Source organism: Meles meles, chromosome 17, assembly GCF_922984935.1.
Source record: "Meles meles chromosome 17, mMelMel3.1 paternal haplotype, whole genome shotgun sequence".
NCBI lineage: Eukaryota > Metazoa > Chordata > Mammalia > Carnivora > Mustelidae > Meles > Meles meles.
The window spans coordinates 63,714,256-63,932,538 of NC_060082.1; the positions used below are offsets into that span (position 1 = coordinate 63,714,256).

Below are 218,283 nucleotides of genomic sequence, written 5' to 3' on the forward strand. Positions count from 1 at the left end.
CATGTTAAGAGACGAGTGAGCAGAAACTTACGCTTTGGTTGACAAGTCTGTCTTAAGCATCTACTAGGTACTAAGAACCAAGGCTACAATGTAAATAACGCAGACCTCCTGCCCTTTGAGATCTTCATCTTGTCCAGGACAGGGAGGAAGATTAGGCCATTACATACATGTTGGTAGTGAAATGGAGCAAAGGTAATAATCGAGACGTAGAGAAAGTACCCTCAGAACACAATGGAAGGAGCGGTCTAGGGATGGGGTGCGGCATCACAAGAAAGAAACATCTTCCTTGGCATTTGTAGCATGGGGAAGATTTGGACTGTACAGGGACTGGCGGTGGAAAGGGGGGGCAGGATTGGGAATTCTGGAGAGAGAAAAGAAAGGAGACAAGGCAGAAAGGTGTAAAATTGTCTCAGAAACAGAGTAGTTCTAGGCGTGAGGAGAGTTCCTGGAGAGAAAGACTACACACTTGAGAGCGAATTTATATGTGAAACAGAGATGAGATGTGACCATTAAAAACGGCGAGAAAAGACTCTGGACGCTGATTTTTTATGACTGCTTGACATCTGAATTCCCTTCTTATCGAGACAGGGAAACTGAAAGGACGGATGAAGGACTGCATTTTTGCTCCTTTTCCTGCCTTTATTCTCGCTAAGACCCACATCCCACCTTACATACGTCTTACAGTACAGATAATGTCTGTCCTCCTTGTGCAGGTCAAGGAGTTAATGATTTCTCTGGAGACTTCTTGCGCCATATTTCACATCTATGGAGTGACTGGGTGAGGTTGTCATGTAGACCACTAACTCCAGACATCTTGATGCCTGCTCTAGGGCATAAGTAACTTAAGGAGGACACCTAAGCACTAATCCTGTTTTGACTGGTTCCTGGATGTGTGAGAGGACATGCACACCAGACCACAACCCTCAATAAAATACTCAGACCCCAAGCAGAGACAAGACTCATTCTCCTTTTCCTTTCCGAGTCCCTCAGATGCTCTGTCAGTATCTACTCTCTCTGTCGTCAGTAAACCCTGTTCTTATTTCCTCTCCGCTCACATTTGATTTCTATCTTATCCTGTACAAAGCCATGGACCCTCTTAGCTGGTCCTGTGGGACCCCCTCTGGGTCCTCAGACTCAGCCAGCCTACCATTATTTTTTAGAAACTCCCAACCGTGGAGGCCACAGAGTCTAGAACAACCTCCCCAAACACCACAGCTGGGGTACTGGCCCAGGCCACAGGCATGGCCAGGGACCCTCTCACTCTGGGGCACCCGGTGTTCAGAAGCAGCTGGGACAGAGGTCAGGCCACCAGATTGCTCTGAGGTGTGACTTTGGCTCTGGTCTTGCATATACAGATCTCTCTGCATTCCAGCCCATTTGTCTGCACCTGGTTCTCCAGCCTTCCTGGCATTTCTGTGGGCCACCCAATATCCTTTCATAAATTCCCTCTCTGTGTATTTTGGCCAGAGATGATTTCTGATACTTGCAATTAAGAACCCTGAATAATATGCTTTGTGAGAGAGATTTGGAGGACTCTTTCCTTTCAAAAAGAAAAAAAAAATAGAAAATAGAAAATAAGAGTAAAGAAGGTACCAAACATTCCCTATTAGGTTCTCAGCACAGTCCTAGGTGTTTTACAAGCCTTAATTGACTTCTGTAAGATTAGGTAGCTAGTAAATGGCAGAGGTAGGATTTGAAACGAAATCTTTTGATGCTAACGCATACGCCCTTGCGCCATAAAAGGAACGCCTAGACCAGAGAGTTGATGGGATGACGTATTTGTATTATGCTCTGCCTTTTATTGTACGCGTGCGTGTGACTGTGTGTGCATGGGCAGGTGCACATCAGACCTGAAGGTATGAGCCGTGTTTAGTGTCTAAGCCTACAGAACAACAGTCTTTTATGCAACCCTTGGACAACTTCGAGAGTTGAGAAATTGGGAATGAGAGAGGGATTAAGCAAGAGAACCTGCAAGGGTACGAGAAGTGGAAGGTGAGTGCCCACTGAAGAAGTGAGCTTTGGATGTGTGCTCTAAGTATGCGTCTGTGTGCGTGTCAACGTGGTTTCAGGAGACTGGGGAGGAACTTATGCTAGATTGAGTCATAGAACCCTGGGGTCTTGTCCACCAACCGGGGCATTTGGTTTCTGTGTATCGCTCTGCGAGTCTACCTTCCAGCTGGAGAGGAGCAGTTGGTCTAGCCTGCATCTTCTGGAGTGGCTGGGGCTCCCAACCATCGCTAAGGAGGTGCCAAACAGAAATCACAGTGCGTGTCCCTCCCAAATGCACCGTTACTACCGAGCTGATGGAAGGTTAAGAGAAACGTTGAGGGTACACCTACGGATTCAAAACATGCAGCCTGAGGGATGATAATAGAAAAAAGGCAGAACAATGGTATTGTTTTCCTGTTGGGTTGATGGTAGAGGTACCAGTATGACATCAGAATCCTGGTGTTCGTCCAAGTGTGGTTTTTGAACTTTCAGCATCAAAATCACACTAAAGTGTTTGCTTAAAATGCAGATTCCCTGGTTCTTGTAAAAAACGAAGATCAGAAACTCTGGGTGGGGCCTGAAAATTCTCCATCTTAACAGCATTTCTGAAGCACTCTAGGGTTAAGAGGTACTACACAATGATTTTTATTGTTTCCCCGGGGAACTGTTGTTGCTGCTTGCAAATGAGCTCAGATTCAGATCTGGAGATGCTCTGATTATCCATTTCTCCTGGCCAGATAGGATAGAACCCCCAGGAGAGATTGGTTTTTCCCAGCTCTGGCAGGATCTGAAGCCCCAATACTTCAAACTCTCTCCTGCAACCAGAGACATACAGGTCAGAACACCGGCGTGAATGGGACCAGAGCAGGACTCGAAGGAAGCCATAGCGGAATCCTGTGTCACGGGGATACGGAGGGGAGCGGACTAGCCAACGGCTGCAGTAAGGCTGCCCACTTTAGAACAGAATTAGGACATGAAGAGAAGTGAACCACCACAAGGAGACATGCTGGTATCCGGTAGCAACCCCACTGTTATAAATATAATCAGCTGAATCCTCTTTAAAACATGATTTCATTGCAGGCACCCAGGCACACATGTACGTGAATTCTGCTTAACATAGGTCTTTTTAAAGCGCACAGATAACACCACATTTCTACTTCTCCTCTCTGATCTTGACTTCCAGGAAGAATCTAGGAGGTGTGACTTGGAAATAGATACCATGTTTCTTATCTAAGTTTTGTTCAGCTTTCCTTCCCTTGTGCTGCCTTTCAGTTTTGCTATCTTCCCCCATCTCCCATATCTTCCAAACCACCCTCAGTGACTTATAAGTTTTAAAAAATCCAAATCGAAGCAAAGAAATGAAAAAAAAATTGGAGATTCTAGGTGCTCTATACTGGAAACTAGAAACATTTTCAATCTGGAAGCCCTTTCAGATTGAGGAATAAATTGTTTCATTAAGAAAATGCTTTAAAGAAAGGAAATGCAAATGTGGAATGCAAGAGCCAAAAAATTTAAAAAGCTGTACTGCCAAGAACAGTGGTAAGTATATAATAAGTAAAAGATTGGGAAAATGTGCTGGAAATTCCATGTACTTGAAGCAGATTTAACCCAAAGGCCTGCTGTCTCAAGCTTCAAAGCAAACGACAGGGACAGTGGTATAGGGTGCTGAATTAGATGGTGTCTGCCTGCCCCATCCGGAGGCCAGACCCCACTGACAGCGGGCAGTCCACCTGAGTTAGCTTCCTAATGACGATTCCCCTCCAGAAGACAATTTCCAAGGACAATGTACAGAAGAAAGAGCAGAACATAAAACTCTATTACAGCATGGTCCAAAATATGGGAAATGCAGTTAAAAGAGGCAATAGAAACAACAGAAGACTAAGAATGGTTATCTCTGGGTAGGACTGTCATTCGTTTCTATCTTCTACCTAATTTTCTAGACCTTCTAATGTTTATACAACATAGAAAAAGTTGCTGGACGGAAGATACAACTGTGCCGCAATTCTCTGTTTCTGGGACATCCCTAGAGGAAGGAGAGAGGCACAAAGAAGAAGTGACAGGTGTTTTGTCAGGCCTGTATCTTCAGCCAGATACAAAGCCTCCAAATGTACACCTGCTCTCATTCTGTCTCAATCTTAAGCAGTTAATCAAGTTAATTATGAGCAATCGAGGCCCTGGGAGCCCTTACTGACTGAAAGTTCAACTGTAATTTCCTTGTGGGTTACAGAGCCAAAGATGAAGTAAGCTTGCTTCTCTTTCATGAACACTTTCTCTGGTTTTTGCTTTTGTTTCTTTTTGTTGTTGTTGTTTTTGTTTGTTTGTTGTTTTGTTGGTTTTTTGTTTTTTGTTTTTTTAGGATTTACTTATTTATTTGAGAGAGAGCCCATGCGGGGGTAGGGGGAAGAGGCAGAGGGAGAGAGAGGCTTTAAGCAAACTCCGTGCTGAGTACAGAGCCCAACTTGGGACTGATCTCTGGACCCCAAGGTCACCACCTGAGCCAAAACCAAGAGTTGGACTCAACAAACTGCACCATCCAGGCGCCCCCTTTTGTTTCTTTTTGCATCAATGTTAGTGTCCTTTAAAGACATGAACAACATTAACAGCCCCCCAAATCAGCAGCAGAGACCATTTTAGTGATGGAGCAGTATCCTTTGGCCCAAAGAGGGTAAGATGAAAGAGGGCCTGTCTTCCTGTATTTTTATCAAGGTCTTGATGATTAAGCCAGAGGATTGCTTCTCAGCCCTAAGCATTCTCCTAGAGCCCTTCTTCCCTGGCACAGGTCAAAGTTGGGACCTAAGAGAGGGAAGTGAGCCAGAAGATGTATGTCATCTGATGACCTCATCCCAGGAGAACAGGCGGGGAAGGGAGCTAGAATGAGAGAGCCGGAACACTGAGCACAAAAGGAAACAGCTCAAACAAAAGAGGGGTCATTTGTGGGCTCTCAAAAGCTAGTGTTAAAGAACAGCAGCCTTGACCTTTGTGTTGGCATTGTTCCCTGAAACTCTCTTATAGAACTGTTAATATCATACTCCCACCCCGGTTCTCAGTGGGTGCCTTAGACACTGAGAGGAACCCTGTGGATTTTTGTCTAATAGTTGCAAACTGTTTTAGGTTCTTCCTCCCTTCTCCTTATCTTTTCTTCTCTCTTTCCTGAATTCATTCACTTAGTCCATACACATTTATTGAGCACCTACTATATTCTAGATACCATGCTGTCTAGAGATCGAAGATGAAAGGAATTTAAAGATGAATGAGTCACAATCCCTTATGTCAAAGAGTTTACAGGTGAGATGTAGCAATGTGTGTGTGTTGGGGTGGGAAAGAGACAGACATATGGTCTTTAACTGTGAGGGTGTGACAGGACTTATTTTAGGACAAATGCCAGGTATGGTGGTGGAACAAAGAGAGAGGGGTCAATTATTCACTAGGAGTGCTAGTCAGAGATGTCTTCAAGGAAAGGTAATCCCTGAGCTAAGTCTCAAACATGATTTGGGCAGAATTTCTAAAAGCAAAAAGGGAGCAGGAAATCATGCATACAAAAGCAACAGGCACAGTGCAGAAGGGGGTCTGCTGTCTGTAACATGGCTTTACAAAGGGCAGGGTCAGCCATAGGGCCAGAAAGGGAGGCTGAGGTCAGACCAAGGGGAGCCAGGCTACCAGGTCTGAACTCAATTCCAAATGCTGTGGACGGCATGAGGATTTCTCAGAGAAGAACAAGATTAGACCTGTGTTTCAGCCAAGTTATTCTGGCCACAGGGTGTAGGATGGATTCACGGGAAGAGAGACAACCTCTTCCATGTGAGAGCTCATTACAAGAGCCCGAAAAGGAACGAGCACCAAAACTAGGCTACAGGGGAGCAGAAATGGGAAGCAAACATTAAGTGGGAGAGACATGGCAGGGAGACACAAGGTAGAATCTGCATGGCCTGAGGGAGCAAGGCAGAGGAATCAACGAGGCTTTGGGTGGAGTTACTCGAGTATGGTTGTGCACTCGGGCAACATCTAGAGTTGATGAGGAACTTGGAAATCCCTCTTTTCGCTTTGGCAAAGCTTTATGTAATAAACATCCTTGAGTATCGATAAAGAACAACCTGGAATAAGAACGCTTAAGAAGCAGGGATCTCATAGCGGTCAGAGGTACTCATGGGCTGTGCAAGCTGGGGATGTCACTTTACTACTCTAAGCCTCAATTTCCTGTTCTGCAAAACGGGGATGATTCTATAATCTGTTTCACAAGACTGAAACAGGAGAGAGGAGGAGGAAGGAGATAGCCCTCGTGCAGTGCTTGGCAGAGTCTGACACAGTAGCTTTCGAGGAACATGAACTAGGATTACTATTATTATCAGCACAGGATACACACTGAACAATATCAGGGCCTTAACTTAAACGAGCATCAGAAGAAAAACTAGCATTAGGAAAAATATTTTCCTAAAATGCCATGTGTTCTTGGTTTCATAACACCCGGTTGAAAATCTCTTCATACTTTATGTTTAAAAAACAAATAGTAGATGTCCTCCAAGTCTTCAATGGCTTCTTCTCTATATAGGTGAAGTCTAAGTTTCTTACAATGGCCTTGTAATGCCGCATGGTTCGGCCCAAATCCCCTTTCCAAAACCCTCTCTACTTTCTTACTTGCTTGTCTCACTGCACCCACAGACTTGCTTTGCTGTTCCTCACTCATACTTGATATGCGCCCATCTTGGTGTCTCTGCCCGTGCTATTCCCTCTGCTTGGAAGGCTCTTTGCTCAACATCTTCCCAGTTTGCTTCTTCACTTCTTCCACTGTTTGCTCAATTTCATTTCCTCAAATAGGGCCTTTTCCGACCTCCCTCAATTTCACCTTCAATCAGTGCCTCTTCCCTTATCCTGCATTATTTTTCTTCACTAGATTTACTGCCCAATAGTATGTTCAGACATCTTATTATATACAGAGTTGTTTGTTTCTTTCTTATTTGCGTGCCTCACTATGTTATAAGCTTCGTAAAGTTTAATGTGTTCTTGGCCCTAAAACTAAGGTTGGTACTCCATAGGTTTTCCATATATATTTATTGAATAAATGAGGTACTTCTTGTAAATACCCTCTTGTCTTGGTTTCCCTGGTTTTCTCCTTGCTTCTTCAGACATTCTTTTTTAGTCATCTTTGCTGGGTTTTCCTGTTCTGACTTCTAAATGCTTGTGTTCTCCAGAACTCCATCCTAGAAACTTTTTTCCTCTCTTCACTCTCAGCCTAGGTGATCTATTTCATTTCTATGAATTTAAGCACCATCTTTATGTCCAATTTGCTTCCAAATTCTGTCCCTAGCCCAGAATACCAGACGTGGACCGTGAATTTCCTACTTGACATCTCCACTTGAATGTACAAGAGGCATTTCAAAATTAACACATCTATAACTAAATTCTTGATCCCCCCGCCATTCACACCCCAGCCAAAACCTACACCCTCTAGAATTTCCGAATAAGAAGATCAATCTGCGTGGAAAGAGGGAAAACTGATCCATTCACATAGAACTTTACTGTAAGTAAGATTGATGAAAACATCAGTTGTATCAAAGAAGGAGAGGAGCAGGTAATAGAAATTATGAGGAGCATTGGACCCTCTTTGGTACCAGCACTGTCCTCCCTCCTCTAGTTCTTGCTATTGCTAGACATGACTTGCCACGGGGTTACTCAAGCCAAAACCTTAGGATTCCTCCCCTTCTTTCACTTCTACATCTAATCCAACAGTTAGTTCTTTTTTCCCAAAGTATAATTTGGAGCCATCATCTCCCTTTCATTTCTCCTGCTGCTTTTCTGTTCTAGGTCACCATCACCTCTCACATGGACTTCTGAAGGGACCGCCTACCTGGTCACCCTATGTCCACTCTTTCTGCTTTAAATCTGTTCTCCAAATGGTAACAAGACTGGTCTTCAGCTGTAAACTATATCATGACACTTTTTAAAAAATATCTCTCAATGACCACCCACATACTTAGAAATACTTGAACCCCTGACACTGCCATGTCCAAATTCCTGCTCATTACTCCATCCTCAGCATGTACCTTCTCCACATGAGAGGACACTGTAACATCAACCAATCTTCTGTCTATTCTGATAATACACCAAACTGTTTATTGTCTGAGACCATTACGTATATTGTTCCCTCCATTTAGAATGCTCTTTTTTAATTCTTTACATGATTAGCTCTATTCTTTAGCATGCTCTCTTGTTTTAAATGGCATCTCCTCAGAGAGATTTGTCCTGATTACACATTGAAAAATTTAGCACTTAAATCTACATATTGTTTTAAAATGTCAAAATAAGGTAAAGCAATCTTGACCAAGGTAGAATAACAAGGAATGACTTTATCCAGCCTCTTAAAGAACTAAAAGTTTGATCAAATATATAAAACAATGTTTTCAGACACTGGACATCAAGGAGCCGAGGTGACTAATCCCTGAAAGAACAGAGCAAACAAGGTGAGCCATGTGATTGCCCCAGGATGCTGTCAGGATAGAGAGTCCAGAATGCAACAGGAGGAGTAACCTAGGTAGAGCCCTGTGGTCTCCCTGGGGTTGAGGAGATGGAGTTGGTGTCTAGGTAGTCTATAGCAACTAGAATTTGCAGGGCAGAGTACCAGAAAAGAGAGAACAGTAAAAAGAAAGAGCTCTGGAAATGTGCTAAGGATCTCCCTTCTGAATACTGATCTGTGCATGTGTGGGAGGAAACTACACAGTGCCAGAGAAAGAACAACCTGAAAGGATTAGAAGGAACAATCCTTGAAATTCACACAGGGCTAGAAATAGTTTGTATTTCCATCAGCCAAAACGGAAAAACTTCCAAATTCATGGGTTGTCAGGTGGAGTCCTAAGAAGGGTATTATATCAGCAAAGGAGAAAATTAGCCCTAACGGTTGCTCTGATACCAAATTACAAAGCATGAAAGCAAGACTCAAAAAGAAGGAAAAACTATACTCCAACTGTTTCCAACAGTTTCCATAACATAACTCTGTTCCCAGAAAAAGCACAAGAATATTTATAAGAATACAAAAATATGCAGCCTTCCAAAAGATAAAATTGACAATTGTCATCAAATCAAATTTTACCAAGCTTGCAAAGAAGCAGTAAGGAGAAAAATCAATCTGTAGAACCAGACCCAGAAATGACAGATGATGGCCTCAACAGATAAGGACAGTAAGAGTTATTGTAATTACTTCTTTGCCAATTTGGATGTCTTTTATTTCTTTTTGTTGTCTGATTGCTGAGGCTAGGACCTCTAGTACTATGTTGAACAGCAGTGGTGAGAATGAACATCCGTGTTGTGTTCCTGACCTTGGGGGAAAAGCTTTCAGTTTTTCCCCATTGAGAATGAAATTCGTTGTGGGCTTTTCATATACAGCTTTTATGGTATTGAGGTATGTTCCCTCTATCCCTACACTGTGGAGGCATCTAATCAAGAAAGGATGCTGTATTTTGTCAGATGCTTTTTCTGAATCTATTGAGAGGATATTATGGCTCTTGTCTTTTTTTTTTTTTAATGTAGTGTATCACATAAATTGATTTGCAGATGTTGAACCTTACAGCCCAGGAATATATCCCACTTGGGTATGGTGAATAATCCTTTTAATGCATTGTTGGATCCTACTGGCTAGTATCTTGTTGAGAATTTTTGCATCTGTGCTCTGTAGATCTCCTTTTTGGTAGGGTCTTTGGTTTGGGGATCAAGGTAATGCTAACCTCTAAAATGAGTTTGGAAGTTTCCCTTCCATTTCCATTTTTTGAAACCACTTCAGAAGAATAGGTATTAGTTCTTTGAATGTTTGGTAGGATTTCCCTGGGAAGCCATCTGGCCCTGGACTCCTGTTTGTTGGGACACTTTTTATGACTGCTTCAATTTCTTTGTTATGGGTCTGTTAAGGTTTTATGTGTCTTCCTGTTTCAGTTTTGGTAGTTTATAAGTTTCCAGGAATGCATCCATTTCTTCCAGATTGACTCATTTGTTGGCATATAGTTGCTCATATGATTTTATAATTGTATTTTCTTGGTGTTGGTTGTGATCTCTCCTCTTTCATTCATGATTTTTAAAATTTGGGTCCTTTCTCTTTTCTTTTTGGTGAGTCTGGCTAGGGGTTTATTAATCTTATTAATTCTTTCAAGGAACCAGCTCCTAGTTTTGTTGGTCTGTTTTGTTCTTTTTTTTTTTTTCTATATCATTGATTTCTGCCCTCATCTTTATTATTTCTCTTCACCTACTGGATTTAAGCTTTATTTGATGTTCTTTTTCCAGCTCCTTTTGATGTAATGTTAGGTTGTATATTTAAGACTTTTCTTGTTTCTTGAGGAAGGTCTATATTGTAATATATTTCTCTCTTAGGACCACCTTTGGTGTAGCCCAAACATTCTGAAATTTCATGTTTTCATTTTTATTTGCCTCCACGTATTTTTTAAATTCTTAATTTCTTGGTTGACCCATTCAGTCACAGTGATTTGAAGGGGCACATACACTCCAATGTTTATAACAGCAATGTTCACAATAGCCAAACTATGCAAAGAGGTGAAATCCCATCAACTGATGAATGGATGAAGTTTTGGTATATATACGATGTAATATTACACAGCCATCAAAAAGAATGAAATCTTGCCATTTGCAATGATGCGGATGGAACTAGAGGGTATTATGTCAAGTGAAATAAGTCAGTCAGAGAAAGATAAATGCCATTTGACTTCACTCATGTGGAATTTAAGAAATGAAACAGATGAACATAGGGAAAGAAAAGGAAAAATAAAAGTAGATGAAAATAGAGAGGGAGGCAAACCATAAGAGAAGCTGAAGTCTAGGAAACAAACTGAGGGTTGATGGAGGGGAGATGGCTGGGGACATGGGATAATTGGGTGATAGGTATTAAGGAACGCATTTGATGTAATGAACACTGGGTGTTACATGCAACAGACGAATCACTAAATTCTACTAATAGTACAGTATATGTTAACTAAATTAAACTTAAAGAATAAAAAGAAAACAAAGAAGATGCAGTGGAAACAAAAGCTTTCATAGTAGCTCCAAATATATACCAGGAATAAAACTAACCAAAAAATGACACAATCTTTATGAGGAAACCTATAAAATTTTATTCAAGGACATTATTTAAATCTAGCTTCTTATTGTACATTTTCTAACACATTACAATTTGACTTAAAAAAAAAACACACATATTCTTTGCAACTATAACCAGTGCAACTTAAGAATGAGAGAAACACAAAAAAGCAGTAACCGAAAAAAGCCCCTATTGGTTGATGCACTTGTTTTGCCATCTTCCCCTCAAACTTTCCCCACCAGACTGTCAACTTCTGGAAGGAAAAGATCTTGTTTATCGTGCTCCTCACTTTGTCCCCCACCCAACACCTCACAGTGGTTGGCACAGAGTCGGCCTTTTACAGTTATAAAACATGAAAGACCTTGAACCACTCTCGGGTCCTCTGTTCCTCTACCGGCTTTGACACCTGTTACGCAATAATGCACAGGAACTGCGCCAGACCTTCCACGTGACAGCGCGCCCACCAACGCCTCATCCCAGCCAATCAGAATGCTTTGCACCTGTGACCGCGCTCGCCCCTCCACCCCACCCCCACGGCCCCACGAGTCTGTCTCAGGCTGTTTTCCTCCCAGGGAGGCCAGTGCGGCTGCGCACCGCGCCCTGATTGGTCGAGAGCTGTAGGCCTTCGCGCGCAGGCGCCTGCCTCGGTTACTAAGGGCGGGAGCCCGGCGAGGGCGCCGGCGGCTTGTGGTGTCTCTGGCACTCATCGTCGAATCCTGGCCTCGCTCGCCATGCCAAACCGCAGGGCCAGCCGTAATGCCTACTATTTCTTTGTGCAGGAGAAGATCCCCGAGTTACGGAGGCGAGGCCTGCCTGTGGCTCGCGTAGCTGATGCCATCCCCTACTGCTCTGCAGACTGGGCGGTAAGACTGGGGGGAGTGGGGGGCAGGGGGGCTCCGGGGGGGCCAGACCAGGCAGTTGGGCAGTGGGAGGGCGAGGCGACGAGGAGGCCAGTGACGCCTTGGCCCCTGCTGGAGGGAAGGGAAGTCTCCCAGTTCCCGCTCTGGGGCAGACCAACGCCGGGAACCACCTGTAATGTCTACGCTTCTGCCTCTGGGGCCCAGGGCGCTCGGAACTCATTGCTGTTTCTCTCCTTTCTCAACCCCCTTAAATGTCCCCAAGCTTTTGAGGGAGGAAGAAAAGGAGAAATATGCAGAAATGGCTCGAGAGTGGAGAGCAGCCCAGGGAAAGGACGCTGGGCCTTTCGAGAAGCAGGTGAGGTTGGCCCGAGACGAGCAGCTCCCAGCCTGGGCCTCAGGCGTGTTCGCTAGATGCTGAGTGAGCGCGTGGGTGAATGCCAAGCGTGGGCTGGTGGGTGATTCCGTTGAGTGCAAAGAAGAATTTTTCTTTTCTTTTTTCCCTCTGGTGTTAGGACGCCTGTTTAAAAGCCAGCAGGTTCCCTAACTAGGGAACGTGTTGTTATTTGGTGGTGAAAGGCCAGTGGGGTGCGGGGGGGGGGGGTGGGTGGGTGGGTGGGATCCCTGTTAGGAAACCTGCAACCAGTAAATCGTGGTCCATGATGAGAGTGTTGGTTTCAAGGTTTGTACTACATGAACTCTAAGGGTTCCTTTCAGACCCCTTTATGATTAACGACCCCCCCCCCCTTTTTTAATGTTTAAAAGTAGCTTGGACCGTTCTCTCTCTCTCTCTCTCTTTTTTTTTTTTAAGATTTATTTATTTGACAGAAATCACAAGAGAGGCAGGCAGAGAGAGAGGAAGGGAAGCAGGCTCTCCGCTGAGCAGAGAGCCGGATGTGGGACTCGATCCCAGGACCCCGAGATCATGACCTGAGCTGAAGGCAGAGGCTTAACCCACTGAGCCACCCAGGCGCCCCCGGTTCTCTCTTTTTAAATGAACCTGGAACCAGGGACGCTGTTGTGTTTACAATGTTGAAATAACAAAATTTGCACATGCTGGTGAATGTTAGTGTGCCTTATAGGTAAGAGTGGAATGAAGTTGATTTGGGTAAACTTACATGTAGTAGAAGGATAAAGTACTCAATAAAAATTTTCTTGTTGATTTGTATCGGGGAAATTCAGTATAATTGTCAACTTTTCCCCCTCCCTCTGTGTTCTTTCCATTCTTACATAGTAAAATTCCATTCTTTAAACTGTCAACGTTGGATTGAAATTCAAAAGAGCTTTGCTTGCTTTCGGTTTGAGAGATTTTTATTTTGTAGGTGTATGTTTGGATAGAAGCTCTAATCGGTTGAACTAAGTTGTACAGGAGAACCTTGCCTTTTTTTTTTTTTTTAAACTGTGATTTCTTATAAGACATTTCTCCTCAAAATGTAAGCCGTGTTGTATACGTACCTCATTGAGTCTTGCATACGTACCTCATTGGGTCAGCATGATTGGGTTGTTACTTTAAGTGGAAAACAATTTAAAAGATTTTATTTATTTATTTGACACAGAGAGAGCACAAGTAGGCAGAGAGGCAGGCAGAAGGGGAGGGGAAAGCAGGCTCCCCGCTGAGCAGAGATCCTGATGCGTGGCTCCATCCCAGGACCCTGAGATCCTGACCTGAGCCGAAGGCAGAGTCTTAACCCACTGAGCCACCCAGGTGCCCCTAAGTGAAAAACAATTTAGAGAACTTTGTCGAATGATGTCCTTTTGGCCACTGGGCTCAGTGACTCCGTGGGATTATTTTAAATTATAACCACATAGTCACTCATGTGACTCAGTGGGATTAATTTAGATTATCGGTAGTGGGCAAATGGTTTTTGCCCAAATAGTTGAATTGGTGGTTTACCACTCACCTTTTGATTCAGAATATTTATAGATTCTGCCTTTGTCTGCCTTTGGGTGTTGGTGTCACTGACAAATATGTGCGTATTTACTCATTGGGCTCATTGTCCTACAGAGATTACCAAAGTAATCTGTGAACTGTTTTTCAGTTATTTTGCTAAATTTAAATATTTGTATAAAGTGCCCAGTAAGAGTTTGAGTATGTGACAAATTATTCTCTTTCTCTTTAGAAACCTGTTTCCACCCCACTGAGGCGTCCAGGCATGCTTGTACCAAGGCAGAATATTTCACCCCCTGATATTTCAAATTTGTCTCTAAAAAGTGATCAAGGTAGAGTAATCCTAAAAGTAAAACGCTTAGATAAATGTGGGTGCTCGAGACACTGTGATACAGTGATCAGTAATTATGTGTTCTGTTCATTTTGATCCTGTATTTCAGAATAATTGACTACAAGTGTTCAAATATGGTGGCGCTAAAGTTGTAAAAGATTGAGGAATTTGCATTTGTTGAAATAACAGTGGAGAGATTTTGTTGTGCTTCCTACAAAAATCTGGTCTCTTGGTTAATAACCACTTTTTATGTTACTAAATATACTTCTTAGATTTAAGTGTTTATAGCTAGACCCTTAAATACATATAAATTATAAAGAGGTTGAATTATTGAGCTAGCCTAGAAAAGAACTTATCTAATAAGAATCCTCGTTATTCCTTCTGACTGTTTTGTGTTCTGAATTTGTTGAAGATTCATAAACTTTTGACAGTCTTAAATGTGGCCAATCCTGTTAAGTAAGACTCTTCACACATTTTCGTATTTTTTTCCTTCCTTTAGCGTATTTATTGGCGCTCTTGTGTATATTGGTTAAAGGTGAAGAGTGAACTAAATTGTCCGTAGTTTATATCAGAGTTTTTCTATACTGATTCTACTTGGCTTTATTTCCCGAACCTCTTATATTTGTTGAATATGGGTCACAGCTTTTCTTAAGTCTTTCCTAAAATTCAGGGCTTATGTTTAGCTAAATTATGTAGAGCTGGCTGCAAGTTTGAATAATTTTGTTGCTTCATGCAGAGTGGTTACCACTGTAATTCTTGATAAGTGTAATTATAAAAATTTTGATTCATTTATCTGGTACAGATGATTAGTTTTCTCTTTTCCAGCTCTTAGGATTATAGGAACACAAGGAAAATGGTTCTAAAACTTTTGCTTTTGTGGAGGAGTTAACTCACAGCTGTTTCTGTTGTCTTACCTTTTTTTTTTTCTTTTTTTTTATTTCTTTTTAGCTCTCCTTGGAGGCATTTTCTATTTTTTGAACATTTTTAGCCATGGTGAGCTACCTCCGCACTGTGCACAGCGCTTCCTCCCTTGTGAAATAGGCTGTGTGAAATACTCTCTCCAGGAAGGTATTATGGCAGATTTCCACAGGTTTATAAATCCTGGTAAGTAGTCAGAGTGAGTAGATGATAAATCTTAAAATAGTATGCATTTGATCTTGGCTTTATTTAACAGTATTTGTTTTCTTAAGAGCTGACATATAGTTCTTAAAGTGTAATAAAGACCTCATCATAATTGGTTGAACTAGGTGTTTACACAGAGTTTTTTAGTTTAAGTTTTTAACCTCAAGAAAACATTAGAATTGGGTGGATAGTATGCCTGAAAAATGTGTGTGTTGTTTGCTTACCTGTGGCCTTGCATCTTGGAATTTTAAAAGTTTTTATGCCTTTGCTCTTTTATTTCTTTAATTCATCCCTCACTTCAGACATCACAAGCTTTTATCCTGCGGTGGTTTTGTAATTTTGAGCAGTTATTAACCTTTCTGAACTTATTAGCTTATCTGTAAAGTGGAAATAATACCTATTGTTGACTGGTCTAAGAGAAATAGCCTAATACTTGAGAGTCTCTCACATGTTCTCAACAGCTCTTCTGGCTTTTCTACCCCTGCAAACCAAGAAGTAGTGAAGGCATAAGATTCAGCTAGGTTCCCAAGAGGGTAGTTACAGGACCAGTATTCCTTTAAAGGCAAGTAGGAGAAATCTATAGGGAGAAGAGTGAAGGGAGGGTAGAGATTGGGGAAAAAAAGAACTTCATTTTTAGTTTTGTCAGTTGCTTTAAAATTCATTACACTAAGCCAATGCTTTTTCTTGTGTTTCAATGACAGAGAAACTAATCATCCTTCTCACACTTGTGAGAGCTGCTGCTTAGGATAAATTAATATCTGATTTTCTTTATACAGTTGTAACACATTAAAAAGATTGAATTTAGAGACTTTTTTTTAAGCTATATGTACATGAGGCCCTATGTTAAGGGGCCTCTTCTTAAAATTTTTAAAATTTTTACTTTATTAACCTATAATGTATTATTTGTTTCAGGGGTACAGGTCTGTGAATCATCAGTCTTACACACTTCACAGCACTCACCATAGCACAGACCCTCCCCAGTGTTCATCACCCAGACACCCCATCCCTACCACCCTCTTCTCCTCCAGAAACCCTCAGCTTGTTTCCTGAGATTGAGAGTCTCTTATTGGTTTATCTCCTTCCCTGGTCCCATCTTGTTTCATTTTTTCCCTCCCTACTCCCCACGACCCCCGCCCTGCCTCTCAAATTCCCCATATCAGAGAGATCAGATGGTAATTGTCTTTCTCTGATGACTTATTTCATTTAGCATAATACCCTCTAGTTGCATCCACACCATTGCAAATGGCAAGATTTCTCATTTTTGATGGCTGCATAGTATTCATTGTATATATATACACCATGTCTTCTTTATCCATTCATTGTGGATGAACATCCAGGTTCTTTCCATAGTTTGGCTGCTGTGGACATTGCTGCTATGAACATTCAGGTGCACACGACACATGACACATGTTAAGGGGCCTCTTTATCTACTCTTTCTTTTCTGTGGGGAGTAACTTGCTTTTTAAAGTAGTTTAGATAATATACCAAAATTCTTTTTAATAGTTCTCATTCTTTGGTTAAGAAGAACAATAACTTCTATGAAAGTTTAATTTTTTTGTATTTTCACATAGCAATAGCCATTACCTATCTGTGTTATGACTTGGTCATCCTGTGATATATGACTATAGCAAAACCAGAAGGATTCTCTCAAAATATTTTGTATTACAGGTGAAATTCCACGAGGATTTCGGTTTCATTGTCAAGCTGCAAGTAAGTATAAGGGAATGGGGTAGAATAATAGGCACTGAATGTCTGTGTACCTGGTTAAGACTTACTACTAGAGGGCGTCTTGGTGGCTCAGAGGGTTAAAGCCTCTGCCTTCAGCTAAGGTCATGATCTCAGGGTCCTGGGATGGAGTCCCATGCATCAGGCTCTCTGCTCAGCAGGGAGCCTGCTTCCCTTCCTCTCTCTCTGCCTGCCTCTCTGCCTCTTGTGATCTCTGTCTGTCAAATAAATAAAATCTTTAAAAAAATACGTCTGGCATAAAAAAAAGTCATTGTTTTAATAAATTGTTTTTTTAACTTAAAAATGTAGACAACTAGCAGTTAGACAACAATTAGAAATGTTTTGCAAAATAAATTTTGCAAATAAGTTTTGCAAATGCTGTTCTTTACAAATGAAGAGAATATTCTAGAATCCCTTTGGTTATGTCCTTTGAGTTTTTACTGGTCTTAGTGAAAAATATGTACTAGACCTTTTTTTTGTTTTTCCTGCCTGGAATCAGGGCAGTAGACTTTGGAACAAGGCAAGGGCAATTTTTTTTAGTTGGTCCCTTTATAGCTTTGAATGAAGAACAATTTGTAATGCAGAAGAAAAATTCCGTTGTAGATTTTGAAGTGTGAACCGAGCTAATCTCCCCATGCGTTACATCCTCTGAGGTTATTCACCAAATAGGTGGTGGTAAGACAAAAACAGAAGTTTAGCTGGCGAGTTAACTACATTTTTACTTAAGCTGTTTCTGGTTTGTTCATATTTGGGTGCATTGGAATCCCTGCTATTTGCCAGACTTGTGAGAGCATCACTGGCTTTACTGTTTATTATTTTGGGTCTGATAAGTACTTGATTTTAAAACAGTTTTTAAGGCTTATTTTTACATTTTCGAGTTAACCAGTTTAACAGAAACCTATTAAAGACTCTAGGAATGTTTTCTTTTTTTAATTTTTTTTATTTTTTCAGCATAACAGTGTTCATTGTTTTTCTAGGAATGTTTTCTTAACTTATTTTTCAAACTACTTAAAATTGATCAGAGTCTCACTCAGGAAAGCTCATTGGTAAGCCACTTTGGAGCTCACCAATTTAGACAGGCCTTAAATTGCCAACTTGATAACCCTCAGAAGTGTGCCAGCTAAAGAAGGTAAATAAATGATTGCATTAAAGGGACAGCCACGTTGACATAGTAACTACAAATGCTTATGCTGATGTAATCAGCCTGATGCTTAGGAAAAGTTGATGTTTCACAGAGGAATACACTGAAGCAGATGTTCGTGTGGATGCAGAGTGAGTAGAAGGTAAGGAATGTGCGTGTAGATCTTTCACTCGCTCCCGTGCTTCTCTCTGGCCTTTTATGAAATCGCGTAAGTGAGAGCAACTGAAGACTTCATAGATGGGCGTTACAGTTTAGCACGTTAGAATCAAAGAATTTCAAATCTGGAAGAGGTATTGATATGGAATCTGCTGATCTCCCCACCCTCATTACCATGTTTTTCTTGGAAGCAGTACTTCAGGTTCTGTATGAATTTGTAGGGGTGAGAGGTCTTTGTCCTCATTCTCCCCTACTTCAACCAGCGGATTCTGATTCTGTCCATTTTACTGCTTAATTTTCTTGAGAGAAGTTCGGCTTTAAAACAAAGCTTTAAAAACTGATTTCAGCTTCCTATACAAAGGGTCTATCAGCTTTTAAAATCTTCATACACAAAGAATGTCACATTGAGAGCAGTGTGCCATCATTGAAGGTCATTATATCTCTCCTTGATTGCATCCCCCTCCCTCTTTATAACAGAGACACTTTTTGGAATTTTGTGCCAGTCAATTCCTTTCTTTTCTGAATAGTTTTATTTTGAATACTTTTTTTTTTTTTTTTGAGAGAGCAAGAGCATGTGCTTGAGTAGAGGTTTGGGGGCGGTGGAGGGGAGGGGCAAAAAGAGAGCATCTTTAGCAGGCTCTGTGCCCAAAGTGGAGCCCGACTTGGGGCTCAAACTCATGACCCTGAGATAACGACCTGAACTGAAATCAAGAGTTGGATGCTTAATCAACTGAGCCAGACAGGCATCTTGTGAATACATATTTAAATAATGTATTTAATTTTGCTTTTTTGAACTTTTATATAATTAACATTATGTGTTTGTTTCTGTACCTGTATTTTTTAAACTCAACATTGCCTTTTCCCAATTTTTCTCTTGGATCGTCCTTTATATTGGATTTGTGGAATTTTATTATGTACCTGCTTATTGACTTATGTGCAGATACCTATGTTTCAGTTTGTGCCTTGTGTTTTTTTATTGTCTTTATGTCATTATGGTGTCTTTTAATGAAAATAGTTTTTATTTTTTTAATTTAGTAAATGTATCAATCTTTTCCCTTATGTTTTGGTGTCTTAATCCTCTTTTACTTGAAAGCCATAAAGGATAATTTTTATTAAGTTTTTTTTTTTCATATCCAAGTTCTTAATTCACCTGGCATTGACTTCTGTATGGTGGGAAGTAGAGATTTTTTTCTTTTTCTTTTTTTCTCATGTGGAGAATCCGTTGTCTCCGCATCATTTATCCAATAATCAGTTTGTTTGTCAGTATGTGGTGCCACATTTCTCTTAATGCCTGCATCTTTTCCTTATCTTTTATGTTGTTCTATTGGTCAACTTGGTTTTTGGTATCTATACTGTGAAACACAGTATTTTAATACTTAGACAAGCTTCTTGACTTTGTTTTGGAACATCATTATTCTTGACTTTTTGATTACCTTTAAATCTTCAGATCATTTTGGAGAACACTGGCAGCTTCTTGATATTCTCTCTCTGAACAGGGGTCTACTCTTTATTTTTTAGACCTGGAATGCCTTACAATACTTATAATTTTCTTCACAGTGATCTTAATATCTTATTAAATTTATAGTTTATAAATTTTGTTATAAGTGGTATCTCTTAAGATTATATTTTTATTTACTTCTGCATTTTAGTTTTATTTAGCCATTGCTAAGCTATAATAGAGTTTTCAGTGAATTCCTTATATAGTCCTATCTGTGAAATGACTTTTTTCTAATCTATTTGTTATTTAAAACTTTAAAAATTTGTCTTAGGCGCTGGCTAGGAACTCTAGTTTCTCATGTTTCACCAGTGAGTATGCTGTTCACTATGCTTTTTGTTTTTTTCCTTCTCATGTTTTGTATGCACTCTTGATCCTGATAAAGAAGCTCCCTTCTATTCCCAGTTTGGTTAAAGATACCTTTTGCACATTATAGTGAGTGGTTTTTTGGTGTCTCACATGATTTGTGTCTTTTGTTCATCTGGTAATTTGCTAACCAACCTTCCATTCCAGCGGTAAACCAAGCATAGTCCCTACATAGCTCTTAAAGAAATTGCTGGATTTGGTTTGCTAATATTTTGCCATCCTAACATGGGTTAGAGAATGTGTCTTCAGTTTTTTTTAATTTACCTTGGGTTTTTTTTAATGTTTTTGCTAAAATTATCAATATTTTTTATTTTCCTGAACATATAAAGTCTTATGTCTGATATAACCCTATTATAGAGATCTTCTTTGTGGATCTGTTGGTTATCTTGATGTTCAGTCAAGGTATCAGATCTCTTCCTATGTCTCATTATTTTTGAGTGCTGAACAGTAGATATAAAAACTTGTTATTCCTCTCAAAAAAAAATTATGATTGATTTTTGTGAGAAGGCTGCTGCCGCTAGCCATCTGAGAGTACCTTAATCCAATTTCAGAGATTGAGATAATACAAAATTGGGTTCAGATATTTTAAGAATCCCATCTATTCCTAGTTGATCTCTTAAAAAGGGGGAATAGTAAATTATACCAAAGGATCATCTGTGAAATTTGTAATTGACTTCATGGCCTACACAATGGAAACCAGAAGACAATTGTATATATTAAGTATGTAATTAAGGTATTCAAGTAATATTGGAGTAATATTTTTTAATGATGTTATTTTTAAGTAATCTCTGTACTCAGCGTGGGGCTTGAACCCACAACCCAAAGACCAAGAGTCAAAACCTGCTCCACCAATGTAGCCAGCCAGGGTCTTTGGAGTAGTATTTTTAATTCTTACAAGTTTAGGTCTGTTGAGAACTGCTCATTTTCTTGGACTCTAAATCTCCTCTTCCAGAACTGGCAAATGCCCAGATTACCAATGAACCCAAATGCCAGAAACAAGCTCTCTAGCATTTCTTCCTCTCCTGGATTTTGGACCCGTAATTCCTTACTGCAGTTTTATCTCTGCAGTGCTTTCAAGCAGGTGTTTCATTTATTCAGCTTTTCTTTAATCTGTCATTATCAGCAATTGTATCTTCTGTATCCTTTTTTTTTTTTTTTTAAGATTTTATTCATTTATTTGACAGACAGAGATCACAAGTAGGCAGATAGGCAGGCAGAGAGAGAGAGGGAAGCGTGTTCCCCGCTGAGCAGAGAGCCCGATGCGGGGCTTGATCCCAGGACCCTGGGATCATGACCTGAGCCAAAGGCAGAGGCTTAACCCACTGAGCCACCCAGGCGCCCCCTTGTGTATCCTTTTTTTATAACTATATGCTGAAATTAATAATTTGATCTCCTCAAATGTAAGCATGATTATTTAAAATCTGTGCTGAATAACTTGGGTAGCTGGAATACCTTTGGATCTCTTCCTATCAAATTTGGTCTGGTTTCATCCTTTTTTCTTCATATAACTGGTTATTCATATAGACTGAAAAAAATTGGTTTTGAGTATGACAGATTTATTGGTATTTAAGATTTATTTTAGAGCAAGAGGGAGAGAGAGAATCTTGAGCAGACTCCCCGTTGAGCTTGGAGCCCAGCATGGGGCTCAGTCTTGGGACCCCAAGATCATGACCAAAGAAATCAAGAGTTGGACACGTAACCAACTGAGCCACGCAGGTGCCCCAGATTTATTGATATTGTCATAAAGATGTTGATATCAGTCATTTATCTCACGTTTTGACCTTACGTTAATATTTTATTTGAGTCAAGAAAAGAGCATGTAGGAGAGGGATGTTATTTATTTTTTTATTTTTTTCCACCCATGGAGGGATGTTATTTTAACAGAAACAGTAAATTGGACAAAAGTGGAAAGTTTGCTTATCTTAAAGCAAGTTAAGTTCATGTATCTTGATATAATTAAACCATGTAAGAACTAATAGTTCTATATACATTTCCATTGTTTTACTTGGGGCTTACTCTAAAATGCAAATGAACAAAGTGTTAGGAATATATACAAGTTTCTTCTCAATTACCTGTTAAATGATCTCCGCCAGTAGTTACCACCAATAAAATAGTATGAAGCTGCCTCCAAATTGAACATTGCAGGAGTTTTCAAGGAAATCATATACTGTTTCTATCTGTGACTGTGCTTTTAAAGATGTGTTTAACTGTTACATGAAAAAATTTCATATACAAAAATTTTTTTAAAGCCCTACACTACATAGATCTAACATTTATGTGGTCAAAGATTCCATAAGATATGTTTAAAGATGCATTTTCTTTTACCTTTGGTACCTAAACTGTACTTTTGAGAGGCCATTGATTAATATGTATACACTTCAGATCATATTACTGTGCTAAAATAAGAATTCTTGTATTAAGTCCAAATTCACTTTCACAAGTTAGTAACTTAAGCTTTAACAGCGTTGCAGAAAGTACATCATTCTCCTTTTCATCTTCATAAAATGTTACTTTTTTGGTTCTATCTTTTTTAAAAAAATGCAGCCAAATATTTATTATATGTAAATTTAAATTTTGGGTGGTGATTTGTATTTGAAAAGAGCTTCCTTGTGATTCACCTCAGGATTTGGTGGAAATGTTTACAAGAACTAGCTAATAACAAGAACTAAGGGAAGCACATTAAAAATACTGTGAGACTTTAGTAGCAAATGGTCTTTGAACACTAATGAAGGTAGACAAGACCCATTCAGGTGAAGTGGGTTATTTTAAATACTCAACAATTTTCATAAAATTAAAAAAAATTTTAAAGAACTAAGCATCTGTACCAACTGATAGCAGTGCAATACCTTGTTTGTGATGACTTAAAATAAATGGCTATTAGGAAAAAGCTGTACTTTAATTTTATCTAATCTATTCCAGCAACATTTTCTTCCAGTACAACCCTCCCTCTCTATACAGCTGTTCCTGGGAGCCAGTTTGGGTTAATAAGGGAGTTAAGAGTAATTCTGCAGTTTAAGTAGCAATAACTTTTCTTTTCCTTTTAATGTGCTAATAGTTGTGTCTAAAATATGTAATTCTTAGAAAAGTACCATTTGATTTTTTTTCCCTTATCTGTAACCTTTTGGAAACTAATCACATGATACTACAAAATTAGCAAATGTCTTGAAATCTGAATACAAAACATTAAATAACTCTAATTTCAAACTCTTATTTGTGTACCTCTACCCAATCTTTAAAAAAAAATGGCTCCAGGAATATTCTTTTACCATTATTTTAAAAAAGAAACTATTCCTTTTAACTTTACATCCATACCACACTCCACTTTCGAAACATCATTTGTCTTGGTCATGGACATTTCTGAGATGAGATTTTATATTTCACTCCCATAGCTTCTGGTTATCAGAGAAATCCTACTTTCCTTTATTGAAGGAGTTGGTCCTGCTGGTGAAGGTGTGTCCCTTCCAATACTCTTCATTCTCGTCTTTGCTTCTGGAGGCATTTCCTCTGGTTCAGTCTTCCTCTTCATTAAAAGCTACTGCAGCTGAAAAGGTTTTTGGAGCAAGAGTTGAAACCATTTTTTTAGGCTTATTTGGTCCAAGTTTGATGGATATGGCTGAGGCTTTCTTTTTTTTTTTTAAAGATTTTATTTATTTATTTGACAGATCACAAGAAGGCAGAGAGACAGGCAGAGAGAGAGGAGGAAGCAGGCTCCCTGCTGAGCAGAGAGCCTGATGTGGGGCTCGATCTCAGGACCCTGAGATCATGACCTGAGCCGAAGGCAGAGGCTTAATCCACTGAGCCACCCAGGCGCCCCTGCTGAGGCTTTCTTTGTCTTGTGTCTACCTATGGCAAATCCAGACTTGGAGATCTTTATAGGCTTTACTGGGATGTCTGCAAGCTGCTGCTTTAGCTGCTCTCTTAGCACGCAGCGAGCTTTCCCCTCCACCACTCCAGGGGCCCAGGTTACCATGGCTTCTCAGGTTTCTCCTCTCCCATCTTCCTGTCCGGTCTTTCCCCTGCCACACTGAAAAAAATGATTTAAAGTAACTTGAGGCTTAGAATGATGTTCTCTTCATCCAGAGAGGATTTATGTTTGCTTTTGCTAGATAGCTGGGGTGCTAGCAGACCAGGTCCCAAAAGCTGTCAAAAGCAGTGGGTTAAAGCCTCTGCCTTCGGCTCAGGTCATGATCCCAGGGTTCTGGGATGGAGCCCTGCGTCGGGCTCTCTGCTCTGCGGACAGCCTGCTTCCTCCTCTCTCTCTCTGCCTGCCTCTCTGCCTGCTTGTGATCTCTGTCTGTCAAATAAATAAAATCTTTAAAAAAAAAAAAAAAAAGCATACTTTTCAGCTAATCAGTTTCCTCTTCTGGAATTGGGAAGTGGCCACTGGGGAAAAACTGCCCTTAAAGGAGGCTGTCTGGAGAGCCTCTCTGGATTCCTGTATTCTCTTGCATCTGGATCTAATAATTTCTTGCTACTGTGTGTACTCTTGATATCCTCAGATACATTAAATGTTTGTGGGAGGTTAGTCTGAATTACTTGATCTTTTTTTTTTTTTTTTTTTTTTTTACTGGAAGTGGAAATCTGAATCATACAGCCTTTTAAAAAGCAGCCATTGCTATTACATTCTCCAGCCTTACATATAAACCAGATTCATGAAAGGCAGATGGGAATAGTGAAAACGTATAGGCTCGGTCACTTAAATCTGGGTTTGAGTCTTGACTCCGTTGCTTGCCAACAATTAACTTACTATGCAAACTTCTGTGATTGTCAGTTGTCTTCTCTAATATGTGTATATCCCCTTTCTCATAAGATTATGGGATAAATTATGTAAAATACCTAATCATAATTAGGCGTGGTACAGTGCTTAAATATGAGTTACCGAGTACTGTCTTCCTGTACCCCTACTTCCTTACCCGCTTTGTAATACTTGTCTTGGTCAAATTTTGAACTCTCCCTCCTTTTTATTCCCTTCAGGTGATTCTAGTCACAAGATTCCTATTTCAAACTTTGAATCTGGGCATGACCAAGCAGCTGTGTTACAAAACCTTTATAGGTTTATTCACCCAAACCCGGGAAAGTGGCCACCTATCTACTGCAAGGTAATTTCATTGTCGGAAGTTTTTTAAGGCATCCACTTAGATACTGAAAGATCTATGAAAGGTACCCCAAGAAAGTGAGTTTGCTTGTTTGTTAGCTGTGTGTGTTAAAACATGTTCATTCTGAATTGTTTGGAAAGTGATTAGGTATAATAATTTCTGTGGTATTAGAGGGATTTTGAACACTGCAAAAGCTGAATGCATTTCTACTTTGATCTCATGTTTTTAGTTTCTCCTGCTGAAATATCTTCTCGGTATTTTTTTTTACTCTGAAGAAAGAGTGTTCTAATCTGTACATCTGTCCTTCTAAGTAAGATTACTGTTTATTTAAAACTGTTTTTGCATTAATCTCTTGATCCTCTTTCATAATCTTTAGAGAGCCTTTATTTTTACTTTGTCTAAATTCTTTTAGCTAAGAGTCGAAGAACTGGGTTTTAACCTATTTTAGTGTAACCATGAACAGATTACCTTATCTTTTTCTGAACATTGGTTTCGTCATGTGCCTACCCTAGATTTCCCTTGTTTTTCACAGAGTCTGTTAGCACCGCTTTATAAATGTAACCGCTTATTAAAAGCAGCAGTCTTCTAAAATACATGTTGCTCTTTTTTATGGTTCTCATTTAGTTGTCACAAACTCTAGTCTTTCCCTTCCTGCCACCCCCACCTCCCCAGTTTGAAAGGACGGCAGTTGATTAAAATGAATTCAGTGTAGGAGAAAACACAAGTAAATCTTTTCCCTTCTCCAGTCTGATGACAGAGCCAGAGTCACCTGGTGTTTGAAGCATATGGCGAAGACATCAGGTAAGTAAAACTTGGTCACTGTTGAAGTGCGTTATAACATCTGTATTTCCATTTTGGTGTACGTGTTCTGTGTGCCTAAATTCAGTAATTGTCTTTTTCTTTTTACCAATGGAAGAAATCAGGCAAGATCTAGAACTGCTCACTGTAGAAGATCTTGTTGTGGGGATCTACCAACAAAAATTTCTGAAGGAGCCCTCTAAAACCTGGGTTCGGAGCCTCCTAGATGTGGCCATGTGGGATTATTCGAGCAACACAAGGTATTTTTGGTGATTTTGTGATTGTGATTTTGACTTTTTGGACTGAGAAAATATGGCAGAGTTAGTTTTTCCTTTTTTATCAACAGGCAGTATTTTCCTATGAAACTTTGGAATCATTATTTCCTTGAATAGTAAGATTCCATTGGTTGTCTGATACATTGTCATTTTGTCTACAACTAAAAACACTACCAGATAACTGACATGGTGCTTTATCGCTTAGAATTTTTGTACTGATGGAAGAATATATTTATTTAAAGAGATGTTTTATTACATAGACTTCTTAGACTTACATATAAGAAATATATAAGTGAAATAAATGGAACGTATTTTTCATTTTGAAATAATTTCATATTTATAGAAAAGTTGCAAGAATAGTACAGAAATTTCTGGGTTCTCTGTTCTCTTCCACTTGTCTATGTGCCTGTTTTTGTGCCGATACCAGGCTGTCTTGATGATCACAACTTTGTAATACAGCTTGAAGTCAGGCATCATGCCTCTAGCTTTGGTTTTCTTTTTTTTTTTTTTTTTTTTAAGATTTTATTTATTTATTTGACAGAGAGAGAGATCACAAGTAGGCAGAGAGGCAGGCAGAGAGAGAGGAGGAAGCAGGCTTCCTGCAGAGGAGAGAGCCCGATGTGGGGCTCGATCCCAGGACCCTGAGATCATGACCTGAGCCGAAGGCAGCGGCTTAATCCACTGAGCCACCCAGGCGCCCCTAGCTTTGGTTTTCTTTTTCAACAATCCCATGGCTGTTCAGGGTCTTTTCTGATTCCATACAAATTTTAGGGTTGTTTGTTTTCAGCTCTGAAAAACGTCAATGGTATTTTGATAGAGATTGCTTTGAAACAATAGATGGCTCTCAGTAGCTAGCGTAGACATTTTCACAGTGTTTATTCTTCCAATCCATGAGCATGGAATGCTTTTCCATCTTTTTGTGTTGTCTTCAATTTCTTTCATGAATGTTCTGTAGTTCCTCGAGTACAGATCCTTTACCTCTTTGGTTAGGTTTATTGCAAGGTATCTTATGGTTTTTAGTGTTACTGTAAATGGAATCAATTCCTTAATTTCTCTTTCTTCACTCACACTGTTAGTGTATAGAGAGGCAGCTGATTTCCAGGCATCAATTTCGTATCCTGCCATGTTGAACTGCTATGAGTTCTGGTAATCTGGAGGTGGATTCTTTTGGGTTTTCCACATAAAGTGTCATGTCATCTGCAAAGAGAGAGAGTTTGACTTCTTCTTTGCCAGTTTGAATGCCTTTTATTTCTTTTTGTTTTCTGACTGCTATGGCTAAGACTTCTGGTACTATGTTGAACAAAAGTGGTGAGAGTGGGCATCCCTGTTGTGTTCCTGACCTTAAGGGAAAAACTCTCAGTTTTTCCCCATTGAGATTGATATTTGCTGTGGGCTTTTCATAACATCTTTTATGGTATTGAGGTATGTTTCTTCTATCCCTATATTTTGAAGAGTTTTAATCAGGAAAGGATGCTGTACTTTGTCGAATGCTTTCTCTGCATCAGTTGAGGGGATCAAATGGTTTTTGTCTCTTCTTTTGTTAACATGATCTATCACGTTGATTGATTTGCGAATGTTGAACCACCTTTGCATCCCAAGAATAAATCCTACCTGGTCATGGTGAATAATCCTTTTAGTGTACTGTTGGATCCTATTGACTAGGGTCTTCTTGAGTATTTTGGCATCCATGTTCATCAGGGATATTGGTCTGTAATTCTCCTTTTTGATATGGTCTTTGTCTCATTTTGGGATCAAGGTAATGTGGCCTCATAGAATGAGTTTAGAAGTTTTCCTTCCATTTCTATTCTTTGGAACAGCTTTAATAGAACAGGTATGATTTCTTCTTTATTTTTTTATTTTTTATTTTTTAAAGATTTCATTTATTTATTTGACAGGCAGAGATCACAAGTAGGCAGAGAGGCAGGCTCCCCGCTGAGCAGAGAGCCCAATGTGGGGCTCGATCCCAGGACCCCGGGATCATGACCCAAGCAGAAGGCAGAGGCTTTAACCCACTGAGCCACCCAGGCACCCTGTTTTTTTTTTTTTTTTTTTTTTTTTTTTTAAAGATTTTATTTGCCAGAGATCACAAGTAGGCAGAGAGGCAGGCAGAAAGAGAGAGAAGGATGATTTCTTCTTTAAATGTTTGGTAGAGGGAGGCCTAGGTGTTAAGTGTCTGCTTTCCACTCAGTTCATGACCCCAGAGCCCTGAGATCGAGTCCTGCACTGGGCTCCCTGCTCAGCAAGGAGTCTGCTCCTCCTCCTGCCAGCTGTTTCCTCTGCTTGTGCATGCACGTGCTGTCTCTCCCTCTCTGACAAATAAGTAAATAAAATCTTTTGAAAAAAATAATAATAAATGGTGGAATTTGCCTTGGGAAGTCATTTGGTCCTGGACTCTTGTTTTTTGGGAGGTTTTTGATTACTGTTTCAATTTCCTTATGGGTTATGGATCTGTTAAGATTGTCTATTTCTTCCTGTTTCAGTCTTAGTAGTTTATAAGTGTCCAGGAATGCATCCATTTCTTCTAGATTGCTTAGTTTGTTGGCATACAGCTGGTGGCAATAAGTTCTAATTATTGTCTCTATTTCCTAGGTATTGGTTGTGATTTCTCCTCTTTCTTCATGAATTTATTAATTTGGCCCTTTCTCTTTTCCTTTTATAAGTCTGGCTAGGTGTTTATCATTCTTATTAATTCTTCCAAAGAACCAGCTTCTAGTTGTTCTACTGCTCTTCTAGTTTCTGTTTCATTGATTTCTGCTCTAATCTTTGCTGTTTTTCTTCTTCTCCTTGGTTTAAGCTTTATTTGCTGTCCTTTCTCCATCTCCTTTAGGTGTAAGGTTAGCTTGTGCATTTGGGATTTTTCTAATTTTTTGAGAGGCTTGGATGGCTATGTACTTCCCTCTTAGTACTGCCATTGCAATGTCCCATAGCTTTTGAACCAACATGTTTTCATTTTCATTGGTTTGCGTGGATTGTTTAAGTTCTTCTTTAATTTCCTGGTTGACCCATTCTTTCTTTAGCAGGATGCTTTTTAACATCCAAGTGTTTACGTCCCTTCCAAATTTTTCCTTGTGGTTGAGTTCCAGTTTCAAAGCATTGTGGTCTGAAAATATACAGGGAAGAATCCCAATCTTTTGGCATCGATTGAGGCCTGAGTTTTAACCAGGTATGTGGTCTGTTCTGGAAAAAGTTCCATGTGCACTCCAGAAGAATGAGTATTCTGTTGTATTAGGATGGAATGTTCTGTGTATATCTACAAAGTCCATCTGGTCAAATGTGTCCTTCAGAGCTCTGGTTTCTTTGATGATCTTCTGCTTGGATGATCCGTCTGTTGCTCTGAGTGGAGTGTTGAAATCTCCTACTATTAATGTGTTATTATCAATATTGTTCTTTATTTTGGTTATTAGTTGGTTTATGTAGCTGGTGGCTTCCATGTTGGGGGCATAAATATTTACAATTGCTAGATTTTCTTTTTGGATAGACCCTTTAAGTATGATATATTGTCCCTTTACATCTCTTACTGTAGTCTTTGGTTTAAAATTTAATCAATCAGAAATCAGAATTGCTACCCCAGTTTTCTTTTGAGGTCTGTTGGCATGGTAAATTGCTCTCCATCCCCTCACTTTGAATCTGGGGGTGTCTTTAGGTTCAAAGTGAGTCTCTTGCAGACAGCATATGGATGGGTCCTGCTTTTTATCCAATCTGAAACACTTGTCTTTTCTAGGAGCATTCAGCCCATTCACATTGAGAGTAAAATTGAAAGATATGAATTTAGTGCCATTGTGTTGCCTGGAAAGGCCCTGTTTTCTGTAGATTGTCTCTGTTAATATCCGGTTTATATTGCTCTTGGGTCTTCTTTTATAGACTCCCCCTTAATATTTCTTGCAGGGCTGGCTTGGTGGTCACATACTCTTTCAGTTTCTGCTGGTCCTGGAAGCTCTTTCTCTCTCCATCCATTCTTGGTGACAGCCTTGCTGGATAAAGTATTCTTGGCTGCATGTTACTCTCATATAGTACCTGGAATATGTCTCGCCAGCCCTTTCTGGCTTGCCAGGTCTCTGTGGATAGCTCTCTTATTATGATATTCCTCCCTCCATGTGTACAAAATCTCTTCCCTCCAGCTGCTCTCAGGATAGCTTCCTTGTCTGAATGATTTGCAAGCTTCACTATTATACATCAGAGTGTTGATCTATTTTTGATCTTGGGAAGGGTCCTCTCTGCCTCTTAGATACGAATGCTTGTTTCCTTCCCCAGATTAGGGAAGTTCCCAGCTGTGATTTGCTCATATATACTTTTAAGTCCTCTCTCTCTCCCCACCCCCTCAGAGATCCCAGTAATTCTGACATTGGAAGGTTTCGTGGAGTCATTGATCTCATTCTGTTTTCATGGGCTACTAGCTGCCGATCCCTCTCTTCCTTGGCTTCCTTCCTTTCTATCAGCTTATCTTCTAGGTCACTGATTCGTTCTTCTGCCTCATTTACCCTGGCTGTTAGAGTATCCAGTGTAGACTGCATCTCATTCAGAGCATTTTTGTAAGTTTGGTCGATTAGATTTCCTTTCTGCCGTAGAGATTCTGTACTGTCACTAATGCTTTTTTCAGGCCTAGCTGTTGATTTCATGATTACTATCCTGAAGTCTGTCTCTGACATCTTGTTTATATCCACATCCATTACTTCTGTGGCCGAGGACATTGCCTCTGGTTCTTTTCTTTGTTGGGAGTTCTTCCTCCTAGGCATTCTGTCAAGAGATGGTTGAGCAAACGAACAGAGTCCAAAGTATCAAACATGACCCAACCAAAACTCAGTTAAAAAGGGGGGGCAGGGAAAGAGATTATAATCTCTCAGGTGGACAGAACAGGGTGATCTCCCTGTTCCTGATTGATTTTTGTTCTTTGTGTTAGAAGACTCTATATCCCAAAATTGCAAAGAAATCAGAACTTACATATCTCAAGATAAAATTGAATAGAATGAAAAATGGGCTATTATGGGTCATAAATCTATAAAACATAGATGTGAATAAAAGATAAGCAACTTTAAAAACATAGGTTGGGGAAAAAAGAATCTATTTGAAATAGGAACAGGATAAAAAAAAAAGACTAAGAAAAGAAATGTAAAATTTTAGCCTACAGTATAAACGAGTCATGAGGGAACACCTGGAGCGCCCTATATTATTTTCCCCTGGTGCTGGAGTTTTATAGTCCTGTGGGAAATAAGCTTGTCATTCACCTGTTATTCCAGTCAGTCTTCTGGGGGAGAGGCCTGCTGCTGGGCTTCTCAAGCATCTCTGCCGGGGTGGAGTTTCCCTATACCTTGTCAGCGGGATGGGCTTAATGTGAGCAGGTTGACTGTGTGACTTTTGTTCCCTGGTGGCTTGTCTTTAGAGGGTAGGAGCAAACGTGACTGTTGAGGAATCTCGCCCAGAGCAGCAGTGTCGCGGACTGCCCCCTTCACCCCCTGCCACCCCACAACAAATCCTCCAGGATTGGTCTCTACCTCTGCACATACCAAACTGCACAGACTCATGCATTTCATGCCCATTGCTCCTCTCCTGGGGGAGTCAGGGGACCCACGAACATCTCTGTGCTTTAACTCTGCAACTGGTAGCAGCCGTGGGCTCAAGCATGTACCCTCTTCCACAGCTCCCTGGTCATGCTGGGTGCTGCTCCAGTCATCTCATGGGCCGCACTGCTCAGAGAGCTGTCTCTGTCATGCGTACAAGCTGTTTTATATCTCCCTTAGGGTGTTAAACAGCCTGTACCTTCTCGTCCTTTCCAGGGTGGTCAGGCAGAGGGCGGCCTCCCTACTGGCTTGGGTCACAGTTTATGATGAAGGATATTGAGGTCCCTTCTGGGCTTGCTAACCATAACCATTCTCCCATTCTCCCCATCTACTGCTTGGGCAGTCCATCCATTTAGGCTCACCCCTTTCTGAGTCTCCTGGAATCCTGAGACCAGATTCTGGAATCCAGAACCTGGAATCCTGGTTCCCCTAGAATTCTGCCCTATTCATCCCCTTTGCCCTTTTCAGAAGGAGGTGCCTCTCACTGCAGCAGATTTCCAGGGTTCCCAATTTTTTGCTCCAATGTTACATCACTTGCGGGTGGCCAGCTTATGGAGGCTCACTCCCCCCTCCATTTATCTTATGGTATTTTTCCCAAAGTTCAGGGTTCCACATCTCCTACCTTGCAAAAAGTAGTCATTTTTCTGCTTGTGGAGATCCAGATAAATTTTACATGTCAGGTTGAATCTGTGTGTGTTCAGAATGGTTTGATTAGCTAATTTGAGGGATCAGATGAAACAAGGTCCCCTACACTGCTGCCACCTTGCCCCACTCCTTTAAGATTTCATTCTTTTAGTGGCTGAGTGGTATTCTATTTTATATATGTATGTAATTATTATATTTGTAATTACTATATTTGTGAAATGGCGATTTTTTTAATGTAGTTCCCTTTATGTTTGTTAATTGGCATTCTACTGTAAGGAAGAGCTTTGCTTTATTTTTTAAGATTTATTTATTTAGAGAGGTGGGGAGGGAATCCTCAATCAGACTCTCCTCTGAGCAGGAAACCCAACACAAGGCTTGATCCTAGGACCGAGATCATAATCTGAGCCGGAACCAAGAGTCGGCTGCTCAACTGACTGAGCCACCCAGACACCCCAAGAGAGCTTTTATTTTTAAAAAATAATTTATGAGTATGGACTCATTGATTCCTATTTGGAATCCTATAAATGGGCTGTAATCTATTATTAGCAATTTATAATCTGTTATCTGTTATTATCAACTTATTTTTTATGCTCAGTTTGATTTTATGGCCAGTGGGCATCCCTTCAGAGCAGTGGTTTCTGTGTCCTTTTGACATTTCTTCATTGTTCTCTGAATGCTTCTTTGCTTTCTGGCTTAATATGTTCCAGACTCATCCTTGCTTTCCCTGCTTCAGTTTTTGGATTACCCATTTCTGCATGGAGCCCTGGTTCCTTTAAATGGAGGACAGTATTTAGGAGACAGGATGTGGGTGTTGGGTGTGCTCGTTCTAGTTCCCCTTAGTGGAGAGAGCTACGTATATACACAGCCTCCACACACATTTTTATGTCTGTCTCACCATGAGTTCATACTAAGTACCTATAATTCCAGTTCAACACATACTCTTTTCTAGTTTTCCATTTTTCTATTTTTGTATTTCCTTTCTCTGAGAGAAAAACCTGGCACTCAATATTCTTACTTGTTTGTTCAATCCTAGAATGTGTTAATTAAAAATCAGTTAGAGAATTGTTAAATGATATCCTGTAAAAAAAATTAATAGTTCAGAATTTGCTCTCAGTTGTTTCTTAGTCTGAAGGCATATAGTCAAAACACTTTGTTCAAAAGTTATTTGGGTTGGTTCTTCCCCCTTCAGTGTGGTTGAATTATCCCTTTGAAACATAGTTCAGTCTATTTTCTTATTTTATTCCATTTGTTTTTTCCTGATCCTTGTTGATTCTCTTACCTTTTTAATGTGTTTAAACAAAAAGTATAGTCAGCAGTATCATTTCGCTTTAATCCAGCTCCATAAAACTCCTTAGATTGCATTAAATTTATAAATTCATTTGGGGAGAACTGAAATGTTTATAATGTTGAATTCTATCCAAAAATAAGAGATGTCTTTCCATTTCTCAGATCTACTTTCGAAAGTCTTTCAGGACTTTCAAAATTTTCTCACACAAGTTGTGCATATCTGGGACTGGACAAATTTGTGGGGGGGAGCAGTTCTTTGACAACTTCTCTGTTTCATCTATGAAAGTCTGTTTGATTAGGCTTTCTAACTTTAATGGGGTCGATATTGGTAATCTGTATTTCTCAAGGAGATTGTACATTTTATATATGCTTCCAAGTTTGCTTAAAAGTCTGCAAAGTTAGTCTCTCATAATTGTTAAAATTCCTTCTGTTTCAGTGGTTATTTTTGTATACTTGTGCCTTTCTTTTCCCTTAAGCTAGTTTATGGTCTCTCTCTCTCTCTTTTTTTTCAAAACAGGATTTCATTAGATGTAGATTTTTAAAAATTCTCTCGCTCATTAATTTCTGCTTGTATTATCTTGTGTTTAGTTGAGTCAGTTTTCTTCTAATCACTGCTTTCAGTGCATCTCCTAGATTGATATATACAGTATTTTGTCATTTAAAGAAAATTCTGTAGTTTTAACTAATGAGTTAATATGAGGCTTTTAAATATTCAGAGGTAAAGGCCTTTCTGGTTTTTGTTAGTAAATTCTAGTGTCTTTGCATTATGATCAGTTTTGTTCTACTTTATTAAAGTTTAGCAGTTTTTTGCTAACTTAATATATAATCAATTTTTGTGAATGATCTGTGGGTGTGTAAGAAGAATATTGTAAGGGTGTTTTTATTATCCACGAGGTCTACTTTGATTGTGTGGTTAAAGTTGTTTTCTCTCTTAAGAAAGACCGAAGTTGGTGAGGATGTGGAGAAAAGGGAACCCTTGTGCACTGCTTGTGGGAATGTAAATTGGTGCAACCGCTGGAAAATGGTATGGCAGTTCCTCAAAAAATTAAACAATAGAAATACTACAAGATCCACTTAATTCCATTACTGGATATCTATCCAAGGAAAATGAAAATGCTAATTCGAAAGATACACGCGCCCCTAAATACACGTTTAGAATAATAGCGAGGATATGGAAGCAATCCAGATGTTCCTTGACAAATGACTGGATCAGCATATTGATGCCCATGCACGCATGCACGGGAGAATACTGCTGAGCCATCAAAATGAAATCTTGCCATTTATGGCAACATGGATAGACCTAGAGAGTATTATGCTGAGTGAAATAGGTCAGAGAGCCCGAGACCATGATGTCACATAAATGTGGACACTGAAAACCAAAACGGACAAACAAAAAACCAAGCAGACTCTCAATCACAAAGGACAAACTGGTAGTTGCCAGAGGGAAGGTGGGGAAGGAGATGGTCTAAATAGGTGAAGGACATTAAGAGATACAAACTTCCAGTTATTTAAAAAAATTGTCTTAGTTGCTTGATTTATGTATACTTGGTCTGTCATGTAATGAGAATGGTGTATTAAAAGTTTGCTGTAACTATCGTGTGTGTGTTTTTTAAGATTTTATTTATTTGGCAGAGATCACAAGTAGGCAGAGAGGCAGGCAGGAAGGGGGAAGCAGGCTTCCCGCTGAGCAGAGAGACCGATGTGGGGCTCCATCCCAGGACGATACCAGGACCCTGAGATCATGACCTGAGCTGAAGGCAGAGACTTTAACCCACTGAACCACTCAGGCGCCCCACTATTGTGTTTTTATGTTTCATTACATCTCTGTAGTTTTAAGCTGTTTACTGTGGTATTTGGTGCCTTTACAGAAAAAAAATTTGCTGAATCTTGCTCTGGTAGATTGGTTAGGGCTCTTGGGAACCAGCAGTCCCTGTGTTCTTGCCTATTGAAAACTTTTTATTTGACCTTTATTTCCGTGAGTTTCTGGAAAATACAGCTGTATTGTTGTATGTCTTTGTGTGCTGCTTTTAATAAGTTTGCTCATTTAATTCTCTTGGCCTTTTAAGTTATTTGATCTTTTTGCCTGGAGACCTTAAGAATGTTTTTTCATCTTTAAAGTCTAATGGTTTTATTAGGGTATTTTTCTGAGTATATTATTGCAGGACATTTTCTCAACTGTTTGGTGAGCCCTTTCAGTATGCAGAATCAGATCTTATTTCTGGAAATTTGTCTTTGATGGTAGTTTAATATTAGTTCTGTTTTATTTAATTTCTCTTCTGAACGGAGTCCAGCATGTGTATGTAATTTAGTTCTTTTCTGATATAATTTTTATTTCCAGAGTTTATCAACTCTTATTTCTTTTTATTGCTGATTGTAGTTTTGGAATTTCTCATTCAAGGCATGTTTTCATTTCTAAAAATTCTTGTTTGAGGATATTTAATTCAACACATAGTTTTCCCTTCATGGTTTTTTGGCAGGGGAAGGGAAGAAGGTAAGGGGAGCAGTTACCAGCTAGAGTGTTTTGAGCCTTGTTTTCAGTTTTCTTCTTGTGGTAGCTTCCTGTAGATGAAGGTATGTTGTTCCTTTGTATTTCTTGGCGGGGCTGGTGATTTGGGGAGATGTGAGATTCATAGTTCAAGTGCTCCCCTGTCTGTCAGTGTGCAAACTGGTTTCTTTGAATACTTTCAGGGTGGCAGGGGTGTGATTGTGGGGCTTCCCATTTTTCTTTGTTTTCTTTTGCCCTGAAAAATCCTAAATTTTTCCCCTTTTCCTTTTCCTTCCCCCCCCCCCCCACAGTTTCTAAATGACTCTTCTCCCTCCCTCCCCTCCACATGGCCTCCTAGAGATTCACAGGCAATTTTAAGTCTCTTGGCTCTGAACTGTCAAGATTTTTAATATTTACAGATCTTCTCATTTTGGAATGATTATAATTTAATCTTAGGCTCTCCATTTCCCTTCCATCTCCCCCCCTCCAGTGTTTTGTGGACTCCACTCTCCCTAAAAGCCATATAAAGTCTCAGGCGTGAAGTTAAGAAGTTACTCCTTTGAAAATCAAGAAGTTTTTTTCCCCTCATTCATCTTTGGTGGGAATGTTACTTGGTGCAGCCTCTGTGGAAAACAGTTTGTGAAGTTCCTCAAAAAATTAAAGATAGAAATACCGTATGATCCAGTAATTCCATTACTGGGTATTTATCCAAGGAAAATGAAAACACTTAATTGGAAAAGATATATATATACACACCCCTGTGTTTATTGCATTATTTACAATAGCCAAGATACAGAAACAACCCAAATGTCCATACATAGATGAATGGGTAAAAAAGATGTCATATGTTTGTGTTGTGTTTGTGTACACACCACACTCACATACTCTCACACTCACACTGGAATATTACTCGGCCATAAAAAAAGATTGAGATCGGGGCGCCTGGGTGGCTCAGTGGATTAAGCCGCTGCCTTCGGCTCAGGTCATGATCTCAGGGTCCTGGGATCGAGCCCCGCATCGGGCTCTCTGCTCTGCAGGGAGACTGCTTCCTCCTCTCTCTCTGCCTGCCTCTCTGCCTACTTGTGATCTCTCTCTCTGTCAAATAAATAAATAAAATCTTTAAAAAAAAAAAAAAGATTGAGATCTTGCCGATTGCAAAACACGGATGGACCTACAGGGTGTTATGCTAAGTGAACAGGTCAGAGAAAGACAAACACCATAGGATTCCATTTAACATGTGAAATCTAAAAGCAAATCAAAAGCAGAAACAGGCTCATAAATACAGAGAACAAACTGATGGCTGCCAGAATGGGTGAAGAGGAGTAGGAGGTACAGGTTTCCAGTTATGGAATGACTAAGTTTTGGGGATAATAGGTATAAGGGAGCCTGGATAGCTCAGTTGATTTAAGCACCTGCCGGTTGGCTCAGGTCGTGACCTCAGGGTCCTGGAATCTAGCCCCATGTCGGGCTCCCTGCTCAGTGGGGAATCTGCTGCTTCTTTTTCCCCAGCTTGTGTATGCATATGTTTCCCCCACCTCCCTGGGTGTCAAATAAATAAATAAATAAGTAAATAAAATCTTTAAAAAGAAAATAATATGTAGCCTAGGGGATATAGTCAATGGTATAAGCAAACGGGGCTCACTTCAAACACTTGTCTTAAACTTCTGCTTTTACATTAAAGTTTGTAATAAATTTTTGTCTGTAGCTTTAGGAGAAATAGGTGAAAAGGATAGGTATTGGTGAAATTGAGAACAGTTAGACAAAGTGAGAATCAGAATCTTAAACAGACTATTGATGACTGGTATTTTGAAGGCGACGATATTCACAGACTGTATAGATCTGCCGTCTCCTTGCTGCTGCTTGTCGTCATTGTGTATGACCTATGGATGGAATAAGGCAGCTTTTATCTTTTTATTTTTTTAAGTTTTTTTTTTTTTTTTAAATTTGACAGATCACAAGCAGGCAGAGAGGCAGGCAGAGAGAGAGGGAAGCAGGCTCCCCGCTGAGCACAGAGCCCGATGCGGGGCTCGATCCCAGGACTCTGGGATCATGACCTGAGCTGAAGGCAGAGGCTTTAACCCACTGAGCCACCCAGGTGCCCCAAGGCAGCTTTTAATCTGCCAGTATTTATCAAGCATTTCCTCTGTCCCAGGCACTGTGCTGAAGGTACAGTGGTGAGCTAATGTGGTCTCTGCCTTCATGAGGCTAACATTTTAAAAAAAATTTTAAGATTTTATTTATTTGAGAGAGAGAGAGAGAGAGTGCACCGAGAGAGGGTAAAATCAGAGGGAAAAGTAGACTCCCCACTGAGCAGGGAGCCTGATGCGGGACTAGATCCTGGAACTCCATCATGATTCCAGGGTCAGGACCTGAGTTGAAGACAGTCCTTTAACCAGGTGAGCCACCCAGGTGACTTGAAGCTAATTACATTTTAATGGTAAAGTAAAACTTGGAGTAAATAACAAAATGGTGATTTTAGCTTGTGATTAGTGCTAAGAAGGAAATCAATAGGATACTCCTCCTCTTTTAGCGGAGAAGAGTGTGTGGAAAGACTACTTTCTAGAGTAGTCAAGAAAACTTTGTTTTTGAGCATGTAAAATTAACACTGAGACCTGAAGCGAGAGAGTGATGCCGCCGTGCGGAGGTGGAAGAGCATCCTGGGTAGACGGTGCGGAAGCCTGGGCGTGGCAGCTTGGAGTTTCCTGGAAATTAAGTCAGTGCGACTGGAAGGGAGTGCGCAGAGGGGAGACTACACAGGGTGAGGTTGGAGAAATAAGCAAGATCCATTAAAGTCTAGGGGCTAGGCTACTGTGAGCCTTTTTAGCTGCATTGTGGGGAATTATTTTCCCCACCCCACCCCCGCCCGCTTCCCCTTCGGCAACTGTCAGTTCTCTGTATTTAGGGGGTACAGGAAGGAATTTTATCAAGCAGGCAATTAACAGAATTTAAGTTTCTAAAAGATCTGAGTTTTTAATGGCTATATTGAGAAGGGGCAAAAAAGGAAGTACAGTGTATAACTATTAGACTATTTCTCTAGCCTGGGCAAGAAATGGCTCGGAGGGGAGTGACAGTCGAAATGGAGAGGAGTACGTCGTTTACATCTGGGTAGAAACCAGTGCACCTTGCTGGTGGACTGCATAGAGGAGGGGAGATTGAAAAGAAGTAAAGACCATGTTTAGGTTAGTAGACCGGGAGGAAAGAGAGGAGCAAGTTTAGAATGTTTTTTGAGGCCCTGGTGAGGTAAGATCTAGAAATAACAAGCAGACAGCTAGCTGGTGGTCCTGGTCTAGAACTCCGCGGAGAGGTTCGGATAAGGCCAGCTTCCTTTCACGATGTGTCAGGCACTGTTCGCAGCCCTGAAAATACAATGAAGAGAGACCAGGCTTCTCCTTTAATGGACCTTACAGCATATGGACGAGGTCACTTGGCAGAGGGCAAAAAGAGACCCGGCACAGAGCCCTGTAAGCTCTGACATTTTAAAACTGGGCAGAGACTGACTTTGGGCGGTCTCAGCACCTCAGCCAGCAGTTACGACACGTTACATATTGTCATAGCCATCGTCAGGGCTGATTTGGGTTGAAGATACGAGGAAGAAAACTAGGATCATAGATGCAGTAATTTCACAGATCTCATTGGGGTACATGGTAGGGCAGGGATGTTTGTTTGCTTTTGTTCTCTGGATTGCCTCATTCTTTTGGTTTGTGAATTGTGGTGTTTCTGACTTGTATGCTTTCTTTGAATGTCTGATTGTCCTTGGTTACGTTCATGCTTAGAAGTTGGGCTACAAAGCTGACTTAAGTGCTCTGTATTCCGTGGGGATAATCAACTAGTTGGGCTTTACTACAGGGGAAGGCTTTGCCTTAAGGTACCAGCACCCATTCTCACTGCCGGGTTCTCCTACGAACAGTTCACTTCTTTGTACAGCATCAGGGAATTGACCATTCTTTGTTCAGAAGTAGTTCAGCTTCCTGTCTTACCTCTGCTCTCTGGCCAGGGACATGTGCTTGGGTTCACAGCCTCTTTTGACTTCCAGTAGGCAGATCTCTTGTGCGGCTGGGTCTGTGAGGACTGAAGGTTGTGACTCCCTTTGTCTAGCCTCCTTGGTTACCATTCCTCCACTCACTTTCTGTACCCCACACATTTGTTAAACTCTCTTCCATGGAGGCCTCTTTCTCTAATCCCTTTGTTGCGGACTGCTGCTGTTTTTTTTCTTTGACTGTCATTTGGTGGAGTCTTGGGAGCAAGAGGAGATAAATTTATGCATATTTAAATCAGAAGCACCAGAATTACAGTTTTAAAGGGTACAACTTTATATTTTGATGTTCCTTTAGAGTCGTTTTCTTAGCCCAATTTATTGAGTTAATTCTTTTTTTTTTTTTTAAGATTTTATTTATTTATTTGACAGACAGAGATCACAAGCAGGCAGAGAGAGGAGGAAGCAGGCTCCCCGCTGAGCAGAGAGCCCGATGCGGGACTCGATCCCAGGACCCCGGGATCATGACCTGAGCCGAAGGCAGAGGCTTTAACCCACTGAGCCACCCAGGCACCTCTATTGAGTTAATTCTTAACCAGTATTGGGGCAGCTCTTGTACATAAGGCCTGAGACTAGGTTTTGTGGGAAATACGGGAAAGAGTGGCATGATTGTCCTAGCCCTCCGTGCCCCCTGTCTGGCAGGAGCAATAAAGACACTGGAGTTGTCTATGATAATTTCTGATAACTCTTAAAAGCATTTTAAAAGATTATGATACATCAGGGAAAAATCACTTCAGTGTAAGGGCTGAAAATATATGAAGTACTTTATGGGATATATGGTTCTCCTGGAAAGATGAATAGAATTTCTATGAGTGGAAATTTAGGTTGAAAGGAGGACCTTCCAAGGGAAGGAAATGGCCTGAACAGTAACTCAAAGGACTGAAAGAACAGAAACTTGAAGAGAAACTAGAGACTCCATTTCACTATAGAGCCTCTGTAGCTGCCAGGTGACAGTGGTTCTGAGCAAGGTAAAGGCTGGGCTACGCTTGAAAAAGAGGAGGAATCTTAACCCTGAAACAGGAGGAAAGGAGATCATTGAGACCTTTTCAGATAAGCAGAGTGTCGAGGCCTTTAGACATTATTTGAGTGAATGAGATATAGTGTTGGACAGATTTACCCAAAAGACCCAACTCACTTGTGACCTTATGACTTTAGAGTAGAATTTCATAGAAGTCCATCCAAGATGTGTCAAAGCTAGAGCTAGATTTGAAGCTCCAAAGTGAATATTAATAGCTTAACAAAGTGTACAAAGCAGTTCTGATTTTTGACAAATTTTTAGAATGAATCTTCATTTACTAGAAAATACGCTCCTATTTTTAGGGGGATTGGTGGGATGATTTTCGGGAAGAGAATCAAGAAGAAATGTCAGAGAAAGACCAATATCATATGATTTCATCATATGTGGAATTTAAGAAGCAAATGATTATGGGGGGGGAAAGAGAGAGGCAAACCAAGAAACAGACTCAACTATAGAGAACAAACTGATGGTTACCAGGGGGAGGGGGATGGAGGGAGTGGGTGAACCAGGTGGTGGGGATTAAGGTGTGCACTCCTGATGCATGCAGGGTGATGTACACAACTTCTTCATCACAGTTGTACACCCGAAACTAATGCTACACTCTAACTAACTGGAATTTAAATTAAAAATTAAGTAAAAACATGACAACAATGTCATTTTTAACAGTTTAACTGTAGGTTTGGAAGCATTTTTCCGTGGGATCAGATTTCCATAGCTTTGTTCTTGGGTTTGTTTTTAATTCTGGAATACATTGTTGGGTTTTCAGTTGCGTTTATTTTAAATATGATCTGCAATGGAAATGTGTATATGAGGTACTAAACTTGGGGTTTTAAGTTCTGGAAAAGGAGCCAAATTTTAAATATTACTTGATCCTGTGTGCATATGAATTTTAAATATTACTTGATCCTGTGTGCATATGTAAGAACATAGGCTTAGTTTCAACCTGAGCCTTCATTTTAGAGTTAGAGTTTTATGAACCCTATTTACTGAATCACTTTTTAGAAAAGCAGTGGGAGAAATTCTTAATCTTATATTTAGGTAGTCTTCCATTCGGTTAAATAACTTAAGTGTAGATAACTGATTTTTTTACACTTAGGTTTAACAAGTTTGTAATTTTAAATGATTCTTGGTAGTTCGAATTATGCGGGTAGCAGTCTTCTGAGTCTCAATACACTGTATTCAGTGAAAAGATGCAGGTTTATACTGGCTTTCATTGAAAACTATGCTATTTGTTAGTTCCTCTCAATTATTAACCTTCTAAGAGGTCCCCACTCAAACATCAGCTTCTCAGTGGTTCCTCTCCTGGCTGCCTTCTCTAAAATGTCACCTCTCCAACATTTCACGTTTTTTTCCTCCTTAGAACTTGTCTTTATCTAATTTACTGTGTATTATGTCTACATCTTTTTTGAACTGTCTTCCTTACTAGAAAGTAAGTTTTATGTGGGCAAGAGTTTGTGTTTCACTCTTTTTCTTCTCCTTCTTCCTTCTTCTTCCTCCTCCTTCCTCCTTCTTCCTCTTTCTTCCTTCTTCCTCCTTCTTCTTCGTCTTTTTAAAAACAAGGCTCCACACCCATGAGCCCATGTTTCATTCAATACTGCATCCCCGGTGCCAAGAACAGTACCTGGTAAATAGTGTGCACCAGTAAACAGTTGTCAGACAACTTCACATTAACAGTAGTTGTTAATGCATCTCTGTGTGTTAAGACGCTCATTTTATTTCAAGGTAGAATTTACCTGTTCCAGTTATGTATGGTTTGCATAGCATCATGAATTTGCATCAGAGGAGATAACATTAAAAAAAAATCTTTTCTAAAAATCTATTTTTTGTTTGTTAAATGAGAAACCTTAATTTTTGAGTAACAGTGTCAGTTTTTCTTAAATGATTTTAACTAGGGAAGTTAGAAATCTGGCATATAAAAATCTTTAAGCAGTGCTGCTGCCATCGAGGATATTAAAATCCTTTTTCCGTACAGGTGCAAGTGGCATGAAGAAAACGATATTCTCTTCTGTGCTTTAGCTGTTTGCAAGAAAATTGCGTAAGTCGGAGAAAGGCATTTCGCTGAAATGCTGTGTTCTGCACTGAGTGCTTTGCCATTTTGCTTGCTGTTGCCTTTGCAAATAGGGTTAAATACTGTTGACCTCTATTTCCGTATTTCCCTAAGACAAAGGGTTGGTTTTCTGTGGTGTGTGTTTGTTTGTTTGTTTTGGTTTTTTTGTTTATAACTTCATGTTACTTTTATTCTGTCCATGTCATACTTGGTTGGTATAGTTCCCACCTGAGTAATTTGGGTGAACCTTCAGAAGCACTTAGTGAAAATTTTCCTTGTAGGACATGAAATTCCCTAATATCATGAACAACAGCATTTCCTTCTTAAAGTGCTCAAAAAATATAGACACTTTTCTCTTTTTGTAGTCAAAGTACCTGGAGCCTCAGATCTTTGGGTGCTTTGGTGGTCCCTCCACATGGCTGGTTACAGTTGGTTCTGAGATAAATAAGTGCTTTAAAGTTGTAGCCTCGTTTCTGTTTCTGCCCGTTACCTGCCTTAAACATTTGGGAATTCTGGTAATCTTTACTTTTAATCCTGTTCCCTTGTAATGAACCTGAAATTTGACGTGGTACTCAGAGTACTGCTTACCAGGAATGGCTGGCCGGTTTATGGTATGTATGCTACCCAGCCCCATGTCTTCTCCAAATCTCTCAATTTCTTTTTTCCTCAATTTAGAACTGTGTATCTTACACGCTTTTTCTTTATATTAGAAATTGTTAAAATAGGAATCATTTTAGAATGAATTAGATCAGGCTCTGATAATGAGCTTTTCTTATTTCCGTTTGAAGGTACTGCATCAGTAATTCTCTAGCCACTCTCTTTGGAATCCAGCTTACGGAGACTCATGTACCGCTTCAGGATTATGAGGCCAGCAACAGTGTGACACCCAAAATGGTTGTATTGGATGCAGGGCGCTACCAGGTAAAGAACTGACTTTTTGGAGCTACTGATCACTTTTCCTGTGCTGCTCAGCACGGTCCTGCTCAACAGCAGTTAAAGATCAGGACTTTCGTTCTTTTTCCTAAAACATTTTTTTAAGATTTTTTATGGAATGTCAAACACTTTTTTAAAAAGTTTTTTTTATTTGAGAGAAAGAGCACGCAGCGGGAGGGGCAGAGGGAGAGGGAACAGCTACCGGCTGAGCACTGAGTCAGACCAGGATAGGCCCACCTCCATCCCAGGATTCTGAGATCTTAACTGGAGCTGAAATCAAGAGTCGGCTGGCTGCTCGACTCACGGCAGCCACCCAGGCACCCCGGGGTGTCACACACTTCATCCAGTCGCACCCCGTTGCATAATTCTTAATCCTTCCTGGTATAGTTTCTACTATATTTAATGACGTTTTAAGAAAGTTAACATTAGCAATTAGTCTTTATACAAATCATATCCAGAATTCATTCCAGAAATTAAAATCTGAATGTAGATAATATAAACATTTAAAATATTTACCTCTAAAATGTATAAGACCTGATTCAGGGTTTGATTAGAAGCTATCTAATTTCCCTACCAGCTTCCGTCCTTGCAATTTACTAGTAGACGTCTGTCTACTACTAACGGCGTCGCAGCTAAGAGTATAGACTCTGGAGTTAGAATTCCTGAATTGGATTTCAGGCCTGCTCCATACAGGCTGTGTGACTTTATGCAAATTATTTGAACTTTCTGTGCTGATTCCTTATCTGTAAAATAAGAACAGTAATAAGGGCTAGTAGTTGTAGGATTAAATGCAACTGTATACAAAAATGCCAAGAACTCTGCCTTAGAACATAGTAGGTAATAAAGTATTATTTTAAAATGGTTCATAAAACAATGAAAAGGAAACCCCCAAAACTGATACAATCAATAGTTGGTTGACAAACACTAACCCTGATTAACTCTAACTCTTCACCTGCTCTATTCCTATACTCATGTAGCTAAATGAGACTGAAAAGAAACTGTCTATACTGACTGGTCTTGTTAAATATTATTGCCAACCTCAGATGAGCTGTTAGTGGAACACTGTCAGTTGTCCATTTCTCCCAGTCTCCTAGGGTTGCTTCAGTCTATGTTTGACATACCTGATGCCCTTGCCTCCTCTTCTCTGAGGAAGCAGAAGCAGTCAGAAGAGATCCGCTGCATTCGCCAGCCACTGCATCTGCCGCGTACTCTGCTTTGACTCCTGCTAAGACCAGTCCTTCAGTTTATGTTATAGATCTTACTCTCTTACCTGCTCAAAGATACAGCTTCAACAATTTACTTCTCTCTCTTACATCATCAGGGTTTCTCTCAGTTCTGAATCCTTCTTATCAGGAAACATGCTATAATCTCATCTTTAAAAACAACCCTCTCCTGATCCTGTAATTCCCCTCCAAACGCTGCCTTCTGCTTCCCTGTACAGCAGTACTCTTCAAAAGTTGATTACACATTAAGAAAATGGGTGTTAATTGGTATTTTATAAAGAATACTTTGAAATTGAAGTAGATGATCCAATAATTGATAAGAAATAAAACTTTCTCCCCTTGTATTTTTCTTTGTTACTTATAGAAGCTAAGGGTTGAGAGTCCAGGATTTTCTCATTTCAGCCCTTCTAATCAGGAACAAAGACCAAACATACCCACTGGTAAGCATCTTCTGTTTCCTAAGAATGAGCCTCAGCAAGTGTAGGGTACAGTATGGTACTTAAACAGATGCTCTGAATTAGCTTTAAGATACAGGATCTTGTTGAATTGAGAGCTTAATTTGGCATTTTTAGCACCTGAAACAATTTGGATATGTACATTTTTGTATCACTTTAACATAATTTAACTTAGCCTCTGACTTTTGTTCAAGGCATTTAAAATGAAGCTTGTTATTCTTGTAGCAGTTATAGTTGTTTTTTTTTTTAAGATTTTATTTATTTGAGAGAGAGAATGAGAGGTGGGGAGGGTCCGAGGGAGGAGCAGCCTCCCCACTCAGCAGGGAGCCTGATGCAGGACTTGATCATAGGACTCCAGGATCATGGCCTGAGCTGAAACCAGTCGCTCAACCAACTGAGCCACTCAGGCGTCCAGTAGCAGTTATAGTTTTATAGTTTTGTGATGTCTTTGGGCAGATAGGAAAATGTAAAACCTAGGGACATGAACTTTCAAGTGGTGCCTGAAGAACTTCAATTAAGGTTTCTGTGGCTAAAACAAAAATATTCTTGTTCAACATTTTGCCTTTACTCTGAGCATCTCTTTTCTTTTCCTAAGAATCTCTGTCCTGTTCATGAAAGGTCTACAGTGGAGTAAGAGTCAGTCAAGGGATCTCTATATAATAAAACCTTAAAATTACTACATTTCTCTTCTTGTATTTTCAATATCCTTAGGTGACTATCCATCTGGGGTGAGAATTTCTGGCCAAAACAGCAGTGTTCGGGGAAGAGGGATAACCCGCTTGCTAGAGAGCATCTCCAACTCCTCCAGCAATATCCACAGATTCTCCACCTGTGAGACTGCGCTCTCGCCTTACAGGTCCCAAAAAGATGGATACAAATCTTTTTCTTCCTTATCTTAATGATGGTACTTTTCTCAATTTCTGGAAAAATAACAGGCCCAACTTCCCTTCTGACTACAGTCCTGTTAAACAGACCACATCCACGATAGGTATCGCCACTGTCAACACTACTGAATTTGTAAGGAATTTCTGTTTCATAGTAAAAATAACTGTGGCTGGAGAAGATCTTGGCATCTTTGCTTTTTTCTTTTCTTTTCCGAGGGGTGGTTCTACTTCCTGACTGTATGATGTGAACACCATTAAAGTTTTGAGTCCTTTAAGAACAAAACTGGCCTTTTAGAGTTGTGTTTTTGGGGAATATTTTGATAATCTTTCCCTTTACAATAAAGGTATTGAAAGGAAAGGGATTTTAAATAAGGTGTTAATCTTTCTTCCCATTATGAAATGTTGGAACCTTAATGAGTACCTACTTTATAGACATATATATCCTCTTGTGAAATCCTTATAACCACTCTGAGGAAGGAGATTACTTACATTTTACACACACACACACACACGCGCACACACACACACACACATGCACACACACACACACACACACACGCTCAGAGATTCAGGTCATATTCAGGAGAAACTGTTAACTGATTCCAAAGACTATTTCTTATATATGGCACTGTCTTCTACTTCCTTTTCATCTATTTTTGGTAACAGATCTTTGAATAAGAAACAGCTCACACAATGTAAGTTTATATTACATTTTCTACTGGCAGATTAAAAAAAAAATCTTACATCCAAACTTTGAACACGTATCTTTCTTCAAATTGAGCATGACAGAAGGGCACCTGGGTGGCTCAGTCGGTTGTGTCCCACTCTTGATTTTTGACTTAGGTCATGATCTCAGGGTTGTGAGGTCAAGTCCTGTTAGGCTCCCATGCTGGGTGTGGAGCCTGTTTAAGATTCTCTCTCTCTCTGCCCTTCCCTCCCACCCCCGCCTCTTTTCCTCTGGGGTGGGGGGAATATCAGCATGACAATAATAGGGCTGGCTGAGGAAGTGAAGGAGAGGACTAAAATTATAATTCTGATCCATGGATTTAGGGGCCTAAGTCTTGTGCCATCTGAATTTAACCCTGTGTTAATCTAAAACTTATATTTTAAAATTTTATAGGAAATGTTATACTTTTGAGTTATATGTGTCAGATAAACCAAAGCAACATGTCCCAGGAATTGACTTTAGAAGAATACTGTTCTTTCTCTTGAGAGCAATCGACCCCCAAACCATATTAGTAAAATTCAAATTCCTGTCTTTTCCCCCCAAAAAATTCTCCTGGCAGCAAGTTTGAGGTATTAACTACCCTTCAAGAAGACTATGAGTGAGGGGGATACTCCTAGCAATCCTGGTTGAAAGTGGTTTCTGTGCCATCTTCAGGGACATTTTTTTTGTGTTCTCTGACAGCACTTAGAGCTTTTAATTGTTGCTGTTTGAGTTCATGACCTATCTTTTCTTCAGCTGCCAACTTTAGGATGCCCATACTGTTGTACAAGATGTTCAGTAAATGTCTGCGTACACACACACACAGACACACACACACACAAAATGGAATATTAGCCCTAAGAAAGAATGAAATACTTCTATTTGCAATGACATGGATGGAGCTAGAAAGTATTATGCTAGCGAAATAAGCCAAAGAAAGACAAATGCCATATGATTTCATTCATATGTGGATTTTGAGAAACAAATGATCGTAGAGGGGAAAAAAGGCAAACCAAGAAACAGACGCTTAACTCTATAGAGAAAAGAACTGATGGTTACCAGAGGGGAGGGGAGAGAGGGATGGGTTAGAAAATAAGTGTTGGGGATTAAGGAGTGCACTTGTGAGGAGCACTGAGTGTCGTAAGTAAGTGTTGAATCAGTAAATTGTACATCTGGAACTTTAAAAAAATTCCATTGCAAATAATGGAGAAGGAATGCCAAAATCCCAAATCCACATCCAATGGTAAAGTACTGTATGAGGAAAGAAGCCCACCTTTCCTGTGAACTGCAGATGTAAATGATTTGTTTCATTTGTTTAATGAGCATGTTTTGAGGGTCTGCTAAGTGCTGAGTAAAAAATACTACGGTGAATAAGGATGTTTCCCCTGCCTTCAAGGAACTTTATTTCATAGATGTAATAAATGATTAACCTGTTACTAAAAGTGCTAAGATACATGGATTAATGGACTAGAATTGAGAATTCAGAAATAAATCTCCTATTTATGGACAATTGATTTGACATATGTGTCAAGACCATTCAACGGGGAAAAAAGAATTGTCTTTCAACAAATGGTGCTAGGACAATTGGATATTCACCTTCAAAAGAATGAATTTGGACCCTACCATTTATGAAAACTAGCTCAGAATGGTTGGAAAACTTTAAGAACTAGAACTATACACCCTTTAAAAGGAAATATAAGACATGATTATAAATGTCATGATTTACAATATAAGTAAATCATGACATTTTATGGGGCATTGGTTTCTTAAGATAGCAAATGTAAAAGCAACAAGAGAGAAAAATAGGTAAATTAGACATCATCAAAATTAAGCCCAGTAGAAGTGTCTCTGTACATTAAAAGACAAAGTCAAAAGACAGCCCACAGGAATGGGAGAAAATATTTGGAAATCATTTATCTGATAAGGGTCTGGAATCCAGAATATATAAATAACTCTTACGCAACAGTAAATGGACATCCTAATTTAAAAATTGGTATGGTGTTGGGTGGCTCAGTCAGTTGAGCATCTGCCTTTGGCTCAGGTCATAATCCCAGGGTCTTGGGATCAAGCCCTACATCAGACTCCTTGCTTAGCAGGGAGTCTGCTTCTCCTTCCTCTGCCTCTCCCTCTGGCTTGTGATCTCTCTCTCAAATAAATAAATACAATCTTAAAAAAAATAAAAATGGCTATGATGTCTTTTAAGTTCTTTTGCCCATTTTTTAACTGGATGGTTCATTTTTTTTAGGTTTTAGAAGCTCTTTATACAATTTAGATAAGTTATGTATCACGTGTCTTTCACAAATACTTTTTTGCAGTCTGTAGCTATTCATTTTCTTTATATTGTGTTTTGCAGAACAGAATTTTTAAAAAAAACTTTATTTATTTGACACAGAGAGAGAGATCACAAGTAGGAAGAGAGGCAGGCGGTGGGGGGGGGGGAGCAGGCTCCCCGTTGAGCAAAGAGCCCGACGCAGGGCTCGATCCCAGGACCCTGAGACCATGACCTGAGCCGAAGGCAGAGGTTTAACCCTCTGAGGCACCCGGGCGCCCCAGAACAGAATTTTTAATTAAGTCCACGTTATCATTGATTTCTATAAAAGTCATTTCCATATTCAAGGTCATCTAGATTTCTTCTTATCCTCTAGGAGCTTTATAGTTTTGTGTTGTACATTTAAGTTTATAACCCAACTTGAATTAAATGTGAAGAATATAAGTTCTGTGACAGATTCATTATTTTTGCATGTGGATGTTTAGTTGTTCCAACACCATTTTGAAAAGACCATCTTCTATCTACCATATTACCTTTGCTTTTTTGTCAAAAATCAATTAACCATATTTAGGTGGGTGGGTCTGTTCTGTTCCACTGATCTGTTGTGTGTCAGTAGTATGCTGTTTTGATTACTGTTGCGTTATACAAAGTCTTGAAGTAGTCCTTTGACAGTGTTCTTCAATGTTGAGTTGGTTGTACTGGATCTTTCAGCTTCCCAGGTGTATACTTTAAAACTGGCTTGTTAATATTCACAAAATAACTTGCTGGGATTTTGATTGGAATTGTATCAAATCTGTAGATCAACTTGGGAAGAACTAACATCTTGACAATATTGAGTCTTCCTGTCTAAGAACATGGGATATCTCTTCATTAATTTAATTCTTCTTTGTTGTCTTTCATTAGTTTTATAGTTTTATTCATATAGATCTAATACATATTTCGTTAGACTTATAACTAAGTATTTCATGTTTAGGGGTTGCTAATGGAAATAATTTTTATAAAGTATTTAAAGAATGTATTTTGTTAGAGGAGTTTTAGATTATAGCAAAGTTTAAAGGAAGCTAGGGAGATCTATATGTCCCCTGCCCCCACACATGCATAGCTTTTCCCCATTATGAACATCCCCTACCAGAATAGTACACTTGTTACAATTAAGACACTGTATTCACCCAAAGTCCATATTTACCTGAGATTTCACTCCTGGTGTTTTATGTTCTGTAGGTTTGGATAAATGCATGATGACGTGTATCCATCATTATAGAAAGAGATAGTATTTAAAAAATACAGAAATATATTTTTAAATATAGAAATCTAAAAATAAAAAAAGATATAGTATCTTAAAAATTCTCTGTGCCCTGCTGGTAATGTTTTTATTTTGAATTTCACTTGTTTGTTGCTGGTATATAGGAAAGTATTGACTTTTTAATATTAATCTTTAATAAATTAATATGTATGTTCTATAATTGCTTATTAGTTCCAGGGGCTTTTTAATCTTTGGATTTTCTACATAGATGATCATATCATCTGCGAGCAGAGACAGTTTTATTTCTTCCATCCCAATCTGTGTACATTTTATTTCCTTTTCATATATTACTGTATCAGCAAGGACTCCTGGTACAATTTTGAAAAGCAGCGGTAAGAGGAGACATCTTGCTTTTTTCTAATCTTGGTAGGAAACGTTTGAATTTCTCACCAGTAAGTATGTTAGCTGAAAGTTTTTGGTAGATACTCTTTTTAAAAATTGTTTAAAATTTTAATTCTATATAGTTAACAGTGTTATTTTAGTTTCAGGTGTACAATGTAGTGATTCAACACTTCTGTACATTAGTGCTCATCAAGGTAAGTGTACTTATAATCCTCTTCACCTGTTTTATCTGTCCCCCCACCAACCACCCCTCTGGTAACCATCAGTTTGTTCTCTGTCATTAAGAGTCTGTTTCTAGATTTCTCTCTCTTTTTTCCCCCAGTTTACTCATTTGTTTTTCTGTATCTCTTGATATGATCAAGTGATTTTTCTTCATTAACCTGTTATGTGATAGATGACATTAATTTATTTTCAAATGTTGAACCAGCCTTGCAAACCTGAGATGAATCCCACTTGGTTCTGATGCATAATTCTTTCTAGACAATATTAGATTTTATTTGCTAATATTTTATTTGCTAGTATTTTTACATCTATGTCTGTGAGAGATACTGCTTTGTAGTTTTCCTGTAATGTCTATATCTGGTTTTAGTATTAGGCTAATGCTGGCTGCAAAGACTGAATTAAGAAGCATTCCCTCTGACTCTGTTTTCTGGATATTGTAGAGAATCGGTACAGTTTCTTAAGCATTTGTTAAAATTCTCTAGTAAATAAATCTGCCTGGTGCTTTACCTTTTGGAAGGTTATTATGTTTCAGTTTCTTTTAATAGACACAGGCTAATTCAGATTGTCTATTCTCCTGTGAGTTTTAGTGATTGTGTCTTTCAAGGAACTGGTCCATTTCATCTAAGTTATCAAATTTATGTAGGGTTGTTCATAAATTCATTTATTATTCTTTTAATGTTTAATTATCCTTTTAGTGGGATCTGCAGCAGTGTCGCCTCTTTCATTTTTTTTTTTTTAAGATTTATTTATTTGACAGATAGAGATTACAAGTAGGCAGAGAGGCAGGCAGAGAGAGAGAGAGAGGAGGAAGCAGGCTCCCAGCCAAGCAGAGAGCCTGACGCGGGGCTCGATCCCAGGACTCTGGGATCATGACCTGAGCTGAAGGCAGAGGCTTTAACCCGCTGAGCCACCCAGGCGCCCCTTTTTTTTTTTTTTTTTTAAAGATTTATTTATTTGACAGATAGAGATTACAAGTAGGCAGTCTTTCATTTCTGATAGAAGTAATTTGTGTCTTCTCTTTTTATTCTGATCTGACTAGAGCCTTATAAATTTTATTGATGTTTTCAAAAAACTAGCTTGTGGTTTGCTGATTTTCTTTACTGTTTCTAGTTTCATTGATTTTTGCTCTACTTTTGTTTTCTTCTGTTTACTTTGGATTTAACCCTTCTTTTTCTAGTTACCTAAAGTAGAACTTTAGATTATTGACTTTAGTTCTTTCTTTCTTTTTCCAATATATGCGTTGAATGCTATAAATTTCCCTCTAAAAGAAAGAAAGAGAATAGAGTTGAGAAACAAGAAGAATAGAAATTACACTGTAAAATGATACAATTCAGTGCAGTATGTTAATAACTATAATAAATGTAAATGGAGTAGCCAGTCAAAAGTTTGCAGATTGGATTTTTAAAAACCCAGTTATATACTGTTTACAAATATACTGACAGCAAATTTGACAGGAAAAAAAATGAAAAATAAAAGGATAAAATATAAATGATAAAAATATATATGTACCAGACAAAAACTTGCTTGACATCTGTCCTATTAACATCAAACAAAAGAATGTTTAGGTTAAAAATCATTCCATTAGGCTTTTTTTTTTAAAGATTCCATTTATTTATTTGACAGAGATCACAAGCAGTCAGAGAGGCAGGCAGAGAGAGAGGAGGAAGCAGGCTCCCCGCAGAGCAAAGAGCCCGATGTGGGGCTCGATCCCAGGACCCTGGGACCATGACCTGAGCCGAAGGCAGAGGCTTTAACCCACTGAGCCACCCAGGTGCCCCTCCATTAGGCTTTTTAAAAATATTTCTTTGTTCAATGATTTTTTCTTATATGCAACTAATATAATAGCTTTAACAACTGCAAAGTAGAAGGCAGGAGAGCATAAGGAGAAACAGACATCACACTGAAATATTTAAATACAAGACTTTATTGATAAGCATACTAGAAATTAGTAAATTTCTATTTAGAATTTAGAATAATATTTCTATTTAGAATTTAGAATAATATTTCTATTTAGAAATATTATTAACAAACTCAAATTAGTAGTCTATTGACTGCATTATTTTAAAAACACATGGACTTTTTTTCAAAAAATGGTAAAGGACAAAACTGCAAAATAAGTTTCAAATTTCAAGTAACGCACTATTTCTTTCTCCACTATTCGATTAACAATATAGTTCTAGGGTAGGAGGCAAGATGGTGGAAGATTAGGGAACCTCGTTTCGTTGGGTACTTTGAATTTAGCTAGATAACTATCAAATCCCTCTGAACACCCATGAACTCAACCTTAGATATAGGAAAAGAATTGCTGAAATTCTACAAATAGAAAAGTGACCACTTTTTGCAAGATAGGGGGTGTGGAGAATTGAATCAGAGGGGATATATTGGAAGATAAATAGTAGGGGGAGGGAGCCTTCTTAAGCCTGCTACCAGAAAGTGATCTAGTCCCAGAACACAAAATCAGAACTTTTAGAAGTTTGTTCTAGTGAGAGATGTCCCTGCCTGGAAAGTGCTCAGGTGGTGAAGTAGGGCAGAATCCTAGGTGGGACAGTGTGATCTCAGGATCTACCTGAGTCAGAGAAAGAACAGAGGTGCTTAAACCACCAGAGATCTCAAGCATCAGAGTGGGGAAACTGGCTGTGGTCAGTGAGCCAGGGAATGGGCTGTCAGCCCAGTTTGCCACAAAACCACAAACAGCAGAACAATGGGCAACCGTTCTCCATGCAGGGGCCCTGTACCTTAAATCCAGGAGGGGTGGTGACTGCTCTCTCAGTCCAGGGACCCTGCAAGTGGCAGACCACAGTGACCCTCATCCCTCTCCTCGGAGGATAGGTGTGGGTACGTACCACAGGAGTTTGCAGAGTTTGGTGCACACAAAAGTGAAGACTGCTTTTCCCTGATGTTTACTGAAGAGAGGGGGGCCATGATCTTTCAGCTCCAGGACTAGAGAACAGATCATGGCCATTTTTATTTCCATCTTCTAAAGCAGTGCAGAAAGACTTTAGGGAATGAACGAAAACCACATAGAGGAAACCAAAGCAGCTTACACTGAGTGTAGCCCCCTGGCAAGGTGTGGTTCAACTATGCCCAGGCAAAGACACTTGAGAATCAGTACAGAAGGCCCCTCCCCCAGAAGATCATCTGGAACATCAAGCAAATACCAAGTTTACAGAGCACACAAAACTGCAAAACTCCAGTGCTAGGGGAAATAGTATGTAGAATTTGAGGCTTTTTTTCTCATGATTCTTTTATCTTTCAGTTTAAAATTTTCATTTTTTTCCCTTTTCAACTGGTTTCTTATTTTATCAACTCTTTGTTTTTAAATTTTTAACTTTCATTTTTTACATTTACATTTTATAGATATATCCTTCATTTTTGGCTTCCTTTAACTGTATTCAATTCTATTGTTGTATGTATATGTTTTGCTTTCTTTACAATTTTGGGATTTAGTCTCTTGTAACAAAGAGACCAAAATACACCCAGGACCAAGTGGATCACCCTGTTTTGTCCACCTGGGAGATTATATTCTTTCTCCCCCCTTTTATTCTTTTTTGGTTTCTGACCTCTTCAGATTTGTCTAGTATGTATTTTGCTTGGGTTCTGGTAGATTTTTTTATTTTATTCTCTCATTCATCCATTCTTCTCTGGGCAAAATGACTAGAAAGAGGAATTCACAACAAAGAAAGAACCAGAGGTAATACTCTCTGCCATTGATCTAACTGAGATGGATGTAAGTAAAATTTCAGAACTGAACTGGAGTTTGAGTAATGCTTATGAAGTTAATAGCTGGGCTTGATAAAAGCATAAAAGACACTACAGAATATCTTAGTGCAGAAATAAAATTTAATCAGCCTGAAATTAAAAATGCTTTAACTGAGATATAGTAAAAAAAAAAAAAAAAAAAAAAAAAGGATGCTCTAACAGCTAGGGTAAATGAGGAAGAAGGAGAGAGGGACAGAAGATATATTTAATAAGCAGGGTTGGGCCTGGTTAGTACTTGGGTAGAAGAAGATATATTTAAGCAAATCATAACTAAGAATTTCCCTAACCTGGGGAAGGAAGCAAGCATTCAAGTCAAAGGTAGAGAAAACACCCCTCAAAATCAATAAAAATAGATCAACACGCCAATATATAATAGTGAAGCTTGCAAATTTCAGATAGAGATAAAGAGATAGAGAATCCTTATAAAGAGAAAATCCTGAAAGCAGCTCAAGGCAAGGGCTCCTTAACCTACAGTGGTAGAAACATTAGACTGGCAGCGTACCTATCCACAAAGACCTGGTTGGCCAGAAAGGACTGGCATAATATATTCAGGATACTAACTGAGAAAAACATGCAACCAAGAATACTTTATCCAGAAAGGCTGTTGTTCAGAATGGAAAGAGAAATAAAGGGCTTCCAGGACAAACTGAAACTAAAAGAATTTGTGATCATTAAACTAGCCCTGCAAGAAGTATTTAAAGGACCCTTTAAGTGAAGAGGAGAGAGTCTCAAAGTAACATTGACCAGAAAGAAACAGAGTCAATCTACAGAAACGGGGACTTTACAGGGAATACAATGGCACTAAATTCATATCTGTCAATAGTTAATCTGAATGTAAATGGGCTAAATGTTCCAATCAAAAGACACAAGGTATCAGATTGGATTTAAAAGAAAACAACAACAAACCAAGACCCATTCATATGTTGTCTAAAAGAGACTCATTTTGAACTTAAAGACACGTCCAGATTGAGAGTGAGGGGGTGGAGAGCAATTTATCAGGCTAATGGACATTAAAAAAAAAAAGCTGGGGTAGCAATCCTCATATCAAGCAAATTAGATTTTAAACCAGACTGTCAGGCATGAAGAAAGACACTATATCATAAAGGGTCTATCCAACAAGAACATCTAACAATTACAAATATTTATGTTAACATGGGAGCAGCAATTATATAAACCAATTAATAACAAAATGAAAGAAACATTGATGAAAATATAATAATAACAGGGGACTTCCTACACCCCACTCACAACAATGGACAGATCATCTAAGCAGAAGATCAACAAGGAAACAAGGGCTTTGAATGACACACTGGACCAGATGGGACTTCACAGATATATACAGAGCATTCCATCCTAAAGCAACAGAATACACATTATTCTTAATGCACATGGAATGTTCTCCAGAATAGATCACATACTGGGTCTCAAATCAGGTCTCAACCAGTACCAGAAGACTGGAATTCTTCCCTGTAATTTTCAGACCATAATACTTTAAAACTTGAACTCAGTCACAGGAGAAAATTTGGAAGGAACACAAATACATGGAGATTAAAGAGCATCCTATTAAAGAATGAATGGGTCAACAAGGAAATTAAGAATTTTAAAAAATCATGGAAACAAATGAAAACACAACTGTTCCAAACCTTGGGGGTACCGCAAAGTTGGTCCTAAGAGGGAAATACTTTCCAATACAAGCCTTTCTCAAAAAATTAGAAAAGTCTCAAATACGCAACCTAACCTTACACCTAAAGGAGCTGGAAAAAGAACACCAAATAAAGCCCACATTTAGTAGGAGAAGAGAAATAATAAAAATTAGAGAAGAAATCAATGAAATAGAATTCAAAAGAACTGTAGCACAGATAAACAAAACTAGGAACTGGTTTTTGAAAGAATTAATGAGAGCAATAAACCCCTAGCTAGACTTATCAAAAAGAAAAGGGAAAGGACCCAAATAAATCCTATCATAAATGAAAGAGGTGAGATCACAAAGGACACCAAAGAAATACAAACAGTTATAAAGGATATTATGAGCAACTATAGACCAACAAATTAGGCAATCTTGAAGAAATGAATACATTCCTAAAAACATATAAACTACCAATACTGAAGCAGGAAGAAATAGAAAACTTAACAGAGCCATAACCATTAAAGAAATTCAATCAGTAATCAAAAGTTTCCCAAAAAGCAAGACCCCCAGGACCAGATGGCCTCCCAGGAGAATTCTATCAAAAATTTAAAGAAGAATAGAGATAGCTATTCTTCTGAAACTGTTCCAAAAAATAGGGAAGGGAAACTTCCAAACTCATTCTATGAGACCGTCATTACCTTGATCCCAAAACCAGACAAAGACCCCACTGAAAAGAATTAGAGACCAAGATCCCTGATGAACCTGGATGCAAAACTTCTCACCAAGATACTAGCTAATTGGATCCAACAATACATTAAAAGGATTAGTCACCATGACTAAGTGGGATGTATTCCTGGCCTGGAGGGGTGGTTCAACAATCACAAATCAATCAATGTGATACACCACATTAATAAAAGAAAGAATGAAAACCATTTGATCCTCTTAATAGATGCAGAAAAAGCATTTGACAAAATACATCCTTTCTTGATTAAATACCTCTACAATGTAAGTATAGAGGGAACATACCTCAATATCATAAAAGCCATATGTGAAAAACCCACAACTAACATTATCCTCAATGGGAGAAAGACTAAGAGCTCTTCCCCCAGGGTCAGGAACATGACAGGCATGTCCACTCTCACCACTGTTGTTTATAGTAAACTGTATATAGTATAGTGCTGAAGTCCTAGCTTCAGTAATCAAACAATGAAAAGAAAAGGCATCCAATTTGGCAAAGAAGAAGTCAAACTTCCACTCTTCACAGATGACATGATACTATGTGTAGAAAACGCAAAAGATTCCACCAAAATATTTCTAGAATGGACACAGGAATTCAGCAAAGTCACAGGCTATAAAATCAATGCACAGAAGTCAGTTGCATTTCTTTACACTAACAATGAAGCAGCAGAAATAGAAATCAAGGAATCAATCCCATTTACCTTTGTACCAAGAGCCATGAGATACCTAGGAATAAACCTAACAAAAGAGGTTAAAAAAAAAAAAGTCTATAAAACTATAAAAGATTTGAAATTGAAGAATACACAAAGAAATGAAAAAACATTCCATGCTTATGGATTGGAAGAACAAACTTCTTAAAATGTCTATGCCACCCAAAGCAATCTACACATTCAATGCAATCCCTATCAAAATACCATCAACAGGGGTGCCTGGGTGGCTCAGTGGGTTAAGCCTCTGCCTTCAGCTCAGGTCATGATCTCAGGGTCCTGGGATCGAGCCCTGCATGGGGCTCTCTGCTCAGTAGGGAGCCTGCTTCCCCCTCTCTCTCTGCCTACTTGTGATCTTTCTCTCTCCTCCCCCTGTTAAATAAATAAAATCTTTTAAAAAAATACCATCAACATTTTTCACAGAACTGGAACAAATAATCCTAAAATTTGTATGGAACAAGAAAAGACCCTGAATAGCCCAAGGAATGTTCAAACAGAAAACCAAATCTAGAGGCATCACAATTTCAGACTTCAAGCTGTATTACAGCGCTGTAACCATCAAGACAGATGGTAATGGGATAAAAACAGACACATAGATCAATGGAACAGAAGAGAGAATCCAGAAATGGACCCTCAACTCTGTAGTCAACTAATCTTTGATGAAGCAGTAAAGAATATCCAATGAAAAAAAAAGACTGTCTCTTCAACAAATTGTGGTGGAAAACTGGACAGCCACATGCAGAAGAATGAAACTGGACCATTTCCTTACACCACACACACAAATTAAAAATGGATGAAAGACCTAAATATAAGAGAGAAATCCATCAAAATCCTAAATGAGAACGTAGGCAACAACCTCCTTTACCTCTGCCACTGCAACTTCTTGCTAGATGGGGCAAGGGAAACAAAAGCAGAAGTGAACTATTGGGACTTCATCAAGATAAAAAGCTTTTGCACAGCAAAGGAAACAGTTGACAAAACTAAAAGACAATCTACAGAATGGGAGAAGACATTTGCAAATGTATTATCTGGTAAAGGGCTAGTGTCCAAAATCTATAAAGAACTCATCAAACTCAGCACCCAAAGGAAAAAACTCCAGTCACGAACGGGACAGAAGACATGGACAAACATTTCTCCAAGAAGACATCCAATGGCCAATGGGCACATGAAAAAATGCTCAGCATCACATAGCATCAGGGAAATACAAATCAAAATCACAATGAGATACCACCTCACACCAGTCAGAATGGCTAAAAGTAACAAATCAGGAAATGACAGATGTTGACTGGGATGCGAAGAAAGGGGAACCCTCATTCACTGTTGGTGGGAATGCAAGCTGGTGGGAATGCAACTCTGGAAAACAGTATGGAGGTTCCTCAGGAAGTGGAAAATACAGCTACCCTATGACATAGGAATTGTACTACTAGATATTTAACCAAAGGATGCAAACATAGTGATCACAAGGGGAACTACACCTCAATGTTTATAGCAGCACTGTCCATAATAGCCAAACTATGAAATGAGCCCAGATGTGCATTGACAGATGAATGGAAAAAGAAGATGTGGTATATATATGCAATGGAATATTACTTAGCCATCAAAAATGAAATCCTACCATTTTTGTGACATGGATGGAAGTAGAGGGTTTATGCTGAGCAAAATAAGTCAGTCCAAGAAAGACAAATATTATATGATTTACTCATCTGTGGAATTTAAGAAACAAAGCATTATCAGGGAAGAGAGGGAAAAATAAATCAGGAAGACAAAACCAGAAGAGACTCTTAACCACAGAAAACAAACTGATGGTTGCTGGAGTGGGGGGTAGTGGGTGGGAGAACGTAACTTGGTGATTGCCTTTAAGGAGGAGGGCACTTGATGTAATGAGCACTGGATGTTATATTCAACAGATGAATCACTAAACTTGATCTCTGGAACTAATAATACACTACATGTTAGTTAATTGGGTTTAAATAAAAACATTAAAAAAATTTTTAATTAAAAAAAGAATAAAATGTCAGGGCCACGTGGTTTAACTGGGAGTTTTAAATTTCAAGGAATAGATCTGTCCAATATTTTAAAAAGTGGCCTGTATTCAATCTGGGTTTATTCAGGAGATCAAAAGTGATTTAACATTAGAAAATCTATAAATGTCAATTATTACATTAATAGATTAAGGGGAGAAAACCAAGTTATTATTAGAATGGATGAAGAAAAAATTTTTGACTAAATTCAACACCTATTCATGATAAAAATTCCAAGCAAACTAGAAATAGGACTGGAACTTTTTAGCCTGATGAAAAGCATCTACAAAAACTCTACAGCAAATATTGTTAATGGAGAAACTTTAAAAGCTTCTCCTTTAAAACCAGGAATAAGACAAAATGTCCTCTGTTTTGCTTCTATCCAACATTGTACTGGAGTTTCTATCACATACAATATAAGAAGGAAAATAAAAGATTTGGAAAGGAATAAATTGTCATTATTCACAGATACAGTTGTCTACAGAAAATCTCAAAAGACCTACAGATAGCAGGCAGAAATAGTAAGTTTGGCTGGCTATAAGATCAATGTAGAAAGTCAAATACATTAATATACATCAGCAGCAAATAGTTTGGGAAAATATTTTTAAGAAGAAAAGACAGCATTTATAATAAAAAAATAAAACTGTTAGGTACCTAAGGAATAAATCTGACTAAAAAAAGATGTATAAGGCCTATATGTAGAAAATTTTACAGCTTTAGTGGAAAAAAAAATCTTATACAGAGAATTCTTTAATATTGAGTCTTTCTATAGATAGGTTTTCTCTGTATAGATCAGTTTTCGAGCTAAAAAAATATAAAGATTTCAGTTCTCCCTGAACTCATCTATAGATGAAATGTAATCTCAATTAAAATCCCAACATTCTTTTTGTGGAACTTAGTAAGTCAGTTCTGGGACAAATAGAGGAAGGAGCTAGGGACACTCCTGTGGAAGAATGATGTGCTCACGAAGATGGGACTTGCTCTGCCAGATCTTCAATTTATTAAAGAGCTTATTATAATGATAATTAAGATTGTGAGATACTGCAATATGGATAGACAAATTCACAAATGGAACAGAATTTAAAAACCCATGCGTTTGTGGAACCGATGTATGACAGGAGTGACATTTCAGACCAATGGGACTACTTAGAAAATTGTCCACTTATTAGCTGATCATTTATTTAGAAAAAAATTGGTAAATGCATAAAGGGAAAACAACTGAAATTAGACCACTTCCCTAGATTATTCAAAAAAGTAATTCCACTTGGTCTAAGGGTTTAAATATGAAGAGAAATTTCAAGTTTTGGAAGACAAATCACATCTGACTTTGAGGTCTTGAGGATTTTTTGAACAGAAAGAGTTCACTATAAAAAAATACTGATACAAGTGACTACATTGAAGAACCTGTGTTCATAAAAACAAGAATAAACTACAGAGATTGTGAAAAGACAATCCACAGACTGGAAATTATAAGCCTGGAGTCAGGACAGTGGTTGCTGCTGGGGAATGAAAGTGAGAAAGCAGAGAAATACATGTGTCAAATATTACATTTCAAGGGACAGTACAAAGCAAATTTTAATAGAGGCTCTTTGGTGACTCAGGCAATAGTGAGATAGAGGTTCTTTGTCTCGAGTTACAGTATTTTAATCTTTAAGACAGTTTCTGCTAGTTGATATGGAAAGGGCTAAAGTTAATGAGTTACGTGAAACTTTTACCTTATTTATTTTTTTAAAGATTTTATTTATTTATTTTTGACAGAGACAGAACACAAGTAGAGGGAGTGAGAGAGGGAGAAGCAGGCTTCCCGCCAAGCAGGGAGCCCCATGCAGGGCTCAATGCCAGAACCCTGGGATCATGACCTGAGCCAAAGGCAGCTGCTTAACGACTGAGCCACCCAGGCGCCCCTGAAATTCTACTTTAGAAGATAAAGACATGGGGCGCCTGGGTGGCTGGGGTGGTTAAGTGTCTGCATTCGGCTCATTGTGATCCCAGGGTCTCTGCTTGGCTGGGAGTCTGCTTCTCCCCCTCTCTCTCCGCTTGCCACTCCCCCTGCTTGTGCACACACTCTCTCTCAAATAAATAAAATCATTAAAAAAAAAAAAAAAAAAGGAAAAGAACACAGAGGAGAAGTTAGGTGTCTGTGTCAGCTGCCGAGCTGAGACTTTGTATCTTTCCTTGGCTTTAAGAAGTAAAACAAACCCCAAACTTTTTATCAGCCCCAGTTGGGTGCCCCCCTGGGAATTTTTTCACCCACCGCATCTCGGTTTGAGGAACCTAGAAAGTCCATTTCTCCATTTGAGATGATAGACAAGGATGGCAATTCAAATAGATTTGGCTTCCCAGGAGCTCAGAGGCAAATCTGCCAGCAGAGTCCAAAGGCCATCTACCATTTTTACTAGAATTTGCTAAAAAAAATAACGACCATCTTCTGTCTCGCACTGGCACACAATGGTGTTCAGCACAATTATTTTACTGCCGGAACAGGTCACAAAGGAGGGTAATGAGCACTTAAAAAGCCTGTAGTAACATCAGGCCCTTGGCTTGTACCACATGCACTCCATGCTCTTGGGCAATTCTTTGAATTTTCAGGCACCTGCTTTTAACCAGAAAAAAACTCGGGGGCCAAAGTGCTGCTGAACATGGCCTAAACATTGAAATAGGCATAGTCATTCCAGTTCCATTTGGGTATATGTAAATAAAATACAAGCATACTCCTGCTAACTTTCTACCAGCTCTTTCTAGCCAACAGAACATAATTTAATCTCTGGACAATTTCATCAGGACACCTAACATTTTTCATCTTGTAGTAAAGCAGTGTACGTATATTTTTTCTCCCCAACTTGAGGACATAAAGGCATTCTTTTTACTATCGCTACAGTTATCTGGAATAGGTACTTTCTGTACATACACCGAAGATAGAAAGGGTATGCAGGCATCTGTGTGCGTGACATGCATCACACCGCTGCTCCCATGGACTCATTTTTTTTCCCAGAAGCAACCAGTATTGCCAGTTTCTTATAATCTCTCTCTCAGAAAAAAATAATAGAAATCGTAGCATACTGTCTGCACCTTCTTTCTTTCTTTGTACTTGATGGATCTTGGAACTCATTCCACATCATTCTCTCGAGTCTCCCCCTGCGTTTTCACAGGTGATTGTATTTACATGTGCTTGTAGCAACATACCATGGCATGGGTGTGGCTTATCCCTGTTCATTAATGGCTCCTCTCTCTTTGTTTCATTAATGTCTTCTTATCTTTTGCTGTTACAAAAGCTGCAATGAATATCCTTGTACATCTGGTTGTTATGCAAATGTGTGAGTCCAAAGTGTGCCCATTTCCCCATACGCTGGCCATGCAGTATGTTTATCAAACTTGGCTCTTTGTGTGACAGGTAACCGCCATAGTGCGGTATGATTGAAATCCCATTTCTCTTATTTTGAGGCTGAGGATATTTTGTATGCTTAAGAGCAATTATATATTTCCCTTTTTATTAACTAAGCCTTTTTGTTCTTTGTCCACTATGCTTTTGAATTGTTTTTAACCTTCATTTTTAGAAACCCTTTATGGTATGAGTTGCAAATATTTTAGCCCATCTTTTTTGTACGTCTGTCATCTTGATTAATTGTGGCTTTTGCCATGCTGGAATTTTTACTTTTATGTTGTTCAGATTTATCCATCTTTTATGTTTTGGGGCTTTATATTGCATTAATAAATGCCTTCCACATACTGAGATACAAATATATCCTTGCTGGGGCAGCTGAGTGGTCCAGTTGGTTAAGCATCTGACTCTTGGTTCTGGCTCAGGTCCTGATCTTAGGGTCATGAGCTTGAGCCCCGTGCTGGGCTCGCACTCAGCGTGGAGTCTACTTGATTCTCCCTCTCCCTCTGCCCCTTCCGCTCACACGCTCTCTCTCTAAAATAAATTTTTAATAATATTTACATATACTTGCTTCTCAGACTTCTAGAATTTCATTTTTTTATATTTTAAATTTGCTCCATCTAAATTGCATCCTGGTGACAGTGTGACGTGGATTCAGACTGCATTTTTTTCTGAATGGTTAACCAGTATCCCCAGATAATTTTTTAAATCCATGTTCCCACAATGATTTCAAAATGCTGATTTTTCATTTAATAAATTCCTATGTATATTTAAGTCTAATTCCCAACTTCATGTATTCACTGTCCTGTTTTACTTATAGCTTTACAAGTATCTGGTTATATACCTCAAATAATTTGGCATGGCAAAGAAAAGATTTCATTTATTTTTAACCCAATCCCTACCCTTCCGTAAGGTCAAGTTTGCTTATTTCATTTTTCTATTTATTCATTCCACTCACGCACCCACTTATTTACTATACAGACATTTATTAAGCAGTTTCTAAATACCTGGCACTATGCCAGTGCAGGAGAGAAGTGGATGAATGGCAGCCCCTACTCTCGAGAGTTCACGGAGAGCGGGCACACAGATGGTACCTGGGGAATGTCCAGTATTGGTAGAGTTGGTGGTCAAGGACATGGCCTTCAAGGCGGACAGTCTCCAGTCAAATTCGGGCCTGACCACTTGCTCACTGTATGGCCTTGGGCAAGTGAACCTCTCTGCTGCTCATCTAAAAGTGGCCGTTGTAACACCTGCCTTTGCTGTTATGAGAATGAAAAGATTCGATACACTTAGAATACTCCTGGCACCAAGCAAGTTCTAGTTAAGATGACCCTGTTGTCACCACTAGCCCCCCGCGAGCCCCTGGGGATGTATCAGTGCCCTGATAAAGACGTTTTCCCCGCCTCCTCATCTCCGGTTGACAGGAATATTACCACGGCCCAAGACTCCACCACTCCCTCACACCCAACAGCTGTGAGCGGCTTCACCACCTCCTGTCCTCAGACTACTGAGACCCATCTCATCGGGCCATTTCTTTCTTTTTCCACCATCTACCCCCACCCCATGCTCCCAAACACCAGACTCTTAGGTCATCCTCTTCCCCCACATGAGAATCCCCACACAGCTCTGCACATTTCCTTTCTGGTCCCTTCTCCCAGCCCTCCCCATCTCATAAAACCCTTTCATGGGGACCTCTGGAGCTCAAGGGGGGTTGTGGGCACACCCTCCATTATGACCACCTCTTGTCAGAACATTCCCTTCTTCATGTTTCTCTGTTCTCTCCACTTCAGGTTGTCTCTTTCCCACCTTCCTCATACTCCTGGGCTTGGAGGGGAGATGGGTGCCCCCTGAATCCTCATTTTCCCTCACCTCTCCCTAAGAACTTCCAGGTTGGAGTGTCCTGTGGAGAGATTGTCACCTACCCCTCCTTGCTGTCGTCACCGACTGCCAGCACACTCGCACTTTCTTCAGTGATTTCAGCTCTGGGATCCCTGTCACGCTCTCCAGTGCTACTTCCGCCGTGCTACCTGGGGATTTCAGTCTCCATGGAGATCATCTTCTCAAATCCTGATGTCTCAGGTCTTGGACATCGTCTCCTCAGTGAACTTGTCCTGCTTCCCACTTCAGTTACCCAGTCTCCTTCTCCTATGCTGGTCCTTGTAATTATTAGTAACACGACCCCAGAATACATTCGTTTCAAATTCTCTGCTCCACTTACTACCTCAGTGTTTTGGCTCATATCTTCTGGCACCCCAAGTTCAACAGTTCCTCTTTTTTTTTTTTTTTTTAGAGATCACAAGTAGGCAGAGAGGCAGGCAGAGAGAGAGAGGGAAGCAGGCTCCCCGCTGAGCAGAGAGCCCGATGCGGGACTCGATCCCAGGACCCTGAGATCATGACCTGAGCCGAAGGCAGCGGCTTAACCCACTGAGCCACCCAGGCGCCCCAACAGTTCCTCTCTTACAATCTGTTGATTCAATCACCGTTTCCCCCATCTCTTACCACACACAGTCTTCATTTTGCTTTTTACCACGTTAAAATCCACAATTGAGGGTCACTCCCTTGCATGCACTCTCATCTCCTTTGCCGATCTTTTCCTTTCTTTGTTTGGTACAGGCCACTCCTTGCTAAACCCAACTCTGCCGGTTCTGTGTCAACGCCTGCCCATCAGATAATAACTGCAGAAAGACGCGCGTTACCAGGCTGCCCCATCTCACTGTAAATGTTTACCATCACCTCAAGGGCACCCTCAATGCTACTGTGTTACCCTAGTCCCTCACTCTCCCACTCTTCTGGATGGCTCCTTCATACCTTCTCCTCTCTCCTCCAAACTCCAACATCTCCTACCCCAACCTCACTCCTAGCTTTGTACTTTACTGAGAAAGAAACAAACTCCTTCTGGGCCATATACCCAGCCCCCGGCATCTGTCCTCTATCTGTGTCCTAGCCACCTCAGCCTGTTAGAAGGGATTACTTGCTCACACTTGTTCTTTAGGTCAACGCCACTCCTTGGATCTAAAGCTCATCCTTCTCACTCAGAGCACTGCGCCTGTGATTCTTCTTTACTCTGGCACACTTCATGCTGCCTTCTCTATTCTTCTCTATTTGATAATTCCCACTACCTTATAAACTTGTTATGATTTCTCCCATTAAAAATAAAAACAATGGGGCAGCTGGGTGGCTCAGTGGGTTAAAGCCTCTGCCTTCGGCTCAGGTCCTGGGATTGAGCCCCTCATCAGGCTCTCTGCTCATCGGAGAGCCTGCTTCCCCCTCCTTCTCTCTGCCTGCCTCTCTGCCTACTTGTGATCTCTGTCTGTCAAATAAATAAATAAAATCTAAAAATAATAAATAAAAATAAAAACAATTGCGGTGCCTGGTGGGTCAGCCAGTTAAGCATCTGACTCTTGGTTTTGGCTCAGATCATGCTCTCAGAGTTATGAGATCAATTCCCGCATATTGAGTCTGCTTGGGACTCTCTCTCTCTCCCTATATCCCTTCCCCGCCCTCTCTCTCTGAAAGAAATAAAATTTCAAATAAGTAAAAACAAGTCATCCTTACACTTTTCTGTATTGCTCAATTATCCGCTCTTATAACAAAGTGTCTCTAAAGAATTGTGTTTTCTTTCTTTCCTCTCCTCCCATTGTCTCCTGAACTCAATAAGGATCTGCCCCTGTCATTCAGCTATAATTATTCTTATCAAGGTCTCCAGTGACTTTCGGATTGCTAAATTGATGGTCAGTCTCAGTCTTCCTCTCAGTTAACCTACCAACAACATTTCTTCAGCACCGTTGAAACAGGTTCTTCACTTGGTTTCTAGGAGAGACACCACATTCTCTTGGTTCGTTCCTGTCTTACTAATTGTTCTCAGTCTTAGCTGTATTATCTCCCTTCCTCCAGATTTTATAGTTCCTCAGGAAGAACGAACCCTATGGACACCCTGATTTTAGACTTCTAGATGCCCGAACATTGAGAGAACAAAACTTCTATTGTTTTAAGCCATCCAGTTTGTAGTGATTTGTATGGCAGTCCTAAGAAATTGATACACACTTCAATAAACTACTTAAAAACAGACCGATCAACCTTTAGTGGTGATTTCCATCTCAAGTCACGTGACAGGGTCTTTTCTGTAGCCGCTAAGACCTTGTGCGACCTCTTTGGCTTTGCTTCCTGCCCCTTCCTTTGCTCGCTCTGCTGCAACCGCACTGTTCTCTGCTGCTGCATTAGCGCTCCAGGCTCACTCTGGCCTCTGGGCCTGTGCGCTCGGTCCATCTGCCCGGAATGCTCGTCCCATAGATAGCCTGCAACTCCGCCCCTACCTTCTTTACATAGTTGCTTAAATGCCGACTTCTCAAGTGGATACATTCCTAGAGACACACAGACTACCAAAGCTGAACCAGGAAGAAATAGAAAATTTGAACAGACCAATAACCAGCAAAGAAATTATATCAGTAATTAAAAAAAAAAAAAAAAAAAACCTCCCAACAAACAAAAATCCAGGACTAGATGGCTTCACAGGCGAGTATTACCAAACATTTCAAAAAAGTTAATACCTACTCTCAAACGGGTCCAAAAAGTAGAAAAGGAAAACTTCCAAATGCATTCTTTGAGGCCAGCATTACCCTTTCCAAAATCAGGTAAAGACATCACCAAAAAGAGAAAACTACAGACCAATATCCATGGTATCTGTTCTGTATGGATAAGTATTTTTATGATTTGTCCTGAAAACTGACCGGCTAGACCTGCACGTACACAGGCAGACTAAGGAATGTTGTTTGTGAGACCAGTGCTGTGTGAATAACCTTGGGAATCTAGTTGTTTAAAATGTAATACCTGGCCTCTGGGTCAGAACTGGCCCTTCTGTCTAGATGCCTAGAGCTACAAATCTTGTCTCACATCCACTCCTGCTGCTGGCTGGGCTGGCCCCCCGGAATGGAGTCGGGGAGGGGAGGCAGACACACACAGCCCAGGCTCCTTGAAAATACAGAAACATGATAACCTGAAAGTGCAGCACGCTCCAAACTGCATGCTGGGAAGCAAATGTTTAATTTCAAAACCTGTTATTTGCCCTATAAACGTGGCCCTTATGGGGATGGTCAGGTACAAGTCTCACCTGAGGGGAGGACGCTCTGCCCCGGCCTCTCAGTCAGGAATCCAGCCTGGCTGTCTCCATGGGGCCTCCCCAGCTGAGGAGGTTCGATGTCGCAAGTAACGGGTTTGAGGTAACTTTGCTTCTTTCTCATTTATTGCGTATTGTTACCTTCGTCTTGTATAGAGTCCTTTCCTCCTCTGATTTTATTAGGCTTCTGTAATAGTAGTAATATTAAGTATTGTTTTCTTTTTGAAACCAAAACATGCCTATTGTGAATCTTTTGTGCAGAACATAAATACAGATGCAAAAGTCCTTGACAAAATACGCAAACTGAATGCAACGATACATTTAAAAAATGATTTATCATGATCATATGGGATTTATTCGTGGGTTGAAGTGTGGTTCAATATTTACAAATCAATCAACATGATACAGCACATCAGTAAGAGAAGTGATAAGAATCATATGATCATTTCAATAGATGCAGAAAAGGCATTTGACAAAGTACAACATCCATTCATGTTGAAACCCCTCAATAATCATATACAAAAATAAATTCAAAATGGATTAAAGACCTAGATGTGTGACCTAAAGCCATAAAAATCCTAGCAAAGAACACAAGCAGTAACCTCTTTGACATCAGCCTTAGCAACTTTTTTCTAGATATGTCTCCTGGCACAAGGGAAATGAAGGCAAAAATAAACTATTGGGACTTTATCAAAATAAAAAGCTTCTGCACAGCAAAGGAAATGACCAACAAAACTACAAGGCAACTTACTGAATGGGAGAAGATATTTGCAAATGACATATCCAATAAAGGGTTAGTATCCAAAATATATAAATATCTGTTATAACTCAAAATCCCAAAACACAAATAATCTGATTAAAATGGGCAGAAGACCTGAACAGGCATTTTCCCAGAGAAGACATCCAGATGGCCAACAGACACCTAAAAAGATGCTCAACATCACTCATCATCATGGAAATGCAAATCAAAACTACAATAGATTATCACTTCACACCTGTCAGAATGGCTAAAATCAACAAATAAGGAACACCAGGTATTGGCGAGGATGAGAAGAAAAAGGAACCCTCATGCACTGCTGCTGGGAATGCAAGCTGGTGCAGCCTCTGTGGTAGACAGTATGGAGAACTACCCTGTCACCCAGGAGCTGCACTTCTGGTATTGGAGATTTACCCAAAGAATACAAAAACACTAATTCAAAGGGATACATGCCCCCTGATGTTTATAGCAGCATTATTTGTAATAGCTAAGATATGGAACCAGCCAAGTGTCCATCAGTTAATGAATGGATAAAGAAGTGTGTACATAAATGGAATATCAATCAGCTGTGAAAAAGAATGAAATCGCGCCATTTACAATGAAATGAGTGGAGCTAGGGAGTATAATGTGAAGCAAAATGAGTCAGAGAAAGACAATACCATATGATTTCACTCCTATGTGAAATTTCAGAAATAAATGAGCAAAGGGGAAAAAAAGACAAATCAAGAAGCAGGCTCACAGAGAATAAATTGATGGTTACCAGAGGCGAGGTGGGTAGGGGATGGGCAAAATAGGTGATGGGGATTCAGGAGTACACTTGTGATGAGCACCAGGTGATGAGCGGAATTGTTGAATCACTATATTGTACACCTGAAACTAATTTTAACACTGTTGTTAACTGGAATTAAAATAAGTACTTAAAAACAAGGGAAAAAAGTCATCTTCTTGGGGACTTCTTCAAAATTACTGTTCTCCCACATTCTCTAGCTCCCTAGCCTGATTTACAGGCCACTGTTGCAGTTAGAAGCATCTGGCATACTTTGTTCACCTCACTCATTTTTTTAAAAATATTTAATTTTTTGATAGGGAGAGATATCACAAGTAGGCAGAGAGGCAGGCAGAGAGAGAGGGCACCTCACTCATTTTTTTTATGATGATCTTTTCCCATCATTAGAATGTATACTCCATGGAGACAGGGAATTTTTCTTTCTCTTCTGTTCACCACTGTTTTTATGTCATCTGGCAAGAGTTGATAATAATTTGTTGGATGAATGAATGAATGAATAAATGAGATTGCCTATTATTCCTTTTTTCAATCAAAATAATGGGGCCATCTTGTTATTTGATACGGAGGTTTTGTTTTTTATTATAGAAATGCTCAAACATGTAAAAGTAGAATATATAATGTACTTCTCACCCTGATTGAACAATTAGCAATACAAGTATGACCAATTTTGTTTCATCTATATTTCCACCATTTCCTGTACCTCCCAACAGGTTAGTCTGAAGCAAATCTGAAATATCATATCATTTTAATTTATAAAGATTCCATTATGTATCTCTGAAAGATAAGGAGTCCTTTAAAAAACACAATTTCATCACACCTAAAAATCAATTAATTTCTTAATATCATCATATAATCAGTGTTCACAATTTCCCAACTGTGTTATGGTTTTGTTTTGTTATTCACTTTTGTAGTTTGAATTGGGCTACAAATGAAGATATTCTAATTTCTTAGAGATCTATTAGGATATTCTGATTTGTTGATATGCTTCTTCTATTCTTCACATTCTTCCTTTATATTCTGCAAGTTTTTGGTTGAAAAGCCAGCTCCATAGTACTAATTTCTCATAATTATATTGCATTATCCCATAGTCTGGATTTTACTGACTGCATGGCGGCATTCCTGAGTGTCCTTTAATGTGTTCCTTTGTCTCCTGTGTCACCTGTAAACTGGTAGAGCTTGGTCATATGTTGGTTCTTCTGTTTTTCACAGACCTGCTTTACTGGTGGTATTTGTACTTGGAATAGAAGGAACAATCTCTTGTTTTCTCTCTTTCTCTCTCTCTCTTTTTTAGGGGTGATGATCATTGCCCAAATCCAGTAGTATTTGAAAAATAGTGACATTCTTCCCCCACCCCTTTTTAGTTGAAATACTTACACAAAGAGAAGTCCTTCCCTATTCACCCCACATCAACTATCTGGTTTCACTGATCATTTAAGAAAGAGAGAGAAAATGTTTCATTTATCTGTTTCCACATTAATGATTTACATTGCTCCTAGCGTCTTCCAAAGTTGACCAATCAGTATGAATAATAGATACACACATTTTTATGTGTTTTAATCTACTTTAGTAGTTATCTTTATTGTTGCTCAAATCATCCTCTTTGGCCATTGAAAGATTGATTTCTGAATGGTACTGACACAATTCCGATGGTCTTTGATAACTTCCTTACTCTTGGTATCACAATATGAAAAGTTCTAAGCTTGCCCTGTACATTAATCCTGCCCTAGACCTGAACTAAGCAATTTATCCAGAGATCCCTGTTTTCTTCCGTGAAAAGTACTGTTTAAAAAACACAATCTGGGGGCTCCTGGGTGGCTCAGTGGGTTAAAGCCTCTGCCTTCGGCTCAGGTCATGATCTCAGGGTCCTGGGATCGAGCCCCGCATCCGGCTTTCTGCTCGGCAGAGAGCCTGCTTCCTCCTTTCTCCCTCTCTGCCTGCCTCTCTGCCTACTTGTAATCTCTGTCTGTCAAAATAAATCTTTAAAAAAAACACACACACACACACAATCTGGGGGCGCCTGGGTGGCTCAGAGGGTTAAAGCCTCTGCCTTTGGCTCAGGTCATGATCCTAGAGTCCTGGGATCGAGCCCCACATCGGGCTCTCTCTCTCTGCCTTCCTCTCTGCCTACTTGTGATCTCTCTCTGTCGAATAAATAAATAAAATCTTTAAAAAAAAAAAAAAAAAAACACAATCTGAGTACGCTGGGTGCCGCACTGGTATTGGGTCACTGTGCAGTGAAGAATTAACTTAGCAGGTCTGGGTTATCTAAACCCTGCACATTTCAGAGAAATGTTTGGCCCGTGGCCAACTCCTGGCAGATAACCTCTAAGCCCTTGGACTGTCTCACCTGATAAGAGTGTTTATCTAGGACCTTGGGCTACACCAGGTGCTCTATGCTAGCAACCTGATTTATGCAGGCAGGGGTCCTGGGCCACACTGTGTCCGTTGACCTCAGGAGGGTCATGCCTACATGACTGAAACCCTAATATAAATGCTAACAAGACCTGAGTAGGATTCCGGGGTTGGCGATGCTCTGTGCATGTTGCTGCACATCACCGCTGGGAAAGTTAAGTTCGGTCTCTATGACTGCCCCGCACGGGAAGGGACAACTGCAGGCTTGTTCTGGTCTCTCCTGGTCTCGGCCCTATGCGCCTTTATCCACTGCGGACATCACTCTGTAATCTTTTCGCTGAAGAAACTGTGAGTACAACAGGTTTGCTGAGTTCTGTAAATTTTTTTAGAGAACCCGTCAACCTGAGCTTGGTCTTGGGGACCCCCGAATACAGTCAGAAACTCTGTCTGGGCCTTTTCAGTAGATACAACTGAAGAATATGTATTTTTAAGATCAAATACATCGTGATTTCACACTATATTACAAAGTGCAGGTCCCCAGGCTTTTACTTAAACTCACTAATCCTGTATGTGTGTCTCCCTTCAACCACACCAGAAACATCCGGTTCTAAATGAAAACAGATTTTCATTTCTCTTTACTCTTCCAATACAACAAACTCAGAATAGCAGCACTAAGTCTACTAGCAACACTATAATTATTGAGAACAGTTTAAGGTTTTGTTTTTGTTTTTAAGGTTTTGTTTTGTTTTGCCCTTAGGGTTGATCCCAGTGGGAAGACATGGTCAAATTATTATTTTAAAGTTACCCAAAATAGTTCATCTCTGTGCAATCACGCTATTAACTGGATATGCAGATATTATCACTTGTATTTTATTTTTTCTTTTTAGGAGCTTTTATTCAATTTTGTTTTATAATTTTGTGAAGTACTTATGTTTCTAAAGACAACTCTTCATACTATTTTTTTTTAAGATTTTTATTTATTTATTTGACAGAGATCACAAGTAGGCGGTGAGGCAGGCAGAGAGAGAGGAGGAAGCAGGCTCCCCACTGAGCAGAGAGCCCAATGTGGGGCTCGATCCGAGGACCCTTGGATCATGACCCGAGCATAAGGCAGAGACTTAACCCACTGAGCCACCTGGGTGACTATTCATGCTATTTCAATAAGACCCTCTCTCTACCCTTCTGTGTAACCATTTTAAAATTTACTACTATTCTGTTAGTGGTGTTTAGTACATGAGCAAATACATACATGTATGTCTGTATCTATATCAAATACAGATATATGCAAATCCCCCCTTTCTGAAATAAACGGTAGGCCACTTTACATGTTCTTCACTCTGCCTTTTCTACTTAACAATATAACCTAGAGATTGCTGGACTGTAGGATGTAGAGATACTCCCCATACCTTTTTACACCATACTATATTTCATCATGCAGCTGAAGTCCTTTTTATTTAACTATTTTCCTACTGATTCAGGCTATTGCTAGTCTTATTATTACAGATAATGCCCTAATAGTACCTTGGGCATACATCTTGTCATATTGTTGTTAGTGTGTTTTCAGGATAGTGTCTTGACTCAAGATTCCTAAAATACTGATTTGCAGCATAACTACTGGGCCGCATGGTACGCATCTGTATACTGTTGCTGAATATTGCCAGTTTCTCCTCCATCAGAATTGTCGGGGCCATTTGGCATGCCTACCAGCAAGGTACACGGGTGCTGCTTTCACCAGACTCACCAAGGGTGTATATGGTCCAAAGTTTGGATTCTTGCAGATCTTACAGGTGGGAAATATTTCTTGGTGTAGTTTTAATTTACATTTATCTTACTGTGAGTAGCGAATATATTTTTGGATGGTTAAGGGCAGTTTTCACTCTCTGCACTGACTTCCTATCTTTGATAATGGATTTTTCAGGGTTTTCCTGATGTTTCAAATTATTATCTTTCTGCTAACACAGACTCAAATTTTAACAAAAATAAGATACACTAAAGAAATCTTAGGTCCTGGTAAAACCACAGTTGAAAGATGGTATGTACAAATATTTTAAAATATTGATTAGGATTCTGAATTATGAGATTAATAATCTTGGGCTTCTTGGGTGTTTACATTAATTTCATTTACTCATTAACTGATATTTATTGAGCACATGCTATATCCAAACACTGTTCTAAGCACTGGAAATCCAACAATGGGCTTACTTTCCTACCTGAGGGGGCTAATGAAGAAGGAAACATTATTCTTCTGATTCGGGCTGAAAGATTCTCCCTAAAAGAATATACTCTTGGTTTACATGATTTTCTCGGTGTTTCCATCTCTGATATCTGGAAATTTGGGGTCATCCATCCTAGTGAGTCAAAAACAGTGGTAAATTTTTTGCCATAGAGATGACTTTTAGGCACCTCCTTTTGTCTCATTGGCTTCTTTTACCAATGAAGGAAAAAGCCCCACAGATCTTATTACTGCTGAGTCACGTAGCCAAAGCCCCTGGTTTTCAGATCTTCCTGGGTTATTTCCACATTGTAGAGAAGTTAAGGGAGCAAAAATAACACAAATGCAACCCCCACCTGTTTGTCCCCATCTGGTCTAGAGAATAGCTCCAGTTAATGGGGTCTTGGGCACTTTTTGGTGGTGGCATTGTTTCTGCCTGACTCTTCCCTGTCTCCAGCCTAGGTGCCAAGACACAGCTCTCCTGAGTCATGGAATGGGTTCAAAGGGACTACAAGATGTTTTTGATTTCATGAGGCAGATGACAAAAACCAGTTAGAGAAAGTGGGAACAGGAAGATAAAAGCAACATGCTGGGAGAGGAGGAAGGCCACTCTGAGCTGATAAACCATATAGAATGTTCCTGAAGGGAAGGGCTAAGGCTCATGGCATGTAGCCTTAAGCAACTAACATATTGTTCAAGGGTTCTGGATCTCTCTCTGAGGAAAAGGTTCTATAATAAAGCTCAGGACACAGAGTTAGACTTCAGTTTGGGCCCCAGCTCTGTCACCAACCAGCTGCCTGAATCCTTGACAAGTCACTTCAATTCTTCGGAGCCTCAGTTTCCTCTGAGGTAGCGTGGCTATCTGGCTGACAGTGTGGCTGTGAGGATCAAAATGGGTCATGTCTTTGAATATGCTTTATAAAGTTCAGTATGATTTTTTAAAAAGATTTATTTATTTATTTGTTTGAGAGAGAGCATGCAGGGGGAGGGGAGAGGCCGGGGGAGGGGGAGACAGAAACCCAAGCAGACTCCCCACCGAGGGCGGAGCCCCATGGGCTGGATCCTATGCCCCTGCGACCCCAACCCCAGCCGAAACCACGAGTCAGGCGCTCCAGCACCTGTGCCACCCGGGCATCCCCCTTCATGAACTTATGACGCTCAGGCTGAAGAGGGATGATGCCTGAGGCTGAAGTATAAAGAGGCTCCCTGGGAAGAATTCTCTTCAATGTCTGCTGTTGGGAACACTGGGCATGCTAAAGACGGCACCTGGACTGCTTTCTCACACCACACACAAAAATAAACTCAAAAGGAATGAAGGACCTAAATGTAAGACCTGAAGCCATAAAAATCCTAGAGGAGAACACAGGGAGTAATTTCTCTGACATCAGTTGTAACATTTTTCTAGATGGGTCTCCTGAGGCAAGGGAAACCAAAGCAAAAATAAACTATTGGAACTACATCAAAATAAAAAGCTTCTGCACAGCGAAGGAAACAACCAACAAAACTAAAAGACAATCTACTGAATGGGAGAAGATATTTCCAAATGACGCATCTGATAAAGGATTAGTATCCAAAATATATACAGAACTGATACAATTCAACATCTGAAAACCAAATAATCCAATTAAAAAATGGTCAGAAGACATCCAGATGGCCAACAGACACATGAAAAGATGCTCAACATCACTGATCATCAGGGAAGTGCAAATCTACCTCACTCTTGTTGAAATGGCTCAGATCAAAAGCTCAAGAAACAAGTGTTGAGTTCAGTAATTCATCAGTTGCATATAACGATGATATACTGTAAGTTGGCTAACTGAATTTAAATTTTAAATAAAGGGGGCACCTGGGTGGCTCAGTGGGTTAAGCCTCTGCCTTCAGCTCAGGTCATGATCTCAGAGTCCTGGGATCGAGCCCCACATCAGGCTCTCTGCTCAGCAGGGAGCCTGCTTACCCCTCTCTCTCTGCCTGCCTCTCTGTCTGCTTGTGATATCTCTCTCTCTCACTGTCAAATAAATAAATAAAATCTAAAAAATAAATAAATTAATTAAAAAAAATGAAACAAGTGTTGGCAAGGGTGTGGAGAAAAGGAACCTTCATGCACTACTGGTGTGAAGGCAACCTGAGGCAGCCAACATGGAAGACGGTAGGCAGGGTCCTCAAAATATTACAAATAGAACTACCCTTGGGGCGCCTGGGTGGCTCAGTAGGTTAAAGCCTCTGCCTTTGGCTCAGGTCATGATCCCAGGGTTCTTGGATCAAGCCCCATGTCGGGCTCTCTGCTCCTCGGGGAGTCTGCTTCTCCTTCTCTCTCTGCCTGCCTCTCTGCCTACTTGTGATCTCTGTCTATCCAATAAGTAAATAAAAGATCTTAAAAAAAAATAGAACTACCCTAGTAATAAAAAATAGAATTACCCAGTAATTGCACTACTGAGTATTAACCCCAAAAGTACAGAAACACTAATCTGAGGGACTTTTGTACCCTTGTGTTTATTGCAGCATTGTTTACAATAGCGAACTCTAGAGGCAGCCCAAGTGTCCACGAACAGATGAATGGCTAAATGTAATGGAATATTATTCAACCATGAAAGAGAATGAAATCTTGCCATTTGCAACAACATGGATGGACCTGACCTAGAGGCTAAGTGAAGTAAGTCAGAGAAAGACAAATACCATATGATTTCATTCATATATGGAATTTAAGGAACAAAATGAAAAGAATTATAGGATTGTGGTCAAAGAAGTCAGCTAGAAAGAGATTCCAAAGGCCAAAATCTGGGACTACTTGAGCATCAAAATAAGTAATGACGACAAGGGGTTATAATCCAGGAGATAAAATAGAAATAAAATAGAGCCCATAGAGATTTAATCAACTGATGAGCAAGTTAAAACTCTATGAGAAATGGGATGTTTACATGGTCTCTAAAAACCTCTCAAAAAAAAAAAAGTTACTTACTGCAACAGGAAAATGAGTAACTTTAGAATGGAGAAAACTTGCAGATAACCACTTTAATCCAGTGATCAAAGTTCACATGATCAGTAATAGGGAAATTAAAGTCCTGGGCCACCCCATAGGATCAACCAGAAGAACACAGCTTCATTTCTGTGATGCTCTCCTTAAAAACACATGAGTTTAATCATGAAGAAATAGCAGACAAACCCAAATTGAGAGACTTTCTATGCAATACAGACAGAGATAGGACAGAGATAGATGCAAAGAATAATTCTGAACTAGATGCTCTTGCTCTACTGGGTATTACTGGAGTAATGGGGTCTAAGGGTATTGATGCTGATTTCCTGATATTGATGACTGTATTGCAGCCACATAGGAAAATACCCTTAGAGGGAGGAAATGTACATGAAGTATTCTACATATATAATTCACATTCGGGGTGATGGAGCATTGTGTTGGCTTTCTCAGATGGTTCAGGAAAAAAAGTCCTTTGCGTTGTACTTAAACATTTTTTGTAGATTTGAGATTATTTCGAGAAAAATAGTGGAAGGAGAAGAAACCCCAGTGGAGGGATACCATAGCATCCCACCACCTTCCTGTGTGTGTGGCGTCTCCACGCGCACGTTCACAGAGCCTTTCCCAGTCAACGGTGACGCTGTCGCAGGACCAGCCATCTGCAGAATCAATCCCCCGTTTTCTGGAACCAGGAAGACATTGAAAGGCCCTTGTTCTTTCAGCCCTCAAAGTAGGATATGAGTGTTTCTAAAATTCCTTATTTGGAATTTAGACTGGGTCATCTCTGAATGACTTTAACTCCTTCAGAAGTAGAATGCATCTCTTCACCCTCTCAGAAGGTGCAGGGGTTCAGAGGAGTGGGGGTGAAGCGAGTTCGAAGTCGGTAAAAACGGGACACTCGTAACTGGTTACAGGTGAAGGCAGATGTGTTGGTTATTCTTCATTTGCACCTCCCCGCCCCCCGCCCTTCTCTTTCCCTTCCTTCCTCGATTTTTACTCCAAGAGGCTGATCCCCACAGAAGGCATGACCTGATGCCTTGCCATCTGGCTTCTCCTTGTGCTCTGCCAGAGGGAGGCGGGCAGGGTGGAGACTGGTGTTTCCTCCCCTGCCCACTCCCTGCGTCGGTGCTGCTGTTCTGACCTTTGCATCTCTCCATGACTCCACCTCCCATTGGAAACCCCTTCCCCCATCTCTGGCTCCTACTGGGTCCTGGAAGGGTTGGCTTCTCTCCCCTGTTCTTTTGGGCATTGGGAAGGTGATGGCTTTCCCAGATGTGAGGAACAGGCTTTCCCACCATAAAGGACAAGGCCTGGACCGTACTTGGTGGCCTTAATATAAAAGCTACATATACTGCACGAATACCTTCCTTTCATTCAAGAAGTGGCTTCATGTTAAGTGATTTCAAGGATCAATCCAGTTTGTTTCAGGTTAGACTGTGTGGGGAAGCTGTGAGGACAGAGGAGGAAACAGTGAAGGTGTACTAGGCGGTTTGATGGTGCGATATAGTCACTGTCTCTCCTTGAGAAGGGCGGTGGGGCCCTGTTCTAATGACATGTGACTTGCTCCGGGCCACAAAGTAGGAGCAGAAGGAATGGAAGCCCTGGCCAAGCGAAGCTTTATGAGTCTTCTCAAAGTCTCAGCTTTTCTTTTCCCTCTGCTGTGAGATGCACCGTCCTAAGAGCCGGGTCAGTCTTCAGCCTGCATCCCGGATCGAGGAAGGCGTGGAGAAGGCTGAGCTAACCTGAGGCAGCAGGTCGTGTGAGCAAGACGTAACCCTTCGTTGTCGTCCGCCACTGAGACTTTACGTCGTTACCAGGACGTAAGCTGGCTTAAGCCGATGAATACGAAAAGACAGCTTGCATTAAAAAATAAATAAAAAGGAAAATTGTTTTTTTAAAAAAGCACGAGCTGATGGTAAACCCACTTTGCAGTAAGTATATCCTCTCCCACAACCGGCAAAGGCAGGATATATCCACACCCTGACAAGAGAACTCAAGTACGAAGATAAGCACAAAGATAGCTAAAAATCAATACACTGGATAAAAGCCAGACTTTTTAAAGGAAGACTCCCCCTGCCCCCGCAACTCTATAGCTAGGTGAACTTCCTGGATCATTTTTAATGTGGGTACATCAGTCGCTACAGAAACGAAAGCCAAAAGGTCTTAAGGGTCAAAGGTCGAGGACTGATATTTGCTGTGAACGCGGAGATTTAACACCACAGTATTTTTACCCAGATTGTCGTCTTAAAGTGATCCGGTTACAAAGTCCCACCGGTTTTCTGCGGTCTGTCTCTTATCCTAATTTTCTTGTAAGCCCTCTTATTTTTGGCATGTGAGTTTGTAGAATGCAGAGGTTTTTGGACAAGCGCCTATAGTGTTCTATCTCAAGTGTCTGTTTTCGCAGGGAACTTTAGCCTATAAGTCTCCACCCCCGCCTTTTCCCCGCTCGGTCATCCTGCACGTGGGCTCGGGAGGACGTGCTCAAGTGGAAGAGCGTGGTCTTTGGAATCGAATCGGGCGGAACCGAGTCTGTCCTCACTCTGATGCCTCCCAGTTACCAGCTCCGTTAACTCTGGTGACGCTGTCTCCCTGAGCTGCAGCTTCCTCGTCCGTGACGGAGGGTGTGCAGGCCTTCCTGGAAGTCGGCGGGAAGAGAGCCAATCTCCATGAGCAAACTCAAGAGCCGACAGCAGGTGTCCCCAAGGGGGTCCTCCCTCCACCCAGGGCGGCACTTCCAGTAGGGATGAGGCCTGCAGGTGCTCAGGGCCCTGACCCAGAACCTCCAGGAGTGAAGCAAGGCTGGTAAGTCTTTCACAATTGCCCCAGATGACATGATGCCTGGTGAGGCCCACAGGTGTAGAGAGGACAGTTCCTTGAAGATCGCTGGCTTCCCTTGCTCTATGCCATGTTCAATAAGCAACTGAGGGCACGGTCCTCAGGGGTTGAGAATGCCTGGGCAGGTCTGGTCGGCTTAACAGCTGCAAAGAGCAAAGTGACATTCTGTGTTTATTCAGCTTGCTAAAACTCGCTGGGCCTCAGCTTCCTCGACTGTAAAATGGGAATAATAATAGCACCTAACTCCCAGAGTGAGGATTATGAGCTCTGTGGAAAGTGTCTGGAACAGTGGCTGGCCCAGAGCAAGTGCAGTCCGAGTGTTCACTGTTAGTGTTGTACATCAGGCTCTGTGAGGTTGGTTCATGTCACTCTGCCTTTGAAAGCCACTGCTGCGGGGGCATGCACAAGAGGAACTTAAGAACAAGCCCATGGAGAGTGGACTGATTCACCAAGTTCATGGTACTTGGCAGGGACCTCTCCGGGCAGAGGTCCTTCCTCAGGGGATAACACGCATGCCTCATCTTGCCATGGGCCGTGATATTTGAAACTGTAAGTAAGGATTGTATGAAAAACGGTTTCAAACGGCTAACAAGTGTCTAGCGCATGATCTTCCCTCAAACAATGGTGACCTTTGTTTCTCTTCTCAAGGACACTAAGTCTTTGAACTGTCAGCCGGAAACCAGGCATTGGGAAGGGAATGCCCGATAGCCTAAGGAGACTGGGATCGCTAACTCTATGAGAGAAACCACAGTCATCTCATTCCCACTGTTTCTGGATTGAAATAAATTCAGCCTTACCAGCTGATCACGTGATCTGAGGCTCGTGTAGGAGAACCCCACACTGGAGTATGGACCTGTCGGCACCACACCTTTTCTGCTTGTAAAACCACTGGTTTTCCTTCAAGATGGAGCCCAAACATGCCCTCCTCTTTGGAGCTTTCCTGAACTCCCTCAGGGTCCCCGCTGTGTTCCCGTGGCATCTTCTCCGTCTCCCTTAACTATGTTCCTGTCACCTCCATTAGACTTTAGCTCCTCCCGAGTAACGGTGTCTTGGTGACCTTTCTAGACCGTGCAGCCGGCACAAGGCCTGGCACATAGTAGGTGCTCCCGAAAGATTTGTCATTAAATTAATGCAACAGGTCCCGATTGAAGGTTATCGAATTAATGTGATGGGTCCTGATTTCCCTGATTTCCTTACACGAGCCTGGGGCTAAGGCATGTGAACCTTCAGAGCCTTTCCAGAGCAGAGGGATAAGCCAGCCCAAACTGGGGGAGGGGGCCACCCCCCCTTCCACAGCTTTGTCAAGGGCATTTTTGGACAGCCTTGTGCCACGAGGACCAAAAGGCACTTCGAAGTAGGTAGAGAACCAGGAGATGACCTTGGGCAAGAAACGTTGACACCAAACAGTATTTATTCAACAGACACTGTCCAGTGTCGGCATGCGCCAGGCCGGGAGAAAGATTCGGTTCCTGCCCTCACCCATCTTACAGGCCGAGGCGCGGACAGACCACGGGAAAGACAGTACTGCGTGACCGGCGTTGGGACTGGAAGGAGCACAAGATGTCGGGGAAGGGACAGGGAAGAGAGGCCTTTGAACGTGTGGCAGGAGAGACAATGTCGGAGGCGAGAACCAGCTGTGGATCCTGCTGCTTTGAGGAGGGAGAGCCACGTGTTCTGTCCGATGGCTGGAACAGGAGCGTCGCCGCCTCCTCTCTCGGGAGGGGCCCATCTGGGGCATCACTGGCAAGAGCGTCTCCACCCTCTTCCCTGGAGCCTGTGGACGGACTACCAGGGCCTTAGTAGCCTGTCCGACATTTCGCCTGGAATATCCCTCTGCTGCCAGGGAGGGTCGGTCCTGTCCTGGCCGCCACCAGAGACAGCGCTTGACCCTGCTGTGCAATGGAACCCGCAGATCTGACCTTCTAGTCCGCTCTCGTCCTGTCACCTTGCCTCGCCGCTCCTGGGAAGCAGAAGAGGTGTGCGGCAGGTAGACACAAGCCCATGAGACACGTGCTTTCCCTCGGGGTGAACAAAGCCCGCATGAAAAAAGAAATAAGAATTTCCACTGACATTTATTATTACTGATAGCACTTGAATGAAGCAAAGAATTTAACAAAATATATAAGATATATATATGTGTGTGTGTATATATATATATTTTTTTTTTTAATCACAAGTGGATGATAGATTTACAGAATTGGTTTTCTGATCATCCAGAAAAGACAATGACGTTTATTTAACAGGAAACTGCATTTGGGTGAGACTAGCCACAGGGCCACGAGCCTGAAGCAGGGACATGGCTCCGACAGTGGGCGACAAGACGGGCAAGCGGGGGAGGGGGGAGTTGCGAGTCTACAAACGTATCAGAGACCAGAAAGGGGAAGGCGCCCAGATTCAGCTGGAGTGAGCCCGACTGGGAGGGATCCTGGGATGGGGGGGGGGGCAGTGAAGCCCAGGCTGTGGCCCAAGGAGCTCAGACATTAGCCGAGGGATGGGTTGACGTTCAGGTAACTGCTGAAGAGGAGCGGGAGACAAGGTGACAAGACTGTTCCCATGTTGGGGGAGATCAGGATCCGGTTCCGGGAATCAGTGGGATTTGAGACAGGCCTGTTGGGGCAGGTGGCGATGGAAAGCGCATCCGAGCCAGAGAGAGAAAGTGATGGGCCGCTGAGGAAGGGTGCAGGGCAGCGGGGGCCGGCCCTCGGGAACGGTTTTGGGAGATGAGCTGGAAAGGGAGCGTGAGGCCAAAGTGGGTCCCAAAGCAGGAGTTTTCACTGAGGTTTGATAAATCACAGGGAGTCCTTCCCGGCCTCACGTATCCAACAAGTATGTACCGTGTGCAACCCGCCCCCCCGCCCCGCCCCGGGGCGCCCCAGGTACTGTGTGTGCGGTGGGGAGCAGAGCCGTTCCTGCTCTCCCGAGGCTGGGGCTGCCTCTGCAGATTTCGGGTCGCTCCCAACCAGGAGCCCCAGGCTGCGGCCTGGTCCCGGCTGAGGGCCAGGCTGTGAGCCGGGCATGGCAGTAGGAAGGGGTCACTCTGTGGGTGAGGGCACTTGGCAGGGTCAGTCACCGTAAGGTCCCCTTAGCCAAGCCCTCCAGCAGATGACGCAGGGAAGAAGCATCCCATCCGTGACTGGAATGGAGGGCGAGAAAAACAGGGCCGTAACGGGGAGGCAGGGGGCTGAGGAATGAACGCCAGTCTGCGCCCCACCTCAGCCTGCGGCGGGCTCCAGTCACCGATCGGCGTGGCCAGGGGACTCCCGCCCCGTGCTCCTGTGGTCTTCCTGCCTGTAGTCATCTTCCTCTTCCTGCTCTGTCTGAAGCTCCCTCACCTGCTCTGGAGGCTTCTGGTAGATCATCCGATTCCTGGATCAGCGAGGATAGAGGGGAAGGGTTTGCCTTCACTCGGGCTGGGGGAGCTGGGCCTGTAGCTCCTCAGGGGAAAAGCAGCCCTTGGACCTGCCACCCCTACCCGTCCAGATGCGAAGGGAGCCCGGGCTGCAGGGCTGGCTCGCACTGGACAGGAAGGTGGCAGCTGGTGGCTCATGAGCTCAGAGTGTTAGAGGAGCAGGCAGGTTCCACTAGACCAGGAGGGACCAGCTCCGCCCCGTGCTGGCCCCCGGACAGGCCGCAGGAAGCCTGCAGAGTCACGGGCCTTGCAGCCGAGCACCAGGCCTGCAACGCCACTTGGGGCAGCTGTCCCCACTGGCGGTGTGAGTGGGAAAGGCCGTGAGGAGCTGTGACACTTGCCCCCACTCCTGCCCACAGGCCCGACCGCAGACACTCACGGCTTTGTGTCCTCAGCCTCGTCCTTCCCCCGGCGGCAGCAGCAGCAGTAGATGACAAGGCCCAGGACGATGAAGGCTGCAGCCAGGCCCCCCGCTATGCCCGCATACAAGGCCACGTTCATGGACGCTGCAAGAGACAGAGCAGGGCAGCTGCGTCTCCCGAGTCGTGACCAGAGCCCACGCCTCTGGGGCTGAGCAGCCACGGTGAGGGAAGCCTCTGGACGGGCCCAGCCTTCCCCCCAGCCCAGCGAGGGCTGCCAGCTCCCAGGAACACTCCAGGAAGGGCACGGCCTTGCAGGGCGGAGACGGGGGTCTAGAGACTACTCGTCAGGACGGAGGCGGGCGCAAAGATACACAGGCTGATAGATCGGCGCCCCAACTCTCCCTGGGCGCCCCAGGCTCCTAGAAAGTCCCCAGCTGTCCCCCATGCCGGCTCTGGCTCTAGCCAGTCCTTGAGCTGGTGCTGGGGACCCACCTCAGAAGCTACGGTCCAGACTCTGTGGCAGCTGACTCTGGACGCTTCTCTCATGCCCACTGAGCGGCCCTAAAGGCAGGCAGGGCTGAGCAGGCTCCAGAAATCAGTCTGAGGCTCCGCTTCCCAAGAACCAAGGGAACTGGACTGACCTCTAGCAGGGGAGCATCCGACAGAGGTCACCCCAGGTTCCCCTGCCGGCTGGTGACCCTACAGAGGCTCCCCAATTCACCGCCACTGGGTCTCCCTCAGCTGTCTCCTTGGACCCCACCCCAGTGACCTTCTGGCCTCGGGCCGCTCCCCCTCCCCACCCTGCCCCCAACCCGCTCTTACGAAGTCTGACGGCCACGGTGATGTTACAGGACTCGGTGCCCACCTCGTTGCTGGAGGTGCAGATGTAATAACCCGACATGTCTGTGGAGATGTTCTTCAGAGACAAGGTCTGGCCTGTGACTGGGAAGGAAGAACAGGGTATGAGGCACCACAGTTCGGTGAAACACCGAGGCCCCCGGAGGCCTGAATTCCCAGGGAGACACAAGCACGGCCGGTGACCTCGTCCGAGCCTCGTCTATGTGGAGAGCGCGTCCGCCTCGAGGCCTCCCAGGACAACAGCGGGCAGGTCGCACAGTCCTGCAGTGCTTAGAGCTGAGTCAGGCCCCCGGGTTCGAAGCCTGGTTCTGCCACTGATTAATTTTGTGACCTTGGCCCAGGAACTTAGCTTCCCTGAACTTTAGCTTCTCTATTGATAAATAATAAGAGTCCGTGTGAGGCACGGCAGGAGGGAGCATGAACTGAGGCAGTGATCAGTGCGAGCCCACCTGAGAACACGCGACGTGTCGTACGCGCTCGGGAAACATAAAATAGGTACGTATTACCCGAAAGTGCTTTCTAATGAGAAGGTATGGTCATAACCACTTTTCTGCTCTTTGGAAACTGTGTCCTTGAGCTTGGACCCGTGGAAGAAGTCTTTGAGAAATCAAGGCCGGCCCAGCGTCCTCACGAGAAGCCTTCCTGCTACATCTGTGATCCCATGAACTTCTCCGCCTTGAAAGCGAGCGCTTCATGCTCGACGTCTTTAATGCCCTGTCCTCAAAGACGCTTTTCACAACTGCTGTTTTGAGTGGAGAGTTCGACACCTCTGCCTGTCTGCAGCAGAGGTGGCCTCGTGGGATCCTGCCGCCACAGGCAGCTGGATTTCATCCAGGGGAGATGCTGGACCCAGCAGGTGGGACCCAGTCACGGCACGGCTCAGACATTCCAGAAGTGGCTCCTAATCTTCAATAACGAGTCCAGGCTTCCTCCGACTCCCTTATTTCGCTTCGTGTTATACCCTCGAGCTCCATATTGTTGCAATGCAAGATTTCCCTCTTTTTTATGGCTGAATAATATTCCATTGCATATACATAACACGTCTCTATCCATTCACCTGTGGATGGACACTTGGGCTGCTTCCGTATCTTGACCATGTAAATGATGCTGCTATATGGGGCGCCTGGGGGGCTCAGTCCGTTAAGCCTTTGCCTTCGGCTCAAGTCATGATCTCCAGATTCTGGGATCGAGCCCCGCATCGAGCTTCCTGCTCAGCAGGGAGCCTGCTTCTCTCTCTCTCTCTCTCTCCCTCTGCTCATTTTCTCTTCCTCTCTCAAATAAATAAATACGTAAAAATCTTACAAAAAAAATGCTGCTATAAAGGGATGCATGTAACCCTCTGAATTTGTGCTTTTGTATTCTTTGAGTAAATACCCAGTAGTAGGATTACTGGATCAGAACATAGTTCTATTTTTAACTTTTTGAGGAACCTCCATACTGTTTTCCACATATGTGGCATTTAAGAAACAAAACAAACGAGCAAAGGGAAAAAAAGAGACAAATCAAAAAAAAGATGCTTAACTCTGGAGAACAAACTGATGGTTACCGTGGGGGATGGGTTAAACAGGTGATGGGGGTTAAGTGGTGCCCTTGTGATGAGCACAGGGTGATGTATGGCAGTGTGAGTCGCTGTACTGCACAAGCGGAATTAATATTACATGGTGTGTTAACTAACTGCAGTTAAAATAAAAAGGTAAAAAAACAGAAACAAATCCAAGCTTCTTAACAGTATCACAGGGTTACAGATCTGGTCCTGCAATTACCTTAGCTTTGTCTCTTGCCAGTTCCCCCAATGTGCGCCCCTCCCCGCCCCCCCACCCCCCGCCTCCAGTCTCTTGCCTAATTGCATCTGGTGTGGGTTTCCCTTGTCTGGATGTGCTCCTCCCTATCCTTCCTCAAACGTGATGTCCTGTGATTCTGTCAGCAATCTTGTCTGGGAAGTGGAACAAATATTCAATCTCCAAGGCCACAGAGGTAACCAGAGGCTTAGAGAAGTTACGGTACTTGCCAACTGTCACAAAATTAAGAAATGATAAAGCAAAACAAAAATCCTGTTTTAGGTCTAGAACTCTCTGGAGCAGCTGACAATTTTCCATTTTCCTATTATCATAAAAACAACGTAGGTTCACTATAAGAATTTGTACAGGACGTGAAGCTATTACTTCCAGTCGGTCGAGTCTGGCAAGCCTCAGGGGCTTGATCGCGATAGCCCTGAACAAGACGAAGACAGTCTCTGTCCTGGCGTGAGGGCGGACCGACAAGAAACCAGGGTGGTCACAGGTGAACAGTTAGAAACGGAAATGCTACTTGAGCCTATAGCAAGGGAGTTTAATCTCAGCTGAAGGGTCAGAGAAAGCCGGTATAAAGAACAAAGAATAAAAAAAAACCATCCATAATTTCACCAGCTAGAAATACCAGGGGATGATTTGGGTTATTTTCTTCCAATCTCTCCCTATGTACTGTCTTCAGATTGTTGCCTTGAAACCCACAGCTGTATTTTCTCGATGCTCTTTCTCTATAAAATGCTGCTGCTTCTACCCTAGAATTTCACGCCTCAGAATGTTTTCTGGAATATTGCTTACCTGTGACAGTCACATATGGTACTAAAAAAGCAGTCCATGACCAAAGCAAATTTTGAAATCAGTGAAAGAGGGTTCAATACACTTTTTAACAACAGAACTCTCCGAGCTTCTAATCTGTTAATGAGCACTGGGTGTCCCTAAATGGAGATTATAGTATAATGGTCTTATTTTCTTTTTAATTTTTTAAAAATTAAAGTCAGCTAACATACAGTGCATTCTTAGTTTCAGAGGTAGAATGCAGTGATTCACCAGTTGCACAGAACACCCAGTGCTCGTGAAGTGCCTCCCCAGCGCCGTCACCCGGTCACCTTATCTCTCTACCCACCTCCCTCCAGTAACCTTCAGTTTATTTCCTAGAGTTAGGAGTCTTGTAACCCTCTCTGTTTCTTTCTTTTTTTTTTTTTTTTTTTTTTTAAGATTTTATTCATTTACTTATTTGAGAGCACGCAAAAGCAGGGGGAGCAGGAGAGGGAGAAGCAGACTCCCTGCCAAGCAAGGAGCCCGATGTGGGGCTTGATCCCAGGACCCTGTGACCATGACCTGAGCCGAAGGCAGACACTTAATGAGCCACCCAGGTGTTCCTTCTCTCCGCTTTTATCTTATTTTTCTTTCCCTACCGCTATGTTCATCTGTTTGGTTTCTTAAATTCTAGATATGAGTGAAATCATGTGGTATTTGTCTTTCTCTGATTGACTTATTTCACTCAGCATAATACCCTCTGGTTCCATCCACCTTGTGGCAAATGGCAAGATTTCATTTGTTTTCATGGCTGAGTAATATACATCACATTTTTAAAGAATCATTTTTTAAATTTAAATTCTATTAACAAACAGCATATTATCAGTTTCAGAGGTAGAGCTCAGTGATTCATCAGTCTCAGAGAACACCCAGTGCTCCTTACCCCGTGGCCTCCTTAATATCCATCAACCAGTCACCCCATCCCCAACCCCTATCCCCTCCAGCAGCTGTTTGTTTCCTATGATTAAGAGTCTCTTATAGTTTGTCTTCCTCTCTGATTTTGTCTTGTTTTATTTTTCCCTCCCTTCCCCAATGCTCCTTTGTTTTGTTTCTTAAATTCCACATATGAGTGAAATCATATGATGTGTCTTTCTCTAGACTTACTTTGCTTAATGAAATGCCCTCCAGTTCCACCCACAGCATTGCAAGTGGCAAGATATTTTTTTGGTGGCTGAAGAATATTCCATTTTATATATATATATATATATATAATCTACTTACCCATCTTCTTTATCCATCCATTCTGTCATTGGACGTTTGGGTTCTTTCCATAGTTCGGCTACTGTGGACATCGGTGCTATAAACATTGCGGTGCAGGTGCCCGCTTGGATCACTACGTTTGTACCCTCAGATCATGGTGTCACATCTGGGATTCCGCCCCACTTCGCACGTTTAAACCAGGCACGTCCCCATGGTAGCAGACTTCTCAAAGTTCCGGTTTGGCACTCCACTGCTTATCATGCTCTGTGGTAGCCTCCTTAAGCGGCACCCCCGCCCCCTGCCACCTACAGTCTGCTCTGTCTCACTGCATTCAAGCCCTTGCACCCCCCACCTTCCAAACGGTGGCTGCTCTTCTTACTTGCAGACTCGCAGTATTCGTTTGCTCAGAAACTCCGACTGCTGTTTCGGGTGTTCCGAATGATCTGAGGATCTCTAGTTGTGTTCGGGGGATGAGACAAACTTAGGGTCCCCCACTCCTCCACCGTCTTAACTCCTTCTCCCTGACAGTCTTATTTCCTAAACAAATCGGATTTTTTTTTTAAGAGCATTCGGTTGGTTGAGCACCTGACTCTTGATTTTGGCTCAGGTCCTGATCGCAAGGTTGTGAGACTGAGCCCTGCTTCAGATCCCACATTCAACACCGAGTCCGCTTGGGATTCGCTCTCTCCCTCTCCTTCTGACCCTCCCCTGCTCTCTCTCTCTCTCTCAAATAAATAAAATCTTTTAAAAACAGAGGCATCTTGGGGCGCCTGGGTGGCTCAGCGGGTTAAAGCCTCTGCCTTCAGCTCAGGTCATGATCCCAGGGTCCTGGGATCGAGCCCCGCATCGGGCTCTCTGCTTTGCTGGGAGCCTGCTTCCTCCTCTCTCTCTCTGCCTGCCTCTCTGCCTACTTGTAATCTCTATCTGTCAAATAAATAAATCTTTAAAAAAAAAAAACAAAAAACAAAACAGAGGCATCTTGAAGGAACACCATCTGGGAAATGGTCTATGACCCTGGAATACTTATGGGGACTCTAGCCCTTATCAGATTCCTACTCCTTTAGAGCGTGTGAGATTCCGCCCACGTGTAACGTGTACACAGCGCACCGCACACAGTCAGGACAGAAGATTTCAGACTGCCTCCAGGACCCTTCCGGTTATCAGAGCCCAGCTTGGGACTCTTCCCCAAAGGAAACAGGGGATATTAGAAGCTGGTCTGGAATTAACCAGTGCATCTCTCGTGCTACCCGGTCTGCTCTGATTCTGAGCGGGGCCTCCAAAGCCCCTTTCCTCTTGGAAAGGACCTAAAACATTTGCTGAAATCCAGCTAAACCTAATGTCTTCGCTGCAGTGGCGACACCTTGTGGCCAACAGAGGAACTACAGGACAGTCCCCCTCCGGCTTCCCTAGGCTGGTCCAGCTGGAGAGAGATGTCCCCAAAGAGAAGCCCTGGTCTCCCAGAGGCACGGGAATCAAATTGGCAAGACTTAACTTTCCTGTCCCCGGCTCTCTGGCCCCCAGAAGTACCCCTCCTTCCTTCTTTGATATCCAAATACCTACTCTTTGAGTGCATGAAGTTCAGCTGGCTTACAAAGGATGCCTAGAACTATCACACGGGGGGTCTCCTCTTTGCTCTTTCTTTACAGCCTTCAGCGAGGGTGGTATGCTGGTCCTCCTAGGTTTTCAGAGGAGGATACTAAGGGTCAGAGAGGCTTTGAGTGATTTACAGCCACTAAGTGGAGACATCAAGACTGAAATTCTTATTTACTGATTCCAGATTCCCTATCCCTTTCCCTGCTGGCTTGCTGCCACCGATTACTAAGTGGAAGGAAGCAATCTCTACTGTCTTCAGACAGAGAAGGGCGGAGGAACCCGACTCTCAAACTGTGCCCTATGGACGGAAATGTTTCAAAAATCAGAACTGGGTTTGCTCCTACTCCGGAGCTCTGTGAGGCAGGCGAAGTCCAGAGCCTCCGAGGACAAGCCCCCCTCCGTCCCAACACCGGGCTCAGGCTTGCGTTGTTTCACCATTAACCACACTCCTGGCTGCCACGCCCAGATCTGGACTCTGACTCTGAGCAAAACCTTTTTTTTTTTTTTTTTAAGATGTTATTTATTCTTGTGAGAGAGAGAGAGCGCGCGTGCGCATAAGCAGGGAAAGCAGCAGGCAGCAGGAGAGGGAGAAGCAAGCTCTCCACTGAGCAGGGAGCCTGACATGGGGCTTGATCCCAGGACCCTGGGATCATGACATGAGCTGAAGACCGATGCTTAACCAACTCAGCCACCCAGGCGCCCCACTCTGAGCAAATCTTAACTTGGAGCAGGATGACGTTCTTCCAAAGCATGTATTAGCATCGCCCCTTGACCTTCTTTCGTGTCCTCAGGTTTCTCCTCTTTTGAATCACTGGAGGATGAAGGATTGCCCTGGCCCAACGCACAGGTTCTTCGGGAACCCCCATCACTGCTTCTCTCACAGCAGGACCTCCCTCCTCCCTGCAGCGCATGCTCCCTACCCCGGACGGTGCAGAATACTCACCACTCCCAGGATACCTGTCAGGTCCACCCCACTCATCCTGAAGGGTACGGCTCACATACCACACACTAATAACACCTAGCCTTCCGGAGTTCTACCTACCTACCCGGCATGGTCTCCATGCCTTACATGGACTTTTATTTCATCTTCTCAGGAACTCTATGAAGTACGGACTGGTTTTATGTTCATTTTACAGACGGAGAAACTAAGGCACAGAGGCCAAGTCTGTTGCCATATGGTCACGTAGCTAACAAGTGGCAGGGCCAGGATTCAAGCCCACACCATGCTCTTAGCCGGCCTGTAGTACCAGGTTGGGTGCCCCCTCCTTGGAGAAACCTTTTATCCCCTTATGCATCCTCTGACTTACAACACCCTTGGCTATAAAACTATGACGGCATTTGCCTTTGGCCTTGGGTCTCCCTATACACGCCTTGCTGAAAGGAAGGGTCGACCAACCATGGTCCAGAGCAGACCTTGGTGACTGTTGCTGGAGTCACTGGGTCATGCACAGGCCAGACAGGCAGCGCCTTAGACCCATAGGAGAGCTGCCAGGGGGTTTCCAGAAATTCCAGACACACTCGATAACAATTTGCCAGCCAGAAATTTGTAAAAAAAAAAACAAAAAACAAAAAACTGGAAACCTATTGAGATCCACAATATCCTTTCTAACTTACCTTGGAGTGAGAGGGTTCTGTTCTTGTTTTCATTTCTTTCTTTTTTTTTTTTTACTTTTAAGTTCTCATTTGGCTCCCAAATGAGTGACAGACAAACTGATACAGTTCATCCTGTTCAACCAAAGCCCCAGTCTGCACACTCGCCCTGTCGACTGACCCGGCCCCAGGAGGCCCTTCCCTAGCGCCCCCCACCCCACTTCTCACACGTCTGCACCCACGGCTTCACCCGTCCCTGCCCACTTCCTTCTCACCCACACTGAGCGGAGAGACCCCAGAACTTAAGCCAACCGGCACCTCTCAGAACTTGTCTGCTCTGATCTCCAGGGGAACTGGCTGTGCCGGGGGTACTGGGGATCCAAGATGCCGCCGAGGTGTTGCCACACCAGTGGACACCGTGGAAATGACAGTAAGATATTTATATAGGGTTTTGTTTTTTTTCAGTTTGTTTCCTAACCGAAGGTCAAATGCCACCTGCCCAGCACAAAGCAGGTCTCCAGGCTACCAGAGCTGGACCTAACGTCTCCTTCCCTGAGAACAGGGGACCCTTATGACAGACGTGGTCATGCAGTTGGGTGTGGCCACAAACGAAGGGCATGTTTGGGAAGGTGGGGTTCCGCGGAGCCCGAGATGAACTAGGCTGGACAGGGAATGCAGATGGGAATTCCCGTCCTTGGGTGGAGCCACAGCCCTGGACTTGAGGCCTGAGATGTGTACTTCATGACACGATCACAGGGCGCCTGGGGGGCTCAGTTGTTGAGCGTCTGCCTTCAGCTCAGGTCATGATCCCAGGCTTCTGGGATCAGGCCCCACATCAGGCTCCCTGCTCAGGGGGAAGCCTGTTTCCCTCTCTCCCAATCCACCTGCTAGTGTTCCCTCTCTCGCTGTGTCTCTCTGTCAAATAAGTAATTAAAATATTAAAAAAAAAAAAAAGGACATGCTCACAGTCAACATTAAAATCCCACCTGGTGCTTTTGCACAGAATGGTTACCCGACACGCTTACTCACAGGAGCGGAGCTGCGGGAACAAAGGTAACAGGTGCACGTTTATTACGGGCCTCTACCGAGTGCTTTACCAGACTCACTTTCATTTTCCGCAACAACCCATGAGATGGGGATTGTCACGAGAAGACATGCTGCAGGGAGGAAGGGGGAGGCCAAAGGCAGCCCTTCAGGGAGACCTGACTGGTCAGGCCAGGAGCTCTAGTCCTGGGCAGCCCTAGCCAATCACCTGCATTTGGGGCGGGGGGGCGTCTTCCCCGCTGACCCCGTTACCTGCTGGGGCTGGCCGCTCCTTGTTGAGGACATCATAGCTCTTCCAGCTGTACTGAGGGGCCGGAGAGCCTTCCTTCGATTGGCAGGTCAGCTGGATGTTGTTCCCAATCACGGTCTCTCCCTCGATGGCGCAGTCTGGTTTGGAGGGCTGTACTGCAGAGGGGAAGGACAGCATGACGGCATGAATCGGCGGCGGGGGGGGGGGGTGGCGCTTGGTGACAGCCACCTCCCACCGCAGACACACACGCATACTGCTGTTTGTTCTCACGCAGAGAAAGTCGTAGCCTACTGGTGAGAAATAGTGCTGTCAGATCAATCTGCCCCAAAACACCTCCTCGGCGGCCTGGCCCATCACAGAGAGGCGGTGCACACCGACATCAGGGGCATCCGAGTGCAAGATTGGAGTCAGCACCATTAGAAAGGTGGGGATACTGAGGCCCAGAGAGGCGACTAGGCAAGAGCTGGGGGGCTGGAGCCCAGGTCTTCTGACACCATCTCCAGTGTTCTCTGCACCAGCCCGCGCGAGCTCCTCCTGACGCTGGCCCATCCGTGCCATTTTAAGCAAACCTTGCAGTCCCCCCGTGCTCCTGCCTGTAAGGCAAGGCGACAACAGACTTTCTGTAAAGGGTCAAAGGTAGTATCTCAGATGTTGTGGGCCACATTACGGTCTCTGCCACTGCTCCTACGTCTTTAACAATGCTTTATAAATGTAAAAACCATTCTTGGCTTGCAGGCCATGTACAAACAGGCCTGGGCTGGATTTGCCATGTTTGCCTGCCCCTGGGTTAGGGGAAAGCTCCTCTCTTTGAAGCCCTTCCACTCAGACTTCTTAGTGTTAAGCATTGCCTTTGTTGATAAAATGTACGTGCTCGGAGTAGCTGGGTGACTAGAGAGACGCCAGGTGGCTGCACAGTTGTGTGCTGGGTGGAGAGTGAGGCCCAAAGGGAGGGGTGGGGGACGGCAGGAAGGGGAAGCCTACAGAAAGGAGGTTACAAAAACCACTCACAATCCTAACCTGATCACCCACAATTCCTGCGGATCTTAAGCTGGTCCAGTCCCTTGGCGCTACCGTACCACTGCGTAGGATGGCTCATTCGACAAACCTTATTGGGCACTTCCTGCATGTCTGATATGGGGATGACACAGTGAGTGAGTTCCTGTGTTCAAGGAGTCCAGGGGGGGCAAAAGACAAGTGACTGGACAATGATTGGGCTGGAGGCAAAACTGCAGGGACAGGGAAGGCACAAGCCAGTGACATCCCCACAGCCTGGGCTGTGACCTGCAGTTAGAGTGAGAGTAAGCAAGGCCAGTAGTGGAAGTGGTGGTGGTCAGAGAGAGGTGAGGGCCCTCCACACAGCGGGAACAGCATGTGCAAAGGCCCTGAGGCAGGAAGAAGTGTCAAGTATGCTTGAGACTTCAGGTAGTGTCCTTGGCACAGGGAGGGGGAGAACACGCAGTGCAGAGGGCTATTACCGAATCCCCCTTGGCAGGAATGTCCCTCCACCTCTTTCTTCAGACCCTTGGATGGTCTGCTTGTCCTGGTCTATAGCACTGCGCACTGTACAATCCAGACAGCACGGATCTACAGAGAGTGTCGCAGCCCCTGCTCCCTGCCCCCCCCAACCCCCCAGTGGCTGCAGGAAGCTACCCTGGATGTACCCAGCGGCCACTTCTGGTTTTTCCCTGAGACGGGCAAGGGGTTCTTCGGCGTGCATCCCCCACAGTTCTTGCTGCTCCCGTGAGGGCCACCAGATGTGGGACAAGCGTGGAGCAAATAACAGGCACTCCCTCATACCAGCCCCAAGTGGGCAGCCCCTAAAACTAAGAGGCCCAAGCTTGGTTCAAGAGCCACTTTTTTATATCCTGGCCCAGGCCCCGGGGACTGAGCAGCCTGGGCAGGAAGAGGCTGCTGCCTTCAGCCCTCCACCCCGCAGGCCCAGCAAGTGGGTACAAGGGAAGCCAAACACTGCTTCCCCAGAGACCGGCTCTGGGTGAGGGCTGATGAGCCAAGTTTGCCTCCTGAACTCTCCAGACGTACAGGGACAGCCCTCTCCGCGCATGAAAACCACGCAGTCTGTTTCCCAGGTGTGCCTTGAGCAGGGGGCTACAGCTTCATCCCCCAGTTAAGAGACCCCGCCTGGAGTATAAAGCCCCGGGAGAGGTGTCACAGCGAGGCAGTGTCCGACTTGGTGTGCATGACCGTGGTCAAGCCTTTCCGCGACCAGCCTTCTCTGGGATCCAAGACAAAAAGGGGACAGAACAGACCAAGGCAAAGGAGCATCTAGAGAAGCATGAAAAAGCAAGTTGGACACATCTGCGGGCTAGCTTTGCCAGGGAAATTATTTTTTTTTAAGATTTTATTTATTTATTTGACAGACAGAGATCACAAGTAAGCAGAGAGGCAGGCAGAGAGAGAGGAGGAAGCAGGCTCCCCGCTGAGCAGAGAGCCCGATGCAGGGCTCAATCCTAGGACACTGGGATCATGACCTGAGCGGAAGGCAGAGGCTTTAACCCACTGAGCCACCCAGGCGACCCTGCCAGGAAAATGATTAAGGCAAACCCTTCATTCGGTCCCAGGGCAGCAGTAGGGATACCAAGAGACCAACCACCCCCAGGAAACCAGCCTTAAGGAGTGTGTCAGGTTTCTGTCCATCCCCCCCGCCACACACACATCCAGGGGCCCTTACCCTCAGCCCCCAGTCTGTCCCCCGCCCCAGCTGCCCCTAGGCACTCCCCCCCCCCCCACTGTCCTGATTCTTCTCGAAGGGGTCCTCCCCAGCGCCCGAGCATCAAAACCAGCTAGGACCTCGAATCAGCTCTAGTTCAAACAGCTCCTCTTGCAGGGCTGTGAGGCCTGCGGGGCCCCCGGAGATCTCGGGGTTCTGGGTGGGCTCCTCCTGCGTCCCAGACGGAAGGCAGCCTTTCCCCAGACTTGCAGGGCCGGTGCACCGCGCCGCCTCGAAACCTGCACCTCCAGCTGCGGACGCCAGGGGGCGCCAGAGTCCGAGGAGCCGCGGGTCCCGGCCGCCGCGAGCCGGGCTTTAGCTCAGGTGCCTTTCTCCCTTCCCGCCACCCCCCTGCCCCGGGGCGACCCGCTCAGTGCGCTCCGCTCCCTCAGCTTACTGTGAGCTCCTCCAGCCCGTGCGGTGGCCCCGCATGATGAGAGCCCTTCTCCCGAAAAACAGCCCCGCGGCAGGGCCAACAAAACTCTCAAAGATCTCCCTGGGCTTCTTCACAGACAGTACAAAATGCTCGCTCTCTCTCCTCTCTCCCGTTGTACCGCAGAACCCCGAGACCAGGACCTCAGCCTAAACCCGCGGGCGCCTGTCCTGACAGGGAGCGGCCCCGAGACAGGCCCAGCCATGGGGTCTGGCTGTCTTGCCGCAAACCCGCGTGCCGCCCGGTGAAAGGGGACCACCGCAGGGACGCTGATGAGGGAAGCCCGCACTCGACGACGCCCGAGCAAACCGGCGACGGAACCCAGCCCCGTCCGCAAGCCCTTCTGGGCTCTTCCTTCCCAGCCCGCTTCCCGCGCACGTGGAGTGGAAGGGGATGAAGTCCCCCCCTGCTTGCGCTCGGGGCCACACCTTCGAGGGACAGTGTCCTCAGAGCCCGCCCGTGCTCAGTGAGCCTCCGGTCCTCCAAGCTCTCCAAGCGCCGCTTGGGTTTGGGGCCAGGACCCAGTCCAGGTTCGCAACACGTGGTTCCCAGGCCGGCACCATCGCGGCCATCGGTTTGCGGCCGCCGCGGCGGTGACGCACGAGGGTCGTAAAGGAGAAGGCGCGCGGCCTGGTTTCCGGCAGCCTCCGGTGCACGGGCCTCAGCCGGCAGTTCCCGCCGGACTCTCAGGAGACTTGGCAGGTGAGGACCTGGTCGCCGCGTCGGGTTCCGGCGAGGCCCGCGGCCCCAGGACCCCGTCAGGCCCCCGTCAGGATGGAAGGGGAGACTGACCTCCTCCCAGGCATCTCTGAGGTCTCACAGGTACGGACTCCCGGGGGGGGGGGGTTCCCTCTGGTCAGGAACTCCCCGAAAGGAGGGACAGGAAAGAATTTCCGGGAGGAAAGGAATTGCACAGGTCAGGGCCTCGGGGAGGAACTGTAAGAACTTGGCTGTGAAAGCGCGAGTGGATGTGCAGTTTGACCTGGCGGGTCAGGCGGCCTGAGTCCGTGGCTCCACGGGCGGCACCGTTAGGGCCCCCAGAAGCGTACGGAGTCCGAGTGGGCCCTGACCCGTCTCCGGGGTGACCTCAGAGGGGCCAAGCCGAGCCCTTGGGGCACCAGTCTGTGGTTTATATGGACTCGCGGTGGCCAAGAGGCACGTAGGTCTCCTCCGGGAGGGCGGACAGGCGGGCCTCTGCCTGGTCTCTGCTCTGCAGGGACACCCACCCTTTGTCTCTGCGCCGGCGACACAGGGAGGGAGCCCACAGGGTGGACGACAGCCCCCCTGCCCGTCGTGGGTCATGCTCGTCAAAACCTGCGGCCTTCGGCTGTGGGCTCCACAGGTTTAAGAAGCCATTCTCAGGAGGCTGTGGGCTGAAAACGTCTCCTGGAAGGTTAGGCCCATTATGTGTCCTGGAACGGGCCACCTGCGGGGTCGGCTGGCCCTCCGCGGGGCCCTGAGACCTACCCACTGTCCAGGTCATTTACAAAATTGTGGTCAGGACACCCTGCCCAAGTCCCATACATTGATTCTTGGCTTCAGGTGGCCCAAACTCTGCCCCCACGGGTCTGATTCTGTGCCAATAGGAAGGACCAAAGTAGGGTATTTGTGACCCAAGTAAAAGACCCCAAAGGCTGTAAGGAAGCAAAGCCTATCAGGGAGGCCCTGCCCCGGGGCATCGGGGGCAGCAGTGGGAATGAGCTCTGGACAAAGACGAACCCGGTCGGGTCGTGTGGAGACCACAGTCCTCCTCTGACCCGGGGCCTAAAGCGGAGGTGCAGGAAGACGGTGCTCCCGAGGCTTCTCAGTGGTGTGTGTGGGGAGATCTCTGCAGCTCTGACAGCCCGTGGGAAAACTGATCCAGACAGAGGCAGGTTGTAAAGTCACAGGAGCTCTCACCCTTGTGTTTAAGGGGCAGGGGGGCGCGTCTGCCGTCCACCCAGGTCATGATCCCAGGCGTCCTTCAGGACAGGGACTTGGAGGAATATTCCTAAGCAGCTGCTGAAACTCCCTTTGTTTCCAGGAAATTCCGTGTCTTCTCTGGACTGCCTATCCCCCCTTGTTGGCGGGAAGACATGGCATCTGCTCGGAGCTGATGAGCTCCTGGCCGGAACGCTTTCTCTGTCCTCTGGCAGCACTTTCTCTCTTCTGTCTCCCCAACCCCCCCCCCCCCCCCCCCCCCCGTTCTGCACCACCTTGGGTGCGGCCTGCATTGGTGGCTGCTAGACTGTCCTAGGTGCTTCAGGCACCATGGCTCCTCCTTCACTGTGGGAGCAAGACGAGCACCCCCTGGACCTGACTCCACCCACTCCAGATTTCCCCACGGGTCTCAGGTGGAAATCGACCATGGGGAGCCTCCAGGTGGAACATAGTTCAGTATTTAAACTAAGTTTGTTGGTTTAATTAAGACAGATGTGTCTTTTAAGTTCTTGGCAGTAAACCTGAAACTTTTATTCTATCAAGGTTTACTGAAGGTCAGATGACCTCGTGTTATGTCTGTTGCACTTTGCAAAAAGATGACTACACGGATGGTTAATTGTCTAGAAGTTTTCTTGGGTGACTGTTAAGATAGCTTTCAAAGTCTTTGATAAACTAAAACTTTAAAGTTTTGCTTTGATGATAAATGGAATTGAATTCATTGGACATCTAGGTCTTTTCCAAATAGGATAAAGTGTAAGTCATTAATTACTGGACACAGGTTTGTGCTTTTGACTTCTTACTGTAAAGAAACTAAGGATATTTAAATCTGTTGGTAAACATGTTTTGTGCTTAACTGATTTACAAATTTGCCATCTAAAGAATTCTAGTGTAACAGTTCACAACTGGTTACTCCTCAGTCTTCACTGGAGATGAAGGTTTCTAAAGAGGCAAAATTCTACCAACTGTAACTAAGACTGGTGGAAATAAGGAAAACAACTCTGTGTGGAAAAGGAGGAGATATGTAAGAAAGATAAGAAATGGGAATGCATTTTTGTTGAAGGTTTAAAAAAGGTAATTTTGTCCTAAGTGAGATGGTTGTTTGGGAAAAAATGAGTGGGGACAAAATCTGAATGCAAAGAAAAAGTTATAGGAGGTTTATGGAGGGAAAACTTTGGAACAGAATTTTGGATGCAGTCAGGAAGGACCAAGGTTGAGATGAATGGATTTTAAAGTACATTGGTATAAGACTGAAGTCTGCTTTCTCTCTGTTCAAAAAGACAAAACTATTCTCCAATTGTTGGCCGGCTCTTGATAAGAAAATACAAGTAGTTGTTTTCTCTCTGCTTGCCTAGAAAAACCAGTTTCTCTGTCTTGCCTTTATCGGGTCTTTAACATCCTTAATCCTATTTAGGGATGTGCTTTAAAACATTCTAGGTTTTAACAAACTTCCCCAAGATTTAAATCATGAACAAAGTCTTGTTGACTAATTAGGCTTGCTTGTTGGGTATGTAACCTTCCGGTTCTGGCTATTAAAGTGTATGTATCACAGAGTAACTGAGTTTCCTTGTCAGTCGTATCATAGTGAACTCTCCTATCAGATCGTTAACGGTGTCCATTTCTGAGTTTTTTTGTCATTTATAATTGTTCTTACTGTCTTGCAAAATAAGTTTCATCTTCAAGGAGGCTCCTATAAAGGACCTTTAGGACAATATGGGTATTCAGTATCTTTAAGATCAGAACTGAAATGAGTAAGAACTTTCAGAACTAAGTAAAAGCTGCATTCAAACCGAACATGAATCAGTAACATGGGATTAAAGGAGCTAAAAGATCATAGTGTTGTAACTCTTGTTGGAGTCATTGCTGGTTCTCTAATGTTCGCTCTTTCAGACTAAGGGAACTTTTTCTTAAGATATCTGTGACTTACAGAAATGTAAAAATATTCATTTATAAACAAATCAAAGCATTCGACTTTTCTATGTGAACCTTCTGAAACTCAAAAGGTCTCAGTAAGTATTCTTTCTTCCATGACAATCAGTCATCTGCATAAGTTCCATAGGAATCTCTTCTCCTTGTAAAAGGACACTATTGGAAACATTGGTTATTTTACCAAGGCTTAGACTAGAATGTCATATTTGAGAAAGACATGCATAGACTCAGATATGACCAGACAGCTTTAAGGAATGGAGGTTGGCTTTATGAAACCTGGAGTCATAACGCCCCTTGGAACTGTTGGCCGATACCTTACAGAGTTCCCAGCAGCCTCACCAGGTGAGTGAAGAATGTCACTTCGTGGCAGGTGCAGGACCCTCAGGAAGAGGAATCTGCCCAAATCTACAGGTATTGCAGGCACGTCTGATGGCAAGTAGTTGGCCTGGAGAGGCTACTGAAAGTCCAACCTAGAGATTCCTTATAAAAAGTTCCAACAGGGGTGCCTTGGTGGCTCAGTGGGTTAAAGCCTCTGCCTTTGGCTCAGGTCATGATCCCAGGGTCCTGGGATCAAGCCCCGCATTGGGCTCTCTGCTCAGTGGGGAGCCTGCTTCCCCCTCTCTCTCTGCCTGCCTCTCTGCCTACTTGTGATCTCTTTCTGTCAAATAAATAAAATCTTTAAAAAAAAAATTAAAATTTCCAACAAAGCAGATTCTAAAAGATCCATACGATCTGTCTGATCACTCAGTGTTCTTGCTGAGCTTATGTAAATAATTAGGCCAACTTTGTTAAAACTGGACTTGTTTTTTAAATAAATTAGTCCTGATTTGGCTATCTCTGGAAATGAGGGTTATTTTAGAGAGAAAAATTACATTTAAATAACCCACTTTTGTGGATGTTAAGTTCTAGATTTTGATGTCTTTAAATGTTTGTTGTTCACCTAAGCTAGACAACTTGAGGTAAACTTCAAAGTTGCACAATAGCTCACTTAGACAATCTTCTTGCTTTTTATTCTGTGGGGATAATAACAGGACCCCATAGCATGTGATTAAACAACTGGAAAATGAAATTGATTCCCCAAGAATTGTATAACTTATCACCTTGACCAATTCCATGTGGCTGTGGCTGGGATAATGAAATCATTCCCTAAAAGCCAGAGCGTACCCCACTCCATAGGGTTAACTACAGACTTGTGGAAATAAGGGATGACCCTATTTTCTTTATGATTGGATTGGATAATGTACTTGGGAATGCCTTTAACCTCTTGGTAAGGTTTCCCCCACTTGCCAGTGATTCCTTGTAGTTAGGATATTAATGCTTTACCTCAAAGAGGTCTTTCTTAATTGTTTCATCTCTCTCAGTTGAATTTATCCTAGAAGCCACTTCTTTTGAGGTACAATTGCAAGCAAAGGCTTTAGCTAAGCATACAACAGTGGTCCTGGTTAAAGAGCCTCAAAGCTCACTCTGGGACAGTCCCTGACTTTAATGACTTCACATTAGGTCCAGATTTGTCTTAGAGGCCAAACGCCACCGACGGGTGATGGAGGCCGACTTAATAAATACCAGGCTATGCTTACAGATACACCTGAAATAATACCTAAAACCTGTCGTACTTTAAGCCCAGCTACCCTTATGCCTGGAGCTGAACATAATACTTCTATAGAGCCTACCTGTTGGAGGTCATTGATCTTATTTATTCTAGTCCACTGGATTTAAAAGATTCCTGTAGCTATAATTCATCTCAAAGGCTCTATGACAGGCCGCCCCCCCATAACAAGCAGGGTCAGAGGAGACCTTGAACGGACTGGAAACTTAGAAGTGTCCCAACACCTCCAAGCCCTGTGAAAAACTCCAAGGCGCATCTCCCAAGAAGCTTTGAAAAGGACCCCCTCAAACCACAGTGGACAGGGCCCGACACTGTTCACACCACCCCTACTGCCTTCAAGGTCTCAGGTGTTACCCAATGGGTCCACCACTCTAGAGTAAAGAAGGCTCACAAGTCAGACGAATCACACCAGCGGAAAGCCCAACCAGACCCTACTGACCCGCTCCGGCTCCACCTTCAGCGAGACCCCGCTGACTGATGGACATGGGTTCGCTGTGGTCCCTGGCTATCATCGGCGCAACATCCCTGACCTCAGCAGTCGGACTTTACGCTGCTGCCCCCTCTGATTGGACTTCCTCCCAGAAACTTGTTATTGTTACTGTGTATTGGGCAACCTTAGGATGGACTGCTTAGTTCATAGAAAACACTGTTACCAGACAAGCCACCACCCAGATACTAGCCTTGCAGGGCTGTCGGTCCACAGTAGATGATAATGGTGCCCTCTAAACTAGGTGGTTAAGGGGGCATCAAAGGGGGCGAATGATAAGGGAAAAACTGTAGTCTAAGATGGGCGACCAGACCAGCAAGGGAATTCCAGCCCTGTCTCAAAGCCCTTTCGGGTTCTTTTTTCCTACCGCGTCTCCCACGTGCACCAAAAGTACCAAGTATGTGGAAGCAGAAGGATGTAAATTACCCTCCCTGCTTGTGCTCAGGGCTCAGACTTTTAGGAACGTCTCCTCTGAGCCCGCCAGTGTTCAATAAATCTCCGATCTTCCAAGGTCTCTGAGGGCTGCTTGGTTCTCCCGTCAGGACCCAGTCCAGCTTCCATAACAAAGCCAGAAGGAGACAGTATCAGCCAGAAAAGGATCGGGTCCAGAGAAATGAGGGATTTGGCTAGGGGCCAACCAGGGCAATGGGAGAGGAGGAAGAAGTAAAGAACAGAAACTGGATAAAAATGTGCATTTTCTTGGCTTATAATATCTCTCCAAGGAGCTAAGTCAAATAAAAATGAAGAGCTATGTACACAAAACAATTTGTTACAGCATTATTCATAATGGCTTTAACTGGGACAGGCTGAATGTTCACTCAGGGACAGGGACTTTATCCTCTCACCCGAGCGGCAGGGAGCTCAGAGGACCCTAAGTGCTAAGACGGCGGAAAGCGCTACCTGGTGAAGAATGAAAAAGAGCAAAGTACCAACCCATTTGGCTACAAATTCAGTCATGTAGACAGGAGCTCAAGTCAACATGTTTCTTTTTTTTTAGTTTCTCTCTTTTTTCTAATTCGTATTTTCAAGAGGCAAGGCAGCATCACCAAACACAATTGTGTGTGTTTGTGTTTGGACTAAGGCTGCTATCGTGGCGGGATGGGAGAGCAGAGCTCCAGTTCAACAACCACAGCCTTCTACAGGCTACACATGTCAACCTGAGGAGCCCTCCAGAGAGTACCCCTTGCTCTAGGGGTACTCTGTAGACACATCAGGCACCCCAGCTAGACTGGGAGCAACGGAAATGTGGCTCTAAAAATGCAGAAGACGAAAATATGTGATGGTGACAGCCTCGTCCATGGGGTGAGAGGGGCTGTCAGCGCTCCTGAAGGTCTAAGACCATGAGGAGCTCCCCATGGAAACCCAGAAACAGTGAGGCAGCGGGGTTTCCGTGTCCCACACCCTAAGCCAAGACCCCGTGTGTGGAAGAGGAGTCAGAATTTCATTTATCAATGAGTGATGTGTCTAAGATGCAGGTGTCCTGTGGACAGATGAGGACAAACGGCCCATCCAGGGCTGACTGGGCTCTGCCCCGCCAGTCTTCTTCCGTCGGCATGGATCCAGGAAGGGCAGAACACAAGTTACTGCCGGGGTCAGCTGAAACATCCCTGGCAAGCTTATGTCTGCTATCAACTCACAGAAGGGGTACTTAGAAGATGTAAGTAAACCTGAAAGAATTTGGGAATCATCCTGAACCGGATCAATTACAGGCCGGTGGGGGGTGGCAGGCTTACCCGCTGCGAAAGTACAGGGCTTTTTGCCTTTGGGCCATCCTGTTTTGATGGAAGCTTGGACCCTTTCTACAGGTGTCTCAGGCCTCGGTGTTCTCTTCTATTAAACGTGAGTGTTAGTACCCACTTTCATGGATGGATTGCAAAGATTAAAAGAGACCATATCTGTAAAGCTCTTAGATGTCTGGCTCATAGCTCGTCCTCAGGACACGGGAGCTGTTATGACCATGACTCTCTGACAGCTTTCACACAGACCAAGGTCATTGCAAGTTGATGGTAGCGTTCTCTCTATTTAAGGTAAATCCCCTCTGTTTTTAGAGCAGGAGGACACGAGAAACGGGAAATTTAGCTACATGGTCGGGTGCAGGGTTGTAAAAAAGAGGAAGGTATAGGAAAAACGTCCTATACCTTCTGTCCACAGGAGACCTGGAATTCTATTAGCCATCCCGTGTTACTGAGAGTCCTTAAATCTGAAATACATCTTCCTAGATGAGAGGACTTAACCTTTGTAACATGTTATTCCTTTGCAAAGTAATATGTAAGTTGACCATAATTCCAATCAACTTCTACTTTTAACTAAGCAAAATGATTTTAAAAATTAACATGGAAGAGTAACTGGGTAGAAATTGACAGAATTTTTTGGGAGAAGTTTAGCAAGAGAAGATATTACACAGTGTCAGGTATTAAAAGCTGACTCTTCAAACACTGATAACTCTAACTAAAAACAAAACAAAACAAAAACCCCCCAAAATAAAACAAAGTATAAACATGCTATAATCAAAACCATGTAATATCAGCATAGGAATAATCAAAAGGAAAATGAACAAAAAAGGAGTAAGAAAGCAGCCATTCTGTGTAAGAACTTACTATGTGCCAAAGCTGGCATCCCAGTGGGATGATCAGGGTTTCTCTGGTACAGTGAATGACGCTGATGCAATTGGTTATCCGTGTGGGAGAAAACAAAGTTAGACTCCTAGCATCCTATTTACAAAAATAAATTCTGGATCAAATAAAGGTCTAAGTGTAAAAAAGAACATGAAGTTCATTTTCATACTACTGAAGGCAGTGGTGCTTGACAAGGGACCTCAGATGTGTTCTAGGAAGCAGCAGCGTGAGACAGATTGGGACTTCTCTTGTGCCTACAATTTCCACTGCAACCTCCAGGGGGGTGAGTGTCCTCAGTATGAAAGAGAAGCATGAGAAACATCCCAGCAGCCTTTCCAAGAGCAAATCCTTAGGTTATCAGGGACCCTCCTCCCACCCAAGCAAGGGAAGCCTGGAGGTTCATCAGGGAGGAGATCTCTTTGAAGAGGATGCTTAGGAAGGGACCCATGAGTATTTGCTTTCCTGCTCCTGGGGTAAGGAAAGAGGTATTTCCCCCATCTTGGGGCAAGCTGAGGAGACACCAGAAGAATCCAGCATGGAGACCAGGGTTCTCTACGGTTGGAAGCTGGCATCTCTCATTCTGTGGCTGAGGCTCGCTGAGTGACAGAAACCTGCATGTTCTTGAAGTGCTCATTCTGCAGTCTGAGGACAGAAGGGCTTTATGGAGTCCTCTGGGTTTCCGGGGATCCCCCTGCCTGCAGCCGAGAGAAGGGGGCCAGAATGTGCTGCAATGGCTAGGTGGGGGTGGGGACTGACATGCCTTGTTCATGTCTCCAAGGGGCTCTGCTTGCTGGGCCACAGGGAGCCTGGAGCAGATCGGCAGAGAGCAAGAGTGAGTGCCAGAAATGGGTACTGGGTGGAAAAGGACAGGGGCACAGATGCTACCTGTGTCAGGTGGAAGGACCTGTTCGTTCACCCTCCCTAAACAAAAAGCTAAGGTGGGGTTATGTGAGAGCCCAGAGGGAGATGCACGTGACCTCACCAGGCAAGCAGGACTTGGCTTTTCTCCCTTTGATCCTCCCTGGACCTTGACCTCCGAGGAGCCACATCATCACCTCCCAGCGTTGGGAGGAGTCAGATGAAGGAGGTAGGGTGAGGAGACAGACCCCAAGCCCTCACTCCCCACTGCTGGTCCCCATGCTTCATGGTGTTGGGCCCAAATGGGGAGTAGTGAAGCTTATTAGTGGCTAAATTAACATTTTGATTTAGACTGCACTGAATTTTTTCTTAACTAACAAAGTAACAAAATTTACAAAAATTAAAAAAGATTGATAACATTCAGTGCCGGTAAGGATAGGGGGAAACCGGTGTGCTCATAAATCGCTATGGCAGTAGACATCGTTTTGAGGAAAGTAGGTAGCCAGTATGGCTTCATGTTTCATGAAGGCATCGTCTTTGACCTAGAAATCCTACTTTTAAGAATCTACCTAACAAAAACAACAGAGAGGAAGAATATACATCAGTACTGTTCACACACAAAATTGGAAACAGTCTGAGAATCTCCAGCAGTGTGAGACACTTGGATAAATCATAGCACGTCCATGTGACGGAATGTGCGCCACCAATACAGAGATTTATAGTATCGATCTGGAGAAACAGGCATGGAACGTTACCCCCAAAACACTGCCAAGTGGTCTTCATAATATGATCTTTTTTGTTCCCCAAAGGAAAGGAAGAAAGAAAAAGTGTGTGTGTGGGTATGTGGCGGTGTGTGTGCACGCACGCGCCTGCATATTTAGAAAGGACGTGAAGCATGTGGAGGAATATTCCCATTGGCTACCATGCTGGGGGTAAGATGGAAGGAGACGGTTAATTACTCTTGGGGGCTACACTGTTTGATTAACACGATGCTTCAATAAGCCAGGCAGCCAGTTCCGCAATTTAAAAAAAGTCCCACTAAGGAGTATAAATGGAAAAAGTAAATGAAAAATGATCCATTGTTTGGGTTTAAAGCGTTGCTACCTCCCAGGGTAGAGGCCATTCCTTATATTGGACCTAGAAGAGCCATTCACCAATACGTGTCCAGTAACTGACTCTGAGTCCGGGGCCTGCCTTCTATGGACCTCATCTGTAAAATGAAGGTACTAAAGTAGATGATGTTCACATTCTTCCAAAACTATGAGCTCTAATAATCAGTTATCCGTATGGGAAGAATGTCATCTTGGGACGTATTTCAAAGGCAGTGGAGCTTCATCAGTGGTATGTGGTTGGGGCCCAGGGTGGAGAGATGCTAGTGGGAAGGGTATCTACTGATTAGCTGAATTTATGATGGGGAAGTCACGATCTGGCTCTCGGCGCCAAAGGAAGGCACAGTGAGAGTCCTTACTTAGGATCTATGATTTCCCTTTTTCTTCACCCTAATAAGTTTCCCATGAAAAGGAAGGGAGCTGAGATATGGGGAAGAGCCCCAGGGCCATTCCAAACAGGCCTACTCCACTGCCCTGGGAACTGCCTGCCATGGGTGGGCAACTCAGAATAGTCTTCCGTTAAGAAGGGAGGAGCAGCCCCTGGCAGGCAGACGGCGTGAGGGGAGGAGCCTGAGCTCCTGGTCAGGTATGGCTGTCTCTGGCTTTCCCTTACCACGAAGGCACGACTTCTCCCAGCACCTCCCCCTGCCCTGCCTCCCTGCCGCCCCAGGAAGGAGACGGAGACACTCACCCAGGACCAAGAGCCTGACGCGTGACTTAGAGGTTCCCGCCAGGTCTTCGATCAGGGAGACCGAGCACTCGTACGTGCCGTTGTCATCCATGGTAAGCTGGCCGATGGTGATGGAAGCATCCGAGTGTTCGGCTTCGCTCGAGATGTTGACGCGGTTCTTATAGAGGTCACCAGAGATACTGGTTTTCTTTGAAAATTCCCAGATGAGCACCCTTTCCTGGGAGGGAGGAGAAACATCACTTGGTCTTACCCCAAGTCTTGGCATGGTGCTTGCAGCCTGTGCTGAGTATCCCCATCCACCGTTTGCCAGGCCCAGAGGGCTAACTCGTGGACCCCTCAGAACAAATAGCTCTAACACGTAGTGCCCATTTGGGGATTCCTCTTATAATGTATCTGTACTTTTAATGAAAATATTGAAAGACCAGGACAGGTAGGCAATTCGTATCACAGAAGCACATCGGGATAAAAGGGCTTTTTCTCAGATCCCCACACTTTGACCTCTGGTAACCTCTGGCTTCTCTCTTACCCATTCGATTTCAAACTGTTCTCACTTGTTCAGACAACCAAGTATTTCATGAGCATCTATTATGCACCACCATATTGCGTTGGCAGCCACCGTTGGCTTCCAAGCCCACTTTATTTACTTGATTCTTGCCTTTGGGATCGATTTATTCACTGATCTACTCATTGTGCGATCACATGCGATCTTAGCATGGCTAAGTGATGCTAAGATCACTCCTTCCTAGCCAAACTACCTCAGTACAAATCCCAGTCCTGCCACTTCCTAGTTAGAGGACCTTGAGCAAAATGTGACTCCGTTTCCTTTTCTACAAAATGGAGATCAAAACAACAACACCTATTTTATGTGATTTCTGTGAGGATTAAAGTATATATACGAAGCAGTGAGGGCACTGCCTGCCATGGCAGAAAGTAAGTGCAAGACATCATCGCTGCTGAGTGTGATGTTCCAAGATGAGGAGCTCGTGATTTCTGCCTTCAAAGAATAAATGTTAGGACAGCCTTTGAGTAACTGTAAGACCTCAGAGGAGAGGCATCACATCTAAACTGGATAGTCTGGCAAGGCTTCCTGGAAGAGTTCCCAGGAGACAGTGCCTCGGATCCTGAAGGACAAAGGAGAACTGGCCAGGCAAAGGGCCAGGGAGTTGGGGCGGTGCACGCTGGAGGACGGACGGATGTGTTTGGCATTTTAGGCAAAGGGAGAACAGTGAAGAAAGACCTCGGAGTGGGAAGCTATGGGTCTACCCCAGTGTGTTCATTATGAACAGAAGCGAGCATATGAGGGGAGGGGAGGTGGAAGATGAGCACGGGCAGGTAGCAATAAAGATGGTGGCTGCTGTTTATTGAGTGTGTGCTACGTGCTGACTACTGTTCCAGGCACACTGTATATATTATCTCGTTTAATCCTTGAAATATCCCCATGAAGGAGATACTGTGATTTTACCCCCATGAAGGAGATATTAGGATTTTACCCATTTTACACATGAGGAAACCAAGGCAAGAGGTTAAGTACCTCTCCCAAGTGGTTAACCCAGTGCCAGGAACTTCTTTTAGGAAGTTAACTCTCAACACAGGGTGGGAGATGAATTAGAAGGAGAAGGAAAGGCAGTTAAGAAATGAGTTCAGCAATTCAAGCGAAAAATTGTGGGTCTGTAGATCAGGTTGTGGCAATGCAGACGGGAAGGATGAAGTGAATTGCGGGAGTGTGAACAGGGTAGACCAACGGGACTGGGAGTCAGGGAGTGGCAGACCTCAAGGGGGAGGTCTTTGGCCTGAATATTCGGGTGTATGGTGAAGTCGTTTCCAAGAGAAGAAACACCTAGAAAGAGAATGTTTTAAGAAAAAATGATGTGTTCTGTTTTCTACGTGATGCGCCTGAAGTGTCGATGGCACAGGCAGAGTTCGGTAGGAGCTGGCCAGGACGGCTGAGTGCACCTGGGGATGAAGGCTGGGGAGTCAGGGACTTAGATATTAACTGAGCCGTGGGCTAGAGGAAGCCACCCCAGGTAAATGAGTGCCATATGCCACATCCCCAGGTTACTTCATTTTGAAAGGTCGGGGAGAGGTCAGATAGAGCAGAAGAAAACCCAAGATGAGACGGCCCAAAAAGCCAAGGGAGGAAGAGTCCAAGATGGGAAAGTGGTCGATAGTCGGAAACGCTAGCGAGAGATGAAACAAGATGAAGCCTGAATGAGTACATTGTAGCAAAAGAGAAGTTGCCCGTGAAGGCAGGGGATTGGTAGAGAAGGCAGAGCATGCATGGGTAGAGAAGGGGCTGTGGAGACATGGTGTCAGGTCTGATGCTGCACAGGTCCTCTGGGCAAATCAGGACAAGGTGCCCTTGTTTCTGAACCAACACAGCCTGTGCCAGGAAACACAAGTTGGTTAATGGAGTGCAGGTTCCCTTGTGTAGGGCAGGAACTGCAGCCGCTCTGGGAGGGGCAGGTAACTAGCTCTCCTGAAGGGGAGGAGCATTGGGGCGGGAGAGGAGGAAGTGTCTTGAGCTATGGGTGGGTCGGTGAATCTGGATCTTTCTCAGCTCAGCTCTTTTCTGACAGGTTGGCTCTGCCTGGGACCCTTCGTGTCCCAACTGTTCTCCTAATCACAGCTATCCCAAGGCTTCCTCCCATGGCCGCCCCCTTGCCCGGACTTGTCACAATAATTTCCTTGAGGACACAGATTTAATCCCTTTCCCTGCACCCTTGCTTACTCTCAAGGGGATTGCCTCAACTCCTTTTGGAAGTGAGGGATCCATCAGTCAACAGAACAACTTTAGTGTTTATCTGAGCACTCAGAGAAGTGCCTGGTGAGACCGTCTCTGGTTGGCTGAATACATGGATGGTGAAAGAGACCTCCTTCTTCAGGCGGAGGGCAGCAGCTTCCCTCTCTGGGTTTTACCCTGAGATTCTGGAAGTAGAAAGGACCTATGCCCGTGGCCCGTCAGTCCTCAGGGCAACAGACAACAGGGCAGATCAAGTGGGATTTACTCTCTTTTCCCATGGGTCCTGCTACTCCAGGCCTTGGGTGTCCTGGGTCACCCCTTCTTTCCTGTCAGGGAAAAAGGTAAATTCAAGGGACCTAAAGCTTACCTCTGGCAGGCACATTTGCATTAAAAATTTTTTTTTATTAAGTAGCTGCACACCCAGCATGGACCCCAACGTGGTGCCTGCACTCAAGACCCTGTGATCAAGACCGGAGCCGAGACCAAGAGGCCGCGCTCACATTGAGAGGCCACCTCCCACCAGCCAGAATGGCTGAAATTGACAAGGCAGGAAATGACAGGTGTTGGAGATAGTGGAGAAGGGGCACCCTCTTACACTGTTGGTGGGAATGCAAGTTGGTACAGCCACTTTGGAAAACAGCGTGGAGGGTCCTCAAGAAGTTAAAAATAGAGCTACCCTATAACCCAGCAATTGTACTACTGGGTGTTTACCCCAAAGATACAGATGTAGTGAAAAGAAGGGGCACCCCGATATTCATAGCAGCAATGTCCACAATAGCCAAACTGTGAAGGAGCCAAGATGCCTTTCAACAGTTGAATGGATAAAGAAGATGTGGTTCATATACACAATGGAACATTACTCAGCCATCAGAAAGGATGAACACCCACCATTTGCATCGACATGGATGGAACTGGAGGGATTATGCTGAGTGAAATCAGTCAAGCAGAGAAAGACAGTTGTCATATGGTTTCACTCAGATGTAAAACATAAGGAGTAGCACAGAGCACCAAAGGGAAGGGAGGGAAAACTGTATGGGAAGAAATCAGAGAGGGAGACAAATCATGAGAGCCTCTGGACTCTGGGAAACAAACTGACGGTTACAGAAGGGAGGGGGCAAAGGGCATGGGGTCACAGGGTGATGGGTATTAAGCACTGGGTGTTATACACAAACAATGAATAATGGAACACTACATCAAAAACTGATGATGTATGTACTGTATGGTGACTAACATCACATCATAAAATAAATGAGTAGATAAGATAGGCCAGATGGGTAGATAGTCTGGTGTTTTACTGACTGAGCCACCCAGGAGGTACCCCCACGTTTGCCTTTTTTTTTTTTTTTTAAGATTTTATTTATTTATTTGACAGACTGAGACCACAGGTAGGCAGAGATGCAGGCAGAGAGAGAGAGAGGAGGAAGCAGGCTCCCTGCTGAGCAGAGAGCCCGATGCGGGGCTTGACCCAGGGACCCTGGAATCATGACCCGAGCTGAAGTTAGAAGCTTTAACCCACTGAGCCACCCAGGCGCCCCCCACGTTTGCCTTTTAAAAGTAGACCTCACTGTGGAACTTCCTGAACCACCATGAGAAAGAGAACTGTTAGCCTAACGGGGAGCCCGGGTAACACGTCCTTCCCCGATGGCTGTGTGCAGGTGCAGGAACAAGATCTGGCATCTGTTTCGGGACCTGTTTTGGGTGACCCCCACCAGCCCTGAACCCAGGCTTTTTTTCTGGATGTATGTTTAAAAACAACAACAACAACAACTAAGTTTGTAGAACTACAAAATTCCTTCAATCATGGGGCCTTAAGTGGGATGCCCGCAATGTGTGGTGCTGCCTATTTTAAAACCATTCAGCTAGAGCCCTGAGAGTGCCTGCATACTCCCCCTGCTTTCCCGGTGCCTCCTTCCCAAACCCCCAGGAGGGGAAGGGACCCGAGCAGGAACCCTCTGGTGACTTAAGTTAGCTCACTAGGGCCTACTCAATGGAAGAGCTGGGTTTTTATTCTTGAAAAGACTCAGGAAGGGCATGATTCTTGTAGGTTCACATACTGATTTTTTGAAAGATTTATTTATTTGAGACAGAGAGAGACAACTCACCGGTGAGGGGGAGGGGCAGAGGGAGAGAGAATCTCAAGCAGACCGCCCCCCAACGCCAACCCCGCCCCCCACCCTGAGTGTGGAGTCCGACTAGTGGCTCCCTCGATCTCATGACCCCGAGGTCATGACCTGAGCCAAAACCGAGAGTTGGACCGTCAACAGACCAGGCACCCCTAGGTTCACATACTAATTTGTAAAAAGATGTCCTTGGTGCAGCTTATGTCAAGTAATCATGAAGACTGTCCTGAGTATTTTGCGAAGGTTATGAAGTTGGAACCGGCGAGTCGGGTGTGAAAGCTCTAATTTACCTACCTCATTTAATTTTTAGTTTTGTAGCCAAAGTCTCTATTTTCCCATTTTACGACGGCTGAAGTGTTCGGACACTTCAACCTGAATTGCCGTGTGGTGGAGACGGCGAGATAGTCTTGTGATTTTTTTTTTCAACTTCCCCTTTTTGTATATGTAATATTAAGCAAATGATGAAACATTGTTCTAATGGTTTAACAAAGGAAGAAGAACGAAAGACCCTAATTTCTGGGTGGAGAAGTCAGTCTCCTTCTATGTGGAAAAGTAGACCAATACTGTTACCAAAAGTTTCTCTGTGTTACTGTACCTGACTTTAGGATCTGAAATTTTTTTGGGATGAGTGGTGCCTTTCCTCCTGGAATTGTAAGTGGAGCACAATACTAGCTCTTGCTTACACTATAAAGTGGATATTGTTACAGCGAACACACCAGAGCCTTTCTCACTGTTAAGCAAATAACGCCTCGTGAATATATGGTCTGTGGAGAAACTCTGGCAGTTTTACCTGCTGATGCCAGCTGTCTGTTGGAGAATAAATTTTGAATGTGTTTTTCTTCCTCCCACCCCCAAAAATAAATAAGATAAATGTAGACGTCTCTCAAATTTAAGCATAGATGTTCTGTTTCTTATAATTAGAGAAATATGAATGTGATTTAAAAAATGAGATTTTTTTTCACTTACCAAAATGGCAGAGATCAAACAGTTTGAGAGTACTGTGTGTTGGACAAGTAGGTGCCCTCATGTTGTTGGTGAACGTGGAGATTAGCAGAGCAAGTTGATCTCATTTATCAAAATTGTAAATTCACATACCCTGTGACTCAGAAGTTCTATGTTTAATAACTTACCCTCCACGCATCTACTTCATACACACACTTATGCTATCTATGTGTGCTATACATGCCCATAGACACTCACATCGAGATAACTATTGCAGCATTATTTATAGCAGCAAAATTCGGGGAACAAACCAAATGTCCATCATTGGTAGATACAGTACATTCATAAAATGGAACGCTTCATGTAAGTGATTAAAAAATAAAACAGATTGCTTCTAGGCCTTTTGGCTGAGATCAAGGGTAAAAAAATGAGAGAGATATAAATGTACTGACATATGGAAAGAGCTTCATGACCTGTACTAAGAGAAGAAAAGCCAAGTGCAGAACAGTGTGTGTGTGGTCTATGTAAACATGCCTATTCATGTGTGTGTAGGTACATACATATGTATGTTTGTGTATGCATACAGCATGCATTGACGGCCACCCCAGAGCTCGTAAAAGTGGTTCCCTTTGGTGAGGGGAAGAGGAGACTGGGAGTTCCGGGTATGGGGTAGACATACTTTCGAAAATCTGTCTGAGTGTTACTGCTTAATCGTTAGTCGGATGCATGTGTTACGTAGACACACACTTGCGCACAAATGAGCACTCAGGCTCTGCTGTGGGGAGCTCATAACGCTTCCCTATGGAGGCAGTTTTGTAGTCTCTGTGAAATTATAAGAGCATTGACCCTTTCTGGGAGTGATTTCTAGCGGTATACCTGTCCACACACAAAATGACATATGTAAGTGGTTGTTCTTGGTAATTGGAAGACTGGGAATACCAAGTGCCCATCATTATGGGGCTGGTTAAATATTAACAGGGTCTCCTCACCACGGACTCCTACAAAGCTCTGAGAGAAGGAGGGAGCTCTCTGTTAGCTGGTACAGAAAGCTCTTCAGCTATGTTAAGTGAAGAGGGCAAAACAGTGCCTAGAATATGCTTCCTTTTGTGTAAAAAGGGGGGAAATAGGAACACACACACACACAAAACACATTAACATTTTCTTGAATTTGCATAAAGAATCAATGGAAGGACACATGGGAAAATAAACGGGTTCTCTTAGCCGAGAGTAATATTCAAAATACGTATAATTGCAGCAGGTCTAACAACAAACCAGAATAGAGACTGGTCCCAGATAACCAGTACCGGTGAGAATCAGCCTTGCCTGCAGGTGGGGAATGTATGTGGGGCGGGGGGTGGGGGGGTTGGTGGAAATGGTGAGGAGTAGAAGGATCAGAGTAAACAGGGGCAAAGATGGGAATGAAACTTCCCAATGTTTGCTTTTGATGATGTTTTCATTTTGGAACCATGGGACTATATTATCCATTTCAAAATTAAAAAAAAAATGTCTTCTATATTCCTCAAAAGAACCTAAACAGGAAATTTTAAAAAAACCCCAAAACACTATAAAATAAAATCTGGCCTCAAGGAGAGCTCTATGCTAATCAAAAGGAATGACTGTCTCAAATGATACAACTTAGGTAACTCGAGACTGACCAGCAGAAGGATATTTTAGGGAAGGTCACTTTTTCAAAATAAAGGTGGCATAATAGGCCCTTTGCTGAGTCTATCACTCACTACTCTCTGCCCACCCAGTCCAGCTTGGGTGCTAATGTTTATGTTTGGTTTTGTTTTTTAAAGATTTTGTTTATTTGTTTGATAGAGAGAGATACAGCAAGAGAGGGAATAAGAGCAGAGGGAGTGGGAGAGAGAGAAGCAGGCTCCCCGCTGAGCAGGGAGCCTAATGCCTGGACTCCGTCCCAGGACCCTGAACCATGACCTGAGCCAAAGCCAGATGCTTAACGACTGAGCCACCCAGGCGCCCCGGATGCTAATGTCTATTCTAACATTTATTGAAAGACTTGTCGTGCTGTCCTCTAAGAGATCATGGTCAGGTAATACTCATTTCCATGATACCCTCAACTTTTAAAGGATCCTTACCGAGTGACTCCTCAGAAGTTTGTCCCATTGGATAAATCCATTTCGGTTGGAGACAGAAGTTTGGTAGGTGCATGGAAGGGTAACGCTCTTTCCCCGGGCAGCCCGAAGAATCTCCTGGGGCGTTTCCACAAAGATGGCAGCGACAGTCACCCAGACTGGAAAGACATGGGAAGTGGGGAGAAGTAAATGGCATAGCATAGCCACTCCTTGCCCATAGGACCTCTGAGGGAATGCCCAGTGACATTCCCCTCCAGCAGCCACAGCTAGACACACTGCAGCTGTGATCTTGGCCGTGGCACGCCCGCTGTTCTCCAAGACCGAGGTGGACACAGTTAAATGCATCCTGTGGTAGCTAAAGCCCAGCTCTGTGCCTCAGCGTCACCCCTTCCCAGCTGTGTGAACTTCTCTCGTCCGTAGACTAGGAACACAAATACTTCCCAGAGTTGCGGGGAGAACTTAATGAGATACTGTGTGTAAATACTTTGTTTAGTCTCTGTCACATAGAAAGCTCTTGATAAATATTCCTCGCCGTCTTTTTTTGTTGTGGTGATGATGTGGTCATTCATTTAACAAGTTTTTATGGAGCATTTAAATGTGGTAAAGAGTTTTGGAAATAAGCTTAAAGCAAGGTAAAGAGAGAGAGGGTATTCCCTAGTGAACTCATTCTACATAAGTTTATCAGGAAAAGGTGAGAAAAACAGTAGGGCCACACCAGTATCTCCCGTCACGTCTGTTCATCTTTCCACACGATGGCGACTCTCCTCCATCTGTGTCCCCTGCTCTTGAATCTGGGTAGGACTGGGACAGCAGTGTGAGTGGCACCTTATGGCTTCTCATACTGACTTGTAAGAGGCCAGAAGCTTTGCTTGGTCCTCTGGAGATGCTCCCTCTGAGAACCCAGTAACTTTCTGTGAGAAAGTGAGGCAGCCACATGGAAAGACCACATGCGGGTATTTGGGACAGAGCTCCAGCTGAGGTCCCTGGGAGAGCCAGCATCCACTCTCAGCATGTGGATGGGCACGCTCAGTTTTCTGGGAAAGCAGGGGTGAGCTGTCCCTGCAGAGCCCGCCCAGAGTGAAGATTCGTGAGAAAATGTATATTGGCATTGTTTTAAGACAGGTTTGGGGTGATCCGGTTTGTAGCAACAGATGATTGAAGCAGAAAGCCGTGTGGATACCTCTTAGGAGAACTTTTGAGGCAGGAGTAAGTGTGGTCCAAGAGAAGGAACAGCAAGGAAGCCCTGTGGTAGGAGGGGAGGGAGGAGGAGAGATGAGGCAGAGAGGTAGAGAAGTCTCAGGTCACTTTGGGCCTTGTAGCCCATATTTAGGACTTTATGTTTTTCTTTGGAAGAGGTGGGAAGCCTTTGGAGGAATTTAAGCTGAGGGGATATACTTGACATACATTTTTTTTTTAAAGATTTTATTTATTTATTTGACAGATAGAGATCACAAGTAGGCAGAGAGGCAGGCAGAGAGAGAGGAGGAAGCAGGCTCGCTGCTGAGCAGAGAGCCCGATGCGGGACTCGATCCCAGAACCCTGAGATCGTGACCTGAGCCGAAGGCAGTGGCCTAACCCACTGAGCCACCCAGGCGCCCAGCTTGACATACATTTTTAAAGGCTTATCTGAAGTGAGGTGAAAGGAAGTGAGGAGACTGGGGAGCAGAGTGGGAGCAGGATGACCTGGCAAGAGTTATTCCAGTTGTACAGGTGAGCGCTCGCGGTGGCTTGGGCACAGGTCAGAGTAGTGGAGGTGGAAGAGAAGCCCACATCGGAACGTATGTACAAAGTAGAGCCAACGAGAGCTGACTGCAGAGTAGACCTGACATATTAGAGGAAAAGAGGAGCCAAGGATAGATACAGGATTTGACCGAAACAACTGGAAGGATGGAACTGTCACTTATGGGGATGAAGAAGACGGAGGGGGCAGGTTTCAGAGGGAAGATCACGAGTTTGTCTGTGGACATGTGAAGTTTGAGATGCTTATTAGACACCCAACAGAGGTGTTGGGGAGACGGTAGCTCCCTGGAGAGGTCACTGAAGGCCAGAAGATGGGAGCAAGACAGAGAAGTGCACAAAGACAGGGAAGACCTCTGGGATGGAGCCATGGGGGCACTGCAGTGCCTGGTGGTGGAGAAAAGGAGAAGAAACCAGCAAGGGAGAAGGAGAACTGGCCAGAGGGCTAGGAAGAGAGCCCAGAAAAAGTGGTTGCCAGAGGCCAAGCAGGGAAAGTGTTTCATGAAAGCAAAGGGGTCAATACTCCAGCACTGCCGACCTGCTGGTTCAGGGAATTGAGAACTGAGAGGTGACCACTGGGTGTTGCAACACGGAGGGGATGAGGGGACCTTGGCATGAGCGAATTCCACGGAGTGGCGAGGATGGAGCCTGGGAAGGTGGGCTCAAGAGCAACCGGGATGAGAAGAAGAGGGCAGCGTTTGCCAAAGGGATGCAGGGGTTGAAGGAGTTTTGTGGGGTCAAGGGAGATTTGTTCATTTTAAATATATATATATATATATATATATATATATATATATATATATTTGTTGATTTAAAAAATATTTTTGATACTGTGGCCCTTGTTTTTCTCTTCTGTGGGATCTTTGCCTCCTTACTCAGTGGGTGTGACAAAAGTACCAGACGGGACATCTAATCTGTGATTAGACAAGTAGAAAGTAGAGAAGTTCACTTCTAGAACCTTCCGGCTACCTCCCTTTCCACTTCCTTGTGTGGGACTACACTGGGTATCTCCTTTGTAGTTGTTCAGAGCCCACCCTGCCCCGAACAGCTGCAGCTCTCTCATCTGCCGCCACCTGAAAGGTGTGTGCCTCGTGTTCCAGAAGGATCCTTTCTCACCCTCATTCCCCTGCTCTTCTTCTCAAGGCTGAGCCCTTCTCCCATTGAAGAAGAATTCCATCTGATGATCAGCTAATTCCCCACAAGGGGTTACAAACGAATAGTTCTGGGATGTGTTAACCTCCCTAAGGACAGACAAACCCCGAACCGGGAGAGTGAGTGCTTTTCACCTCCAGGAAGAACTCGGAATCTGCCCGCACCACAGCACTTTGCTGAGGAAGAAGCTTAGCGCGCAGTCACTGTCCCAGAGGAGATGTCCAGACTCTGGCAAGCAGTCTCGGTGCCTGTTACTCACAGTACCTGCCTCCTAGGACTTCAGTCTCATGCAGCTTTAACACACGACACTCCAGAGTGCCCAAGACCACAAAGGCAGGGGCCAAGCTGCCCGGGCAGGCATCCTCATTCTTTTTCTAACTATGTGACCTTGGCCACCTTAATTAACTTTTCTGTGCCTCGGTTTTCTCAGCTCGAAAATGAGGATAACCATAACAACCAAACAATATTGTTGTGAGGATTGGATGACTTACCATTTTAGCGAGGACAACCTCTTGCCTGACCCGCAAGAAAGACCCGCACCCACGCTCTCTGTTGTCCCATCTTTCTCCTCTGCGACTCTGTTTTCTTCACCTCCATGTCCCCAGGGCTCAACAAAGGGCCTAACGTTGGAGATACTCAAGGAAGGGCTCTTGGACAGCAAATACATGAGTGACAGAATTTAAGCTTAAAAGGTGGGGAGGACTCACCACCAGAGAAACGTTGAAGAACCATCTTACAGATTGCTAGAAAATGCCCACCCCCCCAAAATCAAATAAAGGGTCAGAAGAGCCCCCAGAGAGGGGGCAAAAGACCCCCCCCCCAAGGAAACAAGAGAAGTCATTTAATTTCCCTAAAAGGGTGTGTGGTGTGGGGGACCCAGCCTGAAGCCTTGATTACTGCTTGTAAATAATGAAGGTTTGTTAAGAAGATAATAAACCATCTCTAGAGACCTAACCAGAAAGTAATACATCCAAGGAGGATAATGAAATGCTTGATGGCGTTGTTGCTTGAGGCCTACACAGCACATTATGGGAACCCTGGGGAGACTGGCAGTAATGCGGGCACTTAGGCAATTCCATTTGCTCAGAGAAACCGCATTCTCAGGGAGGAAGTGCCGGGAGCCAGAGGGGTCCCTGCCTGCCGGGGAGGAGGCTGGTGCTCTGGCTGAGAAAGTCTTGGGCCCTTGGCTGGGGAGGGGCAGTTCACACAGACCAGCTGTGGAGGCCTGGGTGGTTAGAACTCAGTTCTACAGGGATGTTTAGGAATATGTAAATGCCAATCAATCCAGTGAATTGTTCCTGAGGTCCTAGTGCTGGGCCCCTCCTAGCAGGGCACTGGGAAAGTGATCAGAGACATGCTCATGAGCCCCCCTTCCAGAAACCGCGGGGACCAGCCTGGCCCAGCTTCAAGGTTTGGAAGCTTTTCAGAGCTGCTTCCGGTGGAACTTTGCCACCACACACAACAGTCCCGTTGCCGGGAGTTGGTGCAAGCAGGCCTCCTCTCAGCAGACAGACAGTATGCTCCTTCTAGCAGGGTCTGTGTCCCGCGTTTTTCTTGTGTCGTCTCTTTGCCAGTTCTCACCTCCAGGTTTCCAGAGGGCTGGGGTCTAATATGACCTTCAGTGGCCTGGGGCACACTCCCACCAGGTTAGAGGTCACGTTGGTCAGCAGCCAAACTGGAGCCTACCTAATTCAGTGTTAAGTGCAAGGGTTAAGGAAGTAACTCGTAGGGGGAGGAGAGAGGGGAGGGGCTGTGTCACCACCATGGGGAAGGATTGGAAGAGAAAGATTTATCAAGGAGGTGGGACTTGAAATTGCACCCCAGGGAGTCAGTTCACAACACTGAACTTGTATGTGTAAGAAAATAAAGCAGGATGCAAAACTGTTAGGTACACAACAGTATCCCTTTTCCACCTAATCACAAATAGCAAATTCTAGAAGCAAATATACCAAAATACAGTATTAATAACAGTGACCTCTGGATTATGGGAGCATGGATGAATTCTGGATTTCTTGTTTGTATATTTTTTACTTCTCAAATGTTCTGGAGTAAACATGCATTGCTCTTATAATCACAAAGCCGTGTTACAGACTGATAAATCAAGCGGTAATTGAGGAAGTAGAGACAGGGAGGGCTCACCGTGCACAGGGAAAGGAAAAAGTGGAAATGAGAAGAGGGGGCTTGAAAAAGTTTCTTTCCTCTGGGTTGGAAGATGGCGGGGACTTATGCAGACTTGTAGATTATGGGGAAAGAGCTCCTAGGAAAGAAGACATTGAAAAGAGAAGCCAGAAGGAGCAAGACTCAGGCCTGGGTGAGAAAGGGAGTGTGGGGGGAGGGCTCAGGTCAGCGGAAGACCAGGTGTGCTCATAGCAAGCATGACCCGTTTCCACATGTGCAGAGAGAGAAGTTCCTGAGTGGGAGCATCTGTCTGTCATGGCGTTCTGTCCATGCAGGTGTTTAGGGCGTCCCAGAGTCCCCAAGGCAGAAAAGGAGGAAGCAGCCCAGAGGTCCCTGGGTGGCAGAGGGGAGAAAAGCACCCAAGAAGGAGGCCGGTTCCAAGGGTCACAGTGGGTGCTCCAGTTAGAGAGGGCTGCTCCAGAGACAGGGTGATCTGGGAGCAGGGACAAGCTCAGGAGACAGGGAGGAGACAGGGTAAAACCCGAGCATTGCCAACATGGAGTAGTTTGAGGGGCCACTCTCTTTACTAACCTTCAAGTCAAATAACATCTTCCACCAGCCGCCTCAGTCTCAAATCCCCACTGGACTGGTACTAAAATGCAAGTGCTGTCTGGGTGGGAGTGACTCTCTTTCCCTAGCAGGACAAACCGGGTTCCCTAATTAGTCCCTCTTATCCATCAAACGCTAGAAAGGGACTCAGAATGGGTAATTTTTGATAGAAGCATAGGAGATTAGGAAGTCGAGTCTTGGAGAGAAGCTGAAATTGCCTAGAGAAAGAGGGAAAGGAAGAAAGGCAGGCTAGGAGACACTAAAAGCAAACCAGCTTGCTGCCCAGTGAAGTTCAAAAGGGTAGGTTCTCATTCATTCACACCCATAAAGCGAATGGCTGCTGGGCACGCACGTTGCAGGCACTGTGCTAGACTCTGAGGGGAAAATGACAAGCAGAGACAGACACAGTCCCTGCTCTCATAGCATTCAGTCTGGGTGAGTCCCACTGGGATGAATAATCCCAGAGAAAAATGTGAAACCACCATGGAAACAAGAGTTACACATTCGATGATGGGATATAACCAAAGATTTGAGGATGGGGAACGCGTGTCCTAAGGAAAGGCCGGGTGACCTGACAGTGGAGGATGGACAGAAGGGAACCATGTGGAAAGAGGAGAAGAGGTGGGTGGAGAGAGAAGAGCAACTATGCACAGGTCAGGTCATGGAGAAGGTGGGGAACATTCCAGAAAGTAAAAGAAGCCAGTTTGTAGTGATAGCACCAAGGAGGTACTTTGGGGGGGGGGGTGTGTCCTTGTATGCTATCCTTTAGCGTCCCCACTAAGACTCCAAATAAACATACGTGCAAAGCACAGAGAACGTACTCATTTCCTCATGGCAGCTCAGGACAAGTCCCCTATCTGCCCCGTCTCAGCGCGGTTGCCGCCTCCCCGCCAAGGCTGTCCTGCAGTGCAGTTCTGGAATTACACCGCTGCCTGTGTGGCCAGAAATGTGGGATGGGCCCAAGTCTAACTGGCCATGAGGACAATTTGGGTTGTGTGTGTGTGTTTTCCTGCCATCTGCATTGATGGTTTCTTTGAAACAGTCCTAGACATGGCGGTTTTTTTTGCATCAGATGAGTGAGGACTCAGAGTTGGGGGGTGGGTAAAAAATGGTACTTATTAGTTTGAAAGGCAGTTTTTCTTTGTATGCCAGGAGAAAACTGAAGAACCCACCGATAGCAGGAAAAGGAAGCATCTTCTAGGTCTCACATGTGCATAAGGGGGGGTACTCAGTTATTGCGCATTTCCATTGTTCTTCCATGGGAGAACGCGCGCGAGACTTGGGAATGTGGATACCTGAAGCCAGGTTACTCTCTTGTTCCGTAACCATATGCTGTTTGTGGGGCTGTTGTTGCCACAGTAGTTGGCTTTGTGCAGACACATGGCTTTGGTCTGATCCTGCAAATCTTTATTCTAGTCTTCATGGCTAGGAAGGCACTGCCATGTGTTCGCAGACAGTCTCTTGTCCAAGGTTCCTGCTTTGGTTGACAACATCCCCTCCTCCACCCCATACAACTTTTTGTTATCACAGCTTGAAATACGATGACTGGTTTTAGCCCGAGGAACATAGTGGTGAGCATCAAAGGGACAAGTAGCCAATTTATCTGGGGCAATAGCATGATTTGCCCATCCGAGCACTCCGTGGAGACACAGACACCCTCAGCTCACATCCAGGCCCCAGCAAATTCACTTCCGGCCCCTGATGTTGGGGGGATGAGTGCAGGTGGGCTCTGGCCTGAGGGAAGGGGGTGGTGGTACTCACAGCTAGGCCGTGTGCCTCCTAGGTCCCCCCTCTCCAGCCCTTCCCACTCCTCAGGCGTCCCCCTGTCCTCGGGCCCACCGTCATCTGGCCCCCAGCAACAAAGCAGCAAATCGTCCCTGCGGGCTGGGCCTCACGCTGCCTTCCTTGCGCTCCGCGGCGGCCCTCTTAGGAAAGGAAGGAGCGCCTGGAAATGGGCGCGAGAAGGCGACAAGGAAGGTGAGCAGCGGACTGCTGGCTGGGAAGAAGCCTTGTTTGTGTCGTCGTCCGCCTCGAAGGGTAATTTCGGTTTTGTGGGTGGAGAAGAGCAGCTAAGCAGGCAGGAGCTCCTGTATCACCAGGGACGGAGATGTAGTTGTTTTGTTTCGCGGGCGCTGTGGAAGCTCCCGGGTCAGCAGGGTACCTGAGGCTGCTTAGTAGGGAGGACACCCGAGTGGGACGACAGGGAGTCCCAGGGCTGAGGAGGGAGCTCGTGGGAAGAGTTGGAGAGGAAGTGAGGAGCAGGAAGTTATAACCTGGCTGCGGAAATCAAATACGTGTTGCGAGCCTTTGTTCTGTCACTGTGATACTTGAAAGAAAGAGAGAGAGAAGGAAAAGAAGGAAAAGAAACTATGCAGCAGTAGTTCTTGGCCCCAGAGCGGGTGAAAGGTTAAATGGCGACGTAACAGACGCCAGAGAAGTGGTTGAGACTCTAAACTCCTACTGGGAGGAAACCAGTGGGGCTGCAGGTGACCTGGGAAGGCGTTAGTGGAGGGAAGGGACTCGTGGCCTCTGAAGATCAGACAGGAGGAAAGGAAGGTGTGGATACTACCGTAGAGGTGCTGACAATATTTTTCCAAACCAACGAGTAAATATGTGATCTGGCCGAAATTTTTGTACTATCCAAGGTATGGGGGATCAGTCAGGGTGCTGGAATACTGGGCTTGGGGAACACTTCGGTGGTTTATAGAAATTAAGTATAGTGAGGAGAACCTGTCCTTATGATTTGAGTCTTCGTTCGAGTGCTAGTGGGAAATCACCGAAGAGCGTTAAGCCGGGGGGTGACGTGGCCACAGTTTTATTTTAAAAGATCGTCTGGCTCCAGTGTGGAGAACAGATAGAAGGGTCAAAACACAAGGCCAGTTAGAGGCTATGGAAACAGCTTAGGAGAAGCGGTCACGTCAGCTTGGCCTCAGAGAAAGAGGAAAGTGAACAGATTTAAAAGACGTAAGAGATAAAACTGTCAGGACCCAGTGACCGAATGTGTAGCTGAGGGAGAAGTACCAGGTGATATGGGGATCCTAAAATATGGCCCCTGAATACTTTGAAACTCCTCTCATCAAGAAGTGCAGTTCATGTCCCTTTCCTTGAGCCTGGGTTCTGTGACTTCCTGACCAGTGGAACATGGTGGAAGTGATGTTGGGTCAGTATCTGGGCCTAGACCTTCCGGTACTGGCAGCTTCGAGTTTCTTTCTCTTTAGATGTTTGCTTTTAGAATCCAGCTGCCATGCCGTGAAGATGCCCAAACTTCCCCGTGGAGAGGCCTACGAAGAGAGGAGCCAGAGGGCACCATCTTGGAAGTGGGTCCTCCAACCCTGGGCAGGTCAACCCAGGCAATGCTGCCCGGAGCAAGGACACACTGTCCCTCCCAAGACCCGTGCAAATTGCAGATTTGTGAGCGAAATAAATTGCTTGCTCATTTTCAGTTTCAGGGTAGTTTCTTACATAGCAGTAGAAACACTGTAGCAGATGACCGCTAGGTTTCTGGCTTTCATTTGGGGATGGATGGGAGTTGTTTATGATGCAGAGACGACTGGAAAAGCTCAGGTAGGGGGAAAAGATTATGAGTTTGCTTTTCAGCTTGTGAGTCTGCAGTGCTTCTGAGACATTTAAGTTAAGAGGTTATGGGAAGCTTGGATGGTTCAGTGGGTTAAGCATCTGTCTTTGACTAGGGTCATGGTCCCAGGGTCCTGGGATTGAGTCCCACAGCGGTCTGCTTCTCCCTCTTCCTGCCGGTCTCTGTCTCTCTCTCTGACAGATAAATAAAAAATTAAAAAAAAAAAAACCAAAAAAGCCAAGAGGTCCTGTGGACTGGGCTGTTGGATTTGTGGGTGTGTAGCTCAGGAGCGCTGTTGGGTTTAAAGACAGAAATTGTGAGTCAGTTGGAAACGGGTGTCACCTAAGGATGTGATTGTGGATGTGGATCCAAAGTGAAAACAGAAGTGGGTCTTGGTGTGAGGACCTCTGACACTTCCTAGTGGGCAGAGGAGAATGAAGCTCAAAGACCTGAAAGGAGAAGGAGAACCTGGAGAGGGTGTACCCAGGGAGCAAGACAGAAGAGTTTCAGGAGATTGGGAGGGAGGGAGGGAGGGAGGCAGGCCAGGAGCACGAGCACAGGCTGAGCGAGGCACACTCTCCCCTGGGCCTCCCAGGGACCAACATCACAGTAAGCAGTATGGCTGTGTTCCTGGAAGCCTGGGGATGGCACCGGGGGACAAAGGCAAGATGAGGCTCTCACCTGTGCCCACAAACCAGTTCTGGAGCCTTGTTTCTTGAACAGCAGTCCCTAAATCAGCATCAGCATCACTTGGGAGCTTGTTAGAAATGCAGACTCTCAGCCCCTGCCCTCCTGAATCAGTCTGCATTGTAACAAGATCCCCAGGTGACTTCTGTACACGCGGAAGTGTGAGAATGCACGCACTTGGGTCCCTGTGTTGAGTCACCAAATCGGGCGCTGGACAGTAACTCAGGGGAGCCGCCAGATGGCGCAAAACTGAATCCGGTCACACTCAGAGGATCTGCGGCAAACAGAGGTGACGACGGTTGATTACACCTACTTTCCTTCAAGTTTTAGTGTCTAACTTCAGACGTAGCCCACCTGTCGGAATCACCTGCGGAACACCTCAGTTCGGGATCTTGGACACCTAGACCCCAGCAAAGCCTCCCCCCACACCCATGGATCAAGCACCCATGAGTTTATGGAATGTCTTCAGATAGGAGAGAAAAAAATGTATTTTCTCATCTAGTATATTTGGGGATGTTGGATTCCTTTATTTCTCTGTGTAGAGCAGTGCCTTCCTCAGTTCTTATAATTTAACCTTCAGAAAGGTTTCCTCTAGTCCCAGGAGGGTGGGCCTTGTTGTGTTTGTGCCACGGACAGTGTTTAGAATTGTCGGGCTGATTTTCACTTGGGTTCAGTATTGTTTTTAGATTTTTCTAATGTACTGCCTTCTGTTGGGGTCCCTTCCATAGGTGATATCGTCTGCTTCCCCAAAGTCTGTAGAGTCCTGGGGCCTAGTGACTCATCAGCGAGGTGTCACTCTGCCTGGGACCTCAGCAAAATCTAGGTTGTTACTGTGCAGGCTCACATGGAGAAAGGAAGAAGGGCAAAGGCCCGCAGGTCCTCTGGAACCCAGCTCAAGCTCCATCTCCTCCAGGAAGCCCTCCCTCATCTCCCTACTCCTCTCTCTGCTGTGCTCTCTTGAGATAGGGTGGGAAGGGCCACCCAGTCTCTCTTAGGTTTGACCTTTGAACACCTTCATTGTTCACTTGCACGGGGCAGTGGGTGTTTGGTCCCCAGATACTTCCATTTGGGAAACTGTCCATGTTCCCTGAGCTAGTCACTGACGTTGCCACCAACCCAGGCTCCCCCGTCCCACTGCTCCAGCCCCTTCGCCGTAGCATAAGGCATGGAGGCGATGGTGGTGGGCACATGAGTCTGGACTGGGCAGCCTGGATGGGTGGAGGGAAGGGGAAGAAGGCAGAAAACACACTTGAGTCTGAACACGGGCGGGCGCAAGAACTGGTTCCCCTGAAGGAGTTCACCCCTGGGTCACGGGCCTTCTCAAAGGACCTGGGAAAATGTACTGCTCCGGGCAATTCAGAGTTAAGGCTGCTTTTCATTCTAAGCTGGGGGAGCATTTTGGTTTAGCATTTTTCCCCAGGCCAAAAATGCACAGATTGCAGCCAAACTGCAGATATGAGGATGTATACTGGGTGGGAGGGGGGGCGGAGGGAGGCATCCCCTGTAAGACTTCCAGCTGGGAAGGAAAGGATCAGAGTGTCTCTGGCCTGGTCCGGGGAGGATGGCAGTTTCCTTTCAGACTCTCTCCCCGGGGGACCAGAAGTGTCCTTACTGCCTGGGTCTGATGGCAGAGAGCCGTGCCCTCAGGGCTACAGTCCTTTCACAATCCTCACTCCTGAAACACCTGCACAAACTAGGTGCTCAGTAAAAAGGTTCACATGACGGCATCTCTGCCCCCAGTCATTTGGGTCTCTTGGTGGGGCTCGAGCCAGACTGAGATGATGGATCTTTTCCACGTCCACCTCTAAGACTCAGCCCAGCCCTTCCCTCTAACAATCAAAGTTTAGGTTTTGAGGGTGGGAGGAGTGGAGCCTACTGGGCAGGCAGGCTGCCTGGTCCCGGGGCTTGCTGTCGGAGCTAAAAAGCAAGCTCTAAATCAGAGCCTTCTTGCCCCCATTTCCCAGGCCTTAGGGCTCCTAACTTGCCTGGTAAAGCTCTTTCCCTCCTCCCCATTCTTACCAGATCCCTGAAGCCTTCAACAGTTTCTAAATTGCAGGTTGATGGGATTTGCTAGCTTAGCCAAATACACTGAATTAAATATCCTCCTCAAATCCCCGCATCCCAGTCTCTCAGCTTCCATTCTCCATTCCACTCTTCCCTACACCCAGTACCCTTAATGCCACCGCGCCTCCGTCTTAACCCGAGAACACTCCCGGGTCCCCCGCGACGACTTTGCTATTTCATAGCACCTGATTTGGATTTAACTATTAGAGCCCCTGACTTAGATTTAACTGTTAGAACACCAAATGCCTGATTTCTATTTTGTAGGCTTCCCCATCTTCCCAGTTTTCAATGACCAGAGCTTCAGAAGTGCTGAAGAGCTTTGACCTTTGGAAAGGGCCTTTCTAGTTCGGATTTTGAAGGATTGGAGTCTTCTCTTGCTCTGGGAATGAGAGTAAGTTGCAGTGTCTCTCTGCCTTGGTTTCCCTCCACGTGATAAAGAAGTTATCGGTTCTGCCATCGCCTTTTTCTCTAGTTTTAAGGCAATGGTTAAAATCCCAGGTAGCGAACCCGCTGTCAGATCTGGTGTCAGATCTTGTGACCTGGAACTGGGATCTTGTGATCAGATCAGAAATTACGGTCTCGAGAATTTATGAATTATTCCTTACAGAAATGGGCCGGAATTTTATTGATTAATATGCACATACAAACCATTCTGCTGGTGGCGGGCGGGGGGGGGGGGGGACCGGTCTGCAAAGCCAAACCTGTAATTCTGCCCAGTGGGAATGTGGCTGTGTCACTGGCCACCATCCCTGCGGGGGCACTGGGAGACTGCCAGCACTCAGTCCCCTTGTCTTTTTTTTTTTCCCCTTAAAGATTTTTTTTATTTATTTATTTGACAGAGAGAGAGATCACAAGTAGGCAGAGAGGCAGGCAGAGAAGGGTGGGGAAGCAGGCTCCCCGGAGAGCAGAGAGCCCGATGCGGGGCTCGATCCCAGGACCCTGAGATCATGACCTGAGCCGAAGGCAGAGGCTTAACCCACTGAGCCACCCAGGCGCCCCCTCAGTCCCCTTGTCTTACCCCACCCCCTCACCCCTTGGGCGCCAGACAGGAGAGCGGCCTACTCACCTGCACAGAGTGTCCACAGCACAGGCTGCAACTTCCCCACCATGGTCTTGCTTCTTCTGTGCCCCAAGCCCAGCCTGGGAGGGATGGGCTGACTAGTTAAAGGCACAGCAGCCTCTGACCCGGCCCAGCCCTCCGTCCCTGTGGTTTCTCTTTTCCTGTTACCTTTGCCCAGCCTGGCTCCCCCCACCGCACTGCGCTGCCGCTGCCGGACTGGCAGTGAGCTCCCCTGCGGAACTGGACTCACTGCACCTACTCCACCAGAGGCCCCAGGGGGAAGAGGAACCTTCCCCATCTTCACCTGCCCCCGCCCACCTTCTCCCCACCTAGCAGGTGTACAAAGTCCTAGGCTTCTCACCAAGGTGTGGGCTTCTATAACAGATAGGAAATTACCATCTCATCATAAAAAGGGAATGACCTCAGAGGCAGGTTTCCGAAGCCAATAAAAAAAGGGTGTTGCCCACAATTGTTGAAACCCTCCAAAGCAGAATACGATCTGTTCTACTTCCCTGGCTTTTCTACAACCCCCACCCCACCCCGTGCTGCAGACAGGGGCATAAAGAAGACAGGAAGTCTCTGTGCTCGGGAGTGGATAACTTGGTTGGGGAGATAGAGACTACACAAGTAAACAAGACAATTCTAGAAATAACCTGACCAACTTGGCTCAGTTTGCTTGGCTACTCTAAGTAATGCTGCAATAAATATAGGGGTGCATCTGTCTTTTCCAGTTAGTGTTTTCATTTTCTTTGGGTGTATATTCAGTAATGGAATGACTGAATCACATGGTATTTCCACTTTTGATTTTTGGGGGAGCCTCCATTTTGTTTTCCACGGTGGCTGCCACAACAATGCAAGAAGGTTCCTTTTCCCCACATCCTCCCCAACACTTGTACCTTGTTGTCTTTTTTTTTTTTTTTTTAGCCATGCTGGGAGGTGCAAGATGATATCTCACTGTGGTTCCGACTTGCATTTCTCTGATAATGAGTGATGTTGAGCATCTTCTCATGTCTGTTGGCCATCTGGATGTCTTCTTTGGGAAAATAATATTCAGGTTCTCTGTGCATTTTTTAATCAGGTCTTTTTTTTTTTTGGTATTGAGTTATATAAGAACTTTTTATATTTTGGATATTAACCCCTTATATCCTTTGAAAATAACTTCTCCCAATCAGTAAGTTACCTTTTCATTTGTTGATGGGTTTTTTGTTTTGTTTTGTTTTTTTTGCTGTGCAAAAGCTTTTTATTTTGGTGTAGTCCTAATAGTTTATTTTTGCTTTTGTTTCCCTTGCCTTAGGAGACATATCTAGAAAGATATTGCGGTGTCTGATGTTGAAGAAATTACTGCCTATGCTTTCCTCTAGGAGTCTCATGGTTACATGTCTCACACTTAAATCCTTAATCCATTTTGAGTTTATTTTTGTGTGTGGTGTAAGAAACTGGTCCAGTTTCATTCTTCTGCATGTAGCTGTTCAGTTTTCCCAGCACCATTTATTAAAGGGACTTTTCCCCCCCAGAACTGTCCTGGTTTTAAAACAGAAAATTCCTTATCCCTGGAATCTCTTAGTCCCAAGCAAAGTGGATATGGTTGGTCACTCTATTTTTTTTTTTTTTAAGATTTTATTTATTTATTTGACAGAGAGAAATCACAGGAGAGGCAGGCAGAGAGAGAGGAAGGGAAGCAGGCTCTCCGCTGAGCAGAGAGCCCGATGTGGGACTCGATCCCAGGATCCTGAGATCATGACCTGAGCTGAAGGCAGCGGCTTAAACCACTAAGCCACCCAGGCGCCCTGGTCACTCTATTTAAAGGGTGATGGTGCTTTGGGGAACACAATCTGGAACATGGTACAGGAAATGAGATTGGAGCAGGGGCAGGGGCCCTACTTTAGGCTGGGTAGTGATGGGTCTCTATTTTACAAACAGGGATCTGAGTCTCAGAGAAGTGAAATGAGTTCTCAAAGGTCACACAGCAAGTAAGTGGTTTTCTGATTTCTAGTCTGCCATTTCAGCGGCCTGATGTCACGTTCTGCAGGTAACCGAGGGTATGTGGAAGACAGAGGCCATGTCCTCCCCCTGAGTGGTCCCTTCCTTACCTGCTGCCTCTCTTAGGTGTGTTGGGCCTCCCTCTTTCCCTCCCCCGCTTCCCTGCCACTTTTCGTTCTCTGTGCTGGTGTCCAGTCATCTTGAGCGTTTACCCCGATTGTCAGTCCTGCCCTGACCCTTCCCCCACCTCATTTCAGCTCTCTCTCAAACCACCTTTCATCTTTCTGGAACCTTGAAGTGTGTAGGTGTGAAATGAACCCCCGTGTTTTCTCAGTTGTGCTCATTCTTTGGCAGTCAATTGCCGAGTCCCTACTTTGACCCCCAGGATGGAGGTTTGATGACTGGTCAGTGGTGGTGCCTTGTGCCTCCTCAGAGATGTGCTTCTTGGCGACTCCTTTAAAAGGAGCCCCCCACTCCAGCCCTGCCAAGTCTCTGCCACAAAACCTGTTCGCTTTCTTCTCAGTTCTAACCACTGACATCCCCAAACTTGGTCCGTGCTAGTCTCTCCGCATCACATCTGCTGTTATAATCCAGCTTGTCTTTTAAAGGCCAGTGCGTGTAAGACTACTTTTTCCATGAAGCTTTTCCTGACTTCTTTAGCCAGAAGGGCTCTTCCCTTCTGTGAGCTCACACAGCACTCCAGATCCTCTTAGGCTGCTTAACCACATTCTACCTTATGCTTGAGTTATTTTTGACCTGTGTCTCATTCCTCCTAATAAACTGTGAGCTCATTCATGTATTCAGCCAGTTTTTGATGATACTCTGTGCAAGGCGTTGTTCCACCTAGCTAGGAAGAAGGATCACGTTGAGCATGTAATTATGTGTCTTACTAACTTGGGTCAAGGATAGTGCCTGACGCGTAGTGGGTATTTGTGAATGGGTAGACGAATGGACGGAGGGATTGATGGATGGCGGTGTCATTATAGAATGTGTGGGATGAGGGGCTAAACGATGGGGGTTTGGGTTTGCTTCGGACATGGTGATAGTAAGAGGCGGCAAAGTGGAATAGAGTGGATCATGAGCTCATTTGAAGTTTATGAAGCTTGTGGAATTTATTTATTTATTTTTTTGAGAGAAGGAGCATGGTAGGGGGAGGGGCAGAGGGAGAGTGAGAGAGAGAATCTTAAGTAGGCTCCATGCCTATAGCATGGAACCCACTGTGGGGCTCGGTCTCACAAATCTGAGGTCACGACCTGAGCCGAAATCAAGAGTTAGGTGCTTAACCAACAGCCACCCAGGTGCCCTGAAGCCCATGGAATTTTTTATACCATCCCGGCTTGCCACTTGGCCATCACCATGAGTGTAAGTGTGGGGAAGGGACTGTGGAGGGTGAGCACAATTGCCCACTTTACTATCCCGGGTCATTGCTGCTCAAAGAAATGTAACCCCGGCCACAGGCCATGACCATACCCTTTAGCAGCATGGTGCTCTCCAGACGTCCATCCAAGGCCCCTTGCCAGTCTCTGTATCAGGGATTTTTTCCCAGCGCCCACTAGACTGACATGGCTGAGATCCAGTTTCATTCCTCTAATTTTTAGTGTTAGGCCGCGTTCTGGAAAGACTTTGAATAGGTAGCCCCAGGCAAGAGGGTATGAAGAGAGAGCCCCTGAATAAATCCTTTTCTTCAGGCCTCTCCGTCAGTGAAGGGTGACCTGCTCCTAACTTCGCTCCTTGGTGTCAGTGTCCAGTCCCCAGAGAATCAACCAGGAGGGAAAGGGTTAAGTGGGGCCTGCTGTCGGGTCTGGGTCCCGGGACTGCATTCCTTCCTCCAGAGATCTGCCAGGCTGTGGGGCCAGAGGCTAAATTTAGAAGGGAGCTAAGATTTCCTGTTAACAGCTGTCCTGCCCCTCAGAGAAGAAGCACCGGAGAGAGGAGAGAGGTTGGTCCCTCTTGGTGGTCAGAACTCCTGGCCATTTTGTCTGGGTCCCTCAGCCCTGGGTGACTGGCTGTGGAGATACGGGCAAACCTGTGGTGAGTGTGCTTTTCCCTTCGTTTTGTTCTGTGGGCCCGAGGCTTCCGAGCAGAGGGGCAGCAGTTCTGCCGCCATGGTGAGGGCCCAGCCATGTGGGGGAGCAGCTCCTGAGGGATTTCGTGTTCCTTAATAGGCTGTGGGATGGCGCCTGAGCTAAAGACAACGACTCCAATGGCCTTGGTTAGAGACACTGAAGAAGGCCAGCGGCGCCTCCCCCAGGACAGGCAAAGGTGTATTCGTGCGCGCAGGCGGGGTGTGTGCTTATACACGCGTACCCACGTGTGCATGTGTGGGCACACCCAGGCGTTTCGATAGAAAGAACTTTCTGGTCTAGGGAATTCACCGCTTTCCAACTGCATTCGCTATATGAAAGCAAACCCAGGACCCTGTTCCCCTCGCTGCTTCCTGGCTGGAATCTGAGGAAGGAGACACTTAGTTCTTTCTTAAATATTGTGACTCAGCCGGGTGCGTGTGGGTCTTGGTGTCCGGGTTGACGGTAGCTAGGCCAAGTCAGACGGCTTTTCCCCGCGTGGGTCCTGTCCCCACCAGAGTAGTAGCACGCGGTGACCTTCCCCCTGATATCACTGAGAGACCCCTCCCCCCCCAAAACTCCAGAAGCCGATTCCCCAATCACGTGGGTCATGCTGAACTTACAGGGCCCGGCAGGCTGTCATGGCGACCAGTGGGGACCCAGAGGAGGAGCAGGTGGTCCCAGGCGAAGAGGATGAAGCCGATGTGCGGGCCGTGCAGGCCCGGTACCTGCGGAGCCCCTCCCCCAGCCGGTAAGTGCGCACCTGCGGTGCTGCTGCCCTGCGGCCGGCGGGAGTGGGCTGGGGGGCCTGAGAGGATGTGGGCCCCGGGAAGCCTACTGCCACCACTTTAAGTTCACTCATTTAACAAATATTACGGGGTACTTTCTATGTGTCATACTTTCTGGAAGAGGCAGTTAAGCCAGTGGACGACATTTTGACGTGGCATGGTAAGTGCTGGAATTAGTATGCCTCAGGTCTAGTGCATAGTGGGCCAGGGAAAGGAGCACTTGCCTTTGGATGGGTCCTAGGAGGCTTCCTGGAGGCGGTGATGCTGGACCTGAACTTCGAAGAAGGAGTAGGCACCTGACGGGCCCACCTGGGCAGGGATGCGTGACCCACGAGGACTGAGGCTGACCCTGAGAATGTTAGACCACAGACGGTGAGGCCAGGACAGCACTCGGCCCTAGTGCTGGGACGATCAAGCCGTGTCTTTCAGACTGGGGTATGTGCACTTCTGAGGCTGAGTGGCAAAGTCTGCGGGGGTAGATCAGCGCGGTGCGCCTTCCGGGAGAGTCCTCTTAGTCTATGTCAAGTCGTTTAAAATTTTCCTTTACATAAAATTATTGAGGATTTGTCATGAGGTAGATTGGAAAACTTCTATAACCTTTTTAGCAAAACCATGAGATATCACAGAAATGCTTACTTGCCTACTAAAGCAATCGTGTGTGTGTGCCTATTTATTTTCTTCTGCCATAAATCATAGTAGAGGACCTGGCTTCTAATCTTAGTTCTGTCACCAGACTTCCAGGAAGAAGTCCTTCCGTTCTTGACCCTGTGTCTCCTCATCTATTTAAAAAAAAAAAAAAAAAAAAGGAAAGACCCAACTAAGTTATCTCATGATAACTTTACCTCAAACTATCTATGATTCTGCTTGACTTCCCTTTCCTGCGGTTCTGGGACCTTGCTGGCTCCTGCTTCTCAGAGCTTGAAAACCTTCCCCACTGGAATGAGATTCATCACTTACCGGCCAGGACCCTTTGTCCAAATGTTGGGGACTTTTCCTTTCAAGTTCAGCGTTATGTTCCCACTTGGAAAACCTATCAGGATGGGGTTTTGAAATGTATCCCTCCCCTTCTCTACACTACCAGACGAGGCAGAGATAATTTTGTGTGTGATTGAGGTAGGTAATGCATGGCTTTGGGTAGTGCTTAGGGTAATGCTAGCTGCTTTAGCAAATGGGTATTTTTTTCTCACTCAGATAAATTCCAGAACGGGTCCCTGAGCAGTGATTCAGGAACTGAGGCTCCTTCTATCCTGTAGATCTTCAATTTTTAAGGCAGAAAGCTAAAGTTACTGTGCTCACTGGCATCAAGACAAAATGGGAAGAGAATGAAGAATCTCTTAAAGGTTTTTATGGGCCAGGCCTGAAAAAGGCTATTTCTTTTCCACTCATTTCCCATTGACTAGAACTTCGTGAAGCCACGCTTTGTTATAATGGAGAGTGGGCAATGAGGTCCATGAGTCCAGGAAAAAGAGGAAGTGGGCTTGCTAATACATAGCCGTCTTGGCCCCAGTATGCCTCTGTAGACTGAACATTCATGCTGCCTTTTCCCCCACTCATGAAACTCCCAAAGGAGACAATCCCAAAAGTGGTTTACTGACTACTACATACAGTTCAAAAGCTAGGTTGTCTGCCTACATGTTAACTAACTGGAATTTAAATAAAACCTGGGGCGGGGGGGGGGAGGCTGTGTTCTCTGGAGGGGATGTATCCTCTTGCCCAGGTCAGGCTGGCGCCCCACACAGTCTACAAAACAGGCTCCCATTGGATAAAAGGAGGAACAGGAGGTATAGCAGTTGTCAGTCCATATAAGTAATGAGCATGTCTGCCTGAGACGAGGGCAGATTTCCTAGATTTGACCTTGATTTGGCCTTCAGGGTAGCATTGCCTTGTCTGTTGTTCTCTGTGGCCTTTAGCTCCACCCTCTGGCCCTTTTCCCTTGTCTGTTAGCATCCAGAGCCACCTCCGAACTGAGATTGGAGACTGTGTTTTCCTTGAAGGCTTTGTAGCTTTGGCGGGCTATGTCCTATATATGGAAGTTTGGGCGCCCAAGGGCTCTTCAAGGCTGAAAGCAGCCAAGGGCTTTTCAAGGCTCCTGGTTTCTTTGAAAATAGGATCCCTTTAAAAACATAATAGGTTTCTGATGGGTATAGACCAGACAACCTCATGTCTCAGAAACCACACACCAAGTTCTTTCTTAAATATAATTTTCAATCTTGATTTATTTCTTTGCCTCCTTGTCTGCATACTTCACTGTCTAAGCTTCAGACTGTTATCTGCGGCAGGTATCTGAAGCTGTAAATGTGAGTGGGGAGTCCAGGGTGCTTGTGGTCATTGGTAGTGTAATTGTTAAAAGTTTTACAACAGAATGTATACCTAACAAGCAAATGAGGGGAGAATGCAAAACTAAAATGTAATCAACCCAAAAGAAGGCAAGAAAGAAGAGAAAAAAATACAGAGGAAGCATAGCAGATAACAAGAAAATAGTAGGATGGTAGATTTAAACCCAAGTGTGGAAATAATTACTTGAAACATAATAAAAAGGAAATACTCCAACTAAAAGCAAATACTGTCGGACTCAAGTTTTGTAAAAAGCCTACCTACTGTATATGAGAACACACCGTAAGAGATAGAGAGATACAAGGGATGCCTGGCTAGCTCAGTCAGTGGAGCAGGCCACTCTTGATCTCAGGGTCATGAGTTCCAGCCCCATGTTGGGCACGGGGCCTACTTCAAATTTTAAAAAAAAAAGGAGAGAGATACGAAGGTTAACGAAGGCTAGAAAACATACTGCACTGTCCGAGTTACAGTTGCTCATACCTGGAAAACTTAGCGGCATAAAACAACCAGTTTTTAATGTTCACAATCAGATACAGTGCGGGGACTCTCGTCTCTACTCCAAGATGTCTGGCGCCTCAGTCTGAAAGACATGGGTTCCAGGACTTGAGGCTAAGGGTGACTCACCCACTGAGGGCTGGTGGTAGAGTGGCTCCTTCACATGTATGACATTTCATTTCCAGCCCTTAGCCGGGCTGTCGGCTAGAGCACCTAACATGTCTTTTCCTCTGGTCTCTCCGTGTGGGCCATTTGGGCTTTCCCATAGCCTGTAGCTAAATTCCAAGGATGTGTCCAAGAGGACAAGACAGACATGCGGTAATTTTCACACTCTAGCCTTAGAAGTCAGGAAAAGGCCCACGGGGCTGAACAGGAGGCAACATAAACTCTGCCGACACTGCAGGAGTATCTCCGTCACACTGTGAAGAGAGCAAGGGGGATGGAAAGAGTGCCGCCATCTTTGGAAGACACCAACTGCCACAATCACAAACTAAAGCTATTTGCTGGTATCAGACAAGGAAGAATTTAAGGACCGAGAAATATGTTTCACAATGGTCAGAGGTGTGGTTCACCAGGAACATGTAATCATTTAAAATGTCTGTGATCTGGGGCGCCTGGGTGGCTCAGTCAGTTAAGCCTCCAACTCTTGATTTCAGCTCCGGTCATGAGACCAAGCTCTCCTTTGGGCTTCACGCTCAGCAGGGAGTCTGCTTGAGATTGTCTCTCCCTCTGCCCCTACCCCGGCTCATGTTTGCCCTCTCTCTAGCTCTCTAAAATAATAAATCTTTTTAAAATAAGTAATAAAATTTATATGATCTAATAATGTAGACTTAAAAAGTAGAAAGCAAAAAACTGACAGAACTAAAGAAAAAAAAATCCACAGTCTTAGTCAAACATAAAATTAAAAAAACAAACAAACAAACAAACCCTCAGCACATAATAATATGAGGGGGAAAAATCATTAAGAATATAGGAAGGGAGCACCTGGGTGGCTCAGTCAGTTTAACGTCTGACTCTTGATTTCAACTCAGGTCATGATCTCAGGGTCATGAGATTGAGCCCTGTATGGGGCTCCCCTCTCAGTGGGGAGTCTGCTTGTCTCCTTCTGCCCCTCCCTCTACATGCATACGCTCACTCGCTCTCTCTCTCTCTAAAATGAGTAAATAAATCTTTAAAAAAAGGAATATAGGAAGTTAGAACAAAACATTAACAATATTAACCTGGTTGGCATTTACAGACCGTGTACCCAGCAGGGACAGGAAACACATTCCATCACATGCATGTGGAACATTTATGAAAATAGATCACGTACTTGCCATTCATGTGTCAACAAATTTTGTATTTGTTATATGCTTGAAGTCATAGAAAATATGTTCTTTGACCTTGGGAGAATGAAGCTAGAAGTTAATAAAGCAAAAATATATGATCATAATTCTAACTAAAACCACAGTTCAATGCTGCTACATACTCACCAGACCATCTAAAATTAAAAACTCATGGTAGCAACTATAAATGAGGATGTTAAACAATCAGAACTCCATTCACAGCTGGGAAGAGCATAAATTAGTACAACCACTTGGAAAACTCTCTCATAGTATCTAGTAAAGTTCAAAGTACTCCTGTCCTGTATCCCAGCACGCTCACTCCTGATGCCTACTTAACAGAAACAAGTACATGTGTGCACCAGAAGAGAAGTCCTGTCTTGGTAGCTAACAGCCATTAAGGGTATAGAATGTATGAACATGTGATGAACTGTCCAGTTAACAGGCTGGATAAATGAAGTCTGGTATGTATATTTTTAAATGCTGCCCTAAGGAATACACATTTTTATTAAGTGCTTATCATGTAGGTGGGATTGAGCCTCTCAGATTATTGGCTGGGGAAGGCAAACCGTGAGCCCTGGTTGTGAAGGGGGAAAGTGGGTCACTACATGGGGAGGCAGGCGACAGGGAAGGCCAATTCTGCTGGCTTCCCAGTTTCACGTAGAGTTAGACTGCCACGGACAGGACAGAAGCATTTGTTTGTAACAGAGAAGTTCCGACGGTGTTCTAGCCTTAGTCCTTCCAGCTGCCTGCTGGGCGAAAACAGGCTCAGCCTGAAAGCCCCACTTCCATGGGGAATGGTTCTGAGCTGTTCCACGGTCCCATATACAGAGCTAATTTTCTCCAGGTTCTCAAGGACCCCGGCTGAATCATGTTGGTTTTGATGCTCTTGGTTTGTGTATGTTCCATAGCAGTTGGTTTTTGAAGCTAATCCCAACTCATCTGGCTAGCCCTTTTCAGAAATTTTCAAGGGAGGCAAACATACAGAACGCTTGATGGGCTGTTCTTTCCTACAGTAATCATCCTAAAACCTGAGGTATAAACTATGAGAGCTGCGCTGGCTTTTGAGTCATCGTTCGGTCAATCCCATTGCATTAGAGACCGGGCCGAAACCAGCCCAGAGGAAGGAGTCTATAGTATCTTTAAAAATGAAAAGGCAGGGGTATCTGGGTGGCGTATTGTTAAGCATCTACTTAGGTCATGATCCCGGGGTCCTAGGATCAAGCTTCCTCCTCAGCGGGAAGCCCGCTTCTCCCTCTCCCACTCCCCTGCTTGTGTTCTCTCTCTCGCTGTCTCTCTCTCTCTTTGTGTCAAATAAATAAATTTTTTTTAAAAAAGTGAAAAGGCAGAGGCACCTAGGTGGCTTAGTCGGTTAAGTGTTTGCCTTTGGCTCAGGTCATGATCTCAGAGTTCTGAGATCAAGTCCTGGGATGGCCCCTTGCTCAGCTGGGAGTTTGCTTCTCCTTCTGCTTGCCTCTCCCATGGCTTGTGCTCTCTGTCTCTCTGTCTCCCTCTCTCTCTCTCTCTCTGATTAATAAATAAAATCTTTTTAAAAAACTGAAAAAGCAATTCACAGGCCAGAAGAAAAATTTGCAAATCATGTATCTGATAAAGAAGCTATATCCAGAATACATTTTTAAAAACCTCTCAAAACCTAGTAAAAAAGAAACAAACAACCCAAATTGAAAATGGACAAAAGACTTGAATAGATACTTCACCAGAGAAGGTATGTGTATGGCAAATAAGCACATGAAAAGAGCCTCAAAATCCTTAGTCATTAGGGGAATGCAAATTAAAACCATAATGAGATATGATCACATAACTACTAGAATATCTAAAATTAAAAAAGATTGACCATCCCAAATACTGGGGAAAATGTGGAGTACCCAGAATCCCACTGCTGGTGGAAATGTGAAAAGGTACGATCCTTTTATAAAACTCCTTATTTTTTTTAAAGATTTTATTTATTTATTTGACAGAGAGAGAGAGATCACAAGTAGACAGAGAGGCAGGCGGCGGGGGAGGGGGAACAGGCTCCCTGCCGAGCAGAGAGCCCAATGTGGGGCTTGATCCCAGGACCCTGAGATCATGACCTGAGCTGAAAGGCAGAGGCTTAACTTACTGAGCCACCCAGGCACCCCTATAAAACTCCTTTAAAAAGTGAAACATACACCTGCTTAAAAGGACACCTACTCCTATATGATCTAGTCATTCTATGCCAGGGTATTTCCTCAAGAAACATTTAAGCCTACATCTATACAAAGACTTGTACATGAATGTTCAGAGCAACCTTATCTATAATAGCCTAGAAACAACCCAAATGTCCATCTGCCAGTGAACAGCTAAATGCATTGTGATAAGTTTATATGCATGAATACTATTCAGCAGAAAAAAGGAATGAATTATTGATTCATACAAAATAGATGAGTCATGACGTAACTGTGCTAACTGAAAGCAGTCAGACAAAAAGAATACAAACTAAATGATTCAATTTATATAAAATTCCAGAAAATGCAGATGATTCTGTATGCGGACAGAAAGCAGATCAGTGGTTTCTGGGAAGAGTATAGGGCCCAGGGAGGGTTGAGGGGAGCTTACCAAGGTGCGTGAGGGAACTTTGGAGGCTCATAGGTAGGTTCACAGCCTTGAATGTGCTGATGGTTTCACAGTTGTATACGTTTGTCAAATGTTAACTGCTCTGTACACTTTAAATATGTGCCATTTGTATAGCAATTATCCCTCAGAAAGCGGTGCTTTTTTTGAGAGCTTTGAAGGGGAAGTGAAACTCTCTAGAAGGCAGCTTAGTGTTGTGGAAAGAACTTAAATGGCATAATCAAGGCCAAGATCAAAGTCAGGTCTGCTCTCCCCCTTATTAGCCATGAGAGCTTGTTTAAGTTACTTAATCATGAAATTGGAATACCAGTTCACCCAGCGGTACAAGTTAAAGAATATAACATATATTGTTTATAATAAATGATCTCTGATATATAACATATACTGTTATAACATGTATATAAAGGCAAATTAAGTAGTGAGAAATGGTGCTTCTCTTTTCCTTCTGGAGGAAGGAACTGCCAGTAACTTAGGATGTCAAGAATTTTTTGTTTAACCAGAGACCCACCCACTCTAGTTAAGATGCCGTGTTTCTCTTGTTCTGCTCTAAGCGAATACTGTATTCTGAGCGACTCGTCATCACCACTGCTGTTGGTCTTCAGCCTGAACAGTTCCCGGTGTACTTAATTTGTGCCTGGAATCCCATCCTTCTTGTTTCATCTCTTCAGTTAAAGGCTTGAGCATTTGTGAAATTAAATAGACACTGAGTCAGCAAATACCGCACCGGCGACTGTCAGTCCTGGTTTCCTAAGGCTGCTGTAACAAATTCCCACAAACAGAGTTGTTAACATTCTCTCAGAGTTTTAGAGGCCAGAAGTCTGAAATCAAGGTGTTGGTAGGGCCACCCTCCCTCTGAAGATTTTAGGAGGGCTTCCTTGCCTCTCCCAACTTCCAGCGGCTCTGGGAATTTCTTGACTGTGGCTGTGAACCTCCAACCTCTGCCTCCATCTTCATATGGCTTCTCTTCTGTCTCTTCTCTGTGTGTCCTTCTTAAGGACATTTGCCATTAATCTTAGGGCCCATCCAAATACAGGATGATCTCATCTCTAGATCCCTTTTCCAAGTAAAATTGCATGCACAGGTTCTGGGAGACATATGTTTTTGGGGTACCACCATTCAACCTACTAGAGCCCCAGATCCAGCCCCTGGAAGACATACGTACTCTCTCTAGGACAACCAGGATAGGACCTTGCTGAGTCTATCCTGTGCTGCGGAGAGCTGCTGCCAATCAACCAGAGCTAGTTCATGGATGCAGCTGCTTGCAGGCCTGGCTGGTGTCTTAACATTTCCAAACTCATCAGTAAATTGAATCCTGGGGTGAACTAAAAACCTGGGAAAGGGGAATAGACAGTGGATAGAGGTGTCAGATCTTCATTTCTGCCTGACTTAAGCACTGACCTCAAATGCTTTAAATTCAAACCCAGGTCTGTGAATCATTCTCTCTGGAAGAAATTCATCTATCTCCAAGAGAGACAAATTTCCCCAGGTAATTTATGAGTTAACGCTAAAATTTAAAAACTCCTGTCCCATAGGGCAACTTGGTGGGGCTTTGCCTGTATCGATAACCTCCATCAGACCTCTCCACTGCTCCAAAGGAGGAAAATCCTAAGAAATCAGGGCGCTTGTGCTGTGAACCATGTCCAAGTCTGGCTTCCTCCTCCCTTATCAGGAGACCACAGCTTCCCAAGCCCTGTCTTGCAGGTGATCTGTAGCCCACCTCTGCCTCTCCTTTTCCTCCTTAGCTATGACCAATTTTCATTTCCTTTCCAAATGAAGGATCAGACTTCTTCGTCCTTCTCTGGTTCTGATTTGGAAAATGTTTTTCTGTTTTCCTTTATTTCTTTTCTTCTTTTATTATTTTTTTTAGTTGTTTTTTTTTTAATTAACGTATATTGTGTTATTTGCTCCAGGGCTACAGGTCTGTCTCTGAATCATCAGTCTTACACAATTCACAGCACTCACCATAGCATGTACCCTCCCCAGTGTCCATCACCCAGCCACCCTATCCATAGCTCCCAATCCCCCAGAAACCCTCAGTTTGTTTCCTGTGATTGAGTCTCTTATGGTTTATCTCCTCCCCAGTTCCATCTTGTTTCATTTTTTCCCTTCCTACCCCACACGACCCACCATCCTGCCTCTCAAATTCCTCATATCAGAGAGATCATATGATAATTATCTTTCTCTGATTGGCTTAATTTGCTCAGTGTAATACCCTCTAGTTCCATCCACGTTGTTGCAAATGGCAGAATTTCATTTTTTGATGGCTGAGTAGTATTCCATTGTATATATATATATACAATGGAATACTATATATATATATATATATATATATATGTAATATATATATATATATATATTACATCTTCCTTATCCATTCATCTGTTGATGGACATCTAGGTTCTATCCATAGTTTGCCTATTGTGAACATATATATATATATATTACATCTTCCTTATCCATTCATCTGTTGATGGACATCTAGGTTCTATCCATAGTTTGCCTATTGTGAACATTGCTGCTATAAACATTCAGGTGCATGTGTCCCTTCAAATCACTACATTTGTATCTTTAGGGTAAAGACCCAGTAGTGCGATTGCTGGGTAGTAGGGTAGCTCTATTTTAAACTTTTTGAAGAACCTTCTTACTAGTTTCCAGAGTGGCAGCACCAGCTTGCATTCCCACCAACAGTGTAGGAGGGTTCCCCTTTCTCCGCATCCTCGCCAGCATCTGTCCTTTCCTGACTGGTTAATTTTAGCCATTCTGACTGGTGTGAGGTGGTATCTGACTGTGGTTTTGATTTGTATTTGCCTGATCCCGAGAGATGTTGAGCACTTTTTCATGTGTCTGTTGGCCATTTGGATGTCTTCTTTGCCAAAATGTGTATTCAGGGCTTCTGCCATTTCTTGATTGGATTATCTGTTCTTTGGGTGTTGAGTTTGATAAGTTCATTATAGATTTGGATACTAGCTGTTTATCTGATATCTCATTTGCAAATATCTGTTCCCATTGTGGGTTGTCTCTTGGTTTTGTTGACTGTTTTCTTTACTGTGCAAAAGCTTTTGATCTTGATGAAGTTCGTTTAAATAAATAGTTCATTTATGCCCTTGCTTCCCTTGCCTTTGGTGAAGTTTCTAGGAGGAAGTTACTGCAGATGAGGTCAAAGAGGTTGCTGCCTGTGTTCTCCTCAAGGATTTTGATGGATTCCTGTCTCACATTGAGGTCTATTTTTGTGTGTGGTGTAAGGAAATGGTCCAGTTTCATTCTTCTGCATGTGGCTGTCCAATTCTCCCAACACCATTCGTTGAAGAGCTGTCTTTTTTCAGTGGACATTCTTTCCTGCTTTGTCAAAAATTAGTTGACCATAGAGTTGGGTTTCCATTTCTGGGCTATGTGTCTGTTCCACTGATCTATTCTATTCCATTCCATTGATCTATGTGTCTGTTTTTGTGCAGTACCATACTGTCTTCATGATGACAGCTTTGTAATAGAGCTTGAAGTCTGCAATTGTGATGCCACCAGCTTAGTTTTCCTTTTCAAAATTCCTCTGCATATCAGCAGTCTTTTCTGGTTCCATATAAATTTTAGGATTATTTGTTCCATTTATTTGCAAAAAATGATGGTATTTTGATAGGGATTGCATTAAATATGTAGATTGCTCTAAGTAGCATAGACATTTTCACAATATTTGCTCTTCCAATCCAAGAGCATGAAATGTTTCTCCATTTCTTTGTGTTCCTCAATTTCTTTCATGAGTACTTTATAGTTTTATGAGTATAGATTCTTTCCCTCTTTGGCTAGGTTTATTCCTAGGTATCTTACACTTTTGAATTCAGTTGTAAATGGGGTCGACTCCTTAATTTCTTTCTTCTGTCCTATTCTTAGTGTATAGAAATGCAACTGATTTCTGTGCATTGATTTTATATGCTGATACTTTACTGAATTCCTGTATGAGTTCTAGCAGTTTTGGAGTGGAGTCTTTTGGGTTTTCCACATAAAGTATCATATCATCTGCAAAGAGTGAGAGTTTGACTTCTTTGTTGATTTGAATGCCTTTTTTTTTTTTTTTTTTTTTTTGTCTAATTGCTGAGGCTAGGACTTCTAGTACTGTGTTGTTGAATAGCAATACTGGACAGCCCTGCCATGTTCCTGACCTTAGGGGAAAAGCTGTCAGTTTTTTCTCATTGAGAATGATATTTGCTGTGGGTTATTCATAGATGGCTTTTATGATATTGAGGTATGTACTCTCCATCCCTACACTTTGAAGAGTTTTGACCAAGAAAAGATGCTGTACTTTGCCAAATGCTCTTTCAGCATCTACTGAAGGTATCTTATGGTTCTTGTTCTTTATGTTACTAATGTATTGTATCACATTGATTGATTTATGGATGTTGAACCAACCTTGCAGCCCAGGAATACATCCCACTTGGTCATGCTGAATAATCTTTTTAATGGACTGTTGGATCCTATTGGCTAGTATTTTGGTGAGAAGTTTTGCATCTGTGTTCATCAAGGATGTTGGTCTGTAATTCTCCTTTTTGATGGGTCTTTGTCTGCTTTGGGGATCAAGGTAATGCTGGCCTCATAAAATGAGTTTCCTTCCATTTCTATTTTTCTTTCCATTTCTATTTCCTTCCATTTCTATCTTCCAAATGGAAGTTCTCCTTCCATTTCTATTGTTTTGGAACAGTTTCAGGAGACTAGGTATTCATTCTTCCTTAAATGTTTGGTAGAATTCTCCTGGGAAGCCATCTGGCCCTGAGCTCTTGTTTGGGAGATTTTTAATGACTGCTTCAATCTCCTTACTGGTTATGGGTCTGTTCAGGTTTTCTATTTCTTCCTGGCTCAGTTTTGATAGTTTATATGTTTCCAGGAATGCATCCATTTCTTCCAGATTGTCAAATTTGCTGGTGTATAGTTGCTCATAATATGTTCTTATAATTGTTTGTATTTCTTTGGTGTTGGTTGTGGTCTTGCCTCTTTCATTCATGGTTTTATTAATTTGGGTCCTTCCCTCCCTTCTCTTTTTTTGGTAAGTCTGGCCAGGGGTTTATCAATCTTACTAATTCTTTCAAAGAACCAGCTCCTGATTTTGTTGATTTGTTCTGTTGTTCTTTTGGTTTCTATTTCATTGATTTCTGCTCTCATCTTTATGGTTTCTCTTGTCCTGCTGGGTTTAGGCTTTCTTTGCTGCTCTTTCTCCAGCCCCTTTAGGTGTAGGGTTAGGTTGTGTACTTGAGACCTTTCTTATTTCTTGTATTGCCATATACTTTCCTCTCAGGACCACCTTTGCTGTGTCCCAAAGATTTTGAACAGTTGTGTTTTCATTTTCATGTGTTTCCATGAATTTTTTAAAAATTCTTCTTTAATTTCATGGTTGACCCATTCCTTAGTAGGATGCTCTTCAGCCTCCATGTATTTGAGTTCTTTCCAACTTTCCTCTTGTGGTTAGGTTCTAGTTTCAAAGCACTGTGTTCTGAAAATATGCAAGGAATGATCCCAGTCTTTAGGTACCAGTTGAGACCTGATTTGTGACCCAGGATGTGATCTATTCTGGACAAGGTTCCATGTACACTAGAGAAGAATGTGTATTCTGTTGCTTTGGGATGGAATGTTCTGAATATATCTGTGATGTCCTTCTGGTCCAGTGTGTCTTTTAAAGCCTTTGTTTTCTTGTTGATCTTTTGCTGAGATGATCTGTCCATTTCAATGAGGGGAGTGTTAAAGTCCCCTACTATTACTGTATTATTTGTCGATGTGTTTCTTGGATTTTGTTATTAATTGGTTTATATAATTGGCTGCTCCCATGTTAGGGGCATAGATATTTTAAATTGTTAGATCTTCTTGTTGGACAGACCCTTTAAGTATGGTATAGTTTCCTTTCTCATCTCTTATTATAGTCTTTGGCTTAAAATCTAATTTATCTGATATAAGGATTGCCACCCCAGCTTTCTTTTCATGCCCGTTAGTATGGTAAATTGTTTTCCACCCCCTCACTTTCAATCTGGAGGTGTCTTAGGTTCTACAATGAGCTTCTTACAGACAGCATATTGATGGGTCATGTTTTTTATCCATTTTGATACCCTGTGTCTTTTGATTAGGGCATTTAGCCCATTTACATTCAGGGTAACTATTGAAAGATATGGATTTAGTACCATTGTATTGCCTGTAAGGTGACTGTTACTGTATATTGTCTCTCTTCCATTCTGGTCTGTTGCTTTTGGGCTCTCTCTTTGCTCAGAGGATCCCTTCCAATATTTCCTGTGGGGCTGGTTTGGTGTTTGCAAATTGTTTTAGCTTTTGCTTGTCCTGGAAGCTTTTTATCTCTCCTTCTATTTTCAATGATGACCTAGCTGGATATAGTATTCTTGGCTGCATATTTTTCTTGTTTAGTGCTCTGAATATATCATACCTGTTCTTTCTGGTCTGCCAGCTCTCTGTGGATAGGTCTGCTGCCAATCTAATATTTCTACTATTGTATGTTACAGACCTCTCATCTCGAGCTGCTATTAGGGTTTTCTCTTTGTCACTGAGACTTGTACATTTTACTATTAGATGACAGAGTGTGGACCTATCTTTATTGATTTTGAGGGGGGTTCTCTGTATCTTCTCGATTTTCATGCTTGTTCCCTTTGCCAAATTAGGAAATTCTCTGCTATAAGTTGCTTCAATATACTTTCTGCCCCCCAATCTTTCTTCTTCTGGGAGCCCAATTATTTTAATATTGTTTCGTCTTACGGTATCACTTATCTCTTGAATTCTCTTCTCGTGGTCCAGTAGTTGTTTGTCTCTTTTTCTCAGCTTCTTTATTTGTCATCATTTGGTTTTCTATATCACTAATTCTCTCTTCTGCCTCATTTATTGTAGCAGTAAGAGCCTCCATTTTTTATTGTACCTCATTGATAGCTTTTTTTATTTCAACTTCTTTAGATTTTAGTTCTTTTATTTCTCCAGAAAGGGTTTCTCTAGTATCTTCCAGGCCTTTTTTGAGTCCAAGCTAGTACCTTGATAATCGTCATTCTGAACTCTGTTTCTGACATCTTACTAATGTCCGTATTGATTAGGTCCCTAGCCATCAGTACTGCCTCTTGTTCTTTTTTTTGAAGTGAGTTTTTCCACCTTGTCATTTTATCCAGATTGACTAGATAAATGAGAGAACAAAATACTAAAAGGGTAGCAATGACCCCAGAAGAATATACACTAAGCAAATCAGAAAAGACCCAAAACCTGGGGGAGAAGAAAGGAAGGGAAAAAAAAAATAATTAGACTGACGAATAGAACAGAGCCACACACTTGATTTTGGTTGTATACTGGTCTGTTAGAAGAGACTGCCTCCCAAAATTTTAAAAAAGAAAAATTTATATACATACAAAAATAAGGTAAACATGAAGGGATGGAATATGACTGTAAAGTTGAAAATTTAAAAAGATTCTAAGAAGGGAATTGATATGAAAAGAAATTGGTTGAAAAAAGAAAAAAAAAAGGAGGAAAGAATGTGATCAGGATGGAGATTAGAACAAAGCCATGCTCCAGATTTGGGGTATATTTGATCTATTAGAAGAAACAGTACCCAAAATTTTAAAGAAAAAAAACCTGTATGTATACAAAAAATAAGCTTAAATACAATGAAGGGATAATATATGACTATAACAATGAAAATTCTAAAAGATTTTAAAAAAGGTATTCTTAAGGTAAAGTAGTTAAAAATGTTAAAATAGTAAAGAGGAAAAGCTTTTAAAAAATAGAATAAGAAAAAAATAAAATTTTAAAATATTTAACTTTGAATGACTAAAGAATCATGGGGAAAAAGCCATAAATTCTATGTACTGTTTTCCTGTAGCTCTGAATTGGTTGGTGAACTTGGTCTTGGCTGGAAGTTCTTCCTGATCTTCTCGGGGAGGGTCCTGTTGCGGTGATTCTCAAATGTCTTTGCATGAGGCAGAACGGGCACTGCCCTGGCCAGGGGCCTGGCTAAGCTATTTGCTCCAGTTGGCGCTCGAAGCTTTTGTTCCCTGAGCGCTTTCCCTACTGCTTTGGAGGACGGGAATGAAGATGGCGGCCGCCCAGTCTCGGACTGGGGAGCCAAGAGCTTGGCGCCCCACTCCTGGGTGCGCCCTCAGAAAAAAGCCGTCAGTCCGTCTCGTCTCCCTGGTCTCCATCTCTGACCTCACCCGGCCTGTGACCGAGCATTTCTGTCTCTGGCGCACGGCCCCATTTGGAGTCTCCAAACCCAGCAGATTCCTGTTCTGCGCTCCTGTGCCGCTCCTCCTAGAGGAGGAAGGCGAGTCTTCCCAGACCTGCCACTTGTGGGGTCCCTGCTTGAGGAGCAGTGGCCCGACTGTGCCTCAGATGACAATTTAAGGCAACCCCGAGCTGAGAGCCTACTCTCCCCGCTCCGATACCTGGGAGCTCTGCCACACCCAGGCACCCCCGGTCTTTCTGTGATCCCACGAGTCCTGAGACCACACTGTCCCCACGAGGGCTCCACCCCCCACTTAGCCTCTGGAGAGATGGCCCTCAGTGGAGCCGACTTCTAAAAGTTCTGATTTTGTGCTCTGCTTTTCTCTCACTTGCCGGGAGCCAGCCCTCTCCCCACGGTCTCTCTTCTGGTATATCGCCTCGGATTCACTTCTCTGCATGTCCGACCTTCCAGAAAGTGGTCGATTTCTCTTCATAGAATTGTTGCTGTTCTCTTCGATCTCCTGTTGAGCTATAGGTGCTCAGAATGGTTTGAGAACTATCTAGCCGAACTCCTGGGCTCCCACAATATTAGGTCTCCTGGTCCTCCGCCATCTTGCTCCTCCGCCCTGTTTTCCTTTATTTCTTTCCAAGTCAAAATGCATTTCTTGCTTTGGCCTTTTGATCTGAAATTGTTAAGCCTTTACAGTTTCTAGAACTCCTTGATTATCTGCTCAGGCCATCTCTTGTGACAGAATTTTCCCAGCCACCTTTGGTGAAGTTCCTTAACTATGTTGTGCTTTCCTACAGGGAGGTCTCCATGGCTGGTAACAGCAGGTGGGACTGAAATGGGGGCATGAAGTGTCAGGTTTGTGTCCTTGGGAAACGGCTACGCCTAGCTACCCTTTCTCTTTTCTATTTCTTTTTCCGTGAAGATTTTCACAGCTTTCACGAAGCCTGACAGAAGCAGCTTGCTATAAATCAATTTGCTTTCATTTGCTGACTTCCTCTCCTTCTTTGGAACCTGAACTTTGCCTGTGCGGTCACTTTCTCTGGAGTGAATGTACACTTAGAAGAAACGCAGAAATCTGTTCCTTTTTTGCAAAAGCCAAATCAAGATAGACACCCCCTCCTGGGCTGCTGTGTCCATTGCATTTCCAAGGCACTCCTTGAAATGAACTGATCAGCTGGCAGGGGGTCTGGGTTGAAGGACTTGTTCTGTGCTTTGACAACCTGACAATTAGTTTAAAGCAGTGGATTTCAAACTTTGGTGACTGTTATCCAGGGTAAGACATGCCATTTACAGCTCAACTCAGAACATACATTCAGGTCGGTATTAAAAAAAAAAATGGTTTCACAAAATTATATTTATCTTAAAATGGATAGTACTAGTCTACTCTCTTTTTCTTTCTCTTTTTCCTCCCCTCCCCTCCCCTCTTTTCTCTTGCCTCTCACCAACCCGTCCACCCTCCCTTCCTTCCTTCCTTTTCCAGATGCCAGGCAGGACCCATTGAATTGATTTTATGATACACTAATGGGTCGCAGTCTGCAATTTTGAAAAACACAGGTTTAGAGAAAATGGCACCAGTCTCCTGCTCTTGGTTAGGAAGTCCATCAAACTCTGCTTTATTGTTTCTCTTTCAAATCACCCTCAAGGCTTTTTAGCTGCTTTGTGAACCTGTGATGAGGGGTATATCGATCCTAGATTCTCTCCTACCCTGCCCATCTTTTTGAGCAGCCAGCCCTCGCTGCTTTCCAATCAGGGTGGAGTGTCATTTCACTCTGTCTCAGATCTGCGGTAGAGGCACAGATGTGGTCATAAATCAGAACCTCTAGAGCCACTGTCTCACTGACCTTGCAAATATAAACAGGGCCGGTGGTTCAGGGTCTCGCTTTCCTTCCTCTTTTCTTTCCCTGCAGGCCTGCTTCTCCATGGAAAACAAAGGAGCCGCTTCTCTATGCCTAAACTTTGTTCTCCACTGGGTCCTTTTGGGGTCCCACCCCCACACCTGACTTAGTAAACTGTATCTGTGGCAAAACAGTTTAGGACTGTTAAGTTTGCATGTCCTTTTCCCTTAGGAGGTGACTCATAATTTACATCCTAGACTCAACAGGATGTAATGCTGAGCTCAGTTTACTGTTGTTCACATGTTTGCCTGAGCAGCCAAGAAGAGACACGTCGTGGGGCTGGAGAGAAGCTGTTCTTCACACCCTCTCTTCTCAATCATAAAACCGCCAGCTTCTGGAAAGTGTACTGGATAGAGTCTTCCAGAGTCTCCTCCTGACAGATTCCTTAGCTGAAGTTCCATCTTGACTCCCCACAAGAAGGAAGGATGTTTCTCTGTCATTTCTATTTTCAGATTTTAATTTCAAATCCTCCCCTATCAAACCCACAGCCTCGGAGTTCAGGTACATTTAGGACAGATTCTCAGTTCCCTGTGTTTGTCATGTGAAACCAAATCCACACAATCTAAAGTCAGTGTTGTTGAGGAAAATCGGCCTGATCATGGGCTCACCGATCCTTCCAGGCGGGAATCTAGGGGAGACAGACGGGTGGGTTCCTTCTGAGGCTTTCTGCATGCCTGACTGGTGAAGCAGCTGTCCCTCTTCAGGTCGTGCCCATTGTTTGGAATACTGATTACGGATGGGAGAAAGCCTCAGAGCCACGGAGGCCTGCAGAGAGACAGAAAACTGACTGGAGGAGAGCGGAGGGGATGTTCCAGGAGCGAGCCCTTCTCAGCCCCATATACCGCAGGGGTTTCTGCCAATTCCCTGGTCAGGGTTTTGCTTTGATTCCACCCCCCCCAAACTCATTTTACGTAATACTGACCCTTAATAAACAAAATGGTTATTTATACTAATAATAGTATAAATTTAAAAATAATAGTATAAATAATATTGTTTATAAATAAAAGAGTAAAACTTCCTTAATAAATATTGTTTACTTATGAGGATATCACTCACATTTATGTAACAGTTGAGGTTCCCGCTCTAGTTTGGTGAGACGTTTCTGGTTTCACATAGACTGCCCTGAAAGCTGGGCCCAGGTGCCCACGGGGTCTGGCGTGGTGACTGGGTTTGCTCTCCTACCAGTGTTACTTTTTGTTATTTCCCAACTGCAACAAATCTGGGTCGTTCGCTGCTATTTATTAGGTTCTGTATCACTATTAGGGAGAAGGGCGCCTTAGCATTTGCTCAAGTCTCACTTCTGAGCCCTTGGAATAGCACCGTGCCTGTTAAACTGTTGCTACTTAACAAATTTACCCCCAAACCTAATGAATTAAGGCAATGATTTTATTTCGCTCCCCTCGTTGTGGATGAGGAACTTGGACAGGAATTCACTGGGCAGCTTGTATGTGTGGTGTCGGCTGGGGCGGTTTGACAGGGGGAGGAGCCATGTCTAAGAGACAGAACCACGTGGCCATCTATTGGCGGGGAGCTCAGCAGAGCAGTTGACGTGGCTTTGTCAGCTCGGTGGTCCTGGTCCTGAGGTAGTAGGACTTCTTACAGGAAGCTCGGGGCTCCCGATGAGAGAGGCACGAGAGCCAGACTGAGGCTCAGACTGCCACAGTGTCACTTTTACCGTACCCTATTGGTGAAACCAGTCACAGATCAGCCAGATTCAAGACAAGTGGGAGGAGTGTTCCAGATCTGGGGCCACCTTTAATCTACCCTAAGAAAAAATTACTAACAGTCAACACCGGCCTCCGAGATTGTGTCCAACTTGGCCTCACAAGGGCAGAGAGTGAGCATGAACAGTTAGGAGCATGGTTTCGCTTCTGGGCTTGCTGTGGTATCCAGTGAAATAATGAGCAAGTGGCAGATACTTGATAAATACCTGTTGCTAATTGTTGAAGCTGCTGTACCGACTATGAGGCGGACGCATACTGGGGAGCAGTTCGGTCCATCAGCGAATCAGAAAATCCCTATTAAGCATTTACTGTGTGCCAGACATCGTACCCGGTGCTGGGAACGTAACAGTCTTCAAAGTACCAGGCATGGTCCCTGCCTCATAGAGGGTATGGTTAAGTAGAGGACATGGGTATTTATCGAATGGTTTCATAAGTAAACGTGAAATTCCATCTGCTAGAAGCACCATAAAGGAAAGGATACGGTGCAGTGAGACCAGCGGTCAGGGAGAAGAGAAGACTGAACTGATCTCAAAGACAGGCGCAGTGGGAACAAGGGAGCATCTAGCCTAGTGGAAGTAGGCTTCGGCAAAGCCCCAGGGCAGAAGGAAGTTTGGTGAGGACGGGAAGCCTTTCTAGCTTCCTAGAAAGGAGTGAACCAGAGGGAAGCCAGTGTAAGCTGAGGCTGGAAAGGAGAACGATGACAGAGACAGCAGGGCCCTGGAGACCATTGGGTTTGTTCCCCAAGTGATATTGGACATTTTGCCCAGGACCTGGCATATCCCATCCATTTATCCATCCGTCTGTTCACCTGTCTACGTGTCTGTCCACCCACCATCCATTCAGTCTGATCTCAGTCTGCCTGATCACCTTCCATGGGCTGGCGATACAGGGGTAAATAAATTGACCTAATGTTGCCTCTGTAGAGCCCATGCCCACCCCCACCAGGTGTTCCACTCTTTACTACCTTTGCCAAATAATGAGACCTCTGCAGTGCTAACATGCAAGGGTAATATCCCACTGACTTCGCCCTTAATTCACCCCCGCCGCCACCATCATACTTAAGAATGCATCTTCTTGAGTACTTGGAGTACTAGCAGAGTACTCCGCGCTTGAATGGGAATCCAACACAACTGCTCTTGGAAGTCCCTCAGGATTACCAACACTAATTCCACACGGTGCTGTCCCTCATGCTGCGCTGGCAAGTCTAGCAACATTCTGGGTAGAGTCATCCTTTCTTTTGGCAAAGGTATTTCTTTCTCCATAGCCTTATTAGCCCTAAGCATGCCTGTCTCCCAAGGGAGGACTCTCATGTAGACTTCTACCATGAGAAAATTGTTCTGCTAATCAATTCAGCTAAACTTATTTTTGCTCAGGTTAGCTCCATTCAGTTCAGCTGGACCCCGCACAACTCAGCCCCATCCATCCGCGCATCTCTGTATCCTCTGTGCTTTCAACAAGTATTGTAGAAGTGCTTTTCTGGGTCAGAGTCGACGTTGGGCTTGGGGACCCACCAAGCGACTCCACCTCCCCCGTCTAATCTAGTATATGTGCTGCCGAAGCGAGCACTCCCCCGTCTAATCTAAATGGTGTCTTGTAGTGGAGAGAAGATTGGACTTTGAGCAGGGCTGCCCTGAATTTGCCTCCTAGCCCTGCCTCTTGTTTACTGGCTTGGGGGAATTTTGTTAGCTTGTCTGGGCCACAGTTTCCTCATTTTAAAGCGGGAATAATAATATCCACAAAGTGGGAATTTTGTTAGGATTAAGTTCATAGAAGGCACTCGAAAATGGTGTCCATTCCCAACACAATGGATGAAAATAAGCCAACATGCATCACTGGGAAGTTAGACACCACAAACCAAAAGATCCTGTGGCTTTCATAAAGATAAAAAACACATGGACTTCAGACATTTAAAAGCAAAAAGACAGTAGAACAGAGGTTCTAGTCCTGGGTAAGATGGCAAACACCCATCACTCTCTCATGGATTGCCTTTGTAAAACCTGAACAGAAGGATACAGCAACTGTTCGAAGACTCTGAAAAGTAAATAGTAGCAGGCCGATTGAGAAAGACAGAATTCAAAGTTCAACCAAACCAGCAATGGGAATATCATTTTTCCCTCTAGGATACCCAGTTGTGACTCAAGGCAGTGTGGCAGCAATGGCAGCAACAGCCTGAGGTGCCTAGAAAATGGAATATTTTTCAGTAACAAATTAGTGCTTAAAGCAATACAATAGATGACTTGTAGATTCATTTTGCTAACTGAAATAAGCCAGAACCAAAAGACTGTGGTATGATTTAATTTATATGATATTCTGGAAAAGGCCACACTGTAGGGACAGAAAACAGATCAGTGCTTGGCAGGGGATGAGGTTCAGGGAGGGGTTGACTATAAAGGGGTAACATAAGGGAGTTTGTGTGATAGGGAAATTTTTTCTTTAAGCTCTTTGGACTTAAAGGAAAGACTAAGCAAAAAAAAGAAAAAAATAGGGGCGCCTGGGTGGCTCAGTGGGTTAGGCCGCTGCCTTCGGCTCAGGTCATGATCTCAGGGTCCTGGGATCGAGTCCCACATCGGCCTCTCTGCTCAGCCGGGAGCCTGCTTCCCTCTCTCTCTCTCTCTACCTGCCTCTCTATCTACTTGTGATCTCTCTCTCTGTCAAATAAATAATAAAAACAAAATAAAATCTTTAAAAGAAAAAAAAATAGACCCAGAGTTCACCCCAATGCCTGGAAAAGAGATGAACCCATAAAGGGGAGGGTACCCGCCTTGATACTACGGTCCTATCCCTTGTTTCTGCCCCATTTCACTATGTTCCTCATTTCCCTTTGGACATGTCTGTTGAATTATTTCTGGAAAATTGCTTGACATTTACTTAAGTTCCTTGATTGCATCCCTGGGCTCAGGCTGAACCTTGATTTCTTGTGTTCAGAATCAGGACTGTGCATCTAAGAATTCCTTCCCATTTCCCTGTGCCAGCCCATCATTCTTAGCCCATTCTCTTTCAAACAGGGCAAGGATACAGGGCATGGAGGGGATGATGGCAGCCTACCAGCCCATCAATCCAGCAGAACCTTAAGAACAGCACAGTTAGGGACATCCTAGAGTACTGATGACAAAGAGGGGCAAGAGGGAAAAAATTATCAACAGCACATCCAAGGGTGGGAACCCAGTAGAGGAAGGAAAATCACATCGGGGTGAGTTCTCCCCAACCACGGTTGTATGCCTTTCCCTCCACAGCCTAGACTACCGTGTCCTTAAATATCAACTCACATTAATGCTAACTCCGGTTTGAAATCGGGTGGTAACTGACCCACAGTGTTCAGCATTCTCAGGTTTTTAAACTTAGGAAGGCTTTCCCTTTATCTCTCGTTGTTGTCCATTGTGCCTAAAATCAGGTCCAAGTTTCTTGTCTAAAAAGAATGCCTCCCATTCAGATGCTACCCAGAGTCATCTCACACAGGTATCCTCTTCTCTTAGGTACTCGATGGTCTCAGATGCAGAAACAGAAAGCATTTTCATGGAGCCCATTCACCTCTCCTCCGCTGTTGCGGCTAAGCAGATCATCAATGAAGGTAATGCCATCAGACGGTGGGTGGGAGCAGGGAGAGTCCACAGCTCATCTGGGAGCCGTTGGAAAGGGCCCTTTCGAAGAGGTCAAGGTGCTTCCCAGGTGCTACCCATCCCATTAAGAGGAGCAGATCCAAAGAAGGCAGTTCTGCTGACATAACTCATCATCAACCTTCATGAACCTGAGATGGAAATTATTAGGTACGAGTGTGAATAATTCTCTTGAGTTAACAGCCAGGAAGGCAGTTCCAGTCTGCTCCTGTGGCCTGCCATTCCATTTTTCAGTTCATCTCAGGGATCCTGGGGTGGCTTATTCTAGACACACAGACCTGAAAGCCCAAGAAATGACCAGAAGCACCCAGAGAGTTCTGCTCAAAGGGATATCTCGATTTAGATCTGCATGTCCACTAGTGTTTGAAGGTGGTTTTCAATCTGAATTATGGTAGGGAAAGGTTGAGTGGGGAGAAAGGTTAATATGCACATGGTAAATTTTGGAGCAGAAAGCATGCTATGTATTTCATTCAAGGACAGTTATCCTGATTGGATGGATTTTTCTTAAATCAATTTTGGAACAAATTTCTTTTCTCCTCCCTTTGCCCTGGGGGTCTCTGCCTCTGCTGTGGGCTGGGGTTGGATATACCAACGTTGGTACTGACACGGGCCCTGCTGGCTTTGGGCATCACCACTGCTGGTGGCCATGATCCTTCCCCTGGCTTTTAGCGGTGAGAGCCACGCATGCTGCCCCTTCTCCATGTATCCCAGCTCCCCTTCTCAGTCCCCAGGCCCTTTGGGTTCCCGCAGGGTCCCTGAGGATACCTAGATCTCCTCTCCACCTGCTGAGGAGCCAGAAATTCCATTTGCTGCTGCCTGTGGTAGGAGCAGCCTCGGAGGCCCCATCTTCTTGAGGAACTCTCACGTTCTTTTCTGTTTTCTTTACTACGCTGCCCGGGGTGTCTCTTCCCTTGCTCCAAGCCAGGCGTGAGTGGCTTCACCCTGTGGATCTCTCTGAATTGATCCCAGCACCTAACTCTGGAAGTTCTTTTTTCCTCCTGTGTGTTTCGGAACTTCCCTCACCTGCCAGCCTGCAAAATCTCTGCTCTGTGCTTTACTCTCTGGACCCCTCTCCATGCTTGGGTTCCTGATAAGTGAAAATCTGGGAGTTGTGAGAAAATCATCTCTCTTTGAAACTTCACTCTCAAGCCTAGAGAATGACATACATACGTCTACAGGACATTGCACACGTAGATCGAAATCTGAAACGAAGCAATGGATTTTTTTTTTTTTTTAATTCTAGGTTTTATCTACTCTCCTCTTGTCTGGGGCATTAAGCCTAAGTTTCCTTTTTCTTAGTGGCTGCTTGCTGGTGGGGGGAGAAAAAAATATATGCCAGAGAAAGCAAAATGAATCAAGTGATATTTCAAAACATTGCCCTCCTCACCAGTGATCAGAGGGTAAAAACGTGTTTTGAAGAAAACTTCCGTGTCCATGGAAGTCCTCATGTGCCGTGCCTCTGAAAGAGCTGAGAGGGGAGATGTCCAGGCTCTGTTTTCTTCTGAAGAAGCCTTAGGTAGTAGAAATAAATGGGAGGAATTGAGGCAGGGAGGGAGGTGGAGTTGAAACAGGCTGAGGGTGGGCCAGAGGCCTGGGGAAGGCAGGAATGAAGGGCTGGGACTTTTGTTTTTAAACTGGAAAGGGAAAAAAAATCAAGACAACAGCCAGCTATATAAATAGCTGAGGAAGACAGTGCTATGTATTTTAATGAGACATCAGGGAGTTTTATCTTTTACATGTAGTAAAGGAGAGATGTCTCAGTTAGGGGAGGGAGGGAGGGGGGCTTTCACGTTTGCTAGGTAAGATCCCAGGAGAGCCCCGGGAGAAGACCCAGTGGTAGAGAGAATAGGATCGCTTCATCTATTTTTAAACAAAATAGAGCTCTGGGATCGGAGGGCTTTTTTCTTCTTTCTGCTTTTGAACCAGAGATCAGAGAACATTTAGAGCTGAGATCTGATGCAGGGATATGGGGGCCCATCAAGTGGTTCAGAAAAGGGAAAAGAGAGAGAAGAGCTGTAGGGAAACGGAGCGCTCGGTCCTGGGTAGAACCCAGAACTCCCAGGACCCGCAGACCTCTAGCAGCCAGCCCAGCTCACAGACACCTGTTCATCCTGAAGGGCTGGGCCGAGTCTTTTTGCCAAACGTGGCTCTACTCTCCACCCATCAGGGAGAGAGATGGTGCCCGCAAGACGTTATGGCCAATGCAGGCGACACTCCTTTCTTTCTTTTTCCCTTCTCTCTAGTCAGTATTTTTGGCTATTAAGTGGCCCAAAGGTTTTGCCCTCCACTATTCTTATATACCTTCTCAGAGAAAGAAATATCTTACTTTCCCCCCAAATTTGATCATTGGGAACAAACATATTAGGAGAAGGAGATAAAGGTTCACTGGAGATATGGGTGAATAGATTTTGAATTCATTTGGTTTGGTTCGGTTTTTTAAGATTTTATTTATTTATTTGTCAAGAGAGAGCACAAGCAGGGGGAGAAGCAGGCTCCCCGCTGAGCAAGGAGCCCGATGCGAGACTTGATCTCAGGACCCTGGGATCATGACCAGAGCTGAAAGCAGACCCCTAACTGACTGAGCCACCCAGGCGTCCCTTGAATTCATTTGGAATCTGATCTTTCCTGAACTGTTGGCAGAAAGGCCAGGAATGCTGTTTGGGGACTATCAGGGGAGTTCATGGCAAACCTTTGCCCCCTGCCAGAGAGTGGGGGCTGAGACTCACAGGCGCTTACCCAATGGGGAGAATCAGACAATAAATGAAATGAACAAGTAGATTAAGTGTGTATGAGAAAGTGCCCTGACACACATGCTGAAAGTTTTTACTTCCCTAAGTTACCTGCGTTCCGGATGTGAAGGAGTCAAACTAACAAAGTGAATCCTGTTGCGAAAGAATGCCCCTGAGTCATTTGATAAATGCCTCTCGTCTGTACGGAGCGCTGTGGGAGCTGCAGGTGTGAAGCAGACCTACGACAGGTGCTTAAGGACCTTGCTCTAAGAAGTTATAAGCCGGCTTTGGAAAAATGCAGGAGGGAGTAAGGGAAACCAGTGTCCTTTCACCTCCACCTCTCTACCTATACGGCTGCTGGTCCTGACCGTAAGTGTCCGGACTGAGGCAGTGCCCCCCTCACCCATCCCCCCCCATCCCCCAGACTTTCATTAAGTCCTTCCTGGTATTTCACCCCACGCCTGGAGTCCTAGCAGCAGACTGGCCAAGACCAGATTCTCCTGAGGAACAGGGAGGGCCACAGTGTTCTTTCTTTCTTTTTTAAGATTTTATTTATTTGACAGAGATCACAAGTAGGCAGAGAAGCAGGCAGAAAGAGAGGAGGAAGCAGGCCCTGGCATCATGACCCAAGCCGAAGGCAGAGGCTTTAACCCACTGAGCCATCCAGGCGCCCCAGGCCACAGTGTTCTTAACTCTAACGAGAGTGCTGCCTGTCCTCTAGAATTCAAGCCACGGAGGAGCAGAGCTGAGGCTGAATGTCCAGGCATGCTGGAGTCGGCCGAGCAGCTGCTGGTGGAGGACCTGTACAACCGTGTCAGGGAGAAGATGGATGACACCAGCCTGTACAACACCCCCTGTGTCCTGGATTTACAGCGGGCCTTGGTCCAAGACCGCCAGGAGGCGCCCTGGAATGAGGTGGATGAAGTCTGGCCCAATGTCTTCATAGCAGAGAAGTGAGTCTGACTGGGGCGGGCTGTGCCCCTCTGTCCTACCCTCTCGATGCCTGAGAGAGGTGAAACTCCCTCCTCTTTAGGCAAAGTCCGCAAGAGCTCCATGCAGCAAAGTGATGCTGTCTGATGGGACACTTCGAGCCAGCGATGACACTGACTTTTATATGTTATTACCAACCAATGAAAACTTTCTCAGTATAGTAAGGAGAAACGGGTTACAAATTGTGTGTGTGTGTGTATAGATCGACCGATCTACATCCATATGTACACACACGTGTGATATGGTGCTAGTGGAGCAGTATACAGATGTGTATATGCAGTTTTGCACAGACAGCAGTTAGACACAAATACGATAAAACGGTGACAATATTCTCTAGTAGACGGTTCTACAAGTGATTTTTATTTTCTTCTTTAGGTTTCTTTTTTTTTTTTTTTTAATTTTTTTTTTAGGTTTCTTTTGAATTGTACAGATTTCCTAGAGTAAACATTTGTTGTTTGCATAACCAGAAAAAAAATGTTATTTTTAAAAAGTTTGTGAGTGGTTTTGAAAACAAAACATGAAACAATTCACTCATGTCCTATTCCTGGAGGATCTTGCCCGCGTATAATTGGTACCACGAGGCTAGTTTGTGAGACTGATTTTTGCTGATCCATTGGCTACTTCATGAGATATTCTCTCTGCGTAGTTACTCACACGTGCAGAAGCAAAGGAGGAAATTTGGGGCCTCCGTGGTGGCAGGCAGTCGGGAAGACCACTTTGGATGGTGGGGCTCGTACTCCACTGGGAGTAATGAGTTGCCCAGACCTGATTCCTGGAGCTGGGCACAGAGTCCTAAGTGGTCTCTAGCTAACTCTGTAGACCCAGAAACATTCCCGTTGCACTCACCAGGGACCCCAGACACCTCCAGCCACTTCGACCGAAGCTCGACTTACCTTGCTGCAGCAAACAGCTCTCAACTAGAAGCCAGAAACACCTGTCCTGGGTCAGCCTTTTTTTTTTTTTCTTTCAGTCTTGGGATGTCATAAAAGCTCTCAGGTTCATTTTTATAATCTTTGAATGGGAATGAAAAGTTACCCACCCTACCTCTTGAGTTTATTATTAGGGATAAAAATCAAAGAATGCATGTAAAAGGACTTTGGAAACTATGGCAGGCCGTATCAATGTGAAGCATGTCCAGTTTGATTATTACTCTTGTCTGCTACTTTTGTGTCTTGATGAATGTCCATTTCCAAGGCAAAGAATTTTATTTTTTTTAATATTTTGTTTATTTATTTGACACAGAGAGATCACAAGTAGGGAGAGAGGCAGGCAGAGAGAGAGAAAAGGAGGAGGAAGTAGGCTCCCCACTGAGCAGAGAGCCCAATGTGGGACTCGATCCCAGGACCCTGAGATCATGACCTGAGCCGAAGGCAGAGGCTTAACCCACTGAGCCACCCAGGCGCCCCAAGGCAAAGAATTTTAAACTAGAGATCTCTAGACCAAAGATTTCCTGGCATATCAGTCTTGTTCTCCTCTTCATTCTACCCTCTCCTGTCCAGCTCCCTGGCCCTGCTCTCCCTGGCCCCTTTTTCGAACCACATTTGCAGTGAGCTCCAGACCCCGGACAGCAGAAAAGGAGGCACTCCCCCAGCTCTGGCCTCCCTGACCCAGCCAAAGCAGGCTCCCAGTGTCAGGGGTAATGTGCCTTTCTAGCTTGGACTCTGGAAGAAATTATCTCTGCCTCTCTCTCCCCAGGAGTGTAGCTGTGAACAAGGGGAGGCTGAAGAGACTGGGAATTACTCACATTCTGAATGCTGCTCATGGCACCGGCGTCTACACTGGGCCTGAATTCTACACTGGCCTGGAGATTCAGTACTTGGGTCTGGAGGTGGATGACTTCCCCGAGGTGGACATCTCCCAGCATTTCCGGAAGGCTGCTGAGTTCCTTGATGAAGCCTTGCTGACCTACAGAGGTGAGGTGGCGGCGGGGTGGGGTCCTGTCTGCCCCAGGCGTCTAGAATTCCACAGTGGGGGAAGGGGTTATCTGTCTTAAGGAGGCTGTGGTCTCCTTCTAAGAAGAGGAGAAAGGAAAGGACGATCATTCATCTTTTCAGTGATTACTGAGGGCCGAACCCATGCCAGGCGCTGTTCTGGGTGCTGCGGTGAGAGGTACAGAAAAAGCTCCTGAACGTCGAATCTCACACTACAGTGAGGGCAGAGAAAATTACTGTCAGAGAGTGAAAAGAGTGAGGCAGAGACCAACTAGGGTGATGTGTTGGAGTGAGCAGCTAACCCAGTTGAGAGGTCCTCTCCGAGAAGAGGGCGTTTAAGCGGAGTGACAAGGAGGAACTCGCCATAGAAAAATCGGAGGAAGGAGACAGGCTGGCGCAGAGCTCCCACCGTAGAATAAGCTCGGGGTGTGCAGGATCACGGGCTTGTGCGGGTTAGCATGGGGGCTGAGGGCTAGAGAGGCAGGGGCCCCATCGTGCAGAAAGTGGAAGGGCAAAGTGAGGGAGCTGAGCAGTGCCTTGGTCTGATCTACTGTTTAGAAAACTCTCTCTGGTCTTGGGAGACCGCAGCAGTAGGAGGGTAGGAATGGGAGCAAGGAGAGCAGTGCTGAGGCTGCGGCTGTCCTCCAGGATGGCCCAAGATGACCCAAGCAAGACTCAGCCGTAGAGTTGACAGGACACCTCAGTGGAGTCAGGCTGTAGCCCATGCCCCCGGGGCGGCTGGGAGTTCAGGATCCACAGTCAGAAACCCCAGGCTTGAGTCCAGGCTTTGCTACATGATCTCCATTCCGCAGGACCCCAGGCTGTTTCTCTCTCTAGGAGAACCCCAGTTTCCTTGTATATACAACAAAGATAAAAGATGTAATCCTTCTAACGTCGCTGTGAGGACCAACATTTTATTAAGATTTTATTTATCTATTTGACAGAGAGAACACAAGTAGGCACAGAAGCAGGCAGAGAGGGAGGAGGAAGCAGGCTCCCTGCTGAGCAGAGAGACTGACATGGGGCTTGATCCCAGGATCCTGAGATCACAAGCCCAGCCAGTCAAAGGCAGAGGCTTAACTCACTTAGCCACCCAGGTGCCCTGAGGACTAACAAAATTTTTTTAAAGATTTTATTTTTTTATTTGACAGAGACGATCACAAGTAGGCAGAGAGGCAGGCAGAGAGAGGGGGGAAGCAGGTTCCCCGCTGAACAGAAAGCCCGATGTGGGCCTCGATCCCAGGACCTTGAGATCATGACCTGAGCCGAAAGCAGAGGCTTTAACCCACTGAGCCACCCAGGTGCCAAGGACTAACATTTTAAAAGGCACCTAAAAGCTTACTTAGCACAGCCCCTGGCACATCAATACATGTGTGCGTATATGCGTATATTTATAAACGTATGTATGTGTATCTATATAAACGTATGTATGTGTATCTATATAAACGTATGTATGTGTATCTATACATAGACTGTTTTATAGAAAGATTGTTATTAAAATGAAATTTATAAATTTACAAATTTAGTATATATGTGACATATGTATGTATATTTATATGAAATAGTTTTCTCCTCTTTCAGTTCCTAAAAAAAAGCAACAGCCCTCAGTGAGAACGCTAAGACATACATAACATTGGACAGGGGGCAGTTCTGTTAGTGACTCACCCTAAGGACATAGAGATACACGCAAAGATGTGCTTACAAGGGTGTTACTGTGTGATTATTACACTGTGAATGATCAGAAACACAAATGTGGATCGGTTAAGTCAATTCTGATATGGGCATAGATTAGAAAACTCGGCTGTCATTAAAAATGAAAATGGACCTTATATTTGCTACCATGAGAAGATGTTCATCATGGATTAAGTGAACAAAACTGCATACAAAACAATACATATAGTTTGACACATTTTTATGGGGGGAAAAACCCTACTTTAAAAAATATATTCCTTCTGACCAATGTGACTTGAGAGTGTCTGCAAATGCCATTACGGAGGTGGGGAAGAGCCCGGGCAGAGGCGGCCCCGGTGGGCAGAGCCGGCATGGCCCGAGGACGGTGACTGTCCCCAGAAGTGTGGCGACAGAGAGGGCCACGCAGTGGGAGTAGCTGTTGGGAGCGTGGAGGGAGGCGGCAGCAACAGGCTGGGCGAACCCGAGCTCTGCCCCGCAGGCTGGGAAGGGTCTCGTCGGAGCTCAGAGTAGGGCAGCCGCACTCCAGTGAGGCCCGGGTGGGTGGCCCCGTGGTGGATAGCAGGTGCACAGGGCGGCCTGGCGCTGGCGGTGGGGGGATGCGGGAGTCTGCCCCGCACACCTGCTGGCGGTTGTGTTCAGTCTTCTTTCCCTCCCTGCTCCCCGCACCCCTGCTGCGCAGGCAAAGGACTTTCTCTTTCCTGGGGTTGCCTCGGGGGTATTTCCTACTCCTGGCCTGATGGTTGTCACCATCCCAGAAATGACCCAACCCCCCGCCCCACCTCGGCTTAGTTTCTGTCATTTCCTCTCCTCTAGGATGCTTTGGAGTCAGTTCTTACGGAGGAGAAAGGCAACACTAACACCTGGGCTGGGCGGTCTATGTAGTAAAACAATAAAGCACAATGAGGAAGGTTACTTAAATATAACTAATGGGGAAACTGAGAGCCATGGACGATTTCCTGACTTTGCCTCTGTGTAATAATCAAGGGTCTCTGGGTTGCTAATAAGTAGAAACCGTCTCAAGGCATTAATTATAACACTACAAGAAAACATCCAAGGATGGGAGTGTGGTTCCAGGATCGTCTGAACAAGGGCTGGACGACTTCTGGACTCTTAGTTTCCATCTTCTCTTTTTCTTTCCACCTCAGACCGCCCTCCACAGGCCTGCACGTAGACTGGCTAACTCCCTGCCTCTGTCCGTTTCGAAATCTCCTAGAGAGAAAATCTGCTTGGCAGAGACTCTGGTCCTTTGTCTACCCTGAATTCTATCCATGGTGGCAAGGTAGGGAGGGTAGGTTCTAGGCAAGTACTTCTTGTTTTTCTCCCAAATGGAAAGAGGGTACGCTCTGAGGAAGATGAGAATTATGAATTGGGAGAATACAGCCCAAAAGCCAACCATGTAGAGGCATTCTGAGCTTGGAAAGAGACCTTTCTCACTCAAGCCCAGAGCTCTCTCCACTAGCCATCCCCTTCAAACTTAGAACAGAGGGGCCACCTCTAGAGAGACCCTCCCTCCCGCATTCAGCCCTGCTGCTAATCAAAATGGGGACTGCAAATCAGGATAAGACCGCCTTCCTCAAGCCATTTGACTGCTGGAAATTTTTCAACATAACCAAACAATTCTACAGATCTCCTCTGACTTGGATGTGCAAGGCACCCCCCAGAGTTGTACAGAGCACTGTCTGTACAGGGTCAGTGTGGCCTTGTGCCTCACAGAGGACAGACAGTTCTGTCACCTGGGGTCTGACCCCCTCCCACCCTCCCCTTGTCCTCAGGCCACCCCGGAGGCCCCACAGAGGAATCCCAGCACGGAAAAGCATGGCACCACCAACCGCATCTCTGCCGGACTGAGTCCAAGGAGCATTTGCTGCCATGTCCTTGAGGCAGCTTGGCTGGTTGTGCCTGAAGTGTCCTGATGTGAGTTGGCCCAGCAATTCACCTCCAAGGGAAGGAAGGCAGACTTTGGCACTGACAATACTAATTGGTGGCCTGGTCAGCCAGTTAAAGGGGGATCCTTGGTGAGGGACAGCTGAGCCCGGGGCTGGAGGTGGCAGGAGAGAGAGTGGATCTGCCCACTCACCTCCCTCTACGGACTGCTGGCCTTTGGCAGCAGTGCCTTTCCGCATCCTTGGCCCTCAGGTCCCTCCCAGTCTTGCCTTGGTCTCCGACCTTCTGGGCGACAGACAAGGTCTTCACTGATGCGAGAGATACTAGTAAAAGACACCCTCTTCCCATCCTGTATTGTTAGCTGGGACCCTCCCAAGATTTAACAAACATCCCCAAAGATGTTTGGGGCAAAGAGATTGATGGCAGCCTGGAAGGAGGTCTCTGTGGTTCCAAGCTGCACTGTAAACAGCCATTAGAATGAAGGTAGAGAAAGCATATTTGTCAAGTTTATGAAGGATTCGAAAAGCAGAAGATGAGGCTAGGGGATAACTGATTGATGGAACGCTAGAGTCAAGACTTGGTAAAGTTTCTACTAGGCTCTAACAACAGTTATATTTACCAAAAACATTAATAGGAATTTGTAAAGTTATCCTTACGTTTTAAAAATGCTACCAAAAAAAAAAAAAAAAAAAGTGACACATGACCAAAGAGCATTGTTTTGAAAACCTTCACAGGCTTCCGTTGATGGAAAAGACAATCTGAGTCCATTTTCGGGTACACCCATGCACAGTGCAAGCTTAAATGGCATCAGTGAAGCCTCCATGCGTAGAGTGAGAGTGGTGAGAGGCCTCCCCGGCCCTGTGTGGGTCAGTCCAAACCTGAAATATGTTTGTTCTGTCCTGATACAGACTCCTAAAGGGGTGGAAAAAAAACTAATGTAAGTTTGACTTGCAAGTTTGGCCAGTATAGTAATGGGACATGAAAAGATGTCCAAATGATCATCGAAAGACCCGGAGTAGCCAAGAAAAGGGAAAAAAATTAATGAAGAATATGCTAGTGATCTTCTTACATATTTATGTATAAAAGGTTCACACAGATGTTCGTTATTGACCCCAGAATGTCCGAATGTCAGAAGGTTACTTAAATATAACTAATGGGGAAACTGAGAGCCATGGAAGATTTGGGTTGCTCATTACAGAAAGTTATACTTCACCCTAACATGTAAAATAAGTTTCAAAAGAGTAGATTGACCTAAATAGGGAGTGAAAGGTATGTGCGTGCGTGCGTGTGTGTGATACTGAGCTCCCCGTCTCAGGAAGCATCCAGTCTCCGCTGGTTGGTGGATGGTCTACATTTAGGATGTTGTAAAGGGGATTCTCAAGTTTCCACTATGTCTGTGTGCTTCCCCCGACAGACAGTCCTGTGACTCATTCATAGGACCTTAGCCTCCTTTCTTTTCCTCTCTCTCTCCCCCTCTCCTCATTCTTTCATTTGTCCTCCCACTGGTGCTCAGGTTGGCAAGAAGAAAGTAGAAATGCACTCCACTGTTTCAAAAGTGGGGACACTTTTTGGTTCCCTTTCCCTGCCCCTCCTCCCTGCTTACGTTCAGGCAATGCGGGGGGGATGCTTGCACAAGGGCAGGGCGCCTGCCCGTCCTCGCTGACACCTGTGATGGGGGCCAGTGACGCTTGTCCCTCAGGGCGCTGGAGCTCAGATGAACGCCAGAGGCAAGGAGCCGTACTGCGCCCAGCACAGCTGAACCGTACTTTGTAACAGTATTTTACAACCGCTAAGGAAGCTACGGTACTTACCTTGTCCCTTGTGCCTTCTTTCAGGGAAGGTCCTGGTCAGCAGCGAGATGGGCATCAGCCGCTCCGCCGTGCTGGTGGTGGCTTACCTGATGATCTTCCACAACATGGCCGTCCTGGAGGCCCTCCTGACTGTGCGCCGGAAACGCGCCATCTACCCCAACGACGGCTTCCTAAAGCAGCTCCGGGAGCTCAACGAGAAGCTGATGGAGGAGAGGGAGGAAGACTACAGCCAGGGAGGGGGCACAGAGGAGGCCGAGGAGGGCGAGGACGCGGAGAGCATTGGCGGGACCAGAGTGCATGCCCTCCGCGTGCAGGAGGAGGACGACACCACCAGCCAACTGAGCGGCTCCTCCTGGGGGAAGGCCAGCCAGGCGTCCAAGCCCCTCACCCTCATTGACGAAGATGAGGAGGAGAAGCTGTACGAGGAGTGGAAGAAGGGGCAGGGCCTCCCCACAGGCAGGGTCCCCCCGGGGGGAGATGAGAGGCGGTCGGCCTCCGGCCAGGGTAGGGAGGAGCCCGAAGACGAGGATGTGGACCGGATGATCCAGGAGTGGCAGACCCGGAATGAGAGGTACCAGGCAGAAGGGCATCAGAGGTGGGGGAGGGAGGAGGAGGAGGAGGAGGAGGCAGGCGATGGAGGCTCGTTCGTGAGGAGAAGACGGAGGCACACCCTGAGTGAGAGCAGCACTTCAGAGAGTGTCAGCAGCCACGACATCCGGGTCCTGAAGCAGCAGCTGGAGACCAGCCGCCAGAGCCCAGGTGGGAGAGGCCGCTCTGACTCTGTGTCCACTGAGAGCACCTGGGACGTGTGGAACCAGAGGCTGCTGGAGATTGAGAAGGAAGCGTCCCGTCGCTATCACTCCAGGAGCAAGAGGGAGGAGGTGGACGCCAGCTCGGAGGTGGGGAGCAGGGCGCGGGAGGATGACGAGGAGAGCGTGTCTTCGGAGGCCAGCTCCTTCTATAACTTCTGTAGCCGGAACAAGGACAAGCTCACGGCCCTGGAAAGGTGGAAGATCAAGAGAATCCAGTTCGGATTTCACAAGAAAGAACTGGGGGCAGAAGACAGCAGCAGTGAGCAAGGTGCCGAGGAGGCAGAGAGGGAGGGGAGGAGCTCGGATGTCAACCTGACGGCCTACCAGGCCTGGAAACTGAGGCACCAGAAGAAGGTAGGCAGTGAGAACAAGGAGGAGGTCGTGGAGCTCAGCAAGGGCGAGGACTCTGCCTCGGCCAAGAAGAGGCAGCGGCGGCTAGAGCTGCTGGAGAGGAGCAGGCGGACGTTGGAGGAGAGCCAGTCCATGGGAAGCTGGGAGGCGGACTCGTCGGCCGCCAGCAGGAGCATCCCCCTGTCTGCCTTCTGGTCGGCAGCTCCGTCCGTCGGAGCTGATGACACAGCCTCCGTTCTCAGCACCCAGAGCCACAGCTCCCGCCCCTCTCAGGCTGGAAGCCATGCAGGGAGCTGCTTGGCCTCTCTCCCTGCCGCAGCGCTGCCTAACCTGCCTGTGGGGCCTGGAGACACCATCTCCATCGCCAGCATTCAGAACTGGATTGCCAATGTGGTCACCGAGACTCTGGCCCAGAAGCAGAACGAGATGCTGCTGTTGTCCCGCTCACCATCGGTGGCCAGCATCGGGGTGGCGCCAGCAGCCGGTGGCCCGGGGGATGACCAGGTCTCCCTGATCAGTGGCCACAGTGGCTCCTCCCTGGGCAGCGGCCTGCTGCCTCAGAGCCAGCCGGGACCCAGCTCCGACACGCCGGCCCTGCTGTCCTCCCACACGGCGCTGGGCCCAAGGGCCGAAGGTCTCGGGAGCCGAGTCAGGGGGACCAGCAAGCCTGTCTATAGCCTCTTTGCTGACAACATTGACCTAAAGGAGCTTGGCCGGAAGGAGAGGGAGATGCAGATGGAACTGAGGGAGAAGATGTCCGAGTACAAGATGGAGAAGCTGGCCTCCGACAACAAGCGGAGCTCCCTTTTCAAGAAGAAGAAGGTCAGGGACGATGAGGATGACGGCGTGGGTGACAGGGAGGAGGACACGGACAGTGCCATAGGGAGCTTTCGGTACTCCTCCCGCAGTAATTCGCAGAAACCTGAAACAGACACCTCTTCGTCCCTGGCTGTGTGGGATCGCTGTGCAAGTGCAAGCCGGGCCGGCAGAGAGACGGAAGGCAGCATCGCTACGTGGCTCAGCGGCCTCAGGACAGAGGACAGATCTCCTCCCCGGAGTGACTGGTCCGGAAGCTCCAGGGGGAGGTACACCAGGTCTTCGCTGCTCCGGGAGACGGCGTCCAAGTCCTCTAGCTACAAGTTCTCCCAATCGCAGTCGGAGGAACAGGACATGTCCTCCTTCCGTGAGGCCAACGGCAACTCCGTAAGGAGCACTTCGCGGATGTCTTCCTCCTCTACCAGGGAGGGCAGAGAGATGCACAAGTTCTCCAGGTCCACGTTCAGTGAGACCTCAAGCTCCCGAGAGGAGAGCCCAGAGCCCTACTTCTTCCGCCGGACCCCCGAGCCCTCCGAAGGGGAAGAGTCCCCGGAAGCGCGGCGTCCAAACTGGGCCAGGCCCAGGGACTGGGAAGATGTGGAAGAGTCGTCCAACTCAGACTTTTCAGAATTCGGAGCCAAGAGGAAATTCACCCAGAGCTTCATGAAGTCCGAGGAGGAGGGAGAAAGAGAGAGGATGGAAAACAGAGAAGAAGGGAGGTTTGCTTCAGGGCGGCGGTCCCAGTATCGGAGAAGCACTGACAGGGAGGAGGAGGAAGAAATGGACGACGAAGCCATCATTGCTGCCTGGAGACGCCGGCAGGAAGAGACCAGGACGAAGCTACAGAGAAGGAGGGAGGAGTAACCCGGGCAAGGCGGGCCTGGGAGAGACTGAGAACGTGGGAAGAAGCCGCACAGCTTAGCACAGGGCTCGGGGCACACCTGGCCTCCGCCCATCAAGGGACAGGGATGTGGAGAGGATCATACAGAGGGGCAAAGCCTAACAAGGAACAAGGCAGCTCCGGAGGTGGAGAGGAGGAGGAGAGCCACCACGTGAGGTCTGAATGATGAGCCAACTGACGCCACATTCTGTTGCCCGACGTCCTCTTAAGGTTTGACCCTTGGCTTGTGTGTCCCATACTGTTCAGCGCTGACTGGAGAGGTGAGCTCGCCATGACACCATAGCTCGTCAGAGATTCCGGCTTACATCCAGGAAGACTGAATGCAGGCCACGGTTCTGTTGGTGGAGGTTTTGTGAGACCCAGGAAATTTACCCTGTGGCAAGTCTCACCTCTCCTGACAAAGCTGAGTTCTGGTTGTTTCTTTTAAATGTTGGGAATCAAAAAAAAAAAAAAATAAATGTTGGGGATCTCCATTAAAATGGTATGTTGTCTGACATTTCTCCTTCATTCTGGATTCTTTGAATCCAGCTTAAAAGACACAGATGGGTGATCATGAGCGAGCCTCAGCTCATTCCATAAATGCTGTGCTTCCAGACAAAACTACTATCATCACATTAAAACAGTGATCAAGTATTTCGTCTACGACCCAGTGTAGTGGGAAGACACGAGGAAGACCCGAGAGAGTAACAGGGAATTAGAGGGAGATCAAGTTGTATTGTGGTAAGAGTGGTGAGACATAGGCAGAGACGGGGTCCCTCTGGAATAGCAGAGAAAAGCAAACTGTGGGGGCGGGGGGCGGGGGAGAAGAAATGAAGCCCAACATGAGGAGATGGCAATGTGGTTCCATGAAATCTTGAGGTCACCCTTGCTTTTCATTCCTTGGAGGATGGTTGGACCATGCAGTGGGCAGCCCCCTGGATCCTTCCTGCACTCTGGATGGGCTAAGTTGGTGAGAATGCTTTACCCTTTATTCCCAAGGTATGTCTGCCTTACAGAACACAGTTTGGGTTGCCGAAGCCAGCAGACATGTGTTGAGCATCTTATGACAAGCTTTGGTGGACTGGTTTCTACAGTTCCTTTCAACACGCAGCACCTGGCACGATTTGAAAATAGGCTTATTATGCCTTGAAGGGCTCCAAGTGGTCTAGATGTCAGTGAGCCTTAGTCTCTGATTTCCAGTGCTTGATAGAACATTCTCTTCATGTGACCTGACATGGTCTTCATATACCACCAGGAAGAAGGCCAGTCGCTGCCCGTTTCTGGGTGAGCTCAAGCCTTCCTCTCCTTTTTCGCTCCCATGGGGAAATTTCTGGTAGAGGCACAGTCAACCAGGGGGTTAATCTTCTGTATGGAGGAATGAGAATGTCCCAGGTACAACAGCTCTCTTTTTCTTTTCTGATCTCCTTAAGTTGTCTTATAATTTAAGGTAAATACTTAGAGAGCCAAAGTCAGGGATGAATAGACCAAGTGAGCTGACAGGCGAGCTGAGCCCTAGCCATCCGCAGGAGCCGCTTAACTCAGGCCTCCACGTGTCTTGCTCTTTTTTAACACGAGTGAAAAATAAGTAAGTTGATCTCAGTCACATCGAGGTAGAAAAGAAATGTTTTAAAAACAAACTTAGTCACTCCCAACTTGTATCCCACTGAATGGATGTTGAACAAAATGCAAAGCATCTTAATTTTTCAAGTCACCTAGTCTTTCCCCAGCAGTGAATGCGAGCCTGGGGGGACACAGACCAAGGGGACCACCTGGCCTGCTTTTGGCTGCACTTGTAGGCTGGAGGACAGCAATAGCTCCTCGTGGAGGAGCTCGGCTCACTAGAGGAAGAAACCAGAGAAGGGGCAGGGTCAAGCCCTGGAGAAAGGCCTTTGCTTGCTCTGTCTCCAAGGAGAGCGCCTTCAGGATCCTGCATTCAGGCGGGTGTTTGTCTGGGAATTTGGGATTCTGAATTCAACTTACTCCTGGAGTTTAGATTTTATTTTGGGAAACCACATCAGTAGAAATTTTATGTGATTTTTGATGAGCTTGAAGGGATTTTAGAGTGTTTAGGGTCACAACTGTGACTTCTGAATTAGGACAAATCCGGGATGATGGGTTGCACTCCAGCCTTCCAAACTCAGAGATTCATAGGGATGCGTTGTATCTGTAAAGATCCCAGTAGATGTCGTGCCCCAGTTGGAAACTGATGAGCGTTTATTGCAGGAGCTGTGCACAGTGGCATGGGCAGGGTTAAGGGGACGAGAAGGGAGAGTAAAGCACCCAGCCACTAGCAATGTGAGAAACTGATACCGCCCGAGGGCTGAAGGGGCAGCGTGAGGGAGCTGTTTGTAGAGCCTGGCAAGAGCCACAGCCGTGGGCCGAGGGCCACCGACAACCTGGCAGAGGAGTAGGGGCTGACTCCCCTGCCCTCTGTCTCCTTCTAGAGTGTGAGCTCATGCTAGTAACTTTCATGCCAAACCTAACTGGAAGCCAGCGAGAAGGGGAGCCCAGTGCTGGAGAGGAGCAGAAAGCAGGTCAGAAGGGGCAGAGAATAGCCGCAGAGATAGATACGTTGAAGTGGAAAGGCCGTGTCTGTCACCTCCGCAGCGATGCTCGAGATGACTGAGAACACGATGCACTGACCGCAAGGTCGATCCGCTCTTAAGAATGAATGAATGATTGAACAGGGTTTGAGCTGCACAGAGCCAACTCACAGAGTCAGTAATTTTGTTATACAGGAAAGAAAAAGAAAAGACCTACTCTGCGCCCTTCATCAGTCCTGAGTTGTGTAGAGTTCCCGAGGAGAAAAGCCCCACAATAAGGGGAGATTAGTGTGCAGAAGGGACCCCACGAGAGTGGGAATCCTGCACAGAATTCTGAGGTGGGGAGTGAGAAAGAGGAGAAGAGTTGGCCTCAAAGGTGAGACGTTGGAGGGTAAATGAAAACCTGGAGACTGTGAAGAAACAAGGAATATGGGAAGCGTGCCAGGAGCAAACAGAGGGCACACCCAGATTAGGGTAATTTGAAAGGGAGGTCCATAAAGGGGTTATTTACAAAGGTGTGGGCGAGCGTAGACAGACGGTGTGCACCCTAGGGCCCGGGGTCACTTCCCCGGGCCGAAGAGGCTAGCGCACGGAGCTGTTCCAGGAGACCTAGAGACAGAGAGGGCTGGGTGTGTGCGGAGGGTGTCTCCCAAGAGCTGGCATCTTTGGTCCAGGGAGCCAGGCTGACAGGACCCCATGGGGAAGGAGCCAGAGGACTTCAGCCTCCGGTGTCCTGCCTCGCTCCCCACAAACCAAACCCCAGAGGCAAGAGAGTTGGCCTGGCGTGCGCCTGGTCAGCCTCACGGACACAGAGGAGGGGGCAGGGCCGGGCGTGGAGCTGGAGGCCAAGAGAAGATAGCCACAGCAAAGGCAGAATTTGGGGCCAGCACACCAGTGATCCGGTGACCTGTTATTGTGAGGCTGGTTATGAAGACTCTGCCTTTGGCGTCAGGAATGTTACCGGGAAAGGGCTATGGAGTTCTCCGGCCTCTCTGCAGCGTTTGCTCCTGGTGTGGCTAGGGAGCATTAGCCAGCGGTGACAGATGCTTCCAGATCCTTTGGAAGAGCGTCGTTCATGGAAGTTACGTTTGTCCCCTCCCTGTCCCTCTTGCCTGTAGCTGGGCCAGGTAACCACCACCCATTACATTTGCCCCCTTCGTCCTAGTCCCCTCATGGCTCCCCAAACCAGGCCCCCCTCCGCTCACCGCCTGGCTATTGCAGCTGCCTTTCTAACCAGTTTTGGCCTCACCTCTTTTCTATCTAGTCTAGAACCAAACTAATCTTCCCAAGGTTCACAATTCTGGTTCTTCGTATTCCCTTGCTTCAGAACTGCAGGGCTCCCCACCGCCCCGGCAGTGATGCTTCAATCCCTTCACACGGCCATCCAGGTGCCCTTGTCCTGCATTTCCAGCCCTGCGTTGCTCCCCTCGTGGGCCATACCTCCCACCCCGTGTGAGCAGCCCACCTTTCCACACCCTCTATTGTGCTCCTCCCTAGGCTGTCCCCTCTGCCTCTGGCACCCCGCTGTGCCCTGCCACCCCACTGCGGTGGTCCCACTACCCTCCAAGCTTCCCCTCTGCTACTCATCCTCCGCCGGCCCCCCTGGTCACGCGAGTCTCTTCCTCCTCTGAAACCGTGCAGAGTTTTGCTTGCACTTGTCTTTGATGCTTACCCCAGCCTGGTCTTCATCGTAGGAATTTGGTACATAAGGATAAGAATGTCTTTTAGGATTATTATGGACTTATAATTAGATAAGATATAATTTTAACGTACCGAGACAAGTGATGGCATACCATAGGATTTAGTAAGTTGTACATCGTTAGGTGTGATTCTATAATGACAATGTGATCTCCATTATAATTATTATAGACACGTGCAGTAAAGTGGTTAAGAACACAGCTTTGGAATCCAATGGAAAAACAGCCAACGCTGTACCAAGTGTTTACCGTGCTCCAGGCACGATGCTCAGAGCTTTAGCATGGATTACCTACGTCTTCTCTTCAAAAATCTTAGCCTTCACTTTTTTACTTCTTCTTTTTTTTTTTAAGCCTATAGTGTCCTAAACACAGCGAGAGGCACTGGAGAATCAGGAGAAATCAAGAGAGATGAGAACGTGTCCCCAAGGAGCTAATAATTTTACGAAGGGAGATAGGCAGTAAAGAGGAATTTTGAATATTTAGAAAATTATTTATTACCCACTTGCCTACCTGTCTGTCTCTCTGCCTACTAAAATGCAAGCCCTGGGACGCCTGGCGGGCTCAGTCCGTGGAGCACGTGGCTCTTGATGGTGGGGTTGTGGGTTTGAGCCCCAATAGGGCATAGAGCTCACTAAGAAATAAAATAAAATGACAAAATGCACGCCTGCAGTTCACGGATGTAGCCCCACACGCAGAAGTCAAATCGAGGACAAAAGGTGCTCTTCACACCCTTGTGTTGTGGCTGAAGAGAGACCAGCCAGGTAACAGCGAAACAACGGTGTGTGGGGAGTGCTGCCGCCACACGGCGATCAGGACACCCTCTCTCTGAGGAGCGGAAACCGAAACGATGAGATGGAGCCAGCCTGGTTAGGACCTGCTGGAGGAATCCCCTGCAAAGAAACTGATGGAGACACTGGGCTTAGAGGGGTGAAACCATGAAGGACCCGAGGCCATATGGCAACTCCAGGTTGAAGCCAAAATGCAAATTGAGACCATCTGACTTCAGAGACTACACACAGCACAGAGTACGTGACGTCTGTAAACTGCTTAGGACAATGTCTGGTCCATAATAAATGCTCAGTAAGCATTTTATACACCCACGACTAGATGGTAAGTTTTTAAATCAATCTTGTTTTAAAAGCATAAAATTATTGATCAGCTACATAATTAATGATTCAGCATGGATCTTTTTAGGACCCAAAGAGGTCAGGGTGTTTCTGGTTAGTTTCAGAGTGACCGCCCCCCCACCCCCACCCCGCCACCAGCGATGAGTGAGCAAGAGGGCTAGGGGGCGATAGGAGAGAGAATGTCCCAGGTACTCGAGGTTGGAGAGACTCCCAGAAATCTATGGGAGGCACAGCAGATCAGCCCCCAACTTGGGAGAGCAGCCCCCATTTTACTGATACTACTGGGCCAGAGTTGCTGAAAGCACTTTGCTCCGAATCACAGGGACACAGAAGTTGCTTCAAGAGAGGCCAGTTTTGACCAATGCCCACGTTCTCAAAGGTGGAACAGAGGTTGGTACGGAGAGCCGGGAGGGGGAAGGAAAGCCAATCCAAAAACATCACAGTTGTGACTGGTCCGGGCCCCGCTGTGGGCCATCCACAGCCAGCCGGCTCTGACCTCACTCACAGGAGGCTGCTAAGAGCTGTTTTTGGAGAAGCAGGCATTCCTCAGAGGAACACAGAGCCACAAAGGTTCCCTGCAGCGGGCAAAAGGGCAGATGGCAGGCATGACTCACAGCCCTTTGCAGGACTTTGAGAAGATGTGGCTTAAGTGGATCTTTGCCTTGTTCAAGTTCCTGGAACACGACAACAGTACAAAGAAGCCCTCAGACAGGAAGACAGTTCCTGTTCCTGGCCCTGGTGGCCCCAAAGACAGAGCCCCACCCCCGGCCTTCTTTTGGAATTGCATTTAGGCAGGCAGCTGACCACCTCTCTGCCAGGCCCTGTTTAGCCAAAATCACTGTGAATATCCCCCTTTCACAGATGTGAAAAGTCAGACGTAACGGGGTGATGTGCCCCAAATCACAATGGAAGTAGGGGAACAAAAATTGGACCTATAAGTCTGTCTGATTTGAAAGCCACTCTTTCTCCCATAACATTTTGCCTTTAAGAGGGATCTGTGCCCAGGGAGGGATTAAAACCCAAGTCGCAGAGAAATCTGAAATCTGACTGGAGGGCTGCCACCATCCAGAAGAAGCAGTCTGCGAACAAAGCCGGCGCTGCAGCCGGCCTCCCTCCATTCTCGGTGTTAGCCCCCTTGCTAATAGACAGCCCAGTGCAAAGAGGTGTGAGGGGATGACAAGGACGGAGCCCCGGGGGACTGCTCTTAAACGGAGCCTTACCTAAAGGATGGGGTGTTCAAAGAGGTTCAGTTTTCAGTGTGCGCTCTCCTTCCGACTCCTGGGAGAGAAGCTGTCACTGAAGGGAGTCACAATATTTGTGCGTATTTCAGACAGCTCTTCTCTTTTGAAAGCTGCACAGCACAGGTAATTAGTTACGTAGCTCTCGATTTATCACAAAGGCTGCTGGGGAGATGGCAGAGAGCTGGAGGGCCTGCGTGCACGTGTGCCTCTGTGTGTGTGCGAGCGCGTGTGTGTGAGACAGAGGCAGAGACAGAGCAAATCGCTCATTCCCACAGTCCCTCCAACTGAAGGAAAACGGCCCCTGCTTGATTACAGTGGGGTCAGGAGGAAGGAGGACTTCACATGCAGCCAGCGTTTAGACCCTGGTTAACACTAAACCCGTTCAGTTGACTTGTATTATAATATATCACATAATAATAGTTGGGACCTGCCGTAAGAGATCTTCACTGGTTTTATCCATTCTTTCCTCCTTTCGCTCAACCAGCATTCAGGGAGTGCTTGCTAGAGGACGAGAATTGTTCTGGGTGCTGGAAATGCAAAGAAGAATGAAACACAGTGTCTTTCTCTGAAGACTAAATGCCCGACACTTGGGAGCCCAGGGGCAATTCTGGCTCGAAATCCCAGCGTTAGACTCATTCCTTTGAATTAAGGCCCAGCTGCAGTTAACGTGTCTGTGAATTGGGGGTAACTCAGTGGCATGGATTAGCTGGTCCCTTTAAAATGAAACAGACCCTGAGAAAGTAAGTTTCTATGAGGAATATCAAAAGGTCCAGGAGCCTATAAATTGTGGCAGAGGCGTAACAAGGGCAGCATGAGGCCATTTGCAAATCAAGAAAGACCCCCTTCCTTTCTCCTCTATCACTGTAAGTTTCTTAAAATATACATACAGCTCAGCGTATGCTGCAGACAGATAACACAGCTCACTTTAAGCTGATTTTTTTAAAGACTTTATTTGCCAGAGAGAGATCACAAGTAGGGAGAGAGGCAGGCAGAGAGGGAGGAGGAAGCAGGCTCCCTGCTGAGCAGAGAGCCTGATGTGGGGCTCGATCCCAGGACCCTGAGATCATGACCTGAGCTAAAGGCAGAGGCTTTAACCCACTGAGCCACCCAGGTGCCCTCCCCTTTTTAACTGATTTTTTAAACACGGCTCACTTTAAGCCTGCTGGCTCTCCACCCCGAGAAATTTTCTTTTTTTGTAAAAATTTTATTTAAATTCTTATTCAAATACAGTACAATATATTGTTTTCACTATAGTTCAGTGGTTCATCACTTACATGTAACACCCGGTGCCCATCATAACAAGTGCTCTCCTTGCTACCCACCATCCGTCTGGCTCTTTCCACACCCATGTCTCTCCATCACCCCTCAGTTTGTTCTCTGTTGTTAAGAGTCTCTTACGGTTTGTTTTTTTTTTTTTTTTTATCTCTCTATCTCTTTTTTTACCCCTTCCTGTATATTCCTCTGTTTTGTTTCTTAACTTCTACATATGAGTGAAGTCATATGGTATTCGTCTTTCTCTGACTTGACTTGTTTCACGTAGGATAATACTCTAGTTCCACCCACGTTCTTTTTGACGGCTGGGTAATATTCCATTATATCTACACACCACATCTTCTTTTTCCACTCATCCATTCATGGACTCTGGGGCTCTTTCCATAGCTTGGCTACTGTTAATCATGCCACTCTGAACATCGGGGTTCATGTACCCCTTTGAATTTGTATGTCTGTACCCTTTTTGGTAAATACCTAGTAGTGCAATTGCTGGATCAGAGGGTAGTTCTATTTTCCACTTTCTGAGAACCCCCATACTGTTTTTCATTGTGGCTGCACCAGTTTGCATTCCCACCAACAGTGCAAGAGGGTTCCCCTTTCTCTGCGTCCTCGCCAACACTTACTGTTTCTTGTGTAGTCAATTTCAACCATCTGACAGCTGTGAGGCAGGATCTCATCACGGTTTTCATTTGTACTTCCCTGATGATAATTGATGTTGAGCATCTTTTCATGTGTCTGTTAGTCAGTTGCATGTCTTTAGAGAAGTGTTGTCCATGTCGTCTGCCCATTTCTTAACTGGATTATTATTTCTTTTTAGATTTTATTTATTTGACAGATCACAAGTAGGCAGAGAGGCAGAGAGAGTGGGGGGTGGGGGGGAAGAAGGCTCCCTGCTGAGCATGGAGCCCGATGCAGGGCTCGATCCCAGGACCCTGATATCATGACCTGAGCTGAAGGCAGAGGCTTTAACCCACTGAGCCACTCAGGTGCGACTTAACCGAATTATTTTGGGGGGATTTTATTTTGATATAGATTTTGGATACTAACTCTTTTTTTCCCCCTAACTCTTTATCAGATATATCATTTGCAAATATCTTCTCCCATTCCATAGGCTGCCTTTTAGTTTTGTTGATTGTTTCCTTCACTGTGCAGAAGCTCTTTACCTTGATGGAGTCCCAACAATTTATTTTTGCTTTGGTTTCCCTTGCCTCTGGCGATGTGTCTGGTAAAAAGTTGCTGCAGCAAAGCTGTCGTCATCAAGACAGTATGGCACCAGCACAAAAACAGACGCATGGATCAATGGAAGAGAACAGAGAACCCAGAAATGGACCCACAGTTACCTGGTCAACTAATCTCCGACAAAGCAGGAAAGAATGTCCAATGGAAAAAAGGCAGTTTCTTCAACAAATGGTGTTGGGAAAACTGGACAGCCACATGCAGAAGAATGAAACTGGGCCACTTTCTCAACACCTTACACAAAAATAAGTTCCAAATGGATGAAGGACCTAAAGGTGAGATAGGAAACCATCAAAATCCTAGAGAAGAACACAGGCAGCAACTCTGTGACTTCCACAAAATTTTCTCTTTTTTAAAAATCTGTGTGTCAGCTGTTCAGCCAAGCCAATCAAAGTTGTTGGGGTTTTTTTTTTTTGTTTGTTTGTTTGTTTTAAGATTCAATTACGTATTTGAGAGAGAGAGAGAGAGAGAGCAAGTGAGGGGAGGTACAGAGGGAGAGAGAGAATCCTGAAGCCGACTCCTCACTGAGTGCAGAGCCAGACTCAGGGCTTGATCCTGAAATCACCATCTGAGCTGAAATCAAGATTCAGACGCTTAACCAACTGCATCAACCAGGCATCCCAAGCCAATTAAAGTTTTTTTTTCCCCTTTTTAAAAAAGATTTTATTTATTTATTTAAGAGAGAGAGCCCAACCAGGGGGAGGGGCAGAAGGAGAAGCAGACTCCCCACTGAGCAGGGAGCCTGATGTGGGACTTGATCCCAGAACCCTGGGATCATGACCTTAGCCAAAGGCAGAGGCTTAACTGACGGAGCCACCCAGGTGTCCAGCCAATCAAAGTGTTTATTTGATTGTGGAGTTTTAGGTCATAATGTTTACTTGACACAAAAATATTGTTTCTGCTCTGATAATATACTGGATGGTTTTAAAAAATTGTGTTTACTATCATAAAATATTTTCACCACAGCCACAATAATAAACAATATGAACCAGTCCTTCTAAACTCTGGCCTTGCAAGACTGACCCTCAGTGAAGTCTCAGCATTAAGACCGAGTTCTGTCCAGATGAATGCCACACAACTGCGAGAGTCGGCCTTCAGGTCCCCACAGTACCTTCATTATCACCACTCACGTGGCAAAGCCAATGCATTTACTGTGGAAGACAAGAGAGCAGACAATTTAATTCCATGGACAACATTCAAATTTTCCTTCCCTTAGCCCATAAAATGTCATTTCATTAACTTGTGCGTCCATTTATGCAGGAAGACTAACATGCTGTGTTTATTTCATTAAGATAAAGCTAAGAAACCATCAAAATTATAGAATAAAATGGCTTCAGACATTATACTTCCATCTTTTTTCTTGTTAAATAAAATTATGTTTCTTCGAGTCTGAAGCTGTAAGTCAGTTTTCAGAGAATCTCCCCTCTGCATCTTAGCTGCATGGTTGTAGCTCAAGCTACCCCTATCGCCTAAGTCTCCACGAAATCTCTCAACTTGACTCCCCAAGACGTTCCTGTAAGTCAGGGTCAGCATATCTCAGCTTTTGTGACTCAACATCATCTCAGTGATCTAACAACAACCACAAAAAGGCATTTTTTATTTTATTTTATTTATTTATTTGACAGAGATCACAAGTAGGCAGAGAGGCAGGCAGAGAGAGAGGGGGAAGCAGGCTCCCGACTGAGCAGAGAGCCCAATGTGGGGCTTGATCCCAGGACCTTGGGATCATGACCCGAGCTGAAGGCAGAGGCTTTAACCCACTGAGCCACCCAGGTGCCCCCAACAAAAAGGCATTTTAATCACCATCTTGTAGATGGAAAAATAGGTTTGGGAGTTAAAGAAATTTTTCAAGGTCAATCGATGGGGAAATACTGAGTAGGGAATCCAACATGTAACTTTAAGCCTAGATCCCAAAATTCTTCACTGTGCTTTGATAGATTTTAGTTCTTGATCCAAAGCAATATGTGACAGAATTTTGATTATTTTACTTAAAAAGTAACTGGTTCATAATTAAAATGTAACTACTACATAGCAGACTTTTCTCTATTTTTTTTTTAGCATAATGGATCAGTAAAGCAATTTTTCACATTTTTTACTTCAATACCCAGTCTCTAACCATAAGAACTTTCTAGAAAATTATCAATTTCCTTGGGGTGATTTTTAAAATTTTCTCTTTAAATGAGATTCTGATTTTTCTCAAGGATACCTTTAAATTTCTAGACACTTCTCCCCCTCCCAAGGTTTTTCTGGAATAGTGATATCTTTTTGCCACATTTTGAGTGTGGAAGAGTTGAACTCAAGATTGGCTGGTTTAACCCCAGGAGTACTCTTAAACAGAAGTGTTCTCTTATTTTCTCCAGTAAGGAACTGGATGCCTTAGTATGCAATCATTTGGGTTTTTTGTTTGTTTATCAAAGTCTCTTTTGCTGCTCTGTGGTATACTGTGGTATACCCTGGTCCCTTAATGTTACCAATGATGTTCAATGCCACCACTGGTAGGATGTCCACAGGCACTATGCATTCTTTTATTTCGTATTCACAACAATCCTAAGAGACAGGCATTTCTATACCTATTTGACAGGTAAGGAAATGTATTCAGATGAGTTTAACTCCTGGCTCCATGTCAGACTGGTGGGACTGACCTTAAAACACACTTCTGCCTGACTCGAGCTAAAACCCTGTCACACCCTGCTTGGCCTCCCAGTTGCAAAATGCCTGAGCAGATAGGACAAGGGATCTTGAGAAAGTCCACAGATTTTTCTGATACTCCTACTTCATTTTATCTACCATTCCCAGGCCCCCAAATCAGGATCTAATATAAATCAACCCCACATAATTTTTAATCGAGTGATCTACAATACAGATGTCTCCCCAGCTGGACATCCTGATATGCCGGGGGTTGTTTTCTTTTGGTTCTTTCTTTTTCCTTCAGGGAGGTATGTTTGATTTGAGAGCATCTGTTATTTTCTGGAACAATTTTCTTGTTCGGCTTTAAGCTTGCTGTAGGTATCTCCAGATTTGTTGGTGCACGCCGCAAACATCATTAGTACCTGTTGCTTGAGCAGGTTTGCGTAAAGCGAGAATGGCCTCTGTTAGTGATGCCTCTCTCAGCTTAAACCCAATTACATTGTGGCCACTGGGTGTGCTAGGGACTTTGAAGGAGAGAAGGGAGATTAGCCCTGCTCATGATGTTCTGCCGCCGAGCACCTCAGCACAGGACCAGTAAGAGATTCCATCACACGGTGATTCCATCACGAATCACCGGGAACGGCAGCTAAAGAGCTGGGAAGATTAGTCACTTCTACAGACTTCTGCGGTCATTGTGAGTAGGTTCACAGGGGAGTTCATGGCTCTGGTCTAACAGAAACATTGAGGATAAGAAAACCCTCCATGCCGAAACAGTTTCCTGTAAATAAGACTACAATTTCCAGTTCAGAAAAGACAAACCCTATCCCCACTGATGAATTAGAGAACAAATTAAAGAATGTTTAAAAAAAAAAAGTAGATAATGAAGCATGAATTTGGGCAATGTAAATCTTTATTCTTTTCCCAGTAACGTTCTTGAGTTTTTCCCTCCATTGCCAAAAAATTTTTAAACTTACAAATAGGAACATTTCACGGGAGCAAATTTGGAACACACAGAGAAACACATGAAGAAAAGAAAACATGTCTGTATTCATAGTTCACTGTTGGTATATATTTTTTAAAGATTTTATGTATTTACTTGTCAGAGAGAGAGAGCACAAGCAGGGGGAGCAGCAGGCAGAGGAAGAAGCAGGCTCCCTGCTGAGCGAGGAGCCCAAAGCAGGACTTGCTCCCAAGACCCCAGGACCCTGACCTGAGCAGAAGGCAGAGATGAACTGACTGAGCCACCCAGGGACCCCTCACTGTTGATACTTTTACATGTATATAAATACATATTTTTTCACATATTTGAGATCATATTATACGTTTTTAAACTTAACTTTCACTTACTATGTTTTCATTCAATATATTTCCCTAAAACACAATTTTTATTTTATTTTTTTTTAAGATTTTATTTATTTATTTGACAGAGAGAGAGATCACAAGTAGGCAGAGAGGTAGACAGAGAGAGAGAGAAGCAGGCTCCCCACTGAGCAGAGAGCCCAATGCAGGACTTGATTCCAGGACCCCAAGACCATGACCTGAGCCGAAGGAAGAGGCTTAACCCACTGAGCCACCCAGATGCTACTAAAATACGATTTTTAACAACTTCATAGCATTCTGTCTTGGAGCTGCCTTTTTCATTTTACAGATCTTTATTACCGAACAATGATGTTTTCTAGTTTTCCCTATGCACTCCCTGCAGACCCACCGTCTTCTCTGAGTGCCCTCATCCTCTCCTGGCCTTAAAAGAAATCTGGCGTTTCATTCAGGACACAACATCAGTTGAAGCCTTCTCAAGCAATCACTGTTTTTGCCTTTACCCGTCCCGTGCCCTGGGGCCGCATGTCACACTTGCTAGATGAACAAGCTGAAGAGGGCTGCCCACAGAAGGCGGAAATCAGCAGAGAGGAGAGCAGATACCAGAGTCTGCTGATTTTTGTGATTACCTTTGTAATTTTATTCGTTGGAAATGATGTCCATGTAAAGCAACACACGTGTATTTCTTTGATAAAAATTAAAATTGAATTTCAAAGAAGTGTAGAAACTACAAAGCTTGCCCCAAATCACATAATAAAATGCCACCTCATCGTTTTGCCTTTTTTTAAATATTGCTGCTGAATTTGACATTTTGCTGTCTTCTGACTTTTGATGTTTTGTAATTTGTAAGTTGCTTCATTTGCACCTGCACTCGCCTTTGCACTTTGGGTATTGACCTTCTAATTTACATATGGTCCTTAGTTATGATACTGTTTGACTTCATCCTATACATTGCAAATCATTTCCTCAGTTGATTTTCTGGTAGTTTTATTAATGTTATTTTTCAGATATACAGATATTTTATGCTTTCAGATAGACAAAAATTTCAGTCTTTTTCTTGATGGTTTCTGCTTTGAAAATCCTTTCCTATTCAATGATTCCTGCAAATCGTTTGTGTATATAACGATATATTTATATGCACAGATGTTCATACTATTCCCTTACAATCCTTTTTATTTTTGTAAGTGTGGTAATGACATTTCCTTGTACATCTTTGCCTTTAGTTAAGTTTTGTCTTCTCTCTTTTTCTTCCTGCTTAGTCTAGCTAAGGATTTGTTATCCAAGGGGCCCCAGTGTGGTTCAATCGGTTAAGCGTCTGCCTTTGACTCAGGTCATGATCCCAGGGGCCTGGGATCAAGTCCTGCATTAGGCCCCTTGTTCAGCAGGGAGCCTGCTTCTCCCTCTGCCTACTGCTCAGTCTCTCTATCAAATTAAAAACAAATAGGGGCGCCTGGGTGGCTCAGTGGGTTAAGCCGCTGCCTTCGGCTCAGGTCATGATCTCAGGGTCCTGGGATCGAGTCCCACATCCGGCTCTCTGCTCGGCAGGGAGCCTGCTTCCCTCTCTCTCTCTCTGCCTGCCTCTCTGCCTATGTGTGATCTCTCTCTCGCTGTCAAATAAATAAATAAAATCTTTAAAAAAAAAATTAAAAACAAATAATAAGATTTGTTACTCGAGTCAATTTTTTTTAACAATCAACTTTTTATTGATTAATATTTTCTATTCTATTTTAATTATTTCTGCTCTATTAAGAGTTATTTACTTCCTCTTTTTGCTTTGTGTTTACTTTGCTCTTCTAGTTTCTTATGTTAGAAGGTAAGTTTTTTTTATTATTAACATATAATGTATTATTTGCTTCAGGGGTACAAGTCTGTGACTCATCAGTCTTACATGGTTCACAGCACTCACCATAGCACAGACCCTTCCCCAATGTCCATAATCCAGCCACTGCATCCCTCGCATCCCCATCCACTCAAGCAATCCTTAGTTTGTTTCCTGAGATTAAGAGTCTCTTATGGTTTGTTTCCCTCCCCGGTTCCATCTTGTTTCATTTTTTCCCCTCCCTTCTCCCCACAACCCCCCAACCCTGCCTCTCAAATTCCTCATATCAGAGAGATCATATGATAACTGTCTTTCTCTGGTTGGCTTATTTTGCTTAGTGTAATACTCTCTAGTTCCATCCACATCATTGCAAAATGGCAAGATTTCATTTCCTTTGATGGCTGCATAGTATTCCACTGTATATATATAACACTTCTTCTTTATCCATTCATCTGTGGATGGACATCTGGGCTCTTTCCATAATTTAGCTATGTGGACATTGCTGCCATAAACATTGGGGTGCACATGCCCCTTCGGATCACTACATTTGTATCTTTAGGGTAAATACCCAGTAGTGTGATTGCTGGGTTGTAGGGTAACTATTTTCAACTTTTTGAGGAACCTCCATACTGGTTCCAGAGTGGCTATGCCAGCTTGCATTCCCACCGACAGTGTAAGAGGGTTCCCCTTTCTCTGCATCTTCACCAACATCTATCGTTTACTGACTTGTTAATTTTAGCCATTCTGACTGGTGTGAGATGGTATCTGACTGTCGTTTTGATTTTTATCTCCCTGATGCCGAGAGATGTTGAGCCCTTTTTCATGAGTCTGTTGTCCATTTCGATGTCTTCTTTGCCAAAATGTCTGTTCATGTCCTCTGCCCATTTCTTGATTGGATTATTTGTTCTTTGGGTGTTGAGTTTGATAAATTCTTTATAGATTTTGGATACTAGCCCTTTATCTGATACATCATTTACAAATATCTTCTCCCACCCTGTTGGTTGTCTTTCAGTTTTGTTGACTGTTTCCATCGCTGTGCAAAAGCTTTTGATCTTGATGAAGTCCCAATAGCTCATTTTTGCCCTTTCTTCCCTTGCCTTTGGCGAACTTTCTAGGAAGAAGTTACTGCAGATGAGGTCAAAGTGATTGCTGCCTGTGTTCTTCTCAAGGATGTTGATGGATTCCTATCTCACATTGAGGTCTTTCATCCATTTGGAGTCTATTTTTGTGTGTGGTGTAAGGAAATGGTCCAGTTTCATTCTTCTGAATGTGGCTGTCCAATTTTCCCAACACCATTTGTTGAAGAGACTGTCTTTTTTTCCATTGGACATTCTTTCCATCATTTTCAAAAAGTAGTTGACCATAGAGTTGAGGGTCCATTTCTGGGCTCTCTACTCTGTTCCATTGATCTATGTGTCTGTTTTAGTGCCAGTACCATACTGTCTTGATGATCACAGCTTTGTAATAGAGCTTGAAGTCTGGAATTGTGGTGCTGTCAACTTTGGTTTTCTTTTTCAACATTCCTCTGCCTATTGGTAGTCTTTTATGGTTCCATATAAATTTTAGGATTATTTGTTCCATTAATTTGCAAAAAATTGATGGTATTTTGATATGGATTGCATTAAATGTGTAGATTGCTTTAGGTGGCATAGACATTTTCATAATATTTGTTCTTCCAATCCATAAGAATGGAACGTTTTTGGATTTCTTTGTGTCTTCCTTAATTTCTTTCACGAGTAAGGTATAGTTATCTGAGTACATATTATTTACCTCTTTAGTAAGGTTTATTCCTAGGTATCTTATGGTTTTGGGTGCAGTTGTAAATGGAATTGACTCCTTAATTTCTCTTTCTTCTGTCTTGCTGTTAGTGTATAGAAATGCAACTGATTTCTGTGCATTGATTTTATATCCTGACATGTTACTGAATTCCTGTATGAGTTCTAGCAGTTTTAGAGTGGAGTTCTTTGGGTTTGCCACATGAAATATCATATCATCTGCAAAGAGTGATAGTTTGACTTCTTTACTGATTTGGGTGACTTTTATGTCCTTTTGTTGTCTGATTCCAGAGGCTAGGACTTCTAGTACTATGTTGAATAGCAGTGGTGATAGTGCGCAGCCTGTTGTGTTCCTGACCTTAGGGGAAAGGTTTCAGTTTTTCCCCATTGAGAATGATATTCGCTGTGGGTTTTTCATAGATAGCTTTGATGATATTGTGGTATGTACTCTCTATCCCTACACTGTGAAGAGTTTTGATCATGAAAAGATGCTGTACTTTGTCAAATGCTTTTTCAGCATCTATTGAGAGTATCATATGGTTCTTGTTCTTTCTGTTATTAATGTATTATATCCATTGATTGATTTGTGGATGTTGAACCAACCTTGCAGCCCAGGAATACATATCAGTTGGTTGTGGTGAATAATCCTTTTAATGGACTGTTGGATCCTATTGGCTAGTATTTTGGTGAGAAGTTTTGCATCTGTGTTCATCAAGGATATTGGTCTGTAATTTTCCTTTTTGATGGGGTCTTTGTCTGGTTTGGGGATCAAGGTAATGCTGGCTCATGAGTTTGGAAGTTTTCCTTCCATTTCTATTGTTTTGGAACAGTTTTAGGAGACTAGGTATTAATTCTTCTTTAAATGTTTGGTAGAATTCCCCTGGGAATCCATCTGGCTCTGGGCTTTTGTTTGTTGGGAGATTTTTGATGACTGTTTCAATCTCCTTACTGGTTATGGTCTGTTCAGGTTTTCTATTTCTTCCTGGTTCAGTTTTGGTAGCTTATATGTTTCCAGGAATGCATCCATTTCTTCCAGATTGTCAAATTTGCTGGTGTATAGTTGCTCATAATATGTTCTTATAATTGTTTGTATTTCTTTGGTGTTGGTTGTGATCTTGCCTCTTTCATTCATGATTTTACTAATTTGGGTCTTCTCTCTCTCTCTCTCTCAGATAAGTCTGGCCAGGGGTTTATCAATCTTATTAATTCTTTCAAGGAACCAGCTCCTGGTTTTGTTGATTTGTTCTACTGTTCTTTGGTTACTATTTCATTGATTTCTGCTCTCATCTTTATGATTTCTCTTCTCCTGCTGGGTTTAGGCTTTCTTTGCTGCTCTTTCTCCAGCCCCTTTAGGAGTAGGGCTAGGTTGTGTACTTGAGACCTTTCTTATTTCTTATATTGCTATATACTTTTCTTTCAGAACAGCCTTTGCGTGTCCCAAAGATTTTGAACAGTTGTGTTTTCATTTTCATGTGTTTCCATGAATTTTTGTAATTCTTCTTTAATTTCCTAGTGGACCCATTCCTTAGTAGGATGTTCTTCAGCCTCCATGTATTGAGTTCTTTCCAACTTTCCTCTTGTGGTTAGGTTCTAGTTTCAAAGCACTGTGTTCTGAAAATATGCAAGGAATGATCCCAGTCTTTACGTACCAGTGGAGAACTGATTTGTGATCGAGTATGTGATCTATTCTGCACAAGGTTCCATGTACACTAGAGAAGAATGTGTATTCTGTTGCCTTGGGATGGAATGTTCTGAATACATTTGTGATGTCCATCTGGTCCAGTGTATCCTTTAAACCCTTTGTTTCCTTGTTGATTTTTTGCTGAGATGATCTGTCCATTTCATTGTGGTGGGGGGTGTTAAAGTCCCCTACTATTACTGTATTATTTGTCAATGTGTTTCTTGGATTTTGTTATTAATTGGTTTACATAATTGACTTCTCCCATGTTAGGGGCATAGATATTTTAAATTGTTAGATCTTCTTGTTGGACAGACACTTCGAGTATGATATAGTGTCCTTTCTCATCTCTTATTATAGTCTTTGGCTTTAAATCTAATTTATCTGATATAAGGATTGCCACCCCAGCTTTCTTTTGATGCCCATTAGCATAGTAAATCGTTTTCCACGCCCTCATTTTCAATCTGGTGGTGTCTTTAGTTCTACAATGGGTTTCTTGCTGACAGCATATTGATAGGTCATTTTTGAAATCCATTCTGACACCCTGTGTCTTTTGATTAGGGCATTTATCCCATTTACATTCAGGGTAACTATTGAAAGATATGGATTTAGTACCATTGTATTGCCTGTAAGGTGACTGTTACTCACCTATATTGTCTCTGTTCCTTTCTGGTCTGTTACTTTTAGGCTCTCTCTTTGCTTACAAGATCTCTTTCAATACTTCCTATAGGGCTGGTCATTGTTTGCAAATTCTTTTAGTTTTTGTTTGTCCTGGAAGCTTTTAATCTCTCCTTCTTTTTTCAATGAGAGCCTAGCTGGATGTAGAATTGTTGGCTGCATATTTTTCTTATTTAGTGCTCTGAATATATCATGCCAGTCCTTTCTGGTCTGCCAGGTCTCTGTGGATAGGTCTGCTGCCAATCTAATATTTCTACTATTGTATGTTATAGACCTCTTGTCCCAAGCTCCTTTCAGGATTTTCTCTTTGCCACTGAGACTTATAAGTTTTACTATTAGATGATGGGGTGTGGACCTATTTTTACTTATTTTGAGGGTGGTTCTCTGTGTCTCCTGGATTTTGATGTTTGTTCCCTTTGCCAAACTAGGGAAATTCTCTGCTATAACTTGCTCCAATATACCTTCTGCGCCCCACTCTTTCTTCTTCTGGGATCCCAATTATTCTAATATTGTTTTGTGTTATGGTATCACTTATCTCTTGAATTCTCTTCTCATGGTCCAGTAGTTCTTTGTCTCTCTTTTTCTCAGCTTCTTTATTCTCCATCATTTTGTCTTCTGTATCACTCATTCTCTCTTCTGCCTCATTTATCCTGCAGTAAGGGCCTCCATTTTTTCATTGTACCTCATTAATAGCTTTTTTAAAAAAATATGCATTTTTTAAAAAATTTCTTTTCAGTGTGCCAGAATTCATTGTTTATGCACCACACCCAGTGTTCCATGCAGTATGTGCCCTCTATAATACCCACCACCAGGCTCACCCAATCTCCCACCCCCCCCGCCCCTTCAAAACACTCAGATTGTTTTTCAGAGTCCAAAGTCTCTCATGGTTTGTCTCCCCTCCCATTTCCCCCCCAAACCCCTTCTCCTCTCCATCTACCCATGTCCTCTGTGTTATTTCTTATGCTCCACAAATAAGCGAAACCATATGATACTTGACTCTCTCTGCTTAACTTATTTCACTCAGCATAATCTCCTCCAGTCCCATCCACGTTGCTACAAAACTTGGGTATTCATCCTTTCTGATGGAGGCATAATACTCCATAGTGTACATGGACCACATCTTCCTTATCCATTCGTCCATTGAAGGGCTACTTGGTTCTTTCCACAGTTTGGTGACTGTGGCCATTGCTGCTATGAACATTGGGGTACAGATGGCCCTTCTTTTCACTACATCTGAATCTTTGGGGTAAATACCCAGTAGTACAATTGCAGGGTCATAAGGAAGCTCTATTTTTAATTTCCTAAGGAATGTCCACATTATTTTCCAAAGTTGCTGTACGAACTTGCATTCCCACCAACAGTGTAAGAGGGTTCCCCTTTCTCCACATCCTCTCCAACATATGTTATTTACTGTCTTGTTAATTTTGTCCATTCTCATGGGTGAAAGGTGGTATCTCAATGTGGTTTTGATTTGAATCTCCCTGATGGCTAGAGATGATGAACATTTTTTCATGTTTCTGTTAGCCATTTGTATGTCTTCATTGGAGAAGTGTCTGTTCATGTCTTCTGCCCATTTTTTGACATGATTATCTTTTTTGTGTGTGTTCTACTTTGACACGTGGCCCCTTTGGAGTCTCCAAACCCAGCAGATTATTTCAGGGTGCTCCCTCGCCACTCCTCCCATGGAGAAAGGTAAGTCTCTCCAGATCTGCCACTTGTGGGGTCCCTGCTCAAAGAGCAGTGGTCAGACTGCCTCAGATCATAGTTTATGTCAACCCCGAGCTGAGAGCCCCCTCCTCGGCTCTGTCTCTGCCCCCGGTTTCCGTGCTCCGGTGCCTGGGAGCTCTGCCACACTCACACACCGGGTCTTCCTGTGACCCCCAAGGGTCCTGTTTTCATGTGTCTGTTAGCCATTTGTATGTCTTCATTGGAGAAGTGTCTGTTCATGTCTTCTGCCCATTTTTTGACATGATTATCTGTTTTGTGTGTGTTGAGTTTGAGAAGTTCTTTATAGATCCTGATATCACCCTGCTTGGATCAACCAGGAAATCAAAGAAGAACTTAAACAATTCGTGGAAACCAATGAGCATGAGGACACTTCAGTCCAATACCTATGGGATACAGCAAAGGCGGTCCTAAGGGGGAAATACATAGCCATCCATGCCTCCCTCAAAAAAACTGAAAAATCCAGAATACACCAGTTGTCTTTACACCTTAAAGAACTGGAGAATCAACAATAAATTAAGCCAACTCCACACACAAGAAGGGAAATAATCAAGATTAGAGCAGAGATCAATGAGATAGAAACTAGAGATACAGTAGAATGCATCAATCAAACTAGAAGCTGGTTTTTTGAAAGAATCAATAAGATTGAGGGGTGCCTGGGTGGCTCAGTGGGTTAAGGCCTCTGCCTTTCGCTCAGGTCATGATCCCAGGGTCCTGGGATCGAGCCCCGCATCGGGCTCTCTGCTTGCCAGGGAGCCTGCTTCCTCCTCTCTCTCTCTCTCTCTCTCTCTGCCTGCCTCTCTCCCTACTTGTGATCTCTATCTGTCAAATAAATAAATAAAATCTTTTAAAAAAAGGATCAATAAGATTGATAAACCATTGACCAAACTAATCTAAAAGAAAAGAGAGAAGGCTAAAATTAATAAAATTACAAATGAAAAGGAAGAAATTGACAACCTGAATAGACTGATAACTGGTAACGAGATTGAAGCAGTGATCAAAAACCTCCCCAAAACCCAAAGCCCAGGATGTGACAGATTCCCTGGGGAATTCTACCAAACTTTCAAAGAAGAAATAGTACCTATTCTCCTGAAGCTGTCTCATTAATAGCTTTTTTTATTTCAACTTGGTTAGATTTCATTTTTTAAATTTCTCCAGAGAGGGATTTTATTTCTCAAAAAAGGGATTCTCTAGTATCTTCCATGCCTTTTTCAAACCCAGCTAGAGGTCATTCTGAACTCTATTTCTAACATCTTACTAATGCTTACTAATGTCCATATTGACTAGGTCCCTAGTTGTTGGTACTGCCTCTTGTTCTTTCTTTCTTTCTTTTTTTTTTTTTTTTTGAGGTGAAGTTTTTCAACCTTGTCATTTTATCCAGATAAGACTAGATGAATGAGAGAACAAAATACTAAAAGGATAACAATGACCACAAAAATATATACTAACCAAATCAGAAGACTCCCAAAACCGGGGGTGGGGTGGGTGGGATATATATATATATATATATATATATATATATATATTGGACTGATGAATAGAACAGAGCCACACACTTGATTTTGGGTGTGTCTTGGTCTGTTAGAAGAGACTGCCTCCCAAATGTTTAAAGAAAGAAAAACTTAGGGGCAACTGGGTGGCTCAGTGTGTTAAGCCTCTGCCTTTGGGTCAGGTCATGATCTTTGGGTCCTGGGATCAAGCCCCACATTGGGCTCTTTGCTCAGCAGGAAGCCTGCTTCCCCTCCTCTCTCGCTGCCTGCTTCTCTGCTTACTTGTGATCTCTATCTGTCAAATAAATAAATAAAATCTTTTAAAAAGTTTAAAAAAAAGGAAAGAAAAACATATATATACAAAAATAAGGGTAAACATGATGAAGGGATAGAATATGACTGTAAAGGTGAAAATTTAAAAATATTCTTAAAAAGGAATTGATAAGAGATGCCTGGGTGGCTCAGTGGGTTAAAGCCTCTGCCTTTGGCTCAGGTCACGATCTCAGGGTCCTGGGATCGAGCCCCACATCGGGCTCTCTGCTCAGCAGGGAGAGTACTTCCCCCTCTCTCTCTCCGACTGCTTCTCTGCCTACTTGTGACCTTTCTCTGTCAAATAAATAAACAAAATCTTAAAAAAAAAAGGAATTGATAAGATAAGTTGGTTGAAAAAAGAAAGAAAAAAAGAAGGAAAAAAAAAGGAGGAAGGAATGTGATCAGGCTGGAGACTCGAACAAAGCCATGCTCTAGATTTAAGGTCTATTTTGATCTATTAGAAGAAAATGAATTCCAAAATTTTAAAGAAAGAAAAACCTATATGTATACAAAAAATAACGTTGATTACAATGAAGGGATAGAATATGACTATGACAACGAAAATTAAAAAGATTTATTAAAAAGGTAATGATAAGATAAAATCATTAAAAAAGCTTAAAATAGGAAAGAGGAAAAATTTTTTTTAATTTAATAAGAAAAAAATAAAATTAGGAAATATTTTAACTTTGAAAGACTAAAGAATCATGGGAGAAAAGCCATGAATTCTCTAGGTTGCTTTCTCCTAATCCGGAGTTCTGCAGTTCTCATTGATCTGAACCCGGTCTGACTGGACGTTCTTGCTGATCTTCTGCAGGAGGGTCCTGTTGCAATGATTCTCAAATGTCTTCCTGAGGCCGAATGGCACCGCCCTTGCCAGGGGCCAGGCTAAGTAATCTCTGGTTCGCGCTCGGAGCTTTTGTTCCCTGAGCGCTTTCCGTACTGCTTTGGAGGATGGGAATGAAGATGGCGGCCGCCCAGTCTTTGGCCAGAGGAGAGGAGAGCTTGGCGCCTGGCTCCTCATTGCGCCCTCAGAGAAAAGCCGTCAATCCCTCCCATCTCCCTGGTCTCCAGCCACGCTCTGAGCTCCCCCGGCCTGTGACGGAGCGTTTCTATCTCTGGCGCGTGCCCTGTGTGGAGTCTCCAAACCCAGCAGATTCCTGCAGGGTGCTCCCTCGCCACTCCTCCCATGGAGAAAGGTAAGTCTCTCCAGATCTGCCACGTGTGGGGTCCCTGCTCAAAGAGCAGTGGCCAGGCTATGCCTCAGATCATAGTTTATGACAACCCTGAGCTGAGAGCCCCCTCCTCAGCTCTGTCTCTGCCCCGGTTTCCATGCTCTGACACCTGGGAGCTCTGCCACACTCGCACACACCGGGTCTTCCTGTGACCCCGAGGGTCCTGAGACCGCACTGTCCCCGCGAGGGCTCCACCCCCCACTTAGCCCCTGGAGTGATATCCCTCAGAGGAGCAGACTTCTAAATGCTCTGATTTTAGGGGCACCTGGGTGGCTCAGTGGGTTAAAGCCTCTGCCTTCGACTCAGGTCAAGATCCCAGGGTCCTGGGATCGAGCCCTGCATCGAGCTTTCTGCTCAGCAGGGAGCCTGCTTCCCCTCTCTCTGCCTGCCTCTCTGCCTAGTTGTGATCTCTCTCTCTCTCTGTGTCGAATAAATAAATAAAAGTTTTTTTTTTAATTTTTTTATTTTAAAGCTCTGATTTTGTGTTCTGCTGCTCTACCACTTGTCAGAGCCCGCCCCCCCACCCCAATCTATCTTTGGATATATTGCCACGGCTTCGCTTCTCCACACATTCTACCTTCGGAAAGTGGTGGTTTTTCTGTTCCTAGAATTGCTTCTATTCTTCTCTTTGTTTCCTGTTGAGTTTGTAGGTGTCCAGAATGGTTTGATAACTATCTAGCCAAACTCCTGGGACCCCATGATATTTAGGTCTCTTACTTAATCTCTTACTTCTTAAATCTCTGCCACCTTGCTCCTCTCCCCAGAAGGTAAGATTATTGACCTGAAGCCATTCTTTTTAAAAATACAGATGTTTACAGTTATGAATTCTCCTCTAAGCCCTGCTTTAGCTGCATCTCACAAATTTTGGTATGTTTTTTCATTTTCATTCATCTCAAAGTATTTTCTAACTTCCCTTGTAATTTTGCCATTGACGCATGCATTACTTACTGAGGACTGTGTTGTTTAATTTCTTCCTATGCCCATTTTTTACTGATGTCTAATTCTATTTTGTCAGAGAGCATACATTGTATGATTTCTTTTTAAATGTACTTGCTTTTGTTTTATGAGCTAGCATATGGTCTAGCTAGACAAAGTGATTTTGAGAAGAATGTGTGTGTTGTGGCTTTGTGGGCTATAGAGTCTTGTAGATGGCCATTAGGTTTGCGGGCTTATAGTGTTTTCCATGGTAATCTTCCATCTAGTTATTCTATACAGCATTGGAAGTGGTTCTTCCATGGGTTTTAGCTTATTATTTTTTGTTATATATTTTTATATTTATATTTATATTTATTTTATAGTTTTATTATTTTTAATTATTTTTATTATTCCTCTTCTGAAGAAATTTTAATTGTCTATATTTTCCTAGAAAATTGTTTAATGCAAATTTTCAAATGTATTATATGAAGCATAGTCACAAATCTTAAACATTTCTACTGTATTTATGACTCTATTCTTTCTCATTCCTTAATGTTTTATATTTACCTATTCATTTTTGTTTCAGATTAGATAGTAGTTTACCTTGTATTTTGACAAAATAAATTGCATTTTACTATTTGTTTTCTATTTAGAGAATGTCTGCTCTTATGTTTATTAATTTTGTATCCTTACTTTCCTTGTGTTGGTTCTATTGTTGTTGTTGTTTTTTGCTAATGTCTTGAATAGAACACTTGATGCACTTATTTTTTATTTATTTTTAAGATTTATTCATGTAGGGGCGTCTGGGTGGCTCAGTGGGTTAAAGCCTCTGCCTTCGGCTCAGGTCATGATCCCAGGGTCCTGGGATCGAGCCCCGCATCGGGCTCTCTGCTCCTCGGGGAGCCTGCTTCCTCCTCTCTCTCTGCCTGCCTCTCTGCCTGCCTCTCTGCCTGATTGTGATTTCTCTCTGTCAAATAAATAAAATTAAAAAAAAAAAAGATTTATTCATGTATTTGAGAGAGAGAGAGAGAGAGAGAAGATGAGCAGGGGTGAGGCTGAGGGAAAGACTCTCAAGCAGACTCCCTGCCGCCCATGGAGCCCTATGCCGGGCTTGATCCCACAGTCCTGAGATATAACCTGAGCAGAAATCAAGAGTTGGACGCTCAACTCACTGAGCCACACAGGCTCCCCTATTTACATCTATTTTAAATAAACATATGATATATTTGGGCGCCTAGTTGGCTCAGTGGGTTAAGCCGCTGCCTTCTGCTCAGGTCATGATCTCGGGGTCCTGGGATCGAGTCCCACTTCGGGCTCTCTGCTCAGCAGGGAGCCTGTTTCCCTCTCTCTCTCTCTCTCTCTCTTCCTGCCTCTCTGTCTACTTGTGATCTCTCTCTGTCAAATAAATAAATAAAATCTTTTAAAAAACCATATGATATATTTAATGTAAGTGTATATTTACTTATATTTTTATTAAATTCATAAAGGCCACAAAGTTGACTCTGAATATAGCTTTGGCTATTCCTCATAAATTTTTCTATTTATTTTTACTATGATTTTCTAAATATTTTACAATTATAATTTTGATTTTTTTCTTTGATCCAATAATTACTCAAGAGAGCATTTAAGAATCTCCAATCATTTGGGTGTTTATTTTTTTCAACTTTTGTGGCTGAAGATATGTGTCAGTTTTTGTCAGTATTCAATTCTATAGGCTATAGAGCAGGAATCAATAAACTAGGTCCCTCTAGTACTGAATAAGTACTATTCAGAGTACTTCCTGTTTTTGCAAATAAAATTTTATTGCAGTATATCCAAACCCTGCCCATTTTTCATTGTCTATGGCTGCTTTCACATCACAACTAAAGAGCTGAGTAGTTCTGGACTTTTTAAAAGATTTACTTATGTATTTATTTGAGAGAGAGTGTGTGCAGCACACACAAGTGGAGAGAGGGGCAGAGGGAGAGAATCCTTGAGCAGAGTCCATGCTGAGCATGGAACCCCATGGGGCTGGATCCCATGACCCATGAGATCATGACCTGAGCCTAAACCAACAGTCAGACACTTAACCAGCTGAGCCACCCAGGGACCCCACAGGGTTGAGTAGTTTTGATATTGACTGTATGGCCCACAAAGCCAAGTGTTTGCAATTTGGCCTTTCATAGAAAAACTTTGCCAGTCACTCCATAGGAGTAAATTATGTAGGGTACAAAAATGAATAAGACCGTCCTCAAACAGAACATCTATTTTTTGCAAATAAGTATAAATTACCACTATACAATATAATTTCATAAATAAATAGAACACAATGAAAGGATTTACCATCAGCAGAAGTGACTATGTTCCTGCAAGAAATACTGGGAAGTGTCCTAAGCCAGTCAAGGTGATCATAACTCAATACCAAAAGGAAACCAAAGAAAACCCAAATTGGGGGGCACCTGGGTGGCTCAGTTGGTTAAGAGCTGGACTCCTGATTCCAACTTGAGTCATGATCTCAGGGTCTTCCGTTGGAGCCCAGCATGGTGCTCTGCACTCAGTGGGGAGTCTGCTTCTCTCCTTCTCTCTCTCCCTCTGCCCCTCCCCCGCTAGTGTGCTCTCTCTTTCTCAAATAAATAAATAAATCTTAAAAAAAAAAAAAAGAAAGCTCAAATTGGATCATGCATACCTGGAAATACATAAATATTATGGAAAAGTCGTTCCTGGGATATCATTCCTACTTCCTGGGATATCAATATTACCAGGTGATTACTGAGTTAAAAATATCAATGTAGAGGCGCCTGGGTGGCACGGTTGGTTAAACATCTGATTCTTGGTTTTGGCTCAGGTTGTGGTCTCAAGTTGTGAGATCGAGCCCCACGATCCCCACACTGGGCTTCATGCTCACCTGGCTGTGTGCTTCTCTCTCTGTCCCTCTCCCTCTATCCCTTCCCCTGTGCTCGTGCATGTGTGTGCTCTCTCTCTCTCAAATAAATAAACCTTTAAAAAAATAATTACTATAAATTCAACAATGCCAAGGAGTAAAATGTAGGACTTGTATCCATTTTTTAAGACAAAACAAATTACTAAAAGACATTACCCTTGATTGCAGTAGGTTAATTAAGCTTCACCCTAGACCCCTTTATTTACTTTGTGGTGGGAAGTTGCTGTGGAATAGTGGTATAAAAGTAAGATGTTCTTTGTGGTAATTATCAGTGTGTGTTTATGTGGCTGTGCCAAGTTCCCAATTCACCTCCGTTCAATACCTAAGAGGCTGGCCCAGAAAGCATTAAGCTTAAAACATTCTGAAATTGAAGCAGAAATTGGCAATGTGGATACCAGCCAAAGAAAACTTGATCTAGTACTACATAAAAACTGTAGGTCAAGGCAGAATTCAGATGCCAGATGTGGAAAAGGCATCTGAATGTCCACACAGGACAATGGGAATGAGAGGATCCCCATCCTGGATGCAGACTTCTGGTACCTACAGCCTGGGCTTCTAGCCGCCAGGTACGTTATGCCTATCTCAACGGAATGAACACAAGCTTTGAGCAGCTTCCCAATTTCCATCCAAAGGACCTGAAGGAGTGTTCCTCCTGTCAGCATATCCAGGAAGTCAGAATTCTCTAGCACCTTCTCTTCCCAGGATCCCCTGCTATGTCATTGGTTTCCCTTTGTTCCCTCCTTTCTGGCCTCATCGTTAAAGGGCATGGAGGAAGACTCTTCCTCTCTGAGGGAAGAGTCATAAGCCTCGGCTTTTTTCTCCACTTTCTTAGAGTGAAATTATCAGCCAGAAAGGAAATGTCAGGATCTTGTTCAGTATTCAACGTTCTATTCATAACTGAAATGGGTGTCTCAGTGGAAATATTAGCAGCTGATCAGGCCCACCATAGTGTGGTCTGCACGATTGTATGGTGGCAGAATGTTGTGAGCACTCTGTCAGTTCCACTGGGTGGCTCAGTTGGTTAAGTGTCTGCCTTCAGATCAGGTCATGATCTCAGAGTCCTGGGATCAAGCCCGGCATGAGGCTCCCTGCTCAGTGGAGAGTCTGCTTCTCCCTCTCCCTCTGCCCCTCCCCTGCCATGTTCTTTCTCTCTCTCAAATAAATAAAATCTGGAAAAAAAAAAAAGGAAAGAAAGAAATAATCTGATCCTGTTTCCCCAATAATGGCGGAGATTGCTAGTTGTCTGCCTAGTATTCTTTCTGTCCCCTTCTTTATGACATAATCATGATTTTGGAAAGAGTGAGAGTCGTGAAATCCCCAGTTCCTCTTAAAGAGATTAGGTAGCTCTGTGACTAAGTTCTGGCTTCTAAGATGTTGGAAACCTTTGGGGAAAGCCCCATAAAGAGGATATTTGAGTCAGTTTGGAGTCCCCATTGGCCTTGCCATTCCTTTTCTTCCTGCCAGAACTGTGGATTCAATGGTTGGAGAGGCAATGTCCAACTTGTGAATGGAAGCCATGCAGTAAGGATGCTCATTGAAGGAGTCGGGAGCGCTGATGACTCTACAAAGCCCACATATCAGCCCTTCATTGCCCACATCTAAACTTCATTTACATGAGAGAAAAATAAACTTCTATCTTCCTTAACCCACCATTATCCCAGAGCTCTGTTGCCAAGAGTGGAACAAAATTCCCAATACCCTATATGCCAAGTAGAATGCCACGGGCTTGCTGGTTAGGCATATCTCCCTGTGCAAAGGAAAAGGTGGCACTACAGATACATGCACCAATCTCCTGTAAATCTGGTGAATAGGAAACAAGCTCCTAAGGACGTCTGTACTCCCGGTGAACTACAAAGTTGAGTTTCTGGGTCCTGCAACTTCAAGAGTATGAGATAATAAGATAATAAGATTCTACTTAGGACAACAGTGAAGGAAACAAGTCCTTGAATTGGGATCAAGGAAAGTGGTAGTGAGAAGGTTCTCTGAGAAGTTTGGAGATAAAACAGAATTAACTCAGGGAGGTAGGAGGGTTCTAACAACTAAGGCAGGAGGCATGTCAGTATTCTTGGAAATCCAAGCTGCCATCCACCCATCCCACCACTGCCATATTCACAGAGCCCCGGGAGCCCAGAGCCCAGGCAAGGTTCCAAGCTTCAGGAATCGGTAGCACAGACAGCACTGACTTTCCCAATGGGAAGCAAGTTTCCTCTCTTGCTGCCCCAAATGAACATTTGGCATGCTTGCTGCATACTGGCCCATCATAGGACTTGATCGTTGTCTCCTACATAACCCATGTGCGGTAAATACTGGCTGGTTAATGGAGAAAGAAAAAAAGCACCAAAGTTAAAAGTTGATGGAATTAACCAAAGCTAAAGTGGTGAATGGTATTTAAAAATAAATTCAGGCAATTAATAGTTAAGATTTGTCCTGGCAGTTAATGGAAGGTAAGGGAAAGTCGCATGTAAGAATACTCGGGCTCTGGCCCACGATATCGTTACTTTCCAAGAAACTAGATTGGTGGTGGGGGATGTGGCTGAAGAGGAAGTGAGAGGAAGTGAAGAGGAAGTGAGATGACCAACCTCCCTGGGCAGGGCCAGCCCTGGTCACCATGGTGGTCATTTCTCTCCCTGGATGACCCCTCTCCAGGCCAGTGGCGCACTCGGTCCTGCTTGGCTTCTGCTCTTTGTGGTGGCCAGTCCATTTATTTGCTTGTTCAGCGCACAGAAGGACCTGCCCAGGATGCCCGTGTCTCCCAAAAGCAGGGGAGCCGGGCCCCAGGGACACAGGCGATGACCACCTCTGAAGGCTCCCCACGAAGACGGCTGGTCCAGACCAACCCCGGAGAAACCCGCTCTTTCAAAGTCACAGCCCCGGAGTAGTTTCAGCTGTGGAGCACTGCGACACCATGGGCTAGTTCACCGACTCCTCCTTCCTCCACCGAGTCTGTTGTGGCAGGAGCCTGCTCCGCACTTGAGGGAACAAACCTAGACAGGGCAAGTCCTCATCTGTGTCAGATCACGGTTCCTGAGCGCTAGTCCTGGAACTCCCACCCAGCCAGGGCACTGAGTCACTGTTTTCCATAAAATACAGAAGAGGGAAAGGAAGAGAAGAAAATCACCGCTGATTTCACCAACAGAGATGACTGTTGGTTTTATTTCCTCTCTGCGGTCCTTATCACCAGCCCCGCTGTAATGTCAGCTTTTCAGGCATGTTCCCGTGGGAAATTGTTTCTCATCTTCCCAGTCAGGGGCGTATCTTGAGACTTGCCCGGGTAAAGTCTGTGCCTGCCGCCCTCCAGGTGACCCCTGCCGGGCCCACACCAATGGGGCTTCTTGACCAGACCCAAGGCCTGACCTGTTCTCCCTTCCCACACCAGGGCCTGGTTTCTGCAGAGGCCCGCCCTCTCTTGAGCCCACGGCTAACCTAATAATTGCAGGTAATAATGCTGAAGTGTTTGTTGGGGAATCTTCGCAGGTGACACATTTCTAAAGTGAAAGGAATCTTTCAAAGACAGTTTTTAGCTGAAAGTGCAGTGTAGAGATACACTGGGCTCGGCCAGACTTTTGGTATTCTCTTCAAGCATGCCATCCCTCCTTTGAGGCTTACCAGTGGGTCCTTTTTGCACCAAAGACACCTCAAGAACTCTTTCTTGGTTGTCAGCTTCAAACCCTAATGTCTTTCCTACATCAAGTGGTACCCTCCAGTCATTGTGACAAACGAAACTACCCCATAAATTTCCAAAATACTCCCAGTGGTGTGACGCTCCTTGAGAATCAATGCCTGGGGAGACCCCAAGAAACTATTTACAAGAAGATCGCATGCCCTAACCATGTGTGTGCTGTGAATAATTCGGTAGAATCCTAGAAACAGAGACCCAAATTCTGATAAACAGTACAGACATGTGTTAATAACATTGTTTCCCAAGAAACTAACCCTATGCTTGTCCTCAGACTAAACTACACAGTCAGCACAGTAGGATTCCATCGGGGGGTTGCTAAGTCATTTAAGATGACTCTTTAAGAGCTGGAAGTGCCTGAGTCCAGAGATTTAAGGCTAACCTAAATGATGGCGGTAATAAATTCAAAGAGCTTTGGGTAAATTTGATGAAAACCAATTGATCAAACATCAGTTCACCAAAAGATAAGTCATTCGGTGACCAATTCATCAAAAGTCAACATGATGAAAATTATTTTACTGAATGAGTAACTTACCCCCAAACTGCCAAACCTGGTACCCGAAACCTTAGACTGCTGGAACCGCACACCAGAGAGATTGCAGTGCAAGTCAGTTTGCTACAGCTGGGTCACCAAGACAGGCCAACCGCTAGTGAATTTGGCCCTTTGGGTCTAGGTCATTAAGTCACGAGAGGATCTTGTACATTTCGAATTCCATGCAGTGTGCACATCTCCAATGTCAAGGATTTGATAAATAATAAGGCAGTTTTCTCTGCAAGTACATCTCGCCCATTGACTTTCCTATTATCCTTAATCATGGCCTTGTGAATAAGCTCAATCTGATATCATGTGCCTGTTTCAAATTTCAGACTCCTTTCGCTTGAATGTTACGTACGTGAAAGAATGGTTTGCTTTTAAACACAGTTTTATACTAATTTGCCCTTCCCTATTTTTGCTGACTTTATCAGTCTTTTGGACAAAGATTTTTGTCTACTTGTTAATTTTGCTTACCCACAACAAATGCGGAAACTAGCAAAATCCTGTTCATGAAATGTGTTCTCTCTATCATTTTAGGTGTGCAGCCTATAAAGTCCAAGTTATGCGTGAGGCCTCAAAGCTCGAGAAGGCAGGCAGCTGTGCTGAAGAGTGAGCCCGGCTGTGAGCATACAAAGTGCTGCGTGGTAGAGACCCAACAGCAGAAAACATACAACCTGCCTCCAACCAGGCGGACCTGACAGACCGTTAGTGGGATTGCTGGGTGAGCAGTTCCCAGGGGCCACACCAGACAGACCCTGGAAACAAAGCCTCTGAGACAATGGAAGCAACATCCTACGGCCGCCTGCTACAAGGCCAGAAGTAGGCAACAGGAGCAAGGTGTTAGGAAATCAGTAATTTGGTAAGTTGTTCGCTTGGCTTTTAGCAGACTGGGATACTGGCTGTTGGAAAGTTGGTTTGCCTCCCGTGAGTGGTGATGGGCAGAGCGGGAGTTGGAAACAAGAGCGACAAAGCGAGCATGGGGTCCCTGCCAGCAGCAGGTTCACGACGCTGTCCCATTTTCATTCTGACCTGTGCATGGATGCCCGTCGGGCTAGCTGGGGCCCTGCCAGGAACGGGCGGCCCTCAGAGCCATCCTTCTGACTCCGCACTCACCTGGAACGCTTCCTGTGACAAATGAGCTTCCCCACAGTGTCCCCTCCGGGAGCGAGTTTGTAGGTCAGGGGCCTAGTCACCTTGGCGGACATAAATCTAAACGTGCATTAATAAAAGACCGTCTCTGTTTTGCTATCCGCCCTTTACGAGCTCTGTAAAGTGTGGGTCAAAGCCACCGGGTCTGATCACCCCGAGGACCTTGGCAAGATTGATTTCTGGCGGTGGCTGCGAGTCTGGCGGGACGCAGGTCTGTCTGGGCCCACCCCCACGTGGCCCTGCGGCCTTACTTTGTGTTTTTACAGTTGCTGGAAACACGGTTGAGGAAGACTCTGCGTTTCAGGAGGGGACCTACGATAACTACCGGGAGAATAAAGTCTCTTTATCAGAGATTCCACCTAGAAGCCCTGACGTGCTCGCCTGTGTCCAAAGCCACGTGGGCCTGGGGGCTCCGGCTGGGTCCCAGGAGCAGAACGAAACGGGATTTCTCTTCGGTCTGCTACTGGGGCCTTGCCCCTTGCGCCCCTCCTCCGCCCACCCGTGCCTTCAGGGGGTCTCCACAGAGTTCTTGCGCGGGAGAGGGGACTCCTCGGCGACCCCGCCTGCTGCCCGGTTCTGCTTCGCTCAGGTCTGCCGCACCCCTGCCCAGGGAGCTCCTTGCGACGCTCACAGCCAGGTGGGCACCAGACGGCCGCCCTGGGCTGGGGGCCTCCGCCCACTGCTTCTCCGGCAGGAGCGGGAGCCGAGCTGGCTCGGCCAGGTCCTCTGGTGCAAACCTGGACTGTGCTTGCCGCTGCCCTCCTCTTGGCACACAGCACGGAAGGGCGAGCGAGGAACGTCTCCCTCTTCCCCTGTCCCTGCAGTGCTGCAGCATGTCTCCAAAGAGTGGTCACGAGTGCCCGCAGGGACTGCCACTAAGGCTCAGCCTAGGCCCCCGGAAGAGAGAGTGACCCCCGCTCTGCAGAACGGGAAGGTAAACGAGGTCCGCGCATCAGAGGGTCGGGAAGCCATGCAGACTCACCCAACCCTAGAAAACAGGTATCATCAGTGTCAGGGTAGAGAGGGGCCCTTGGCTACCCCTGACCTGTCCTACCACCCTGGAGAGAGATGGAAGGGAGGATGGCCATCAAACACCCTGAAGAACATGGGTCACTTTTAGAATCACGAAAAAAAGGTAGCGTTTCAAACTGCCACTGTCATACAAGAGTACATTCCTGTAGTTCATGCTTCCAGCGGCATGTGTCCGCGGCCACCGGACGTCCCAAGAGTGTGGGTGCCGTCGCTCTCGATGAATCATCTTGCTGCCCCCAGAAAGTCACAAGTGAGCAAAACCCTTTAGGTGGTGTCGAAAGACACTTGACCTCACAGGACCCGAGGAGCGGCTGCTTCCCAGGTGCTATGACCCTGACTGGGCAGGCCAGGTGAAGACTTTCCCATCCTGCCCTCCTCCTGTGCCATTGGAATGGGATCTCCGTGGGGTTTGGTCCGACCTGCTCAGGTTCCGTTGCTGGTGTCAAGGACTTTTCAACCCCCTCCCTCGCTGTGTATCTGTGAATGATCACATGCACACACACGTCCACACATTTTGCTCTCGAACCAGGTGATTCCCGGCTGCTGGTCAACCCTGGTACTGGTTTCCTGTTAATAGTTGCTCACTCCAGGCTTCACCTTGTAAACCTGAAGAATTTTCCCGGCGCTGCTCTGTTGCTCCGAGAAAGCAGAGACCCTCTGAGCAGCCTGGAATCCCGCCTTTCCAAAGTCATTTCCAGACAGGATTCACGGAGGACATTTGTGTCCTCTGGGGGGATCTAAATTGTCATTCGGCTGGTTCCTCTAATTAGTTTCGGTGTTCCCTTTCTTGTGAAGTCTGTCTTTTATTCCATGGGTCTCTCTCTGTCTCTCTTTTTTTCAAACCAAGTTAGGAGCAGGACTCTGCGATTTACAGTTGACCTTATCCTGTGTTTTATAAGGTATGCTAAAGGATTTTTTTCCCCCACCCCTGCCACAGGGTTTTAAAATTAATTTTGAAAGAGAATGCAATTTCTGAGTCTGTCCTTCCTTGAAGGACATTTTTTATCCTCTCTGCAGAATGTGTACAGACGATTGGTCTATAGAAAAAATCATTTCTGGACCTCTGTTTTGTCTTATTCCTGGTGTAGTTTGGGGGATGGGTGACCTGGTGACACAAGGAACAGGAAGGGAGTGTCCTCACTCTCTGTCTGAGCTTAGTTTACGACATAATCAGGGCTAGCGGTGGATATCCTGAAATGCTGGCAACGTTCTCTACAGAAAACGTCGTTCTGCCCCAGGCCAAACCCATTCATGCTTATGGTTACTCTTAGTCAGTGTCTAGCATCTTGCTCTCAGCTACCGTTCTTGATCCCCCAGTGATTAAAAAGAATACACAGGGCTTGTTCCCCACACACACACACACACACACACACACTCTCTGGGGGAAATGTGTCTTACACACACACACACACACACACACTGGGGGAAATGTGTCTTACACACACACACTGTGGGGGAAATGTGTCTTCCACACACACACACACACACACACTCTCTGGGGGAAATGTGTCTTCCACACACACACACACACACACACACACACTCTGGGGGAAATGTGTCTTCCAGAAGTGTTTCTTTTATTGCTGCCCAAATCCGAACCTCTTCCCTGAGAAGGGAAGAGCGAAAGGAGAGAGGGTGTCGAGTGCTGTGTAAGCTGGGGACTGTGTCTCCACACCTCCGTGGTGGGCCGCAGGGGGACTGGGAGAGGGCAGTGGTCCCAGCAGGTGGACTGCGGCTGCTGCAGGGGAAGCTCTTCACTTTCCCCGTCCTGTGGCCTGGGCTGACACCCCGGCCCACACAGGTGGGAAGTGGAGACGTTTCCATTGGGGAATATTTTCATACTCAAAAACAAAGCGTAGGAGCACCTGGGTGGCTCCATCGGTTAAGCACCTGCCTTTGGCTCACGTCACGATCCCAGATCCTGGGATCGAGTCCCGCATCGGACTCCTGGCTCAGTGGGGAGCCTGGTTCTCCTTCTGCCTGCTGCTTGCGTGCTCGCTTGCTCTCTCTGTCAAATAAATAAAATGAAATATTTTTTTAAATGTATAAGAAACCAAAAAATAGCGCCCAGACCCTCTGAGTTCGTTCTAAAGAAGTGGTAGGACCATTGGTTGGTGGAAACCCTCCCAGGGCTAACTGTGGACCATGTTGATACTGGTTGAGTGTGAACACAGAGGCGATGGGTGTGTGCCGGCACGTGGCTGTATTTCCTTTACTTCTCTCTCTTTCTCTTTCGACTTAGTTTCGCATTTGTCAGGACAGGTGAGGGCAGCTGGTCATTCCCAATTACAACCAGCCACGAAGCCCACAAAACTGAAGGCAGACCACTCTGAGTCCCTGACCACTGGTTCTACCCAACCGTTCCAGGTTGGGGACTCATCATGCATGATTCAGAGCGGCCCAAAGGCGACTGCTGCCCGTATACATATCTGACTGTGTTTTTAAAAGAAAGTGAACCTAAAAACAAAATAAAACAAAAAACACACACACTTCGATTGGCTGAAATCCAACTAACTAGAACCCTTGCTTTATTGGGATTATAAACTACAAAGACAAGACAGACACGAAGTGGTAACAAAAAAGATAAAAAATAATAGCTGCTTGTTGTGTCACTTCTACGTGCCAGGTAGTTAGTTTATATAATAATTTTATATAATATACAGAATTATATACAATATATAAAATTTATATAATATTCCCCCCTGAGGGAAACCTTAAGGGTCACAGAGGTCCAAGTCACTAGGACAAGATCCTACCACTATTTGCAAGGGGCGGAGTCAAAATTCGACCCCAGGTTCTGTGCTCTAAGCAGCTATGCTGTGTTGATCTTGTTTTGTTATTGTTGTTGTTGTTGTTTGGTTTTTGTATTTGAGCCCGAAATCATGCAGTGGGTAAAGATTTTACACCTACAGGGGTAGTGATTAGTGACGTTCCCCAAATATTTTCAGATCGCCACCTGTTGGATGCAGATTTCCTGACCTCACCGGGGTGCACGAGGGCCTGAGACCCATTTGGGCCGATGAGTCGTGAGCGGAACTACTAGACGGTGGAGCGTGTCTCTTCCCTGTGAATGGCCCAGTTCCAGCTCCGTCAGCGCAGGTCCTGAAGTGAGAACAACACTGAGCCAAGCCCCGGCTGACCCAAGGTAGATGTGCTGTGTGCCTGGAATTTGGGGGTTATTTGATACTGTAGCGTGGTCCCGCCTACCCTGACTGAAACAGCCTAGAAAGTACAGAAATGTGCCTTTATTTCCTATAACCGAACTTTATGATCAAGCCGGCACTTTTACCAACGTAGAAAATCCAGTCTTACCTACTCTGCTCACTTTCAGTGTAATGGTCGGCCATTTTTTGAGGGACGGATACGTGGTAAAGTCAAGGTCCTGCTCCCCTCCTTGTCCAGTGGGGAACGGGGAAGGTATATCTAAGTTTTGGGTACTGGAGGGAGTAAGAAGAGTAGGTAAGTGGACCCCAGTGCAGGAGACGCTCAGAGGGACGCCTTTGCCCCACAGCTGCCTTCCATTCTGCAGGCCGTCATGGCCCTGCGTCTTTCCTCTCAACCTTGACCGTGGATGGCCACTCTGCCACGGCCTCCGAAGACCAGAGGCATCACTCTGGCCCCTTTCATCCCAACCCAAGGCCTCTGGTATCTATTAGCCCTCTCACAACATTTCTCCTCCTGCCATGGACCTCAAGGTCTTTAAAATGCTGTGAGGTAATGACCACCGCTCGGCACCATTCCACATTGCGGGTGGTGGTGGTGGGCGATGTCTTTCTCGAAGAGCCTCACCACCTCCCAAGGCTACACCTTGGGGAGCAAGGCATGAGTGCCTGCTCCTCGAAGGCCCTGACCTATCAGGGCTGACTGTCGGATTTGTTGCTGGGATGAAGCCCAAGGAGAGGAGTGTGGAGATGGTGGTCAGGACTCCACACCCTCTCACCCGGAAGCAACACAATGGCGTCTTCTCTTGTTCTCCTTAACCGGTTCTCTCTCACCTGCTGTTTTGGGATGAAAAACCGTCTCTTCCGTCCTGCTCCTCAAAGTGCAGGATTGCACAAGAGAAGGACGCTACACCGGCTTGTGAATCAACACGCTGTTCCCTTCCTAAAGGAAGTCTGGCTACCAAAAAAAAAGTGCCAACTGAACTAAATCGTGTTCATGGTGATAACGATGATTTGCATTGTGTTATGAGCTCTTTATCTCAGTAATAAACAGTCCCCAGGAGGCAGCCTATCCTGTCATGCATTCCTACCTATTCCGTGGTTTGTGGATAAATGTTATGCCCAGCTTCCTTCCCGTTTGGCTCCTGATGTTCAAAGTCAGCTTTCAGGATTTAAAAAGCCTTTCCACTCTCTGGTACTTGCCTTCCAAGACCATTTTGTTTCATCTGCGACTTTAAAACAACCTCATTCAACAACCCAGTTGACTTCCTTGTTCCATTCTGTATCTGCCGTCATCCTGAGAACAGTTTTGAGAAAACCATTGCCAAGAGACGAGCGAAGAAAAACTAATATTGATGCCTTTGTGCTCTTTAGCTTTTAAATTGTATTTCCTGTTTCCCTCCTTAGAACACTGCATCGTTCTTAAGGGAGAGACTTATTCTATAAATGAGAATTAATTCTCTAAGTATTCAGATTAATCGAAGTTTGCCTAGCTCTTTGTGTAGATGAATTTTATTACCAGTCATTTTGAAACTGTTCCCTTCTAACAATACGCATAATCAGAAAGTTGCCTGATTAACGTGCTGTTTAATAAGAATTTGTAATGACATGAATAAATCCTTCTTCTAAGTTGCACTGAAAACTGAGTGTTACAATATGAGGTGGCGCTGTGAGGATAACTTCAAAAACAGTCCCAAAAAGGCTAGGGAAAAAGACAATAGAAATAAACGCACAAATTGATATTTTTAATTTGTATACTACTCTTTAATAGAAAAAAAAATTTTTAATTTTTTAAAAAAGCAAATTTCCCAAATGACTTATAACTTGACCAATACATTATTCTTGGTTACATTTTGCCTTAGCGTGTTTTTTAGGTAGTTTATCTGCCCAGCTTCTTTTCTAGGAATCTTTTCTGCAATTTTAATAACCTTAGAAGGTAATCAAACCCCTCAGTTGTGATACATTGTTACCACCATCAAACCCATTTAAGACCCTTCCCCTCACCCCTGACCATGAGCCCAGCCCAGCCCCAGGTCTGCCCCAAGTCTAGGAAGGTTCGATCGCTTTGCTCAGCCAACGCAGTGTTTTGGTGATTGATCCCATCACCAAGCACTTCTTGTTTCCTATCTTGAACAGTTAATGTGTTGTCATTTGTGACTGTTTTTCACTTAGCAGAGTGTTTTCAAGGTTCATTCCGGATGAAGCATATCTTACGTTCCTTTTACTGCCCAAACAATATTCCGCAATCTGATGTTGCGCGTATCCCATTTGGCCTCTACAAGTAAAACATATCACTTCCTGTGCTTAAACGACAGTCAGTTTGGAAATTGCTGTCATATATACTTACTGTCAAGTACTTAGAATTAATGTTGTCTATTTTTTTTAAAAGATTTTATTTATTTATTTATTTGTCAGAGAGAGTGAGCACAGGCAGACAGAGTGGTGGGCAGAGGGAGAAGCAGAGGGAGAAGCAGGCTCCCTGCTGAGCAAGGAGCCCGATGTGGGACTTGATCCCAGGACTCTGGGATCATGAACTGAGCCGAAGGCAGCCGCTTAACCAACTGAGCCACCCAGGCGTCCCAATGTTGTCTATTTTTTAAGCAATTTAGGCATTTCGGCAAGGTGAAGGGGAAAAAAGAGAGAAAGGGCTTGGGGAAAATAGGAAATCTCCGTGTTTTTCTATTCTTTCAGATAAATGGAATTTTATGCAAACCAGAAATGCTTTCCCACTTGTTCCCTATGGCCACACATCGCTCCACACTATCTTAAGCCCAGAAAACTCAGCACACAGTACTAGGGCCGCTGGGTGCGGAGTCCCCAGCAAGTGTCGCATAAAGGCTGATGAAGGAATGAGAGCTGGCACCTGGCCCCTCCCACTCCCTGTCTCCCTCTCTCCCTCCCTAACTGCCCCACCCCCACCCCTGGGCTGTGCAGGCCTTTTCCTGGTGCCCTGGGTTGAGGGCTGTGGGAGAACTCTGGCTTAAGCTTAATTACCAGTAAATACAATTTCTCCGGGAGGGCGGGGAGGCAGCAGATAAGATCAGGGAAAGTGCTCAGAGGCTCAGAGGGCCTTGGAAGGCAGCTCCTCTGCAAATATGGGATTGGCGTTTATTGTTGCTGCTGTTAATAAAACAGATGTCCTCAAAACATTCCTCCAACCGCTGACAGGACTTGGAAAATTGCTGTCCCTTTATTGGTTGCTGAAACCAAATAAAAATCAAATTAAAGTTTAATTCACCTCATAATTTTCTTCATGGCAGTTCTGCTGGGCCAGCCGTGAGGCAGAGCCAGCTTCCTCCTCGTCCTCGGGGTATACATCACCTTCAGCCTGAAGCCCCCCCAAGGTCAGCTGCTCCTTCTCCCTCTGCCAGCGGCCCAGTGTGGGTGGGATTTGCAGCTGGAAGAAGGGCCACAGCTTAGGCCAAGATGAAAGAAGGTTGGAAACTGCTGGATGATACCAGAGAGGACCTCCCTCCTCTTGGCCCTGGGGTCTCCGTGGTAACTGAGGGGGAAGCCGCTAGGTATTCCAGCTATGTGACCTGGGCCAGGCATATCCCCCGGGCTAGCAAGGGGCGCTGGACCACAGACACTGAGGCCCACAGCCACACCCGCCATGTTCCCTCCTGCGTTCCTTAGATCCAGGACAGGGTCTGGGATCACAGAGGCCCAGTGAAGAGCTCACATCTCTGCTCAGGAAGTTTTCTATTCAACTAATCCATGAATGCGTGAAAGAAGAAATGAAGTCATTTTCTAGCTCTTTCCTTTTTAAATCATCTCCATCCTTTCCTCTTCTTCCTTCATCCCTTCCCTTTTCCCCCATGATACATGAATAATCTAGGATTTCCAGGCGCTCTTCTAACTCTGGCAGATGATTCCGCACACACTGGGAATGAACCCCTTGCCACTGATCATTAACTCGGAGTTGGGCCGAGTTGGGCTTTGCATCAAGTGTTCTACGAACGCCAACCAGTGATACCTTCCTGTACGTCACACAAGACACAAAGCTGAGGAGGGGATCACGACGGAGGACACCGGCACCAAGCCCAGTCTTTGAGATCAAGAAGTGTCTCAAGTAAAGCTACTGCCGTTGGCATGAGAACTTCAAAACTAAAACCCAGGCAAGTCTACAAAGGCCCCTCAGAAGTGAGGCCTGCGCAGCACCTCAGCCCGTCTTGTACCATTTCTGGGCCTGGGCAGTGGACTGGACTCTCAAGGGACAAGAGTGACCAGAAGGCTGACACGTGGGGGCCTGCAGGCTAGTGGGGGGGAGGGGTGCTCCACATGGAGAGGGGTTGTCACCCGAACGTGTGAGGAGGGTCCAGCAGAGACACCAAGCGCCGCCGACACAGAGGGATGCTGGTGGGATTTTCAGAGGGAGTGACACGGGACGGGGTGGGCTTGGTGGAGTGAAGATGAGGTCCGGAGGGGCCGGAACAGGAGGACGGAGCAGAGCGTCTCTCAGTCCTCCGTCCCGTCGGAGGCGAGCACACCTCCACCAGGCGCTTCCCTCCTGAGAGGGAGACGCTCCGGTGGCCGGATTCAAGGCAGTACTTCTGGATGGGAGAACTAACGACAGCGTATGTTCTGGCATAAGTTCAAAGAGAAGAGGATGTGGAAATTATGCCATCGTTAAGAGGGTTTTTCCTTCTCATAGAATGTAATGCATTTTCTGGAACTGTGTACAAGCGAGACAACCTCTGTTCCCTCTATCACAGAAGGAGCTGAGCAGGTAACATTCTGATTTCAATGCCTTCACCAGGACATCTGTGATGGCAGGTCCTGGTGAGTGTCCAGTTTGGCTGCTGACAGGTAGAGAAATGTGTTCTCTGAAGTCCCTTCCTCTCCGTCCGTGTCCTGCTTCCCAGACTCCCCCGAGCCGGCGGGAGACGTTGTGGTCAGTTGACAGAAGGCAGCGCATGTTTGAAGAACTGAAGGCGGCTCTGCAGGCAGCCCAGAGCCAGGGAAGGGCTATGTGTGGACTGAGTGTCACTCGGTGAGATGGATTGTTCTTTCTGTTCTTCTCACCCACCTCTTAAAAATCTCAGCATTTCCTGGACAAGGTTGTGCTTACCTACTCCGAGGTAGAGCTAGATACAGCTGATGTAAAGTGAAGAGGGAGAAAATCAGGGAAGGAAAGGGAAGAGGAGAAGTTGTGAGAGAGATTAGAGAAAGGGAAGGGGGAAGAGGATGAGGAAACTGGAGAAGGAAAGAATTAAACAAAAAAAAAAGGGTAGACAACAATAGTATTGACTTTCCAGCATTGTTGTGAAGGCCTACCTCAGGGCCTTTGCACTTATTGCCTCTACCAAGAACTCCCTCCCTTCAATGTTGTCACTTTCTCAACTCACTTCAAATGGCAGCTCACAGGGAATCTGTCTTGATCTCCCTGTAATCCACTTCTTGTCATCACTCTCTAATCGCTTAACTGGTTCTGTTTTTCTTTTTTTTTTTTTTCTTTTTTTTTTTTTTTTTTTTTTTTTTTTTTAAAGATTTTATTTATTTATTTGACAGACAGAGATCACAAGTAGGCAGAGAGACAGGCAGAGAGAGAGAGGAGGAAGCAGGCTCCCTGCAGGGCAGAGAGCCTGATGCGGGGCTCGATCCCAGGACCCTGGGATCATGACCTGAGCTGAAGGCAGAGGCTTTAACCCACTGAGCCACCCAGGCGCCCCTGGTTCTGTTTTTCTTCAGAGCAATTACCATCACCTGCCATATTGTATGTTTTTTGGTTTGTTTTTCTTCCCTCAAAGGAATATAAACTTCACCAGCACAGAAGTTTTTCCTGTAGGTTTTTCAGTAGGTTGCCTTGTAGTTTTGCTGATGATTTCCTTTACTGTGTGGCGGCTTTTTTAGTTTGATGTAGTCTCACTTGTTTATTTTTGCTTTTATTGCCTCTATTTTTGGTATCAGATTCAAAAATTGCAAACTGACTAATGTCAAGGAGCTTACTGCCTGTTTTCATCTAGGAGTATTATAGTTTGGGGTCTTGCATTCAAGTCTTCCGTCCGTTTTGAGGTAATTTTTATGTGTGGTGTAAGACAGCGGTCCAGTTTCATTCTTTTGCATGCAGCTGTCCACTTTTCCCAACATCATTTATTGAAGAGACCATCCACACAGGGAAGTTTTTTATTACATTTCTTGCTGTATTTGAAGCATCTGGAACAGTGTCTCGCACATAGTTGTTCAGTATTTGTTCAGTGGATAAATGAAAGGTCCAGGGACTCCTTAAGAAAATAAAACTAAGCTTTCCTCCTTCCCCACCCAATCCCAGTGTCTCTGGGAAGAATGGGAATTTTGATATAGAATCTTTATCTCCTGGAGAGACTTTGTTTTATTTGCTTATAGTTTGAACCTTACCCTCTCTTTCATAATTTTTTCCTAAAAGCACCCCAAACCCCAACAGAAAGAGAGAGAAAATTCATGGGTGTGCATGCACCATTAAAGGGAATCCTTTCTTTCATGGCCATCCTTTGGGACCAACCTCATGCCTGCAAGGCAAGGACAATGATGATTCCTTACCACCCCCCAGAAGAGGACAGGGAGAACCCGGTGACAAAGGGAAGAGCGTGATGAGAGACTGGGCTCACATCACAGAGATCCTAGGGGATGTTATTTTTTTCTCTTCCTTCCAAAGTCTCTGTAAAAAACTCCGTATTTTTGTTTCTTCATTGTGACCACTTGGAAGACTGCAAAACGCGATCTAGGTGACTGCCCTGTGATTTCACCTCTGGCTGCCGGTGTGAGACGTAGCACTGGGCTCTGGGGGAGGGGGTGTGGTGACATCTGGCTTGCAGCCCTGGGGAGGAGCGCACAGGGAAAGGCAGGCTCTGAGGGCTGCTGCTGTCCGTGGAGTCGGGGGCTCTGTGCCAGAACTCCCAGGCAGGAAAGTTGGAAGGAACCGATGAAAAGAACGGCAGGCAGAAGCGGAGGGAGATGCAAGGCTGAGGACAGGGAGAAGATAAACAGAGGTGACTTGTGCTGTCTTTAATCCAGCCCAAGCTCCCCTGCTACCCTGTGGACAGGGACCAAGGGAAATCTTCAACTTCGTTTTTGGTCCGTGTAGGCCAAAAATCTACACTTGCAGCAACTCTTAATCATTCGGTAAAGTTTTCTACCCAGTGTATTTTAGTTGGTGTAACAAATTTGTTATGTTATAAAGAATCTGTGTGATTTTTTCAAACCGGGTTCCTAGCATGGATCTTCTCACATCCTTGGGATTTCCCGAGTGATCGAAGTACATTTGTTATTCCTGAGTCCCATGGATCACTGTGCTATCATTACGTTAGCAATGATACTCATTACGTGACTCATTGCGGGCCCCTAGATGGCTTCAGAATGGGAGCGGACCATTGGATTAGAGGGTCTTTAGTGGGGTCGTTGATGCTCTGGCTCCAGGGAGGGAAGAAAGACTGGTGATGGAGTTTAATCATGGGGCCAGTGGTTTAATCAGTTGTGCCTAGGTAATAAAACTCTGGCCGCCAGAGCTCAGCAGAGCTCCCAGGACCCTCCCAGACCTCACCCTATGTGTCTCTTCATTGGGCTGTTCCTGATCTGTATGTGTTTTTTATAACAAAACTACTCATAATACAGCTCTTTCCTGAGTTGTCAGTTGTTCTAGCAAATTGTCAAAACTCTGGTGGTCGTGAGAGCCCCTAAATTTATAGACAGTCATCCAGAAGAAGGACAGGCGGCCTGGGGACCCCCGAACTTGTGGCAGGTATATGAAGTGGGGGCGGCCTTGCGGGGACTGTGCTAGCTCTGGAACTTAGCCCAGAACAGAACAGCAACGGGCCACTGGGTGTCAGACTAGCCTACTTACTCAACTCAGCATAAATGTCAACTCAGTGGTGAAACCTTCCTTGACGACCCCACCACTCGGGGCTCTGTCTCTTGTCTCTTCATAACAATCTATTGATGTCTCTATTATAGCACCTGCCTTATTTTGGCACAAACCCAGCTTTTCTGTTAAGAAGTCTGCTTCCCCTCCCGTCTAGGCTCCTGAAGGACAGGGCTGTGTCCTCTTCCCGTCTGTCCCCGCACCGAGAATCATCCCTGGCCTGCAGCAGGTACTCAGCAAATGTTAGAAGAGCAATGAGGTGTTCTGTATACAAAATATACATTTTTGGGTGAGAATCAACTTTTGAGGGCCGTCAGCCCAGAATAGGGCACAATGAGAGCAGAATGAATTTCCTCTAACTTCATTTAAAAAATTACCTATCACCTGTTATCGATCATCTGTCTGTATTTAAATAGCAAGGCCACACATACCAAGTAAATTTCCTATTTCTGACCATGAGCACCCCACAGAAAAACATAGCCCTCCTCCAAAAAGGGTTGTGGATTGTGGGGCACCCATGGGCGCATGGGATAAAATGCAAAGCGGAGGTTCAAAGGTGTTCGTTTAATAAGACAGAAGCTCCTCCAGGCATGGGTGGTGTCTATGTCTAAGATCTCGATGTGCATTTAGGTGCTGGACGTAGGAAAGAAGGTGCAGTGAACAGCCCCAGGAAAATCACCCACGCCCTGTCCACAGGACAGACAATCGTACCTGCCCTAGAGAAAGTGCCAAATTCGTAAGGAAAACCGACGAGCCTCTCGGTTAGTCTCTCATCTCCAGGGCTGCGATTCAGCGTGGTCGTGCACAATTTCCCAGCTTCCAAGAATCCCTCTGCACACTCCATCCATCTTTGCCCAGGGCCTGGCCCCGTTCTCAGCGGGGCCTCCCACCAGCCTCCCCTCAATTCCCGCTCCTTGTCCTCTCCGCCTCCTTCCCTCCTTGGAGCTGGCAGGAGCTGCGGCCAGTTTTCTGCACCATTTATTGGCTGCAAGGTGGAGGGTGTGACAAGAAGGGGTCTATTCTGGAAGCCCTTGGAGCTTCAGCTGGGACTAGGATGGCCAGTCTCCAGAAAGGGAAACGTTCCAGACAGGGTGCAGATTAGAAATTAAGGTGAGGAGGTTTTTTGCCTTGTTTTGTTTGTTTTGTTTTTTAAAGATTGTATTTATTTATTTATTTATTTATTTTTAAAGATTTTATTTCTTTATTTGACAGACAGAGATCACAAGTAGGCAGAGAGGCAGGCAGAGAGAGAGGGGGGAAGCAGACTCCCCACTGAGCAAAGAGCCCGATGTAGGGCTCCATCCCAGGACCCGGAGATCATGACCTGAGCCAAAGGCAGACGCTTTAATCCACTGAGCCACCCAGGCGCCCCTGTATTTATTTGTTTGACAGAGAGAGAGACAGTGAGAGGAAACACAAGCAGGGGGAGGAGAAGCAGAAGGAGACTCCCCACTGATCAGGGAGCCCGATGGGGGCTCGAACCCTGGGATCATGACCTGAGCCGGAGGCAGACACTTAAGGACTGAGCCACCCAGGTGCCCCAAGGTGAGGGGGTTTTTGCAAACTGGGCTCCAGCTCCATGAAAGGAGGAGGAGGAAGGGAGCAGGGAGCTGGCGCCACAGGAAGGCCGGGTTTGGGGCTAACTAATGCAATTACCCTTTTGGAATTTAGCCTAGGAGATGGGAGAAATAGACCAGAGGTGACAAGCTTAAACACTCCTGTTTTCGTCTGTCTCCAATCCTCTGCTGGTCGAGGGGACTGAGGAAGGAAGAAGAGGTGGGAAGAGACGAAACAGAAAGCAAGTGTGTACTGTGGCAAGGAGTGTGGTTCAGGGGTTAACACTGGCCTCAGGCAAGAGAGGATATGCCAGTTGTGACCTTCCCAGAGGTCTGGCTGCGGGGGAAATGCCTGGCTTTGGGGCGGGGGCTGCGTGGCAGGGACAGCGGGGCAGACAGTCACGACAGAGACGCACACAACCTCGCTCCTCACCTGAGATGGAGTCCCTGGCTCGGGAAGGCCTAGGAACTGGGAGAGAAACCACGAACTGGATTCATTGTATCGGTGGGTGAACGGCTTCCTGCTGCTGTCTCTGCCCTCAGAGCAAGATCGTCTGGCCTGTTCTTAAGGTTCTAGAAGACTGGGCGCCTGGATCTGGCGATGCCTGGTGCACCTCACAAATCAGCTTGAGACGAACACGACAGTAATACTCCCGCGTTAGAGGCCTGTCCGGTATTTGGTATCTCTCAATTAGGACCCCCGCCCCCCAAAACACACACACCACGCTCCAGGCTACTCTCTCGGGAGATTATGTAAGCAATGATTTCTAAGCTGGGAAAACTCACATAACCTTGCAAATGAGTTTGAACTCTTCTCTCTGCTTCCTCCAGCTGGTTCCTTGCTTAAGAGAATATAATTAGCAGGAAAGTCAATAAAGTCCGGACTTTGGCACACTCTTCCCTAAACTGTGACGCAGCGGTGTTGGACGGCTGTTAGCGCTCATCGAGAATGCCCACTCGCAGTTGGGAAAGCACCTTCCCTTCATTTTCTCACCTCCTCAGCCCAGGACGGATGGCTTTGGCAGCCGGCTAGCAGCCCCGAGTTTAAAGGCAGAACCATCCGTTCTCATCTGATCCTGTGAGAAGCCACGTGCAGGACCTCGGGCTGGCTGATGACGAGGCGGGTCGGTGCTTCTCGATCTGTCTGTCTGCACACCCTGGGGCAGGACTGTAGAAACTCTAGCTCTCTTCCCTGCATTTACGATCCCCAAAATACATCAGCTCTCTTTTAGCCCCAGTAATCCTCCCAGAATCTACAGCTGTGAAAAGCAGTTTAAATTAGCTTGGAATATGGACAATCTGTAGCTGTTTCAGCCAGGACAGGCTAGATGATGCTGTGAGGATAAACAACTCTAAAATCTCGAGGCTGACAGCCACGAAGATTTATTTCTTGCTCACGCTTCACATCCATCTTGGATCAGCTGCACTGAGCTCCATGCTGCTTTCGCTCTAGGACCCGAATCGATGAAGCAGCCTTCTTGCCGAAGGTAGCTGGCATCACGATCGAGAGAAAAGGGAACATGGCAAACGCAGGCTGGCTTTGAATGTTTCCAGACTGTGCCAGACAACCCACATTGCTCATACTGGTATTAACTATGTGTGTAACAAACCACTTCAAAAAATAGTGGCTTAAAACAATAAGCGTTTACTATCTCAGTTTCCGTGGGTCGG

The 218,283-nt window shown here is 44.7% G+C and overlaps 3 protein-coding genes and 3 long non-coding RNA genes across 9 annotated transcripts; 4 read left to right on the forward strand and 2 right to left on the reverse strand.

Annotated features, from left to right (window-relative positions):
* Positions 1-11,790: 11,790 nt before the first annotated feature.
* MAEL (maelstrom spermatogenic transposon silencer) lies at positions 11,791-46,889 on the forward strand. 2 transcript variants are annotated; one of them, XM_045983299.1, is made up of 12 exons: positions 11,791-11,922; positions 12,182-12,274; positions 14,037-14,136; positions 15,084-15,239; positions 16,926-16,967; positions 25,115-25,239; positions 25,983-26,037; positions 26,153-26,294; positions 43,305-43,367; positions 44,168-44,300; positions 45,900-45,975; positions 46,702-46,889. In XM_045983299.1, the coding sequence occupies exons 1-12, from the start codon at positions 11,791-11,793 to the stop codon at positions 46,887-46,889; spliced, it is 1,305 nt and encodes a 434-aa protein (XP_045839255.1). The 2 variants fall into 2 exon arrangements, with proteins under 2 accessions (XP_045839255.1, XP_045839256.1); XM_045983300.1 differs by lacking the exon at positions 12,182-12,274.
* Positions 46,890-83,144: 36,255 nt separating this feature from the next.
* On the reverse strand, positions 83,145-129,354 carry GPA33 (glycoprotein A33). The gene is made up of 7 exons (XM_045982397.1): positions 129,156-129,354; positions 116,152-116,306; positions 108,251-108,467; positions 93,880-94,032; positions 85,565-85,684; positions 84,760-84,886; positions 83,145-84,337 (listed from the first exon to the last, which is right to left on the reverse strand). The coding sequence occupies exons 1-7, from the start codon at positions 129,196-129,198 to the stop codon at positions 84,205-84,207; spliced, it is 948 nt and encodes a 315-aa protein (XP_045838353.1). The 5' UTR covers positions 129,199-129,354; the 3' UTR covers positions 83,145-84,204.
* Positions 129,355-131,074: 1,720 nt separating this feature from the next.
* STYXL2 (serine/threonine/tyrosine interacting like 2) lies at positions 131,075-170,519 on the forward strand. 3 transcript variants are annotated; one of them, XM_045982394.1, is made up of 6 exons: positions 131,075-131,119; positions 133,818-133,943; positions 156,025-156,119; positions 159,616-159,847; positions 161,580-161,797; positions 167,227-170,519. In XM_045982394.1, the coding sequence occupies exons 1-6, from the start codon at positions 131,094-131,096 to the stop codon at positions 170,043-170,045; spliced, it is 3,516 nt and encodes a 1,171-aa protein (XP_045838350.1). In that variant the 5' UTR covers positions 131,075-131,093; the 3' UTR covers positions 170,046-170,519. The 3 variants fall into 3 exon arrangements, with proteins under 3 accessions (XP_045838350.1, XP_045838352.1, XP_045838351.1); XM_045982396.1 differs by lacking the exon at positions 131,075-131,119 and adding an exon at positions 133,043-133,068; XM_045982395.1 differs by lacking the exon at positions 131,075-131,119 and adding an exon at positions 133,059-133,160.
* Positions 170,520-173,202: 2,683 nt separating this feature from the next.
* LOC123928142 lies at positions 173,203-177,635 on the forward strand. The gene is made up of 3 exons (XR_006815623.1): positions 173,203-173,731; positions 174,653-175,411; positions 177,154-177,635. It is a non-coding gene; the product is annotated as an uncharacterized LOC123928142 (long non-coding RNA).
* Positions 177,636-193,511: 15,876 nt separating this feature from the next.
* Positions 193,512-208,894, forward strand: LOC123928160. Its single transcript, XR_006815632.1, has 3 exons — positions 193,512-193,795; positions 202,415-202,736; positions 207,007-208,894. It is a non-coding gene; the product is annotated as an uncharacterized LOC123928160 (long non-coding RNA).
* A 4,952-nt stretch (positions 208,895-213,846) lies between these two features.
* Positions 213,847-217,415, reverse strand: LOC123928313. The gene is made up of 3 exons (XR_006815661.1): positions 217,046-217,415; positions 215,768-216,041; positions 213,847-214,160 (listed from the first exon to the last, which is right to left on the reverse strand). It is a non-coding gene; the product is annotated as an uncharacterized LOC123928313 (long non-coding RNA).
* Positions 217,416-218,283: the final 868 nt, after the last annotated feature.

Excerpts from the sequence above, each read along its gene's own strand:
- GPA33 (XM_045982397.1), bottom strand. The coding sequence starts at position 129,198 with ATGGTGGGGAAGTTGCAGCCTGTGCTGTGGACACTCTGTGCAG. Across the intron at positions 116,307-129,155 it reads GCTGTGGACACTCTGTGCAG|TCTGGGTGACTGTCGCTGCC; the intron begins GTGAGTAGGCCG and ends ATGTCTTTCCAG. Across the intron at positions 84,887-85,564 it reads CACCGTGGCCGTCAGACTTC|CGTCCATGAACGTGGCCTTG; the intron begins GTAAGAGCGGGT and ends TGTCTCTTGCAG.
- STYXL2 (XM_045982394.1), top strand. The coding sequence starts at position 131,094 with ATGAGTTCTCAAAGGTCACACAGCAA. Across the intron at positions 159,848-161,579 it reads AATGTCTTCATAGCAGAGAA|GAGTGTAGCTGTGAACAAGG; the intron begins GTGAGTCTGACT and ends CTCTCTCCCCAG. Across the intron at positions 161,798-167,226 it reads AGCCTTGCTGACCTACAGAG|GGAAGGTCCTGGTCAGCAGC; the intron begins GTGAGGTGGCGG and ends GCCTTCTTTCAG.
- MAEL (XM_045983299.1), top strand. The coding sequence starts at position 11,791 with ATGCCAAACCGCAGGGCCAGCCGTAATGCCTACTATTTCTTTGTGCAG. Across the intron at positions 15,240-16,925 it reads CCACAGGTTTATAAATCCTG|GTGAAATTCCACGAGGATTT; the intron begins GTAAGTAGTCAG and ends TTTGTATTACAG. Across the intron at positions 25,240-25,982 it reads GGCCACCTATCTACTGCAAG|TCTGATGACAGAGCCAGAGT; the intron begins GTAATTTCATTG and ends TCCCTTCTCCAG.